Here is a 223,192-nt window from a genome sequence, read left to right as displayed (position 1 = left end):
TTTATTTTTAATGTTAAGCACCTCTCTAAATATTTGGTATTGTATGCCTGGCCTTTAAAGAGAACTTACATCATCTGCAGAAACAGAAGGCGTACAATACTCCTAGATGGTGCCTATGTTGATTTTATTTTTTTCCAGCAAAAACTTTCTGTTGCTAACAACAGTGCGGCAGAATATGAATTCTAGCACAGATAGGGCTCCTTTGGGGTTTGACGTGCAGTGCTATCTGGCCCCATTTGGGACAGACCTGACTTAGGCAATGGCACTGCCGCTTGCTCTGCGGTAGCACATCAGCTGCTCCCAGCAGCAGGGGAGCTGTGCCCGTGGGCATCCTCTTGCTGATGTCCTTACACAGAAGATGTGCTGAACTTGCACAGTAACAGCTCCATTTATCCCTCTTGCACTACTTTGCAACCGTATTGCCAAGCAATGGATGCACACTGCATTTTCTGCATTCTCAAAAGGAAAAACTTGGATTCGAAAGACAAGGCACACTCATTTGTTTTCAGGTCAGATCCGATCTTCAGAAGCCTTCTTGTTGCAGGCAGTTTTCCAAAGGGAATGAGGCTGCCGAGTGCCCAGCCTCAGGCATGCACTCATCCATCCTTCTCAGCCGCAGCTTCTGAGCCCAATGGATGGTTCCAGGCAGCCACATTTGCAATGCACGATTTTTTCAGAAAATAAGTGCCTGGGGTGTAGAAAAAGATAGTAGTGTCTTTACAAAAGGAAAGAATAAAGACCAGGCTGCACTCACCCATGTTGCATCGGTGGGAATCCACAGGGAACCCCAGCCTGGAGGCACCAGAGTATAGTAAAACATGTTTTCTGACTCCACTATTGCCAAAGTCCTGCTTTCACCAGGACTGAAAGCTCAGGATCCTCTTTTCATGCCTTATGTGCACAGCCCACTGCTCAGTGAAGACCCGTTCAAGGTCCCAATGCCCCACAACACAAATAAACATTAAACAGTAATTTTTTTTAGCTCTGTAAGACTTCTGAGATCACAGATGGGAGTAAAAATGGCTCCAAGAGAGGTTTTTTTTTTTTTTTTTCCTGGTAATCCTTTTGGATTATCCTCTAATTAGCAAGGCTGGTCAAAGAATGTCCCTCCACTTCTTACCGTGGAAATGAGCACTTTGGAACCCATACCAGTCATGTCTCACTTCCAAACTATGCCTGTCTTCTGCTGCTGATGGGCAGAAGGGTACAGGAAGGCCAGAAGAACGGGTCAGATTCACCAACAGTTAACTCTATGCCGTGCTTCTAAATAGCTGTAGTAATGGGACCATAAAAACTCCCATCAGGTCGAGGTTTCCAGCTTGGGAGCTTGCTCCCATCATACTACATATTTTAGAGCTTAATCATCAGCCCTTCTCCAAGCAAAACTCCTACCTGTTTCAGTTAATCTTTGTCAGAATCAATCCCGGTGCTGGATAACAGGCTGCATTTAAGGTAAAAAATAAATAAATAAAATAAAAAGAAGTTTCTAATCACGGAAATGAAGTGCTGAAATAGTCTTCCAGCGGTGATGGGGAGTGAAAACCAGTTTCAAAATGCAATAAAAAAATGCTATTGCAGCTTCATAGAATTATGTTCAATGAACCAGAGAATTCTCATCCGCTCCAATTTCCCAGCTACTAAAATGCAGTATCTGGCAGTCATCTGAAATCCGTGCGGGCACTGAGCTGCAACTGATTAAAATAATTGTCACTTATCTTTTGTGATAGTGAGACTATCGCCCTCAGGAAACCAGAAGATGTAAACTCCTGTTAAGAACAAGTTGCTTTTTTGTTTGTTTGTTTTCCTTCTTTATAACAAGCCACTTTTCAGCTTGCTTGTAAATATTTGATGCCTTACAGCATGGACACGCTTTGTTTTTAATTTAGAGAATTTCAGTTTAATTTTTAAGAGTATTTAAGAGTATTTTTCAGTTTTATTTTTAAGAGTAACACTTCTATACAGAAATGGATAGAAAATATTCATTTTCAGAAAACATACTGTGTTCTTTAAAAAGACACCAAAATATTTCATGTTGTATTTTAAGGAAATATGCTAATACATAAACTATTTGCATTATAATCATTCAGTACATCAATGACTAGTTTACAGAATTGGTAGCTTGGATTAGATAAGGTGGAGAATATGCTCCTAAGCAATAACTAGAAAGGGATTCATGTTTCTTTAGACTCTTCTATTTTTAGCTGCTAAAGAAATCACTTTCTTCTACCTACATAGCACTAACATGTGTGTAGCTGTTACAGCACTGTGCACACACTTTTGCTCCAGATAATGAAGCTCTAGTAAGGCAATGCATATGCTAAATTGCAGAAACACCTGCACATTCCCAAGGCAATAAATATTTATGCAGTAAAAGTGTTTTAAGTATGATTAGTGCTCTTAAGAAATCTTGGGTTAAAATCTGCATTTTTAAGCTTAAACTAGTTTTCATCCCTCAGCTTATACAAGAGGGAGGAAAAAAAATGTACAAAAAAAGGACACAGACATGTAAGTTAGGTTTTGGTTGTTATTTCTATTATAGATTTCCTAACCATTAAAAAACAAAGAAAGATCACAATGAAAGAAAAACAAACATGGAAAACAATTAGGACACAGTTTTACATTACTGACACTCATAAGGTACCTGCATATAAAGACCAAGGAGCATGGTGTGTTGCACAAGAGGAGGATAGAGGTGATTTTTGGTGTCTATGTCAAGATGAGATACCCCAAAGAACAGGTTTCCTTTCCGCTGCTCACCTATGATACTCATTAGCTCGATCTATCCAACTTTTAGCTTAGGAGTGTATAAGCCATTCATTTAGAGTCACGATCCTGTTTACCTAAACGTGCAGCCATTATTTCTCATGCCTGTGTCACAAGTGGAGGTTTGCAGCTTCCAATTGCAATAATGCATGGTCAAAAAATGAATAATGTCGACCGCGAGGCCGTGTAACCAGGCAGTATAGCTGCAGCCGCTTTCTGTTTCTTTTAGAGGTATGGTGACTCGTACAGGAAAATTATGTCTGTGCAGTCACTCTGAAGCAATGTGATGATGAAAAACCAGCATCCGGTATCATTTTAGAATGGAATCAAATGGAAATGTTGTAAAAGGGAGGGGAAAAATGTTGCAGTACAGTGTGTAATTTCGTGCTTAAATGAAAGGACGCGCTGTCACAGATGATGCAATAAAATAATAGCATACAACATTAAAACAATGCCCTGCAATAAGGGAGTTGGCTAGCAGATAGTACACCTATGCTTCTTGTAAGGTGTTTCCTATTGCAGTTGGTTCACCAAAATGAAGACCTCTTTCCTGGGTATCTTTGGACAAATGCTCTCTTTTATTTGCATTGCTTTGTAACAATTCCTGGACTGCTGGAAGCCACGTTGGAGCAGCCGGAGGGGCTCATCCTGCAGAAGCAGCAGGCATGGCCCCCCATCTGGCTGTGCAGCTCATCCCCAAACAGGGCCCTTGCTACCCATGTCTGCTGTACTGGTAGAGGTCTCTCACGGTGCTGTACCTGAGCCATGGTGGCCCCCCATGCCCTAAAGATGCCCCGCTGAGGAGCGTGTCAGCAACAGGCACTGAAAGCAGTGCAGTGTGTGTTTCAGTCACGTTGCACGGTGCAGGTTGCTCTGAAGCAACCACTGCTGATGCTGCCACCCCTGCAAAGTACACTTATGGGGGAGGAGGTGCTGCTGTTTTATTACTGAGAGAGGAAAGACAGAGAGGAAGAAGTGAGCACAAGGTTCCTGTCTGGAGTAATGCCTGAAACAGTGTTAATAAAGACATATTCTGAGCACTGTGATTTTAACATTTTTCTGTAGGAAGATGCTCGCCTGTGAAATACTTATTTCCTCCTATGGTAAGAAAAAATCCCCACACCTAACTCTGGAGACATCACGAGTGTCTTAATTAAAAGGCAAGCATGTAGGACAGCACAGAAACAGACTTGTAACAAACAAATCTTCATGTAGAAAAAGCCCTCCATAAATCAAAAAGCAGCACAACTACCTGGGCGAAGGATCAGTGCTTCCCATTAGTGCAGAGCAGGTCCATTGGCATATGGTAAGGAACCCCAGGCTGAAGGGATGCGCACCAAGAGCATGGAGTCACTGCCATTTGGCATGCATACGACACCAAGCAACCTGGAAACACAGAAACCCCCCGCCCCAGAAGCCCCCCACCCTGCCAGTAACAAAAGCTGGGAAAGAGATCAAATACATCAACTGAATTATTTCAAAATACAGAAAAGTTCCATTACATGAACATTTTTTCTCTTCCACGATATGATCAACAGTTCTGTCTTGTATTAGATGAAAGACTATTAGAATTCCTTTAGCTTCCAACATACTTAAAAACAAAAGAAGTTAAAACCTGCACTGATGTTTTATTTCCACCAGTGTATTGTCCCTTGGCAAAGTTCTACAATTCTTATATTTAAAATTATTAACAAGCAACTTTCCTTGTTCTTTATGCTTCTGTGTTTCCTTTTAAAAATGAAAATATATGCCTTTTAATTTTGCATTTTTTTTTCTTATTATTTATGGCTTATTAAAAGCATTTCTACTGAGAGCCAGCTCTTGGTCATCATTCACGCTACCTTGTTTCAGTTCTTTTTTTTTTTGAAAGTGCCTGACCGATGTGTCCTCACCTCTGCTAGATGACCTTCTCTTAAAAACCACAAAGAACTTCCAGGTAAACAATGTCATATTAGGCTTTATAAACAAGAGTAAAGACAGCAAGATGCAGAACGTAATCTTGCCCTGCTCAGCACTGGGCTTCACAGGTCAGGGTGGATTTAGATCAGTTTTATTGAAACCAGAGAAAAGCAACAAGGAAGGATTAGAAGTGAAAAAATTGCAACCTATGAGAAAAAGATTGAAAGAACTGGTACTCTTTGATCAAGAGAAGGAAAAACTGAAGACTGATAAACTAACAAACTTCAAATATGGGACAATTGCTTAAAACAAACAAACAAACAAACAAAACCACACCACCAACAAACACCTTCATTTGCTGTGAGGTTTGTGGTTAGACCTTAAGTGAAGCTTTCTAGCAGCGGGTGCAACAGAAGTACTGCAGTGCTGGGGAAGTTCACACAGGTCCACCTCTGGAGATGTATACAAACAGGTTAACACACAAATGTTGGGCAGGAATGCTGTAGGGTACAGTCAGTCTCAAAGGGAATGGATTACATTACTTCTTTAAGGCCCTCCCCAGGTCTATTTCTATTATACACTATTCTGTATATATATATATATATTTAGAGAGAGAGAAAGAGAGAGAGTTTGTTTTGTTTATATATAAACATGTGTTTATATAAAAACAATATCTATGTATATATGTATATATACATGTATATATATGAACATATGTTTATATATAAACAAAACAAACAACCACCACCACCAAAAAAATAAATAATGAAGATGCAACTATTTCTGCTAGCTTATCACAATATTTTACTGTTGTGATCAACTCCTTTATCAATCTAAACCACTACCATGTTAGATACATGCAAAAAAGTGTTGTTCAATGCAAACATAAAAAATATGTTTTTACAAATTCTTACTGTTCACAAAATACCTCTCTCCTTTACCTCTTCCCTCAGACTAGCAAGTGATGAAAGAACAAGTCACTTTATTCTTTAATATGACTTGAAATGATCATCTTATGCATTATCAGTAAGAAGTCTGGCCCTTAAGCATTCCAGCTCCTGTATTCCAAATTATATACAAAGGATTAGAAAGGATCTCCCGGGTCATCAAGTCCAGGTCCCTGCTATCAGAGTCAGCCCTGTAGTCTGTAATTTATCAAGATTGAATTTGTTTGCAGAGTTCTGTCTTGAAAGACTGCTTTCATTATGCTCACTGGATGGCTGTTCCAGACCACACTCCTCTGATGTTTCAAAACTTCTTAAGTTTTCAATGTAAGTTTAGTTAGGGCGGTTTATACTACTTTGCTCTTGTGCCAGCACTGATTTTTATCTTATATATCTCCTCTGTGACAGCAAAGTCCCTCTTGATTTGGGGGTTAAAATTTTTTGTTTCTTCTTTAGCTGGTCCCTTCACCACCTTCCATTTTCTCCTACTAATTTTCATCTTTGTGGCATTAACTCTTGTTTTCCCTGATGTGTTTCATTGACATCCAGATGGCTTGGATTTGCTGCTTTGCTCCTCAGCAAGATCAGCTGGTAAAGGCATATACCTTATTAGCATGGCATAATCTACTCTCGAAGTACATGTTATATTTTATCTTATTTTTAATTTTTCTCAATGTATGCAGTTATGTTTCCTTCAATAATTGAAAGCTTTACACAGGGATGAGATATGAGCAATGGATCCAGCTGCTCATGCTGTATCTCAATATCTTAATCATAGGCACAGTATTTGCTACTTATGCCCTTCCCTCACTATCTGACCTGGTGTCAGCTATTTATTCAAGTCTTCACTCTTGGATTCCATGTCAAGTGGTAGTTCTTTCAAAATGCTGCTTATTTTAATGTATATTTCCATCATCAGCCTTTCAGTCTCGGGTTGTTCTTCAAATGATTGTTGGTTCTTATTTAAGCCAGAGGACCTCAGTCAATAGTCTCACCAGCTACATTTGTGTGGTAGTCCTACAGCACCCTCCAGGAAGGAGGCAACTAGGACATGGATTCCCCCTCAGCCAGAGAGGGCCCAAGCCAAGTTACAGAGTCACAGAATCATCTAGGTTGGAAGAGACCTCCAAGATCACCTAGTCCAACCTCTGACCTAACACTAACAAGTCCTCCACTAAACCATATTACTAAGAAAGTAGAGAAGTTCTTCCTAGTATCCAACCTAAACCTCCTTTGGTGCAACTTAAGCCCATTCCCCCTCGTCCTGTCACCAGGCATATGGGAGAACAGACCAACCCCCACCTCGCTACAGCCTCCTTTAAGGTACCTGTAGAGAGCAATAAGGTCGCCCCTGAGCCTCCTTTTCTCCAGGCTGAACAAGCCCAGCTCCCTCAGCCTCTCCTCACAGGACTTGTTCTCCAGGCCCCTCACCAGCTTCGTTGCCCTTCTCTGGACTTGCTCGAGCACCTCGATGTCCTTCTTGTAGTGAGGAGCCCAAAACTGAGCACAGTACTCGAGGTGTGGCCTCACCAGAGCTGAGTATGATCCGCTCACCGACCCCCTACAGGCAATTCTCTTGCAGGACCTTCCTCATCCCATCTGTTAGGCTAAGTTATGGCATAGTTCAAACAAAAAACGTTGGGGGACCACGAGTGGGAGGAGGAAGACAGAGCTTGTGCCTCTAGCCTAGTGTTAGGGACTGGGTCATAGCCCTGAGGTGAGGTGCCCAGGCTGTGGATGCATTTCACTCAACGGTGGTTAGCGAAAAACTCAACATCACCTGTCCGTGTGCCAGGTACAGAGAGGCAGGAGATCCAAGATGGTATTCTCAACAAAGCAGCCTGAGTGGATGCGAAATGCTATATCTCACTCGCGTTTCAGTATGTACTGATGGTGTGGGAGAGAGAAACCTGCTGCTGTGGTGTGAACTGCCATGACTTGGGATGGGGAGGCAGGCAAGGAAGTAGGCTGGGTGTTTTGCCAGCTATAGTTAGGCGCCTAAATTCCACTCTAAACAAAATGTGAGTGTTTCAGTGCTTACAAAGTAACCTGTTGATCAACAGTCTGCTGACAAAACCTGAGTCCAACACCAGTTAAAGGAAAGCGTTATGGCTGTGGCTTCCCTGACTTTTCTGACCACTTCAAGCTTCCTAACCTCTGCAGCTTGCCCGTCTCTGGAGGAGCAGTAACACCCTAGCAGAGTTTATGTAACTGCTACTCAATATTGCTTTAAGCTTCCTCCATCTGACATGTAAAACTTCCACCTGCTCAGTCACCCAAGTCCTGACTTGAACTAATGACTCTTGATACTACAGTGCTATATTTGCTCCCAGCAGGCTGATAACATATATGGAGGAGCGCCTGATCCAGTTTATGCTATAGCCTGAGACAATAATTGCTTTGCACTGGTTGTTATCACCTAGCAGCGGGATCAGTTTAAGTTTGTTGCTCTCGAGAGAACAAGGAAACTGCAAATATGGTGAGAAATCCATGTGCCATTCTGCCTTAAAATGCCAGAGAGCCACTGCTATATCATTAACTATAATTTTAACCTTTGACAATGCTGTCGATGAGCCTTGGTATTTTGAGTGCTGTTGATTATGCTGTCGATGAGTTCTTGGTATTTTGTCATCGCTGTACTATTTGTAAAAAAATGCTTCTCTCCATTGGCTTCTTCTTTCATCTCCGCGGTTGGCAGCCTTGATATTTGTTTTTCTGTATAATGGAAATTCTAGAACTGCTGGTAGAAAATGAAGTGTTGCTATGAAAAACACATGATTTCTCCCCTCCCTTTAAATACTTCTTTCTTTCTCTCTGTTTAAAAAGGAATACTTTACAGTGTAAATGAATACTGTTTCCTCCCCCTCCCAATTTGTTCCGAAGGCAGCAGGAACTTTTTAAAAGCAGTTTCTCTCTAAACTTACCAGTGAGATAATTCTGAGTCACTGTGAAAAGTTTGTTTCTGTCCACCCCCTTCTCTTTTGCACAGAGGGATTTTCACAAATCTGTTATCAGACAGTGCTGAGAGCAGAGCAACTGTGGAGTCTCTAAAATGCCAGCAAAGATGATCAAGTTTCCAGTGATAAAATGCAGGAATAAACAAAGCATTGTAGCATGCCTTGCTCTTCATTCGAGCATTTCCTTTGCCTCATTGACACAAAGTAAATATAAAAAAGGCCAGCAAGTACAAAATAAGCCTCTGTTCTACACCAGAGCAGAATAAAGCAGCTCACAGGCTTTCTGTTTAAGCAGCTTTACAAAGTTCTGTTTATCAGTGAAGTTTCCTCACTTCTAAATCTGGCAATTTTTGTTACTCCCTTTATGCTCAGTGAGAGGTCTCCGCTCTCCAGTCCTCTGCCCCTTATCCCTGCCCTGCTTCTGCTGCTGTGTGCAGAATGAGCTTTCTGGATGCTCCTCCACAGAACACAGCAGAGCTCAAGTTCCATGCAATAGCTGCATCTTCTCCAAAACCATTTTTTTTTTTGGTCTAAATAAAGGCAAAGATAGAAAATCCATTCACCTTGCTGAGACACGGCCACTGGAAGCACTTGGTTCCTCTCCATAACACTCTGGGAAAATAATTTAATGAAATACCTGGGCATTCCCTGTCCCACATCTCCTTAGATAACATAGGCTTTATGGTCACCTTCTTTCCCTGGCTGTCTGGTCATATTAGGACAGGAGATGGGAGTCCAGAGGATTTACATGCAGTGTAGGCAGGGCAGAGGTGCATTAACATACAGGAGGGACGTTTTAAAGGCTCTTTTGTTGATGAAGAAAACTTCTCATGTTCCTTCATTCCTAGTGGAGGTCAGTTTTGGCACTGTACTAGACACTTTCCTGGCCATACACAAGAAGATTAATGAGAAATATTTACCATGGCACTGGTGTGCTGAATTCAGTGTATCCCTGTGGAAACAAGCCCCTCGGATGACCAGAGACACCTTGCTGGCGATTTTGCAGTGGGGTTGGGCAGAGATAGAGTTGGAGATGCCCAGTGGCATCAAGGTGCCACTGTCCTGAGCACGTGGCAGCAGAACTTCAGGGCTGTACGGAGAACTAGAAGTGCCTAGGGCTCTTAGGTGCTAGAAAGCAAGGTGTGTTTTGTGGACGGCTCATTACATTTCACTTTAGTAATGTTTTAGTTATTATTATTTTTTTTTTCTGTGTACATAATTCTGTATTTTTTTTTTTTCTTTTCTGTCTGATCCTGAGGAACGGTCATTTTCACAGCCTGGGAACTGCAGGGAAGAGGTGAGGTAGCACTACTCTGCCTTATCCTGCCTCATGGGTGGTTTGCTGCTGTGTGCTTAGTCACAGGTGGTGCCACAAGAGCAGCAGCCCGCTCCCTGGTGGATACCCTAAACTCAGCTCTTCCAGAGCACAACTTGATACTCCAGTTCTGACCCACAACCAAATTAATGCACAGAAATCATGCAGGTGGTTTTAAGCTCGTACTAGGGACTTTGGTGTAAACATTGCTATGGATGCACCAACTTGAGCAGAATACATCAAGATGCCTCAGGGAGGTCAGGAGACATCTCAGACACAGCGCCTCTGCTTCTCGCTGAGTCCTAATAAGCTTCTGGGTCTGATTAAACATGAGGGTTTAAAAATTTCTGTGAGGGCCCTGAAAGCAAATGCTGAGCCTTTTGATGTATCCCTTTCACCACCGGGCAGCCAAAAATCACCCACAGAAGAAGATAACTCTACCTCTTTCATGGTGGAGGCAATGAGGGATGCACATGCAAAGTGAGGTGTGAAAATGTTCAAGAAAATTCAGAAGTTCAGGAAAATTCAGGAGGCACCATGCAGAAAATGACACACATTTACATACCTGTGTGCTGGATTTCATCTCTATAAGCCCTGGACTGCTGGTATCTGAGGGAACCAGGCAATTTTCTGTTCCAAGAGTTCTTATGCCCCACTTCCTAGGAAGCAAACAAAGAACTGGTGGATAGGATTAAAACAAGTAATGTGATGAAATGCCACCTTACTCTTTTGATGCTCGCAAGGGCTACCTGAAGAACGGTTTTATCTTGTTAGATCAGTTTTGTGCCCAAGTTACTTCTAAACCCTGACATGTATCCTTTTCACAATTTGAGTGAGACCAAAGGCTGGAATTAGAATATTTATGAGAGAAAAAGATGCAGCAGTGTGTTAAAAGGGATTGAGGAATGAGTTTGTTTTCCAGTTCTAGAGGCACAATGAAACTAAGTGTTTTGCATGAACTATATCATCAATGGCTTAAAAAGATTAAGAGAGCATGTGTGCTTTGTGTGCATAACCTTTTCAGCTGCATGGCAAATAAAATAAATTAAGAGAATAGACCAGATCCAGCGGTGGGTTTACATTTAAATACAAAGTTTACATTTAAGTTTCTAGGAGAAGAGTTGGAACAATTTGGAGTAGGTTTGGATCTTCACATTCTCTTAATATCGAATTGCATAGTATTTTTAGATTTTAATACTGTACATGTTTTGACCCAAAATGCAGTTAAAAACTTCTTTTGTCTTGGGTCTATTGTGAAACATTAGCACTTGACATGCTATAAACTAGGGCTAGCATAGACTTTCATAGACATAACCCCCGAATCAGTGTTTTTTTTTTTTTTTTTTTTTTTTTCTTTCTTTCTTTCTTTCTTTCTTTCTTTCTTTCTTTCTTTCTTTCTAGTAAACACAGATTTACAATGTGCCAAAAACTATACAGTTCCCTTCAATCAGAAGTCAGGAGGGAGGCTTTCAAAACATTCTGTGCTTTTTTATTTGAGCCACCTCATGGCTTTTTTTTTTCAGGCATTCCTTCCCAGCAAATAGCACAAGAGCTAGCATGCTGAACAAATAAATATACAAAGGTTACTGAATGTATAACTCTTTCCCTCCAAGGAACCTCCTTTCACCTTGCATGCACACAGTGCAGGCTCAAGTTGAAAACATAATTTTTTTCCCTCTCTCAAGAGGAAAAAAAAAAAAACATAAAAAAAAACCTGTAAAGACTCAGAAGAAAGATTATTAAATCATGGTAATTTATTTTGTGTTTGAACTTTCCAAAGGTCAAAAACCTCCAAAAGTAATTTCTTTTTGTTGAAACATTTGTTTAGACCTCCTCTTAATGTTCACTGGGGGCTCCCACATTTTCCTATCCCTCCACAAAGCAAGACTTGAAGATTGTCAGTGAGACACACCAAGTTCATGTTGCTGTTGATCAAGTTTCTAATAATGAAATCTAGCCCTTATGGCATCTCATTTAGTGCTATGGCAAGGCACATAGGGTGAACACAATTCAGTATGGCAAACTGCCCTGTCCAGTAAGGTGAATTATTTTCTTAATCTCAATCTGTATATAGGGCAGATTTTTGTTCATTAAAAGTGAAATCTTACAGCTTTACAAAGCTGTGCCTCTCACAACCTCAAAACAAAAACAAAAACAAAACGGGCTGTTTCCTAACTAGCCAGCTCTGAAGCAGATAGAAATATCAAAGGAATTCATCTCACTGGCCAGTTACCTGAAGTGGGCTGTCCCACTCCATTCAAAAGGTGAAGTTTTGAGCAATAGGAATTATATACTCTTGGGCTTCCCTGGAACACAGACAAAAAAAAAAACAACAAACAAATGGGGACAGCAGGGTCTTGCACAGGAAGGAAGGCAAGCGGGTGAAGCTGCCCTCTCCACTGCTGCTCTTTGGGGCATATGGAGGCTGAACATCACAAGGTTTTATGTCAGATTTTGCCTTTTTTTTTTTTTTTTTTTTTTTAACAGTCACTTGGTCTAGGTCCTTTTGAAAGATCTTCACAAGCAGGATTGCATCTTTGGAAACACTGTTTTTTATAGGGTTTAAAACACACATGGTTAGAAGAACCTGACCCAGAATTTAATGTTTCTTGGGTAACTGATAAACACGGAGTCTTTCTGCCTTTTCTTCCTTCTATTAAAGTGTCATTAAGGAAGCATTAGATGTGAAGAACATTCACCAGCCCATTTTTGTCTAGGGAGGGCAGTACTCTTCCCTCCTTATATCCATGTGTTGGGATGCTGGACACCACTGGCAGGGCAGCATGACGAGCAGCAGAAATCCTGTTACAGCCGTCGAGCTGTGCTATAGCCACGACCTGCAATGTACCCAGTGGTTGCCTGTGGGGAGGATGGGTGTATCCGCAGGAAATCCTTCATGTTTAGGGTTTGTCATTGCATTTGGTTCCCATGAAACTGGAACTGAAAGAAGGGCACACTATCAGGAACCTTTTAAAGTTGACCTTATGATCTACTAACTCGGACTGTTTCCCTGGTTCTTGAAAAGCAGTAGTAATGCATCAGAAAATATGGGTGAATAAATCAAACCTACACTTGCACTTGTCTCTATATTCACCCTCACACCTCACAGTTTTCAGAGTGAAAACTGGCAGGTGCCTGCCATAACGCAGACACAGCCATTTAGAAAAAGGCAGTAGCATTGGTTAAGGGCCATAGGAATATAAAATATGAGCCACTTGTCACCTGTCAGTTAAAAGAAAACATTGCACGAGCATCTTGGGACATCTCCTTTGCTGTGTTTGTGTAATTTGGTAACTTTTCCAAGCACTTTCCTTACAGAAGCTTTCAATTAGTTTATTCTCTCACCATGCCCACTTCCCAAGATTTGTCCTTCATTTAACCAACGGAAGCACTCATTTTATTTTAATTTCCCCTTCCCTCCCCACTCGGGGGCTTTCCCCCCTCCACAGAGGGCGGCTGTGGCCTGTTGGGGCCCTCTCAGGCCCTGGGAGCACCCGAGGGCCCTGCTTGCTCTGGTGGCCTACAGGGGCCTGTGGGTGCCGTGGTGCTCAGGCATGGCCCTGCGCTTTGTAGCTGGGTGTAAATACAGCTCAGCTCGGGGCAGGGCCGAATCCGGCCCTCAGCCGGGCACAGGGCACGGTAGTGCCGCTAAGTATAGCAGCGGCTTCGCGTACAGTAGGGTGACCCAATAATTATGCAAGATAATACTGTATGCAGCTTGCTCGCCTCGCCATTCAGAGCACTTGCCAATAATACACATGCACACTTCGTTATCTCCTTTCCTAGCTGGTGGCTTTTATACGTGGTCTGTTTTCTCCCGAGATCACTGGAGCTATGGCACGGAGGGCTGTCTAGGTATATTTAACCCTGCGGGTCATTCCTACGTGCTGCTTTAAAAGAAGATCATATTGTTTTTCCTGCTTTCCATTTTTGAAAGGCTAGGCTTTGGCCAGAGGGCACTCTACATATCTGGCTGCAAATAGACTGCTCAGAGCCAAGCAATGCGGTGCCTTGACTAATTTCAGCATTCACTTAAGCTAAATTATTTATGATACTCTCCGCACAGGCCTTTCTCTGTTGTTGTTGTTTTAATGTTGTAATCTTCGCCAGAATAAAGGGATAATTTGCATGCATTTTCAGCTACTGCAGTAGCTAACACATGGCTCTGCAGATCGAGGCCAACTACAATATATTCAAAGTTTGAACTGAGTGGCCAGAAGAGGGAAATTTTGACGTGTCAGTAAATCACATCCCTAATGGTGAGAAAGCTTAGCATTTTTACATAAGCAGCTGAAACAACATCAGAAACATTTTCCAATGATATAGTTATTCACTTGTATCACAAGCTCATCGCCTTTGCTGCAGGAACGTAAATCAGGGAGATGTTAGGCTGAGAAGGGTCTATTTTCACCTCCAAGCTGGTATTATGAGTCCAAGTTCATTGTCAGTGGAGCGTGGCTCTGTCTTTATGAGAATATCAAACAGAGGGAAGAAATACAATAGCATTTTAAGGAGCCTTCTCGCTCCCAGCAGACACAAGGTACAAGAGATAAGAAACCAAATAAAAATTGGAAGGGAATGCAAAACCGAGAGGTACCCCCTGCTTCACCAGCTGCTGGCTTGCCAAAGAAAACAACAGAAATGGGGATTAGAGCTTGCAACGTGCACATTAGTGCAGGACTACCTATTCCCTGCCTTTTCTCCTCTGAAAAGCTGCCATGTGAGGAGAAACATTCCTTTTATTATTTATGGGGACAGCCACTCTTGTTTATTATGCTCATGTTACTATGCTCCATGCCAAGTACAAGCCCTCTTTTTTTACGGAGAGGTTTTTCTTTGTATGAAGGGGGGAAAAAAAAAAGAAAAAAAAAGAAAGAAAAAAACCAACTGTTTGCAGGATTTAATTTAGAAATTAAAGCCAGGGCAGAGAAAGGAGGTCTTTCTGCAGAGCTGGGAGCAGTAGGAGCAGTGTGCTGCAGCACCCAGCACCAGTGTGCTCGTGGTCAGCTTGCCCTGGCCTTCTCCAGGCACCCAAACACCTGAGCAGCACCAGGAGCCCCAAGTTCAGGGTGGAAAAAAGATGAAACAGCCAATAACGTGAACAGCAGTGGCTGGGCAGTTTGTGGGAGAGGGATATTTCCCTCCCCCCCACCCCATCTCCCTGGGTTTGGAACAACATTGACAGGATGGAAAGAAAAACAAGTTTATTCCCCCCTCCTCCTTTTTGTTGTTGTTGTGGCCAGGCAGCTGAAGAACAGCTGACCTGTTTTCTGAGTTCTGCAGCTCTGGAGGCTCCACAGCACCTGATGGCTTCTTTGTGCCTGTCCCTTGAAGCATGCTTAATGCTCAAAGGCCTTGCCCTGGTCAGGGACTGCAAAGAAGGAAACTCTGGACTGCTCTTGGATCACATCCTGAATGTGGGCAAGGGTTTGAAACACATAGCCAAATACAAAGAAAATCCAAAGGCGAATGGGAGGGAAACCAGGCAGCAGCTTTGTCTGTGGTGGATGGCAGTAGATTTACTGCCTGGTTCACAAACTGCCTACAGCTGGGGGAAATTGCTAGTTCAATTCTCCCATGTTTAATGTGATTACTGGTACTAGTTCACAGGCTTAATTTCATTCCCTTGAATTCCTCGCCACTAACAGAAAACAATCAAACAGAAAAAGGCACAATAAAAATCCCTTCCAAATGCACAGAATACAGAATGCATTTCTCAAAGCAGGAACTTTCACTCATTCTGTCTTCAGAAGAGACTTTTCTTTTCTTTTTAAGTAAATTTTACAGAGAAGAGGTTTATATTGGAAGATGGATATGCAATGTTGTATGGAAAGAAGAGAACTCTTTCTTCTTTCTCTCTGGGGTTTTTAAAAACCCTGACCAAAGACCCTTGAGAACATAATCTAGGAATTATATATTTGGATATGGGAGAAAGTAGAAAGACCAGAGATTTGCAGAGTCCACATCAAACACCTCACTGGATGGTGAGAAGGGGCAGCTCTCCCCTGCTGGGAGAGTGCATCAATCACAGAATCGTAAAAGTAGGAAAAGACCTCCAAGATCATCTGGTCCAACTGTTCCCCAACCACCAATATTACCCCATAAACCATGTCCACATCCAACCTTTCCTTAAACACCCTTGGGATGGGTCGTCAGCAGACCCAGTACACCTGTTCCAATGCATGACCACTCTGAGAAGAAATGTTTCCTCATTTCCAACCTGAACCTCCCTTGGTGCAGTGTGAGGCTATTCCCTCTAGTCCTGTCCTATTCCCTCTAGTCCTGTCACTGGTTATCTGCGAGACGAGGCCGACCCCCAGCTCCCCACAGCTTCCTTTCAGGTAGCTGCAGAGAGCAATGAGGTCTCCCCTGAGACTCCTCTTCCCCAGACCAAACACCCCCAGCTCCCTCAGCCACTCCTCACAGGACTTGTGCTCCAGGCCCTTCACCAGCTTCGTAGCTCTTCTCTGGACATGCTCCAGGGCCTTGATGTCCTCCTTGTACTGAGAGGCCCAAAGCTGAACGCAGTACTCAAGGTGCAGCCTCACTGGAGCCGAGTACAGGGGAACGATCACCTCCCTGCTCCTGCTGGCTGCACTATTCCTGATACCAGCCAGGATGCCGTTGGCCTTCTTGGCCACCTTGGCCATTGCTGGCTCACGTTCAGGCAAGCATCAACCAGCACCCCCAGATCCTTTTCCTCTGCACAGCTCTCCAGCCACTCTGCCCCAAGCCTGTAGCGCTGCATGGGGTCGTTGTGGCCAAAGTGCAGGACCCGGCACGTGGCCATGTTGAACCTCATCCCATTGGCCTCTGTCCATTGACCCATCCTGTCCAGGTGCCTCTGCAGGGCCTTCCTACCCTCTGGCAGATCAACACTGCCCCCCAGCTTGGTGTCACCCACAAATTTACTCCTATCCTATAAGGACTCCTATCCTATATGTCATTTTTCAGATTTTACCCTTAAAATACAGGCTACAGCAACTGAGTTCTGGTTCAGAAACCACTTATTGCTTCATGATGGCCTTACAACAAGATGTGGAGCAAATGTTTTCCTGTTTATCAGCAATACAAATACCATATGACAGCAATACTTCAGGCAGAATCTTTCTTTCTTTATTGGCATGATCTGAGTTACAGCACAATTCCCAATAATGAAACGGAGCATACCATAGCAAATTGTATTCCAACAAACTGTGTTTTTCTCTGTATGAGGTTGCTAATATGAATACTATAAGCAAATTATATGTTTAACATGCCATTTCACCCTTCTTTACTATAAATTGCTGAGCTTACCTGGATTTCATCCTCAACATAGCATTAGGGGTTGCTGCAGATACTGTATACACTACATTCCCAGGGCAGGTATCTCCAGGTTATTGCCTCAGAACGACTGATAACTTTCCATGCTCTTTCAGACTTGCCTGGGTAAATTCTGCAGGCATGGTTTCTCTAATGGTGTGCCTATGGATGTTTTATTTTACATTTTTCTCATAAAGAGGCAGAAATAATGGCCACCTTATAAACAGAACGCCTGATATAGTGCGCTGAAATACTACTCTCATTGTGCCTGTGCTATCCAGTGTACTGTGCACAGCACAATACATTTTTGTGTGCTGATTTTACTACCTGTTAAACATATCTTCTCTGTCAGTGAGACTGTCCATTTAATTTAATATACATCTGCTCTGCAACTGCTACATTATTTAAACATTTACAGTCTTGTTTGCCAGTGATTGTCTCAGCGTCTCTAACTTGTTAATTAATGTTTATTGCGTATCTGATTATATTTTACTCATTGTTCCCTTAATTTCCACTGAATAAGCCATAAACAGTTCTTATTAGTTATTATCAGTTTAGCTCGGCACAGGATTAACGTTATGCCATTGTTGACATAAAGCTGCAGTTAATAATTCACTTCCTTCCCTTCAGCCAAGGCAGGCAGGGAGTTATTTTCTGGCTGTTTGCATCCCCAGCCTCATGCCCCTGCCCGAGTTAGACACTGTCCAGTAGATGTAGGGATGAATTATGCTCCAGAGCTCTCTCTTGCATCACCATCATCATCTTTCATCCCCTCACTGTCCTCACCTCAGGAAAGTCAAACTGAGTCCAGTAGCCTCAAGGGAATTATTTTCATTTACAGTGCTGCCCTGCTGCTGCATCCTTATCTCACCCCAGTGCCTTACCAGCCTCATTTTCCTCAGCCCTTGATTTCCTCCTCTGAGAAAGGTGCTAAAAATTACCAACTTCCCCTTGGGGCTTGGTGGCACAGGTAACTCCCAAATTTTCCTGCCTGGGGTGAAGTCAGCACTTTGTAAGCACTGGTGTGCCCTCCCCTTTGTGGTTCCCCACCAAGACAAACATGCTCTTGCTGATTTACCCATCCTTGGGAGCTTTGCAGTCAGCAGCTCTTCCCAACAGTGCTCGGGGACTGGTCTCTGGCATTATACCCAACCAAGAGAAGTTGTGGATGCCTCAACCCAGGAGGTGTTCAAGGCCGGGCTGGATGGGGCTTTGGGCAACCTGATCTAGTGGGAGGTGTCCCTGCCCATGGCAGGGGGGTTGGAGCTGGATGGTCTTTAAGGTCCTTTCCAGCCCAACCACTCTGTGATCATATGCAGCATGGATATACCTGTATCTCTGGCAAGTAGATATGAATCTCCCAAACTATCTTTGGCTGCAGTTGTTCAGTCTTCTCTGGGGCATACTGCGATGCACGTCTTGCTCACAAGGCCCACCAAAGCTTGAATCTGTTTTTGTTGTATCGCTCTTCCTGGCTCCACGTGGGCTGGCTGTGTGCTGAGAGTGTCAGGTCTCTGTGGGAGAACCGCTGTCAGCTCATCTCTTTGTAAATCATGCTGCAAAGTGCAGGCAGGATGGTTGCGGGGGCTCTGGGCACCACTACAGTACTAATAAATGCTCAGTAATAATAAAAGTAAAGGAAAAAAAAATAAAAACAAATAGCAGCAGCAGGAGCTGGCAAGAACCAAGAAACCGGAATGTTTTCATTTCTTTGACCTTTTATTAAAGCTAGTCAAAAATGTGTATCTGAGAAGTCTTTTCCAGGAGAAAATCTCTCTTACTCTTTTCTCCAAAGTGAAAAGTTACCAACAGTTTTATTTTTTCACAGAAGCTTCTACAACATTATAGTCAGATTTACTGAAACTACCCACAGATGTGTCAATTTACTGAAACAAACCATCTTAGACAAATGCAAAACATTTGACAGGAGTTCAAAGAGGACTCTTTAAAAGCTGCTTAATAAAAATGCTAGAAAAGCTGAAGAATCACAGAAAGAGAATAATTTTGAATACTGTTACACAGTTCTAGTTACACAATTTCTGCTATAAAAAATTGGAACTGTTTGAATATATTGAATACATAATTGTGTGTGCATGTATCCTTATATATCTATGTAAGTATCATTTATATTTATTATTAATATTTATTATTTATTGATATATGTATGCTAGCACATACAAATACCTATATGTGCTTAACTGTTTCATGGCCTTAGAAACTATCCTGGCCCTCTCAGGTACCGACAGTCACTGCTATATAGGGGCTCTGGAACAAAGTCTGGAGAGACACCCACACTCTGTGGCTCTCAAGGGGGTTGCAGAACCCAAATAGGCCATTATTTATCAAAAGTTCATCTGTCTTGCAATGGAAATAGGAAGTGCTTAGATACATAGAGACAAAAGATTTTCACTCTGTTTCACAAGGTGCCTCAGTCTCTGTTGCTGAGGAGCTCTTCTTGCAGTACGGTGCTGTCAGGGCCACCTAACAGACAGTCTCCAGGGGGTGATTTTGTTCTTGAACTGTAAAGGGTCACTGGCTTTAAAAAGCTTCACATTCCCACTCTGAGTGGAGCAATAACTTTTCTATTTTATAAATAATGTCATTGTAATGTGCGTGTAAATTAAGGACCCTGCTGATTAGTTTCTAATATTTGTTCTGCACTCCCAAAGGAAAAAAAGAACCTGGCAAGGAAAACAGGTATCCAATGAATCACTCTTCTGTTGATTGAATGAGGTTACTATTATTTCTAGAGACTTGAAAAAACATGACCTGTGCTTCTGAATTTAATTTTATTGTTACTGACACTTCTGGTCAACTTAATGCAATGTTAAGGCCTGCTGGTTCTCCAGAAAACTTGGCTCTTATAAATAATGCTCACTGTCTGGTTGCATTGTGGAGTGTTGCCCAGATCACATCCCGGGTGCAGACCTGGACAGAATGAGCACCTGTACCAGTCAGTCTGACCCAGCATCCTACTTCTGACAGGGCAGCAGTACCGTGGATGAAGTGATGCCTTCTCTGGAACACCCTTCCAGCTTCCAGCCGTCAGCAGGTAGGGGATTTCAGGATCAGGAGATAGCATCTGGGCAATTGCATCAGTAGGTCTTGATTAAGCTATTCCCTGTAAATTGTTTAGTGTTTTCTTATGACTTAATTTACTTTTTTGGCTGCCACAGCATCCCGTGGGAATGAAATCTACAGCATAATTGTGCTCTGTGTGTATTGATTTAAACCTGAGGCCTGATCATTCTAGTTTTTCTGACACAATGAGTAAGTGCTTCCTATCCATCTTTCTCCCCTGTTGACTTGGTTTTATAGCTACCACATCTCCTCACAATTATCTCTTTTACAGGCTAAAAAATTGCAGCCTCTCTAGTTTCCCCCCACATTCCATACCTCTGAGCATCCTGCTGCTTTCCCCGACCTCTCTCACTCAACCAGCCCTGTCTGAGGTAGGGCAGCAGAACTGCCTGCAGTAACTGTAGTGTAGGTGGATGATAAATTTACCCAGTGAAACAATGACGTCTTCTGTTTCACTCTCTTTTTCTTTCTCGGAGGCTTTTCAACTTTCTCTGAGCCTTGTGCAACCATTTTTCTGTGTGTTAGCCACAGTGACTCAAAGGTCCTTTTCCCAAGCAGCAAGTGGGTTAGTTCCCAGCGTTCTGCACACGTAGGTCAGTTTCTCTCATTCCCCGTGCCCCTGGTTTGTGTTTCTCATCACTGAATTTCATTTGCCAACTTATCCATGTCTTTTAGGGCACTCCATACATGAAAGAGTTGATCCTGAATGCAAGGAATGGGAAAGATCAAATGTTACATTCATTTCTCATGCACACATGCATGAATCTAGACTTTTGATTATTTCTCTCTCTGTTTGAACAACATACTCTCCTCTTGCTAACAAAGCTATGCTGATCTGTCACTGACACCCCCCAGATCAGAAGCAATTGCTTTATTTTGTAGCAGCTTAGACTGCACAGCTCATTACAAGCTCTATTATGAACACCTTGTTTTTAATTCTCTCTTGAAAGTAAACTGTTTGAATATCTTTACTGATATTTTATTGGCAGGACAGAAAATGTCTAATACATTCTGATTAATATTGCTCAGTTAATTTTCAATAAATATTTTACATATAAAACAAATCAGACTTGGTCAAGTTATCATAGCCAAACAATGTACAATCTCATCACCACATTAGAGTTACAAAACCTGTATCATGATGATCTGCTTTTTATTCTGTGTTTTTAAAACTTTAATGCTGGATGCCTGTTCCACACTGTGTCACACAAGAATAGCAATTCTTTATTAGGAATTGGTCAATGGCACAAGTGGGCATGGGCTTCCCATGTTCAGTGTGAGTGCTTTCCCCACAGTCAATTGTTAGCACATAAATCTTAAAGCAGCCTTAGGTGAGTACTTCAGCTTGGCTCTCAGCCTTGTCTGGAAGTTCTTCTCAAAAAAAAAAAAAAAAAAAAAAAAAAAGAAAGACCACCCAACCAATTTTCTGTTGCCAGTTATGTATTGTTAGATATGCCATGTTTTCTGCCCCAAGGCACTCTTTCTAGTATTATTCTACCTTTGTCTTTCCTTCATGTGTCCTCCCCTTAACTCATTTTTATTCAGAATTCTGCATATCAGGAAAAAAAGTTACAAAATCAAAAGAGGAAACATTAGATTTGCAAGGCAGCAAAAACAGAAGTCCAGCCAAAGAAGAGTAAAATTTTAAGAGAAGAAAATAATAATTTGGTCAAATAAATTGCCTCCTACTTACTTTCCTTCTTTTATTACACCAGATTGTTCTTTTGGTGAATGTGTCAAGCTGATGAAGGTCTCTACCATGATTCCCAGCTGAGTTTCACCTCAGAGAAAACAGATCTTAAAGTCTGAAGGACCTTTGGAAATCCCCGAGACTGAAGGACTCTCCCGGCATAACCGTGTATGTCTGCATTAGGAGTGTTGTCTCCCCAGCTCCTTAACCACATACCCCTTTAGGGCTGTGCTGGAAGGGATGCTCACAGGTATGGCTCCTTCTGCTTCCTTAGTACCCATTCATAGATAGCACCTGACCATTTTCAGCACAGCTACAGTGAAATGACACATTTCCTACTGCAGTCATGCCTCCAGCCTCACATCTAGATTTTGGCCCTTGTACAGGATAAGGCCTCCATGAGGAAAGAAGTGGGATCTTGGCAGCCAGCACTGCACAATCTGGGGGACAAGAGAGCATGATGTGGAAAACTGATTACAAAAAACATCTCCCTCTTTGCTATACTTTATGAAAATACAAATGAAATACAAATATACATAAAAAAGAAAAAAACACGCACAAAAACAGAAACAAACAGCTCCCCTTCCCCAGAACTAGTGACTATGGATACCTTGCTAGCTGAGATGACTTTGGGTGGCCCCGGGAGCTGGAGGTGTATGCAAAGTGACAGTGTCTGATGTGTGGTATCCCCAGGTGCTGAGTTTTGGGAAAGTCCCTCCTGCAGACACAGAGTAACTCTTCCTTAGCAGTTAGCAAGCAGCAGAGGTGACTTTTGCTTAGGGAAACCAGATTGCCACATGTTCTAAACGTGTTTTAAAGGGGGCTTTTTTTTTTTTTTTTAATAGTTAATGCGTAAGACCAAAGAGTAGGTAACAAAAGAGTTACATGTGAAAGAAAAGCTAAGTTTCATAGCCATGATTATGGTACATGGGACCTAGAGGACACCCAGGCCAAAGGCACTACAAAGTGGATGTGGCCAGCCTGCTCCAGGGTAGACAAACCCTGAGCAATGTGAATTTGGGTTGGTCTTTATCACTAGGCTGTGGATTTACAACCTGGAGTTATGGTTTTTACACTATTTGTACATAACAAGAAAAAATGTTTTGCATCTTACGGCCTTTGAGGAAAGGCTCTCAAGGCGATTTATGAGCACTGAGTTTCCAAAGAGCCCAGTGAAATTCCTGTTAGGAATTGCTTAGTTGTGGAGATGAATGAAGCAATGTGCCGTAAGTTTAAAGCACTCATTCATCACCATACAAGCTGTTTAGCAGAAGAAGCCCAAACCCAGAAGCCTTTCTGATGCGTGGTGAGCCCTTCACATGTGTCATGCTATGACAAAGGGCTCCTGAGGTGGCGGCCTGCGGCTGATAAGGCAAGAGCTGCCTTCCTGCCCTGCATCTCATGCTTGCTCCAACCTGGTGGCTTGGCAGCATTCTTTCCAGTGAAAGGAATACCGTGGGAATCTTCTTCCCTTCCTCCTGCAGGCCAGGCTCTGTTTCTGGGCAGATCGCAAGGGTTTACCTTATCAGGAGAAATTCTTGTGCCATGCAGCCTGATGAACAGTTCAACTGTGTGCAACGTGCATCCCCATGCTGCAGCGAGAGGGAAGGCTGGTGGACTCCTGCGCACCATCCTGGTGACATATAATAGTGCAGTGACACCATAACCGAGTCTGAGTGGTCTGGAAGCTTTATTGGATTGTAAGGGAGCTCTGCCCTTCATGTGACATAGTGACAGAGCTTGCATGGTCTGCAGAGCTCGGAGCATCCCCCAGCACCTCAGCCTGTGCCAGACTAAAAGCACAAGCTCTAGTGAGAGGACAGGAAGCCTCCCACCAGCCCATGATGGTGGGACCTGCAGGCGGTGCTGCTTTACCCGCCTGCTGCCTCCTCACCTGGCGCAGTTTGGTTAGCAGCTGTGGCATTGGTGCTACAGGCAGCTGTCCAGGCCGTCTGGCATCCTGGCTGGCAATATCCTCGAGGGAATAAGGGAGCCTCAAGGCTCTGCTCGTCCTCTGCCATCAGAGGTGAAGCCCTGCAGGATCCAGGCATGTGCTGGCAAAGCAGCCTGGGGAAGCTTCTCTCACAGTGACACTTGCCACATATGCCCTGAGGATGCCCAAAGGGTTTCAGTCTCCCTCTGGCTCCTCGAATAAACATCACTTCCAATGCAAGCAATGTAAAACAAACAAAAAAAAAGTTTGGAGTACAGGCTCAGTTTACTGGGGAAGGACAGCAGGGTCAAACTGCAGGGGAGTCCTGGGCTGCACTCAGCATGCAGCGGATCCAGCTGGTTTGGTTCATCTTGCTCTAGCTGTAACAGATGAGAGAAGAAATGCTCCTGCCTGAAACTCTGTTTCAGTTCCTTTATGGGATTAGTGCTGGAAGGACCCCCGCCTGCATCACGCTGCATTGCAGAGTTGCCAACATCTCCCCATCCTGGATCCAAAGAAGTCCCTATGCCACCTGTTGTGTCCCAGTCAGAAAGGAAGGATGTGAGATGCATCTTTTTCTATTTTTTTTTTTCTTTCCAAGTTCACATCTGCAGGAAGGGACTAACTTTGTTGCCTGTACTTGAGACCATGTGAAGATGGGAGCTGCTTTCAGCAAGGGTCTTTGGATTCGAGTGACACTGGTAATACATGTAAATAGCTAGGCACGTTCAGTAAACAACAACAGCTTTTCTTTCAGTTGTAGAATGGTATCTGGCAGGCAGACAGCATCTTTTTTGAATATAAGGCACTTAGTCTACAGGTGGGACGCTCCGTCCAAACAGTGACAATTGTATATTCCTAATACCTTTTGCAAAAGTCTGCAGTATCATCTGTTAAAAAGTGTCTGGAAAATCCACCTTAAAAAAAACACACCAATGAAATGGCCTGCCAAGCTGCAGCTTCCTGATCCTTCCATTATAAAGAAATTTGCTTATGGTGCAATTTATGTAGGCTCCATATTCCAGCAAAAATACATCAAGTGGTATCAGGTTACCAGAATCAGTCCTAAAGCAACTGTTTCCTAGAGGGGGAGGTAAAAAAGCAGCAGCAGCTTGCTTCACGTTCAGTAAGTGGTTGTGACATAGGGAAGTAACAGGAACATGAGAAACAAGATTTTTTTTTTTTTTCCCCCTTTTTGAAAACCTAATATGGTAACTAAAAGGAGAGGAAGTGCCTATTTTTCAAACTGAACCTTAATCAATTTTCCAGCAAGGACAGTGTCTCCAGACAGCGGTCTATCTGCTGCAACAAAACAACGACCATAATGATACCCCTCCCTCTTCTTTGAGAAATTTCCTGGAAAAAATATCGCTATCATCTCTAAATCTTCAAACGTTGTAAAATATCCTGTGTGGGGTCAAAGAGGCTTCCTGAAAGAAGGTCTAACAACACAACCTCCCACTCGCTATAGATAAGCTTGTGTTCTATCTTCCAGCAGGAACTCGCGTTTCAAAGACATGATTTGAAATAAAAATAAAGAAAAGGGTTTTCATCTTTTGCTGAACTGCTTAGGTTTTTCTGTTAGGGAAGCAAATATTAGCAGAAGCCAGTGCAGCTGCTACAGAGCTTTTTTTTTTTTTTTTTTTTAAAAAAAGAAGCTACATAGATGCATGAAACAAAACTAAACCACATGTTCAATCGGTGGAAGTTAGAACAATTTCTCTAGAACCCACAGTCATATATTCATCAGCTGGAAACACCCATTTTTTAAAGAGCAGTTATTTCCTTACGTTTTTCCATTTATCTGGAGCAGAAGCAGCAAGCCCAGTAGCATGCTCGAGCCCAGACCATTCCCTATTACAGAAAACAACCTGAGTGCTAGAGAAGCAAGTTCACACGGAGTGGAAGTGACCTATTTCATGACCGTGACTCACTTTCCTCTCTCTTTAGGCTGGCAGTTAGCTGCTGTGCCTCTGCTCCCCTCACCCCACGTGGAAGGGATCTGGTTTTGCTGAGTGCATCTGTGTAACTTTAACTGTGAAGCACTGCAAAATAGGCTCTGGAGATGATGGTGAGCCTGAAGTACCTGCAAAACTTCAGCTTTACAGGAGTCTTATTTTGGCAAGCAGTAACCCTGCAGTTACATAGCTGGGTATTATATTGTCTTACAGGGTAAATCCAGGCAGGCACATGCTTGCTAAAACATTTCTAAAAATCAGATCTGCAGAAGATACTGGCTTGTCTACTTTCTCAGCTGATGTGATTACCTGCTCCCATTGCCGGACTTCCTGATCTATAAGAACAAGGTGATCTTGAAGAGGTGACACCCATACGAGGTATTTCATTTGCATACTAGCAGTGGCAACTGAACTTTTTGGAACTGATGTTGCATTTTGAGTTTGGGGACATGGGAGCAAGAGCTTGACACTGAGTACTTGATCTTCAAGGTATTTGATCTTCTTTATGGAAAATGTGAATAAGGCTGCACATTGCTTGTGCTATCCAAGCTTGCCTGCAGCTTTTATTCACATAGCCATGAGATCCTAAACATGCCATTTAGTTTCAGGGCACTTCATAGTAATCCTCTCATGAATAGTCACTATGTGTGCAGAGGAAGAGATTAAAACCTGAATGGTTAGCTCATGCCAATCCAAAGACTGGCACGCTGTGGGCTCATTAGGGAGCAGCTCTCAGAGCTTCCTACGCGCATAGCTGCGGTGTGACACTGACCTCTCTGGGGCTTCAACCTGCCACTGTGATGAACGGGCTGGGGACTCTCCCTTTGCACCCGGATCATCCCCTGCCATAAACTGCCAGCAGCCTACTGTTTCCACAGCATGACCAGGGCTCTGTTTCACCATCACAGCCCTGGTGGTGGGGCATCTACTCTGGCAGATGCACAGCCACAGATCTGCTACTGCTGAGGACTGTGGGTTGGGCTGGGGCTCTCCTTTGCATAGCTGCCTGAGGCTCAGGGTGCCTACAAAGTCAGCACCATTTTCTATGTGGACAGTCCTTTAAAAAGCAAAAGAAAGGCAAGTTATTAGTACAGTTTTATATCTCTGTCTGAAAGCAATACAATTTTTAAATTAGAATAATGTCAAACCTACGTGTAGATATGAAAAACACTGATTGCACATTCTGCAGTAGAAAGGAACATGTACAGCAAACAAATGAGACTTTAAATATAAGTGTTCAAAATAACATAACTCACCAGAGTGAGTCTGCATTTTATTAGCATCTTCACTGTCCCAACACCCCTTTCTGCAGGCTAAGGAAACACCGTGCAGGTTCTCCTACCCTGGTTTGTTACACTTGCTGAGGATGGACTGCAGGTCTGTACAGAAGCTACTTGATTTTGATGTTTCTTCAGCTACATCAAAATCAAGTAGATGTCATGAAAATATTTCTGCACACCTCTGGTTTATGTGCTACAGGGGAACTCTGCTGCAGTGGTTTTATTGTATTTAGTTTCTGAAAATTTTCCATTAAAAAAAATCTCATTGTTCTTAACCAGAGGGATAGGGCTGTAAAGTGGAGCCCCATATCAGACCCCAGTCAGGCAATTGCTCTATTCACTTAGTTTTCCATTAGAAATAGATGCAGTTACAAAATAACTTGATTTTGATCCTGTCTATCCTAGAAACCAACATTTGGGGTTGGTTAGAGCATGGGTAGAGACAGAACAAAAATGTACTGCATGTTCATTACTCCTGTCCCAAATCAGCAGGCTCTCCTCTTATCAAATACCCACTGCCTTTAGTGATCAGCTGAGGGGGATGCTTTTAGTGCACCTGTGTAGGCCTGTCAATTAACTGTCAATTAATTGCCAGCTTTTCAATTAAACATCTGGGGTAGAAGGTGCAGCTGGAGTAGGAAACTTGCCATAGGAAGACAGCAGTCTGCTGAAACAGTCTGGGAACCATAACTTTAACAGTTACTACTAGACTCTTTGATAGTCTGGTTTCACAACTCTAAACTAAGAGTAGGTAAAGCAAAAATTTTGTATCTGGGTGCTAGAACAGCCTTATGCCAAATAGTGGCATTAGACGATATAAAACTGAATGAACAAAGTCTTCCAACACCATCTGTATTTGATTTCTTCCATTAAAAAGTACCTGTGAGAAAAGTCACATTCTTATGTTAACGTGTACTTACCAGAAAATTTCTTTCCTACATGCAAATCATCTTTCTTGAAGAGTCAGTGTGCAATATAGATTGAAATTTCTTACCGTATTTTCAATGTTACTACAAAACAAACTTATCATTTAAGATCATCTCTCTTCATTCAAGTTTCTCTTTCTGACAATGCTTTTTGCTTCTGTACCTCTTGTAGCTTTTCTTAACTTGTGCCCTCTAGTCCCTTCTGAAGATCTTCATTATTTTGCCCTTTTCTGACAGCCATACTGATCTTCTCTGCCAGCCAGTTCTTCCAGTAATGCCAAATGCAATTTATATGGGATTAAGCACTAAAGCTAAAGGGAAAAAAAAAAAACAAAAAAAAAACAACAACAAAGAAACCAACCCCAAAGACTTGGCCAGAGACTTTTCTTCATGGTGTTCTTTCACCACATACATTCGGTGCCAAGCTCGTTTTAAAATGAACTTCCTCTGACAGTTTACATCTTTTAACACCTCCTCCCCTCACCCACCAGATATCTCTCCTCTTATCAGCCTCTGCCATTTCTCAGGTGAATTTTTTAGATACTCTATAAGAATCCAATTAAAGAGTAATCACATTAAAATAACGAATCACCAAGCAACATGTGGGAGAACTCACACTGAGAGAATGAGGAGAACTCAGCAGGCATAGAGCCTGCATCATAGGCAAAGGCTGGCAAACTGCTGAGAAAAGCAGACACACAGCCAGGCCTCAGTGATGGGGCAAAAGATATTTCCTAGAGTCTCAGAGATCTTCTCAGAGGAGTTTTTGTTGCAATACAGAAAGTTCCCGAGCTGCTGAACTGAGAGGAAGCCTGAAAAAAAGGACCTTTTCTGCCAGGACATAGTGGGCAAGAAGGAATTCGGTTTCTAAATGCTTTTTCTTCTGTTTTGTCTCACGCTAAGTTTTATCTGTTTAAAAAGCTACAGGATCTAGTTTCTGTTATAATAAAATGGGTTTGAGTTTAAAAGCTCTTTTGCAGTCTTGGGAGTGCCCAACTTAAGAAGAAAAAAATTGGCAGATCTACTGCAAAGCTTTAGTCAACTTGGAGTCCCATCACAGCCTTCAACAATCTGCACATTATGCTTAGTTGGGAAAGAGATGTTTGCTTCCTCCAGTGAAATAGATGACAGAATCTGTCTCAAAACCTTCAGAATTACCAAGAACAATAGTGTACATAGCACATATCAGCCTCTTTTCTTCATTTACTTGCATGACTCTTGCTGATCTTTGCTGCCATATGAGATTTGCCTTCCTTGCTTTCCCCGGGAGCATAGATTTTATGATTTCGTGCTCACAGTAGTGTTAAGCTTGATGAAAAGTCAGAATGATATTCTGACTGTTCAGCTAAACAGCAGAACAGTCAGAATATCAGCCTGCTTAATGATGAAATAATTTCAAGACTGTCCTTCATAACGAAAATACAAAGCTCAGGTAAAAATGTGACTATGGTATAAGGCCAAATGAGATAGCAGTGAGATGGCAGCGTATATCTACCTATTATTTGTCACTCTAGTTTTCTCTTGCAAGTTTTACCCAGCAATGAAATAGTTAACAACACTAAACTGTATTTTGCTGCATGGCTTTAGTAATAACATGCCATTAAGATGAATGGCAAAAGTTCAGATCTTTGAAGATCTTGCTCTGTCTGACTGTGGACTCAAGCAGACACCTTTGAATTGCTTATCTTTGGCTTACGTTTTCAAAACCATTGCTACAACCATCTGAGGGCCAGCAGGATGTTTGTAAAATACTAAAGCCATGGGATAGAGCACAAAGTGGCATCCACTACGAGACAGACTCATCCTATGCTGCCTGTGAGCCAGCTCAAACTGCCCACACACTATATGTCTTCATGATTTGCATGCCTCTCTTGGGCAATATGCTCCCTTGCACCTCACTTTGTCTTCAGCCTTACGAACCCTTTGTTCAGACCGAGCAGCAGAAAAGCAACACTTGGAACAGACAGGGAATTATCTCACTTGTAAAAATAAGCATGCACGTGTATGCATGTGCATGCATGTATGCTTGTATGTGTACACACACTAAAATTTAGTTTAATGATTCATGTTGTTTTTCTGCCTTTCCAGTCCTGCCCTGTTGATGTCCAGAAAGAAGTTGCCATTGACAATAGTTTTGAAACTAGTGGGCATGAATTTGTGAATAGAATTTCATTACTGTGCTATTTTGTCAGTCATTAGTACTTCATTTTACATGCCATCCATAACATCCCCAAACCAGAATCTGATTGACTGAATATGTTTTGGCTTTTGCTAATAATAACTCTTCTGTTTTAGGAGCATAAACCATTGCTGCTAAAGTGTGGTCCTAATGAGGAGTTTGTGTTAAAGGAAATCAAGGTCTTGATTTGACCCTGGTTGGGACTTACAGCCAAAACACTTTTAATCCTTCCTTCAGTCTGCCAAACAAGGTGTTGCTGTATTTAGGCAGCCAGGCAAAGGAACCTCTAGCATTTCAAGTTACTTCCAATGCATATACCACATGTAAAGCATAATTTCATATTATGATGTGGTAAATAAAAGCAGAAGAAATTCCCAAAAGCATGAGCATCCTGAAAAATACTGAGTTCAGCCTTTGAGGCTTCCTCTCAAAATGGATGAAAAGTGGTCTGTCAAGCAGCAGCTTAGTAGGCTGCCAGCTCCTTTTCTGTCTCTTCAGACTGTGGCTGAGATCTTCAAAGTTCTCCAGCTACTTCACTCTTTGTTGAATATCTTTTGGTGTCTTCTGTCAAAGTGATGCAGGTCTCTTTAGAATTCCGATTACCTGGGGCTCCCTTCATTTTTTCTTTCATTTGCTATATGTATCACAACAGCATCCAGGTTAGTCAGCACAGAGCACTCTGAATATGCAAATACAGACTCTCCTCCTTCCCTCATCCAGCCTATGATCAATGGTGTTGCTCCTGTGCCCTTTCTGAGTCCCACAGTAGTCATGGGTGGCTTGAAAGACCTGACTTCAATGAGGTGTCAGTTGCCCCACAACCCACCTCTGTCAATGCAATAATCAGGACCTGCTCTGCTCCTAGCAGCTCACAAAATACTTCATCTCTATCGCCGGCTCTCATCTGCAGCATTGCTTGGAGTATAAGCTTTCAAGTCTATTATTGTAATACAATCCTTTTAGCAATTGCTATTGCTTTTAAAACCAATTTGTTCCGCACTCACAGGCCTCTAAGCTCTCATAATATTAAGATCAGTGATTGGTGCCTGCACACTAGACTCTGCTTGCTAACAGAGGTCTCAGAAAACTCTCTGGTTACACAACAGGCTAGTGTGGAGACAGTGGAGAGAGAAAGGGAAAAAAGAGCACTTTAACTACACTTACTAGTCTCTCTTCCAGAATTGCAAAATTCCCTCTGTTGTAAATTACTGATGAACAGTTCCCCACATACCCGTGCAGTGCAATGGCTGTTTGGAAGCTCTTTGTTAGCATAACACAGTGTAAAATGCTGATCTTGTGCAGCAGGTCTGAGAACAGAAGGCAGTAGGGTATTTCAGGAAGATACTTTATCATTTTTGGCTTCACAACACACTGTTCTAAAACTGTTGCTTCAAAATATTTTAAAATACATTCATTATACTATTACAAGCATTGATGGATTCATTTGAACTAAACAATTAAAGAGGTATAATAACTCTACTCCCTGAGCACTTTAATTTCACTTAACAGTGCAAGAGCTCAGAGGAACAAGGGCTTACACAAAGCCCATCTGTTAGCCCGTTTCCCTGTTAGTTGGTTTCAACTATATTTGAGAGAGCACCAGCCTCTTAAAGATAATTTCACAAACTTGGCAGGAAGGGTAGGGGGTTGAGATGATGTGTGTGTGTGTCAAAGTGGTGGATATTTGAGTCTGCACAGCGGTTACAACAAGCCAGCGGACAATATCCCAGAAACAACAAAGCGTGCTTTATTCTGCTCTAGAGGCCAGGATAAGAACATGAATTGAGGATGGCTTGCTGCAAGGGTTGGAACTGCATTCTGTTGTTCACCCTATTGTTGTTGTTATGTATTTACCCTGTAAAAATATACCGGGAAGGACAGGACTAGCATCTTGATAGCCTTAAGACTTCCTCACCTGAATCTTAGTTAAGAAAAAAAAGTTATTTTCAAAGTTCAAATGTTCCAAGAATATTTCAAAATAAACATACACGATTATTTTTTATTGAACTTAGACCTGCAAAGATGTATCTTATGTTAGGCAAAGCAGACAAGTGTGTCTTCTTGGGATTGCTTTTCCACTGCAATTAATTCTGGCACCTACTGAAAGGATAAGAATTATATTAGTACTATTAGAGTGACTATGCCAGCCAGCTGATGATATGAAAGCAGCTAGGTTAAAGCATTTGCTAGGCCACTGAGCATTCCCAGCATGAGCTCAAGAAACATGAGCAAATTCAGGCTGAGCAAATTGCTGATTCAGTTACTAAAACTGCAGTGCCTCCTTGTCAGCCAAACTCAGTGCTGAGCAGAGTGTTCACCATCTGCCCCCTGTGCAATGCTCATAAATGTTGCAATCAATATACAATTTGGGATGTATGGGCAATGCTGGAAGGTAAAAATATATTTTCCTTGCCAGATATATGTTAATTGGTTGTTTCATTTTGCACATATGGGACAGTAAAATGTATTTGTTTTCTTGCCAATAAAGGAACATTTTCCTAACACTCCTTAGTCACATCATATCTACAAAAGGAGAAGGCTCTGATGTTTCCTGTTGGGTTTATGGTTTACATTACAATTCATACACAAATGTTTTTTGGCACTCTAAATCCTGAGCTAGAAGTATTTTTAAAATTATGTCCTGAAATAGGAACTTCAGAACACTGTGTCGGCATCTGGCAGATATCTCAAGAGTGTCATGAACTGTTACTACTTGAGGAACTTGGCAGGCACTGCATGGGCCTTGTGTACCTTACAAGTGTGTAGGAGTCCACTAACAGCTTAATTGTTGAGCATCTGTATTGCTGGGCTCTGCAATAGGCTGTCCACCCTCCAACCTCGGCAACACACGGTGATCCAGGAAGATTTCACGGGATGTGTCTGGGCTCCTGAGCAGTGACAGGCTGCTCAAACACAAGTGACAGCACCCCACCATTTCATGAAGCCCAGCATTTCCTCCTCAGGACAAACCTTTAACTGCTAATCAGTCTCACTGCTCGACGGGCTTGGCATGTGCGTTTCCATCCCCGTGTGTTTTACAAAGTGCTGATCTGCATGCTGAGGCCGAAGGCACTTTATAAAGTGTTTGGGTTCTCATGTACAATAGCGTTTCCTGGTAGGAGAGCAGAGGGACTGCTGCTGGGGCGCTGGGTGAGAGGCAGCGGTGAAGCCAGCAGGCCCCAGAGCATGAGCGCATGGCTGGCGACGACTACGGCTCTCCCATCCAGCAGACCTCTTGCTCCAGGACAGAAAACCCTTCCACTCGTGCTTAAAAGTGGTGCCACGTTGGGACTGAGGGCTTGCTGGGTCTTTTTGTGGGCCTTGGCCCCCAGCCTAATTGGCGTTGTAGCCACGCTTTGTGACTGCTCGGGAGCAGCCGCAGCTGTGCTTGTAGGCTGGAGTTTGCCTGGAAAACCAATTTCATGTCCATCTCTCTAGCTGGGCCTTTGCAGAGGCCTTTTGGTGGGAGCTGTATACGTGTTGTACTTCAGAACATCTGCAATCATGTGTGTTCAGGACAAACTCTTGCTCCTTTAAGAAGACACACATATGCCATACACTTCCATATGGTTAATGGCAAGGCAAAACTTTTGCCACTTTATAGGGTCTTCATGGAAAAAGTTACATAAATTTACATAAAAATGTTAGTATTTTTTTCATGGTTTACTCACGATTCTGGCACAGGAATCACATAACTCCAGCACAAAAAACAATGGTTTTGGCACTGTCTGAGCCATGGAACTAAGTGCTGGCAACCCAGGAGCCCTTCTGGGATGAGCAGCAATGCCAGGGACCTTGGAAAGGGAATGGAGGCAGATTACTGTTTTCAACCTAGGTATGTACGCTACAATGAAGTCTGAGGCAGCTTTTCCCAGATGTCTTGGTGACACTGAATTCCTTTGCCTCCCATTTTTTAGTAGAGCAGAGAAATCCCCCAAACTGGGAAGAGTAGAGAGAGAGATGCAAAGACCAAAGTGAAGAATATGCAGTAAGTCAGTCCCACGATCCACCTCCAGCAAGAAGCAGTAGGGAAATAAGAAAACAGGAGTGCCAGAAGAGCAGGCGCCTAGGTGAGAACAAGCGTTCCTCTGGGGCTTGTGTCATGTGTGCCTTTTTACGACACCAGCTTTCCTAGAGCTGAGTGCCTTCTAAACCCTGCTTTCTCCAACAGGAGCTGGGATCTGCCCTTGGGCTGTTAAATTTTTACAATAGTTGAAACAAACCAGAGTGCTCCTGCTGTCTATCTCTGGGCCTGAGCTACTGGGACCAGGCAGGAGGACTCGTCCCCTTAAGCCCTTGGCTCTAGTATTTATTGCTTCTTACCATCCAGTTTGGACAGTTGTAGAATGTGTCGCAAGACAGAACTTTTAACTTTGGCCTTTATTTAATTTGACACAGGGTGGGGCCTTTATTCTACATCTTTCTTTAGAGGATAGAAATGTGTTTGGTCTGTATTAATTTTCTGTTCTGTACCAATGGTTGGCATCGGTTGGTTTTGGGTTTTTCTTTTGCACTATAAATGTTAAAATAAACATACCAAGGTCCCAAGTGGTGGTCAGGGATTTTGCCAGACCATGGGAAGTAGTGGGCCCCAAGAGGCTCTGAAAACCACCCAGAGAAATAGAGTACAGAAGATCTGCACCAAGCAGGGATAATAATCCATTCCAGAAGCTAGAAAATATTTTCCAGGAGACTTGGCAATTGTGGCTGGAGATGGAGAGAGAAAGAGAGAAAGAGAGAAAAAGAGAGAGAAAGAGAGAGACAGGCAGTAAGAGAGAAACTGTCCTTTTTCCAGGAAAAATTGAAATGTCTGAGAAAAGAAACACCCCTGCTATTGCAGGGTACATAGCTACAAGGAGAGATTCACCCAGCAGAGGATTTGCAACTCCAGATATGCAGAAAAAGTTCTTCACCTACTGCAGAGTCCCAACAGGTGATAGCTGCAGGAAGTGGTTGATTATGAGAGAGATGACAAGGCTGGTAGATAAGAAAAAAATTAAACTAACCCATATGAGTCTCCTAGACCCACAGTATGAGGGTCAGAGAGACCAGCAACTCCTCTGGTCTGAGCCTCCTGAACCCAGTTTCAGCCCTTAGGATAGGCTATTAGGTTTTGGACAGTTATCCTCATAAGGAGACCAATGGCTTGTCTAACAGAAGCTTGTCATTTAGAAAGGCCTGGAGCTCTGATGTGATGATAGCTTGACATGCAGAACCCACCGCTTTCTTTGACAATTTGTTTTAATGCTTACTCTCACTGTTAAACATTTCTGATTATTTTCTTATTTGAATTTTTCAGGCTTCCGCTTTCAGCTGTTGGCTTTTGTTGCACATTTCTGCTAGATTAAGAGCTCTTTAGTTCATGATAATTTCCCTCAGGAGGGAGACATCCTCTGTAATCGAGTCACTACTCATTTTTTACAAGTCTTTATTACATTCAACCAACTGACTTCTCCAAGTCATGGCATTTTTCTCTAGACCTTGCATAATTTCTTGTGGCTGTTTTCTGCACCCACTCCGGTATTTCAACAACCTTCTAAAACTGTGGGCATTGAAACAAGCTCCCTAATACTGTACACAGGGATAAAAGCACATCCCTGCTCAAACTGGATTGGGGTAGTAAACTGTTTTTACAATCTTATTGTGATTTTTTTTTTTTTTTTAATTTCTGTCTCTGTCAGAAGCTGACCTGGTTTACAGTTGATAATGAGGTCCTACTCCCTACAGTGCTTTACTGGTGTCTCTTTCTCACACACTCAAAGTCACGCTGGTCATCTGTCTTGGCTACAAAATCATCAAGCACCTTTGTGAGGTTTTCACCTCTTTCTACAGCATAAATCAGTCACATATTTCTAACCTGAGCAGTTCCTTGCCAATGTGGCAAGATCACTGCTCCCTCTGTCTTACCTTTGACCCACATCTGATGATGGAGACACTGTGGTCCAACCACCAGTCTGGTCATACCTAAGCAACACTGAACAGCCTGCTGCATGTGGATGGCCATCTGAAGGGAACCCTCTAATGAACTCTTTGTTGTGGCTTCAAGCCCTGTGTTAATCCCTTTGGAAGGAACTACACAGACATTGTGTATCATTAGCCTTACAAGAATGCTATGTTGTAAAACAGTGTAGACTTCTAGTGACTGTGTTTCCATCTAATGTCATTAACAATTCCTTTTTTCTGCTTGTTATCCCATTTTTTGGCCTAGGATCCTTTGTCAGGCAAACTAAGCTGCAGTGCTGTCAAGTCTCCTTGTGACCCACTGGGACGTTGGCTGAACGCTGTGCATTGTTCTTGGGTCCTTCCAGTGTTTCAAGATTCACTGTAAATGAGTATTTCTAGGCCAGGATCTTCTCTACCATGTCTGTAGGTCTCTTGACTGCAAGTTATCTAGGCCTGCTGATTTTCAAAATACCCATTCCAAGTCAGAGTGGTCTAATATATTATTTTTGTTTGTTTGTTTGTTTTGTTGTGAGTGGAAAGAAGGCATATATGCACAGCAGCTTCTGCCTTCCAAATACAAGTAAAACCAGAGTAAGTCTATCTTTTTTTTATGTGACTATTGATCATCTTATCATCTTTGTCTGTCATGCATCTATTTCCTTTTCTAGTACTCCTTTAAGCATTGTGTCAAAGTAGTCATGTTATTGCTTATGGCATAAATCAAGCCTTCTTATCAAAATAAATCAAACATAAATCAAAATAAATCTTCTTATCAAAATAAACCAAACATAAATCAAACCTTCTTATCCATCTCCTGCTGCTTTTTACATAGGTTCCCTCTTATTAAAGCTCCATAATTTTTCTTTCTCTTATTGGTGCATAGCTAATTTCACTTGAATATTGCTTTTGATGACTGGAGGCAATATTCTGAGAGACACCAAAAACCATACAGTCTAATGTCTGGCATCTGAGTCATTCTGCAGAAGAATCCATCTCCTTCAGTAGGGAATTCAGGCTCTTTCGTGATGTGCTCTGAATTTCACCTAATACTGAAAACTTGAGTGAGGGTGACTGTTGCAACTTTGGGGTCACTTTAAATACATTTTTGGTCCTGGTTTACTTCTTTTTGATTCAAGTGCTCTTTCTCTCTTCAGTTGTACCAAATTAATAAATCAGTTTTATATAACTATCAAGTTAATTTGTTTCTAAATAAATTTCTAAGTTTCTAAGTAATAAGAATTATAATCTAAGTTAATAATCATACTTCTACCTGCTTTTTTTTTTTTCACCTTCTCTCAGTTCCACATTTTTTTTATTTTTATTTTTTTTTAATATGTTCAACTTGTCAGCAGTGTCTTCCATTTGCCCCTACTGAATGTCATGCTGCTACAGGCAGTCTACTATCAAGTTTCAGGCCAGTCACTAATTATCTTTATCTAGCATAAGGAAAACCAAAAGATTTACCTCTGTGGGTACAATACACTTTTGTTGAAAATTCTTTTCAGACAAGGATTATCTTGCAAAAGAATCATACCTCTCTAGATTTTTTTAAAAAATTAGCAATTTGTCATATCTGCCCCTCCCCAGCCTTCCCAAAGTCTCCATCTGGGGCTTTATGCTGGAAACAAAACAAAAATGGGAGGAGGGGTAGAGAGAAAGAGTAAGGCTGACTGTGAGGTAGATAAATCAGTGAACTTAACTTCACAGATACATTTCCAACTATTTCCCCATATATTTCCACTGTATTAAGCCGTATGTTCCATTTTGATCTCTGGAAAGCCTCCACCTATTTTCTGCTTAATAAAACATAATTAGCCAATATTTGTACTTACCGTAAGCCCTCTTAAATCAACACTCTATGTTAGCAAAACTCAAAGCAGTATTGCCTAGACCATTTTCAGTGTTGACACTATTTCTTCCAGTGTACAAACCTCTGATACTAGTGCTATTGGACACCATGTGGGAAGCAGTGCTCTGATTATACCCTCCCCCCCTTTATTTCAACATGTGTAGATTCTTTGGCATTTTTTTTAAATTTTTGGGGGGCTTGCAACAATATATTCTTATCAGAGGTACACAGGGAGAGCTTGCATGAAAGAAAGGTGCTGTATGCTTGTGTTTAAGTCCTCGTTCTGGAAAGCACAAGAACTGGGAAATGCTGCGTGGTGGCAAAAAAATGACAAATGTGGTTCTTCCAGTTTTGTGTGTGAACAGAGCAAGCTGTTTAGTGATGCCTCTGGCTGAATAGTTTTCTTAGTTTGTGTTGAAACCGAACATAAAACTGTCTCCTGTACCTCGTGTATCAATATTTTTTATACCATGGTGATGATAGTTAGGGAGTTGTTAAATTCAGAACAGGAACATAACTGCATAAATAAACCTAAGGGATCCCAGCCCATGGAGAATTGGTATCCAGGTATTCAGCCAACCAAAACCGAGCGTGTTTATGTAAGAAAAGGACTTGTATTTCCTGTTCTGTGCCAGGCTCCTTGGTAATTAACGTCCCGATACAAAACTGTGCATTCACTAACGCCATGCACATGTCGTGTGGAGCTCTTTCAAAGCTCCTGAGCAGTCCCAAACTCAGTAACAAGCACTACCGTGGGCCTCTCCAGGTTTACCTGGAGCCAGAAGCAGAAGTGGGTAGGTAGTAGAAAGGGGACAGCAGACAGCTCTGTTTGTACAATTTGGGTATGAGGTAGCTGAGAGCAAAAAGCCCATAGCCAAACCTAAGCAACAAATAACCTTAAATCCCAGTGCAGGTCATCTCCCAAGGAGTGGCTGCATCCCACACATTTGCTGATTAGTGGTTCACACTGAAATAACCAGGCAGGCCCACTCAGACAGCTGGCTGGCAGACAGGATTCCACAAAGGAGGAATCAAAGCCAGAAATCCCTCCTAAATGCCAGTTTCAGACATGCATCTTCATTCCTCCCCCAGCCTCCTTCCTAAACCCAGAAGACAGCAAGCAGGATGGACATTTGATGCCAGAAAGCACTGTCTGAGATGTTTATTTTATTGCTGAAAAATTGAACAGTATGTTGAAGTACAGATTTTGTTTTGGGCTAGCCAAGACTGAAGGCACAGAGGAGACCTGTCAGAGCCAAGGAAACTCTGTCACAATCCCTTACGCCAAGCATTTTGCACTTCCAAAGTAATCATGGAGCTATATCCGTAAACACATATGGAGTGTGTGCAGGACCTTGTACCAGGAATAAGGAAGGAAGGGAAAGTTACTAACTGTGTGACCAGCAGTGTGTACCGTCTGGCAGACATGGTCTAAAACAAGTCTGGAATTGAGAAATTTATCTATTGTGCCTTTTTTGTTGTTGTTTTAAGAAACTTTTGCCAGGGAAGATGCCACGTTACCAGGAAATGGCTTTTTGATGTGATACCGTATTTTCTGCTGAGTTGTTCTGGACCAGTGACTGGACTGAATGCCCAGCTCCAGGAAAACAATTGAGATCAGGCCTCCAGATACAAAGGAGCTGCTTTCCATCAGCGCAGGCTGCTTTTACAAAATATTTCTGAAGGTGCACAAGGTTAGATGTAGGGTGCCTGTGCAGGGAGGCCATGCGACCGCTCTCAGTGTCACTTGTTTGCTTCCACCGTGCGCAGGTAAGTTGGCCACCCCGGTGTGCTTGTAGGGACAGCGGCACACAGGGGACATGGATGGGGCCCAGACCGTGCTGAACTGACTGTGGTGAGAGGCTGCGCCGTGGGCACCACCTCAGCCTCCTGCTGCCTTCGCAGTGGCTGAATCCCAAAAGCACCTACTGATCCCCTGACTGGCGGGCCAGACCCAGCCACTCCTGTGAGAACACGGCCCACCTGCAAGCTGCCATCCGCAGGGAGGGAAAGACATTTGCCCTGTAAAAAACAGAGTGAAAAATATGTTTGTCTCCCCTTTAAAGATAAAGCAGTGACTCTTATTAGCAAAGAATATGTAAGTGGATTATGTATTTATGACCGCAGATTCACTGCTTCACAAAACGCGAACAGGGTTTTTCTTGGTAACAATTCTTATAGGATCCATTTGGGGTGCGTTTACCACATTTTCAATAAGTTAATAGAGATCCAGAGGCTGATTCTTGATTCTGACCTAGGGTGCTTCCCACAGCTCAGCCATCTTATGGACAAAACCCTAAAAGTCTCTGTTCAAGATCAGTGCAGTCATTACGTCTATCGGGGAGCTACGAGGGGAACGCTGTGAGGAGCTGGGAGGTTTAACTGACACGTACTGAGAGTAACACTGACCATGGCTGTGTCCTCTCTTTCCTATCTTGTTTGCAGTGAAAGAAGAGTTCTTCGAGTGCTTTCCTGTGTTTCGCCATAGCTTCATAGGTTTTGAAGTATAAAGAGATGGTTAGATTTGAGCTGCTTCGTCAAGAGTCAGCTATTTCTGGAAACTTTCTTTGGATAGCTTGCTCCAGTGGCTTATTTGGCTCACTACAATAAATGATCGTTTACACATAAACTTGGCAAATGTCAATTGCTCCCATTTCAGTTTGGGAGGCCTTACTGCACTCTCTTGAGAAGAGTGACAGTCACGTGAATGAGGACTTCTCAGCCCCACTGGCCGCTCAGAAGGGCTAAATTTGCCCTGTTACAAAAAGTGTCAAATTTCATGATTCTTAGAAGCAAATCTATTGCTCAATCTTGCAGGCATGTCCAAGAAGCCCTGCTGGGCTATTATTTACAGATTCTGAGATAATAGCTTTCAGGAGATTTTCTGGGAGGCACTGGATATTGAGCGAGAAAAGGGTGCGCTGTGCAGGGAGGGACTGACACCTCCCTCTGCTCAGTGGGGAGATCCTGTGAAGATGTCTATGGGCTGCTCTCAGTCTGCGTCCTCCAGGGTGCTAACTGGGTCAGACATGGTGCTGGAGGGCAGGTGGAGTCCCTGCAGCAATGGAAAGAAAAGCTTCTCCAGAAGTTAGAAGTAAATATCTAACCGTTGTGCACAGTGAGATTTTTTTCTGATACTAATTCAATAGCTCAGCAAACTGAGCAGGTGAGACATGCTGAATTTCCTAGACTGGTTAGAAATTAAACTCAAGTATGATGCCCGCAAGCTGCTTGCTTGATCAGCCCTGTCCTGTAGCAGCTGCTGCAATCAGTGTTTAGAGGGGACTCCAACCAAAACCCCGCTCTGCCACACCTGCACTGACTGCCATGTCCGAGATGTCGCAACTATTACAACAGTGAAGAGCTCACTGGCCAGATACCAGCCCCAGGACTGCTTCTAACTCCCTGCAATTCCTTGTTTTTGATGGAAGTCATGTGAATGGGAGCCAGAGCAGCAACACAAGACGCTGTGGCTCCGAGAATGAGAAACATGTTCACACAGCAATGGTAGAAAAATATTTTGGATTCCAACAACAACTATGAGAATTAATACGAGTTTTATAGGGACACACATTTGTTAGTCCTCTAGGCTAATTACAGCACCATAAAATACGGTGATAAAAAATTACTGATTGAATTGCTAGAGATGGAGCGTGGAGAAGGGGGAAGGCAGGAGAGGTATTGCTAATAAATCATTGTCCTGTCCAGCGGGTTTCCATTATTTGGAGAGAAGGGCAATTACCGAGGCACACTGCTGCCCTGCTTTCAAAGTTTAACATTCCTGTTTGATATCTGATCCAGCAAACAGTGTTAGGGGGTATCCAAGCAGCACGCACAGCACTTTAAACAGTTAAGAGAGCAGGGGTGCTTGAACAGGTTGGCCTTCTCGGCCATGGGGTAATTAAAGACACGCACACATAGGCATCTCCTTAGAGGCTTATAGGTACAGCCTAGATGTGGCTTTGATGAGAAGGGAGGACCATGTTCCAGGCTCAGCATCACCAGTGCATGGTCTGAGGCTCCTGTATTCATGAAAGAGGTTGGCTTATGCTGCCTGAGTCAGAACCTGCCTCAACTTTGCTTTCTAAAGCACAGGCTGTGCTCCAGCTGGACCCCAGCTCTTCGCTTCCAGAGAAAGGTCAAGGGAGAGCTGGCAAGATAGGGTGGGCAGCTCAGACACAGCCACCTTGATGCCACCCCAAATAACAGGCTGTTTGGCTTCACATACATGTGGATGTAGTGCTCAGTGACATGGTTTAATGGTGGACCTGGCAGTGCTGGGTTAAAGGTTGGACCAGATGGTCTTGGAGGTCTTTTCCAACCTAAACGATCCTAAATGACTCTAATTGCACAGGACAGATTCAAACATACAGATATTTTGTGCTCAATGCAGTACGGTGCCTAGCCTTGAAAACAAAATATGAAACCACAAATTTCTACAGCAGAAAGATGCAAACACTTCAGTTTCTGCATTTACATTTATCCCCTTCTGCTCCCAGTGATCGTTGGGGGGGTTCACCATGAATTAAGGACACAAAAGTCTTTCATTTTATTGTATGGTTGCTTGCCATAACTTTGCTGCCACCTTCCACGATGGTCCCAGTCATCTCTGCTAAACTGGAGAGTGCTGCACCATGGGCTGGGGCATTATTTTTTCCCAGGGGCCCTCTCACTGACCTGCTGCGTGAGCCTGGCCCCTACCTTCTCTCTGAAACCTGGGTGCAGAATAGGGTCAGTGAGACTGATCTGTCTCTCTCTCTGTGTGTCTGTGAACACGAGGCTACAGACTGTGCACGAGATGCTGTTAATACAGCAACAGTGGAGTTAACATCTAGTGTCGTACACTGGAAAATGAGAGATGAGTTAGATGGGCTAAACGAGGCAAATTTTTATTAATATCCTGCAGAGTCCAACAGAGCATACAGCCCAGTGTACAGCCCACTGGGTGTTGAAACATCAGTTTGGCTTGCCCGACCTTATCCTTGCATTATTTATGATTCGAACCACCCTCTCCTCCCCTGAGCACAGCCAGGTTTTAACCATTTGAAAGAAGTCAGCACTCGGAGTAGCTCTAGCAGTGACGGGGTAAGGATAAAAGCCAGGAAAGGATTGCAGGGAGAGGTACTTACTGTGCATATTTCCCTTTGCCTTTGAATCACATTTCAACTTTCTCTGCCACTTCTGTGTCTCTTATCAAGCCTCTTCTGGGTTCAAAACTAACTCCCAGCGCAGGGAGGGAGCTTACTGGAGCCAGCAGCTCTACACCGCAGGTCAAACTCCGTTGTTTTCACTCTGCTCAGCCAGCCAGAAACACGGCCCTCCCCTTGCCGATGTGCTGTGCCAGGAAAATTGGGAAGAAACTTGCGGATGGATAGGCAGGGTTTCAGCCTGCTAGCCCTCAACTAGTTAAAGCTGACGTACGCCTTTCATAGTACTTCACACCAGCTTGGGTTGTACTCATTTCACCCAGATACTAGGGCTTCTTGTGGCTGTTGGGGAGGACCCAAGGAAAAGCCTATTTCCTCTCGTAAGATCCACTGATGTACCCAACCTGTGTTGGTTCCCCTTAGCCTATCTGTTATGGCTCTCCTCTCCTCAACATCTCAGTCCAAGGAAGCATGGGGCTGGCTCTGCTCCTGCTGATACAGATGTTGGCAGCCTGTAACCCCAGGGTCTGCTGTGCCCGGGTGCAAATCAGTCTCCACCTTCCTTCGGCTGCCAGGCCAGAGGCTGCTTACTGAAAGTGATGGTCACACACAGGCAGGTGTCCTGGCACCGTTAGCTCCCTCGCCTGTGTCACATTTGCTCTGTAAGCCTCTAGGTGTTGATCCTCATCTCAGCTGTTATCATCTCACTGCTTGTAATGTTCTGGCATTCGGAGGAGCGATACTTTCATTTTCAGCAGCGAAAGAATACACTCTAGCATGGCTAACAACTCTTTATGGTGAAAAGAAAGTCTCAAGTCCTGTTTGTAACACTTTCACCTCCGAGCTACGTCAGCAGGCCTTCCAAATGTGATTCTTCACTCTCCCCATTTAAAAAAAAAAAATTATTATTATTTTTTTTAAGTTTTATTTTATTTTATTTTATTTTATTTTATTTTATTATTTTTATTTTTTAAAATGCCAGTCCAATTTGCTGGACTTGCCTGCACTCCCCAGGAGACCAGGGAGCATTCTGGACCAAGGGGAGAAATCTTATCCCCCCCAGCAAAATAGAAGGGGGAGATAGTGGCCCACAGGGAAGTACTAACATGCAGCACCTGGAGGTAAGGGATTCCTGTTCCTAGACACAAAGCCACGGGTGCAGTGTCTTATATCCAGATTGTTGTGCAGTCTAACCCAAAGTGGTATCAGTACCACTGTTGCTGCCGTGAGGTTTTCTCCAGTCAAAAAAATTGCTCTGCAAGCTAGCCTCTGTGTGCTTATGTTTTAACCGCTGCTGACTCCAAGCCCCAGAGTATTCCCTCAGTGGTTACCTGAAGTGCTTAAGTGAGCTGCACCTGGAAGGAATGCAGCTACAGGAACTTTTTTTCCGGGCTACAGAATATTAACTGGTGTTACCCAACTGACTGGCATTTCGGTTTACATCATTCAACATCTTTGCCTCAGAAGAACAAAAACACAAATTGAATTTTGGCAATGTGAGCAAGCTCCATTCCAGGAGCTGTTTATGAGCTGTCTTACCAGTCAGGGAGCAGAGAGGGAAGCGAGGCAAGCTCCTCAGAGAGGCTGCATCGTGTGCTCTTGAGCAACCCTAGAGCCATTATCTCAGTATCTCACATTTCAAATACTGTAAGAAATTGAAGCATTTATTAAGAAACTGGTACTCCATGGTCACCTTCTGATTTCTCTAATAGGATTTTTATAGTGGCCAAGCTTAGGGAGACCCAGATTTGGGTGGGGGAACATTTTCCCACATCTGTAATAGATCCATTGTGACAGTGAAGACGTGTCTGGACTGCCAGTATTTTCTTGGAAATATAAGCTGAATATTTTCCTTATGGAAGTGAAGAATTCTCTGTTGAAATTTATAGTCTTCCCTCTCTAATATCCTGGAGGTTGGACTCCCACAGTCCACCTTTACCATGGCTGGTACCTTACTTTCCCACAGACCTGTGGAGACCACCACCTGACCAGAGTTTACCACGCAGTCAGGCTAATTTGAGACCCTTCCTTCTTCTTCTCCCCGCTGTTTACAAGCTGTGCATGTACAAGACACCAGAGGAAGGAAATTGGTAAAGCCGGAGAGAGAAGAAAGGAAATTAAAATCTTCAGATCCCCCAGGCTAAATCCTTTCTTGCTGACAGAGGCTGGTCTGCTGCAGGACCTGGTGGGAGCCGCTCCCCCCCGTCTGCTGTAAGGTGGGATGATGTGAGACTGGGTTACCTCTGGTGGAGGAGCAAGGAAAAATGGCTCAGGAGCAGGGTCAGAGTGCACTTCTGGTGGATTACTCCAGAGAGACATGGGGAGGAGGGAGAGCCACAGCACTTCCCCAGCCTTTTACATGTAGATCTGATCTGCCACAGGCACTGAACAGCTCTGTTACGCCAAGGCTAGCCACTACCACCCCATCTGGGCACGTTCCAAATCGTTTTTGATGCAGAAATGTTTGTGTATAATCCTTCCTTGTTTCTCTCATCCAAGCCTGTGCCCACCCCATGTCTTTCCTCATCAGCTTTGGGAGAAAACATGCTCCTAAGGCAGGTAAGAAAGAGCAGTGGGAGCAGAAGTCCTGGCTCCTTGATTGCTGCTCTGCCACGGCTCCTTCGCCTGGGATAGCAGCAGGCTGAAGGCACAGAAGAAGGCAGAGGGAGCTGCCACCACGCCGCTTCGTTTTCAGCCGAGGAGCTCTCCTCCTTAGGGCTAGCACAGTGATCTCCTTGTTTCCAGAGTAGGTGCAGAAGCCATCCTATTTTCTTAGCACTGATTTTCATAAAGAAAGGACTTTATGGAAACCACATGTGATTGACTCGAAGACTGATGCTACCAACACCTGCCATTCCTATTTATGCCTATTTTTAGCATCTCTTCACACAGTGCTGATGCAGCACAATCTCTATTCTATAATATCCTTCCTAAAAGCTGAACTTTGCCAAGAAATTTCACACAACCATATGTAGAAATAGCCAGATAAATATCCAGCAGAAATGGATGAATCCTTCTGTGTATGTTTGTGTGTCTTGAAAGGTTCTCCCTGAATCCAGCTCCCAAGGGTATGCCAGGGTCTTATGAGAAGACAGAGAAAAATTGGAGCGTGTTGGCTGCCCAGACATCTGTTGATGTACAAAGTATTCCCAAGCTCCTGCACTGCAGCTCCTCATGATGAATGGCAGCTCTAACTGCATGGCACTGTGCTGAAATTCTCTGTACCTGTCAATTATTTTCCCCTTGCTGTGAATGATGGACGATTTTCCAGAAGGGGTTCAGACTACTACTTCCCAACCCAAACCCCAAATCTTGGACTCCTAGCAATCTACATTAGCGATCTTGACTCCTAGTAATCTACGTTACTCTACATTGCAGGACTCATAAGGATGTTACTTCTAAATTTTAAAAATTAAATATAAATAAAATGAGCTGTACATGAGTTACAGTGATAGTAGCAGCTTATTAATTATACATGAATTTGATCCACACAATCCATACAAGTGATCTGTCTCCATCTTCCTGAGAAAGCAGTCTTCATTAGTCTTGTTAGGAATTTGTTGAAGATGGGACTAAAAAACCCCTGAGCCATTTGGATCATCTGCCTCAGTACATCTCAGCTATGAGTCCCCTTTCCTGCTCCTGACAACAGAATCTCTTTTGCTCGTTACTCTCACTTTGTCGTCACAGATAACTCTACATAGCTTGTGGATATCAGCTATGGAAACCATGCCAGCTTCTCCAGAGTAGCTTTAGCTGGTAGCTTGTCACAATTCAGTGGTGACAGGAAACTGAATTTCATCCCTGGATTCTGGAGCAAGTTAAAACACCTTTTGATATTTAATGGGCCTTTGTTCTTTAACGTGTAGCTGTTTACCATCATATTTTGGCAGCTTCTTTGGAGATACCAGCCCAAGGAGGTTGTTTCAGTGGAAGTCCTGGGTCCCTGCTGCTTGTTTTTGCCATGCCGTGATGGAAGGTGCTGTTGGGCCTCGCCATGCCTTGGTGAATCCAACACTTGCTAGGAGCCCTTGCTTTCTAGCCAGGAACTGCTGCAAGCATCCATTCCTTTCTTCCCAGAGTACTTTCCATTCATTTTACCCCTTCTTCCCATATTCAGACTCCTTCATATATCACCTGCATCCAAGAACAGTTCTAAAGCAGCATCCAGGTGACCCAGACCACCAGCAGCCTGCAGAGACGCTGGTGTGACAGCCCTGTACCTCTTGTGTTACTTGCCTCTCTATCCCACCTTCAAAATCCAAGCAAACTGCTCACCTGCTTCGCTCTGGCTGCCACTTATCCCCACCTAAGATGCATGGTGCTGCTTTGACCCTGTTCCCTGGTTTGTGGCCTCTGAAAGGACCGTTAGGAGATGTGCTTTGCAGGATGGGAACCACAGCGAACCAGAGAGCTTATCCTTTCCACCACGTGGATCAGATAACAAAGGTGTGCAGGGCTTCTCTCTCAGACCTGCACCCTGAAGATGGAGCGCCTGCTTCCCAGGTCCTCTCTCCCATTGTTGCTGCAGGTATAGGGGCAGGCTGCCCCATGCTAAAGCTACAGCACAGTGGGAGATGTGCTAATGGAGAAGGAGGATTAAAACCCCCTTCACCTACCCAGGGAAATGGATTCTGTGCATCCCAGAGGCCATGAAACATTTGCCTTTCAAAGGCAAATGGTGCTAGTAAATTCATACCTACATTAGTCCTCATTATCATACACCAGATTTTACTGACCTTCATTATATTGCAGCAGGTTCTGCTTTAATAGGGCTCTCCGAAGGGCTCTCGGATGCTGGCAAGACTCTATTTAGTACTTCATGCCATTGGTACGTGGCATGGTGGGAGAGATGAGTGGCTGCTCTGCCCAGACCCCATCCCGTTCCCATTGCCGTGGCCACACCAAGAAAACTGCAAGCCAAACAAACCACCTTACAGCACCAATTCCTTAACAGGCAACGGCCGTCTTCCCATAAGGTCTGAGCAAGAGACGATCCCTGCCACAGACGCTTGGGTGTTGCCCATGGAATTTGGAAGGATGAAATCATCACACGTCCCCCCGCCCGCTCACGTTGAGGCATTTCTGACTGGTATCATATGATGCGGTCGCCTCCAATTAGAAAGGACTGGGATCAGTGATTCAGGAGGTCACTTCCAGGCCTGCGGCTGGAAAGAGTTAGTTTGAGGTCGCCAGAGGAAGGCAACGATAATTGTTAAAAGTGGCTTAGGGCCTGGTCGTGTGTGAGGAGGGCAGGAGAGGGGAGATTCAAAGCCCAGCTCCTTAACTCTGTTTGTACGTTTTGGCAAATCCTTAAGCATGCTGTCCTTTTTATTCCCAACGAGTTTCCCTTTTCTTCACAGCTTCTGCACGGCCCCGTGGGCTGTGTATGCCACGGACTCAGCCTGGCTGCTGGCACCCAGTCAGGCTCAGTACACGCTAGCAGCACGGTGAGTGACACAGTTATTCAGGGACCTTAGACATGGCTATTGATATAAACAGCTTTGTATCGTTTGCACCTGGATCAAGAAGGATGTACTTGTCATTGCCCCCCTGGCACATCTCCTGGTGGGATGCAGCAGGCACTGCTGCACCTCCTGCTCCAGCCCATTTCCAGATTCAGGAGCATGCATCTACACTGCAGCTAATCTGTTGGGAAGGCTGCTTTAAGAGCCTTTACGCCTCTAAAAAAGCAGAAGTTGAGCACTCTGACTGGCTGCCGCAAAATAAAGCCCTTCTCTTCTTTCCCACATGCATGCACAATATTAAATAACATCTTCGTGTCTGAACTGGGACAGATCCCTGCACACGCTGGGCACGCAGAGCCTCAAAAGAGCTTTCTTACACAGAGTCTATGGCCCAGAATATTTATGCACAACTATGTTTGTATGGATGTGTTTATATTCACAAGTAATTATGCAGCAGCTAGGCATTTTACAGGCTTGTCCTCTCTCTGTCTCCAACAAATAGTGTCTTTAATGTCCTAATGATGTACCAGTTCAATGTTTACATCCCTTTTTACTGTGAATGTGGTTGTTTGATGTTTGACAGCAATATTTCCTGTCTCTTACCAGCAGGACCAACAACTGATTTTCATTTCCTTAAAGAAGAAACCCACATTTGTACTCTCCGAAGGCAAAAAATGTATAAAACGTGTTTTCTGAGGAGTAATTTCTGGGCATGGTGTGATGCCAGTCTCAAGCCCTGATGCTGAAAATTGTTCTTCTGTAACTTATTAGTGTTAGTTCCTCCTTTGGCCTGCAGATGAGAGTGCATGTACTAATAACTCAGCAGAATAGTACATGTGGTAATATATTCAGTAATATTCAGCTTTACCCATGCATTCTTTCTCCTCTGTTTTTGTAAAGAGTTCCCCTTCTTTTTACAGTTAAGCCTGGACATATTTTTCTATTTTAAATTTTCCAATGATTTGTACAAGAGAGTATTAAATTGCTAAAGGGCATATTAAGTATTACAGCTCTGTTAAACTTGAATGAAGCAATGCAAGTCTGGAACACATTTAATAAATCTGCAGCTTGATAAGCAAACTTTCTTTGCCGAATGTGACATTCCAGTGCACTAATCAGCTGTGTGAAAGACCTGCCTCTAATTCTTTTATTCTTTTCACTTCCTCACCCAAGGACTCCAAGCAGCTGTGGGCCTCCCCTTCTCTTGGCACTTTTTAGTTTAAAACCATTTCTGTATCCTTCAGGGGAAGGTTTGCGGGAGCTGGGCATTGCAGACTTAAGGACTGTCTGCACAGCCTCACTGCATCTTACATTTTCCAGCCTTTTTTTTTTTTTTTTTTTTTTTTTTTTTAAGTTGGAGAATGAGAACCTAGTAGGTTCTGGTCTGAGGAGGGCTCACACTAAGTGTGTGGAAGTCATATCAAGAAAACACCTATGTCACTGACTGCAGGGGGAAGAGATCAAACTGGGCCACCCAGAATTGCCTGGGAAAGCTTAGAGATATGACAGGGTTTTTTTTTTTTTTTTTTTTTTTTCAGTCCTTTTATTTATTTATTTATTTGTCTGAGTGCTCTTTTATTTAAAAAGATCACAGGTCATCTCCAGGGTGATGCACCTCTTTAATTTCATCCACAGAGGCACTGGCAGTTGCATTGGGCTCCATCAGGAAAAGCTTGTGAAATGTGAGATCATTACAGTGGTGACGTATGGTGGCAAATCATCTTAGATGGATGGTAACTGTTCTAGAAGGCTTCCCCTTGTGCGTCGGGTTCTGCTGGTGGTGTGTCCCACCACTGTGCCTGTCCATCTTTATTGTAATCAGCACTTCTTGCCTGGAATAGCATCTTGCACAGCCCCAGACTTGGTCCTGGCCCTAAACTGAAAGGGGAGGCAGAGCACGTACAATGCTATGTTGCTGCAGTGCTCCTGGAGGGCTGCTGACACTCGTGTTGGTCAGAGCAGTGCCTGGGGCAGGTCAGTGAGCTGAGCAATTCCCAGGTTTATTAATTAAATTTAAATAATTAATAAATCATGTTTAATTAATTACTCCATTTAACATCCCCTTTTGCAGTGTCTCGAGGCAGCTTCATTGTAAGTGATGTGAAGAGTGACAAATAAAATGCGTGCACACAATTTTCACAGCTCTCCAGCCAGCAGTGCTCCAGAAAACAGAAGCACCTTTCCTCACAGATGCCCATCTGTTTGAAGATGCTCGAGGGCTGACATTGCAGAGTTGGAGAGCTCCAGAGGTGTTTCTTGAGTCTTTCCCAGCCACTAGGAGAGCAAACATGATGACCACTGGAAGAAGAGAGGAGAACAAATGGTCATGGAGACATGGAGAAGAACGGGGTGCGGGACTGATGGTTGAGTCCTGGAGCTCAGTGAGAGGAAACTGCGTGTCCTTCTCCTTTAACATCAGCGTACAGTAACTGGTCCCCATGCCCTGCGCCAGCCTGGCAGGACAGAAAAGGCAGGCTGGGCTGCGTGAAGAGGCCAAGCACCGCACTGACAGCGGGCGCACAAGGCTCCTCATGCTTTCCTGATGACACGCTTCAGCCCAGACGGGGCTCTTTAGGAGCGAGATGCCGCATGTGTCACAGCCCTCAGAGCCTTGGCCCCCGCGCCGAGGCTGCCACCGGGAATGCCAGCTATGGCGCTGGGGTTATTTTCACCAGGCTGAATGGGCTTCCCTGCCATTCCGCAGAGAGCACGAGACAGCTGGAAGGCAGCGGCAGCTCTTCCTCGCACAGGAGGCTTCAGCCACCTCATCCCTCCGTGCCCGACCAAAATAGCCAGCGGGGAGCCGCGGGCAGGCTCCTGGAGCTCGGGCACAGCCCGGCTCCCACCGCCCTGCTCCCGGGGCCGGCTGCCCGCCTTCCATGCCCCGGCCCCGGCCCCGGCCCCGGCCTCGCCCCGGCCCCATCGCCGCGCCTGCGGCTCCCCCTAGCGCCCGGCGGGGCTGCACCTGCCCGCGGCCGGGCCTTGCCCTTTTAGTCGCTATTTTTATTATCATTTTTATTATTATTATTATTTTTTCGAGGGAAAAGCGGTAGTCCGTCAGGGCTGCGGCTCGGGAGGAGGAGGGCACCGCTTTGTTTTGGAGAAGCAGAGGGCACGGGGTTGGGACTGGGGGGTGAGAGAAAGCCTTTAAACGAAGCTGATATTGGCCGGTTGCTAGAATAAAGCGTGAAACAATGCAATAGGCGGCCTTGCTTCCTTGTGTAAATGTGCGGTATCAGCTTGCACCAGCAGTGCTGAGGCGAACCGAAGGAAGAAATGCCCCTGTCTCTGCTCCACTTCCCTCAGGCTGGCTCCAGCACATGAAAGCCAGTGAGGTTTTTTAAGCAGCATCACCCGGACCCATCACTACTTCTGGACCGGGGGCTGAATCCTTTCCCTGCTGCTCTGTGCTCCTGACTTTTATCAGGCGAAGGCTTTTCATGAATTGTGCCTACAGCAGCAGGGAGAGTGCTGCCAGAGAGGCTGCGACTGCCTTTCCATGAGCTCTGGTATGGATGCCCAGCCCCCTAGCACCTGCCTGGGGCATGTCTTCCCCTGGTGCCCCTTGCACAGAGCCCTGCTCCTTCCACCTCACCCATGCTAACTGCCTCACTACGCAGGGACCTTGTAATCACTGCATGTGCCAGCCCTGTGGCACCACTATGCCAGCTCCACTGGCGCTGGTCAAACAGCAGTAACCATCACACAGTCTCCCAGCCTGAAGCAACAGCTAACGTAGTGCTTCCCCAGGGCAGAGGTAACCAGCCCCAGTTGCTTCCAGTGCAGTTTTGGGGGTTTGTTCAAGCCATTTATATTCTTAAATGCAAACAGGAATGATGAGTAAGTAATAGTTTTCAACTCACTGGGCTAAAGCAAAATGCTTTTGGAGGGACAGGCTAAAAAAATAATGGATACTTTGGTTTTGTTGGGCTTACTATTTTTTTTTTTATAAGAGACTGTTTCATCTAAACTGAAATGACTAGCAAGCACTGGAGGGGAGGGAAGAAGGAGAAGCTAGCAACACTCTGAGCATCAAGGCATACAACCTGGTCCTCCTCAGTAAGAGGCTCCCACAGCTTAACCTGCACTCGCCCTCCTCTTGCATAAGGATTCTTCTGCATAAAAAGGATTTTTTGGCTCATTACAGATGCTGGAAAAGGGGGGTGGAAGCCTTGGGCAAACCAGGTGGTTTGGAGCTCCTCAGGGCACTTGCTGCTGGAGCTGGTGGGAGCAGAGGGGCAAGCTTTCTGCTCTCTCTGAACGAGGCCCTGGCTTCAGCAGCTGCATGTAAATAAGGCAACCACTGCAAAGCATCCGAGCCTGCGAAGCCAGGCTCTACCACAGCCATTGTGATCCGCGTTATTCAGGAATTCTACAAAACGGCACCAATCCTCATAAAAGTTTTGCAGAGTAGATAAATACTACGCTCCAGCCCTCGCAGCGAGGGAGAGGGAAAGCTTTAAGCAATTAGGCTAGGCCACACAGCGATTCGGCAGCCGGCCGGGCCGCCAGCTGTGCGGGGCTCTCGAGGCAGCCGTGCCTCTGCGTGCTCCTCTGTGCCTGGGACAGCAGCGTGACCCACACCGTGACCCACACCGCGACCCACACTGCAGCCTGGGGAGGGGTACTGCAGGACCACATGCATTTTTTAGGGAAGAAAGGGTCTGACCTTGCTCACCTTAGTGAGGAGAAGCAGCTCACCTAAAAGATGCCGTCTGAGAGCAAAATGTGTTTTCTCTGTTTGCCCTCCCCCCTGGACTTTCTGGATTGCTCTGGTAAGGTTTCCTATCTATTTTGTGCTTTTCTATCTGTTTTGCAGGGAAGTTAGAAGCTCTTAGCTTTGGTCAGAGCTGGTCTTGGCCCAAGTTTTGCTGCTGCCTCTGCTGTCTTTCCTATGATGAGAACAGAGAAACTGGGCCGTTCTTGTCTTCCTCACAGGAGCTGGCTGCCACTGCACTCTACCTATGCTGTACAGAAACACTTTAGGCTCCTTCGGCGTGACTGGTACATGCACATGCGGGACTGGAGCAAGCTCCAGAAAAGCTTCCTTCCCCCAGGCAGAAAGAGGACATTTTCTTTCCTGTCAGAGAAGCAAAAGCTTTTCCTTTGTCTCAGAAGACATTGTTTTGGAAAATCAGAGCTGACTACATCATAATTCCATCCCCTTCTCCCAGTTTTTGAGTGATAAGACATGCACGATGCTGCTTGACACTGTGATATTTATAAGACAAAGTAGAGGTCAGATTTGCTGAATGGTTTCCAAATTCCAGTGAGGTTTATCACAAAGAGCCCCATGCACGGACCGAAGTGGCGTGACTGACAAGGCCAGGATTGTGGAGTCACTGAAAAGCCCAGCTTCCAGCCAGCACTGATGGGCCACATCACGTTCACTGGGGCACAACCTGCTGGAAAGCTTCAGCTATGTGGAGAATTTGGGGAGTTTTCACAGCGAAGTTTCTGGACAAGAAGCCCCATTGTGAGGAGCTCAGTTTCATGCTCCGAGGAGCAGTGCTGTCCTCCATCTGCATGCTCCTGCCTGGGCCTGGAGGGGAACAGCCCGGAGCTCAGCCCCCATGCAGCAGGCAGGCAGGGGGCTGCTGTCCTCGCTGGATGCCTCCAGTCTCCCTGGAAGAGAGGCACTGCCGGGCTCCACTTGCCAGCTTTCTGTCCCGAGAAGTGCGGGAAGAAAGGTTTTTCCCACAGCAAGTGCTGACAGGACTAGCATGGAGTTGTCCAAAGGAGATTTGGCAGAAATGCCCACCAGCTAGCTACAGTTAAGTAACTGGCTCCGTCTCCCTCTCTCCCCTCAGACACTGGCCTCCAGGGCTGCTGCTGACACCCAGAGCCTGTTCTTGTGTCTGAGGCCTGACGCTGCTGAGACTTCTTTGCACCCTGGTGCTCTCACCTGCCAGCGCATTTCAGCCTCCCGGCCCCAAGCCAGAGGGGACGGATTTGGCATTGCTAAGCCTCAGTTATTTCAACAGAGGCAGGCCATGACTAGCCCCAGTACTCAGAGCAGAAACGGGAGCAGGGGTGAAGCTGACACCTCCAGGGTGGGCTCAACCTCAACGTCTTTGCCCCAGTATCAAGGTTTAGACCAAGGCTCAGCAGCTCTCGCTCCTCCACAAAGCACTCAGAAAGAGGGGCTGGGGTGACATCCAGGCTCGTTCACTCTCCCTGAAGATGCTCCCAGAAGACACAGGCAAAGCTCCAACAACACGCACTGCCGAGGCACCATGGTAAGGCAGGGAGGAGTTGAGGGAAAGCACTGTGTCTGTCAGCTGAGAGGCACACGCCCTGCCTGGCAGCTGGAGAAGCTGTCTTGCCTGGGGGTACGTCACGCCAAACCAACTGCACAATGGGCAGAGTGGGAGCTGTCCTTTCGCTCTGTGCTGGTGTTGGTTGCTGAGCAGGAAGGCATCGCATCACGGTCTGGGCTTCTAGGCACTATTGGAAACAGAAGGAAAAATCAGTTTAGACTATGTATGCAAACAGATCTGATGACTTTTCAGGTAGGTATTCTTGCAAATGACTAAATCTGCAAGGTGTGACTTCATCTACCCATCTATCCTCATCTGTCCTCATCTAACCCATCTACTCATCTATCCTCAAGATCACCTTTGAAAAACACAAAGCTGATGTATAGCCTCTCCAGTTCTACGGGTGTCTGTTGTGTAACCAAGTAAGAATAGGAATTACCTGTTGTCCCCAAAGGACATAAAAGATCTGATGAATGGCTAAAAAGTCATTCCTATTTAGGCTGTTACCTGAAAAGTTGGGAAGTTTCAAGGAAAAGTTATGGGGAACAAAAAATTTTCACAGAACTTGTTTTGTCTTCTTATATCTAGGGCCAGTGTTAGAGCAGGAAAGAAGGGAAAAAGGGTTAAGACAATTGACTAAATTGTAATTGGTGTCTTCTTCACACCCCTCCTGTGCAATGTTGGGAATATCACTTACCCACTTGCAGTATCCGTTCCCAGTGTATGAAATGGGGATAACAGCACTTCTTTACCTCCACTGTGGATCAAAAGGATAAAGGTATTAATCATTTTCCAAGATGCTCAGACAATATTGTTAGTGCAGAAGTACCCTACGCAGACTGACTTTGGGAAATATAGCAAAGTCTGTGGTTTGTTCAAATGCAAAACAAATGGATAAGGTAAAAATAAGAAAGGCTTGCAGCTCTTCAGGGAGGCATGGGTGCCTCATTGTCACTTCTTCAGCAAATCTCTTCAGTGTGATCTTATGAATCTTGTCTTCTTTGGGGAATCAGGGAGGAGACCAGCAACTGTGTAGTTGGTCTCCCCTTCCTCCTTCCCTTCCTGAGTTTACTGCCACACAAGCTAGACTGCAGGTGCCCAAAGGAGAAATCCCCACGTGCCATGGGAAGCTGTGTTCTGGACTTTCCCTTGCATCTGGCACGGGCTGGAACAGCCTCTGTTTCTCTCCTGCACCTGATCTGGAGATGATCATGAGTTCAAAACTGGGAGATGCCATTGGCCTTTGCTATCTCCTGCACTGTCCTGGCATCTGAAAACTGCGGCAGCGGCTCCCTTTGTGGCACTGTACCTGAGTATTACGCAGCTTGCTAGCAGCAGTGCTGCACTGAGGAGCATTCAGTTCAGTCAGCTTATCCACAGCACTCAGCCTGGAGAAAAGTGTGCTGAAGGATCAAATCCTTGTCTCAGATCTGCTCCTGCACTTCAGAAACAGGTACAGGCTGCGTGCTCTGCCAAGTTTTTAGGTAGGGTAGCATGGGAAAAGCTGTGAGAGTGCTAATTAAATAGAAGCACGTATGAAGCAGCATTTTATTTTAAATCACGGTCTCAAGTTCTCCAGATGAGACAAAGACAAAACGAGAGTGAATTTGTGTAACACTTCAGCTGGATGCTCTGTGTAATCCTAGTGTTTAGACCACTGTACTTAACAGCGTTGCCTCCATGTACTCCTGCTTTTCACAGCCCTAATTCCCCCTTAATCTAGCAGATTTCTTTGCCGTTCTCCTTTCTGCCCATCTGATAGGAGGAAGGGAACTGAAGGATGGTGAAAGTCTGAATAAAACACACTCCTACCATGCCTCGCTGACACCAGTGTTATTACTTACCCTTACATGACAGCTAAATTCGTCCACAATCAGTTAAATGCAAAAACAGACTTGCATTCTTCCTTTATGTACTCAGAAAAGGAAATCCACATGTTTATATTCAAAATCCACATCCAAATATACCATTGGTGAGATCTTACCATTTTCCAGCATGTGAAAGGCCGAATACATGTTTGCAGAAAATCCTCCCCCCTTCCCACCCCACCGTTGCCCCCAGAGCAACCTTCCACCCTGCCTCCAGGCTCCCGAAATGTGGCAGCCCCACACACTCTGCCATGACACGACTGCTGTGGCATGCAGGGACAAACTGAAGAAAAGATACAAGCGTTTTTCAGTTGGAAGTGAGACATTAACAGCTGATTTATGCTGGCTGAGGAGCTGAGATGTAGCTTTCAACCTTCAGCACAAGATCCCTGCCATCTATGTCTAACCTTCTGCATTTTTTCCCCGGTGTCTGTCACCAAGTGGTCTTGTAGCACACTTCACCTCCGTGCACCTCAGCAGAGCCTAATTCTGCAAACACTCCCTTGGGACACTACACTGTAACAACAGAAGTGGTCCCAGCAGTGCCAACACCACTGGGTGTGCATTTTCAAGCATCTCACCAGATGCTCTTCATTTTTTCACATGGAGTCTGTTTATAGAGGTCTATACATAACAAGGCTCAGTTCTTTTTTCTCGTCTTGGCTCATGCAAGCAGATTGATCAACACTGCTTTATATATTTGCTCAAATCTTTGCAGTAAAGGCTGAAACCTTAAAAAATAAAAAGAATGGTGCAGTATTGTATTACAGTCTAGTTGCCCTCAGAAATGTTGCTGCTGTCGTTTTAGGCTATGGTCTGCTGTCACAGATGTTCCCTTTCTTAAAATGGAGGAAAAGTTCAGAGCACCATTACCCTTAACTGGGAATTACAGAGCTTTATTTTTTAATAAGATGGGGAGCTCTATTCTCTGGCAGACCACGCATCTTCATTTAATAAAGAGGGTCTAAGTTGGCATGCAGTGTCATCTCCTTTATTAGTCAAAAAATGTACCTTTATATTGAATATTTGTCTTTATTACATCAAATATTGAAAGCAGGACAAGTTCAATGGCTGACATCCACAGATGTGCTCTCTGGTGTTTTAAATTTGTAATTTTCTTTTGTGTCTTTATGACACTATGTACCAGTGGTAATCATTTACAAATTGAAATACGTCAAATATACCATTGATTTCACATACCTTGAGTTCTGCTGAGCTACTTCTCTATGTGTAAGTAGAGAACACTTTAGATACTCTGATTTAGCCACACACCATCAGAACAATTTATGTGGAAGAGAGGTAAATTAAACAGGAACAAAAAAATGCACCATTTGTCACCATCATTGAAACTTAAAACTAAGATTTATTTTTTTTTTTTTCCAGAATGCTGCATTTTAACAATGGTTGATTCTTTAGTGTGAAAGCACTGATGTTTTGCTTACATTAGAACATTGCTTTGGACTTATGGAGCTTTTCAGCCTGGCCATCAAATACCATGTCTAGCAAAATGCTGTGTATGGGAACCAAGCTGTTTTCTTTCTACACAAAACTTCTTTCTACTTGAGCAGCCATAAAGCAGACTACACAAGGTATTTCGGGGAACTTACTGCATGTATCTCAGGTGAGCAAGATAATTCTGCTTTCCATCTCATACCTCCAGGCGGTTCTGGACGCAGAAAATAACCCAGGAACAACCTGCCCCAACCTCTCTGCTGAAGTTTGACCTTTAGATAATAAACTGTGCCGTATAAAATCCTGTTCCGCCTGGTGCCATTCCAACATGTCCCCGTAGCCAGTACACCCAGGCAAGAAAACTAGTGTAAGCAATTAGATTATAGTGCTATGAAGAAAAGTACAAGTTTTCTTTTTAAACATTGCTGGGCTGAAAAATATTTGTATGGCTTGTTTATCTTTCAGGAGATGGTAGTGAATAAGTTAAAGAATATTTCATCCCAAAACATACGCTGCTTTCATTGATAGCTAAACTAATGTACACATATGTTTTCTTATTTTCATAAATGTCAAGCACCCGCCTTTTTCCCCCACAAAGATTTACAAGTACATGCATGGCACTTCCTACAAAGCTGTCGTGGGCTAAAGGCTTAAAAACAATGTTGTTTTTTTCCTTGAATAAGAAATATTCATCAGACCAAAATATAATCATTTAAATCAACTTCTTCCTGAGAAACTTAGAATTTGGAATGTGCTGAAAAGTTTCAATAAATAAGTCAAAGATTAACCAGCTTAAAACGTACCTTTTAACAATTACGTAAAATATATTTAATGACAGACAAAAAAGCCGTAGGACCAGGAATCTTAGATGCTATGTGCCAGATAAATTTATGAAGTACCATTCGAGGAGGAGAGGCCAGGTTGATTGTTAAGAAAAATACAACAACGTTAAAACCTAGCAAGTAAATTGTTTAACAGTTTTTGTATTTAGGTTACAAGTAGTGATGGCTGAAGATACCATTAAATAAACAGATAAAAATAGACTTTACAGTAAGCGGCAGTGAACTTGCAGGAAGGGTGAATGTGTTAAGTGACTGATTATTCTGTTACAATGTTGGCAAAAAGGATTCAAACAGAACTTCTGAAAGGTGAGAATATTAATTTTCTTTCCAAAATATAACAATTCCACAGTGTGTAAACTAATCATTACTCTTTCAACGTAATTTCATAGAAACCACTTAAAATATACAATGCAGCAGATTCATATTTTAGCTAACATGTTAGTTGTTATCTGTGCCATGTTCAGCTTTCTTTAACGCACTCCCTCATGGCAGCGCATTGCTACCACCAACCTGGGATGTTAATCATGAGAACAGAGTCTTCTAGGTAGCATTTTCTGTAAATAAATGTCTTGTCTTAACACGATTACACTTCTTTATTCTTGTTCTCTATGTGTAGGTACGGTAAAGACTGACTGCTGATGAAGACAGGCCATAATGGGTATTGGCTCTCAGCAGGCTCACGGCCGAGGAAACCCTTGAAAAGCACATTCGAGCTTAGCCTGAGTTCATGTGCCTCGTCCATCACAAAATAACTTTTGCTGTTAGTTCAAACCGAAGGATTACCGTGGAGACAGCAGGCGTGCTGCTGAGACAGCCGCAGGATAGGAAGCCAATAGTGCCTGGCAGATGTTTGAGAGGGCACGAGCTGGACACAGGTGCTTTACTCCAGAAGTCTTACTGGGTGGGACTCATGATGCAGTTCTTCAGCTGTGCTCTGGGACAGGAATTTATTGCTATTATCCTCTACTGGTTTAGCTTCCTCTGGGCCTAAGGGTGCACAAGAGGCCAAGGCCTCATTGAGACCCCCAGCCCCCCCTGTTCTGCTGTGGAGCAGGGTGGCTCTGCCCATTGCGGTGTGCAGGTCTGTTGGTTCTGCACCTGCAGCCCAGGCAGATCATCACTGGGAACCCCGGGGACACCTACCTTAAAGACAACAGCCTGTTGCATATGGGAGCCATCCCCATTTCTCCTCTCAGCCAACCCTATTCCACTTCCCAGTGTTTGCTGGTAATACTTGTAGTGATCAGCCAGGGCAGGCTTGCACAGTGCCTCTCTCAACAATGCATCATTGAATTGGCTTTGGTTTTACAGAGCATAGCTTTTTCTTTTCGTTTTATCATTCTGAAGTATTTCAGCTAGGGAAGTGGAGTGTCTCCATATTGTTAATTTTACTTCTAGCCACACTAGTAGCAGATGTTTGCACTGGTGTGGCAGCTGCGCTGTGCTTCAGACACGAACAATTAAATTCTGCGATCACAGAAGCATTGCTTATGTTGAATCAGAGCTCCATACCCTTTTTTTTATTTTATTTTATTTTTTTTTTTATTGAGCAACTTTTTCTGCATCTCTACAAATACTCTCCCTGAACAGAAAAAACACACTGCACCTTTTCCACCAGAGTCTAATAGAAACGTACTCAGCTGCAAGGAACAAAACTGCAGTTTACATAACCCTGCCCCACAGACTCTTCATTCTTGCCATTCACTGACCTGGTAGCTTTTTCCGCTCTATGAACTAGAAGGGCTTACCAGAAACATCTAGTTCCTGTAACTTGCCTTATGACCAGCCGCATTAATTTGCCAGAATAGTAGACTTGCTCCTCCCACACTGAGCAATTCAGAAGCCATTATCTAACCCACTCTTGAGCCTGTTATCCTTGGACGTGCACACACGGCAAAGGCTCTGACTGCATCACTGGAATACCAGTGCTCTCTGGGCAGAGAGAGGCACTCTTCCCAAATGGCTCACTGCCTCCTCATTTCCGTAGTTAATGCCGCAGTATTATGCAATGAAGACTTGTTTCTGGAGAAAGAGAGAGATGAGAGTCTGTAAAATTCACCTTGAAATAGTGCCTAATCTGTTCTTTTATGTTTTGCAGATGCCCAGGGGACTGTTGTGTACTCCAAAAGTTATTTTGTGATAGACAGTAGATACTTCTCTCTTGAAATATGCTATAGCAAGGAATCTATGGAGCCAGCACAGTACAGTAACATCAAACCCACAAAACCAGGCACCTCCCGATTGCCCCAACATGTGGGACTGCTCTGTTTCGTTCTGTTTTAAATGCTGCTGCGCATTAACTCAGTTCCTTAAAGAATTACTTTTAATAATAATTAAAAAATCTTAACAAAGCTGGAGGGGTAACCAGAAGAGAAAGGATAGCTCTTCCATCCATCACCTTTTATAGATATCCTCTAGCCACTTTTCATCATCTTCTTCCTCATCGTCTATGGGTTCCTCTGTTTCCAGGGGAGAAGGGATGAAGAACTCGGGTCTGGGACGTGGTTTCCTGATAAGAGACTTCAGTCCAAACTTGCGCTTTAGCAGGTGGAACTGTTCTTTGACATAGTAATAAAACTCATATTCATATCTCATGCGTTGGTAGAGGATCTGTATTGCTTCTGGAGAGGGGACGGTCTTTTTCACTGTCACAGTCAGATTGCCAAGTTTCCTATGTTCTGTAAAGAAAATAAGCCACATGGTGGGTACTGATTAATGAGACCACCTAAACCTTTTTTTTTCATTAACATTAAAACTTGACTGTACTGCATTACTGGCACAAATGACCTCAATCTGCCTCCTTAATAACGTAACTACTCTTAGTGATTTGAAGTTAGACTTGCATGTTTAAACATGGCTAGTTCGCGCACAGCATTTGGCATTGCAGATAGTCGCTGAGGATCTTAACAGGCAATGGTTATCTGCAAATACAAATCAGGTCACACCAATTATGAGCACAAACTACATTTAGGGAAACACACATAGTACCTAATTGTGCACTAATCTTGCCTAGCTTTGGAGATTTTTGCTGATGCATGTGAAATATATATCCAACACACAGCTGAGCTGAACTAATCATTTACTTCCTATGTGGCACAGTATGCCGTGCTGCAGTTGTGCTTTATGACTGTTCAGACCTAAGCGGATATGTATCCGTCTGAATCCATCTCAGGCTAGCACTGTTGCATCAACAGATGACACCCCAAGACTGAATGCGCCTGTTGACTTTGTCATCTTGATGCACATATTAATTACACTAGTACATCTTCCTATCATGTCCTGGGACTGGAAGATTTCAGTACGTTTCTCTTCACCTGATAACTTTTGCATTGGTCAACCGAAATAAAACACAATTATTGCTGATAAAGATTTAGCAAAAGCACTGTATTGCCTCTCTCTTTGCCTCCTCTCTCAATAGATTATTTTACCACTAGAGATTAATTTATTTGAATAAGGTGCAAAGTAAACCACTTCAAGCATCCATTTTGCTGTTTTCTACCAGATGGCAACAAACTGCTGGACTATCCCAAGTATATTCTTCTTCTCCAATACAGAAATGTAACTGAAGGTCAACCACGAAAAGAGCAGAACAATAACCTCTGGGAGTACTGACCCCCCTACTACAACTGTCTTAAGAAGAAGTGGAGATGAATGTTACAGTGATGAAGCAGTAGCCTCTGTCATTAATCAGTTTTTCTGAAAACACAGTGCTCCAATCCAGCAAAGTTCGTGTGTTACTTTTATATAAAGTGACACCCATGGAAATGATCCTAATAGCCTTAAAATACCCCTTGGTCCAGACTAGGCAAGATGAATGGGACTTGCCATGTAAGCAAAGAGTAAGACAGCAAGACTCAAGACAGCAAGTGCTGCTGGGCTGGAAATTCTCCTATTCATTTGGTTTTATTATGTGAACACATCTGGTGCAGAAGAAAAAAAATGTATCTGAAAGAGGTATTTTCCCTCTCATTTTTGCTTACCAATTATAGTACAGCAATTTGTAATGGATATCATACAAAAAGAGAACAGGTTGACTAGTCTACCAAACTTAATGTGGTTATAAATCACAAAAAAATGATTTAAACATTGATTTTATTTTGCATTTGTACTTTTAATTCCTTCTCTAAAGCAATAATGGTTTTCATTATTTAGTGACAATTAAAACATGCTGTTCTGTTACTAAATGGAGCTTTTACACCAAACTTCATAATTTTTGGCACTGAGATGTCTTTACTCATATATCTAAATAATTAAACAGCTTAGTGTACAGAGTTTTTGTTCTTTAATTACAACAGTACCGGTGACATGCTGTATACTTACTGACTGTTCACAGTTTGTCAATTTGTATAGTTTTAGTTAGGAGTAAAACTATTAAAATGCATAGAAGTTGACTTTAAAAACAATCAGAGGGGTGATCTTTAATATGCTGTCTAGATAAGAAAAAGCGTAAAGGAAGGCTCATGAAATATTTGCATTTAAAACTGGCATTAGCGTAAAAAGCTAATGAATGGGGTCAAGAACTTATTCTCTTCTACACTGCCTACATCCATAGACTGAAATAGACTAACAAAGGTCTCATGTTTTTAAATTTTTAATTATTCGTTCATGTTGTCATTGATGGGCATTAGACAAATGCGCTCAAGGAAGGACACTGTACTCAGCCTGTCCTTGGGTAAGAAAGAAAGCAAGAGCTGTCTTCTTATGATGATTTAGCACTTCAAAAAATTCCTCATTCTGGTGCTTAGTTGGTAGCTTCCATCAGCTTTGCAGTCTGGTTTTCTTTACAAACTCAGCAGCAAATATACACTACTAAATATTTCATTTATTAAGTTCAAGCCTTTATACTGCTTGCCAACTGCATTTTTATTTTACGTAGGTTATTTCTGTTACAGAAAACACCATTTACATCGCTGGAGAAAGCTCTTTATTTATACGGTCCCTCCAGGACTCTAACTGGGAAAAGCCACTTCTTAAGGCACCAGCTCCCTTTGGTGGCTGCTCCTTCCAGCAGAGAGAGGCACTTGTGTTCGGCCCAGGAGTGCTGCCAATGATGACAAGGTGAAAAGAGCTGGGCTGTTTTCTTGGGGGGGGAGCAGCACAGGGTGGGACCAGCCAAAGGGTGGCTTACTGGTGCTGTGCCAGGCCAGGAGCAGCCCGCCAGCACCAGCTCGGCCAAAGAGCCAGGTGCTGCATGCCACCCTCGCAGGCAGGCACCGCCGGGGGAGAGCCAGCCAGCAGCTAAATACACTCAAGCTGAATTTGCCCGAGCTTTGCAATTGCAGTAAGCATGACATAGAGTATCTGGATGCGTGCAATTATTCTGTGCTCTATGAACGTACCTATGTGCATATATTGATATATACAGACAGAAATGCACATGCTCTGAAAGGAGAAATGTATATTCTCTGTCTCCTTTCAGTTTGCCTCTCAGTGTAACTATCAGTAACTGCAGCGCTTAAGTAGCTGTGAGATGCTGCTTGTTAGATAGGACTAGTTGGGACTTCAGGCTTAGCATTTTGATAAAACAAGTTTACTTTTTTTTTTTTTACACTTGAATTTTATTTAGACTGGTTTGTAATCTTAAATACACTTGAAAGGCTCTTTAATACAAATATGAATGAAATCACAGAACTGCCCCTTGAAGTCACCTTAACCACTTCTCATCGTATAAGCAAGATGGAAAAATTATGTAGATTTGGCTTAAAGCCAAAATAACAATCTGCATATGCTACATAAACCCAGCTGTCCCACCAAAGGACCCCATTTTATGACCTTTGAGACAGCTAACCATATGGAGGGCAACAAACTACACCATTTACTTTTTAGGGTTATTTTTTTAAACTGTGTTTGCTTTGGCGTTCTTTTAAATTACTAAAAAGAATGTACTATACAGTAACCAAACCTCCCAGTACTGCCTGCTCACGCCTTGAATTAACGTGGTGAAGACTAAATTGATACACAGATATGGGTGAAGAAAATTAAATTCTTCTGGGTTACCAGGTGATTAATATTTACTGTTACTTTCCCCACTTTCACTTCTCCTTTCTTCTCTTTTTAATTAAGAACTCTGACATTACTCACTGCAGTAATGCAGTAATCCAAACCGTAGGGGAAGGAGTTTTTTTTTTTTTTTTTTTTTTTACATTTTGTGGCTTGAAAAACCTTGGATTGCCATATTTAGACAAAATGATCCTAAAGACTACCTCCAAAGAGAATTTATGAGTTGTGCTTTCTACCACGAGGTGCGCACTCCCAAGCTTTGCTCCCAGCTAAGCAGAGCTGCGGGGAGCTGAGCGGCCTCAGGGGCCAGGCCAGGCCATGCACACCAGGCCTGGGCCAGCTGTGGGTAAGCAGAAGGTGGAAAAACGCTGCCCTGAGCTCTGCTGCTCCAGGACTGAGTGAACACGATGGTTGTCAAAGATAGAGCAAACTCATTTCCTGCAGCCACGCAGGGAGGCCCCCGTCTCGGCTGCACACAGCTGAACTGCAGCACATACCTACTTCTCCATGGTTTTAAATGGAAAGAAACGAGTGTCGCTGTGGTTGGGCATGACGTACAAACCACCGAGGGCCTCTGCTTGGTGTGCCACTCAAACGAGTGAAAAAAACGAGCCACTAAAACAGGACTCTGGTGGCTGTGTGAAGGGCAATCTCCCCTCAGAGTATTTAGCTGCAGCTCAGCTGAACATTTTCAGGCACCACTTTTTCAGACTTTAAATTTTTGCTGAGCTCTCGAAGGGCATCAGGGAAATGATGTTTTTGCGAAAGCAGAGGAAATACCTCTGTTTGGTCTTTCCCTCGGGCAGGGCCTGTTCCTGGGCCAGGTGGAGGAGGCAGGCAGCGGCCCATGGCCACACCGAGCTGGGGTGGTGCAGACCTCTCCGAGTCACCAGCTGAGGTGATGGGTACTAAAACGGGAAGCTGATGAAAAAATAGGCAACAATTTGTCCCACAGCATCTACTAGCTCTGTCTGAAATACACCAAGTCCCTCTTATTAACCTCCTTATTGCTTGTATGCACCGGGGGTCATACCAGAAACAGAAGTTAGCTCTCTTCCTCTCAGTTAATCTCATTAACAAGATAAGGTGTAAAATTTAACAACATTTAGATAAAGATTAAACATTTGTGTGTGTACCGAAGACAGTTACACTAAGCTCACTAGCAATACTTGCTTTGTTTCAGTATTTTTATCTTAATTGCTGTGTTTCCTTCATGGCATGAGACAATTCCCAGCTCCAGAGGATTAGAAAGAAAACTCTACCACATTGGCACACAGTAATGGCCCATCTCTTAATTGTCAGATACGTATCTCTGTGAAAAGACAGCTATCTGGAGGTATGGAAACACCCCAAACTTCAGACATCTCTGGTCCTAGGCAAATCTGATGTCCTTATTATCAAGCAGGGATCATGGGAGCAAATACACCAGATTGTAATTAGTTCAGACACTGCAAATTGACTGTCTATGAGAGCGTCTGAACCAGGTGGGACATCACAGCAGTTCTGTTTCTACTTTGTTACCACTACAATGTATAAGGAAACCTCAGGGAAGAATAATATCACTGTTAACCTAACATAATTTCATAATTTTATTAACAGTAACATGGACAAACTGCAGGGAGCTCAGAGAATGATAACCTAGCAGAGAAAAATGGAGGAATGCCAAAAAAGAGATTAGCCAGGAACGGCTCACAGAGGCATTCTGAAAGACACATAATCAAACAATTACTAAAGCTGAAGGATATAAACACCAAGGAGGCAAGGGACAAAACCAGAACAAGGAGGAAAGAGGAAAGGGAAGGAGGAGGGAGAAAGGAAAATAAAAGGGAAAGGAAATATTAATCATAAATGTATGAAATACATCAGTAAGGCTCAAATCAACAAAAGAAATATCTTCCCGTTGTATGCATGTAACACATATTAGGAATATATTGCAGAGATAAACACTGCACTGGCCTGGCCATGGACTGGACAAAGTAACAGTGGTATGTATCCAACAGTGCTCTGTAATACCGCTTAAGCTATCAAAGGCATCATATCACTATTACAAAACACTTGCGTTACAGCACATTCAACAACACAAATATCTATCTTTCTCCATACTTTCTAAACAGACACCACTCTTTGAGGTCTCTTCTCCAGCTAGAAAGTATTTACATGTGTCATGAAGTCTCCAACTCTCCTCTTGGAAACTTTTCACAGTATTATGCTCATGTCTCTACCCGTTCAAAGCTGTGGATACAACAATGTGCATTTCCAGCTGACACCTCAGCTGACTCTCCTGTATGCTCTGCCTGTGGTGCCGCCCAAGCCTGGAAACGTGCTGTATCTCACACACAATCAGATAACAAATCTCAACAGGATCTTCTAAGAGACTCCTTTTCTTTGGTTCAATTTATGCATTGCATTCCCAGTTAAGATAAGTTATCACACACACCAAAAAAAAAAAAAAAAAGTTGAAAATTAACCCCCATTGGTAGAGCGAAGAGGCAAATTCTTATGAGAATGTGGTCAGGTACTTTTACTGCTGTTTAGCAACTTTTGAGCTGAAACTAGACAGGGTTGGAGGTGCCAAAACCAAAGTCATCTGCAGAGGAAATGCCAGGATTCTCTAGTTCAAGCTGCTGAGAGAATTGCTAGGTTTGCAGTTCATATGAAATTCTGAATATATCTTTTATAGCTGTATAAGTATTACTGAATGAATCCAGTCAACCTGACAATCTGACAAAACCACAATTTAAAAATAGTTTCTTACAGATGATCACTTGTGAACACTGTTACATAGTAGGTTAGGCAGATACTACCAATATTAACTTTTTTTTTTTTTTTCAGAGAGAAGAGAAAGTTGGAGTGATCGAGACAAATTTCAGCTGTGTTCATGAGCAGGAAAAGCTACACCACAGATATGTAACACAGAAAATCTGCAAACAGAAATACAGCCTGAGACTTGAGCAACTTGAACGGGCATCTCGCCTTTGTGCTTCAAGTCACAGTAGACCGATATGTGTGATTTGTGTCCACAAAAAGGAAGCCTTGGAAGAGGCATGAAGAGCAAGCTTACAGTGTCTAAGTGGGATGGAGTGAGGTGGAGGTGTCTTTATTTCCATATATAGTATTGATGAGTGCAACTGGCATATAGCATTCAGCTTTGTAACCACATCCTAAATCAGACAGGATACGAAAAGAGCCTCGGAATGAATACCGGGGTTGGAAGGAGGACTTTAGAGAAAGAAGATACATTTGCTCTGTTCAGCTGACCAAAAAAAGATAGAGAGGTGACTTGTTTACAGCATCCACGTACTTTCATGGTAAGAAAACTACAGATTCTTGGTTGGAAGTTGAAGCCAGAGAAATATGAACTGGAAATAAAGCACAGTTTTTCAAGTGGTGAAGGTGATTAATCACTAGAAAAAAAAATAAAATCAGTTGATTAGCCCTTGGTATTTTGGTGTTTTTACATCAGAACTGGATAACTTAACCAATTCCAGTTACTGATCTCTCTGTAGGAGAAATTGTGTGGCTGGTAGCACAGAAAAAGCCAAGCTAAATGCTCCAGTGGTCCGTGTAAGACTTTTATAGCTGCAGATTTCAAAAGTCTTGCATGTCTCAGCTTCCAAGCCTGCAGCACCACTTCTGAAAGCCTTTTCTGAGTGCTTTTGAGACACCTAAGTGAATGTCATTTTAAGAACATTTTGAACACCTAATTTGCTACCATTTTCAGTTCTTGGCTGTTCAAAGCCCAGGGGTCACCACCCTGCAATATCAGGCCCTGGGGGACTGTGAAATAACAAACACTAGGTTAAAATAAAAGTTTGAGTACATGATCTTAAAAATTATTAATTCTAAGTGTTGCACCTTTCTAGTGCATACATATGACTGCTTATTGCTTTATATGAGAATAACTACTGAAATGAGAAACTAGAGCAAAAATGCTAACTAGAGCTAAAGTAATTGCCAATAAAAAAAATGCATTGCCAAGGTAAAACCACGACTGATATGGTATAATGGGGCTGGAAGATACGCAATACTGTATGCAAGTGGCTATTAAAATGGAGAAAAAAAAGAAGGTGCCAGTTCTCTTCTCCCTTGTGAGAAGGCTGCTGGTTCTAAGAAGATTTTCTCCTAACTGTGTCTGCACACAAGCAACTCAGAGCCCTGAAATTGCTTTATTTCTTATTATTAAAAGTTAAAGAAGGTCAAGAGAAAATTCTCTCTTTTCCCCTTAGGTTCTTTTGTGTATAATGAGCAACTGAAGGCGGCCAGGGGCTGAGGCACTAGTGAAGAAGGAAGAATGCTACAAGAGCAGAAACAACACACTGTTCCTTTCAAGTTCACCCCCTCCTGGCCCACAGCCTGACTGCCTTGGCCAGCCGCCAGGGTATTGGGACAAAGGCTTCCTCCTCTGGCCAAAACCGAGGAAAAGGGCCCGTTGTTTAACACAGGCAGACTTGTTTCAGCAAGAGCAAAAACTAAAAATAAGGGGAATTATATTAACTGAAAGTCCTGAGAGAGAAGAGAAATCCTAGTGTGGCTAATGCAATTCTCGCTCCATGCCTTTCCCATAGAGGGAACGTCTTGACTGTCTACCTCTCAGGCTAGAAGGGAAAGTGAAATGTCTCAACAGGGTTAAAGCCATAAGGCTGCTGAAACAAGAATGCATCTTTCTTCTTTCCAGGAAGCCCCAGGTGTCCCACTACGCCCCTCTATGCCTGCCCTAGTACGCTTATGTGAAGGACAAGCGTCCTCACTCATAAAAAGATAGCAGAAATTTCCTTGCTCCTAGCAGACCTTAAAGATTCTCCCAGATAAGGAAGGCAGGCATTTAGCTATCTAGGGAATTCACAATGACTGAAGCTCCTACTGGATTTCACAAAGCTGTTAAAACATAGTGAAGGTGGATTCACACCTGGGCTTGTTGCCATCTCATGGTCTGTGATGGAGAACATGGGACACTCAGGGTTCCCCACAGGCTGAGAGGTCTCCCTCCTCCCCAAAACCCCTGAGGGAGATGCTGTTGCAGAGGTTACGCAGAGATGTGGTGGCTATCCATGCCACCCTCAGCACCTCCTCTTCCAGAGCCCAGTCGCAGCCAAGGGCAGAAGACTTGAAAAGGGCAGAAAAAGCTCTAGGTCTGAAGCAACCCACTTGACTTTGAGCACTGAAGTGCTTGAGTGATGTCAGCTACTTCAGAGGTTGTATTACAGGATGTAATGTCTCAGTGAGCTCTTGCAGGAGACTTCCCCCAGCAATTATTCATGTGTCTGAGAGCTTTCGGAAGCAGGCCCCAACTCAAGAAGTGATTTTCATCTGCCTGGGTTAAAATAAATTAATACAGGACACTTTTCAGTGCTTAGATGCTGTTTGAGGACCATCAGGATTTAAACACGAATGTACTTGCTCTGTATTACAGGCAATAGATTTTCCTCCTGAAGTGGAGAAATGGCATTTTTGACACATACTTACAAGACCAAGGTCTTTCCTGGAGAAGGCCTCCGTGTACATCTGCACCAGCCAGTAGCAGAGACAGGCTCCGCTGCAGCACTTCTCATCTATCTTCAGATTTGTGTGATCTGTTCCAGCACACCTTGACTGTTTTTGTGTGTCAGCATGAGAGCAACCCATTGAGGAAACAGAGTTTGCTCAATGATCCCTTTTAATTCAACTCGCATTTCGCATTACTGTGCTGACAGGGGAAGAGATACATGGTCACATCGTCCTGCCATCCATCACCTTGTTTACAGGAAGTATATTCTCAGTAGCCTCAACTCGATTGCAGGATAAAGGAATTAGCTGAGTATTATGAAAACATGAATCAGAATGGGAGATTTAGATGGTATGAAAAGCCACTACTTCTGTACTTGATCCTGCAAATTGCCTTGAGTCTGTAGTATTTCAATCAGTAGTTTCGTTCCAGCATAAGAGAGACTGGCTAGTATCAAAGTTTCCAGGATGACTGCACTTTTTTGATTTAATGACAATACTAGCCCTGACATAATGACTACCATGCTTTAAGGCTATACTGCACAAAACTTTCCTTTGTGCCTAAGAAAACAGGAGAAAAATGACCTACTGTCTTCTTCTATTTCTGTATTTTTCTATTTCTATATTCTGTATGCACATGTAAACATTAACACCTCCAAATGAGTACAAAATGGGAGAGAAAACAGGAAGGATGTGACAGCAATTAACGAGAACCCTTCAAGAAAAATCAGTTTTGAGAAGGAGCTAGGCTACTGAGAAGAACCCTAGAGCTGCATCAAACCAGGCTTTTGTTGAAGAAGATTGCCATTTTCTACATTGCAATTTTCAAGACCGGTGAAACACAGGTCCCCAACATTGCTCACGAGGTATGCAATGTTAAGAGTTGAATCAAGATAAAGAGAAAACCTCGTGGTGGGTTGACCCCAGCCAGCAGCCAAGCACCAAAAGCCACTTGCTATCTCCCCCCACCATGGCCCCCACCATGGGATGAGGGAGAGAACAGGAAGAAAAAAAGGCAGAAAACTCCTGGGTTGAGATAAAAACAGTTCAATGGATGGATTAAAAAATAAAAATAAAAAAGTGATACAAAGGAAATCACTCAGCACCTCCCACAGCTAGACTAGTAGCTCACCTAGTCCCTAAGCAATAGCCAAAACCTCTCTTCTTCCTCCTCTACTGTTGTTATTGCTGAGCATGAAATTGCATGGTATGGACAATCCCTTTGACCAGTCTGGGTCAGTGGTCCTGTCTGTGTCCCCTCCCAAGCTCTTGCTCACCCCCAGCCTAGTGGCTGAGAGGGCAGAGTCAGGAAAAGAGGAGGTCTTGACCCTTACTGAGCTCTGTTCCACAACCACAACACAACATCGGTGTGTTATCAATGCTTTTAGCCACAAATCCAAAACACAGCACTACACAGGCTGTTATGTAGAAAGTTAACTTGAACCCAGACTGCCCCAGCACACCCACTGACACAGGGACATCAGTTCTCCTCAGGGAGTCAGCATCATGGGCCATGTCCTGTCATGGACTCAAACATGCATAAAAAAATGTCGGATATAACATGCATGAGAAAGCAGGAAAATTGCATTATCATCTTCTTTAAAAAAAAAGACATAATGGTAGCACTGGGCTTGAGAAGGCAGGATGACACAGGGTGTATGAGAATTGTTCTGAGTCACAACAGCTCTCTAACAGCTTTGCAAGGCTTGGTAGACAGAGCCAGGAGAGGTTCATAGGCTGTGAGGCAGCTCTGCCACATGCAGGCAGGGTCCTGCAGGGAGCCAGCATAGTCTTGCATGGCTGTGTAAAGCCTTTCTGAGAACATAGATCTTTTTCCCAGTCCCTCAATTCCAGTCGTTCTTCTGCATGGTTCCAAGGCAGTAACTTCAGTTGGGGTTATCTCTGACTTCATATTAGCACTTTGGCACTCATGTCACCACTTGGATTTTTTGTGTTTGGCTGGTCACTCCAACACAAGTTGAAAGGTTCACTTCACCCTGCACGTTTGGCAGCGTAGATAGGGCCACTATTCTGTACTTTCTTTGGAGGTCAAATTTTCAAATTTTCAGCAACTTGGGGCCACCTGAGTACTGGTAGCCCTGTCATCTTTGATGTTTCAAAACAAAGACATCACAAATTTTCGTTCGAGAGCAAAGCCAGAATAGCAGAGCTCAGCTCCTACAGGCTCCACAGGCTCTAGCATGAAAACTGCCAGGAGAAGAGATTTTATTCCCAGTTATCACATTGATGAGGTAGTTTTGACAAGTCCCTCTATGCCAAACAAATCAGAAAGTATAAATTAGAATGTTTTAGGCAAGACATAGATAAGACGAGAGAATGTATATATATGTAGAGAAATGAAAAGTGGGCGTAGGTTTTATGCCAAGATGTTAGAAGAAACAAGAGAAGACGGGAACAAGAGTTAGTTTGATAAAGATGTCCATGTGAATGCTTATACCTTTGTGCTTAGCTGCCAACGTGCATCTGCCATTATCGTTTACCTGATATTTACGTTTCCAGAGTAAAAGCGGCTGCTGTCAGGTGTGGGCAAACCTGTCACACCTTTCTCTAGGAAACTTAAAATACACATATAACTCACACACGTAACAGGCACAGTGGATAAGATGAAGTATCTACTCAGTCACTCTGCTGAGTATTGGAATGGTGGCCTGCCATTTCTCTTCCTACCAAAGCCATGCCACATCTCTGACCATCTTGATTGCTCCTGCTGTGTACTTGCTCTAATTCTGCTAGACACATTTTGACAGAGTGCGATTAAAGCTACAAATAATTAATGAGGTCTCAAGGAAAACGCTGCGATTTGTGGTTAAAAGCACGTACAACATAAATAATTTCAACATTTTTCATACGTAAGAGGCAGAAGCAAAGACATAGATTTAACATAGATTTGAAATAGTGCTTGTCCCGAAGCACAGGCTGAGAATACTTCTTTTACTTTAAGAACAAAGGCAGTTCAGTGCAAGAGGTTTCTTCAACTTCATTGGCTAATCCTAAAACCACGAGCAGCACCTACAAGTGAATTTAATTTATCTGGTAAAGTAACATAGAAAATGTTATTAAATATGGGAGTTAATAATTCAGTGCCCACTTTCAACAGATAATCCTCAAAATATTAATATTCTTTTTTTCTTTCTTAAAAAATAAGAAAAATTCCCATCCCTAGTGGATTCTGAATCTATGAAATCCAAGTCCTATTTGTTAAGCTTATCAGAAGAATAAATGCTTGGATTTTAATGAAGTTCTGTGGAAAACATATCGGAGAGGATGACACATTCAGGGTTTCCACAGTAACAGAAACAATAAAAAAAATAAAAAAAATCAAGGGAGCCTTGTAATGGCCCATTCAAACCCAAAGAGATTGTCTCTGGGAGACTTGGAGTGAGTTTACATGGAAGGGACACCTACTGTGTTGGATGTGCACATGCCCTTACACATGCCAAGAGGGCCATAAGGCCCACACTTTGACTCAGGCTCAGTTCTCCCTTGGACACCAAGGCATGTATAATCAGGTTAAAATCAGATTTGTTCTTAGTGTTGAGTATATGGTCCCAGAACTCTTCAAAACTCTCAAGTTTAGTGTTTAAACAAAGGCCAAGTTCTCCTATAAGCATTGGGGTTATGAAATTGCGCTTCTGAGGTCTTTTAAAAATATATTCCTCGCTGGTGTGGCCAGTGGCTATGGTCATCATTTTCTGAACAAACATGGTACCCAGGCACATCATATTCAGCTGACATTTCATCCATCTGCTTGCCACAGTGGCTGAAAATATTTCTGGCATATGCCTAGAGCATTTAATTTTGTTAAGTACATTTACTGAAGAAACTAAAATCCCTAAACTGAGCAAATACAGAGTCCCCATAAACTACATTTTTTTTTTTTTTTCATTTGCTCAGAGTAATAGTGGGAAATGAAAAACCACGAGGCTGAAGGAAGTGAAAGGACTATTTACGTAGCATGGGAAAAATTAAACTGAGTTTCAATGCTTTAAAGTGTCCACCATCTGTTTATCAAAATATGTTTGTTGTGCTTCTTTTGTCTTCAATTATCCAGCCTGTCTGCTCTGATTTATGGACACTGCACTAGATTCTTCCTTTGATTTTAATGGCAATCTGTGTAAGTTCTGCCTCCACTTTGAAATCAAAATGTTGGGTTGGCACTGCCAATTGCCAAAAAAATATACCAATGTATCGTGTGCTGTTTCTTCACAAAATTGCTCACACATATGTATACAGTATAAAAAGATGCATGGGGCTTGGAGTTTTTCCTTTTCTGTGCATGAGATGTGAAATGTCTATGCTCTACATTTTTATTTATGTTAAAATAAAACCTGTTGAACAAGTGGGATGTACACCAAGATGTGGTCTGGAAGGGTAACAGAAACAGACTGTAAATTAAATAGCTGAATTAAACAAGAATTCAAACCATTGATTTCTACAAGCAGCTTGCAAAAACATGCACCAAGGAAAATAATTGTCAGCGATTCAAAGCAGAACCTTTGGCTAAATAGTGAGTCTGCACTTAAAATAGGCTATATAATGTATTCTGCAACTGCAGAAAGTACTGGAGCTAGCAGGGGACCACATGCTATATTCTACCAGCAGCAGAAGGCAGTGCCAAGTAAATACTGAAATTCAATACACAAAAAAATATGCTTTGCAACTTCACTGTTGTTCTGGTGTTAGAAGTTCTAGATGAACTGGGCTGACATTTTGGTAAGCTGTTTGCAAAAGTTTGACAGGTTTTCTGCTATCATCCAGCAGCAGTGGCATAGCTGCACCAAACAGGCAAAGCTGCAATTTGTACCTGTTATTTTCAGCTAATAAGTGACAGGAATGATTGACTATGAAAAGGGTTTGCAGTCCCATAGGAGCTATTCTTGGTATATCAGGATGAGTATACTTGTATATCTGGATGGTATTCAGGATAATGCCTTTCTGTCAAGCTCTTGGACACCAACAGCACTCATCTTACCCTTTTCACCATGCAGACTGAAAAGAATCATTTGCCATTGGCAAATAAAACAAAATAATCTGAACAAGAGAAATCTGTCCATAAAGAAAAGCAGCTGGTTTAGCATAGAGAATCATGGGCTAAACTGAGTACCCCAAAATAGGAAAGACCACGACCTCTTCAAAGCGCTCTTTGGCATTCAGGATTCCCAGCTTATACCCTATCTCTACTGGTATTTAACTGGCACCACAGGCACCCAGAACTTACCACTACATCTGACTGGGCTAAATTCAGAAGGGGAATGCTTAAGATAAGAATTTGGAGAGAAAAACAAACAAATGAACAAAAACAAACAAACAACACCTGAAGGATCCACAAATCTTGAAACAATAACCCTAACAAAGACATAGAAATCACTATTACCTGACACCTTTATGGTGAAACTGGACAAACAATAGTCACTATGAACTAGGATTCAGTGCAGAAAAAATGATCGAGGTCTTTTCAAGCAGTGAAACATGAGCTATGGACAGGGCAAGACCAGAGACACACCTCACACGTGGTTGCATACAAAAAAAGCCATGGAGAGAACATAGAGCAGGCAGCTGGCAAAATTACTCCACTGCCAAACATCCAAGCAAGTTTGTTTGATCATTGCTTTCTGCCCCAGCTGATCCTGCCACACTTTACCCTCTTCAAGATCTCTTCAGTTTTACTATACAAACTCCTTCCTCAGATTTCCTGCCTTCTGCAGTTCATTCTCTAAGCATTCTTCTAGCAGCTGCTTTTGTCTCCACATAGGGGTTCCCAAGATTTTACTGCAGTAGATCTTTCTTTTCATCAATCTCCTTTGCTCTTGGCAAAGAAGTCCTGATCTTCTACTGCATTTCTTTGCCATACAGGGAATCAGGCCATATACTTTGCTCCTGAAAACACCACAGCAAAAAATATTACAAAAGATGCTAAGAAAACCAACCCAACCCAACCAACCAACCAAAAAAAACCCAAACACCCAGACATTTCCCCCCACCTCCCCAAAACAGCTCAAATAGCAGTCACATGCACATATTCATCTATTGGATAGGCAAGGAGAACACTAGTAAGGCATAGCATAAACTCTGTTTTTATAAGCATACCTCTTCCTTGCCCCTACAAACAATACTAAATGCAGGCTCCTTGACAGCATCCATCTGCACCCAACTTTATACAAATGTACAGCACAAGAGAGAAATATTCCTGCTTTAGGACTTCTGGCAGCCACTGAGGATATCAAACAACCTCCTGAAGAGATAAGTAGCTGTTCGTTTCTGTTCACTGACCACGTAGACTTCAGTTTCTCTTCATAAAGTACCTCACGCTACATAAAGTCAATACGCAGTGAAGTGAACCAGGTTTGGTAAGGGTCTGAAGACCCTCCAAAGATCAGTCATGGCTACTGTGAAAGTGGCACAGCACGTACAGTGACAGTGGGGAGTGGAAGATAACTTGAAAAATAAAAATAAGAAAACAAAGCCCTTCAAATTTTTTTCATTTCATATTTTCACTGAAATAATATTTATTGGTATTAAGGTTAAAACAGTTTTTGGTGAACATTTTCATTCAACATTTTGCATTAATTTGTTTTGGCTATGTTCTCGCTATTGTCATGTCCAATTTCCACTAGCTTTTAGGAGATTTATACTACATAGCAGCCATACATTAATCCCCCACTCTCAATCCACATGGCAGAAAAAGTGCATGCTCCTGCCCAAGCAGTAAACCTTGACACTCCCTAATGCCCTGAAAGCAATGGGAGCACAGTCCTGCAAAGCACAAGGACTTGTGCGTGCCCACACAAATCCTACAACAGCTACCAATTTAGTAAGGCATCATGCCCTTTATTCAAGTGACAGCCGTAACCTTATTTCCAATATACCTCAAGAGTTTCTGACATCAGCTGAAACTACTATTATGTATTTATTTTTTTTTAATTAATCCAATTTCAGAGACATTTTCCTAATGTTGTACTTGTGTTCCCAATAACCTATAACTTCTTCCTGGCTAGAAACAAAGAAAAATCCTCCCTACCCTCCTTTTTCCTAGGTGCAACAGTGCTTGTTATCCCTCTCCTCTTCTCCCTTTATTTCCAAGAGAAGCAAGAAGTCAAATAATGTAGCTGACTGTAAGTGAAGCAAAACAGTCAAACAGCAGGAGCAAAGAGATTGGGACAAGCATACAGACTTTGCTCTAAGCCCTGAATTTTCATGCTCTGTAACACCAAAGGTGCAATACTTGTTATGATTTACAAGTAGGTACACACATACATGTACTTAGAGCATGATATATCACACAATCACACAACAGATTCATGTACCTTCCAAAACACAACTGGGAGAAAAACTATGGAAAGGAACAGACCACTACCATTACCTATTCAACATTTTCACTACACAAAAAGTATGGACTCATACCACAAAAGATGTGGGATCGGGATACATCATTTTTCCATTGACCTAGCATAGCACAGGAAATAAGGTTCCTTTTTATGTCCGATACAGAGAGCTGAGTAATCCAATAGTTACAGGGAAGCCAGAACAGAGGAATCACGGAAAGCCATGGGGAAAGTAAATTGATTGTGGAGAGAGAATATTTCAGGGCCTGAGAACAGAGTGGGAGCACTGTGTCACAGACAACGGATGCTGCTGCAGGCTTTCAACAAGCAGCAAAGCAGGGAGGGATGGATAAATGCTTGAGTTTACTTGTTCTAACTGAGCAACTGCAGGAAGATGCCTATTTAAGGCACTGCCCCCTGGATAGCTCTTCTATTTCTCCTGAGTCTCCAATTATTATTTTTTTTTCTCTTCAATACCCTCATTTCCCCTGAGTATGCACTCATCAGCAACTTGCATTCCTCAGAAATCCTCCCACTAGCTGTCTGGAAAGACATTCATGCTAGAGGGCATAACACTCTTCTGACACGAAGATGCCTTTAAAACCACAAGTCATCTTCAGAAACCGAACTGCATGGAGGTGCACGAAGAATTCCTCCGAGACCTACTTTGGAGGCAAGTGAATTCAGCCAACTCACAAACATCAGCAGTAATTTCATTCAAGTAAGCATGTTTGGTATTCTGAAAGCCTTCCCCCAAACCACACACCTCTTTGCACGTGCACTTCTTTTAAAAGTATTTTCTTCTTGGCCTGTTTTTATGCTTACTTTTTGCCCTCAGCTTGTATGATAAAAATGTTTTCTGGGTGAGCCCTGGAGAACCGAGCAGACCAAACACTAATGCTCATATGGAATTTATTTAGAGGGGGGAAAAATCCCTTAAGTTGAGTACTTATGTTATTTTGAACTGGTTTTATATTTTATATGTACATAGTGGAGCTGGAATTTCAGGGCTGGCTTTTGTTTGCATTCATCATGAAACATTTGTTATATGAGCTGCTGCTACTGCTACCAAAACAGCTGCTGCTCACTGCTAGAAAACCAGAGCCCATCTCAACAGTTTCTTTCTTTCACTGGTAAATCTAGCTGGCAAAAGAGGCCCAGTGTTCCTACAGAAAAACTGCCTTTGTTTGGCTTCACTGTCATCCTCACCATCTTCTGCCTACCCTGAACATGGACTTGAAAGAGAACAGATAAATCAGAGCAAGAGCAGGTATGTACTGATGCTCCTGACATATCTGCAATTAAAGGCAGATCAGGACTACAGCTGCATGAGCTCTCTGGTCTGCAGCTAGGACAGCACCTCAGATATGAATGCCTTCCCTTCAGCTGCTCCTAGGATTTAGCCAGGATTCAGCCTTTCTGTCCTATGTCATCATTTTCTGCTATCCAGAAAAACTGAGCCATGGCTTGATCTACCTTCCAATAAAAACTTCATTGCCATAGAAATGCTGCTGTCCAGTGACTCAGGCGATCTGTAGGAGACTGCTTCTCTATGCAGAAAAAAACAAAACCCCCACCTACCTGACAATCTGTACACTTTCCTAATGACTTGGCCACAAACCAGGACCCAGCAGATGAGTGGACTGTAGTCCTGAGTGCTGAGGACAGACCTCCTGAACTACACATAAGCTGAATTTTAGTATGTTGCTTTCTTTGTTACAAGCACCACAACACTTAAGTGTTGTTCTTGCTGCTTCCTGGTGATTTCAAGTTGGCAGTGAGCACTCTAACCCCATTCTCATCTTTTTAAGAGAAAATTTATCCCAGACTTAAGCACAGTCCCTGCAGGACTCCACTGCTTCTTTAAAGTAAGGGGAGACTACCAGATAATTAATGCCTACCACTTTAGCCAATTCTATCTTTCAGGAGAACATTTTTTTTTTTTTTTATTTTCTCATAACTGGGTAACTTACTTTCCTTAAGAGCTTTTGGACAGATCCTGATGAAAATCAAATGTGCGCCATCTTATATCCATGTGCTTGCTGACTCCTTCAAGGAACTAGCTGATTTTTGAGGCCCTACAAAAGCCACATTTAATTTTCTCAACTGTCTACTAATCCCATTCTTTCTTATAATTCCCAGACATACCTAAATGGGATTCTGTCATCTGCAGATGTCTAGATCACCATTTCAGCCCTTAAAAACTTGGAATCATGTTAACTACCTTCTGTTCTTCCAGTGTAGCTGTGGATTGATAGGACACACAGCAGAGCTGGCAATTAGTTTCAGAAACATCCTTTGTGAGTAGTGGCTATGACAGCAGCATCTTGACACTGCCAAGGAGGAAAGAAAACTGAGGAGAAAATTTGTTGCTCTAGCAACAAACCTGTTACCTGTATCATAGATGGCATGTGTGAATAACTGAAAAGTTATTCGGAGTTAGTCCAAAAAGATATGTACAACTCATAATACGGCATTTTTAAAGCGCAGTAACCATTGTGCAAATGTTACTTGGGGATAGAAAAAGCAGCCCAACTGGAAATAACACGCTAATTAAGGAATACAATAGGATTGCAATGAAGAAGAAAGGGTTGAGAGAGGGAAGATGAGCCAGAGAGAAGTGGAGGGGAACATGCTCGTTGCTACTACATTTGTAAACGTGTGATTCAACTCCAAGAACAACGTAAAAGAAGAAAAAAGGAATCTTCCTAGCCATATTTAGTAAAAACCTCTTCTCTTGCTACAGCTTCTGGGAAAGCAAGCTTTCAAGAGGGACAGGTCAAAAAGGCTGGAAAATTCCAACTGGGAAAGGAAGTGGGGAGCATAAACTCCAAGGAAGACTTGCTCTTGGAAGAGCAAGGGGTCAGCTCAGCAGCATTGCAACAGCCTCCTACCCCAGGGCAGGTAAAGGGGACCTTCAGCAGAAGGGCTCTGAAGAAGCAGCAGAGGAATGGTGTGAAGCTCTGCTCGAGTGAGCACATTATCCCCTCAGGAGTGATGGTGGCAGACATACCAAAAGGATTCCCCTGTAGCAGCTGAGAGCTACACTGCTAATACATTTCCTTGTTTTTAATTCTTTTAACTTTGTAACCAAGGGCCAACCCTTACACTTTGCTGAAATTTATTCACTAATTCTTACATTTTTTTTTTTCTTTTTTGGTAGGAGTAATCATAGTAATCTTAAAGTGACTTAGAGGTCTTTGGATGACCAGATGATTCCCACTCTGGGAGTAACTTACCTATTTACAGGTACACTCTTGGGATGCTTCAGTCTCAAGAGAAGAACCACTATCATCCAGGGACTCAGAGACCCCAGACTGTGTTTGGCATTTGTAAGTGAGGAAGGGGTAACAACTCACAGTTTGAGGATCACCTGGCACTTTCCCCTTAATATTACCGATTTTTAATAAAACCCCTTTCTACTGACCCTTCAGTCTCTGATACCTCCTCATACCCGTCATTACTAAGAATAGGTCCAACATGGAGCCTTCATGTTTTACCTGTAGGCAAGGTAAGTACAGTGACATTTTCTATGACGGCTTTCTTCTGCTTGAGAGTGCCTGCCTGCCTGCCACCTCTCCCAGCTACCCACCGTCTCCCTCCTTCCAGCTCTCTGGCAGACCAGTCAGTTGAGGTTGAAAATAACTTTTGGTATTAACTTTAATGCTTTTATCAAGCTGCATGCAAGAAAATGCCTTGCTATAATTTCATATTTAACTTGTTAGAATTTATGGTCTTTCATCTTTTCCTTATTTTTGTTACTACAACATTTTAATTGTTATAGCAACTAATTTTTATCACTGTAAAAAATTGATTTTCAATTGCTACAATTATGTGAAAACCCAAGTAATTCCTTAAGGATGGCTACTCATCTTGACTGTACAAAAATTACAGGTAAAATCTCTTTAATTATACTTCTTTTCTGTAGTTACCTTACCCTTAATATTTTTCAAAACATTTCAGAGCCATCAAAGATACTTTCTGATGGTACTCACATTGCTCTTGCAATGTGTCTCCAGGATAAGAATCATCAGTTGAACATGTAACCTATTCTGTTGCTGCTGTAATAGGCACAACTTATGATTAGTTTGAGGTTAAAATACAACCACTTCTTTGAACACGGAAAACATGATTATGTTCCTTAAAGCAAAGTGAATAGTCAGCTCCAATCTGCTCCATACTGTTGCTGTTATGTCAGATATGCTGTATCTTCAGTTAAAGACATTTCTACCCAAATGCTAACCCTGAAAATGTAATGTGGCACAGAGTCATGATCAAACCAAATGTTGAATTGTTATGGACCTATTAGTAACAGAAGTTCCTCATATTCCAGCCTCAGCCACTTTGTGCAATTCAGTTGTTTCCATGCAGGTGAAACGAAGACCTGTGTAAATGTACTGGAACTGTAGCTGAGACCAGAAGCATGCCTATTAATTGGAATTTAGCAGCCATCCACCTTGTCCACTATGCCTTACGCTGCCTAAAGAGAGGTCAAAGTTGCTGAAGAAGCAATTTGCATAGTGTTACTGCTATAATTTTTATTCAAATGCTGTTTTAAAAGCATACACAGTAACAGAGGTTTAGCTGGAACGTTAGTGATTAAAATAGCATTATGATTTTATTTGGTAAGTTATTCAAGGAGGAATGAACTGTCAATGCAAGCTTGAATTGTCTGCCATTAAAAAGATTGTGGCATCCTGTCATCAGTGACCCTGGATTATTTATGAGATATTAACGCTGTACCTGAATGCAGCTTTCCCTGTGTGCCAGAGCTTTAACAATGCTGCTTCCCCAAGTTGTTTTTTTTTTTTTTTTTTTTTTTTTTTATACTAGGAACAGGAAACATTGAAAAGATGCATCAGAGAAGCAACCTTGGATGAATAGCAGGAGCACTGTTACAAATCCATAACATCTTTAGTGACTGATACACTTATTAGATAAACATTATAGTTTCTTGAAAGATACCAGCATCAACGCTTCAAAATGATCTCCTGACACAAGAGAATACACATGAATTCTAGACATGTGGGATGCAAGGGTTTGGCTGACTCGCCCCTTGGGGTTTAGACCACAAATACATTTTGTTTTTACTCCAAGAAAGTATGAAATTACATCTGTGTGGGTTTAGTCCAAAACTGGACAGCCCATCAATAGATCTGATGAAAGGAAATTGAAAGAATGCATGCATCATGAAGATGGGGGATGAAATGCAGAATCTGAAGACTAAAGTCTTTTGGAATTGCACTAGAAGATGAAGATGAAGCTGCAGGTAGTCTCGGCCTTCATAAACCTACAGATACAAATGCACTACGCAGAAAGTTTAGAGAGGGAAAACTCTGTTCATGGTGGAGAGGTACAGACAAGAGCATGCAAAACAATAAAATGGCTTCAGGCAGACTTCGCCAACTGATGACCAGAAAAAGGTGGCAGAGAGGAATAAGAAAAAGGTAGGTGACTGCAGAGCACAGCCTGCAGTTCTGAAAACCAGCCAGAGATGTATGGGCTTGGTCTCTGCAAAGGTTCACAAAGAACCACCTATATAAGCAGGTGAAACCAGCACCCAACGAGAGCTGTGCATCAAGGGAACACCACGCCAACCAGAGAGAACAATTATGGCAAGCATGCCAAGAAACTGGATTCAGTCTCTAACAGAAATCCTTTTCCACGAGAACTGAGCTTAGTGCCCAAGCCAGCAATATTAATCCAGCTAGCATGTATTATACCACAGAGAAATGAAAGACTGAGTAATTCTATGTCATACTTAGCCTATCTCTGCAATACCTTGTAAATTGTCACAGCTAATGAGCTCACGTGTTTAGAAGCTTTAGTAGAAGAGGAACATTTGACCTAGGTTTTTTCAAAGGATGACCCAAGGAAACAGGGACTTCACCTTCCATTACATCTTCACTTCAGGGCAATACACAGGGCAAATTCAGAACCACAGCAATAATTTTGGCAGATGGACCCATAAATTGCTCTTTTCTACACCCTAAGCTCAAGGAGCAGATTTACCCTGGATGAGAGCCGTAACCATGTCAAGCTCTTAGCTATCTCACTTTTCAGCTCAAAAGGCACCATTCATTTTGGACCATTTATAAACAAATGTTCTGCTGCATAACCATGCACATATGGACTAACTCCAACCTAAAAAGCACATGTTAGCAGGGAACAGTAAGTACAGCAGGCTTGATCCTGGATGCATACAAGCTCCCTGTAGGCTTGGAAAGCCTTTCCAAACTCTCTTGCCACAACTTCAGTGTTGCTGGTATTTTAACAATGATATTTAAACTATCTTGGATAAATCTTTTGGTCACACAGTTATGTCTCCCATGTATCACACACATACTCTGGGCTGGCTTCACCTTCCAGAGCAGAATAAAAACCTGCAGCTGTTATGAGATGCCAATTGTTTCTGCAGAACGCGCCACAGAGAGTTTAGTTTCTGAGATGAATCTTCAAAAGATCTAGAGGCTCTCCTGAAAAATAGTCATGAGAAAGTCTAGAAGTACTCAAATGCTTCCAAGAGTTCCTATTCTTAAAACAGCTTGGTTTATTCACAGTGGGATTTGAATCCTCTGAAAGTCAGAAAACAACATATTTTCCTTTTATGGAATTGGAAAAAGGAAGAATATTTCCACTGATTGTGCTTATCACTGATTGGTGCATCCACTAAATTCAAGGCACCCCAGATCAGGCAGTCTGATTTTGTCCCTGCTCTCTAAACCTTATTTTCATGGCTAAAGAGCTAAATAATATATCTACAGCTTTTTACACTGTCCTCAGCTTTATAGAACAAACCAAAGAGCAGATTTTTTGTGTAAACTGTCCTAGATGCTATCGACAAAAAGGGGAACAAATATCCCCCTGGGACATGTGCTGTGGCTTCCCCTCCCCATCTTTCTTGCACACAAAGAACAGGGAATTTGTTTTACAATACAATAAACAACAACATAATTAAACACTTTTCCTAGAGCATAAACTGCCTGTTTTAGTGTACAGATTATTTTAAAGCATTCTTCTAGATAATTTTGAAAGTTCAGACATCAGAGGGAGAAGAAATGAATGCCTTGTCCACATTCCTGCTTCTATTTTCTTTTTCAGAACAGGATGTTGGGTGATAAAGAAGAAAACGCCACCCAGGCAGAATGTAACTTCGCATGTGCTGTTACCATTGGCACAGTGTTCAACTTCCCTGAAAGTCCGGAAAAAGCAGGGAGATTACACCACCTTCTGGACAAAACTTTTTAAGTCACACAGACAATCATTTTGCTCCACATAATGGATGGAAACATGCCATCAAAGCGTTATACAGCTAGCTACTTCCCATGTCCAACTTCATGTACTACCTCCATGCACAGCTTATGATTTTCCTTTTCTGTAGAAAATTTTCATATGTAGTGATTCCTTTTCAGAGTATTATTTAGGGAAAGCACAAAGCTGGTTTAGAGTGTGAGGCAAAAGAATATACAGCATATTTGGAGTCTCCAAAGTTTTTAAGTATTTGAATGTCTGCAAAGTTTTCCCATATTCTGTTTTAAGAAAGTAAGAGATGCAAAGAAGTGATGCAAAAAATCTGAGAATCTAGATTTAATCTCATCCAAGCTGGTTTTCTTCTCACATCAAGAGTAAAGATGCTTGTAGGAGAGAGAGAGATGTATTTGTGCACAAGAGATGGGCCAGTGTATCCTCTTTCCACCTATCAGTGCTAGCTCTGCCCTCTCCAGAAAGGATGGTTCTTGAGAAGTAGGTAGAATATTAGAAGGTACAGATCACCTGACCTTTTTTTTTCTTATTATTAATTTTCATTTTGTATTGAACAAAGGCAGAGCACAAGACAATCACTGTTTAACACTGCACAAAAATCACCACCTCCTTCCATCAAACTTCTTTCCACTTTTCTTATTCAGAATTTTTGCTCTTAGAGGTCACATCTGCAAAGGCTTTCCTCTCAGTTCTTGGATGGAAAACACAGTGGGATCCTTCCTGCCCTCCCTTTGATTTCTCCATATCACAGCAACTTTTCTAGCAATAACAATCAGTTCATTTGAACTGATTTTCTGAACATTTCCAAATGCAGAGCATCCATGTCCTGGGTGCTGGAGCACTCTAAGAACAGGATGCCAGAAAGGCTGCCTGGAGAACTTAGTACTAAAGGTATCAGAAATGTCTTTCTTTTCTGGGGGAGCACTACTAAAGAAGTGATGTCATGAACGGGGGATAAAGAAAGAAAAGCCTCTCTCAGCCTTCTTCACTTGCAAAGAGTTTTATTTCGACAGAGTGGAAAAAATGCTCTTTTCCACTTCTAGCACAAGAACCATCTGAAGGCACGTCACACCTTCAGTGAAGTTTATCTCATCTTTTTCCTAACTCTACCAAAGGGTTTATATCTGTGTTACAGGACCTCAGCCTTGCAATAACAACAAATGGCAGCAGTGCACTCCTTACTGAGTTTAAAAAGAATGAGAAGTTCATAAACAAAAACAAAACTCTATCATCAGCATTCATGAATACAAAACGATTTAAAAAATCAGCATTTTTATATTACCTAGGACAGTATTACTACGTTTAAAACCATTCTCTGCAAATGTAATTGTCTCTAAGAATTACATTTTCAAAAAAAATCATTTTACATTTTACCTGAACAATATATTTTGTTCCAGCTGACAGTATCAGTAATTTCATTACAGTCAATAAAAGTAACTGTCTGAAAAGTCTAAGTTGGTCTTTTTGCTTTCAAGTAAGATCTGTATGTCCTTCATAGCAAAGTGTAATGTTCAAGAAACAAAGTTATGGTACGGGGAAGAAGTGTTTTTATAGGGCTTCTAGTGCCAAAGAAAATTTCTGAAAGGTGAGAGAGTAAGGCTTATTTCTGAGGTGATTAAAAAAACCTTGTTATTGCCTATTCTTTTACATTAGATGCTGTTAACTTTTACCCCATGTCAGAGAAGTTGAAAAGGCCAAAAAAATGCTCTGCTGTGCTTTGTGTGCATTTTCTGCCCCTTTAAAACACCAAAGATACAAAACCCACCCGTGCCCATTTAAAAATAAACCGTGTAAGCATTCTCCACTTTCTGGCTACCAGCCAGACCATGGAAAAGAGCTATAACCAGCAAAAATGAACAGGACTGACCAATTATTTTTCCTTCAGTTGTGCTCCTGAGAGTGAGGAGAGATTTTGCATGTGAAGTTATTCTGTAACTATTTTGGGCCTTTCACATTGCAAAGGAATACTTTCAAATTCTGCAGTAAAACTTATCCAAGGCTCCGCAATTGGACCCTATCTGCTCCAATGATGGGGAAAAAATGAAGGAACGACAGAACAGCAAGCAGCTTCTACTGCTTAGCACAGAACAGAAATCCAGTAAAAAAAGTAATACTTTTTTTTTCTTTTTTTTTTTTTTTCTTTTTTAATTCTATCCATGTATATTTTGCACTATCCTCTCCCTACTTTTGATCTCTTGTCAAAAGCAGTTGTGGCCATCAAGGTGGGAAGTGTGCTCTGGTGATCCTGCTTGGCAGGGGCTTGGACTAGCTGACCTTCAGAGGGGCTCCTTCCAACCTTGGCCATTCTGTGATTCTGTTTCTTACTTTTGGACAAGACAGGCACTTAAAAAAGAGGAGTACCTTTGCAATGCTTGATTTGATACCGATATTAACACGATACTTAACTTCACGGAGAGAGTAGAAAAGGGAAAAAACAAAACAAAACAAATGAAACAGCTGCAAAGAATGCTACAGGATTAATAGTTCCAAAGAGCTGTCACATTTTGTTGCACATTGTTATAAAATACACAAGTCAAAATATTTAGCATATGGATTAGCTCAAGGAACCATTGTTATTAATGCAGTGAGGACAATTATTCTTCTAACATTCTCTGACATTGAAATTTCTTTAAAAGTTACCTTCCGTCAGTCTCCTCCTGTCAGCTTATATAAGACATGATGAAATAAATCTTGTGTCACCAACAAATGCCCTTAAGTCACATTACATTGCACAGTTATATCTGTCACTACATAGATAGACAGCCGCACTTCAGTTTATGTTCTCTCTGATGTAAATGTCCTACTATCTGATCAACAGAGCCACAATTTTATTGCTCTTCTGCTTCAGAGCAATAAGAGCAAAGTATTTTTTGATGGTAAAAAGGCTCCAGGCTTTGTTTTCTTGCTAGGAGAAGAACACTGAGCAAGAGTGTTTATTAAAAATTATTGACCTGCTGTCTCAGATGAGAAATTCTACTGCAGACAAAGAAAAGAAAAAAACACTTGAATAAGACTTGTGTAGTTAAAAAAGCAGAGATGAGGAAAAGAAAGTTTCCATATTTACTGATATGTGCTATTATCACCCTACCCTGAAGGTTCCTGATAATAACAAATTTGCTCAGATTAGAGCTGTAGAAAGCTGGTTTCCACCCAGAGCACCTGTAATGAGAAGGATGGCCCAAACTTTGAGAAGAAAGGGTTTAACCCAGAACTGCCACAGCTGTATCTTAGATGCTTTTCAAGATGCCCAAAGCAGCCTCCAGCAGATCAAGAAGTGCAGGTATGGGCATGTCCAAAGGTCACCTTGTGGAGCATGTGTTTTATGGACATGAATACAACCAGCAGTTTACTACCTACAGTGGGAGGCAGGTGCTCCTAATTTTGCTTAGTTTCCAATGTTGGTGGGAGACCAGCCACCAAGTTGTTACTTTACTTTCTAATCCATGTAATCCACTAAAGGATGGAGATTGCCTTCCTTCAACCAATTTCTGCTGCTAAGCAGCTCTATAAATTCAGTTTTTGAAATGTATCTAATCCAGAACTGCTTGTTGCAGTGAGCTCTGGTGCAGACTCGTTAGCCTGGGAATAAATCCCCCTCTTCCCCCCCCCCCCCCATACAGGTCCTTCCACTGTATTTTTCTCATCTGAATATGTTAAATTGATAAAAAGTAAGTTCTGGCAAAGCTTTACCTTTTTTATATGAAGAGAAGACAGACGGCCATTATAGTATCTCAGGTGGAACAGCAGGCTAGCACACAAAACTGTACATTTTATAGAATTATCTGCAAGCGTTAGTCACAACAAAAGGTTGTGTTTGGCTTGAGGCATTTGCTGCTCTGTGGGGTACCACACAGCTGGGCAGGAGAATAGCATCTCTTCCTCCCAGCACTTCATGATGCAACAGCAGAGGGTGTTGCAGATCAGGTCTAAGGTGCACTGAAAAGAATTACATAGGATTTCTTACAAAGCACTTGGATTTTTTTTTCTTTCTGACTGATTCTGTTAAGTCTTTTGTGACTTAAAAAAAAATAATAATCACACAATACACCCTTGCATGTATGAAAAGAGTAGAGAAGGGTTAACAAAGGGAAATGGTTTCCTTTCTATTACTCCTTGTTAATCAGTGAATGGAAAGAATAAAACAAACTTTAATCCACATAGGGAATATTGAAGCAAAGAAATGACAAGACAGGTCTTATCCACGAAATCCCAGAGAAGAGGAAATCACTACCCCGAAACGTGGGTCAAACCTCCCATATATAATGGGATATACACAAAGAAGAGATTATCCAGCACTTAAAGATTCTGGGAGATTATTTATTTCACTTCTGATGATTTCAAGGGCACTCTGATGAAAAATCAAGATCCTGTGTGCTGTTTATTAGCTTCCCATATTGGAAAAGAAGTGAAAATCTATGCTGCATAGAACAGCTGAGGAAACCCTACAGATTCCCACTGAAAAATCTGCTGATTACAGAGAGTGTCCTTCTAGTGATCCCCAATCTCCTTCCAGTCTAGCATTCCTATGGAAAAACCTTGGAGAAAGAACTGGGCAAACTTTAAGAAGACTTCCTCATGCTAAAAATGTCTTGTTATTTTATTTATTTATTTATTTAATTTACAAATAAAAGAGAACTTTCCCTGTAATATCTGTATCATGGCTTAATACAAAACTTCCAGACATCTGTCCTAGAAATAGGGACTGGTAGACAGTCACCCACTGAAACCCATAATTTTTTCAAGGTGACTGATTACTGTTACAGCTGCTCTCAATCAAAAGCCAGTGATAAGCTTAGTGCACTACAAACAAAATTCAACATTTGATTAATGTGTTTTTGATATATAAATCGGTACAAAACATACTTCTCAGTGGCTGTAGGCATTTCTAATTGACATGAATGCAACCGAGTCACCAGGAAAGAAGGGAAGTTTTACCCCTCCTTAGTTCATACCATGTTAATTACCCAGTCAAACGTAAGCAGATCAGTTCTGCAAAAACAGGAACATCTATTCCTTGATTTAAGCATAGGACACAAAACCATCTTCTAAAGAAGTTAACAGAAAATAAGCATTGGGAGGGATGGACTGAACACAATGAAAGAAACCTTTCAGGTTGATGCCACAGTGCAAATTAAGAGGTTCTCATTTATCTCTGTTCTCCTTTATCTGCTGAAGGCCACCTGAGTCTTTTTTTCTGACCATGCTTTCTATTCAGCGTGCTGTGAATTTGTACTTTTATTTGTACTCATTTAATCTCTGTTTAAGTGAACAGTTATTTCAACATAATTGATTAAAATCTTAGCAACTCTCACTCAAGATTAAGGGAAAACAAATAGCCTGGTAATTAAGAATCCTTGCGGTTCAGCTCCCCAACCAATTTCTTCCAGATTTCATTAGGTAGATATTGCTGACAGCATTCTGAGAATTGGCAACATTATGTGAGAGCTCACTATGCCAGAATGAAAAGAAGAAAAAGTCACTCTAGTGATAATTGGGAAGCTTTCCAGCATGTGGCAAGATTACTGGAGCACCAAGTGCTTGCCTGGGAATGAAAACCACACAAAGATATTAAGAATAAAAGCAGAATACATACCTTTCTCCATCAATCAAATTTGCTCCCTAAAAGGAAGATAAATCTCTTCATTGACTAACTAAGACATAAATAGTCTACCTTTCAGTCGTTATTTAAATTTTGCCAAAATTTCTGTGAAAATAGCTGTATAATGGAAAAAGTTACCTGGGTTTTTGTAGATGCTAAGCACATCCTTGAAATAATGAGGTAAGAATCTTTCTAATAAAAGCAGCACATCTTCCAACTCCTCCAGAATACCCACAAGCAGAAAATTTTCATTAACGTTCAGCTTTGCTCTTTCAAGGGCCCATTCACCAGGTTCCCTGTATGAAATTAACAGACGGAGAGGAATGGAATTAAAAAAAAAAAAAAAAAAAAAAAAAGGAATGACTGTTTAAATATGTATTTACTTCAGAAATTCAAGCCAAGAAGACAACTGCAGGGGGAAAAATATTCAGTGCTGAATGCTGTTCCTCCAACAGAAGATTAAAAAACAGAACAAGACAAAAAACTAGTGTGCCTTACTGAGATTTTCCACACGACATCTAGACTTGATTTAACATATCATGAAAAACATGATCACAATAAAATGAGGTTAAAAACTGTATGGAAGTACCCAGTTCCATAGATAACTTCCACAGAGATGTCTAAAAGCTCACACTTGTGAATTCACACATTTCTGCTCAGAAGCACAACCCATCTTGCTGGAGGAATTATTTTTCCAGGTGATGAATGGCTCTGAGGGGACAACTCTGGCAATAACTCTGAACAACACCAGGAGAACTGCTGCATGTAACCATTGCCTTTTGTTATCCAGTGAATGCCACAGAGGGGGCAACTGGCCTGTTTCCTGCCTTGTCCTTGGGTTAAGGACGAAGTCTGCCAAGGTCTCCAGGAGCTTCCCTTTCTCTGCCAGTACCCCATGACTGCCCTACAGATCTGATACAGGATTCACATTTGTTTTCGCTGACAGATATTGGCTTCAAAAATCATTTGGGGGTTATTCTATCTTTTCCCTCACTGACAGAAACTATCAGGAAACTATCGCATCTCCATCATACCAACAGGCTATGTCCTAAGACAAGGACATATCAGTTCCTGCAACAGAAAATGTGTATGTGGTGCTACATGTGGCTGGACATATATCCACCACATGACCAAAAGCAGTATGTGTTTTTCTCTTGTCATGGGTCTGAAGAGACAACCATCCTGTATTTCAGTTGTGTGACATCATGAAGACAGGTGGTCTGTCCTAGCCAATTCCCATCTGGATTTAGGATCTTTCTTAATATCATTTCCTGCTCTTCTGCTGGAGACAGCATGAAGCTTTCCCAGCGAGGCCATGACATCTTAGAGAAAGCAGGTCTTAGGACTCCTCACACTCAGCCGAAGAGGCTGTAATGCTGAACTTCATCTTGAAAACGAGTTTAAAGACATGATTCTTCTCAGACCTGTAGCCAGTGCATGATAGGAGACAGATCTAGAACAAGCTAAAAACCAGTATTTTAATGTTCAGGAACCTCATAGAGATATATTGTGAAAGTATTTATGTGTGCCACTCTCGTTAATGGGATTATTCATATATGCAAGTCAAATATGCGACCATAAGTATTTGCAAATGAAGCCAAAATATATAAAGAAAAAAATGTTTAATGAAGACATGAATCTGTTTTGTTTCTCAATACTATCTTCCTTTATGCCAAGAAATAAAGTAGAAATTTACAGCAAATAGAAACAGAGACAAAAAGACAAAAATATGAATGTATTTTTACTTGTTATTACAGCTACAAGAAAGTATGGCTTTTGTAAGAAATTTTTGAAAATATTCACAGCTATTCCATTATGGAAATGTGATAATAATAAATAAATATATAATACCTTGAAGTTGAACAAGCCTACTTAAGAATGTGTTGTGACCCAAAATATAAAAATATTTGAAAACAAGAAGGTATTTAAAATTATTCACACACTGCATGAAAGTTTATTATGCCTCATCAATAATACAGCAACATGAGAATGGCAAAAATAGACACATTAAAAATGAGCTAATTCAATTACAGTTGTAGAAGGCTCCACTTTACATAATTTTAAGCATGTTCACTATTTCTTATGTAGAAACAGAAACCTAGGGTTCCTAAGATACAGGCCTGGTATAAGCATCTGAGCAAAACTAAAATGTGTATTAAAAAATTACAGTATGGGTAAAATGGTTAACAAGCACATAAGGTCACTCTGCCAACTCAGAAAAAAAAAATTCCTACCCCTCTTATTCCAAAATATACACATGCAGTTGCCACATACAGAATTACACTGTACTTAACACTTTTCTCTTGTACTTGAAATAAATGTTATCTCAAATTACCAGTTTCTGACAAAATGCTGTCAATGGCTACTAGTGAACAAATTGAGATACCTTTTATATTTATTTACCTGCATCTTGGATGCTGTCCACAGAAATATGGTATGATATAAAATAACCTGGGATTGGAACATTCAGGGTAGTTTTCAAGGATACATACGTTAATGTCCTGTGGGTGAGAGAAAAGAAAATGAGGTTGATTACTGTGTTTTCCTTTCTTTATTAACAATTGTTTTATTTATCTCACACTTTACACAGACATCTCAGAATCAAAGAATTGTGCTGAGGCTATACCAAATACCTTAGAAGGAATTTACCAGTCATTTTAATACTTGCTATATTTTATTAGAAAGCTGCAGAAAAAAAAAAGTTATTTTGTTCTATAATGTTTTTCTGCAAAAACCACAATTTTTATTTTGAGATTAATGTATGATTCAAAGCGTGACATATGGATTGACTTTTACAATGAATTATATATTTAGTTAGGATATTATTTTCAGACTTAGGATATTGTTTTCAGACTTTTCTTTCTTCTGAATACACCCAAGGGGAAACAAGAAGGGGCCAGAATAAATCAAATTTAGACAATGATTATTTTATTTATTTATATTATTCTGCTTCATACAATGACTGGAATGAACTTGTAATTCACACAGCTTGCTCCTGATATAAAAACATACATCACCATTGATTACATTCCTGAGATGTTCAGAATTGAGCCTATTGTGTAAACCCTCACTGAGAGAAGAACTTATTAGAAAGTATTTATCATTTTCCTGATTCATCAGCCATCTAATTATGGACTATCTTTCATTTCTCAAAAGACTAGGCATAGCTACTGAACCCTGAGGAACTGCACCCCATTTCTAGTTTTACTCAGCTCACTAACACTCCTGTAAATCGGATTGAATTCCACCACCCTTATCTACTGCCTAGTAGACCCTTGTTCTGCAGGCAGACTCACTGATTCCAAAAGGACTTACTGGGGAAAGAAAGAGTAAGACAACATAAGCAAGATGAAAGAATCGTATCTTTGCAAAACTCTCCCATCGTTCTTCAACATGTGCTTTTATAATGCAATAGCCTTGGTACACATGGACAGGAAACCAGTGACTAACCATAGAATCATAGACTCATTCAGGTTGGCAAAGACCTCTAAGATCATGAAGTCCAACTGTTAATCTAGCACTGCCAAGTCTACCACTAAACCATGTCCCTAAGCACCACATCTACACGTCTTCTAAATACCTCCAGGGATGCTGACTCAATCACTTCCCTGGGCAGCCTGTTCCAATGCCTCACAACCACTACAGTGAAGAAATTTTTCCTAATACACAACCTGAACCTCCCCTGGCATGACTTGAAACCATTCCCTCTAGTCCTGTCACTGGTTATTTGAGAGAAGAGGCTGACCCCCAGTTCCCCACGCCTTCCCTTCAGGTAGCTGCAGAGAGCAATGAGGTCTCCCCCGAGCCTCCTCTTCCCCAGACCAAACACCCCCAGCTCCCTCAGCCGCTCCTCACAGGACTTGTGCTCCAGGCCCTGCACCAGCTTCATAGCCCTTCTCTGGGCAGGCTCCAGGGTCTCAATGGCCCCAAACTGAACATAGTACTCGAGGTGCAGCCTCACCAGAGCTGTGTACAGAGGGACAATCACTTCCCTAGTCCTGCTGGCCATGCTATTTCTGATACAAGCCAGGATGCTATTGGCTTTTTTGGCCACCTAAACACACTGCCGGCTCATATTCAGCCAGCTATCGACAAATAGTCACAGAGCCAGCTTTTTACCTAGCAAAGGGTATACCTGTCCAAGCCATAATCAGCCGGTTTCTCCAGAAGAATGCTGTGGGAAGCAGTGTCAAAAGCTTTATTAAAGTCTAGGTAAACACCATCCATACTTTATAAAGTAAATGAGATGGGACAGAGAACATTTCTGTGGGCACCACACCCTCTAAGAGCCAGAGTTGCTCAGCAGCATGGGAGCTGTGTAGAGCGTCCACTATACCAACAAGTGCCTTGGGCAATCCTAGGGCCGTGTGGGGTATAAGGCCCTGGCTGCAGCATCAGCATCTGCGAACTCAGTGCAGAAAAGCTCTTCACAGAACATAAGCCCTAACTAGTTTCACATTTGGGTCCAAAAGCCTGTTTAAAGTATTTTCCCCTTCCTCTCATCTTACGCTTCTGTAAATCAGGTTTTATTAGTGAGTCAGGAGATACTGGACTGCAAAGTAAATTACATGGTGAGGAACTATCAAGGAAAACAGCATAAAAATTGCAAACTGGCATACAACCAACCCATCTCCCCTGCTCCCCACAAGCATACTGAGAAGATATATACTGTAAGATTTATGTTCAAGACATAAATTTTGAAATTCAAGGCTCAGAGCTTAACCTAATAAACACCCTTTGCTCTCACTGCTATGAACATCACTGAGAAATCTACTGGTGGCACAGTAGGGTGGCACGGGTAATTTGCTAATTTGCTCTTCCTACGCTCCCAATTTTTTTTGTTTTTCTTCTCAAAGACCTTATTGCCACCTTTCAATATATAAAGGAGGCTTATAAGAAAGATGGAGAAAGACTTTTTACCACAGCCAGTAGCAGCAGGTCAAGTGGCAGTTTTTTTCCAGTTTTCAGCTGAAAAAAGGTGGATTTAGATTGGATATACAGAAGAAATTCTTCACTCTGAGGGTGAGGCACTGGCACAGGCTGCCCAGAGAAGCTGTGGATGTCCCATCCCTGAAGGTGTTCAAGGCCAGATTGGACAGGGCTTTGGGCAACCTACTTTGATCAGACCTCTCCACAATAAAGAGGGACACTTCTTTATTCCTCAGCTCTCAGATGTGATCTACACTGTTCATGTCCTGCTGGGCTTCTCTCTGCAGGGAGGCAGAGGGCTGCCTGGAACCAGCAATGGTCCCCTCCCCACAGCGGCCCTGGGGCTGTCAGTAACAACAAATGATTTCTTTTAAAAAGAGTTTTTCTATTATTGTTACAATTTTGGCTGGAATGGCATTTTGGTAACAGCAATGTCCATTTCCTTTGGTAAAACTGTCTTTCATATAAAAATAATGATGTGCCCTAATACACTAATCTGTGAACAAGTCAGACTACTGATCTATCAGAGGTGTATCAAAGACGTGCTATTAATTTTTTTAAGTTAATAATAGAACTGTTTTATTTGCTGTAGCATGTTCATATATGCTATAAGAGGAAGCCTGCATGTGCTAAAAAAAATTTATGGATACAAAATTTCTTCTGGAATTTTAGTGCTGTCATAAAAATACCAAACGTTAAAGCACTTCCTGTAAAACATAAAACAATTTACTTAAGTTAATGACTTTAATTCATTGCAGATATTATATCATATACCAAAAGACCCAGTCTTAGATTTGAGACTTTTTTTTTCCCCAGTGTAAAATCCTAACAGTACTGGTAGAAAAAAAAATCATTTCTTTGGCCAGAAGATGGAACACCAAAGTTAAAAGAAAACCTGAGCTTTAAAACATTCCATATTTGTTTCCTTTTCTCACAACCACGATGCAGAATAAGACAGTCTTTCCATGTCCTGCCCTGGTTGAATATTGTGGCTTCTGTGACAGAGCCAGGAGACCCTGCTTACAGCCGGGTCATGGTGCATGGTCCTTATTCATGTCCAAAGGCAGCAGATGTGAAGTGAAGCTGTGTCATGAGGACTACAGAGGAAGCAGGGAACTAAATAAATACCTTTCAAGGAGAAATATACCCATGAAAGGAAATGAAATAACCTGATGTGGAAAACCAGCGAGTAAGCCCAGTCAATGGTGACCTCTCCTGCTTACAAGGCTGCTCTTAATACTCCGTGGCAGTCAATGGCCCAGTCTAGTCCTCACCATGGGCGGCAAAGAAAAATTTTTCTTCTCTGCTGAGAGACCCCAAAATCCTCTCACGGCTTTTTGAAGGTTTTCTCACATACTTGCTCAGTGTTTGTAAGGAGGTCAAGCTGACCATTACATCCTTAGGACAGCGTTGCATCATACAAACTAAATACAACCACATGGAAATAAAAAATAAAATAATTTGCCTCTTCCTCTGACCCCTGGCTAGGGAGCTGTGGGTACCACAGAGCAACTGGGAAGAAAATGTAAACAACACAGTTCAGAAAATGCCTTGCAAATGTAAATATGAAAGGAAAGAAGGAAATGCATGGTTTTCTACTTTGTAAGGCTACAGAAAGACATACCTTGCTCCTAAGAAACTGAAAAATCAAGGTATAGTTGGAGTTAAGGTTTTCAAATACAAAGGTAACATCTTACTGAATGTTATTTAGCAACACAGGTTATGTATGTATTTTTACAGAAAATAAACTATGCCATAAATATTTTTAACCCTAGTTAAAAACATTTTTACATCATCAGTTGATATTTATGGGTTTTATTCAATTGCAATCAAATATTTGGATAATGAGAGCCACGCAGCAGCAAGGAGACCTGCTTTATTCAGACTCTGGAGGAGCTTGGTGGTGCATCAAGCCTAACAACTTTGGCAGAAGATGGCTGTGAGGTGTGCAGGCGCTGGGCATCGCTTCCCAGACCAGCACTGCCAGCACAGCTGAAGCCAAGTGCTTCCCAGCCAGTGCTGTCCTTGTATCGAGCCCCTCCAAGAACTGCTGCCAGGCAGGGGGGATTGAGCCAAACTGCACGGGAGATTTCCCAAGCAGATGATTGCCCTCTGGAGACTACAGCACGCTGGTCAATGCTATCTGAACACCAATGGCAGACTGCAGATCGAGCAGCGGGTACTTCAGGGAGAAGCTCCACGAGATGGCAGAGCTGATCTAGCTAACCAAAATGCAGGTCTTTGTCCCCAGCTGGCCCCTCTGCACCAGCTGTGATTGCCCCTTCACTCTTATGCGGGCTCCACCAGCCCAAAAAGGCAACAGAAACCCTTTTCTTTTCCTCCACTGCCTGGTGTCTCCATCTGAATATGAGGGGGCACTTCTTTACTGGGAGGGTGGCAGAGCACTTGGCACAGGTTGCATGGGGAGGCTGTGGAGTCTCCTCCTCTGGAGATATTCAAAACCTGCACCTGGATGCCACCCTGTGCAGCATGTGCTAGGTGACCTTGCTCGGCAGGGGGTTGGACCAGATGGTCCCATCCAACCTCATCCAACCTGTGATCCTGTCTTCTACCAGGGGTCTTCTACATCCCTCCCCAGGTGAAGCAGGCCACACCAAACGTCTTCAGCTACACTCTTCAATTTTTAGTTTTGCTAATGTGGTCATTGCAATGACTAGGAAACTGTCACCAGAGAGCGTGGTCATTTCTCCCTGACACCGGTTGCCTACTGTGCACAAATACTGCCCCAATGGAGATACCCATCCATGCTCACACATGCACCTAGCGGCTGCCAGGACCAGAGTCACTTTGAGCATTTTCTTCTGCGGCACTGTGAAACTCCTCACTCCCCAGGGACCTCTATCAGCTGGCACTGCCATGCCTTTTCTGCTTAAAGGCCAAGTGGCAATACCACTTTACCTCCAATCACCACTACGTTAAAAGCTGAGCTAAGGTTTAAGCTGGTTTTAGTCACCAAAAGTATTCCTTTCAACTCTTTCTCACTTCACATGTCTGTTTTTGAAGAGATACATTTCTGAAAGCTTTTGTACAGCTCTTAAAAGGCTGCACAGACACTTCACATTTCTGCAGGTTTTCAACTTCCCTTCTTCCACATATTTGTCAGCAGCTGAAATATGCTTTTTCTTAAAAACAAAACAAAACAAACAAACAAACAAACAAACAAAAAACCACAACACAAACAACACCTTGATCTAATAAATTCCCAGGAAAGCCTCATTATCATTTCTCCCCAAAATTCCTCTTCACCTTAAGCTAAATTGAATATTTGATAAAACGCAGCAGCAAAAGCTACTAGAGAATGACGAGAAGAAAAGAGAAAAATGGAAAAGTCAGTCCTCTCATCACCCACACTGCTGTCAGGCACAGTGCTCTGCTGGTGAAGGAGACAATACAACAGCCTACACAAGAGATCAAAGGAGTATCCTTCAGAAAGTTTCAGGGACTCTTAGCAACAGTGTCTTGGAACAGCAAAAGCACCCCGCAGAGCCAGCTCCTTTGATTCAAGCTGCTGTCCTCCAGCTATCTGATGTAAAGGTTAGTACAAAACAGAGATTACCCTGTAAAACAAAGTGATGTGCTCTTACAAATGGTTTACTGAATATATATATATATATATATATATATATATATATTATTTTTTTCTCCCAATGATTTTTCATTTCCTGGAAATAGAAAGTGAAAAATCCCTTCCCATCTCTTCCAATTCTTCAAATGCTTCCTACAACCCCACTTCTCCCCGCAAAGCATTAGTTAACCACTTGCTTTGATGGTGGGACTGCTTACCTACCCACCTCTCGCCTCTTGATGCCTTTTGCTCACAAGACCAGAAATGTGGAGAGCGAGAGGCAGTAGTGTAACACTGTCAGCATTCAGGGACCACCAACGCCAACCCTGCATCTTGCACAAGGTCCCCCGGGAGCCCATGGGAAACAATGAGGACAACTTGGAGGACTGGACCCTGCTATGTTTTTGGGAGTATTCACAGGGCTATTTTTGAGAGGAATCTTACGTAAAGTTGCCACGTACACAATTGTTCTGGGAAAACAACAGATCCCCACAAGCAGAGGCAATGCACAAATGCCTGCACATTAGCTCTTCTCCACATCTGCCTTTCTGCCTCGTCAGGCTGCCAAAAGGCTCCAGAGGCATCTTGTCCCCTCTAAGAGCAAGCTCCCTCCCTGGGAGTACTGAGCTGGGTAGCAAGTCACACTACTATATGGACACTTGAGGCAAGTCAACAACGTGTACCATAAATACATTTTGCAAAGATAAAGTGTGGAACATAAGGTAAAGTGGAGAATAGGAAGGTCTCTGTTCTGAAAAAACTTTCTTTAAAGAAAAATGCACTTGAGAAACTTGAAAAATGTTTTCCAACGTTTAATATGAATAAAATTGCTGTTTATTTTTTAGAATGGCTTTCGCTGCCACAAGCAGGACTGCACCACTTCCCCTTTCTGATCCTCCAGCTCAGAGACCTGATGTCAGGAGAAGACATGCCAGACAGCTCTCCTTCCCCCAGGCAGGGGCAAGGCCACCAGCCATTCTGAGAAAGGGTGGAGGGGCCTGGCTGCAAGTGCTCTGAGTTGACTTGAAAAAACAAACTTTAGAAGTACTTGTGGTACACGTGATAAAAATATTGGCAAGCCTGGGAATATTGTTTTCTCTTTCAGTTTCATCTCCAGGGAACGAGTTTTCACCAATTAGCAAGGTTAGACAAAACCGAGCTTACCTCTGTACCCAAACCAGCATCCAACTGCACACAATGTCTGCTGTAACCGATGGGCAGTGCTGCCACTTCCACAGACAGAAACAGATTTAGTCGAGGTGCCATGGATATCGGTGACTGTACAGCCACTCATCCCAGCAGCCTTTCACTCCTCAGCCCCGTGGCTGGCTAATACTGCTCGGCTCCTGGGGGTACGGTCACCTCCTCGTTTCCTTGGGGTGGGCAAAGCATACCACCACCCCACCCCACCAGTCCCATAACTCCCCACTGCCTTCTGCTAAGCCTCCTTTACCCATGGTTACCAGGGCAGACTTACTACTGAATATTTCTATCTCATGCTGCCCAGGGTAGCAGACTAATGCTGTATTTGAGAGAGGGGATGCGGAGCTCACAGAAACCTTGGCTACTGTGGATGACTAAATATCCGGACAGGTAGTGTAAGAAGGAATACATACAAAGTTTGAGATTTCTCACGAATAAAGGCATTGGTAGGCTAGATATTTCTAATCACAAGTTAATGAAACTTCACTTTGTTTCATAACATGAGATAATTTTTCTTTAATTAAAAAAGCCTGTATTATAAGAGTACAACTATTCAAGAGAAAATTCTATTATGAAAATCTGAAGAAAGAGACAAAAACAGTTTCAACTGTTACCATACAAAGACTGGTTCACTTAAGCCTTCTTTTAATTTTATTCAAATGAGAGAACTTGACTTTTCAAAGCTAGCCTAGGGTAGCCTATGGTTTGCTTAGATTCAAACCATGCTGTCTTTACATCGGCATAGATTTCCTTTTTTTTTTTTTTTTTTTTGGATAATTCTGCATTTTCTTTGAATTGACTTTCCACTTTTTTTTTTTCTGGCAAAATGTGTGTTTTTCATTTTTCCCCCAGACCACATAAGCAAATATGCCGCCAAGTTGAATTCCCACTTTTTTCTTACTGACGGACTTTTTTTGGCTCAGCTAGTTTGCCTGGCTTTTCTGCCAACAATGTATTCAGCTCTTCTTCCTGGCATCCCAACTAGTGAAGCAGCACCTAACAAAACAGTGTCTTCTGCTAACTGTCTACATGTTCGTTTAGCACAGGCATAAATTATTCATTCATGTACAAACTTTTGCTGGCATTAACGTAGCAGAGGCGAACACCTCTGCCCACAACTCCAACATGTATTTGGCAGACACCAAATGCATTTGCAGATCCCAATTTTCTATTTCATAACTCCTCTGTTACCAGAAATATAATTAATTTGTAGACAACCAGATTTGCTAATTAGAACCAAACCATTCCTTAGGGCTGTAGCACTGCTTCTATGAAGAAAGGCTGAGAGAGCTGGGGACGTTCAGCTTGAGAAGGCTCCAGACAGACCTCATTGCAGCCTAAAAAGCCTTAAATTAAAAGAGGAAAGATTTAGATTAGGTATTAAGAAGAAATTCTTCACTCAGAGGGTGGTGAGGCACTGGCACAGGTTGCACAGAGAGGCTGTGGATACCCCATCCTTGGAGGTGTTCAAGACCAGGCTGGATGGGGCTTTGGGCAACCTGCGCTGGAGGGAGGTGTCTCTGCCCACAGCGGGGGGTTGAAACTGGATGGCTTTTAGATTCCTGCCAACCCAAACCATTCTGTGATTCTGTAACAGTTGTAAGTAGGTACCTTCTGACATCTTCCTTTTTCATTGCTTTTGTATTTTTCACCTCAAACCATCTTGGCACAGGAAATATATTAAAAAAAATAGAAAGAAATTATGCCACAAAGAGTACCTGCCAGCTGGAAGAAGTGTATGATTTAAATAATCATCCTGTTGTGCAGGAGCATTATGCTGTGATAAAGAATGAATTGCAGTGGCAACTAGCAGCACCGAGACAGTCCATCTGTCACTTCTGCTTATCAACACCTCTTCATAAAAGAATCTGGAAAATTAGTTTGCTCAGATGATAACCCTTAATAAAGCCAATTAAGGATGGCACATATACAATCCTGCAAGCCCTGACCAGGAAATACTCTCTACCTCACTGATTTTTCATCCCTTCTGAATGCAGCGGCTGGATGCTGGCCAACAGATGCTCGTGAGAAAAGCAGCGAGTCAACAGACAAATGCAGCTCACAAAAGGTAATTGTGGAACACAGATAAAGTCAGTTAGCTACAAATGATGGACTCAGCCTGGACTGAGATGCTGGTCAGTGGGGTTGAAGCAGACGCAGATGGCAGGCGAGGCTCACCACGGCAAGGGTGGTGGCACAGGTAGGGACATGGTTTGTACCTGGACAGTGGGATGCAGCGCAGCTCTGGCTGCTGCCTCTGCTTGGGGGGAAGGCTGCTACAGACAACCCAGGGCTTCAAGAAGCTTTTTAGTCCATCCTTCGCTAAGGGAGAACTATGTTTTTCTAAAGTAGGGTTGTCATTTCTCCATAATGACTTATCGCTATGATGACATCTCTCTACATAAAAATGTCCATATCCTCTCTCTCTAATAGTCAAGAAATATTTACTAGTACCTGACATGAATACACCTTTATGTAATTTAAGGAAACTCCTTTTTGTCTTAAGTTGTGATGAACACATGGAATAACTGGAGGACAACTGCTATACAACACATTTTCACTCCTTTGCATTTCCCTGCAGTATTTCCTTTTTCAGAACGTCTTTTGGACTCCCTTCAATTTCTTAGAAGTCTGAAAACAGAGCACTTTTAACTTAGGCTTTTCCAGCTCCAAATAAAGCAGAAAATACCTCGCTGATGTCTTCTGTAAGTTCTCTTCTGAAGAAGAGAGTGCTATGGAGAGAATGAAGGAATCATTTCATATCTCTGGCTCCTGGAGCCCAGCATCTTCTGTTGTACTTGAAATGCTGGATCCCAGCTTTGTGCTACGCATTTGGAACAGGCTGCCCAGGGAAGTGGTGGAGTCACCATCCCTGGAAGTCTTCAAAAGACGCTTAGATGTAGAGCTTAGGGATATGGTTTAGTGGAGGGCTGTTAGCGTTAGGTTGGAGGTTGGACTCGATGACCTTGAGGTCTCTTCCAACCTAGAAATTCTGTGATTCTGTGATTCTGTGATTTTTTAAAAACCGAATTAGATAAGATACAGAAGAAATTATTGTAAAACACTGCAGATCATCACCTCTCTACTATACTACTCTATTTATGTTAAAAGACTCACTGACCAGTCAAGTACACTACAACACTAAGACTCAGCGTGTACTGAGTTGAGAGCAAGTCCTGCTCAGAACTGAGCAATATTATGCATTAAAGATTGTTTGGAATGAAAAATCATATCAGAAGAAAAATATCTCTTATCCCATAGGAGAGGTGGGATGCTTTCATACACAGGAAAGGGCCCTCTAGGGAGGGAATTAATCAGAAGAAAAGTTTCAAAATGAAGTGACAGCCAGTGATGTTTTAGGAAAAATGCATAAAATGAACAGAAGAAAAGATTGCCAGAACCAGCTAGTATTAGAGGACACTATAACAAAGAACACAACTAGCAAGAGGAAGAATCAACATATGTTAGCAGAGATAGCTGAGCCTCTCCAATTTCTGACAGTTCTGTGATTCAGTCCCTAAAGAAATGGCAAAGACAGCCTTATGTATCTAAATTCCCAAGGAAAAAAAAATAGAGGAGGGGCTGATAAAGGATAGGAAGCCAAGGGCAGGAAATAAAATGGCTAGTTTTCTTAGTGAAATGAGACACTGAGTAGGGTTGCACAGTATCTGAAACATCACTTGTGCATTACAGAGAAGGCTTAACAGTGAAATAATGCTTTTCAGGGGTTATTAGTGACAGTGGATGAGAAATCTGGCCTCAGAGAGTTATAGAAGAACCCTATAATGCTAAATGATTAGTTGATGAAATGCTGGAAGAAATTCAGGGCCGGTAAATGCATACTCTGGATGAAAAAAGTGTAATTGGGTTTTTAAATCCGAAAATAAGAGAGAGGAATGGAAGGATGGTCTATCGAGGGTTATTAAACACAGATATGAAAACAATGTCTGGCTGAGGAAATCTGCAAGCTGAAGAATATCAGGAGCTGAGAGGATGCTGGAGGGGAAGCAGCCCTTCAGCCCTTCCCCAGCCAGGCTGGATGGTGCTCCTGTCTCGCCCAGGACATCTCATCTCATCTTCATCTCCCAACGAGGACTTAAGGCAGGAAGTTCACACGTTTACTTACGACACTATGTTGTTTGCACAGATAACATGGGATTTAAAGTTTTCAAAATATTGCTCAGTTGCTATAATACAGGAAAGCCTATTTTAATAACATGACATTTCTGTAGTTTCACATTTTTCTCATGTCTTCTTTCCCAGGTCAATTCCTTTAAACTCTGACCTCATACTCAGAAATCATGCTTACTGGATTTTAGCAAAAACCTCAAAACACCTATACTAACAGAAACACATTTAAGTTCTATGAACTCCATAACATCTTGACAATAACATTACACTGTTTCAGTAAATCTCCACAAATAAACAATAATATTGTTTTAACAATACGAAAGTTTTTTTTTATTTATTTTCTTTTTTAAAGTCTGGTTAAAACAAGCATCAGAGTTCCTAACAGTAAATATGTAATCAGAGAGAAACGATCCATGAGACAAAGGGAAATTAATTTCATTGGCAACAGGCATTAAATATGAATGCTGCCTTACTCATTCTATCAAGACAGAGAGAGAACAAACAAGAGACGGTTCGATTTGCACATGCTGTAATGGAAGTTCATATGACAAAAATTAGGGAGAAAAGGGCTTACTTTATTCAATATAAATCTTCAAAGTAAGAGTATGTATATGAAGAAGGGAAAATACGCCACACACACACAAAAGCAAAACTGCTTTCCTGAAGCCTGTAGTATTTATTTATATTGCTAAGCTTTTCTCATCAGAAGATGCAGCAAAATTCTCAATGAAAGGAAACACCGAGTAGCTTAAAATTTTCATTTTAACATACAGCTCACCCATAGCTTAGTCTAGCTCTTTTGTGAATTCCAGCCATTCTCTTTCCAATTCTCTTTCAGTGATGATCAGGGAAAGGGACTGTAGCCAAGAGCCTATGCTGTGTACCTGAAATAATCGTCACTTAAAAAAGACACTTAAAAAGACTTTTTTGTTTCTTTAAAAAATAAATAAATAAATAAATAAAAATTAAAAAAAAAGCTCGCTGATGTCCTCTCATTAAAAATGAGAAAGGGTACGATCATCCTCATACAGTACAGGTTATATTTTCCTAGTATTTTTAAAGTTAGATGATAGTTTTTAAAAGCACAGTATTGACCTTTAGGAAAAATCAACAGACTTCCTTACAGCAACAAGGTCTAAATGTCTTCTATATCCTCTCAACCTACTTCAGTTGTGGTGGCACTTTACCACAAGCCTTTTGAATGGTGAGACAAGAGCTAGAAGTGTGACTTGTGCCCTGATTCTGTTTTCTTATCAGATTTCTGCTGTGTCTGCTGACCTTGAATCTCTTCCTTCGCCTCTCAGGGCTTAGATACAAAAAAGCAGAGAAGAAAAAAAAGCGCTTTTTCTGCACATGGCTTCCCTGCTGCTGCACCTGGGGATGGTGTCTACTCTGCTGACCCCATCTAATTTTCATATTTATAATCTTCCCCACGCTGAACAGCTATAATGCTTTTTTTTTTCTTCTTTTTTTTCCTTTTTTTTTTTTTCCTGGATGATTACTAGTACTTTGCATTATTTCTAGCAGTGCCATTCTGAATTGTAGAAACAAAATGGAACAAACATATTGATTTCATCTGTCAGTTTGACAAGACAATCACTGTATGGACAACTCCAAGTATTTTAAACTCCTAAAATAACAAGATATAGACACATAAAATGTTCGTATTTGCCTCTTTTTTATTTTTGAGCCTTGAGTCTGCTGAAATTCTTTTCTACAGTGTTGAAAAACAGAAAAATGCTTTCCTACCTACGTGCAAATCCAGAATCTATCATCTTATTCCAAATGCTACTTCAAAAGGTACAAGTAACAAGATCAATTATAAAATCATGTAAGTTAATAACTCTACTAGGAGGAACAGGGAAAAAAAGAATTTATTTATTTTTTTAATTTTAAAAATCAAAGACATCATCTCTTTGGATTACTTTCTGACGAAATTTTGATTTTTCTTTTCTTCTCCAACCATTGATGCATAGTTTTGTTTTATTTTTCTCCCCTTTTAAAGGGAACAGAAAATTAATTTCTAAAAAATCTCATTTAGCAACCCACATTCACCATGGAAAGTTTCCTATTTGCCACCAGTTAGTGGATTTTTCCCCAAGAAAAAGGAAATTACTCTTGACAAGCTTAGTTATGAATAGTAGGTGGCTTTGCTTGGACCAGAGCTCATAGGAAAAAGTTGAGTTCAAGGCAACCTGACTAGACTGTGTTTCAACAATTCACTGAGCAATAGGCAGCTTTGCTGAAACAATGGCAGCCCCTTTACCAGAGTCCCTAATAATCATCTAAACACTCTTCTGTTGTTCTTTTACTTTTCTTGTCTAGGTATAGTGCCTGTAGTTGCAAGGGATATAGGATCTTTGAAAATACTAGTCAACGAGAAACAAGAAGAGAACGCTTAGAATGAAAAAATCAGAAAAAACGTACACTGCTTTTGCTTGATAGGAAATTTTCCCTACCTTAAAACAGTTCATGGACAACATATTTCTTAACTGTTATGGATGGTTTACAGCTGCTTTTGAATGAAGGATTTACCTTTTCATTGCAGAGAGGCCCCCACTGCCTCCCGTGTTAGTTCATAACCATCAAACTGTAACCAGCATCATCAGCCAACAGGTCCGCGAGTGGCTGTGCTTTTTGAGTAAGGTTATTTAACGTTAGTCATCCTAAGAAAAAAATAAAGCATCTGAAACAGTTGACGTCTGTCTCATGTTTCCTCTCATTTCTTTCTTTAAAAAAGTGAGGAATTATAAAGAAAGACAAGAAAATGAGTTCCTGGCATCAATCCCTTTCCTTAGTTGACTGACTTTAAGGAAACAATGGCCAAGTGCCCCAAACCCCACTCAATGTCAACAAATACAGGTTTGCAGCTTGTCACAGTCTGTTCCCTCTAGTTTTCTTCTAGTTTTCTCCTGGCAACACCGCCTTGCCATGCTATTAAAAGTTGCTTTTTTTTTTTTTTTTTTTTTTTTTTTTAATTCAAGTAAAATCCATCACGAAAAGGCCGAAGGAAAGAGGGCATGCACAGTTTTCTGAAGTACCCCCAGTGACCACTCAGCTGCCTGGATTTATTTCCACTGGGCTTTCATTTCATTAAGATGCCAAGATACCTTAGAGCATGTGGTTTGAATCAGTCTTCATCTCAGGGCACAGAAACCATTATTCTTCCCAAAGCAACTGCACTGAACACTTGCCAAATGCTCTTTTGATTGCAATTGCTTATCGGGCTGGCAAAGAAGCCGATCTTCTGACTCATTGTCCCTGATCCTTTCATATCCCTCTGGGAAAATATGAGAAGGGAGGACACTAAATACCATCCCAGGGCCTCCATGTTAAAAAGTTCATTTAAGTTCATTTAACTGAAGCTATTAGCATGCTGATAACCTCATAATAAAACTTTGAGTCTTAACAAAAAAAAAAAAAAAGAAAAGAAAAGCACCCACTGTAATACCCTTTATGCCAAGATGGAAAATCTGAATATCTGGAATATCTGACACCTGAAGACACTCCTGTGAGAAGGCAAACCAGCCACTTGCCAGGTGGCACCAAGCACTGGAGAGAACATCCAAATGCAGTTGCCAACAAAAATCTGTGGTGTTTGGTATCTAGTTAGAAGTTGTTTTGTAGAAACACAAATGCATATTTCTACCTCTAAGGAGCTTATTGAAGCAAACAAAGCAAGACTAGACAGACAACATCTGTTTGTTGGGAAGACTACTCCCCAGTTCTGATCTGTTCATTCTGTGAGGAGACAAACAAAAACGAAATTTGCATTTTGTGCTTCATTCTCACTGTGTCATTCAGAGGGTTCTTTCCTGTATTTGTGTGTTTAGTCAGCCAATGATTACAGTCAATTTTATTTGTAAATAAGACACCCTATTCTCTTAGCATTGTGAGCACGCTGCTTTTGGCATTATAGAAAAGCCAAAAATCCATGGTCTAACATTGTCCAAATAGATGGCATTGCCATAGGAGTTGCCACAACAGAAGAGTTACTAGTCACAGGCACCGGTACTTTTATTTAGCCTGGGCAGGAAACAACATATTAGCTTTAGCATCTGAAGGAAACCTCTGGAATTGCCTCCTTCTGGCCCAGAGTGGTTGTGCACCTCAGCTGTGTCCCCAGTGACATTTGGCACCCTGTGTTTGTCCTGGCTCCAGCCATGTGAGCCTGCTGCTGACCAGTATAGGGCATGGTGCGCTCATGCAGGCACCTGGGTCCATGCTAGCTGCCACCAAGGGTAGGTACAAGACTTCAGAAGGGAAGAAATCTACAAGAAATAGGATAAGCTAAGTCTTGCGTATGCCTGGGCACTGAAGGTCCCTTTTTTTTTTTTTTTTCCTGCAACATGCTGCATCTCAGCTTGCACATGGTTTCCGCATAAACCACTTCAATCTTAGAAATACAGAATTTATCTAGTTATTCTGCATTCACTAGAAGAGTCCACACCACCACCAAAAAATACATGCCTGGAAAATGCTTTGCTGATGATACACAGTTTAAACTAACGATAAGAAGAGAAACAGATTAACTTAGAATACATTCAGGGCATCGGTCTAACTGTGCACACTAACTAACAGTTTAACACTGCACAATACCTTAAATATCTCAGCTGTGAATGTGCCAGGAATCTAGAGCACAGTATAGTCTTGAATACTTTTAGGAAACCACTGCTAGATTTTACCATGCTATCAGTGTGCCATAGGCAGGTTATTCTGCTGACCCCAGGACACTGAACTCACAGTGCGATTCCGCTTTCTGGAAGGCTTTAGCAAAGAAGTTTTAGAGATCAAGATTTCAGTTTATTTCACTTTACTGGCAGTGCTGACAGCCAGAAAACTTATGTATTAACCACAAAAAGGAAAGAGGAAGGAGAGTGACAGACAAGAAATAAAACAGGCTAATATATATATATTTTTTTTCTGTCAGGTTGTCAGTTCCTACATATTTTTTTTTGTAGCTACAGAATGAAGAGTATACCTGACTGCTTGAAATTACATTATCACACCATAAGCTGAACGTGTTCAATATATTGACTGTAAGAGGAGGGGTGCCTGCCTCTCAGCCATCTATAAAGAGGACTAAAAGGTCCTGCAGTTTCCCTCCCCACCACACTGTCAATAAAATATTTTTGATTTAATGTGGTTAGAGCATAAAACAACCAGGAAAAACAGATCTAGTAAGGAGCATAGTTAGGAGGGTATTTAGTACGCTTTTCTAGTGAAGGCCCCTATGTCTTCATTAGACAAGACTTCAAACCTTCTTTTTTAATTAATCATTAATACAATACCAAGCATTTAAAAAATCAGACTTCTATTGATGAATATATAAATATGATTATATGGTATTAAAAATATTATTTGTTGTTTAATGCAAAGTCTATGTTATTTAGCTCATGTATAATGTAACTTTAAAGACATTAATTTTAAAATTTATGCTAACAGAAGAGGAAGTTGGAGTTATTCTTTTCTTCTTGATAAAAAACCTGCTATTCTAAAAAAGTATCAAGCAATAATTGGTTTTACTTGATGACTGCTACAGCACAGAGCTCTTTAGCTTAACACAAAACGTTGGTGTGCATTTAACAGAACACGCACATCACACAACGAGGTTCTCTTAAGCTTTGTTTCCATTCAAATGCAATGGTTACTTACCAGCTAATTATTGTAAGTACCCATTTATTGGGAACCATTTAAATGTAGTCTCCTTAACTGTGTCCTCCTGTTCTCTTCACATTAACAGCAATCAAAAATACATGAAATACATGAGGAGAAACAAAAATGTGAACACTCAATCAGGAGTTACAGAAGTTATCAAAACACCTGAAGCTCATCCTTACTGAAAAAACTGTACATCAAAAACAATAGATTTCTACATTTTGGAAAGCATGTACTTAAAAAAAAAAAAAAACAGTTTAAAACCACCATATTAATTATTTTCACATTGTCTGTTTTGGCACCTTTACTAGTAACAGGGCACAATGCAAAGTTGTGAGTGCATTTCACACTTTAAATATATTTGTCTTATCTTTTTCAGATAAGTTTGAGAATAACCAATACAGTGTAACAATTAAGAGCTTCAGGCCTGTTTGGAAATTGTAAAAAATAATTCAATCGGAGCTCTAAGACAACAAAACTGTGGCATAAACCCAAAAACATGAAATTGGTTTAAAGTTAAGACACAACATGTTTAACTAGAAATGTCTGTAATGAAAACTAAGTGAAATCACCTAACAGTAGAACTCATCTGCAGGAATGTTTGATACAAAGTTTGATTTTGACTGACATGGATCAGTCACTGATTTTAGAAACTCTTTATAGGCTATGAGGAACATCTACTCATGTTCCTCTATGCACAAGAGGAAGTGAATTGCACACTCCCAGCACTTTTTCCTGGGTAGGGAATGAGAGCTTAAGGTTATTAGAAAGATAGGCTGACAAAATAATGCTTAATAAAGCTAAGAGTTAAGTCAACTCTTAGCTAACACATGAAATACATATATGCAACCAAATAATAATAAAATGCCACCTGTATACTTAATTCTACCTGCACCACTGCAGACACTTTGTTGGCCTTACACCAAGAGCTCCCCACCAATCTTCCCCTTCTCCCTGTCCCCAAACACGGTGCCTCCACTGCCTCCCAGGGTCCTCCCAGTGTCTTCCCATTACAAACCAGCTCCAGCATACAACGATGGCCATCCTGTTTCAGATCTGCAGACTGCTCCACTTGTGCCAGGACCCTGACCAGGGCCTCTCAGCACGCACCTTGCCAGGACTGGAAGAACAAGACCCTTCTTCTACACCCCAGGCTTGGGCTGTGTACCAATCAGAGATTTCCTGAAGAAGAGATCTTGCCCGGATATTCTTTCTTTGTGCAACTTTCCCATGCCTTCTGCAAATTAGTCTTGTTATATCCTCTCCCCTCTTTATTTCTTCCTCATTTGAAGCGTGCTAATCTACTTAGTCATTCCTTGCATGGAAATTATTCCATACTTTCATCGTTACTCCTACCCAGCTCTGGATATTTTCCAGTTCTTCCAAACCCATTTTGGAAATGGGAGGTCACAAATGTTCGAGGAGGTTAAATGCAGCCATGCTACAGATTTATACACAATGACGCTCTCTGTTTTGTTCCCTGTGGCTTTTGATTTGCCTTTTTTTTTTTTTTTTTTTTTTTTTTTTTTTCCAGAACTGAGCTGATGCTATTGCAGAGCCATCCACCCCACACCCCAGGCCCTACTGACTGGTAACTGTCCACTGAGTCCACGTCGTTTCCTCTGTGAAATGAGGCCTACACACCCCTCCAACTGCCCTCCCGCCTGTGCTGAAGGCGAGGCTTGACTTTTATCCCTGGGCTACCCAAGAATGTTCTTTTTTGTTCTTCTTTTAAATCTCCAAAACATTCTGAAAATATAACTTGGACATAACTTCTTCCCTTATCCAGTTATTTGGCCCAAAAAGGCCAGTATCAACATATTAGACACTCGGTTCGACATTTGTGATTTTCTACCCCACAAACACTAGCTTCCTACAGAGAAGTTGCAGAAAAATAGTTCCCCATGTTACCATAATGCATTTAAAACCAACCAACCCACCCACCCACCCAAAAAAGAGACCATCAAGTCCTATCTTGTATTCTTTACACTCATAAAAGTACTACTAACTAACTTGGCAAAATCAACATAAAAATGAAGATTCATGTTTCTCAGCTGGGATTAATACAGCTGGGTCCTTAAATATAAGAACATAAATTACTGTATATACTAATGCTTTAATACCATGTACAGTTTATTGCTGGTGCTAAGACTCTGTTATTTTAAGGCCTCAGATTTCTCGTGTAGTTTCTTAACATTTGCAACAGGCAGAATTTTTCAGTCTCATATAATTGACCAGTAGAACATTGCACAAAAAATACCTCATGTTTTTAAATTCTGAAACAAATATTGTGGTTATCCTGTATCCTGACTCCATGAAAAGGAATGCAATACAGAATGATATAATTAAAAGAGCAATATTAATAAAATCCATATCTTTGTGTATTTGCTATTAATATATCTATTATGAATTACATAAAAGATTTTAGTGCTGCAATGTTAAACCATGATATGTTGCTTATTTACCCTATGCAATTGACTCAGATCAGTAAATGAAAACAGATTAGTAAGACGCATTTTCTCACTCTCATGTAATTGCATAATGTTGCAACATTAGGAATGCAAATCCACAGGGGAACGTTAAAAAATATTGCTTTGTAAATTAAAGTCACTGAAAAGTAAATGTCAGCCATGAAAACATTTCCTTTAATGTTACTTTATAAGTTGTTTAATCAGTCTCTCCTCCAACTGAGTCTGAATTATCCTTAACTTCAAGGCCCAATATATTATTAATAAAAAATGGGGAAAATCTGAGGGCAGGATAGTTTGCTCGATGCTTTGGAATATAAACAGCAGGCGAAGAGTTACAAAAACACGAGAAAAAAATGCCGTGAAGAGTTAATACAGCAAAAGAGAACAGCTGGAGACTATTAAAAGCACTCATTAGAAGGAAGAAGCAGCAAACTGTTCTAATTGGCTCAGCTGACAGGTGGCTGCGCTTTGGCGGTGCCTTCCCGGCAGCCGCAGTGATTGATGCTACTGTGTGATCCTTTGGCCAGGGGTACAGCTGCAAGGCTGCCCTGCAGCTCAGGACACGCTGCAAGGCCTCGAATGATCACTTCATCTCAGCACCGATATATGGCACGGGGAGCAAAATGACTACTGTATGTTTGGGAAGGAAGGGAAAACAGAGGGTGTGTAAAATACTCAACTAAACATAAGTACCATTTTCAGTTACTGGCTTCATAAAAAAAAAAAAAAAAAGGAAGAACTCCCTAATATCTGGTATGCACTGCATGGACGTAAGCAAATCATTTTAACCTCTGCATGCCACAGTTTTTAAATCCAAATGATACTAAGTTCATCAGACCCTCCAAAAAGTCTGTGGTTCAGTCAACATCTAGGCATTTGTGAGATCCTCGGCAGAAAAATCCCATATAGAAATGTGCCCACCCCCAAGCTGCAGACAGGCAACTCTCCCATTCCTTTCTAAACAGAAACATGGAGGAGACTGGCAGCAGGGAGGGACAGCCACAGGCTTAGCACCATGACCTCTCCTACTGGCCATGTCTCTGGCAAACTGAAGGACTTCAAGAAACCTAGCTAAAGTTATAAAGGAGAAAATTTTTTAGAATTTTGTTTGTAAGTTATGAAATAACCAAAAAACCAACAGGCCACTTAAAAATTTTAGTAAGAAAAGCCAATCTTTGTCAGAGGAGATGTCTATGTTATCACAATAAATCTGACTTGAAAGTTTCCTAACATCCTTTGAATTTTAATTTGTTCCTTTGGAGTGATCCTAATGCACTTTTTACAAGTTTAACTTAGAAAACAAAAAGACAGATGTTCCTTTACAAAATTATCTTTAATGTAACCAAAGCTGAATATGATCAAATATTATTTTTTTAAATGAGAAATTCCTATTTATTTTCCTGAGATATTGAAATACTATGCTGAGCCTGGGAGAGAGATGCTGCAAACTTAACCACTAATTATAATGAAAATCTGAAACATCCTATATGTGGATGACAAGTTCTTAATTTATTAAGCGCTCTCTCTCTCTTTCTTAACACAAAATCTCTCCTGGCAAATTAACTGAAAGATATCTAGGTCTTGAGTTAGAAGCCATGCTACTAACAATCCCGGAATTAAAAGAGATCAGAAGCACACAGAGCCAATTTTCTGCAACTCAATCAACAGGGCACAGCTCACAATGCTTCACACCTTTATTCAGGCTTGGCAGTCCTACATCAAAGTTCTAGAATGCATTAAAGGAAGATGAAAAAGCCATGCATATCTTTTGCTTTCGATGTTTCACACTGCAGTTGTAGTAACTGCCAGATAATCATTAATAGGCCTTTTGGAAGGGACAATTTTAATACAAACCTTTCAAACATTTATGGTAGTCACACCATCAGGAGTGCTTCTTACCTTCTGCACTTTCAGGCCTAAGCTATATCAACTGGTGCGTAATCTTCTCTTGCTGGGTACAAGCAGTAATAATAGCTGTACTGACAAGGGATTACTTGCTTTATTAAAGTGTATTTATTCTAGTTCAATCTGAAACACATCCACTACAATGAATTTGAATTCATTATCATGAATTTATCCCATCTTACAGGAACATAGGGCAACTCTCCCATGAACATGCTTGAGAGTTTACCTGAGGTCCTTGCTACGATTTCAGACCAGCACCCTCTCCACGGTATTCCACACTAAAGCATTGTCACTGTTTATTTTGGTATAGCTTGGAAGTGATCTGTTTAGGTGACTGACAGTAACTCACTCCAGCTGAGAAAGTGCCAGGTCAGGGCAAGGAGCCGGCTAATCTGGATGGGAAGTCTCACATTGCAGCAGCTGCCTCCACCGTATCTGGCTTGTGAATAAAGGACTTGTTTTCTATCTTGGCTTTGAATTAAATTTTGGTAAACACAGACATTTGCAGAAACATTTAAAACAATTTATCTGACTCCTGAATGAATAGTTGTTTTCTCTGGAGTGGAGTCAAAGCCTGAAGCTCTATTCAGAGAAGATTTCAAATGATCAGCGAACAGTGGAAATTTCTGTCTTTTTTTTTTCCTCATCTTTGCAATGTCAGCAGTTAGGATTTTCACAGTTAAAAAAAGAGCACCCAAGGAACAAAAGGACTAAGTTTTTGGTTTTTTTTTTTTTTTTTTTTTTTTTTTTTTTTTTTTTTTCCAGCCCCCTCTCCCCCATTTCTTTTTTCTTTAAGGGTCAGATCTAAGGGGAGGGAATGCCTCCATTAAGGATATCACTACCTGTTGGCACAGCAGGAGTTCACTGGGTACAGAACTTTACAAAACCTGATTTTAAAATGTTTTCCTTCCCTTATTTACTTATTTAAAAGCCCACTTTTCCACTTTTTAGAGGTGCTGAGCTCCCACACTTTCACATTGAAGTTTCTGAGACAAAATGCATGCTCTTAGCTTCTCAAGAGAGAAGGGCAGTGTTCAGTCATTGACCAAAATGCCAGGGTGGCCAAAACATCTGCCAAGAGATGTGAAGCCAGGAACATCAGTGCTAGGAGAAAAATGCAATTAGCCATGAATATCCCAGTTTCAAAGGTTGAGCACCTTTCCTCATGTAAACCTGGCTCTGGTAAAACTCAGGAATTACTTGGCCTTAGACATTTACAGGTTCTCCAGTCCATTTTGTAACTAACTGCTGCCAGCACAAGGCTTTTCAGGATCTTCAGCAAAGAGCACAACCTTTTGTAACAATCAGCAGTTCTGTATTTTCCTAGCTTTTGATCTGAGGCACAACGAAAGAAGAAAAGTAAAAGCTTCTTGTGTCCACCCTGTGCTTTCCAGGCATCTGCTCACAGTCAGGCACATCTCATCCCAAATGATTTAGGTTTAATTTTGTGATCAATACAGAAAATATTTAATATGTTAGTGTTATCATTAAGAACTTGAAATTGGGATCTCTTAACTTCAAGTTTATCATTCATATAGTCCCTCACAGAAAAGCAACACTTTATGTCAAATTTTCAATAAAATAAAAAGGCAAACATTGGGGAAGAACTGTGAGAGGTATGAGGACAGCAATCAGGCCAGCCATCGCTTGTGTGCTGAAGTGCTGCACTGGCTCACACGCACAGAGGTAAAACCAACTGCTTAGTTCTTCACAGCTACATCAGGCAATTGATTTAGCAGGCTTCTGAAGCTACTATGCCACAAAATCCATTACCCTGAGTTTTAAAACACATGCCAGCAGATTCTTTTGCATCACCGAGGAAAAGATTAAAATGCAGTCACATAATACATTACTTGGTTGAATAGCAGAAGTCTTAAAAATGCTTAACATTCAGAATGAGTGGCTTTCATTAAAATTAATTTCACTGGCAGGTGGCCTATATGTTACTCTGACAGGAACAACCACCCTCTTTGAGTAGCATGACTGACAATCAAACTTTGCCAAGGAGAGGTGGAGGACAGATTCCAAAAAACATTTCCAGGCTTCTAACAATGAACTGGAGATCAAAGCAAAAAAAAAATATTTTTGATGAAGGTTATGAAGGTTATGATCAGAGTCTCAGAATGACAAACAGCCTTTTCAACAAAACGACTGATGTTCTCAACAGATGGCCACTTAATATTTCCTTCTGATTGTAGCTTTTTTAATGATTTGTGTACGTGTACGTGTGTACATGCATATAAATAATTAAATATAACTTCCGAAAGAATACGCCAACACAAATGAAAATAAGAGGTGATTTATTTTTTTTTTCCCCTCTTAGCTTTTAAACCCACACAAACACAGGAATTAGATCTGTATGTTTCAGTACATCTGGCTTGTAACATCTCATAGGATAACATCATGCTGTCCTGTCACAGTTGTGTCACTGAACCCTCTCTGCATGATCATGTGTGGCTGAAGGCTGAGTCCAACCAAACTGGATCTCCATTATAAAGAAGTTAATATTTAATTCCACCTTTTTACATTCTTCTGTAGGTGGTGATGAGCATGCAAAGAGATTGGTTACCAGGTATCAAACAAGTGAACCAGCACCCTTACTTCCATGTTCCTCCCTCAGCATTTGTACACCTCCTGACACGGGATCCTCATCTGTGACAAAGGTTTACGGGCATTATGATAGTTCAGCAGTTGTGCAAAATAAAAACTGTTGTTATGAACAGCAGCACATCAAGCATTATTACCACTTTCTTAATCAAAAAAGAATACAAAGCCAAACCTAGAATTGGTGTGAAGAAACATTGCACAACTCACCAGGAAAAGTATCAGAGACTTGGGCACACTGAATTTACAATTTTCCCAATTTTCCTCTAGTGAGGCTGAATATTTACTGCTGCAGCTTCAACCTAAAACTTTGTCTGAATATTCCTAATAACTATTGGCAGAATGATTACATCTTACTACTTAGTCCAGATCCAACTCACTGGGAGGACTGAAATTCAATGGCATTTGGGACTTGCTGCCAGCTTATACAAGATCAAACAGGACAACTGAACTCACCAGCAACAGCCTTCACATAAAGGTGGGCAAACTAAGGACCAAGAAAGATGAAGACAGTTGAAAACCACAACACTGAAGGTTCCTCGGTCTCCTGCTTTTCAAGCATCCAGTTTGAACATCAGCATTATGTATCTACACAGGGACATCAATAATTGGAGCTTTTGTTTAAACATACCAGATATCTTTCCTCCTGCCTCATACTGGGGGTACGGATCATGTGATTCTGTTCTCCTCTCCAGTCTCCAAAACGTCGAAAAAAATAATTGGATAAAAATCGATTGACAGGATCTCTAATAATATTGATGTACACTGGCTGGTCTCCTCCAAACCTGGTGGGAAGAAAAATGGGTGAATCTTACCAGAAGGTTTCAGATAGGCAAATGTATCTCTTTCCCCTGAATGTTTTCAAACTATTCTCTACAGAGTTCACAGCATTTACAAAGCTAGAAGTAAAGCTGAGATGCTTATGACTAGTTACAAAACTGTAAATGCATACGAGATTTATTTAGGTGTAATGGCAAATATCACATTAAGCTGTATGTGGACTACGAACATTTTAGTTTAAGACCATTTTTTTCCACTGTGTCAATGGTTATGCTTCTCAGCTTTCTCCTTATAATTTTCAGATGAAGAACCTTTTGCAGATGAATCCAAGGATGAACATTTCTTTTTTCTAAACACTTGCTTCCCGTCTCAAAAGTCATGTCAGAGCAGGCAGTGCCTGACACTAACTGCCATAGGGCAGCTTTGCATCACCTTCACCTGTACAAGAGTGGGAATGTGCTAAGGATTTTGCAACATTCAAGCATATTTCAAAAGGCTTCTTTTGGATGAACTGACAGATATGTATGGTATTTCCATCTATTTATTTGCTGTAACTTGTGCAGATATTCCTCCCCTCACCCCCAAACCTGCCCCATCTGCTGAATTTGAGGTTATTTAGTGGCTATCTAGCACCTTACACTCATACTGCATTTCACGGAAAAAAAAAAAAAAAGTCAATATGAAAAATCCTGCTTCAAAAAACAAATTAAGTATTAATTTCAAGTACACACAAGTCTGAGGAAAAAGAAGGTGTAAAACCATCTGTGACCAGGGTCTGTTAAAAAAGCAAAAGACAGCATAGGTACCTGCATCTTAGAGGACCTGTCTCCTCCTGATAGTTAAGACAAACATGTTCAGTTTCATATACGGAATACAAAAGGAGAAAGGGAGGAAAAGAGAGCTTGAGAAAATACGGCACGTGATTTTACTGTATTTTCAGAGTGTTATAATATTGACTGCTTATTTTACATCAACACATATCACTAGCAGGACAGGGAAAATTGCCAACCCAGTGGAAAGAGAGAGGAAAGCTGCTTACATTCTTCCTTGGTCAAAACAGAAGGATGAACATTTATGCCCTGGAACTGACTTACAGACTGCAAACGATGTGAGACAGAGCAAAGTAAAACTTATTTGGATGGTGCTGTTCCTAGGATAAATCCAACTTGAAATTTTCCTGATCTAAAAGCGTGCATTATGTTTCTCCACTCTGTTTCCCCACTTTAAGAGAACAATCTTTAGTTAAGCACTAGCTCATGTTTTATTTTTGGGAGCTGAAGGATATAGCCATATTTAAGTATTTAAATGCTGTTTATATGATTGTCTAAGCCACAGGTTGTATTTCTTTCTTATAAAATGTGAAATATTAGATTAGAAGACAGAAAACAGAAGACACCACTTAGATTAAAAAAAAACCACAACACAACTCTCAGGTTTTCTTCATTTTTGAGTCAGATAAATAATTGAAGGTATATAATAAAAGATCAGGGCTCCTCATAAATATTAAAGACACAGCAAAATGGTTTAAAAATATGACTTATAGTAAGAGACAAGAAAAATCCCATACTCTCAAATTTATTTTTATTCTCCATGATTCCCCAGACCCGTAAACACAGCCTGCAAAGGTTTGTGTATATTTATAACTTATTATTTATGCATATCTACCTATGTACACCAGTAATTAGATAATAATTTATTTATTTATGCATATCAGGAATCTGATTGACCTTAATGTTGCAGGATCACCCCCATAATTTGTAGATGCACAGACAGCAGAAAGCTTTGAAACAATCCAATTAAGAAGGCAGATGCTTCTTGCTTCCTGATTAGCACATAGCCCAGTTTGGACATATGTCTGTAATGGAAACATCCTGAATTCTTCTCTGAGATTGTTTTTGCTGCTGTCTTTGCCTTTATACAGAAATAAAGCTTACATAAAAACCAGACATTCCTGCAATTATCATAGAAAATTAAAGGCATAAACCTTTGACAATATCTTTAAAAAGAAAAAGGTTGGTGAATGCCATGGCTGGTAGCCACAAAAACTACTTGTTCAAGTGAAATTGCAGGCAAGATTAGGTTGCACCTAAATTACCAAACATATTATTTTCCTGCTCCTTGATGCAGATTAACAGTAATCTAAAGACAGTAAGAACAGATGAGAGCAACAGCAAGTTGTCTTAAGACATAGAGAAAGATTACAAGAGTCAGAGAAGCGAAAGAGCAGCGGTATCCAGCCTGGGGTTTGTAGAAGATGCTAAGCCTAAACTAAACGCTCCTCAGCAGAGGAAAACAAGCAAAACCAGACAGTTATTATTTGTCTAGATACAATATTCAACAAATAATCATTGTCTTTTCTGAAGTAAAAGGAGTGGTCGGATTGCATAACCAACCACCCAAAGCATTAAAGCCTCTTCTTTTTCTGGTAAAGTCGTGTCCCTGAACACGTGAACTGTAAACTCAGTACCAACAGCTCTGAGAGAAGAGGCTCATCTGTCCCTAAAGGACAGCTGGGATGGGAAGTCAGTCTCTCACAAGGTACTGCAGAGGAACTTCTCATTTTGGAAATGGAGACTGTGGCCTCCCAAAACACCGCACAGCTCAAATTTCTGACTTCCTGCACACTTTAACCGGCCTGGTATACACCCAGCTGCAGTTGCTCCATCAGGCAGCAAGCAGGGAATTTTTAGAAAACTTAAATCTGTTCTGGCACTTATTCAAATCTGCATTTTTTAAGCATGGTTTATAATACTCCAAATTCCAACCATTTGTTTTTACGGACTGTACTGGGACTCTGAGGGAAGCTAAGCAGCAGTTGCAGGGCACAAAAAAAAAAAAAATCCTGATGGTTAGAAATCAATAACCTTAGGCTATTTAGATAAAAAAAGGAAAATCAATGCTCCATTTGTTCATGTATATTCTGCCCATTTTTAGATATCTATTAGTCATCATATTAAATATTACTTAGCTCTCCCAAATCCAACTTTTCAAATTAATAACACCCACTTGAAAATGCTCCTGCAAACAGTAATAACATATAGTGCTCTCATTATACATGTACATCATATTATCTTATGTATTCCCAAATATCTGTTGTGAAGGATTCAGAAAAAAAAAATAATTTTGTTCTTCTAGGCCTGAGCAGAAGGCTTATCTTCTATAAGAGGAATCACATTTGGATCCTGCCTGGTAAATATATTGGATCCTTCTCACGCCCCGCAGCTCATCGCCATAATTGGGTTGAGTGGGACAGGACACAGCCTCTCCAACGGAGAACTGAAAATGTACACACTGATCCTCTGCAATGCTCCTTCTGCACTTAGCTTCCGATTTATTTAGCATATACAATTACATCGCATTAATTTTAATTACTCTGTTGTGACAGATGTATTTTCAGATTCCTCATCAAAATAACTAGCATATTTGCAGGCTTCAATCAATGATACTTAGATTCATTTGTAGCATTTCCCCATCCCTCTTTTTTTTAAAGAAAAGAAAAGGAAAAAAAAAGGCTGAGAAATAAGCCAGATGTTGCAACTCTGTCATAGAAAAATGTCTCTGACGAATTCTGATTTTATTATTTACATGAGTAAAAACCTTTGCCCAAAACAGTTAGCAAACCCCATTTGAGTCAGGAAGAAAAAAGCAGTAAAAGATTTCAAAAAATTCCATCAAACAATTTGTTTTGCTGTAAAATGGAGTGTATTTCAGCTCCTGTCATTCTTCATTTAAGCTCTTTTTTAAGGAAGGTTAAATATGAATGCAGTCCTGTCACTTCACTTCAGGAGGCTGCTGCAGGTCTGCTCAGCACAAAACTCTTTGCACAAGCAGGCTTCTTCATCCCTATAGGCAGAGCACATTCCTAGAGGAAATCAAGATTCCCAACCTTTTCTCTACAAGAACATCAGCTGCCTGTTACTCTTTTAATGTGAAGAATGTCTTCTTAAACAAATGAGTTGGTTGCTGTAAGTTAAATACATGTATAATGGAAACAAACAAGAACTGACAGTCAGATTAACATGGATAGGTATATTGTGTCCTTCTCAGAAAGCCCAATTTCCTTCTGCAGCTTCATACAAACATGCTGAGAGCACAATTGCCCAGGAAGCTTTACAGATTAACTGTGTTACAGCTCCAGTACCTGGTCTGCAGCACAGATTCAAGGAAAGATCAGGTAAAAACCCCAATGTACAACTTTCAGCTTTTCAGGACTTAAACAGATCAAGTCATATCAAATCCTGTCTTCCAGAAAAGGTATCTTACTTGCAGAATTAGAAATGAAAAGTCACTGTAATCTCTCTTATTAACAAACACTTCTGGTGAAGCAAACCCATTCTGTACAGGAGGCATCAGGCAACTCTGGGTTACTCCACCGACCCTCCTCAAGGATGAGCTGCCACCTTTTTTTGCAACAAATCCCAGAGGAGTGGGCTGAGGTATTGTCTGCTTGGTGCTGCATTGTACTGCCAGACTCCCAACTCAAGGAGTTTATCTTCTTGCTTTTGTGCCTTTACCCTGTGCTGTGGCCATGCTTTCAAGCTTTTCTTTGGAATTAGGAGGAAAAAAAGAAGTGTGCAGAGATAATTCTTTTAATTTCAAGACTGCATTCTTGGCTGGGCTGGCCTTGAATGGGAGGTGTGATCCAAAGTGCTCAGTGGTTCAAAGTTAACAGTAAAATGGTGCAAGCTGGCAACACTGCTCTCATAAACTACCCCTTCCGAAGCTGTGACATCAACAGCAGAAATTTCAGCTTCCGAGTGACATGTCTGGGTAATGTCATCATAAAAAAAAAAAACAAACAAAACAAAACACAAAGAAATTGCTTAGTAAACTGCCTCAGACCAGTGAACAACTGGCAGATTACACTGTGAGGCTTTCTATTTCACTATGCTGTAGATCTCCCAAAATATTTTATGCTGTATTTCTGCCAGCCTTTTACGTTCATGCATGGCAAACATACTGAAAATTATCCGTATCTATGCCTTTCCGTACACTAAGGATATCAAAGTAGTTTGAAATATAAATTGATAATGAACAGCACCAACACTGACACAACTCCTGCCTGTGTCTATGTAGCATCCCCAGCTCAAGTAAAGGGAATACTTGACAAGGAAATACTATTTGTGGTTTTATTAATGAACAGCTGGAAGCAAGAGTGAAAACACTAATTATCCACACAACACTAATAGCAGTTAAAGTCAAACTCTGCATGATTTAAAACCACTTAATTCCAGATACTTTGCTTTCAAGGCTTTCAAAAGGTCAGGCTCAGGAACTCTCTAGACCTCTAATTAACATTTTGCTACAATTTGGAGATGTTCCATCAAAAGCAAATGTTGCACATTATGTAGAGGAATGGAAAAAAAATTACAAATTATTATGAAAAAAAAAAACAAACATTTATAGTAGAACAGCTAACACAACACTTTCAGAAGTATTAAATCAACCAATATGGTATGCAGGAAAGACGCATCTTCAAAACTGAGAGCACAGATTTGGCTGAGATGGTTATTCACATAAATCTTGTGACCTGACTTCTTAGGAAGGCTATCATGCAGAGGATGTAGACAAGGGTCAGAAGTTACAACGCACTCGGTATTGCATATGCAGCTTCCCGTCTTCATGCTTTTATCGGGGTTGTTAATGGGGACTCCAGCTGTTTTGTGGAAATGGCTGTCACAGAGCAACTGAAGACAATGCTACGAGCACCATATGGAAATTCAAATACAGTAAACTGGGTGTAATGAAAAGTCACCTCTCATCACAACCCGTAACTTGGTAGTACATGTTGCGTGACAATGCACAGAATATAAAAATCAATGTAACATGACTGGAAACAACAACTGAAAACATGGCTGCCACATCCCAAAAGTGAAATTCTAAGCAATCAGCATTGAATAGAAGGATCTGTGGATATTATTACGTTTCAGTATTTGAACCTATACTGTCTAATATCACCATCTGTGGTTCAGAAGAAAAGCAGAAAACCACTGGTCACAGTTTCAGATAATAAAGTAGCAAGAGGTGAGAACAATAAACAGAGCGGTTTCATGGTACAGAGACACTTGAACAAGCCACAAGGTAAGCAAACACACATTGTTGGACAGAAAAAAAAAAAACAACCACAAACACCACCACCACAAAACGAAACAAACAAAAAAAATCACAAAACAAAACCAAAGTACCTAGAACCAAGAGCAGAGGACACTCACAGGAAAGGAACCATTTTTATAAGGACCAGCATGCCTGCACTCAGCAGTGTGAGATTTTCTAGGCCAAAATGATCCTAGTTTCCCTTCTTCTATGATGCACGAGTGGAGAAGAGCAAAGACCTGCCACAGCACCAACACAAGCACTAACTGAGCTCTGAGTCCTTTTCAAACAAAGCACGCAGAATGTTCAGAGCAGAGTCACAATGATGAAAAAATGCCTTGCAATGAAAAAAATGTCAAGAAGGGCAGAGCCTTCACCTTGAAAACAGAACAAAAAGGAAAATAAAAACACCTGAGAAGCCTGGAAGGTGACTTTACCACAGCATAAGAACCTACACATGAAAGATAACATAGGAGAAAAATCAGATAAAAGGAGCCTTCAAGTAGTAGGGCAAATGGATTCTGAGATCCAATAAAAAGGAGTCAATTGGCTTTCTCAGAAAAAAATTATGAGGAAAAACAACTCAAAATTTAGAGTCAGAGGACAATTCAATATCAGAAGAATTTACCAAGGATAGCAGATTCTCCATTATCAGTAATTTTGAATCAAGGTTTAAACAGTCTGTATAAGGTGTTGTGCAAGGGTGAGGAGGACTACAGAAATGACTTGATTGCCGCAATCCAACTTTTGCCCCAAGGCAGAATCAGCTATGCAGTTATCACTACCAACTCCAGCATCCATGAGTATACTGCATTTTGTTGCTTTGCTGTCGTCTTTGTTCACACATTTTCTCAGATGCCCAATCTAGAACTCTGCTGATGCAATTTAAGACCACCACTTCTGATATCATTACTTTCAAAGAACAGTGTATTTCCTTTACCTTATCACAGTCCCCTCTTTCCCAGTCTTCTCTCTTGTTTCTTTCTCTGCCCTTTCAGTCTTTTGTCACAGGTCACTTTTTTCTCTCTGATCTTTTCCTTTACTTGTTTTTGGACTCTTACTGATTAATGAACATCTTTCTCAAGTTAATGTACTCCAAGAATAGTAATATAATCTACAGTGCAAATATGAGCACAGAAACCAAAACAACAGTAAAAAATGATAATTTAAGCATTTTGACTAATCCCACTGGCCTTCAAGTCCAGGGTAACTAAATTTCAAGTAATGATTTCTATTCAGTGAATATTGTATTACCTGCTAAATGAAAGCTGTAAAGTCTACTATGTGAAGAACATGGGAAATCTATGGAAATAAATTTTAAAGCAGATAATCTAAAAAACTGTGAAAAAAATCACTACAGGGCAATGTTTTCAAACAACAACAAAAAAACAACCACAAAACCCCCAAACTCTTAGATCATACAAAGGTCAAACTCCACATTAGATTTGTGCTTAGCCTTCCATCAAGTCACAGTTAAAAACATCATTACACTGTCACATCATTAAAAAAAATTAGTATAAAAAAAGAAAAAAATTTAGTAGGAGGGATTACAGCACCATGTGGCCATTCATGAAATGTGTACTTTACAAGGCGGACCTCACATGATGGTAGAAAGTGTTTCATGATGTGTTAGCAAAAAATATAGATTATAATGAACACACATAAAGACACAGTGTTAAAGCCGGGCACATAGGTTTAGCTGACATTTCCCTACTTTTAAGGGCTTAACCAAAGGTTAATTTTTTTTTTCTTAGCATATTTTTATTGACATTCTCTTTTTTTAAAGGAGAGAAAATCCACAACATGAAACTACTTTAGTAGGTAAACTTAGGCTGCAATCATTGTTTCAAGATGTCATTTCAAGGAGGTATTTCAAAAGCCTGATCCCTCCTACCAGTGAACTGCACAAAATGGGTGCAAGCTGACTGATTTACTGCATGAGTACTCATGCAGTATACTCATGCAGAGTATACTATAGTTTGTATTTGAAGGGGCGTGGACATTCAGCATCTTCAGATTTGCCCTGAACATTTTTCTCGAAAGCTAGTTGAGTACAGTTAAAACACATAATAGGCATGTTCTGCAAAACATCTGCGTTCTGTGTGGTATTACTTGCTCTGGAGAATTTGGAGAAACAAGAATTCTCAAGTTGTTAATAAATGGGAGGGTTATGACAAATATTCCATGGCTCTGTTTTAAGTCAAAGAAAGCAGCATCACAGAGTCACCGCTGTTTTACAGACGTCTTAGCAGTCTATAAAACATTTAAATTATATTTCCAAATTGACAGGTCAAAGACACATGTGCAGGTTAAGCCATGGCAAAGCAAGATGACCTGCTTTTTAAAAATGGGAATAATTTTTAAATCGTATCATTTTATCATACAACCCTTATGAACAATCAAAATCTGACATGCAAGGCTTTCAAAAGCCAAGCTTCCAAGCAGAGTGCCCCGCTTTCAAACATGCAGCTGATTTGCATGACGTATAGGCAAGTTACTTTTCCAAGAGTTACCTCCTTTTTGTTTTTTTGGCCATGGACACATTTTTACAGAGCCCAAGAACAAGAATGCTGTAATGTAAAAGTGCTGTGCTGAACTGTTATTTTCTGCATCAGAAGAAACACGACTGCCAAAGAACAACAACAACTGAACAATATTCAGAAATCAAGCACAGTTTTGCACTTATCCATACTGAATCTCTCTCTGTCCATATCTACTTCAAACAGCACGTGATGTACTGGTACCCATAATTCAGAACTTGGGTATGAGTTGAAACAAAGGTTGTAAACTCATCAGCACTACTGCATGTGACTGTGTCAGTCCCTACAACAGACTGATTTTTATTAGTTAGTGTTGGCCTCTGTGTCTGTTTAAAAAAGTAATACAAAAATCAGTAATGCTGATACAGACTGTTTACCAAAAAAAATAATATATTTTTTTCAAGAAAAACAAGGGCTTTGCACATTAACTTTACTAATGAATAACAGAAAACCAGAAATATTTCTTATGTTGATGCCAGAGACTCAAGGCAAGTACCCTCAGGAGCAGAAGACCTAACAGATTTTTCTTTCCTCCTCCAAACCTGTCCCCCTCGTGCACCGAGCAGGAAAGACACAGCAGAGCTGGGGCTGGCATTCAAGCAGGGCAGAGGGTGGTGGCCGCTGGCTGTGGCCCAGCAGAAGCCTGGCAGCTCCGTCTTGCTTGGCTTTCTTTTCGGCGGAGGCACCTGCAGCAACGTGGTTGTTTCTGGGTTTTCTACTGGCCTTACAAATTGTATTTGAAACTGTCCAACGGGTTCAGAAGTTATTTAGGAATGAGGTGTGGGGGGAAAATGGAAAGAGAGGCGGAACAGCTGGAACAGCTGCATGAGCCTTACTTTAGAATTTAGTAAGTTGTGCTAAAAGGAACGCATTGTCCTCTCCTGTCAAGCACAGGCACACAGACACCAAATGCAGACGCACTGCAGGTATTAAACTGCAACTGAAGAGAAGAACGGGGCAGCAGCCCAATGGTGCAGAAAGGCCGATTCCTCCCATCTGCTGCTGGCCGTTAATTCATTCCGGCTTCTCAGACAAATAAGATATACTGAAATTTAAGGGCTAATTAAAACGTGAGATTAAATTGAGTTCACACTTCATCTCTTTGCATCTATTTACCACATCATAAGACATTTTAAAGGAGATTACTCCAGTGGCTTATGACTCCTCCTACAGTAAGTAAAGAATTCATTGCTTTGGTGAAACCTGAAAAAGCCTGTTTCTCTCTCTGGGTGGTCTTTTTAATGCTTCTCCCACCTATGACTTTACCCTGACCTAGCCAGCCAGCCTTTATGCAAGCAAAAATCACTTACCAGTCACTGACAGAGGCACGCCTTTAGACTTTAACACATTCCTGTGTAATGTTCATTTACCCTGAGACAGGAGGGAGCAGGCAGGCTTCCAGCTCTGCTTGAACAGGGGACTGTAAGTGCATGTTCCGAAGATATAAAAACACCTACTGTGATTAGGTGTTGGAGGGAAGAAATCTGCCTTACCACATCCAGACTGGGAGTTGTGCAACTCTCCCGATCCCTGACTCATCCTGAACCAAAGCCTTGGCCTCGCTGCCCCTATATGCATTCCTGCAAATGTTCTTCTGCTTCTCTGAAATCTGTGACACTTGGAGCACACTCCAATGATCTTGAATGGTTGCCAAAAGACTGTTATAGTTACTTAATTCATCAGAAGAGTTCAAGCGGGGCTTTTCCACAAACTTGAAGCTTCTTCCCACTTAATTTTTCACAGGCTAAATAAATAGATGACAAGGGGTGTCTATGATAAAACACAGTGAACTTGAAATATGAAATAGCTTTTTATGTTTCTGCAAGTTATTCCAGTTTTTCAAAGCTTCTACAGCCTAACACCATGCTACTTGCATCTACTAATAACACCTGCCATCTCAGCAAATGTAGCAGCGGCATATAAATCTGTACCTACCTTGAGCATATACATTCTTATGTATTTGTTTCTGATTAACATGTCAGAAGCTTTTCACAGCAATATTAATGTAGAAAATTAAATTCAGAAAGAGACATGTAAGAGACCTTACGAAAGATGCCACAAAACCCATAGTACTTTTAATAATGGAATTGTTCCCACAGTTCTTTTTAAATAGATGCAGTATTGATACTGAAAAGGAATTGGCATATGACAAAGCTAAATGGCAGCTGTCATCCTGATCCTGCCACGTGTCCTTTTCAGGCAGACATCCATGCACAGATACAAACCTTTGGAATTCTTGAGATCCTTGTAAGTGGCGATGGGTGCTTCTGCCTTGTGCATTGTGGGCTTTAGCACAGGTTATTACGGACAACTTCTACCTTCCTTGGGTACATAAGATTTTTTTTTTCCTTTTTGTTCTTAACGTTTTTCTTTTTAAACAGCAACAGCCAGTATAAAACCAAAAAGCATCCAAACATTTACCTCTGCAGATAACAACATTTCAAAGTAGGGTTATCAGAAGAAAGCCAGACATGTAGAAGCCAGTCCAGCATTTAAAATTACCTGAGCAAGACAATGATCATTAATGAAAAGCCTCATCCAAGAATCACAAGCAAAGGAGGATTCAATAAACAGCACCATTTCCCCCAAAATAAATAGTCCCGAAATGGACTGGATGGAGCAGCCACCCATCTGAGGCACGGGGATGTCTCCTAAAGCTGGACAGACACAAGGCAGACTGGAAACACAAGCTGGGAAACTCTGTGAATAAAGTTTTTCCTTAACTGGTCTGTGACATGTGCGACACATAAATTCCCTCACATTAGAAAACAGCAAGAAATCTAGTTTTTTGTCTTCTGTTTGAAGCTGCAATTAATTAGATTTCTGTCAGTAAAAGTTCACATGAAGATTTGCTTTAACGTGTTCTGTTAAGATTTAACTTTTTGTCTGCCTCTTTGCACTCTTTGGGATTGAGAAAAGATAGTACTAAACTAAAGAAAGACAAGAATGTAGGAAAGTAAATGAAGATTCATGACTGCAGCTGAACCAGCAGACACTCTTAAATTGTTCAAAAAGAGAGGAAAATGTCCCTGGCAAGCGTTCAGGTTCAGATGGGATTTTCAAATTTTCAGAACTTTATTCAGCAGAACTAACAGTGCCTCTGAAACATGCATGTGCTCAAATTCACCGGTGACCTAAGCCTTAGCTCACTTCCACAGGAGTTTTTTTCTGGAAAGAAGATGTAAGTGATATAGGCCTTTTTTTTTTTTTCCCCCCTTTCCAGTTGGAAACAAACTAAACAGCATAAGTAAATGCCACAATGCTTTTCTGAATATTCAGAGAGCTTTAAGTGCTGACAGGTTTATAAGCAGGTGCAGGATGCGAAGGAGGAAAATCCAAACGGTCTGTCATTGCTGTTATTCACATCAGGGACATTAAACAAAAAGCAAGTTTATTTTTCCTACTACTGTTTGGGAAGCTGCGAGGCACCAATAACTGGAGGCGAAGCAGACTCCCTTTTTGCAGGCCTCTGCTCTGTTTTATCTGCTTCTCTAGTAGCCAATGCTAGGCTTTGAACTGCTTACAGCAATCCCTTCAGATCCTGAAAGCACTCAAACAAAAATGTGTGGTGACCTTGAAGCTTACTGAAAGAGAGATGAAGATAACATGCCTTTACCTCCCACCTGTCTGCTCGATAAACACAGGTGGAAGGAGAATAAAGCATTCTCTATCCCTTCCTACAAACAAAAGGCTAGGTTCAAAGGTATAAAACACCAAAGGTGAAGTGACTTTGTTCACTGGACTAATATCCAGGATGGCTGCCTGGGAAAAACTTTGTGATGTCCAGTAAAGGTTCTGCTACAATACCTTGAAGAAAGCCTCATCCCTTTCCTTGTGAAGGAGCAATGATTTTCACCAAAGTGGGCTTCTTTTATGTTCAAGCTAAGTTGTCTCCTACCTTCAGCCCCACTCCCCGCTGTGCTGCCTTCCCACCAAGAGGTGCTGTGTAAAGTCTTGAGCTGTCAGTCAAGAAACACCACACTGATACTTTGACACTGTTGTGTTTTTGTTTTTTTTTTTTAGTTTCTGGGGTATTGCATGGCTTTTATGTTGAGCTGGTAGAAGGGCTAGGTCAAACAGGAAGAAGCATATCCCATAGGCAATTTCAGTTCAGCTATCCACTATGGATGGGCCATAAAGGAATAGTTCTAAAAAAAAACCATCCCTCAATCAATCAGAAAGGAAAAAGAATGCACAGGCAAAACTGGAACACCTTCACAATACCATACTATTTATAATGCCTATTTAAATCACATTCTTGAAACTTCTGCAAAATCGGTACTTGACACTCTGCTCCCTAATGAAATACAGTCTAAAAATAACATTATAGAATTAAAGAACAAAGTAAAATATCCAACATCCTGCTTCACCATTAGATGGAACACCACCAATATATTTTGAAACTAAAACTCTTACAGATGTTTAATTTATCAGAAAACACTAGGAAATCCTAAACCAGAAGTAAACAATATTGATGCACCTCAGTGGTACCCTATTTAAAAGACTAATCACAGCCTCTTCACTACTAGACAGCTATCAGTTAAACCAAGTTTTCTCTCAATAAAAGGAAAAATACATTTTCCTGATTTGCAAGTAACAGCCAAAAAGGAAGCTGAAAATATTTTAATATATTTTACACCGTTCTATGTATTTTCACAAATTTGTACTTAAGAAAAGTGTAGATGGATTTAATCTTATGGAAAGACTACAGAAGATACATGTTACCCGTGCGACAAGGAGGTACCATATTTATAGGAAATGGAATCATAGGAAGAGTAAGAGGTAACTGTGTTCATGTTTTTCTCATGTATCTAATGCTGTGTACCGCCTCTGAAAAAATCAGCTTAATCAAGAACTTCCCTTTGACCCTCAGGCAGGCTACTTGTTTGATCCTGTATTTTGGCTGGGAGAAAAGATCATTTACCAAAGATGTGAAGTTCTATTCTAATGAGTTTTATAATTTAAAAATAATGTATTAGTGATGGAACTGTCATAGAATCAGAACAGAGAACATGGAAGACTAAAATTCTGTTTAACTCTTCAGGTTTTCATGCAGTGAAAACATGCCTATAACCAGTTACAGGCAAGTGAACTTTCAATTGCTCGGAATAATGTATTTTCTAAAAAAACAAAACCACCAACCCCTCCCAAAATTTAGCATTTCTTACTGCATTCTCTAGCCATGCCTGAAGCCATACATTCAAAGCACATCCACTAATATTATGGCATAAACAAAACACTGGGAAGCTAGGCAAGCTCTTGCAAAGCTGTAGAAAATTCACACTTCTACAGAAATTCTTTCATCTAAATACCAGGAATCCAACTTAGTAGCACAGATGGCACACATCCTGATTATAATTTTTAAATGAAATTTAAAGCCCGGGCAATAACCATCTGCAGTTAGCTTTAACCTCTGTATCCTGGCTAAATGCTAACTGGCATAACTCATTCACACCGTTCCAAAAGTTCCTCAGAAGTTTCATCCAAATTCAATTTTCTTCACATTCTATGCTATAAATTTCTCTAGAGTCTTACTGTGTAATTTAAAGAGCTGCTACTTTTTATGCCAGAAGGGATTGCACTCCCATGATATGGAGTGTAATTCATTTGCATGGTTTCTAAATACTTCTGTATCCTGTGGAACTGGGACTATTTTATCAGTACAAAATTAAATTGGTTAAATAAAAATCATTCCAGGTACAAAATTAATGAGCTTAGCAGAGCTTTCATTCTTAGATTAGCATCTAATTACACAGAGATGCCACACAACTGTGGCACAACAGGCTGCTGCTAATCTCAAAGACCCAAGTTACCACCTCTAGTGTGTTGACTGGAAATGTTAGAAACCAAGGTAATCTTGGCAAAAGCATACAATAGTTTTCTGGCTTTTCAAAAACATACTGTATGTAACTATTTGGTAGGAAAGAGACAATAGAGAAAAAAACTCTGAAATGTGACTTCCAACGTCAGAAAAGAATAAAAGTCCATTTTTATATTTGAAAAAGAAAGACAAATATTGTGTGTATTACAACTAATAGAAATCAGCAAAAAATACTGTGAAAATATGTCTTACCTTGAGAAGTTGAGGAAATGAACATGTCTAGTGAATAAATAGGGCTGCTCAGCAGTGCTTATGTTTTTAATCAATTCCATCTGAAAAGAATTAACAAATCAAATTTTCCATGTTATGTCAAGGCACATTATGGAGACAAATATAACTTAAACAACATATAGTAACATAATTTTCAAGTCAGCATTACTCAGGAACTCCTTTCCCACCATCCCTCCCAAACATCCTTACCAAGATAGCACTATCACTATTGCATGCCTAAACAAGGAAGGTTAAAGATGCAGACACCATCATGCTATCATGGAGCTTATGTACTTCCAAAAGTGGATATTGGTTTAGAGGAAGGCTTAAACTAAGGGAAAAAATGAAATCCTGCCTAAATCTGCACCAGAAGGTTGCAACCGGCAGCTGCCTTCTGAAGACACCAGATCCATTAGCTAGAATGCCAAAATGTAAAATAACTGAAAATGTAACAGAAAACAGGACCTGAGCCAATGTCTATTAGAGCCTGGCAGAAAATCATATCCAGACTACAAAAATATTAAACTGCCTCCAAGGGAGATCAATCATTAATTATTTCTGTATTTCTTAGTTTTGATATTTGGACTTTTTGCCATGTTTTTTACATTGCATATCACATTTTGTTGCTTCTCATCCATTTTTCATTCTCCTTCTTTTTTTCCATAGGACACACAACCTGCCTTTGTCTTTCAGACAAGACTAGGTGTAGCCATATAATTCTTAGGACCAAATGAAAAGTGCACACACAATTATGTTCTTCCCTACTTTCCTCTGCCTTCAACATTTGTATACGCATACAACAAGCACTGAAGCAAACTGTTCATCCATCAGGCAGGAAGGGAAGAGGCCACTTAGCTTTAGTTGGTCATCTTTAGACTATGGATCCAAGTACAAACATACCTTCACACAGCTCCTCCAGCACAATAAAACTGCTATCAGCAAGAAATTCAGAAACCTAAAGAGCAGAACTTGCCCAGCCCAAAATTAGAAAGCCCAGGACACTTCATAATAACCCAAATAGCTGACACCCAGTTAGGACTTGTAACTCTCTGTGCCAAAAAGTTATATTCATCCACCTTGTTTCCAGAAAGAAACAGAGGAGAGACTCTAGGGGCTGGATATCAGAGGTCTCACTTTGTTTCTTTTTTTGTGTGTCTGTTTTATCCAGCCAAGTTACAGGAGAATTGGAGTTCTCAAAACTGTATGAAGCTTTCTGCTGTATTGGTATTTTACCTGTATTACTCTATCTGCACAAATGAGTGTCAGAAGGAAAATACTCATATGGTACAAAAACTCTGTTCATGTCACTACAGTCATCACTGTAATTCATTCTTGGAATAAATGAGGTACCATCATTATAGCATAAATACGGAGATGTAAAGCTGTTATAAACATACAATTAATTATGTTGTGTATTACTTTAAAGCTGCCTGTGTTTTTAATGACAGATAAATGCGTGCAATGGGGTACATGTGAGCATTACTAAGTACCTCTCCAGCCTCCCTTGTCCATCACCTCACCCTGTGGCAGGTGCCAACTGGCTATAGCACCTCATTGAGTCACAGTGCAGTACCACAGCACTTCCCATTTCTCTTCATCTGATGTATTGGGCTTGTGTCAGCCTGCTGCTGGACCAGCAGAGGCACTTCGGCATCACGAGCACAGGCAGTCTGCAAAGATACATGCAGATGGCTGCAGAGCATCTGGCTGCCTGGCTTTTTTTTTTTTTTAAGTTCTTGCTACCAAACTCAATCTCTTGTGCTATGATAACTTACTCTAAGGCAGACACAGAATTTTGTTTTGACTTAAAGTACCTTCATACTTAGACACTTAATGTTCAGCTGGGCTTGTAAGCAGATGTGGATAAAGCTACAACGTGCATATGAACAAACAAGCAAAAAACATTCTTTAAAAAACCCTGCCAAAAGGGTAAGTAAGGCTCAACAGAAACAACACACAGATGTCAGTAGGGAAAAATAAATAACTGTAATGGCTCACAGCCACATGCAAATTGTGTCCATATTTCCCATGGGCCTCTCTCTCTCTGATCCCACTGTGTTGAACTGATTTCAGCTTAACAAGCCAAATGTACTGCTCAGGAATACCAAGCAATCAGCTCTCCTTTTAAGATGATGCAAAAACAAATAAAAAATCTTCCAATGTCTCCCAGAAGAGTAGGGTCTCTAGGATTTCTTTTCTACAAGAAAACTGGTATAGAGGAAGAATGAGGAGTGGACGATAGCTCAGGAATGTGAGCACCTTTGGGTGCCTTTGAATGGGCCATGCAGGAAGGAGATAGACACAAGTATAGATCATCTAAACCACCCTAAAATTGAAAAGAGATGAAGACATACAAGCACCAGCAGATACTCCTTGGTATAGTAGCAGATACCACAATTGTGCTAGCAAACACAGTCAGGGGGTGAGAGGAACCAGAACACATCCATGTTTGGGGAAGGAAGCTGCAAAAATATCTGGGGGAAGCCTGAAAGGCACACATGCCTGCTAGGACATGGGACTGTAAGAGCCGTCCACCTTTCTCACTGTCACCCTGAGCTCCCCTGCAAGAGTTAATTTCTAGCTTTTTCAGTGAAACAGTGCTTACAAAGATATCAAATGCATTGGAAATGAACTAAATTGCACCAGGAAGTTGATGCTGCTGAATGAGGATCTAGGGAGAGGGAAATGGCAGGACATGAAGAGTGTGTGGACATACTGAGGCAGTGGGACCCTATGCCCACATGCTCACATCTGCCAGCAGAGCCCATGGTGCTGCCTGAGCACTTCAGCTCCGTCGCTGGGCAAAAGTGAGCCCAAATCACTGCCTGCACTGTGCTGCCAAGGACAGCGAGACTGCATGCCCCACAGCAGGCATTTGGGAGATACTAAACCAAAGCAAGCAACTGCAAGGAGCACTGTGACATGATCAACTGTGCTGAGACATTTGCTGTCATTGACAGAAATATTTGAAATTTAAAGATAAATTACATGAGCAGAAGAAGAACACAATCCCCCTCAGCAGCAATTCATTGCAAGGACTAGTCTTTCTGACTCCTGTGACTCCTTGCTTAAGCTTTCATTCTATTTTTTCTCCAAAATCAATTTTCTGTCTTTTAAACAGGATCTTCAAACAAGACCAGATCTGCAATTAGAGGCAGCTCCATAAATCACAAGCTATTTTTGAATCCTAAAGCCCACCTGAGCAAGAAAACCAAGAGGCAATACTCCAAGGGAAAAAAGTTTCCCTCAGACTACTGTCCTACACTATCGTAGCATCTCAGCTGGCCATGCTGAAAGAATCAAGTCACCATGGCTCGGCATCAGCAGTGTATTTTTCAGTCGCTGCTGCATTGTAAATAACAATCCAGCAGATGGCACAGTGAAATGACTTGGAGAGAGACGGCTTGGGGCCCTCCCTGAAAGGAAAGAAACGTGGACCATGGCTTGGCTCCAGCCACAGCATTGTTTCTGCATCAAAACTCAGCTCAGCCTTGTGAGATAGGACACCTTCTTTCCCCCTTCCATAAACATCTATCTCTACACGCTGGCCTGCTGAGAGCAGTCCCATTGCGTTTGAGATTTGTAATGGTTAATTGCACTGGGAACAGGAAGAAATAATCAGATAATAATCTTATCTAGAGAACAGCCAACGTGTTCCTACTTTTTGGAGCTGATTCATTTCACTGGGAGAGAATCTGAGGTCAAAATATATAAAAACAGTGAGGTGACTGATTTTCCAAGTGGATGACACTATGGTTTCCACTAACACTGATGCAAATAGGACAAAAAATTCTCATTATTTGTCTCTCTTTTGAGTTGTTTGCCTTCTTTTATACTGGTTACGGTCTCTAAAGAAGGCGTGTAGGGTCCAGGAGGCACAAGTATCTACAGGCATTTGGCGTATCACTTTCATCTCAGTATTACTTCATTTCCATAAACAATTCACAGCTCACAGGAATGAGACCAGATCTTCATTTTCAACTCTCAGAGATTTGGAATTGTTTCAAAAATTTCTTAAATTCCCTGAGCTGCTACGATCAATTTTCTGCTTTCAAAAGAATTTAAGAAAAATTAGCAATGGATGTTTAGTGTGTATAACTTGAATTATATATAAAGCCAGCTGTCCGTCCAAAAGGATGGGGGGTAGAGTGAAATGATGTGAGGTCAAACTATCAGGTACTCCTATATATGGTCAGTATTTGCATATCTATAGACAAACTCATTCTTACTTCTGAGTGCAAAAAAAGAAGTTGAAATCTGCAATTACATTGACTTTGTATACATAAATACTACTCATAAGTTCTGTAGTTGGAAGCTCCTAATTATGAATTGAAAATATAGTAAATGGCAATGACCTAATTAACTCATCTGCTTCCAGAAGCCACTCCTTTATGCCCGTGGAGGTTCAATGGCTACACTTCTAATTGCTGGCAGGCAGACATAATTTGGGAAAATTTCTTCGTAGGATGAAGACTGGAAGAGGCAATGAGCATACAGATTCCAGTTAAATGCAATCTCCATAGTCATTAAAAACACCTACATGCTTAACTTTATTTAACAATTGCAGACTGTGCAAGCTAAATATTTACAGAAAAGTCTTGGCTGGATCAGAGCTTTAACCAAACATGGGACAGACAAATGACAGAAGGGTGAGAGCAATAACATCTCGAGCGAGTTTCTTATGCGGGGAGCCTACAGCCCAGCCCAGACCTCTTTTCTCTCATTCCAATGCCTGAAGCCTCAGACAATTCATTCTCTTAATTTCCTCTTGTGTGTACGACATTTAAGGTGGGAGAAATAATTCATTTTTCATATTTTACTCATAAAAAATGGGAAGACAACTGAAAATACCCTAAACTACAGAACAGTTAGTGTCTCCAGGCATGCAACCTGGCGATCAAGTGTGCTTTTCAGCAAAAGTATTCATTAAATTATGAACCTATTGTAACTACGTAAATAAGCCATAAATTAAAATAGAAAGACTCACGTTATAGCAGGCCATGCTAGAGAGTAAATCATCAGCTCTGTAACAGTATGTCTACCACTGTTTGCGTTCCTGCACATTCACTGTACAGTAACCCAAAGCTTCTGGAGTGAAAAAAATAATGCACCTATTTATCCTCTGTCAGTGTATTGCTTGCATCACAAATCAGTCTGGGCTTTTTTGGAATCTTGACATGTTGGACCAAAGCACAGAAGACTGTTTACATGGGATCTGTTATCATGTTTAACATGTTCTGTGCCTACCAGAGAAATGCAGCAGATTATGAGGATGAAGGATTGTGGCTGTTAATACTTCTGAGGTTTTTAGATTTTATCTCCCAATTAGCAATGAAACACAATGAAGGACATAATCAAAACAAAACCCAAACAACCCCGAACACAAAAGCAATCGTACCAATAGAAATCCCCTACTGCATAACCAACAATTAAGCAGAAAAAGTAAGAAGCAGAAAAAATAACACAAGAAAGCTTGCCCCTGACCCGGCCATTCTGCAAACTCCCCAGGCTCGGTTTTGCTGTGCACAGAAGGATGCTGCGGCAGCTACAGCCCTGGGCTCTGCCCGTCCCTTGGTCACCCAGTGAGGCTGAGTAGGGGCAGCAGAGGGGGCACTGGCCTCTTCCACAGCCTTTTGGCTGGTGGGCAGCCCCTTATAGCCAGTTCCTGTCTCTGGCCACAAACAAATGCCCTAGAGGGTTAGGTGAATTGCTGTCTGTGGGACCCGAACGGCTACACTGCAAGGAAGGAACACGGGAACTGCAGTAGTTTGGGAATCCGCTAAGTTTGGGAACTTTCATCTGGAATGAACTGCTATATCTAAAATAACAAACATTGAAACTTATGCTCATAAACAGGCTACAGATAAATAACCCCTAACCCCAGGCTGATGCCACTGGTAGGCCCATCCCTCTGTTTTGATCACTGCCCACATCCTTTTGTGGTTTGTAGATTGCTCATCTCAGGAGTGATGCAGGCAGCTACAGCAGCACTTACCTGAATCAGCAGATCAAAAGAACAGCTGTGGGCAACGTGTGAAACAGCTGTGTGTAAGGCATCTGAACTAATCAGCACACTTTGGAGACTGAGTTTTTTTGTGTTACTTGCATCAATACCTATGGATGACATTGGTAGTTCTGGTGGGCACACAGTTACGCTAGATACAGGTGAATTTAAATAACTAGATCTCTTGTGGAATGAAAATAATGCCCTCTACAGCTTTAATGAAGAGGGTTGTCTGGGTAAAGAGGTTTCACTTGGCATTGATTTAGGGAGGGTAGTTTTACAATGTGAAAAAGGTAGACAAGTGAGAGGCTGAGATAGGTTCAGGGATGTGTCAGACTACAGCAACATGACTTAGCATGGCCTGGGGAAAAAAATTAAATTGATGCAAGTCATTACTAAAAGTGAATGGGAAAAGCCAGCAGAGAAATTGGCTATTATTTATTCATACTCTGCTTAAAGAGACCCAAGCTAGGTCTGAATAAGCCAGCATGCCTACGTGACAAACGGCTGTGCCCTGCAGATACCTTAACACAGGTCCCAGAAGCTGTTAGCACCTAACTTCACTTGTAGTAACTCTTCTTGCATCTCTGCTGGATTAACTGCTATGTCGAGTACATTCAAGAGCTGTCTCACTGGAAGCTTTTTTTTAACATAACCCTCCACATCATGTTGCTCTTGGCTCTACCATCCATTTCTCCTGTTAACTAAAGCTACTTAGAAGATGATGAATACTGGCAGATTACTCAGGTAATACATCTTTTCAATATGATTTGTGATAGTTCCCTTTGTTTCTCAGCTTCACAAACACAGTAACAGAACAGGATCTAAGTTGAGCAGGAGTAACTTACCTGTTCATTTTTGGTCAGTCTTGTTTTGTTATGAATGTCAGACGTTACCAGGTTGAATCCATGTTTCTCTGATAAAATTCTTAAAAGCAAAACCACAGTTCGACTTCCACACTTTCCAACTCTGTTGTAGACAACCTGGCTGGGGAAAGGAAGTACCTAAATAAAGGTTGAAAAAAAAATGAGTCAGTATATTGCTATTTTTGGCTTTGTATCCCAGTCACAGAATATTTTGCCCGTCAGCCAACAGGTATGTAGAAGACAATTTCTAGGACCCTGCCCAGGTCAGAAACATTCATTTCCACCAGCAAGCCATAAGCTCTTTATAATAAAAACACGTCACTCAGGAGATGGCAAACATAGACTTCCCCCTCATGACCTACTTTAAAGTAACAGCACAGATCAGTAGCTACACAAGGAACACTAAGCCATGGCTGATGACTTCCAGTGAAGATGACGATGGACTTGTTGACTTGATGGGCTTGTTGACTGCCTCCATACAAAGAATGAAGAGCAGTGAACTTGTGCTACAGTTTGGCAGCTCAAAGTGAAGTTGATCTAATGAAAGAGGAATGCTCAAGTTGCAAAACTTCAGCTTTAAAGAAGCAACAACCAGTTGGAGAGAGCTAAAATTAATCAACCGTTTCAATGTAAAATATAAACATGAATCTTCTAAAGTCTTAGAGAAGGAATTGTGCCACTGGCGAGGTACGTACTTGTGCAATAAACCAAGCCAGAAGACACTGCCGGGCCTGGAGGACAAATGGCACAGTCTGGTCACAGCCACACAGGTGACATTCACTAAGCATCAAACCAGACCAGCCACATCCCACCCACCTACCGGCAATGATCTCCAGCTCAAGTTTCTTGCACCACACTCCTGTCCCCACTCGGGAGACTGATAGTTGGCTTGGGCTAAAACTATGCCAAGTACTATTCAGATAATTTAACAGCATGGGCAGCTGTGACCCCAGACTTGGCACTCTTCATGCAACTGCTGCAGGCATCAGTGCTCTTCACTGAATACCATCTCTCTGAAGCTGAAGGTAAGCTTCTTTTTGGTTCCAAGAACAGCAAACAGAAGGTCGAAAAGTTTGAAATTTCTTCTTTCAGTTATTTCTCAGAAATTCCTATTACAGTTTGACAACATTTATTATTATAATTATTACTGTTTTTGAGGCAAAGAAGGAGGGACCAGGGGTGCAGGTGGGGTACCTGTGTGGTTCTAACAGTATTTTTCCAAGGCACAACCAAAAGAGCAGCTCACAATAGTTAACTAAATGCTTTTAGACAGCTCAGGTATTCTAGAAGAGAAGTGCTTCACAAATAAGCAAAGCAACACGTCATTGATGGTGCTTCGTATGCTAGACTAACGTGAGCAAATATAGCATGTTAATTAAGAAGTTTTATTACTAGACATATTGAAACCCAGCTTAGAGCAATCGCAGGAATAATAAGGCCAGTAATACAGGAAGTGGTTTGGCTCAAACCCCAGATCACCTGGGGAAAGGTAACAGATCTACAGTCAAAACTTTCAAGGATGAAAGAATAGGACAACTGAGAGGTGAATATGATATCATGATTTGTGGGCATAAAAACCAACAGAATATGAAAACCACAAAGGCTGTCATTACAGTAAGTCCAGTGAGGAATTATGGCCACAAGTCTGCAACTAACATAAAATGATACCAAAGTCCAGAACCACCAAGTGTCTTCTACAACTATCTACAGGCTTGCCAAGTTGAGACCTGCCATGGATGGTTGAGCACCCACCTCTGCTCCATGCAGTGAAGCCTTATTTTGGCTATTTCCATTCAGACTGCTGACAAGGAAAAGGCTTTTGATTATTTCTCCAAATGAATATTTAGAAATAGCTTTCATTAACTGCCAGCTTACAAACTGAACTTCATTAAGCCTGCTTTCATACATTTGCACCAGCTGTTTTCCACTTCTGGAAAATGTCTGTCTTGCCTTTGAGGCAAGACAACCAATGTCAGGAGTGATGGACTCTTCTTTTAAATACAGTATGTCCTATCACACTTCAGACATTTTTCATGCAGAAGCTTTCATTTTTTGCTACTTAATGAATTGTTTGGATTCAGTCATGGCAGACATGGTGCCCCAAGCCTCTTCTGTACTGTCCTTGCTGTGCTCTTTCCACGTCCGCTACAGATCTCCCTCACTAATGTAGGCACAGCACAACTTCTACAAGAGACAAACAAGGCTTCCTCTGCAGGAGTCAGTGGGCACAACTAGCTTTCTGATCATTCAGCAGTTTGGATTTCTTCAGTGACATTGAGATAAGGTCACTGTTTCTTATCCATTATGGATTGCATGCTAATTTTAGCTATTGCCTTAAAAAAACCCTTCTGGCTCCTAAATTTCAGCTGCTCCTTACTGGTAGTGAAGAGAAGATCAATGAAGCACTGATCTTGCCAATACTAGTCTACTGCTGCTCCTGGGGATGCCAGTCTCTTAGCTCCATGTCACCCATGCTGCATCTCTTGGAATTCAGATCCTCAAAACACACTATAAAGCATTTCATTGTACTGTTTACTGACCAAATGCTACTGCTGTCTGATAGTCCACAATTTCCTTGACTTAGACTAGATACCAAAGCAAAATGATGAGAAATTGCATGATGTTGTAGGAATCCATTATGCATAGCCATTCCTGCAGGATATACAAAAGACTCTCCTGTCTATTTTGTAAGATGAATAAAACTGATGTTTGTTATTTATCTTCTAAGAGCAGAAGTATTTTGTCATTCTGGTATATATTTCTAATATGTCAGAAGTCAGAGTGTGATTGTTATATGCACTACATTTTTTTTTTTTTTTAAAGAAAAAGAAGTAAAAAGCAGTCTATTAAAGTACATAAAACAAGCACATTGAGCTATTCTACTGATTAGGGTCACTACTGATCAGAGATGTTAGGAACAAATAAAACTGGAGTGAAAAGGAAGGAGACATCAGATTTGAGATCTGCAGACTGCTTTAGAAGCTTAAATCATAAAACTGGGAAACCAAAAAATGCAACTAGCAATTCAGTGTTCTAAAGAAAGCTGGATGCAGCCTTGTTTTGTTCCTGGATGATTTCCAAGGGCTATTCTATCAGTAAAAGGCACTCTGAAGTCACATTATCACATTAGACAAACAGTTGGTATAGCAAATAGCAGCAGCATCTAATGCTATAGACCAAGAATCATCTGTTTTCAAGACCTTTAAATTGGCCAACATTGTCAGGACCTCACGGTTTCACCTACAGCAGCACACGTATGGCACTTAAGGAAAGCTTGTTTTTATATTAAGACAACTGCACAAAATGTTTCCTGACACAAGGCCTGCAACGTGGTTCTAGGCAAGACATTTTCAGCACAAGGAACAGGTCATGTGCCAAAGCAATGGTGTGTCTCAACCTACAGTTACTTTTGCTGGTGGTGCAATCATGTTTTCTAGCAGTAGGATTTCTAACATAACAGCAGTCAGAAAAGGCATAGAAAAGGCTTCTGGCACTTCTCATGATATTGGAACAGCTAGCAGATCTTCATCAGAGAAGGAAAATGCTTCCTCAGGAAACCCTTCAGATTACATTCATAGAAGACTGCTAACTAGAAAAAAAATAAAAGGAGAAATCTAGATACCCTTATATATAATGGGAACATCATATATAATGTTGAACATAACATAAAGTGTTGGTCATTCATGGCACTTTGCTATCATCATTACACTTCAAGACCAAAAGAATATTACTATTGCTTCTAGTAGCAATGTTTAGGATATCCTTCACTGCAACGTAACTATAAAGGCTGTGACTCCCCAAACTAGCTGTGGAAGGGGTAGGTATTTGGTGATCACTGTCTTGTTTGAGCTTTCTCCAGTACATCTCATCTGCTGATTCAGCAAGTGAACATGGGCCCCATAAAACACACATAACACACGACGTCTTCACTATTTTGCCACGCTTATGTAAAGGTTTTCTATGAGAAAACCAGCCCCCTTATTCTTTAATCAATCTTTCCTGCAGAAGCTTTACTTCCCATGAAATGCAAAATCCCATCCTCAGTGGTTACAGAACTCCAAAGGTGATGAACTGGATGGTGCACCAGTACCTAACCTTTGATACTGGTAAAAGTATGTAGTGGAGAGTTTGGAAATGTTAAACAATGCTTCATAATTATTAACTGCTTTGATTTTCATTTCAGAGTTGCACTTTGCAAGACAGTGAGCAAAAATTTTTCTACATTGATACTTAATTCATTTCAAGTGAATTTTGCTGCACTCAGATTAAATTCAATTTTTAAAGAAATCCCTGATTTTATTACACAATAACTTTTGGATGAAACTTATTAATACAATTCTTTTTTTTTTTTAAAGAAAAGAATGAAAGCAAATAAAAGTAGGCCTTTGTAAAGTTTCTGTTCTAAGCGCAAATAATTTTGCCAGCTAACATCTACTAATCAATTTTGGCCAGTTTTCACCTTTGTTTCTGAAACTCACCTTCTTATGTAATGCAGTTCTGCTCTGCATGCAGACAATAACCATGGCAACGCAAAAAAAAGAAACCAAAAGCAAATGCTCACTACAGATAGAGAAAGCTGAAATAAAGGGCTATTATTTCCAGAGAACTGTTTAGTTTAAAGGAGGCCAATATATCAATGCCTTGATTGAGTAAACATGTGAATGCGCTTGGGTAAAATCGGACAAGATTCAAGATAAACACTACAGCTCTAAGATTGCTTTAGAAGAACACAATAATTAGCTGATCAGAACTTCACTTGTAGCACTGCTGAATGTGGCTAGCTTTAAGGATTCATTGCTGATGCTTTGCTAACATTTTATCTATTAACGTCACCACTCCACTTACACACCTAAATGCAACAGAGAGCATGCCCAATACACAAAGCCATGCAGCACAGAGGCTTTTGGTACTTAAACAAACTTTTGTTTAATGTGACCAGTTCCCTTAGGACACTGCAAATCTGCTTTCTGCATTTTAGGAAGAGATTAAGTAATTTCTTGGAAGAAGAAGTACTTCTTCTAGAAACCTGAGTTTGTATCAGGCAGATCTAGACATGCAAGACAGAGAAAACGAGGAACTTAAAAGGAACTTTAAAAGAGGAACTCCTTTGTTTTCCCACTCACAATACCCACAACAGCAACAGTCAGACAATATAAGAGATCATGGCAGAAGAGACACTTGAAAAGAGTGCTTCTATAATATTAGCAGAAGCAAGATGGAAAACAGAGGTTTGGGATTTACAAACTGCTAATTGGGTTACATTTCATTTTGCAATGGGAGTTGCACCATATAGGCTAATTGACTGAGGTGATGCTCGGCAACATAATATTCATGTAACAATGCATAACTTCAAAACAATTAGAGTGACTTTATTGAGCATGGCATCAAAGCCCAGAGGTAATAAAAACAATTCAAACATATAATTAATTTTGGAGTTATACAAATTGGTACTTACAGTTATAGAAAAGTAAAACCCACAGTATAATTGCAACAGCTCTTTTCAAGGAATTGAAAAGTTATACAACGATGTACTTGTCAATTCAAACTGTTTTTTTTTTTCCTTTTGTTCCACAGTAAAAGAAGTTGACAAGAACCATTCTGAATGAAACCCAGTGGAAGAAAAATCATGTTTATCCCAAAATGAATTTGCATTAAGGGTGACAACTGTCAAAGAGCTCTCTCTTTAGGCCAGTAAGAATTTCCCCAGATAAGTAACTCATGTCAGAGATGCACATATCCAAAAGCAGTCCATTATCTCCACAAATTTTGCAGGTAAGTGAATCACTCCAGTGACCACTGTCCTTATGCATAAGAGAGGCCTGAAGCTGATGCCCTAACTGGCTTCTCCTTTCTCAGCAGACACTAACTTGTGGTCAGAAGATGCTCCACCTTAGCCGTGTGAATGAGGCCAACCAACACACACACAAGTGATATGATTGCGAAAACAAACGCTTGCTAATGTCACGCATCTCTGTGTAATACCAAATCTTCCCTCTGCAACCCCTCCATTTTCTTCCTGCACAGCTGAGAGACAATCATAAAGCTTCAAAAATGGCTTACTGTGTCAAAGGAATGGTCTGTTTGGCTCATGAGTGGTGGAAGATGCTCATTATGGAGAGCAAGCAACACCCAACACTGTCTGCAGACCATTTCTCTCTGACATTTCTCCTCCTTTTCCAGCACACCCAAAAGAAACTCCAGAATTTTGTTAACCACCATGCATTTCATTTTTACCTTATCTTCTACTGTTCCCAGTGAACACCCACCCTCATATTGCGGGTTTCAAGAAGACAGATTAGATAATTCAATTACTAGCTTTGAGATCTTAGATCCATCTGATGCCTCTTTTTCTGTGAGGTTTGTAAAAAGCCTGTCACAGGCTACTTAAAGACAATCATCGAGGCCAGTTAGAGATAGCATATTGCAAAGATAACTTCAGAAATTCCCCCCCCCCCCCCCCAAAAAAAAAAAATCCCTTTCCAAACAAAAATTACCTTATTCTCACTTAAAAGTGCCTAGAACAAAGAATTACTAACACAAAGATTTACCAGTAGAAAGCGTGGTTGAAAGGTGAAAAAGTTACCCTCCCTCTCTCCTAGCTAAATATCATAGACACAATTCTGTCAAGCACCATCATGCTTCTCTGGGCAACCTGTGCCAGTATCTCACCACCCTCCGAGTAAAGAATTTCTTCCTTATATCTAATCTTAATCTACCCTCTTTTGCATACAGGTTTTAGAAGCTGTGGATGCCCCGTCCTTGAAGTGCTCAAGGCCAGGCTGGATGGGGCTTTGAGCAACCTGATTCAGTGGGAGGTGGCCCTGCCCATGGCAGGGGTGTGGAACTGGGTGGTCTTTAAGGTTCCTTCCAACCCAAACCATTTTGTGATTCTCTGGGCAGCCTGTTCCAGTGCCCTACCAACATTAAAGATTTTTTTTTTCCTCATATCTAATCTTAACCTATCCTTTTTTAGTTTAAAACTGTTACCCCTTGTCATGTTACTACACTCCCTGATAAAGAGTCTCTCCTCATCTTTCTTTTAGCCCCCCTTTAAATATTGGAAGGCTGCTATGAGGTTTCACCAGAGCCTTCTCCTCTCTAGGCTAAATAACCCCAGCTTTCCAGTTCAATCATCCAGCCAATTGCGTATCCACCAAGTGGTCCATTCATCAAATTCACGTCTCTCCAATTTGGAAACAAGGGTGTCATGCAGGACAGCGTCAAATGCTTTGCAAATTCCAGATACTCAGCAGTACCTGTCTGTCTATCTGTAGAATGTAGTGGCAGTAGGGAAAGACAAGCTTTTGGAAGTAACCAACACTAAAGCAGACTAGACAGCATCATCCCCTTTACGGTTCACTGAAAATACACTTAAAACCACAAGAAAGATAAGGGTGAAGTTTGTTTGCAAAATCTGAAGTCCATACAGCTGCAGTGGAGCACTGAAAATAGGCAGAAGAATAAACAGAAGATTCTTCTGTTGCATCTTCATTAAGCAACTAATTCAATTGAAAAAGCATGACTTTTAAAAACAGAGCATTTCATCTTTTTGGCAGCTAACATATTTGGAAGAATAAGTTAAAACGTGTTCCCTAATGATTCAACAACCCTAAGTACCAAAATAATTGAAAACATAAGCATGGAGCACAAGCAACAAAAGGAGATTGGATGTAGACACAGTCCTCCCACTTACTAAGACAGAAGAAAACCTACTATAAAGTGTCTTCCAATGTTAGTGATTCCCAATTTGTCCCACAGAACATATCTATATAGCCAATACCAAACCCTCCTATACACATATATATTTTTTTTCCTTTTTTTTTTTTTTTTTTTTTTCTGGGAAGTACTGAACCCCTATAATTCTGAAAAGAGCTAAGACCAAAGCATAAAGATGTCTGCCTGTTAAATCTTGGATCAGATCCTATTACAAGATACCAGGTCCTATTACAAGATACCACATCTGTACATACAGCAAATTGATACTTTGATAATATCAGTAACAACCTGTGAAAAGAAAATTGCAAAGAGCAAGCTTTCAAAGTTAAGGCTGAACCTTGTCAACACATTTGGCTTTGCTCATTTTATCCCTCATGTCTGATTTATTTTCCTACAACAGCAGCTTGCAGGTGAGTAAAACCTCTACTGCTGCCATCTGCTGCTCAAGATTTCCCAGAAAAGAGAACAGAGACCAAGTTTATTTCAGGTATGTGAAATGACCACAATTTTTATATTCAGCACAAGCATACAAAGAGCGAAACAGACTGGTAAAGAGCAGATGTTCATTCAGATCACTTGGCAGTTTCAGGTGGTCATCGATATTAGACAGCACCTTGAAGTGCGAGCAGACTCCTGGATCTAATCCCTCAGACCTGAATGGAAGTGGTGGCAGCTCCAGCTCCTCTTGGGGATGAAGCAGGCGAGAGGGAATCACCCTACCAAGCAGGTAATGACTGGGGCTACAGCTGAACATCTGCTAGATTAACCACATCTTTTCCTTTCACCCTTTCTTAGCACAGCATGCTTTTCAGCCTCCTCTTCATTCTTCTTGCTTTCCTCTGCAGTTGGCAACTTGTTCACCTCTTCTGAGACCAAAATTAGACACAAATCTGTACCTTTTCACCCTAGCACCAAAGAGAACTGAACAACTATGCTTCATATCTTGCAGATGTCCCTTTTTAATACACCTGAGAATGACATTTAAAACAATCGATGACTGTTTCTCGTATACAGAGAGGTGCAGAACAGAAAGACCTTACTCTTTTCCTGTGGTTTGACCTCTCTCAACCTTACATGGGTGTATGCAGATCACAACAGAAAATAAAGTATGGTAAGGCTGTCATTAGTTCTCTTCTAAAAACCAGCATTTTAATCTCTTAGTTACAAAGCTCCTCACATTGTGTAATTCCTCTTGCTGGCACGTGCCTATCTCATAACAAGATAAAGGAGATCAGTGATCCAAATTGTTCACTGATGCTGGCAATTGAGAGAATGAGCATGAATTCAGGTAGGTTAAAATTTTTTCATGTCACTTCAATCAACCCAGCTTTCCACTGAGAGTTTTCCACGTACTATTGAAAAACCCTTAAGCTGCAGATTTTTTGCAAGCCAGATTCCAACTCCAGGGTACCTTCACATTTGTGTATATATATATATATATCCATGAAAATAAAAATATTGGAACTGTAAAGTTTAAAACCAATTGGTTTTCCTCCTGAGCCCAGGGTTTTGTACACTGTGATGTGCTCAGAACACACTGGCACAGTTATTCTGTCTAAGTAGTAAATCCTATCACATCCAACCCACATATTTATATTGGATACTTACAAAATAAGAGATATTAAGTAGCTAAGCCTGGTTTTAAAACTTTTTATAACACATTGTGGCATTGGAGTTCCCTTAAGTAACCTAACTACCTTGTAGCAGTTTCTGTGCTTCCAATGCAGTATTCATGAATTCACCCAGGGAGCCAATAATATTGGATTTGACTGTGGTGAGTGGTAGAATAAATAATTTATTCTTCTATATGCATTTGTCTTGCTTCACATTAAGGTTTAACTCTTTTGTATCTCTATTGTGGTTGACTATCAGTCAGGCTGTAGCTAGTGTAACACATCATGGTTTCACCACTACCAAGGACCTGTCACACTATGTCTCAGTTTGCCCTCCTATCCTTTACTTTAGCCCCTCTTCAGTACTTTCACATTTTATTTTAATGTTTCCAGCATGGTCTTAATCATGTCCGTATTTTCCATTGCACTCTGTGCAGGCACTTTACAAGTCAATTGCAGCATGAAATATATGTTGTTTATAGCCAAAACTGAATTTTAATTTGTAAAACAGGCCAGTTGTGCTGACACTGTCAGGCTGGCTCTAGGGTGCTCCTGCTCCACATGCTCAGAGGAACTCAAAGGATCTGGATTTCCTTCAGAGCTTCTGAAGGTAACAGATTCAAATCTGGTTCATCACAGTATGTCACCACCTGGAAGGAGCAACAAGAAGCACCCACATGAAGGATGATGTACTGCCGGGTGACTCTTCCAGGGCCATTATTACTCACAGGGCCAGAATAACTTTCCAACTGACCAGAATTCACATCTGAGCCACAAATGTATCCCATGACTTTGGAGATGCCACATGCTGTAAGCCCAGTATCAAGTGCTCCCATTTTACCTTCCTGCAGTCTGACATGATGAATCTGGCTTGCTCAGGGAAACCAAACTTCATTCCTGCTGCCCAGAGGAGGACTCCTTTCCATTACAACGGGAGGAACTTCTCCCTGCACCTACTCAAAAATCCCAAATAGTTCCAGCAGCGAAGGGCTCCATGCTCCCCCAGGATGCCAGGGCATTATTGGTAACATCCTGAGAATTACCTGTTCACATCCCCACTGCCCCTGGCTTATATTACTCACCCAAACTCCTCCTCCACCTGAATTACCATGATACCATCACTCTTGCACTGTCCCACTCAAGACAAACTGTCCTCTTTGCTCAGTTATGAGTCTATGGTTGACCACACATAGTTGAGCTCCCAATCTCCTTTTTGATTAAAGCTCATGGTTGTTGTTGAAGTACTTGATCACTATTTACTGTTCCCTCAGCTATACTTTATAGTTAGAAAACTATACAGTAGAAAAGTGCCAGGAGCTACAGTCTTGCTTTTTAAATCACTAGGCTTTCAAATTAACATTAGAATTCCTATTTGTTTTTCAGTTTTGCAAGCTTTTTTAACATCTGGGTTTTCATGTTTTTTTCTTCAAACAGAGTGGCTGGAAAAGGAATATTTTTTTCAAGTCAACAGAGATTCTTTCAGAATTGTTTTATGTTAATAGATTGGGTTTTAAGAACATCATCAAGGAAGATGAAGCTTGTGGTAAAATCATGAATGTTACTCAACTGAGTCACAAGGCTTAGAAACTTCCACCAAATCAGTTTGTCACTTTTACAAGATATCCTGTTGTGCTACTCTAATCCAGAATGGCAGATTTTTATTTTCTCCACTGGAGGTTTAGGTCATCCAGACCTAGCTGTAAATTGGACCTCAGTATTATGAACCAGCATTTCCTACACAACATATAATCAAGGCGGACGTGATTTATTATATTTCTTATTTACCTGGCATTCTGTGGAGCCATGTATTTCTGCTAGGTTTCCTTACGTAGTGTAACATATATCCATTGGAATGTATTCGATACAACAGTATTCTTATTTGAGTGGATATGACTAAGTGACTATAATGTCCTTCTGTGCTATGTTAGTTTATGAATACATGCCTGTCACGAAGGGGAAGAACAGGGAGAATGAACTGGGCAGCTGGAAATTTGAAACTGCAATCTGTAAAAGATCTTCATATGCTGTGAAATAATCTGCAAGGATGCTTAGCAGGTGAACAAAAATCAACTCGGTAGAAATCATGTACTAAATTTCAATGAAAATACAGAGCTCTATTAGCTTCAGAAGTGGGGACACTAATGCCTTGGACAGTTTATTAGTTATTGTACATGGTATAAAACAAAACCTACAGGTCAAAAAGTTGGTGATACCAGAATTTTTCTGTTTTGTGTAATACTGGAGTGACTGCTGTGTTAATGCCATAAGCAAGAAAAATCCACCTTTAACTACGCATGCAGCTTGACAATTAGAATACAAATCAAATACAAGACACTTTCGAAGCATCTTTGAAATAAGTTAGACGAAAACTACAGACTGCTATCATTCACAAAATCTGCACCCCTGTTGTTGCTCAGTCTTTTGAAATTGAGAGGCTGAAAATGTAAGGCTTAGTAAAAAGAAAATTCTCTATTGTTGGAACTTTTTCAGGATATCAGCATGCATAGTATCCCTCATGGATTTATCTTCTTGTGACAGGCAGTCTGGCTTTAATTTCCCAAGTCTCTTTGTACTGTCCATTTACTATCAATCAATCTTCCTATATGAACATGTTTCTGATATACTATGAACTGAAGAAGAAAAAAATAATTAATGATCTTCTCTATTTTGGGGAAAACCAGTGGAAAACTATTTATTTTCCTGAAGATTCTATATCAGTAAATGAATATGAACAAAACAAACAAATTAGTGCTCTAGAACTATTCAAATATTTTTACAACACAATTCAGACTTAATAGTGTAGATTCTATTGTAGCTTTTGGCAATGTCTCTCTAATACTAGAGGGCTACATCATTTACCAGCTATAGCTTTAGGAGGATTTCAACTGATTATAAATAATATACAATGGTGTAATATTCTGGAAAATCAGATTTTTATTCTCTCGAGATACTGTGATTTATAAGCAAGAACACCATTTCAGAAGAACATAAAATAATGATTGCCAATATTTCAACTACTCTTTTACAACCCTTTAATAAAATTAAGGAAATTGACAAGTATTTTATATGTATTTTTTAAATCTAAGTATTTATCAATTGTACTAGGCTCAGAAGCCCAGTTATACAGTAAAACAGTACTTCAAACTGTGAAGGGTGGTCCTTGTTGTTAAGACACAGAATTCTGTTTTAATATTTTGATTTTATCATCCATGTAATAAGTCTTGCAACTGCAGTAAGTTACTTACTGTATTTTAGCATTTCTGAATTCTGACAATTTTGGCTAGATGAAAACTTTCACACTGCACAATCATGTCATAAACAGCTCTTCTCTCTATAAGCAGGACAGGCTATTTTTAAATCACTGAAATTTCTGCCTTCCTCCCTCCACCCTCATCCAGATTGACTGTTTCTCAGTGTTTAACCTAGACTGCAGTAAACTATAGGATGGCTTGCTTCAAAGATTATCTGCTATTTGTTTTAGAACAGAGAATTAAAATACTATCAAAACCACAGACACTTCTGATTCATGCTTTTTAAAATTCCTAATAAGCATGTATCTGAAAGAAACCAGTCTTTTTTTGTGTATTTTTTTAAGTCAAGTAATTCATCCCTAACAAATTGATCACTTAATAGCGCATAGCACTACAGGAGTAGAAACCCATGCTCTCAAAAAGATTGCTAGCAATAAAGCAAAAGTTCAAGTGAAACAGGAAGTATCCACTCAAAAAATATCTTAACAAAGGAAAATACAGCTCTTGGCTGTTATCCTTGTAGTGCTACCAAATAATTGGAAAAAAAAAATGAAGTTGGCAAACCTGATGGATATGAAAACTCAAAGTAATAGAGGCAATGCTGACATCAAGACAAAATAAAATAATTAAAAGAAAGTATGTATTTGATAGCTGTGTGTGGCAATGAATGGGCACAGTGCATATCAAAGGCTGCTCAAGATTTCTGCTATATTTTCTGTAGTCTTGATCCATATGGAAAACATGAACAATTAGTGCAAGACTAGTAGGTAATAACTAAAATAATGGTGTAGAAGGAATTTGTCCACTTTGCAGCTTCAAACAACAAAATCAATTTAAATTTTATTTTGTGCATGAGTTTTTGTTGTTGTTGTTGTTTTGACCTCATACTGACCCACATCCATTTTTGTGTTCACTTAAAGCTTTGAAGTACCGTCGCACAAGTGCTAAGGACAGGAATTTACTGGCACCTAAACAGCTGCCAAAAGGCATCAGAGCCATGACAGGCATCCCATGGGAAAGCCATCAAGAAAAAGAGAAGGGACCACTTGAAAGTCATTTGTCATCTGTGTGCACAGCTCCTTTACACATATATATCAGCTGCACCAAAAGAGGGATGTATCCTGATGCTCTTAGCAAGTTCTCAGGGGAGAAGCTCTCATCAGTAAAAACAGTAGGTTTGACGAAGATCACATCATTAGCCCTCAAAGGTCAGGTTCACCCTCATGGATGGAGAAAAAACATCTTATTCACTAAGGAAATAGCTAGAACAAATATTAGAACAGAGTACACCATTTGTATGCACTGAAATGCTCACACAAGAAAAAAATCAACTGAACATCATCTGCCACTAATTAACGTCAATTTCACAAGTGTTTTTTACAATAGGCTAGAATCATTGATAGGCATTACTTATATTCCAATCTACATGGAATGGATAAACAAACGATCACCTTGAAAAAAAGCTTAAAATTAACCTTTTCAGATGTTTATAAGGAAACAAACAAACAAAACAAAAACCAAGAGAATGAGATAGACACTCAAACTAGGAAATCCAATGCTTTAACTTCAAGAGTTATTTTTTACTGATAGAATAGGAGGTTATGTTTGGCTCAACTGTATTCCCTTTTTATCTGCCACATGCTAATAATACCAGCAAGATCAGGCTATGCTAGTGTTACTGGGAGTTGTTTCTACTCGCAGAAAAGCACAGACAGATCTATTTTGGGACTAGAGAAAGTCTAAGATTAGTAAATCACTGGTTAAGTCTTCAGTTCCTAAGGACCAAAGAAGAGTGGCCTATGCTAGGTGTGTTACCTTCATACCACTGGCACATTCCCCTTATCAATGAAGGAAGCCTCAGCTGGGGGAAGATTGGAAAAGCTGGCTGAATGAGATGTAAAGGGAGAACCACAGCCACCTCGGTGACATTGATCTGTGGCACTGAACAAAACCTTCCTTGTCTACCTGCACTGGGAAAACTGCTGATGATACCTTTATTTGAAAGAGCAACCATGAACCTTGACCTCCTGACACGTAAGCATGCTATTCCTTGTTCAGAGAAAAGTTGCTACTTTCAGTTCTTCCACTGGGGGAAAAAAAAAAAAAAGGTACTTAAAACAAAATTAAGAAAAAAGGCACCTAGCCATGATGAAAAGCCAAAACTAATATGATTTACAGTAAAATATTAGAATAAATTCTGCAAAACAGCTACTATTCAGTGATTATCAGCTGTTGGTGGCTTTCTTCTACAACTACATATCATTGATGCTAGCTATCATTCATTTCAACCCTGGACAATTAATTGTTGTTCATTAACTGCATTCCTATTTTAAAGTAGACACACAAAATTAGAAACCCTTTGATTCTAAAATATACCTCATAAACCTACCAAATACCCCCCTCATGTTTTCATTTCCTTCATGGCATGTTGTAATTCCCTCTGATTAATGCAGCTGGCATTAGGAAAACACTGAAGACTTTCACATAACAGTGCCAAGTAGGACTGACCCCAGTTGAATGAAGCAAGACAAGGATACACTTCCCAGGATAAGTGACTGCCAGGATTGCAAAAAACAAATCAAGGGCTTTTTTGTCTATTCATTATGCATACTAATAAAGAAAGCTGTATTGTGTATAGAAGCCATGCATAGCTTCTATAGGTACATGAGGTAAGTCAGTGATAAAAGGAAGACTAGGGAAATTGTGGGCCTTCTCTAGAAGGAAATGGGAGACCTGTCTACCTGAGATATGGAGAAGACTGAGGTATTCAATGACTTCTTTGCCTCAGTCTTCACTGTCAAGAGCTCTATCCACACAGCCCAAGCCCCAGAAGGCAAAGACAGGGACTGGGAGAATGGTGAACCATCTACTGTAGTGAAAGATCAGGTCTGAGACCAGCTTAGGATCCTAATGGTGCACAAGTGGTGGCTTTCTTCAATGGGGTTACAGCATTGGTGGATAGGGGAGGAGCAACTGACATCCATCTATATAGACTTGTGCAAAACATTTGGCACTATCCTGCACAATACCCTTGTCTCCAAATTGGAGAGACATGGATTTGATGGATGCTCGGTAAAGAAGTTGTCTGGATGGTCGCACTCAAAGAGTTACAGTCAATGGCTCAATCTCCGGGTGGAGATCAGTGACGAGTGGTGTTCCTCAGGGGTCAGTACTGGGACCAGCATTGTTTAACATCTTTGTCTGTGACATGGACAGTGAAATTGAGTGCACCCTCAGCAAGTTTCCCAATAACAACAAGCTGTAGGTGCGGCTGACACACTGGAGAGAAGGGATGCCATCCACAGGGACCTGGACAGGCTTGAGAGGTGGGCCTGTGCAAACCTCATGAAGTTCAACAAGACCAAGCACAAGGTCCTGCATCTGGAACAGGGCAATCCTAAACACAGATACAGGCTGGGCAGAGAATGGATTGAGAGCAGCTCTGAAGAAAAGGACCTGGAAATGTTGGTTGTTGAGAAGCTTAACATAAGTGTGCACTTGCAGCCCAGAAAGCCAACCATATCCTGGGCTGCACCAAAAGAAGTGTGGCCAGCAGGGTGCGGGGAGGGAGCCCATGGGGGACCCATGTTGGAGCAGTTTGCTCCTGGGGGATGGACCCTGTGGGACGGAGACATGTGGGAGCAGTTCTTGAAGAGCTGCTGCCTGTGTGCAGCCCCCGCAGGCTCAGCTGGGGAAGGACGGCATCCCCTGGGAGTGACCCCATGGGGAGCAGGGGCAGGGAGTGACCGTGAGGGAGTGGCAGAGACGAAGCCTCTGGGACTGACCGCAGCTCCTGTTTCCCTGTGCTGTGCCGGGGGGAGGAGGTAGAAGAGGGTGCATGGGGGGGAGGTGAAGGTGTTTTTAATTTGCTTTTAGTTTCTCACTGCTCTAGTCAGCTAGTGATAGGCACTACATTATATTAATCTCCCTATGCTGAGTCTGTTTTGCCTCTGATGATAATTGTTGAGTGATCTCCCTGTCCTTATCTTAAGCCTTGAGCCTCTTCCATGACATTTTCTCCCTCTTTCCTCTGAGGAAGGGGAGTGAGAAAGTGGTTGTGGTGGAGCTCAGCTGTGTAGGAGGGTAAAACCACATCATCTGTTATCAGTGTATCTAAACACCGGCAAATACTTCAAAAAGCAAATTACCTGTGACTAATACAAGGCTATATCCTGCTATTCCACTGAGCTATCCATCAAGCTTTCAGGAGTGAGGATGATTACATAAAAAGCCCTAAAAACTTTACTGACCACGTAGGCAGCTAATCACAGATTACCTACACAATCAATCACCTACGTACCTAATCAACTGGCCTTTCTAGAGACAGCTGAGTTCGAGCTGGATGAGGCTGTGTTCACACAGCTTCAAACTATGTGTTTAGAAAGGCAAGGAAATTTTCCCAATGTAAACAGGAAAGTGTCTGGGTTGGATAAATCTGGCCAACGGCTACTATCCATTGGGGTATAGTTGCTATCCACAGTACTTTTCATCAGCAAAACAAAATTCCTGAAGTAAAAGTTACCAAAATGTTAAATCTGAATCAAATTTTCAAAATTCAGAACTCTTATTTAGATTAGTGCTTTTTCCCTACTGGTACAGCTAAGCATATTTGAATGCAAATGCAAGCATGACAAATACAGGTCTGGAATAAGCATTGCTTTATTCTTTGGAGCTGAGGGTTCACTGTGGAGACCAGGCAAACACAATCATGGAGGCTGATGTACTTCTGGGAAACAGAAGCTGACTACCCAAATAATTAGGAAAAATTTTAAAGAGGGTACAAGAGGGTACTAAATGAATTTTAAGTATGGAACATTTGTTTAGCTTTAGACTTCCCCTCTACTTCCCTCTCACCCCAATCTCAGTTAATAATGATTAAGATAACAGGTGATTAAATCACTTCTGTATACAGCCATTTGTATTTGCACATGCAGAAAACATGAATAACTTCTGTTCTTTGAGGGGACAAAAATCAGAAGTCCACCATCCCTCTTTAATTGGACTTTGTGAACCTGAGTGTAACAAATTTCCATGGACTTGCTGAAAGTTACAGATCTCACGCACACACTGAATTTTCAGGGAAAAAAAATAAAGTGAAGAATCCCAGTAGCTTGCTTTCACTGAGAACTGAGCTAAATCAAATTTGTTTCCACATTACCCTACTTCCTCTGACCAAACGCCAACCGTTTCACCACACTATCTTACACATGTGGTTGAGCATTTAAAGTGAAGGCTCAGGATGTGATTTCATGGTCACTTTAAACAGACATGAGTGGGAAATGCCATCAGAATGAGTGGCTCTTCACTTCCACCCCATCTCTAACTCCTTGTACCTGCTGCACTGGCATTCACAGTGGGCCACATCAGTGAAGCAATCTGTCTGAAAACTAAACTAGAAGAAATATGCATTTTCAAGTAACTGCTCCAGCTCTCCCACACGAACAGCTGTATCAGCCCAGTGGAAATCCTGCACCACTGTGAAAAATGACCCCTCCATCAGCACACTCCACTTTTTTAGCTCGAAGTGATCATACAATCTCACCTTTTGACAAGGAGTTCTTAAAGTAGGTAAAATTTCTACTGAAAGGCCAAGAGAGCTCAGAAAAGCATTCAAGCATCTAAGTCCCACTAAAACAACATTACTTCAAGTATGCCCCCTTCCGCTTTGGTGTTTTACAAGTAACAGTGCAAATTCAGCATAATTTGGAAAGGAAACTTTCATAAAAAACGCACCCTGAAGTTTTACAGTTGCACAGCATAAAGACTACAAAACCACAGTTCTGCCCAAATACCTCAGTAAGATAACACACTGTACCAGCAGAAATAAAGTCAGTCTGGAGAAATTAAAAACAGCAGGAGAAATCTCTCTCTCTCTCTTTTTTTTTTTTTTTTTTTTTTTGAAAATGCTACTATACAGAAGGAGTTATTAGAGCCTTGCTGTCTGGAAAGACAGATACAAGATTGTATCAAATCAGGTTTTAGAAAATAAACCAGCAAAACAAAACAAGAGACCCTAAATTTCTGCTTCCACTTCCACTTCTTCCTCTTGAAGAACCATCACAATGTTGGCTCTCAGCTGTAATGTCATGAGATGCCATGACTACAGTAAGGGTATAGACAGCACCACACAGACATACTTGATAGAAAAAGTATATTCTACCCCCATAAAATGGCTCATTATGTACATTTATTAAATATATCCTTCCACTCTGCTTGAAAGGATTGCTCCTGCAGCAGAGCCCATGCTTCAGGAACTGCTACCAGCAAAAAGGCCATCTTCACTTCCCTTATTAGCTCTCACAGTGGTGTCAAGCCTCCTGCTGCATACTTGCAATGCTATAACCATACAAATATTCATACAAAATGAAAACAGTTATAGATCGGATATTCTAGCATGAATACAGTTTGTCCTCCAGTGAAAGTAGTTCACCAGGAGTTGACCATTTGCAAGCAAATACTTTGCAAGAAAAACAACATTGCGACAACTGGTATGATTTCCAAAACAATTAAGGGATGCCTGTCCAAGAGAGACAAATCTTGTCTTTGCATGACTTTGCTGACAGAAAAAATTCATCACTAGAATCCTATCTCCCCTTGACTCAATGACAAAAATCCCATTAGTTTAATCACCCAGACATTTAACCCAAGTTACTTACAAATGCCTGAGAACACTGGGAAAAAAAGTCAGAAAGGCCAAGTGCTGTTGATGTAAACTCAGCAGGGCTGTTTTGCACATATTCCAGAACAAGTAAACATACTAAACGTTAAAAAATAAAATGAAAGAAAGCAAAAGCAAGAAGAAAGCAAATGCAAAATAAAAGCAGCTCACCTTTTGAGGGGGTGGTCCGTGGTCATCCAAGTAAGTGGAATTTCCTACAAAAAGAAGGTTGAAAATAAATAAAACTCATCCAATGCAACTTCAAAACTTGTCAATGCATGGGAACAGTTACCTTTATCGCATCTGTTCTGTGGTGTCAAATAATTCAAGGAAAATAAATACCCTCTGCTTTAATTTCTGCTTCAAATGAGAAAAACAGTAGTAATTTGATTTGGCTAAATTTATGATAAAAGGTTAGATGCACTTTTTATTTTTTTTTTAAGCATAAAATTAAATGGGCCAAGGCAGCATTAATTAAACAGTCATGGCATTCAATTATTTGCATGACAAAAGTTGTCAGCTGCACCCTGGTACACTTCAAGCAAATGAATACAGTTAACCTCAAAAAGATTCTTAAATAGTAAAGTATCAAAGGCCTTCAACAGATTTTTCTCTGATGTAGTTCACAAGCATTCACTATCTTCCTTCTAACAAGGGTTTTTCCCAACCTCCAAGCTGCACCTTTGTTCCTAAGCAGTACAGATGGAATAGGATCTGTATTCTGATGTGATTATACATGTATGTGCCTTTCCAAGATGCTCTTTTAATTCAGAAGAAAATTTTCAGAAAAAAAAAAAAAAAAAAAAAGCTTCTGAAATTCTAAATTGCTCTCTTTTTAGGTAGTTACAATAGAAAAGGCAGCATTTTCAGACTTTATACCTATTACTTGCACACACACACACTGATAAATAAAATAATCCCTCCCACACTCATCCACATGATGTCTCCTCTCCAGCTATCCTTCCTGAACCCTTCTGCCGAAGGATTAACTATGAGCTTTCCCAACATGTCCCAGCAGAGGATAAAACCTTGGCGCAGGCCGAGAAGTTCTCCTCAAGCCATGCATACATATCCTCCAAGTCATCCTCATATCAAAGACAGCAAAGATACCTCTGTACTAATCTTACATCCATATGGACTATGAGAATAACTTTTAACAAGTGTCTACTAAATACTCAAACATGACGTTGGTGAGGTCTCTAAAAAGCATGGTCCCTTAGTGAGCATCTCTACTCTTGGGGCGTTGAAGGAGCAGCAGATGATGCCTCTGGGGGAACATGAGATAGGTGGGGGGAAAACAACTTGCTACCAAAGAGCTCCTCTCTTGTCAATCTGGCCAAAATGATGGTGTGTCACATGATTTTTGAGAGTGCCACAAACAAACAAACAAACAAACACAAAGAACTGGGTCTAGGAGGCCAACTTTTCTGCAGCCAACAGCCACCTTCTATATGATTTAACTGTTCAAGTGCTTTCCATGACTCTGATGCAGAAAAACTCAACTTTCTACATATTTGACACAAATATCCATCCTCTGAATGACACAACTGATTATTTTAATGCCATGGATAATTTCAATCAACCCCTATATCCATGGATGAAAAATTTATGTTATCCTTTCCTCTGATATGGTTCTAACTGCCAGGATAGTCTTCCCGTGCACAGACTGCTAACAGAGTCTCCTGTACGACCTTCTGGTAAAAGAGCCACCTGTACACACAGAGATGGTCTTGAAAATAAGCTTTTCAGAAAAATGTGGAGTTATACATTGGAGTGGTGCAAAGAAAGCCCTGTTAGTGCTTCCCCTCCTGCACTTATTCAGAAGTTAATTTTCCTGTAGGATCAGGCTTCATAGCAACTTTCACCTCTTTGTCATTAATCAAGCTGAAATACTGCCACTTCGTCTTTAGCAAACACTCATCATAGCTCATTTTGCTGAGGAGAAGGATTTGAAATTATTGAGAAACAGATAATTACAGCCATTGTTTATATGATATCTTAGACTGCAGTGTCAAGAGAATCTGAAATATATTACAAGAAACATTGTTGAGATATCCTTTAAAATTAAGGAGCCAATAACTTAAGCAATTTCACTTTCCTGTATCACTAACCTATGTTCTTGGTATGCATACTGCATTTTCCTTCCTGTGTCAATTTTTAGTTATTACAATTAAATCCAAATCTTCCTGGCATCGAACATGTATCCTGCAGACTTGATTCCTGTTCTTATTTATTTATTTTATTATTTATTTATTTATTTTAAGCACAGTCTAGTTACTGCTGTATCCACTTTTCCATTTTAAGACAATAGTAAGTTTTGGTCCATTTTATAAAGCTCTTTTTCATGGCAATTTCTTACTCAAATCCAGAAGTAACAACTGGCTATATAAAATAATCACAAGACTGACACAAGTGGTCAAGCAAATTCAGAGTACTGATTTGAAATCCAGTCAGAATACCTTACAAATCAAGAGACGAGGATGGAAAGCTACAGAAATTCACCACTCCCTTACACTGCCCCAAATGCCATGTGCTGAATTAGTTTCCTTCTCCTGCCAGTTCTTCTGCTTGGGCTCCTCAGGCATATAAAATGGAGCTGATTTCAGCATCCACAGTGTGCCAGACCAATTCCATAGTCTGAATTCTTTTAGGTTCATGTTTAAAATGAGTATTTGTTTTCAGTAATAAAAGTGAAACCTTTTGCTGTATGATTCATACCATACCCTTAGTAAAAACACTAAAATAATTCAACAAACCCAGCTGTGATGGTGTGGACCAAGCAGGCTCTGTGGTCTGTCTGCCAGCTCCTTAACCTTGTGAAGCCCTTCATGTGCTCTCATTGAGCATCTTATCATCGAAGATATCCTTCCCTTTGGCCAGCAAAAGTAGGGCAACACTACTTGAGCCTTAACATGTGCAGAAATATCCTGAAAAATACACACCAAGCTCAGAATATTTTTGCAGAATACCTGCAGAAAATAGTAATTTCTAATACAAGAAGAGGCAATGCATGTTACACATGGCTCCTAAGTTAGGTACTTACAAATTGTATGAACTTTTAGTGCCACTTCTCAGAAAATACATATCAGACTATGTTAATTAAAAATACAAAAAAAAAAAAAAAAAAAAAAAAAAAAGGAAAGAAAGAAAAATCAACATGATAGGTATTGCAACAGTGAAGAAACATCAAGGTAAAGCCAATCTATGAACTATTTTCTACTAAGAGATGACACAGAAGTACAAAAAATGGAAGTTGCACAGTAAAAATCAGGAACTTAGGAATGACTACCATAAACACTGAAACCACTGTTCATCAGGCTGAAGTGTTTATTGTAACTACATCAACACAACCAGCTAATCTCAGATGGAGAATATGATTATGCAGCTTTTATATGCTCTGGCAGACAACAACTAGAACATTATACAAATATGCTTTTGACATTACTAAGTGTCACAAGAAGAGAAAATATTTTCTGTGGTGCCGCTTTCTGTGTGAAGTGATAGAAGTCAACAGTTTTTCATTAAGAATCTACTCCGTTCTCCTGAAACAACATATTTCATTAAATTATTAATAGGATTTTTCTGAAACCCTTTAATAAACCTTTAGTAAAGCTTTTGTTCTTGTCTGTCATCCAACGAGACTTTTAAAGATTATTTTTTTTCTGGAACAGAGTATTTATTCTTTAAAAAAATTAAATAAAAAATCTGCCTTATAACTTTTTCTGCCTTCCTTTAATAGCACAATAGTCAATCATTAGAAACAACAAAGGAGACAGAATAATCAATGGTCAAAACAGTGGTATGCATTCCACAAACATGCTCAGCAGCACACTTGCACTGACTGAACACAGTCTTTTCCAGTGTCTCAGGAAAAAAAAAAAAAAGAGTCCAGCTTTATTACAGAACATGGTGAATATACGAAAGCAGTCCAGTTTTCTCCATAATTTATTATCTTTGAGGTTAAGTGAATCAGATGTATGCAAAATCTTTGGGGAAACCTTGTGGTTATGTTCCTTTTTTCTTGGAATCACTGAAGTGTGGGGGTTTTTGCTTGAAGCAAGCCAAGTTTAAACAGAAAAAGATGGTCAGTCTCCAGGATTAAGGACAAACATGACTGTGTGCAGTTCATAACCACAGAAGGCAAGATTAATTGCAATCCTGGAAAAACATCTTAAAAAAAAAAAAAAAAGAAAAAAGACTGGAGAGTACGGGAAGAGGTGGTAAATGGGCTTATGTATGAAGATCCTTTGATAGTAACTGAACCACAATCACTGCATTTGAACAATTTAGATATCATATGGAAAGAAATGGTCAGAGATGAAGGGAGAAAGCCAACATGGAAAATATGGCATTTTTACTATTTTCCTGGAGCAGGTTTTTCCCTTGGTGGGGATCACAAGAAGTGGTCTAAGGGAACTGGGATGCAGTTACTGCCAAATTTATCATGTCTTCTGAAAATACCACTTTGTTCTCTTTACTTGGTCACTGTCTCAAATTTCTACTAGCCAATGTAATCTTTCTTGGCATACCGTCTACAAAATAAATGAAAGTGCCAATGACTACTCAGAAGAGGATTAGTTCTGCTCTGCTTTCAGTCAAAAGTTATTTAAACAAGAATCTGAAAAGCCACTCACAATCAAGATCAGTTCATGGCTCCCCAGTGCCAATCGTCAGTTTGTACTACACATTTGGTTGGACTCGATGACCTTGAGGTCTCTTCCAACCTAGGAAATTCTGTGATTCTGTGATTTTCCTCACTTTCTCTTTTCTTTCCACCATGAAAAATTTCCCAGGACAGGAAAGACTGCAGAGGCTCCACCAGTAGGAGCGTTAATTTGAACAGGATGCCTGTGGCCGGCAGCAGGTACCAAGACCAGCCAGGACTGCCAGAAACAACAGACTGAAGGTGCTGGGGTTGTTCTCAGCCTTCTGTGTTTTATAAGTCTTTTTTTTTTTTTTTCCCAAGGTAGCAGTGGACATCCTCAGAAATGTTGTGGATTTTTACACATCTGAAATAATACCATGTCCTTAGTCATCATTTCCTGGAGCCCTTTATGGATCAAAGGCAGGAAGGGGAATATGGACTACAACTTGAAAATCAGCAGCTTAGCAGTCTGATGTTGCCCAGCTCAAATCTAATATAGAAGGGAAACCCTCTGATTGCTGAGGTCAGCAGAGCTGTACCAGCCTCAACAGAGGGATTTTTTTCACAGGTGTACAGAAAAGATTAACATAGTAAAACCCTAGTGTCCAGTCTGCACTGCAACACACAGTGATTCACTACAATTTCTTCCATTAAATATAAAAGGTCCTGTACCTACAAGCGGTTTCCTCAGCTTAAGACTAACACCTGTCAAAATTTTCATTTTGAAGATGGAAAAATGTAGAGCACTATTTTTAAAAACATTCTGAAATGGATTTTTCTGCTTCCTTTTTTGCCTTTCAAAACATCTTAGTTATTTCTCATTTTTTAAGTCATAAATACCCCCAAAATAACCCCAAAGCTATGTATTAATTCCATGTCACTGCACGCAATGAACCTGGAAGATGACTAAAATGCCTGTTTAGCTTTACTTTCCAGTCACTGAACCCTGGAAACTTCATTAAGATATAATTCAGATTTGTTTACCTGCAAGTTTGCTCTAATACAAAGAGGAGAGAAACTGGCACACTCAAATACGGTTTTTGAAAACTTACTTGTAATTCAACATATGTAATATATTTAAAAATACTACTATTATAAAGACATGGAGGGTTTAAATAACTGCAGGTTCTAAAGTAATGCAGAACATATATCAAAGAAAGACACTAAAGGAAGAAAAAAGCCTTTATACATATATATATAAAGATACGTTATATATATTTTATACACACGTATAAATACTGTCTTTCTTTATACTCACAAGTTTGTCCAAATCTATTACTGCTTATACATTTCCCTTTTAATGTAATCAGGCTAGGGAGTTAAATTGTTCCATAGGTCAATTGCTTCGGAAAAACGTCCATACTGATTGTATTTGTTCCATTCAAACATACTGAATGTATAATTACAATAAATAAAAGAAGAAAATCAAAACTTTCAGTGTTTTCATTCAAAAAACAAACCAAATTTCTAATATGGCCAAATTTATCCAAATTGTGTGAACTACAGCAAACACTATGATGGAAATAGGGCAATCCCGGACATGAGTACAGCCCTGGAGAAGAACTCATTGAGAGCAGCCCCACAGAGAATGACTTGGGGGTTCTGGTGGATGAAAAGCTCGACATGAGCCAGCAGTGTGTGCTTGCAGCCCAGAAGGCCAACTGAACCCTGGGCTGCATCCACAGATGGGTGGCCAGCAGGTGGAGGGAAGAGATTGTCCCCCTCTGCTCTGCCCTTGTGAGGTCCCACCTGGAGTGCTGTGTCCAGGTCTGGGGTCCCCAACACAAGAAGGATGTTGATGTGTTAGAATAGGTCCAGAGGAGGACCACAAGGAAGATCAAGGGGCTGGAGCACCTCTCCTATGAAGAAAGGCTGAGAGAGCTGGGAATGTTCAGCCTGCAAAAGAGAAGGCTCTGGGGGGACCTCATTGCGGCTTTTCAGTACATACAGGTAATTTATAAAAAAGATGGAGAGTGACTCTGCACAATCAGACAACAACAGGACAAGGGGGAATGGTTGTAAACTAAAAGAGGGAAGATTTAGATTAGAGATTAGGAAGAAATTCTTCACTCAAAGGGTGATGAGGCACTGGCACAGATTGCCCAGAGAGGCTGTGGATGCCCCATCTGTGGAGGTGTTCAAGGCCAGGTTAGATGAGGCCCCAGGTGACCTGATCTAGTGGGTAGTGTCCCTGCCTACAACAGGGGGATTGGAACTAGGTGATCTATGAGGTCCCTTCCAACCTGAACCATTCTATGATATGATTCTATGAAATATCACGGGCATTGGTTTATTTGTGATATTCCTAATGTTTTACTTTATTTTATTTTTAAATTTTCTTCTATATGCTAATGAGACAAACATCCAGTCTATACTTCTACAAGAAGAAAGACACAGTTTAATGAACAATTAGAAATGCTGTCCAGATGAAACGTAATCTGAATATTTAATAATGACAACTCTTGGCTATAACTGGTCTCAAAGAAGGGGAAAAACCCTTCCATCTTACAAACTAACAAAGACAGAACCAGGCAGTCTGAAAAGAAAGTACAAAATTGTCCTATTACCAGCCACAACATCATGTATTCTTCTCGTATACAGACCATGTACAGAATATTTTGCTCTGAGACACTTTCTGGGAGACTTTTCCTAACCTGCACATGCAGCAGAGGTGCAGGCAGGGCAGGGGAAAGTGCACACTACACACAGCCCTCCTCCTGCAAAGAGAGGAGACTCCAGAAGGCAAAACAACTCGAATTGTGTAGTTAAGCTTTGTTTCAACATGCCTGCTACAGAAAGGCAACAAACCTTTCCACTGCAAAAGTACAGGCACGCGTTTCATTTTCGTATTTATTTTGTCAATACACTACTTTACTACCACTGGAGGCAGAAAGAAGAAAACAATAAAATAAAATCAACTAAGAAAAACAGATATTTTCCTGTACTCTAGGCAGTTTGGAGAATAAACTAACATCCCAAAAAAGGAGGTGCCATTAAGCAAAACTATTTCAATGTTACTTGAATGTGTTTCTCTATGAGAACAAAGACTACTGTCTATCCCCACTGCCAGGTAGCTCTTTGCAAACTGCACTTCAAAGCTGCATTAATCTGTTCTTCGTCTTCACTCTGTTTTTCAGCTGGTTCTCAAATTCTGCTTTCTGGTATCACACAGCAAGTGAACACTGATTAAATAAGAGGTTTTTCTTTTCAGAGAGGATTTTTACCCTGCCTTCTGTCACAATGTGTGCCAGGTATTTTGCAATGACTTGTGTTTACTTCTTAATTTCCTCAGCAAAGATTCACCACCACAAAAAGGCAGAGTAAATTCTCTATATAAATACAGTACTATATTCCCCTGTGCCCTTCAGGGAGTCCTTCTGAAAAAGTTGTCATCGCTAGGCAACTGCAAACAAAGCTGGTCAAAATTTGAGGGGCAAGCTGAGACTGACAGCTGAAGTGCCACCCATTCAAATCACACAGACAGAAAGACTGGCCCCCGACTTTATTTCCTAACTGGCTAACATGAGAATAACAGTGGAAGCTGTGTCAAATTATTACGGCTGAATACAAAAATGATTTGCGTAGCATAGAAACTGTCAAGTTTCTCTGCAAGAGAGTAGTTAGAAACATGACATTCTGAAATGAGCTAGACTTAAAGAAATTCATGTTGCATGCTTGGGAAACTGCCAGTAGTCTGCACTAACCACTATCTTTGAGAATTCACAGAAAAGGAATGAGTGAAAGACAATCCTCTGAAAACAGATATCAAAACTCTTAAACTGAAAGGATTAAGCACAGAAAGATGTTGCAGTAAATTATGAGGATTGGCCATCCCCAGGGATGTTTAGGAGCAGATCAAGCAGGCACTGCCAGGAATGACACAGGCGTCACCATGCTGCTTAGATCAAACATAATAATTTAGATCCCATTCCAGCCTTACTTCTTAATTTTTATTTTTATTTTAATCAAACAAAAATTCCCTGGGTGTTGTACTGTGTCCTATCATTCAATATTTTCATTCATTTATTGAAAAATGCAGTACACAGCACTGGTAATAAATTTGGTAACCATGCCAAGTGAAGGGATTTGACAATGGAGAAACTCTGGGACATTGTATTAAGTTTATGTGGAAGTCTGGGAAGCAGGGGTCTATTGGACTGGCATCTACAAGAAGAGCCCAGCAGCTGCCCCACCTTAGATCAGAGCCAGCTCCAAAATGGGACCCACTGCTAGCCACAGCTGAACCCATCAGGGATGCTGGTTGGGCCTCTGGGACAGGCAGATTTAAGAAAGAGGGAAAAAAAAACAACAACAGTTCCCCTGCAGCCTGTGGAGAGGCCCCCGGTGGAGCAGGCTGTCGCCCTGCAGCCCATGGGCCCCACATGGAGCAGATCTCCATGCTGCAGCCCGTGGAGGAGCCCCCGGTGGAGCAGGTGGATGTGGCCTGGAGGAGGCTGCGGCCCATGGAGAGGAGCCCACGCAGGAGCAGGGGTCTGGGGGAAGCTGCCGCCCAGCCGTGGGGGACCTGTGCTGGAGCAGTTTGCTCCTGGGGGATGGACCCTGTGGTACAGAGCCGTGTGGGAGCAGTGCTTGGAGAGTTGCTGCCTGTGGGCAGCCCCCGCAGGCTCAGTTGGGGAAGGACGGCATCCCGTGGGAGGGACCCCATGGGGAGCAGGGGCAGAGTGACCAAGAAGGAGCAGCAGAGACAAAGTGTTAGGGACTGACCACAGCCCCTGTTCTCTGTTTCCCTGCACTGCTTGGGGGAGAGGGGGGGAGGACGTAGAAGAGGGCGTATGGGGCAGCCAAGGTGTTTTTAGTTCACTTTTAGTTTCTCACTGTTCTAGTCTGCTAGGGATAGGCACTACATTATATTAATTTCCCTATGCTGAGTCAATTTTGCCCATGACAATAATTGTTGAGTGATCTCCCCATACTTATCTCAACCCTTGAACCATTTCCATCATATTTTCTCCCCCTTTCCCTTTTAGGAGGGGAAGTGAGAGAGTGGTTGTAGTGGAGCTCAGCTGCCCAGCTGGCTAAAACCACCACAGACAAACAGAGTCAAAAAGATGTTGATCATTCAATGAAATGGCCTGAAAATACTAGATGCAACTCAGTAACAACAAGTATAAAAATTTCAACTCAGGTAAGATCAACATCTTCAAAAAAGAAGAATGGGAAACAATGGGGAAACTGCAGAAAAGAGCACAGGGAGAGATGATGGGAAATGAATACCAATTTGCTTCCTTTGGATTTCTTTGAGTATTCTGTGAAAACTTTTCAGAAAGATCCCTCCATTCATCCTTCCATTCCAGCTGAATGTCTGGTGATACTTTCACTAGCTTGGCAAAAACTCCATTTTAACTAATCTTCTTAGGATTAAGCCTTAAAAGCCTGTTTCCCTCCTCCAAAGTGAGAGATTCATATGAGGATATTTTAAGACCATTTGCCTTCATCAGAGAAATTTATTTATTTATTTTTGCTGTTACCTGCAGAACGCATGACACAGAGGAAGAAACTTTGTTGGACAAAAGATGCTGACAGAGTCAGGACACATCCCCTCTTAATGCTCACACTCTCTCCTGCACCAGGGAAGAGCATGTCAGATTCAGGGAATTTCCAAATGCACATCTGAAGTTTGGGACTGCAATTCCACAGATCAGCTTTCTCTTTACAAGACTCTCCTTGCCAAAGTGACGACAATTTAAAGATGGGCCTGATGGCTGGAGAACAGACATAATGATGAAGCTTCAATGAAAACCCTGTCAAGTGCAACGCCTCTTATTCTCGCTTCACTCTGCCATTCAGACTGCGAACTCCAGGGAATCTGTATCGACCAGACACCTTCTCAGATGATACAATTCTCAAGAGTTTCCTATTACATCAGTACCAGACATCAGCTCTGGTCTTTTGCATGATGTTTTTCCAGAGACAAGGATTTTATTTGCTTAGTTAAACCTACGCCAACTTGCAAGTTTTATTCCTGTTCATTGCATTTATGTAGATATTTTCAGATTTTTTTTTTCTTTTTCTCTCTGTTCCTCCTGCACAGGCAATCTTGGAAACCAGCAAGTCAATGAATTTTGGAAAACACCCAGCTGGCAAGTCACCATTTATTCAAGGAAGATTTTTATTACTGTTATTATTATTAAGCACTATGCAGCAAATGCTGTCCAGAATGGGTTGTTTGTTGGGTGTTTGGTTTAAAGTTCCTATCCCAGGAGGCACATTTCCAAGAAACTGCTCAGGGCTGCGGTCTGACCCCAGCGGTATCTTCCTAGCGGAGAAGAAATGAACGTGCTTCACAGATAATTGATTGCATAAAGCTTTAAAGAATTATTCATATTTTTATCATACTAAAAGCAGATGAGTTTTTGTGCATATGCTTTTCACAACATCCCTCAGGTCATGTGGTTGCTATGACTTTGTCACACATCATTACAGACGCAGCTGCATTTAGGATAATGGACCCCCCATCTGAGGGAGGTGTGCGGGATCAAGGTATGTCTCTACAGTCTTCTGCTTTCTCCACAGTCAGGTTCCCTTTCTATCTGATCTTAAAAAGTACTACTGAAAACAGAAAAATATACTTCTGCGTTTTTTGTTTTTGTTTTTTTTTTTTTTTCAAGTCTGTCTCCTTTTATTCTCTCTCTCTTTTTTTTTTTTTTTTTTTTTTGTGCCATTAGGAAATCACTGTAAAACTCTTCCCTACACTTGTATACCTTTCAGAAAGCAAAAGCACTCCACATAACTGCCTTTGTGTTGCTTTCCTCTGTGAAGGAAACATGAAAAAAAAAAAAAAACACAAGTTGTTTAACTATGATTAGTTTCCCTTCCTCAAAAGGTTTAACAAGCATAAAACATTGAAGTAGCATTTCTTGCCAAAGTCTATTAGAAGCCTACAACCACAAAACAGTATATATAAGTAGGCCAGATAAGGAACATACCGTACTTAAATGAACTATTTCTTCTGTATGACACATTAGCATAAAGTTTTATTAATCTCTATTACAAAAAATACTTAAATGTCAGATGGTTTTCTAGACTTCAATATGATTTAATGTAAATATTTTCCATTACTATAAATGCTTTGGCCAAACTACTCAATTTTCACACTATCCGGCTACTGGCTTCAGTTCATGAAGACATTTTAACTCCTTTCTACCTGACTCAGATGCACTTTAATGACAGAAAGACTTCTGTAAGTGTTCTGTGTTTTAGGGACTTCTGTGTACAAATTGCATCTTTAAAAATAACAGGCAAGATTTAGCAATCATAGAGCATTGGACTTTGCTTAAACCTGCCTTTCCATTTGAGCACCCCTTCACCTACAAATGCAAAAGGACAGGATCGACCCCATTCCTGCCATTCCAACCCCTTGCAATACATTTCCCTCAAATTCAGTTTTCAGCCTTTACTGGAAAAAAAGTCATTTTAGCACATGGAACAAGCAACATAAAACTCAATGTTTCTGAAATTATTCTCTTCTACATCTGTCTATTCCTTCGATCACTGTATGCGTTCAGTATAAATGTCATGATTTAAAAAGATGAGTTTTCCTGCCTTCAGCCTCACTTCTCATGATCTCAAGCAAGATATACTCATTTTTGTACCAGTGCTTGATTTGCTAGATTGACTTGTTAGCGTTCTGTAAGGTGCCCTAATAATTCAGTGAATTGCCATAAAACATTTTTGCTCTTCAAAATCTAATGCTGCCTTTATTACTAAGTCTAAGATCCACATGGCATACACAAGACTCACCTGTATGAAAGGACAGTGTAACTCTCGTGACTCTCATGAACTCATAAATGCATACAGCAAAAAAATATAAATATGTACTGATGGCTTTTCCCAGATTGTGAACAAAATGATCTGGCCCTCAATTTTTAAGCATTTAGTACACTCTTGACTTTAAGATGTTTAGGTAAAAACATGGGAAAGACAGTGTTCAGATGAACAGTGTTCAGATGTGTTACTTAATTTCAGCTGCCTTAAGCTCTCTTATGACTAAAATAGTCTTTCAAAAGTGTCAGCAATGCCAGGTTCTACATTAACATTGTTATGTTAAAAAAGAACCATACAGTCTCATAACAATGCAGTGTCATACAACCATACAAATAGTCCAAGTTTCATCGACCTCAGCAGAATTTTTCAAAATAGCATTATTCCCTTCATGCTCTCTACCTGTCCCAGAAACATTTCTCTTTTATATGCTACCAAACACTTGCTCCTACCGGTGAGGAATTTAGCTCGGTGAAGACGCTAAGAAGATCTCAAATGCATTTTGACTCACTTGGATAACTGTTTGTTTATTTAGGACTGCTCTTGGTTGCTTTGACCGCACTTATGAACTCCGAGATGCAAACATTCACTCCTGGTAACAATTACCTAGGCGTGCTCTTTCTTTTTATATCGTTTTCCTGTGTTTTATTTAGCTTTGAGAACCACATCAGGATGTCACAACTAAGACATGGTAGTTTAATAGATCTCTAACTGCCACTCACCAGCCCTCCTACAGACCATGATTCTTATAAGAGACATCTCAAAATACACAACAAACATCTGTGCTATGTAGGCTATCACCATATATCAGCCATTACCTAAATTTGGCTTCTTAGTGTACATATGGATTAAGAGAAGCTTTTTACTATATTTACATATAACTATATAAATATATATCAGAAACAAACTCTAGTTTGCACAAATGGTTGGGAGACTTCTAACCAACAATGAAATTAGTTGTTTAAAAAAAAAAAAAAACACAAAAACAAAAGGTATCACTTCATTTTGTCACTTACTACTCGACAAAACAGCATAGACGTATTATTGCATTATGTTACTAGAAGGTGTATTATCACTAAGACATGCCTTAGCCTATTTTGGAAAGGTAATAGTGCTTTAATGCCAAAGCATTCATTTTCGCAAAGCTTTTCAACTTTTGCTGAAAGGTGAGAAGAGGCTTATCATTCTAATCATATAGGCACAATGGCATAATTCTGCAACATTTCACGAGGTCATTTCAGTGACAGTATTTAATTTCTAGAAATTTGCTTGGCTGAGATACAGAATAAAGAAATTGTAGCACACTGAAATTAACATCCAGATACCTCAAAAAATGCAACTCTTCACCTTTCTACAATTCTACATAATTTTTATTGTTTTCCAAAGAAAGAAGCTTGAAGAATGTCTAAAGTGAGGCCATGCTGCTGCTTAATATTATCTGCCAACTGCAGCACTTGCTAATATGAATGTACAAAATTCATGATTAACTCCAAAGGGACTTTTTTTTTCCTACAGCTGAGAAAACAAGAATGCAAAAAAATTACTTATGCTAATTTAATACATAAAAAGCATCTTCTCCCCTATTACAAAGTCTATAGAGTTATGGCTTTTTTGTGTATTAGAAGTTTAAATACCAACATATAACTACAGCTTAGTTTCCTCCTATGTGCTGTTTCCTTAAGTGAAAATATTCCTAAAGCAAGCTCATCCCAATCTCATCTATTAATTTTCTTACAGCTTTTTCTTTCTTCATGTGGGATTTCTCTCCCTTTACAGCCGAGGTTCTGTAAGTACACTAATTCTGAAGTTAAATTACTGCATTGTTCCACCAGCAGCAAATTGCAAAAAGTGAGTCCTATTTAGCATGACTGGAGGTCCTTACCCTGGAGATGTATAGCAGAACTGTTTTCACATAGATACCATAGAAACTAAATCAAATCTCATCCCATTTATTGATGTGCTCTTTCCTCAAAGATTTTGCCTTTTTAATGCCCAAGTTTTAAAGCTAACAGACCAATACCTTACAGCTCGAAAGAGACCATTTTCAGAGGGTAGATGCTCAGAATTTTCCAAAGCCAGGTACACATGCTGGCAAATTACATACAAGGTAAAGAAGCTAGCACCTCCAGACAGAAAAAAATGGTCTGCAGTGTAAAGGGGATGAGAATAAACAGACAAGTACATGGATGGTACCTGCAGTACTGATATTAGTCACTCATGGACAGCTTAATGCTTCTATGGATTGTTCTGACCTCTGATCCAAAGACAGAGGATACTTTCTGAAGAATATTGAACTCTGATTTAGAAGAACTCCTGTGGGAAATGAATTCTATTTCTGGTAACATCTAAAAATTGGTAAAAGGCCAACACCAAATTTGTTTTGATTTGAATGCAGCCTTAAGTGAGTGCATTAAATTGCACTGCCCTGCCACAGCAGCAGGCACACTCAGTCTGCAGCCTTGCTATGAAGGTAAATAACTTTCACCAATGGCTGCAGCAGATTACTTAATATTCCACTGTCTTATGCCTGACAAAGCCCTAGGCACTGGGACATATGTCGGGGCTTTTTGTTATTATTTTCCTCTCTGGTGTTCAAGAATTTGTCCCAGACTTCCTACCAGAAGTCATCATATTCCAGGTCTTGATGTCCTTATGGATCCACTATCAGCAGCTTTCATGCTATGGTCAGCCAGAGTGTCAGCTCCTCGGCTCCCCTGCCTCCAAACAAAATACAGCTGTGAAAATACATCCTCTCAGTGGCTGTTGCAATTTCATGCAAGCCGTTTTAAAGGTCTCCACTGTTTTCTTCTTGTTTCCCACAGCAGTTTCCACTGTATTACATTATTTAACAACGAAGAGCTTTCCAGAACTTATTTTTGTCAAACAGTAAGAAAGAATGTAATTCCCCTAGCTGCCTCCTCAAAAATAGTACATTACTTTTTTTTACTCAAATTAAACTAAGGATTAAGAAAAAAAAAATCATCCTGAGACAGAATCTTGGCACTGTAAATAAAACAATCTGTTGAAAATTAGGAGTTGAAAATGGGACTTTAAGGAGGTAAAAGAAGGGGGTAGAAACTTTGACAAAATGCTGTGGTACTGGGATTACTAATATTCGTATTTCAGAATACAACGGTGTATTTACTCAGCTCAGGCTGTAACGTGTGTTCACAGCCAAGGCATAAGCAGTAAAGTGTTTCGGATGACTCAGCTGGGCCCAGAGCTCCTGCTCTGATGCCAGGCAGTTTCCCTCCCTTTGCAATTCTTCCTTAGAGCGGGACAAAACTGTGTTTCCTCCAACAACTCTAACAAGAATTGCTTTTCTTCAGAGCCATCTGAAAATCCAGATCATTGCGTGAGATATTTTGTAAGAGCCCTTACAGAAGGGAATCGATCTAAAAGCCCTGTGAAGGGTTACTTTACTCTGACATGTTCATACAGTACCCAACACTCACTAACTTCATAATTAAAGCACATCAAGCTTCCAGCACCACTAAGAGATTTGCATTCATCTGTTTAATTCCAGGACTTTCTATATACTTGTGTACTTTTCCCTGTTTCTTTGGGATGTAAACAAGCATTGTATCCAGCTCTGGAGAATCCCTGCAATATGCTGCCATTTTAGTTCACGGAAAACTAAAGGAAAAGGCATAAATATGGTGCTGTCAGTTGGAAAACGTGGTGAGTAAACACAAATAAGATTTCGCACAGGCAGCTGACTATACAAGACTCCTATAAAACTATAGCATTTTACTACAGGCTTACAAGACTTAGACTCCCACACACCACCATGGATGGAAAGTGGGGAAGCTGGGCTTCTTTTGTTTGCTTTCTGAAACAAACGGTCTGGCAAATGAGTCACAGCGGGAAACTAGGGTGCGCACACACCATAAAAAAAATTAAAAAATCTGCACCACACACAAAGCATTCTGCCTAGAGCTTCACAGAACTGGGAAGGCCAGCTTTGCCCTTAAAAAATCCTTTTTGACGTTGTTGCTTCTCTCCTTCCCCCTCATCCACTCATTTAGAAGGCTGCCTTTATCATAATGAAATCACAGATTATCCTACATATAATTTCCAGGGGTAGAAAAGTAACTTCGCACTTGATTTATCATGTTGTATTAAGCTATTACATTTCTGCTGGGGCTGGGAAGGATGCCAGCAGGCTCAGCATACCCTCTTCCGCCACCTCCAGTCGAGTAAAAGATTTCAAGACCTTCTGCTTGTTTCCAGCACTAACTGTAGTTTTTTATAGTATTCTCCAGTATAGTATTTTGATAGTATTCTCCATTACATAGAACTGTTAACTAACAAGATACATTTTTACCATGTATTCTCATGGCACTCGCTGAATGTTTAGTCACACTTTAAGTACCACGACTGAAAGCTATTAACAAACAGAAGTCATCCCTTATGAATTCCCTGGGAGAAGAAAAAACAAACAAACAGAAACAAGGATATCACACCTCGTCAGTGACATTGCAAAATCTTAGCCCTACACTGCAACCTCCTGGGTTGCTTGGGCAGCTTAGCCAAACCCTGGCAATGCCCAGAGTCCATGCAAAATGCCAGCCTTACTTCAAGGGATCGGGTCAGGTCTTTGACCACCTTCAGCATCACCGCTGAACCTGGAACTGTTACCAGCAAACAGCTGGACCACTTATTTTAAGTTAAATGTCCACAGTGCCTGAGAGACAGTTTTCACAACTGCCAACATTCACAGCTCCTGGGAATTGTGAGTCTTGGTTTATACTGTAAAAACATTCAGTTATTGCAAGAACTAGCAAGGAGAAAGGACTACCGATGAGCCCCAGGAAATCTGAAGCAAAGCGTTAAGCATCAGGTGAGACAGGTCCCTCTCCTCTTTATCAAAAATGGATTGGCAAACAAATATTAGTAAGCCAAAGAGTTGTTAAGGAGTTTAGGGACTTTGCTGTTTCCTCAGCTTGGAGGTTCAACAGACTCAAGCTAAGACATTGACTGACATCGGTATCATTGCTAGGACTACGTGCTGGGACTATGGCAGACCAAGCAGAAGAAGTGAATAGGTTGTATCATCACATTGGACTATGGTGTTCTAGCCACAAACCACATACAAAGAAAAAAAAAAAAAAAAAAGAACAAAAGACAAAACCATCACTACTGTCATTTACCTAGGGATTCCCTACACCCATTTTAGAGGACAGATACTCAAGTAGGTCATTAAAACCCAAACAAACTTTTAAAACAATTTTTGCTAGAAGCCACCTCTTGGCTACACAAAATTGTTTCTCTGCTTAAAGAAAGAGTGATTTCCTGCATGAACCTGAGTTGTTATAAGATGCACATCTATGATACTTCACGTTCCGCATCATATTCCAAAAACGTTAATACAAAAACACCAGACAGACAAGGCACCCTTCCCAAAGCATGCGTGCATCCACAAGGGCACAAGCAGTTTCCAAATACATACAAAAAAAGCAACTTTGAAACTTCAAGAACTTCAAGTACTCTATGTGACATTTTTAGATCCAGCAATGGCTTTGCACAGCTAGAACAGGACAGCAATATCAGAAGTAATTAGAGCAGGCTGGGAAATGTGATTTCATAGTATAGCTAAGATCTAGGAATAATTTACTCATTCAAAGATCACAAAGGGGAAAGTAGTTTTACTCCTCCCAGCCACTCACCAATATCCTGGAGGAGCTAAGGTTTCTGTTAAAACGATCACAGAGGAACAGGCATTTTACAGTTTCAGAAATTGTTTTCAATACAGAAATAAATGAAGGCAGTTCACACTTTTCACGAAACTCATAAAGGCAGCACAGAAATGTCAGAAGCCCAGTTCGGATGTCTTCAGTGATTAGAAATTTCTGCCATTGCAAATGGAAGAATACCATCACCTCTATCATAACACTGTTTTCACACAGCTGAAATTACAGTCTTTTTTACTTTGCAATCTGGCATACAACCTGTTTTTGACTTGACTTCTGTTTTTAGCATGCTAGTTAGTACTTAGAACATTATGCAGTTTTGGTGTTTTGGACTATATTTCTGCAAAAATGCCAGCTCCACGTTTTTTCCAAAACTGACCTGGTATTTACTGCCAATCTGATTTTTCTAGATTGTTCTGACACACATCTGTGCCCTTTCCAGCTCTTACAATATCTTTACTTCAGATTCATCTGCAAATATAATCAAAATGTTAACTCTGCACTTCTTGAGCATTAATGCAGATGTTAAATGAAACCAGAATACTGATCCTTAATAGATACCTTCTTCAACACATACATATGCTGTTAGAGCTTAACACTGTGCTACGTAAGTATTATAATCATTGCTGTTAATCTCATCAATTAAGAATATATACACTAATGGAGAACGCAGGTTAGATGAAGGAAAGAGACTTAGCTTCTGTACATCATCATCGTTTTTTTGTTTATACTTGTAGTGTTGCACTCTAGCACAGCTTACATGATACAAAACTGCATCCAGCCACCAGCAGCATCCTCAGCACCACAAGAGGCTCTCACAACCAGCATGTGGTTCTGCTCTGCCTTCTGTAAGCCTGCCCCAAGGTGTGCCTGGACGCAAGTTCCTGGTACAGCTCCTGCTCATGCAGCTGCAGCTTTGGGGTTTCAGGCACAGTTCTGCCACCTCCACTGCTCAGCATGAAACCAGGCTGCATATGGAACCAGCTCAGGTTGCCTTACTGTCCTCCCTACCCCCCTACCACATTACTGAACGTCACCACAGTAAGCACAAGGTTCCCCTTCTGAACTCTCCAGATTTGATGGGAAGTTAATAAAACCGACTGAGACTTACTAGAAACGTGACAACCATGCCCAGGACGCTGCTGGGAATTTATTCATTATCATCTTAGAGAAAAATAACTTCCTACAAGAAGCATGAGGCTTTTGACTACAACCTCTGAGCAAAGAGCCACTTGAGCAAGGCACTGTCACGAGCACACAGCAGCCACACACCGCTTCCTCTGGGCACCGTGCAAAGCACTCAAACATTAATGGTTCTGATAAGAAAAATTTCAGGGCTGCCAGCACTACACACCATGACATCTTTAAACTTGAATTACTTTATGATTGAATCATCAACTACTGCTTCAAATGTTCCAGAACTACAATGTGGCACGTATGAAGTTATTCGCTGGGACACAATTCTTTACTGTGTTCTAGTTTCTAGCAGCCCTGAATTGAAATCACGCAGTTTGAAAGCAGGACCCATGACAAGCTGGTTGCTTTTGAGACTTCTGGCTAAGTGTCAAAACTAGAAAGGTGAAACGGGAATTAAAGCTGTTTTGAGACAACATTTTTTCTCCCTTTGCTTCTATAGAAACCAAACCCTATCTGCTTTCTCTTGCTACTGCTGTTTTGAGAAAAAATCAAGTACATTAACACTTTCATTTAACCACTTGCTTTTACTTTAGCAGAAATTCCAGTTCTGCATAATAAGTTAAAAATAATGATAATAATACTTCTGGTGTGCCAAGAGCATCCCTTACTGAACAGCGGTAGAGCTGTGCTACTGCTGATTCGGCTGCTTCTGAACCCCGTCCTGATTCTGTGATTCACCTGATTGGCAACAATGGAAAAAAAGCATGGAGAGTGCAAACATTCAAAGTAACAGCTGAATAACCCACTACTCATCAGTGATTTTTTTTTCTTAAATTAAAACAGATTAACACCACTAGGCAAGCCTAGCTCTTCCACTACACTCCATCATATGTTTATGTTTCCTGTACACACTTTAACTATGACAGTTCTGCATTTCCTTCAGCTGTTAGTAATGTAGTTTTAATGTAATAATAATGAAGAAAAACCCCAAACCACAACCTGAAACATGCAGTAAATAGGAATGACAGCTTCCCTCAAGTGCTACAGATACATTTCACTTGCGATACAAACCAAACTAAGCTTTCTGAGAGTCTCTTGCTGAAATCCATGGCATACATACAGCGTGAGTCAGGTGGGAACTGATGAGCCTTACAGTCTCACAGTTTTTGAATCTCCATCTCCCTCGGTGCAAGAATCCAAGTGGAGCTGAGTGACCGTGCTCTCGTTGCAGGGCCCGTTGCTGCTGCCATCACCACCAGCAGCTCCTGTGTGAGCTGAGCCAGGCCCTGGCCAACACCCCCATGGGAGCATTCTGCAAGCGTGGCCACAAGGGAACCTAGCGCAAGGCCACCATGGAAGAACTCATGTTCCCCATATCCACAGGCATCCAGCAGGAATTTCAGCCTCCCACAGAGGCCCTGCAGTCCTACACCAACCCTCAGACCTGTGGCCAGGGTAAATTTGACATGGCCACACAGGCAGCCACAGTGATGTTTAATCTGAAAAAGGCTCTCCAGAGGAACAAGGCTACTTGCTGGTTGAACACGAGCCAGCAGTGTGCTCAGGTGGCCAAGAATGCCAATGGCATCCTGGCTTGTATCAGAAATAGCATGGCCAGCAGGACTAGGGAAGTGATCATCCCCCTGTACTCAACTCTGGTAAGGCTGCACCTCGAGTACTGTATTCAGCTTTGGGCCCCTCACTACAAGAAGGAACCCAAGTTGGTGGAATGTGTTCAGAGAAGAGCAGTGTAGCTGGTGAAAGCGACTGGAAAACAAGACATATGAGGAGCAGCTGAGGGAGCTGGGGCTGTGTAGTGTGGAGAAGGCTGAGGGCAGACCTCATCACTCTCTGCAATTACCTGTAAGGAGGTTGGAGTAAGGTGGGTGCTGGACTCTTTTCTCAAGTGAGAAGTAATAGGATGTGAGGAAACAGTCTCAAGTTGTGTCAAGGTGGGTTTAGATTAGATGTCAGGAAGAATTTCTTCACAGAGAGGTGTGGTTAGGGATTGGGAAGTGCCCAGGGAAGTGGCGGAGTCGCCTTCCCTGGAGGTATTTAATAGATGTGTGTATGTGGCTTCACGGTGGAAAGGGTAGTGTTAGGTCATGGTTGGACTTGATGATTTGACAGGTCTTTTCCAACCTAAATGACTAGATGTTACTCTCTGCTGGGACAGGCTAAGGTACACATGTAATTGGATATTATCAGCAAGCACATGATCCATGGACACAGAAGCAGCTGGAGTCACAGAGCAGTCAAGAAAACCACGGGTAAATTCACTTCCTTGGTAGATTTAAGCAGGAGGTAAAATATCTGCTGTCCATAGTAGAAGGGGGTGAACACCACTTTGGTCAAATTTTCCCCCAGGTACCACATGGCAGTATTACAACTTAATGCACTCACTTTTGCTCATCTCCTTCACTCCTGCAAAGACATTATTTTCACAGTGTGGCATCATTTCTGGCATCAAGCTATGTTATGAAGAAAGTTTAAGTGATAATTTTTACAAATGACATTTCTATAATCTGAAGACTTCAGAATGTGTGAACAACTTTCAGCATTTCCCTTCTAAAATGTTATGATCTACAGAGAGTTGTAAAAACAGTGAATGTTTATTCTGAAACAGATTCTCAAGCTAGACATGAAAATTGCAGCTGGAAATGCAACTTTTTTTTTTTTTTTTTTTTTACTGAGCAGAAAAATAGGAAAGCACGACAACACATGCAGGCAAAAGCATGATATTGTGCTATCCAGAGGGTTTTCAGTACATGTAAAAAACATAATTATACCATAAGAAACAAAGAAATTAAAATTAAAAAACCCTTTTTGTTGAACCAAATAGTATCCTATTTTTGTGTTTAATTGAATGTTCTCCAAGCAAGACATCTGAATTCGATTAACAGAAGTTTTGTTTGGGGGTTTGCATTTTTGTTTTGTTTTTTAAAATACTAAAAAATTAACTATGTGATCTCATTTTTGTTGAATGACAGGATCATGAGACAGAAAAAGCACAGTCCAAGTTTTTAAAAAAAAAATTGTGTGCAAGAAACATGGAATGTGATCACACTGCAGTAGTGCAGGGATATGTGCCATAGTCGTGCTGTTATACTAATACATACGTTCTGAATTTCAGAAGTTGTTGTTTTTCCTCAAAGTCTTGAGCATATAGATGATGTGCTAATTTGTTCCCAGGTGCCTCTAAGTAATGACTTTTCTTCAGAAAAGGATAGATTACAGTTCATTTTGTTCCTGGTAAAATAAAGGCCACTCAGATAAATCAGGAAACTTGAAAAACGCATATAATTAAGAGTTACGTTTTGGCTAGTATTTTCAAATATCATTTCACAGTTGATACGCAGAGATCGATACACAGAAAATTCTGATACAACAACACAGTAGTAGTCACTAGCTTCTTTCTGCTATCATTTGTGACTATTTGGGTTTCTCTAGAAGCACAGCACTGGCGTCAACTGTTCAATTTTAACTTGGAGAGTGTCTCATATGCAACCTACAGGCTGGAACTGACCTGCAGGAATGAAGGTGTGAATGACCATCCAGACTTCCCCTTCAAAACCTGCCATGAGCACAGAGCATTACTGCTCACCCAGGAAGCCTGGGACAGAGTACTGCTGTTACAAGACATCGAGGAGCAGAGTTGTCCACCAGGGCTGCGAGAACATGCACTGGAAGGTGAAAAATCCTGAATATTCACAAAAACCCACAGCAGTATTGCACACAGCACACGGGAGGAAGATGGAACTCTTGCTAAAATACATTAAAATGGAGACATGCTGCTATTGCCAGTGAGTGACAGCAGTAGCTTGCGGGGGGATTCTAGATGCTGATCCAGTCAAGCCAGTGAATACAGATAAAATACCTATTTAAGGTATTTTCAGACACTGATTAGTTCATTAACAGATCACAATGGACTCTTCCCCAGGTCTCTTTGTGGGGGGCTACTCTGGCTGATAGGTGTTAGCACACTGCATCCTCTTCCACATATACAGGTGTCTCAGTCCGTTTTGCATTTCACGGGAGTCATGACTATTCTTTTCTTATAAAAGCCACCTGATTCTCCTTTCTAATGTCTAACCAAAATTATTGAAATATTTGTTTGTATCTGATCCATCTTTCTTTCCAGTAATATTTGTTCAAAAACAAGAGACAAGACAGAAGTTCAGAATTCAGCAAGCACCCAGGGTAAGAGCAACAAGCCTTGCAGCACTGTCCACGTGAATACTTTCCTTTGTACAGCTTGAACCCATTAGCTTCTTTTGCTGTCTCTACACCATCCAATAAAAGTAACTGAATCCAGCCCCATTTGTAACATCCCATTATTTAAATGTAAGCATTTATGCCTCTCTTTCCTCCAGATTTATAGAGAGAACTGTCTGTAGATTAATAAAGCTGGAGATCTAATAGGCTGACCAGCATATGGGAATAAGAGGCTGTGTTATTAAAGGGGTGGGGATGTGCATCTTGTGACCTATGAATCCTCTATGAAATTGTAAATACAGCAGCAAGTCCACAATGAAGTACTCGAACCACACAACAATATAACAGTGCCTATCAGCCACTGTAATTTTAAGGTATGTCATTTTTCTCCAAAATTGCAAATGTTGGTTTCAGAATAAACACATTTAAAACTTGAGAAACTACTGCATGCTTTCTGTAAGCTCAGCACGCACACTCCCATCAGAGTGTCAAGCCCTGTTCTACAGAACATAAATAACTTCCATGTAAAATAGGGAAGAGACATGACAGCATTTGTTTTGAGGTGCCTCTGCAAGAGGCAACTGACATCTCAAAGTTTATAAAATTGTTTCCATGCCTCAGGTCACACAGTTTCAAATGACAAAAATACTTCTTTCCAAATTGTTACCTACCACATCTGACTAAACAGCATGCATACAAGGATGAGTATGTTTGTTTTTCTAAAACCATTCTATATATAAAATTAGCTTGCTTAGTGACAAGCTGATGGTAAACCCAAGCAAAAAGCACTTTTCTGGTTTATCTTGGAACAGATTACCAGCTTGCAGCTCACACAGGTAATGCTGTGCATGTTACTCCTAATGTGTGAAAGCCTAGGACCAACTGTAACACAGGAAGAGCAGCTGGGATTATTCTCCCCTATTACAGAGGGCTAATCTCCTACTTTTCCTGCAATTTTACACCAAGGAAAGAAAAAACATTAATCATGTACAGTCCTGTTGTTCAAAACATTAAGAAGAGTAGTACAAAAGTCTCAGCTATCTTTAGGAGAGAAGACTGACTGCCATCCATGTGAATGGAGCCCAAGCATTGCAAGACCAATAGAGAAACATGGTACTAATATTGATGTTGATATTTGGTACTCGTTTAGAATCGTTTGGAAAGTTTAAGCATTTCAGGGAAGTATATGATATTAGCTGGACATCTGCTCTTAAGCTACAGGAATTCATACACTTTGCTTCCAACTTCACCTTCCCAGGAGGTCAAACTCCAAATTCAATCCAACGCTGAACCTCTCGCTGTGTTCTACGAAAAGCCCAACACAGAGCTCCAAGAAAAGCACGAGCATCAAAGCCTTCCCCTGGCACATCTGAAGATTTCCCAGGAGCAGCTATGATTGTTTAACTGGTCCTTGGCTCCGCTTCTCGGATGGGCCTGCTGCACTCCTGCTGTCAGCCATAAGACCTAGCTCACTGGTGGAGCCCGAAGGCAGCCCTCGCCTGCTGGCTGCGCTCTGCAGCGCCTCTGCCAGCCTCCCTGGCTCTCACTGCCTCCTCTCCAGCCTGCTTCCTCTCTCTGCTGATATCTGCAAAATGCAACTGGCTCTACCAGACACTGTCTCCACCAGACACTGTCTCTGTGCAGCATCTTCTTTGCCCGTGCCCAGGCACCCTTCCGAATCATATTGTCTGCAAACTTTCTTCCTCCCTTGCTGTCTAAAGGGAGGATGATCTTAGGGGGGAACGTGTGGGGGAAAAAACAACACAGATGGGAAACCATTCTTGTTGCATAAATTTACTTAGTGAAATGAAAACTCACACGTCGTGTTTGGACAGTTCATGGGGAATTCATTTTCAGCAAAACTTTGTAGGTCTGCTGGCGACTGAAAGTTTGCTAGAGCCCAGGAGTGCTCCTCTCTCCTTGGCTTGCACACAAGCTACTTGTTCTAGGCTGTGTCATGAGTAGGCTATTATCCACAGTTGTTTAGTAATACCAAGCCTCACAGCTCCTGTATTTTGTAAAGGGACAAATATCCAGCTCAAGCAGAAACTGTTTAACCCTTGGGCAAAGTATGTAAAATGAGCACACAGCAGAAAATGCCGCATAAAGTTCAGATTCCTTCCTGAAAGCAAAAAGAATTTCCCTTGGCTCCCCTTCCAGATGCCAGAAGAAATTATTCTCATATCATCATCCTGTACAACAGGTTAGAGAAGTTTACCCCTCAATTACTGCCCAGCTCTCCCTTGCAGTGGAGTATTTACGGAGTATTTACTTGCCCACCAGTTGGCACTTTTGAAGGCAGAACCAAAGAATTTGATACTGCTCAAAACAGCTCAAGTCCATTTTGACAAAGACTGTTGCAGCCAGTTTTATTTCAGAACTAAAGTGCCGTGATTATTTTTTATTATTATTATTTTTATTAAAAAAAGACTTGTTTTTGAAGTGTTGAGTACTTCAATTCTGGCATTCACCAAAGAAATCAGCAAAAAATGTTTCCACTTTTTTTCCAGAAAAGACATATCTGAGCCTTTGCCACAAGAAATGTTTTTGTCCTACATTTTTGATAACTTCCCAGAACATTTTCTCCTCCCTTCATTATATTTTTTGTTTTTTGTTTTTTTTTTTTTTCTCCGTTTTTCTCCATGACTTCTACACAAACAGCACAAGAAAGCCAGAATGTTTCTCAAATGTAATTTTCAAAAAACTTGCTACTGATACTGACTTTATTGCAGCCAGATGCTCTGTGACAGGTTTTTCTCTGTACATCTCTTAGGGCTGACCCCAGATTTCTCCACATAATGAGATTATCATTGCTACCTTCAATACAAATTTATCTGATTTCAGCTTCCAACTATTGCTTTCTGTTATAAGTTTCTCATGTACTGTAATTTTCTTAGTATTTTTGGCCAGCAAAGGTACTTGACCGCTGTAATCAAGTTATATCCCAGTCTTCTTTATGCTAAACCAATATTTACTGAGTTCTAAGCTTCATTTTGCAACATTTTTTTTCCATCCCTCAAATCAATTTAGCAGCTTTTTTTTTTTTTTCTCTCTCCTGGTACTCTCTCCAATATATTTTTCCTTTTAAAAAATGTGGCTGTTAAAAACTACACTATGTACAGAGATAAATGTCTTCTAATTGTTTTTGTTTACTTGCATTAGAGCAAATTATTCCTCCTTACCACGGCACCAGCCTGAAGTGCATGCCAATATATTGGCAGAAAGGACATTATATTGTATAGTATAGTGGTGTAGTATAGTATATTGTATAGTATAGTGGTGAGCATAGCTGCCTTCCAAGCAGTTGACCCGCGTCTTCATCGATGATCTGGATGAGGGCATTGAGTGCACCCTCAGTAAGTTCGCAGATGACACCAAGCTATGCACGTGTGTCGATCTGCTCGAGGGTAGGAAGGCTCTGCAGGAGGATCTGGATAGGCTGCACCGATGGGCTGAGGTCAACTGCATGAAGTTCAACAAGGCCAAGTGCCGGGTCCTGCACCTGGGGCGCAATAACCCCAAGCAGAGCTACAGGCTGGGAGAGGAATGGTTGGAAAGCTGCCAGGCGGAGAAGGACCTGGGAGTGATGGTGGATAGTCGGCTGAATATGAGCCAGCAGTGTGCTCAGGTGGCCAAGAAGGCCAACGGCATCCTGGCTTGTATCAAACAGTGTGACCAGCAGGGCTAGGGAGGTGATCGTCCCCCTGTACTCGGCTCTGGTGAGGCCACACCTCGAGTACTGTGTTCAGTTTTGGGCCCCTCGCTACAAGAATGACATGGAGGTACTTGAGTGGGTCCAGAGAAGGGCGACAAAGCTGGTGAGGGGCCTGGAGAACAAGTCCTATGAGGAGCGGCTGAGGGAGCTGGGCTTGTTCAGCCTGGAGAAAAGGAGGCTCAGGGGTGACCTTATTGCTCTCTACAGATACCTTAAAGGAGGCTGTAGTGAGGTGGGGGTTGGTCTGTTCTCCCACGTGCCTGGTGACAGGACGAGGAGGAATGGGCTTAAGTTGTACCAGGGGAGTTTTAGGTTAGATGTTAGGAAGAACTTCTTCACTGAAAGGGTTGTGAGGCACTGGAACAGGCTGCCCAGGGAAGTGGTGGAGTCACCATCCCTGGAAGTCTTTAAAAGACGTTTAGATGTAGAGCTTAGGGATATGGTTTAGTGGGGACTGTTAGCGTTAGGTCAGAGGTTGGACTTGATGATCTTGAGGTCTCTTCCAACCTAGAAATTCTGTGATTCTGTGATTATATGTGAAGCAAGCTTAACCTTGAATACTGACCTACACAATTGAGCAATTTTATGTATATAAATATTTGCAAGGATTCTAAATCTAGATAGCAAACCTTATACTACCTATTACTGCTTAGGCTAAAATTAAAAATATATAAATATATAAAAATATCTGTGTTTCTTTGCAAGACTTAAAGGATTTTTCAGATTTTAACAAACCAAAGCAAGTTTTACTCCTTCAGTTCCTACACTTGATACCAGCAATGCTAATGGATAAGAAAAAACAAGCTGGACAATGCCGCACACTAAACAGAGTTTACAAGTGTTACTCGTCCAGCTCATTTTCAGAAGTAGTCTTTAAAAAATTTGTCTTTAACCTATGAATTAGGACTGATTTCTGGTTGGTCATAGACACAATATTTAGCATCAAATATTTTAGTGAAAAGTACAGCAGGTACCAACTGATTCTAAATAGGCCCCAGCATTGTATCTCTGGCAAATTAGTAAATGATAATTTAAAGCTGCTATTTCGTCAATTGCCATTGAACTAGACCTTAAGTTAGTCACTGTTATTCAATATTTCTTAAGTGAAACAGCATGTCTACGTTTAAAAAAAAAAAAAAAAAAGTCTATAGCAACAGAAGTCAAAGCGTAACTGCCATTAAAATCTGTTATAATTTTTGGTCATCATACAGACATCATGTTTTGTAGGAAAATACCACTGGCATTCCTGTTGTAGATAGACTGGAAATGTCTTTTTCCTCCATATAAAAGAAATATTTTCCTGCAGAATTTCAAGGTCTTTGAAAAATCTTCAATTCTTAGATTTCCAGAGGAAATGTTTCCCTGGACACAGTCAAAAAGGCTACAATGTTTTAAACCCGAAATATCTTTGTTATATTTAGTGGTTTTTTTTGTTTGTTTGTTTGTTTTTGAGTATCCTGTGGATTTTTTTTCTCCTGTTTTCCCATAAGTAGAAGCAGTTTAAGCTGTTATGACAGACAGATGTACACAGACGTGCATCAGCACTTCCTTGCCTTCATCTTGGCTTAGGTGTTAAAATAAGGCAAAAACTACACTCAGCATCTGCCCTTTCAACACAAACAACAAAGACAATGCCCAGAGAATTTTAAGGAGATTCTTAGCTCTTTCCGTTCCCCCTTTGTATTTTGATTATCACAGATTTTATACTTTGGATTATTCTTAAATACAAATCAAGCAAACCTGAACTAACAATTTAAAATCTAGATCTCTCCAAATGTTAACATACACCTCTGCAAGCACCAATTCCTTTCTCACTGATCTGCTGGCACAGCTTTAAATCATGACATTCTGCTAGTACCAGAAATAAGAAAAACACTTTTTTTTTCCAAAGGTCTCCAGTAGTTCTTTTTCACATTCCAATTCTATTAGAAGTCCTTTCTTCAAAATAGCATTTCTTTGCTGCATCTGTTGAATCACACTCATGTTGACAAGTTCCTCTCATAATAAATGATGAACATCGTTAGAGCTGGCCATAAAGCTGGTGGAAAGCAAGAAAACACTTAAATGCATTCACTTCTGGATTTCACCAAAATATGCACTGATGACAACACGAAAGCATGCAACAGTGGACACCTCTGTTCCGCACAGAAGGTGGTGTATGACAGCAGAGCCACACCTGGAAACAAGTTGTGTAGCACACCAATGGTGGGCTGGCATGTGGACTACAACGCTATCCAGAGCCACAGCGCACCATGGAGGGCTGTGGCACCCATGCCACCACGCTCAGGGACACGTGTGTGTCCCATACCGGGAGAATATCTGCCCTCACCAGCATGCTTCTCACTGGCGTAGGCATCTCCGGGCTCTTTGTGGTGTCACAGCACTGCAAATGAGGCCTTGTGTATGAACAGAGTGGCACGGGCCTGGACAGAAGGAAACAGGAGGTGGACACGAGGCCTCGCAGCAAGGGCAGCTGTGGGCATGCTGCTCACTCTGTCCATTGCCCAGGTTAGCATTCACCTCCTGTTGCAAGGTCTTATTTACAGCTGCTTAGAAACTAAAAGGGCTTTGGCCATTTTATCCCGTATTTACCAGATGAAACATGTCTTATGCTGTAGGTGTTCTGGAAGTAACATCTGACATACGCAAAATGGAAGTCTTCTCTTATCAAATACACAAGCAAGAGCGACTAAAGACTATCTGAGAGAGAAAGTGCTTATTTACCACTGGCAATTTTTCAAGGTGAGGTAGACCAGCATAAATCTTACTGAGACATGCACATCCTTCATAAGAACAAGCCATGAAATACTGTTTGGTGTGGTACCCTACTGACTACATAAATAATACTAAATAGGGGGGTTACCTACAAGCTGAAGAGCAATTAAAACAGGATCTTTGTGACATCAGAGAAGATGAATATTGAGCACATCTTCAGAGCTAATAAGAAAGTGCTGTCACAAACTTGTCACCTCAGCTAGCAATTTTTATTTTCCCCAACATTTTTTTCTAGTCGAAACTTATCTAATAGAAAAATAAACATTAGCTCTCTTTCCACAAGTCAGGTTCATTAGTCGTTTGGTAGAAATGCCACATCTTTTCATCTCTTCAAGCCAGAGCAAGATGGGATGTACTAATCTGGGACAACTGTGAAGGCTTCCTTTTCTTCTCTGTCCCTCATATTATGTACCATATCCTTTCCTATCCCTCTAGACAGAAAGTCTGTTTCATAGCTATTCCCGATCATTTCCAATTGCTAAAAACACTCACACACTTCCCAAGTGCCTGTACTTCTGGAGGAGCTGTGGCTATAATATACCCAAAGCCACAGACCTCAAAGTAATCCTGTCACTGTGAGCACAGTTACTTGTGTAAGCAGAGAGCATAGGCAGGAGAGGAAGGGTGGCAGAAGGAAACGCTTCTCTCTGACATGCTGATGACCCAAGTCACCTACAGTAGACCCAGAGTCCACCTCTGGAACTGGCTGGGACTGTATAACAAGCTATATATATGAAATGTATTCTTGCCTCCTGAGGGAACCTGCTGTTGCCACCAGAACTATGTTCTCCATTGCTTGACCTCCTGGCACCTCTTCTGCCCTGGTGTGAGCTCTCTTACAGCAGCCAATTCAGCCACCCTTCGCCCATTCTCTGAATAGAAATGCTGGACTGCACTGTTACTAAAATAGGTATTCCCTAAATAAAGGATTCGAATGCTTCCTCCTGGGAAACATATAACTGAAGTAATATCTTTCATTATTGTACAATCCCTATGTTTTAGGCAAATTACTTTAATCCACAACAAGGGCTTCAATCACATGCATGAAATCCCTCAGCCTGCAGATTCTCGCATGTGGCACAGTTTGTTTCATTTCTGTTGCTATTGTAACACTATTACTTAATCGCCTAACTATGTAAAACCCAACATATGCCTCTCATCTTTTTGTATATCTTCAAACCCCTTTGACCTACTTCACAAACAACACTAAACAGCACAGTAATCACACACACACAAAAAAAGCTTTCTGCTGGCTTAATGCAGTACAATGAGCAGTGATCTCTTCTAGAGAAAAAGCAATGAAGGTAACGAACCACACTCAAAGCAACCTTCCACCCTCATTCTCTGCACTAAACACATCACTCAAAACAAACAAAGCCGATTACGAAGAAATAACAGCCTTCAAAAAGAGAAGAAATTCTGTTTCAGAAGAGGAAGCCTTCACCTGTTCGGCACAAGCATCACTTCAGATACAGACTCACTGCTGTGTAAAGCCTCATCCTGGCACATGCAGAGGCCGGAATGAAGAAACAGAAGTTGAAGATGCTCAAACACTTTAAAGGTTGTTACACTGAGGACCATATGTCTTCACTGTGCTCTCATTACCTTCCAGAGTATCATTTTCTGCAAATATGAGCAACTCCGCATATAGTAATTTTAAGTTTTAATTTGTCTGTATCATGAATTTAGAAACGGAAATCTTTCAGGTGTTTTGGATGAAGAGTGCTATCTGATGTGAGGGAGAACTATTTGATGTGAGGAAAAAGGATTTCTCTGGGACCAGAGGCTCTTTCCAAGGACAAGGAGTTGATAAGTACCAGAACTGAACCACTTTCCATCATTCCCTTTAACTGATTAAGTTATACATTTAGACCATAAGAGCCACTTGTGAAGTCTGGAATTGCAGATATGGCCATGATAAAGATATTCTTTATTCCAGTAAAATAAACATACAACCATGGAAAGGCAGCCTGTATCTAGAACAAACTAAATCCAGTACTGGGGCAGGGGGGTCTCTTCATTGTTTTTACCAACTTAGCTGAGGGAAAAGCTGGAAGAGCAACTGTTACCAGGTACCACTTTTGATCTTAATCCTTAAGCCAGTTCATAGGGTATGAAGAAGATGTAAGATGAGTTCTTCACCTGTGCTGTACTGAGCTGCGAGACTGTCAGCCTGTTTTGTGGGCAAGGAACTGTAATGTTTTTACTCTGCTTTTCCCTGAGCTTTGAGAAGCATCCTGGAAGTTACTGGAATTCTTCTTCAATACAATTTAGAGTAAAATACTTTAAAGATGATACAGTACCATTTTTCATGGTTTGCTTAGTCCTTTCAAGTTTCAGGCTATAATAAAATCAGGAATTTCAGATGCAAAGTGGCTGGCCACTCCTGCATTGCTTAGCAGGCAACTGTGTATGAAACCATTTCAGATGGAAATAAATTTACTCAAAACTGTCAGCAAAACCCAAAAACATTAAGGAAGATGACTGTAGAGTAGGGTCCCTCCTCCTATTTCACCTTGAGCCACCCATTCTATTCAAGGCAGATCCTCAAGGGCCATCAATACGCAGCAACAGTTGGGAAGAAGAACCAAGAGGATAAAAGACTCTGATACAAATACATGCTAGCCTCTCTCTATTTTGGGGAGTTCTGTACACCCGTCAGACTCTTGTAGTGTGTGCTGGACATAGGGCTCTACTTCACTGCAGAAGAACAGAGACACCAACAGTAAAAAATGCAGAGCATCAGTCTATAAATAAACCTGAATCCCCTCCAGTTGGAATCAGTGAGTGGGAGCAGAAGAGAAATGAAGTAGGAATTTATTCACTCTTGGTAAACAAGCACTAGGTTTCCAGAGGTTAAACAAAGCATCATCCATCACACTGATATATGCACAGGTCCCACTGCAGTCAGATTCTGAATAACTAAGAAGTTGTTTCCTGAATCCCATATTTTCCACAAAATGTTTGCCTGACATTCACTTTCCTACATATCCATTGTTATGTTAGGGACAGTGATTGCTCGTGTAAGCTACCATTCCTTTCAGAATGGCTCAAGCTAAGTTCCTAATGAAATTCACTGCACCAGGTAGGGTACCGTAAGATGGTCTAACCACCCATTTAGGGCTGGAGAGGGAGCACTTGACCAGACAGACCTGCAACTCAGTTTTGGCAATACTGAGCAGATCTCGTGAATACTTCAAACCACTTAGAGCACTTGTCAGCATCTGGACAAACTTTTTGTTGTTTAACAGATATAAACAAATGTAGTAAGAAAGCAGAAACAGTGTACTTAAGGCATTTTAGAAGGTTTTCAAACAGCAGATGTTACTTTTCAAACATCCTATCTGCCATGTTACCAATTGCCTAATTCAGCAGAAAGAACAAGAGATGATGTAGCCACTCCTGGGCTACACATCCCGATTAGGGCAATTAGGCCAATCTTCAACAAATCTTGTTTGCAAGTCTCTTTAGCAGGGTTTTCTTGCCCAACATGAAGGTCAAACTAGTTCTCCCTCTGTTCCAAACATGGGGCCAAACGCTGCCTACGTCCAGCACAAGAAAACATCAGAAAGCTTTTCTTTGCGATAACACATTCATTTGCCAGCCTTCAAAAACTCGAAGAGTGAAAACAGACCACCCATGCATTTAAAGCTCTACACAAAGTTTCTCTTGCAGATGTGTAGTCCTCCTTTTGCCTAATTGATCATCTCTTACAGGTTTTACAAGGCAGAAACATCTCTCCTCATCATGACAGTTCATTTGCTTTACTGGACAGACAAAAAAAATTAGAGACAGCAGAGGTCAACAATTAAAAGTATATCCCATTTTTAAATGACAGAAAGATATTTTAGTATCTCACATAAATGACTCCATATGTTTTTCTGAAAAGAAAGTCCTCCGAAGACAGCCAATAATATCCAGAGTCAGCTGTACTGCATCTGACACATATGGAAAGGGAAAGGTATGCAGCTTACACCTAACACAGTAAGATTTCACTTGTGATATTTATTCATAAAATAAATTAATAAATTCACAGACCTTATAACAACTGCTGAAATGACTCCATATAACCAAGATGACTTTTCAGCATAACGTGTCACAGAACTTTTCAACCCTATCTCTAAACCCAGATCACTGGGTTTAGCAATCTTCCTGTAAGATGGTGGAGTACAAAACTAAGCTTCCTTCAAGAGAGATTTGTTAAAACCCATCTCTACTATTTTTTCTTAACTGGTTTAAAAAAAATATAAAAAAACCTACAGTTCAGTAAGTTATTAGATCTTCCCATTTCAAAAATAACTATATTGTGAGTTTCCAAATACTCAGTGTTACTATTCAACGCACAAGTAACTAGTGACAAGACTTTTAGGATCCAGTCGGAGAAAGCATCCATGCATGAATCTCCCCACCTTCTCGTATCTTGACTTTGGTTTCCATGCAAGCTCCACTAGGGCTGTGGAAGGAACACATGACACCAGCTGCCATGGAGCATCTTCAGGTACAGTGCAGAAGAATAGAGGCAAAAAGCCATAGTAACAGTAATACAGTTCTGATTAGTAACCAGAGTGTTCCCTGGTACCATCCATCTCAGCACTTACACTATTCTTAAATGTATGTTTATTTTTTACAAATCTATCTGAAGTTATAAGGAACTGAAACAGCAAATTGAAAGTGAAAGGCTTCTTATACCACAATTAATCTTAAATCTGATACAAGAAGGAATGCAGAACTGTTACAGTTTCATACAACAACTGTAGATCAACACCAAAACAAAATACAACTTAAGCATTTGGCCCTCTGCTTTCAACCTAATCGTTTGTCTGAGGCAGACAGAAAGGAAGTTTGTAACTGTATAATATGAACCAGAAGTTGCACAAACCTTACTTTGGACATGTTGTAGTCTATAATCAGAAGGCATAATTTTGGTAATTACTTTGGAAAAAGGTTAGGACTGCTACAATGAAGTTTCCTGGTGACACAAAGCTGAAATGAACTGTCAACAGCGAAGGATTACGATCTGGTGTATGAAGAACCATAGTGATGCTGAGGGTTAGAATAAAGAAAAAGGGTTGAAACTAGGTAGTACAAAACCACACGCTGAGAGATCTTCCCTAATGAGGCTGGAGCCTTTCAGATGGAAACTCTGTGTATTGATTAATGTGTCCAGATCTATAAAAAGATAACAGTGAATGCCAAGAAAGGCAAACGACAGCATAGCATGCATCAGGAAAGTCCTGTCCATGAGAGAAAAAGGATGTAGTAATTATTACCTCTGAACAAAGTACTGAAAGAGACTGCTTATAAAACACTGTGAACCATTCTTGTCAATTTTGTTCTAGAAAGGGTAATTCACTCTGTAACAGGTGCATGACACGTTACTATCCCCATCAGAGGTACGGAGGGCATCAGCAGAACCTACCAAAAAAAAAAAAAAAGTGGCACAAGATCAAAGATACACAAAGATGTCATGGAGAAAAGTTTCAGCTGGAAGAATTCTGAGGAATTCTCTGAACATCTGAGAATTGTTGTTCAGTACCGAACTTTCAGTAAGAATACAAAAGTAATCAAATGTAACTAGCTTTAAGGTTAAATCTGAACAGTTAATAAAAGGGATTACAGTAGGTAGTCGCATACAATAGTACCGGACTGGATTTGGGGTCCCTCCCTTCTGTATTGGTAGCTTTGATTACATAGCTCAAAACTCTCTAGTTCTGCTCAGAAGAAAGAAAAGAACAAAAGAGATTTCTTCAGGTAGGGTTCTGCAATTTTCTCCTTCCAGTCTGGCAGACAACCAAGCTGATACTGTAGTTTGTTTTATCCCAGTATACCCGGCATCCATAAAATCCTCCTCTAATACAGCATGTACAAACAGACCTGTAATCTTCTTTTGTCAACAGTTTTATGCATATTCTTAGAAGAACACACACAGGCAGGGATTTCAGCTCCTGGGCAATGCACACACCCCTCCACCCCCATAATCTCATGTCGTTGCCAGAGTAAGAAAGTTGGGATCAGGCAAATTCCAAAAGGAGGTTAAGTTTTCAAAGTCATCCTACAGGCAGAAGAAAGGATGCTGAAGTGGAATGCACAAGAACAATCACCAGCCCTTACAGTTGGGTGCCCCAATACCTTAACAACACTCTGCTACAGTTTCCAACCTACTGGCAAGCTCAGTCATTTAAAAAAATTACTATGATGTAAAATTAGAAAAAATAATTTGCTAAGAAGGAGGTGAAAAATCTAACCTCAGCTAACTACTAGGGTTGAAAGATCTGAAACCAGAAGTTCCAACACCATCACTGTTGCCACTTTGTCCACAGTTTACTGCTCTGGTGATATGTCTAGACAGACAGATCAGGGATTTAACACAAGATCATCCTCCCTGCAAAAGTTCAGTCCTTCAACTTACAGTTCAATCAACATACAGAGGCACCGGCAGGTAAGAAATGCACAGTGGAGTCACAACTACCTAGGAGGTAGAGGCTAAACTTAATTTCAACAAAGCCTGCTTGAGATAATTCCACAACAGTTAACACCAATTCTTCCCTCTTTGCACTTCTTTCTTGTTTTCAGCCTGTAGTAAATGATGTATGCTGAGCTGCCTTACAAAAAATGTAGCCTGTAACCAGAAAATGTTACAAGCTAGACCATTTCTAATAATAGGGCTTAATCCACAAATACTCAACAGAGAAACTAAATCTCTTTGTCGTGGACTTCTGGTAACTGCCACTTCTGCATTCTGTTTCTGATGGCCAGTGTCCTCACAAAATGCATGGAAAGCCTCCTCAAACACAGCAAATACAGCACCACACTTGTGCCGCTGAACATACAAATCAAATCTGGAAGTGGGTCAGTGACGGATTTTTTTTGGCTTATTTGCCAATATTCACTTCTGACAACACAACAAAAGCTAAAAAAAAAAAAAAAAAAAAAAGTTTTCAGCAAATGATGCCACATCGTAAAGTTTCAGCTAAATTTTAGAATTCAAGTGTCGATAATAAAGTCAACACCTTTTAAACAAACAGCTTTGTTGATATGTGCTATTAAAAGCTGTTTATTTTGGTCCAACTCGGACAACGCCAAAAGAGCAGGTTTGATTACGTTCAGAGTCTTTCCAGTAATTACACATCCAGAACCACTGCAGTGTGGTTTGCTATTTAAAAACAAACGGCTTAGCCCATATGCTTATCGAAAGGCCAAAAAAAGGTAAGCTATATTAAACATACCCAACGTAACCAGCAGGAAGAAGCACACAAAACATGGGTTGTCTCCCCATCCCAAGCCTCCAATCCACGATTTCTTCCACTGAATTGTTGTTACAAAAATTCCTAAAACGTCAACAGCGCTTAACATACAGGAAAAAAAAAAAAAAAAAAAAGAAGCAAAACATCTTAACCACAGTATTCCAAAGATTCTCGGCATCTGAGGAGACACAGCCCAACAGCGTTTTCACTTCTTTATGCTCTAAATACTTCCATAAAGCCATAGCTAAACGCATGTATTTTCAGCACTTCCATACAGCACTCTAAAGAAGTGTTAGACATCCAAACAGCTCAAAAAATGGAGACAGCGCTCCTTGTGAACTTGGCAGTGCCCAAATCAAAAACTTTGCAGCCATCAGTTTTCAACCGCACTAAAAAGAAAAAAAGAAAAACAAAAAATCCTGCAAAACCTAATCCAATGCATTATCTCCAGCTTTGTCAAATGTCACACTCTCAGATCTGCAGAAAGGGCAGATTTCTCAAATCTCATATTGCCAGTTTTAGTATCACACAAAACAAATGAGCAAACAACTACTTTCAAGTGTTAACATGCTTTCCAGTAAGATGATTGAACATTAAACAGATATCAACAGACAGGACAGATGTAATCAAGTATCATAACCAAGGCCAGAGAGTCCCTGCTTGATGAAGAACATCAGAAAATATCATCATGCATCAGCCAATTTGTGCTCAGAACAACACCCAGCGATGAGGACCATTGCTCTGACCACAGCGTGCCCCACACGGCCAGGTGAGGTGATGGACCTCAGGGCAGCAAGGTGGGGACAATTGGAAATGTTCCCTGAATTGGAAGACTTTGCAGGAGCAAGGCATCAAGGAAGGAGCAAAGACAGATCCTGGCTGTACCTTAGTCCCTGACAAAAAAAAAAACAAAAAACAATGAAAACCATTACTTTCTATGTTTGGCTACAGTAGCACCCAAGTTTCTAAAAACAGCAAATAAGTTGCAATTCTCAGGCCTTTGAAAATAAGTAGGTTTTATGCAGAAAACAGAACACCATATGCTCCTAAGAGAAGCAAACCCTACCCAGGCAGTAATCCAGTTCTCTGTAACATGAATCCAGAATCATGTTACCTCTGCAGAAATTAAGACAAGCTACATACAAATGTTTTCCTGCACAACAAATTATATTTGTACTATTGAGAAAATTCTAGTGTTCCACCTTTTCTAAAGTACCATGCATTGTCTAAAACACAACAAGTGGCGCATAACACTTCATTTGCTGCAAGCCAAAAGAGCATTAGCTTATTTTTGTGGAGTTCAGAAATAAGTTATTGTATCCTGTGCCATCTGGAACAGCACACACAATAGCAACACAGACGGAGCTGTGTCAGTTCTCAGGAATAACCAATGGACATCGTACTACATAAAAACCTCAAGTCACTTAGAACAGTCAGATTTTATGGCAGTATTAAATTTATATTCACTAGAAAATGGTTAGTCAAGAGTTTCTAGCTTGTAAGAGAGGAAAGAAAACTATGGAAAGAAAAGTTTAATATCTCAATGAGATATAAAGTGATATTTTGCACACCATGCTACACACAAACAGCTGCATGAATGCACAACATATTTATCACTCTTTATACTTACTACTTCCATTTTTTCTTATAGTGTCGCTTATTGCCTTATACTGTAGTCACAACTTATTCTTTTAACTCTGCCAGTATGCAGATTCAGTTGCAGCTTTTACTGAAACGCAACACCCACTATTTGCTCCTCAATACTCACATCCTGCAACACGGAAGACCACCAAGTAAAAATGCTCTATTAGGCCACCGCCACCTTTCTTGATGATATTCCTGTTCACGTGAGTGAATTTGTTTGACCAATGCATGATCATATAGCTTCAAGGATGCCAACTGTCCTCATTTGACAGCCTCTGACTGAGTATCACAGAAACATGGAGAAGCACAAAGGTAAGGAAAAACGGATGCAGTAACTCTTAAAGCCAACACATTGCTATACTTTTTTTGAGTAAAAAAACTTTAATCCTAAATATCACTTAGAAAAACTTATTTACATATGCAAAACGACCCCCAAAATAGATAACAGTCTGAAACAGAAACAGACAAAAAACCCCACCACAGTGAGCGAGGCCAGCACTGCTGCCTTTGAGCTATGCTATTTTTCAGAGCGCAGCTGTTCCCTCTCTCAGCTCTGTTTGTACACTAGCTGGCAGCTACAACCGACTGCATTTTTCTGAGAGAGAGAGAAAATGATTTTGATGCAAGTCCAACAGTAAAGCAGTGGTTATTTGTTCTTGTTAAATCAGGCTTTTTTTCTTAACTATTAGTACGAAGTGTCAGCTATGTGATGACAATCGCATTACTTTAAAAATTTACAGAAGATACTGATATTCACTTTCAGAAAGCCAGATTCAGATTCACTTCCCAGGTGTCTCTCTAAAAGACTAGCAAAAGTAATATTCAGAAGTTCCTGCACTTTCAAACGTTCCTTGTAGAAGATTAAAACACTGCTAACTTTCTGAAATCCCTGCTGATTTCCTCATTGTTTCTAGATACTTGTTCATGCAGTGCACAGAATGGCACACTGACAGAAACAAGTCCAAAATTCAAGTAATTTTCTTATTTTGCCCTATAGCTACAGAAGGTTCCCTCTTTGTCAATTCTTATCTACCTAGATCAAAGTTCATATGTCTTGACGTTCACTTTATGTTTCTAATAATAATGAACACCACCTCCTAGACCATTTCCTCTTTTTGATCTCAAGTGTTCTTTTTAAGATATTTGTTTTGTTTTTAGTTTTGGTTTCTGATAGGCATTGTTTCTACAACCTTGCTCTGATAACCTGGATTTGTAACTTCAAAACTTTTCAGTTTGCAAGAAAATTACTGCTCAAAAAAAAGTTGAATCTGCTGCTTGTAAGCACCAGAAATCGCATAATCACTTTCACAAACAATAAAATTAAGCCACAGTGTAAAGTAATGGGTGTGTAATAAGGAGATAAGTTTTCATTTCCCATGCCACTTCAATGGAAATTCTTATCATATTAACAAGAATCATGTAATCATTAAAATGGTTATCATTCAGCTGTCATTCAGCTCCATTTACATGTGAGAATAGACAAAGCATAATGCAGTGCATTATTACGACTGGAATATAAAAAACCACCAGAACTGTAACTCTTCTAATATTTCCATAAGTGCCCTGTCTTGTTTAAAGTCCTTTTTCCAGATTAAAGTATCACAGATTTCCTTTCCAAAAAAGCAAACAGAAAAACACAGCAAACCATGAACTATAGAAATGTTCAGAAGAACTTTCATTAAAAGGGAACAAAACAGCAATAGTTATGAAACACTTTTTCAACTTTGATTGATAGTTCTATTCATACAGAACAACAACAACAAAGTCCAGAAAGGAAGTGAAAATATGCTTGATATCGATTATTAAAAGTAAAAACAAACAAACAAAGAAAAAACCATGAACATACTCCCTCTGAAACTCTTACCTCATTATTGGGCATGGCCCTACTGCAGGCCATGTCACCAGTATGACTATTTCAGAAGCAAAATCAAGTAACAGCTCATGGGTTTCTTATGACTTGAAGATGGAAATGACAGAATGACAGAAACATCTCTTGTGGGAACCCATCAGCTGAAACAAAACCCACCTACTCTGAAAACCTTACAAATAATATATATATATATACACACACAAATATATATAGTGAAGACATTATGAGTTTAAACCTAGCTAAACCACTAATCAAAAAAAGTTTCTGAATCTCTGGAAAAGTTTCTAGATACCATATACAAGAGTTTTTCCTCACAGTGGCTCCCTGTATATTTTTATAACAAAAAATATTTTTTATCAAGTAAGCAATATTCACAATTATCTGCAAGTGAGAGAAATGGGACACACGACAATACACTCTAAAATGAGACTTCTCTCATAGTAGCATGAGGCTTCAAGGTCCTTCCATGAAGAAATCAGCTGCACTTTTGTGATCTTGCTAAAAGAGTTGTTCACATTTGAGTACTAAGCATAATTAGTAATGGAAGCTGATTATTATTTTTTTAAACTAAATTACTTCAGCCAGTGTGTTGATAGAAAGTAAATCAGATAACTCGAGCTTGGAACTGTGCATATGAGAACTGTTTATGACTGGTTCAATGAAAGACAAGCAACACAAGCATTTCTTAGCTAAGTCTACATTATTCTAACTTAACCTATAACAATGTTCATGTTTTTGGTCAAAGCACTGTTTTTTCCCCCCTATAAAAGTTCCATTTCTTCTCCTTCATCTCCAAATATATGTTCCTTGTATCATGTACTTATACTATCATATTATTCTAGCTATTATATCATATATTATTATTATACATACACACTTATGTTACAGACCATTATCTTTTCTTTTTGTTTTGCTACTGCTTACGCCCTGCCTTTCCAAGATGAGGTAGACCGGAGAAGCAAACATGGTGGATGAGGAAATGAATGCTCACTGCCAGCATATCACTAAATTGCCGTCTCACAAAGGGCTGAGAAATGGCTCTAATCTTATTTCCTATTCCTTGCAGCAGCACATACAGTTCCATACAGCAACAAAGCACAGCATTGTGAAAACGGCGTACAAGTCTACCATGATAAAGAAGGATTAAATATTCACTCTGTAGTATCCATGCTTATCTGTATTTCCACTTTCTATTCCCACTGTTTGTGTTCTCTCAGAACCAAGACTCTCTAGCTCTAAATGACCACTGGTGTGTGGTGCAATCCTGTACTGATCCAAGGATTGGATCCTCTTCCCTCTAAAGGACACTCTCACCCACCTCTTACTTGCAGTCTCGATTCTAGTGTCCATCAACAACTTCACTGAGTTCAGTTTACGTCAAAGAATCAGGTCAATAAAACAGCAGAAATGCTTTTAATTTACTTCTTAGGCAAGCCAACCCATGAAACTAACAGAAACCAGAAAGATCTTTTGCATGGCCCACAACTCCCAGGGCAAATCACCACTCTCAGAGCAACAAAGCATTTGACAATTTTATGTGAAAACTACACATCCCTATTACCTGAGAATTGCTGCCCAGTGGGCAATCAATCCAGTGCAGAGAGCAACAAAGAATCAAGAGAAAAAGCCTTCCAGAAGAGAAAAGTACTTGGTACCTCTTTAAATGGAGAACTTCACAAGAAAGACTTCTGTGATTTATTAAAACATTTGATGAAAAGGAAGTGGAGGAAAAAAAACATTGATGATATGGAATGATGTCCCAATCCTATAATTTGAATTATTCAAATGAATTGTTTTCCAGTGTGCAGTATCACTGTGGGCATTAAACCTCTGCAAAGACATCAGAACCTGCCTTGACAAAACAGCTCTGCTTCTTTCTATCTTGAAGCTTAAAGGTTTCCTTTTAAACTTTAAAGGTTTCCTTTAAAACTTACTCCAAGTCTCCCAACAATTTAACTAGATCCAACTAACACATGCAATTACAGTAGGAAAAAGGATGCAAAAGTACTCAAGCTGATCTTCCTTAACTCCAGGAAACAGAGAAAGTACTGGAGAAAAAGAGGAAAAAAAAAAAAAAAAAAAAAAAACAGGCAAAATTCCTTCAGATAGGAATGCTTGCCAGTGCCAAATATGAATGTCTTGTGTGTGCTAAAGGAAATCTCAGAATATTACTGCTAATCTCAGAAAATAAATTAACACAATAGCAATTCCTCTCTCAATCCACAAGTAATTTTAAGCTAAGCTTGCTATAATTTCTTTAAAATTAAACTATAATTGAAATTTTTTATTTTGTTTTTTTTGGGGCTCCTCAAACTTCAAGTCTCCCATCCTTGGAACACCAATCTGAATTAGATCCAACCTGCCAGAGGTATCAGTTTCACTGAAACAAATCTGCTTCAATATTTTTCACTTGCAAAGGCACTGTCCAATTTATTTCAAGACAGAATCACACTGGAGTCAGAGTAACAAAAACAAGCAGGCTTGATTTTATCTAACTTTGGCGAAGAGACGGAAGCATCACATCGTTTGAAGTTAATACATCCTAGAGGCACAATGGATTTACTGTTCTACTTCTTTGTTCTAAGAAATCGCTCTCCTACTGACCTAAGAGGAAAAAACACACAGAATGAGATGAAAATGAGAAAAAAGGATTGTGCTGAAAAGGGTAAAACGGTAGCTGGAATCACTCAGGAGCAATCCCTTCCCACCATAATCATGTTTACATCCTCTCTTGAACTTCCCATCCATTCTCTCTCCCTCAGACATATATGTTCTCTAGGATTTTGTTGTTGTTTTGGGAGAGCTTAACTTTGCAGAATACATGCAGAAGCTAATCAAACTGTACTTCTAAAATGTTTTCTGCTACAATAAATTGTAGGTCTAAATAATTTTATTTTGACTCCTAGGCTCAAGTCCAACTGGATATTTAACTGCGTAAAACTTAAGAGCAAGTTCATTACTAAAGTTCAGACTCCAGAAGAAATATTCAAGCTATAGAAGTGATTTGTGAATGTGACGTGCAATTTTGACATATCCATCTCCTTTAGGCTGCAACTGAAGCCTGGACGTAGGCCCTACTCCTAAATCTGCACCCAATCAGCAACACATCTGTCACATCGATCACCCTCAATGCATGTGCACTCTAGACTCAAAACAGCTCCACATCAAGTACAGCACAACAAACAGTGAAAAACTGGCTTCTGGGTTCTGTTCTCACAGCATTCAAAGGCTTTATTTTATGAGATCTCATCTACAGTTGGAAATACAAAGTAGTATGATGACTGCTTTTTCTATGTCCTTTCATTTCCTAGCGCAAGAGAAGAAACATTTCCTTCACACTTCACGCTAGAGCTGACTTTTCCCTCCTACTCTTAACCAAATTTCTGGTAGGACAGAACGTGCAGTCAGCTTTGCACAGCATAGCAGAGGTGGAAAGGCACCTCGGGAGGTCATCTACTCCAGCCCACCTGTTCAGGGCAGGGTCAGCTGGAGCAGGGAGCTCAGGGACTGCTTTGGAATATCTCGAGGCAACCTATGCCAGTGCTTGACCATCCAGACGTAAAAAATGTTCTGTTATGTTTAAGTGGAATGTCCTTTGTCACCAGGGCCCCACCTTATTCAGGAGCAGAACCTCAGTTTCCCATCTGTATCTCAAGAGTAAAGGAGATCCAATGGTAGATGTTTTAATTCCTTACAGCCATTCCTAATTCAATTGTAAATTAGAGGGAGGACACACATACTGACCTCTGCGTAGCAAGGCAAAGAAGTAATGCACTGTTTAGTATGTGCTTTAACTCTGCATCTTTTTCATATTGATTAAACTGTGTGTAACAAAGGATATAATTTCTCTTTTTATACACACACACACACAATTGATGCTGTTTTTTCCATAATCACATTACATTTTCTTTCTATTAAGGTAAGTCCTGTAACCCAGCGCCTAAACTCTGCACTATCTCTGTACTCAAAAACATGCAGGAAAAAAAAAACTACCACTGAAGAAAAATCTAGCAGATCCTCCTCCTAAAAAATGAACATGTGACACTACAGACTGAACTCCAAATAAAACAAACTGAAGATAAAGTTACATAAATACAATAATATTAAATAATGAAATGTAAATTCTAAGAAATTTCAATATACGCCAGTACGATAAACCCAGTTTGGTCACACACTTTATGTTATTTCTAGTTAAAGAAAATAAACATCAGGCCCTACTGAACTGTAGTTCTCAGCAGTAACTTAGCATTTGTGTCTCAGACGCACTGAAATTGGTATAATTCACATAAGGACTATTAATGCAAGCTCTGGCTTTTTAGTTGCTTAACATACACTTTCCCATTCTAAACTCCTTTACTTTACAGGACTTTTAAGCTGGTGAAGCAAAATTTTTTTTTGGTCAAAGAAATTGCGATGCATTCAAAAGCACACAAAAGAGCATTTCGCAAATTTGTACTTTATATAAACTGTTCTTTGTGGTTAACAAAGAATTACAGCTGCGGGAGGCAGAACGCATTTAGCCATACATTAGTACTAACATCATTTTGTTATAAGTGCCCAAAAACATGGCAAAGGAAGGAATGAGGAAAAATGCTTACACTTTTCCTCCTCCTTGTTCTTCCATCCAACTTTCTTTCCAAGTTGAACAGGAACATTTTCTAGACAATACATGTGACCTGCACAGCATTGTAAGCCTCTGTGAGATATGACCAAACGCATACAGGTATGCACTAATAAATCTATCCAGTCACATGGATTCCAAATCCTTGGGTCTGCAATCCAGCAAGCATTCACTGCCCTAGCATGCTACCAAAACAAATAAAAGAGATTAGTAATGCTTGGTCAGTAGGCAGGACCCTGTGCAGTCAAGGATCAGGAGTGCAAACAGCCTACAAACATCCATGCTTCTTTTTTCTTGGAGAAAGAAAAGAGTGTAAACCTTACTTATGATGTTATTTATAGAGTAGGAGTAAGGAAATCCTTTGAACCAGAGCCATACTACAACTGAACAGCTAAACCTGCCACTTCTAACTCAAACTTAACTACATATCGAAGCACTGTGGGTCTCTTATTTTCCTTGATGTTGAACATATACACATAAAAAATAGCTCACAATCACCACATTTATTTGTTACAGGAATGAAATTTCAAGTTTGAATTAGGATTCAGAGTACTATGCATGAAAATGGAGAACGTTCATACTTTGTTAGCCAAAATGTAATCACATAAAAGCAAAAAACTACCACATAAACCACTCAATTCTTCTGCCTTATTTTTTTTTTTAATATTGCTGTTTTGTTTTGTTTGTTACATGGTAACGATTCTGATAGAATGAGAACATAAATTCCCTGGTCTCTTTTCCTCATACCATGCAGTAATTACCTGTGAATTAAGGCAATTTGTGAATGTAAAATTTTAACCAATTGTAGCCACAGGGCCTAAACAGATGAAGCTTGCATGAAACTCATCGACTCCCTCACATTATGAGATCCTTTGTAGTAAAAACATTTCTGTTTTCAGCACAGATAAGGAAGTGTTTCTAAAGCTGAATATACAGCTTTTAAACTCTGCTGGCTACAAAAGCAGCTGTTTTAACATCTACCCATTCCACAAATACAATTTTTCCCATGACAGTAGGGGCTTTGGTGAACAAATTACACAGAGGTGATGAAGACAGCTGCAGAAGGCAACAAGAAATAGGCCAATTACCTTTTCAGTGGGAAGAGGCTCCATAACACGCCGTTTATTGCTTATCTGCTCCCCCACTGCTGTTCCTGTCTCCTGCTCACTCATTTTAAGAAGAACACAGTAAGAGGTGCTCTGTTCTAGCTTAAATCAGGAAAGATTCACCCAGCAACCTGTCCTTCTCTCACCCCACTTTTCCCCCTCCCAGTTATCACTTCTTCCCACATACTTTGCTTTTCTTTTGAGAGACTCAAGTCTTACGTATGGCTCTGCAGAAGCAGGCTTCTCCTGTTGATGGGAACAGGTTGAGTGAAGACTAAAAAGTGGCTGCTTGCAGAAAGGAAAATACAAGTTACTATATGTACATAGGGCAGTGGCTCTGTAAAAGCTACTCCACAGTCTGTCAGACTTCACAGGATCAGAACAGCTTGGGTGGGAAGGGACCGTATCCAGTTCCAAGCCCTCTGCCATGGGCAGGGGTGCCACCCACTAGATCAGGTTGCCCAGGGCCTCATCCAACCTGGTCAGACTTGGTTTCACTCTCTTCTGAACCTTAAAAAGCCCCACCAAAGAAAACCAAAACAAACAAACAAAAACGAGTAACTCCATTGCCTTTCAGGAGCATTGTGCAGATATGCTCCCCACAGGCTGCATAAACTTAAATCACCCCAACCAGGCGAGCCAGATAAGTGCTGTGAAAAAGGCAAGCAGAAGGGCTGCTGTTTTGTTAAGCATCAGTGTTTCATTAGACATGCTGTATGCATTTCCAGGCAAATCCCTGTCCTTCTGAGTCCAGGAAATTGTGGATCTATTTCTGATACTTCTATTCACCAAGCAAACAACACCAAGCAAGTTACAAAGCCCCTCTGTGTGCCTTAAATAAAAGGTGTTAATATTTACTTTCCTCTTTGAAGTGTTGGATGGAAACTGTCATATGAAGATAAAAAACAGAAAGATGTACCCTCTGGTCTGTAATCAGAGATAGAAGGGGAAGAGAGGAAGACAGTCAGCAGCTCCCTTGCAAAAGCTGAATGACTTCTTGGTCTATGACACCAAGCAGGAAATTCCAAGATTTTTTCATTTTTAAGAAATAAGTTTATCACTGATGCAATAGCTCCAGACAAACATCTCTCCCTACAGATCAGGGGTAGTACAAACAAATCCACTAAACAGGGGCAGCTCTTATCTCGGGGCCAGTTGGGGTTCAACAGCCCCTCCAAGCTTTATAACCCTCAGTAACATCTCACTGAATCTTACTTCCCTCATGCCCAAAGCACGGGCAGTGTGTGCGCCCTCACCAAGCCCAGCACCACAGCACACTGGAACAGGCAGCCCACTGGGATCCCTGCCAGGTAAAAACCATCGGACCCTCCACTGCTGCTGCCTGCTCACACTCCAGCCTGACATGCCTTATTCTAGAGCTAGAGGAGTGAAAAGGAGAGTGGCAATGCCAGCAACGGTATCACAGCTTACACAGTGAACTTACTGCATGCGAGTCACTGAACACCTCACCCCAGTAATGAGATCCAGCTACTGCCAGCCTCAGCTCTGCTGGAGCTGGGGTCAGAAGGTGAAAGACTGCACGCAACTTTAGAATCTTTCAGCTTCCAACATTCATAACCAAAACATTCCAGGGAAAAAAAATGAAGCCGTCAGCTGTTTCCATGTAGCACAGCGCAGAAAGTAGGTGACTGCTGAGCTATAAAGAATCCCAGAGCTTTCCCAAAGTTTGCCTCATTGATTAGATAAGATTCAAAACTAGAGGGGGGATGCAACAAGATTAATAGAACAAGGCTGTTTATCAGTTCAAAAGTGATTTAAGAAATAAATCAGCACCAAAAAGGCAATATGCAAGCACCTTGGATTCCTTACTTGGATTCCTTTCTCCCTCATATATGTGCTGAAAAAGACTTCCAAGGAAGCCTGTATTTTGCAAAGGACTTCCCTCTCTCATTCCCATATCACCTTCCCTTGTCCAGAAGGTGAGGCTACACCTTGATTTTCATAAAACAGACTTGTCTTTCTTCCCAAGTTACCTCTGGTTTCAATGTTTCCTCAGCCAGTAAGGGGCAACACATCCTCAGGTTGCAGCTAACTCTCAGTCTCACCTACCTCTGTGCCCCTTGGTAATGGTAGCCAATACATTAGCTTATCTATTATTCATTATTATATGTACTGCTGCGCCTCTATCAGCCTGTTGCATGGATGCAGTGATGACCAAAATGACACAAGTGGAAAAAAAAAAAAAAGACAAAAAAAATCACAAAGAACCACAAGTGCTAAAGTTTAGGCACTGCTATTTTGCTGTTCTAAATAATTTACTCATTGTGTTATCTCCCAGTGGGCAACACAAAAGAAATCAATACATTTGTATGGGAAGTTCTGGTAGGAAAGAACAATCAGCTGCAGATAAGAAAGGAACTAAGACGTCAGCAATTTCACAGCCTTTGCCTTACAATATCTGCTACAATGTTTTAGATTATATCACAACCCTTGTCACACACCCCTCTCACGGAACTGTGAGACTTTGGGAGAAATACGCATACCGTATTATCAAATCCACCCATCAAGCGGTGACGAATATCCCCTGTGGTGTTATTTTTCCAGTGTTTTATGCAGTCTATTTCTAGGCATCCTAAGCACTGAGGTTTCCATGACCCACTGACATGAACTGCTCTCTCAACCTAAAAATCTTGCTAGTGGGGCTTCCAGTCTCCTCTCCCTCCCCCTCATCTCCAGTAGTCATCAACCCATGGTTTTAAGAATAAATGCCACAACGACCCAGATTCTTGCCATCAAACTTCAGAAGTCAAGGACTTGGCTGTCATGAAGACACAGGCAGCCCTACTGCTCTTGGGAGTGACCTCTGCCGCTCCCCGATGGCTTCAGAGGAAACCTTTGAAAGGAGAAGTCAGGGCCTTAAGGACAAGCCACACTCGGTCTAAACCTCATGCAACTTTTTCTGATCATCAAAGACACCTTTCCGTCCCCTCTTCCCCCAAGCAGTTCTCTTCCACTTAACCTCTTCTTGGAACACTACTGTCCAAAATGCCATTTCCATCTGTAGTCTCATCAAACTTCAGAAGAGGCCTACAAATATCTCAGCTCTACAACCTTTCTGTGTATTTTGAAAAATCTTGTTTGCATTTTTCTTTGCTTTTTAAGAACGCAAAGGTACGGGATACTTGTGGGACACTTCTCCCAAGATCCTTACTTCTGATTTTCAACATAGATTCAGATCTCTTTGCTAGATGTAGGACACACAAGAGAGGGAAGAAAGCCACCAAGGGAAGAGAAGCCACTCTGGAAGCCACCAGCTGCTAAATACGGTCTGGTGTTGTACAGGAAATGATTAACCAGGGGACTGGGCCACTACCCGTAAATACAACAGAAGCAGAGGGAAACAGAGATGGCCACATCTTACAAGGCAATGAAAAAATGAGGAAATGAGACCAGAAAAAAAAAAAAAAAAGACCAATACTATATTTATCTCCTTTCTGATAAAAATAAGTGGGAAAAATTGGCCATACTAAAGCTTTATTTGCTGTGAGATGAAGCGATAATAATACTAATCAATTAGTGTAAGCATTCATTTCACAAAATTATCGTGTCATTTGAAATTGAAGCTGGAACTGGTATACTGGGAGACAAGATCTCAAACACCTTCTGAAACGGTATCATCAGACTTGCTTTCTTTTCAGATCTCCTCAGCCGTCCCAGTCCCTGCAGGTCTCATGTTGTTTTCAACACAAATTGAGAATGGAAATTGAAGTTGAAAAATGAAATTGCCATGGAGCAAAGCTGTACAATTTCATATTCTGAATAGGTAATTACTAGTCTATCTGGAAAAACAACAGACTTTCCAAATAGGGGAAAAAAATTGAAATGATGAGTCAAACCCCTTGATTAGCAGCTTTTGATCTGGCCACTGGCTGCTCATCTCAAAGATCCGTAATATGCTAGCAGTTTGGTGACCTCCTATGAATACTATGTTATGTATTCACAACGCATCTGGGGCTGACACATTAAAAACCTCTACTGGCCAAGTGGATGGTTGGTTCTCCTTCAAGTCAACATGCTCAGGAGTGGGAGCACTAAAACCTACCTCTGAGTACCCAAATTGTCAAGGGCTCCATGATCTCCATGCCAGTTTCATGACAAACTTCCACTCTGAATCATTAAGCGTGACAGAAAGGAAGCTTTGGCAAGCATCCAAACATCCGTTTCTGAAGCACTAGTACTCATAAACCCTAATACAGACCTAATAATCGTGCTTCCACACTTAAAGCCAAACATCTATTTTCCACACAACAAGATCTGCTTCCCTCATTCCAGCTCTGAAGAGCAAGAGAGTAAAATAAATTTCAGACAAATTATTGCTCTCCACTTCCTATCCACCCTCCATTCTCCAAACATCCCCTAACACAGATCCTAAAACAAAGAAAAACAAATGCCTTGATATATAAACATAAGCTATGTTTGAAAATCTACTTGCCTGCTCACCAATAAAGATGGGGAAACTTTTGGTGAAAAGTCATGTGTCATCATTTTCCATGGCTTTCACTCAAAAGTTAAAAAACAAAACAAAAATAAAACAAACAAACCAGCCAACAACCAAGCTTTTAGCTTACGCTTTTGAGCCACTGCTGCATTGGTCAGATGAGGTGTTGGAGACAAGAAACTCCACTGCCCAGGGAAAGGCAGCAGTGGCTGAGACAGCAGCGGGGTACTCGAGCCTGGTGCTCCCTTTCACCTTAATGGCAACATGCTATGACTGACCTGTCTGAAAATAACCGATCCTACTTGTATTACACATCTATCACAAGCTGTAATGATCTGGAAGCAGCTCTTGCCCCTTAACGATTAGAGAGGAGATAACTAGCTGAGGGTAGATACCTAACTCAGGAGATAAAGTCTGGCGCATGAGTCCTAAAGCAAGACACAAACAGGCACACAATTCTCATGCATTTCAAAATGAGTCTCATCCCTTTCATGCCCCCATGGTTCAAATGATCAGGTTCTGGACCCTTGTAAGCCCTGGATCCTGATCCCACTACTCCAGAAGTAAAACAACGCAGAGCAGTGAGCATGGGGACCTCCCCCAAGCACCCAATCCTTCATGAAAGACAAACAAATTTGAAATGGCTGCAAACATGTCCTTAAAAATTATCTGTCCTGAGTAACAACGTGGTAGTTTATTTTCTTGAGTGTGTTCACCAAAGTCAGATGAACAGAGAAAGCAGCTATTCGCTCCGCTGGCTGTGCTTCATAACACCATTAAAACACAGGGCTTCCTTTCACAGCGCTGCAATTTGGAACAGCACTTGCAGGGGGTCAGCAGCAGGTGCACAGTCACAACTTCCAAAAAAAGGATAAACAGACTTTTTTTTTTTAAATCTTGGATTGGAAGAAAAAAAAAAAAGTGAATTCTTACATCTCATCTACAAACCTTGTCTTTGCTTACAGAAACAGCTACAAAACCAAAATAGCTACTGGAAACTCTTCTTGAATGAGTTACTGAAGTCAGAAGTTAACATGTAAGTACTTCCCCTCAAAGCTAAGATAACCCAGGAAGAAGGGCTCTGTTCCTCTTAGGTGCCCCAAATTTATGTCTGAAAAAAAAAAAAAAAAAAAAAAAAAAAAAAAAAAAAGGCTAATATTATAAAAATACCACTCAAGCAGTTCCAGTAATTTCAGTTTCTTGCTACCCACAGAAGAGATTAGAAACTCTCTTTTGTGACTAATATATATATTAAATGACACAATCATAAGAAGAGGTAGGAGAAAGATTCAATTACTAGCTGGAAACAAGGGATAGAACAGCATACCATAAAAAAAGAGAGAGAAAGGAAAAAAAAAAAAAAAAAAAAGTGATGTTCTTTTTCTTTTTACTCCTTCAGGCTTTTGTGCCAGAACTGTCCTAGGACCAAAGCTGACCTGTTCAACTATTTTACAGAGCGTTCCCACCAAAAATCAAAGCTCTACATTGTACTTCTATCCTATGTTCCAGAAATTTTGACAAGCTAGACCTGCACTTAAGTAACAAATGAAAAAACTCCACTTACTGTCACTGATGATTCTGACATGTGCTACTGACTTCAGAATAGTTTTATCAGGAATCAGTGTGGTAGAGCTAGCATAGATGTTAATCTCAAACCATTTAACTTTTTTTTTTTTTTTTTTTTTTAGTTTTTAAATAGCCTTTATCCTTCCCACAATGCACTATGTGTTGAAGCTTTTGTACGAGTTACTGTTGTTAGAGTCTGCTTTCCAACATCCTTTAATGCTTATCATTTTTTGCCAAGCCCTAAGCAAAAGCAATTTTCTTCCTCCTTAATTTCAAATGAAAATAGAAGAACTACTCCATCAATCACCTTTTTTTCTTCCTGTGACAGCCACCATTCTTTTGGCTGAGCATTCCCTGACAGAGCACAAAATGCTTGCCATTCACTGGAAGTGAATGATGCTTCACGAAAATGTGGTTTTACTTTTGTTTTTGCAAATGAAGTCTATGCAGCACAAACGGAAACAAGAAGTACGCGATCTGACTGCATTCCCTTGGGCATGAAGTCTTTGCTATGAAGACGTACGCGCAGAACTGTTAGAAACTGATGCCCTTTGATGAGACCATGGCTATCAATTATAACAATAACTCCTAAAGTAAAACTGCACAGAGACTGTGTTAATGAACAGTAGCAATACCCTTAATAGGAATAAAGTAGCTGGACTGCTGACTGCCTCAGCCTACATGGGATCTCCCTTCCAACACTCTGCCTGCCTTAACACTTTCATAAATGGCCAAAATCACAAGTATCTTTCTTCTTTAAGTATTTCTATGCCTACCATCACTGTACGGAGAATATAATATTCTATTACATGTTTATCTTCTTTATGTCCTTTGGGCAAAAGGGATTAAAATAAGATGGAATTAATGTACAACTTGTTCAAAGTCATATGAACTCTGTCACAGACAAGAACTGAAGCCTTCCCCACTCCCCCAAGTCAAACTCTAGCATCCCATTTACCCAGTGGACTCATCTTCTCACAGGTGTATATACCTAGGTCTGTATCATATAATCTCAAGTTAGAAATATATGTGTATATATATAAATTTTGAAAAAAGTTGTAATAATATTCCCTCTCATCAGGAACTGAATTAATCTTTTCAAGGTCACAGGCAAAGCTGCCAAGATGAAGCAGAAAAATGTACACAGCTGCACACACACAATACCTGATTGCCATGCTGACTTTTGACTTGGTAAAACAGAAAATGTACCTCTGAATGAATATCATCCAATTTTCCAAATATATTTAGAATATCAGCATCACACTTTCAGGCAAGTTTAAACACTTTTGCTATATGAAGTGTTTCATGGCCAAGCAGGATAATGTTCTGTGATTCTGTGGTAACATAGTGCAGTGACCACTTCATCTTTCTGAAAGGAAAAGGCTTGAGTCAGTCATAAAAAAAAGGGACATTCTGTATCTGCTTAGAGTATTCCTTGACAGCATCATGTGTTAGCTAGAGCTCTGTTGATCTTACAACTGGACAAGTGGTGAATGATGAGCAAGTCTTGCAGCCTTTTAACAAAAGTTTATTGGAGATGAGGCACATCTTTTATATTCCAAAATAGCTTGCTTATAGCATGAGGATTTAGCAACATATATTGAAGTCCAAACACCTCAAAAGAAAATATGTACCACATTCTCCATAGCAAAATTAGGAAGTCCAAAGAGAACAGAAAAGTCAGTGAGGAAAGATACAGCTACAGACTTGTCATTTTGGTTCAGAATCTTTCTTTTCAAGGCTTTAAGAAGCAACTTCGAAGCTGACATTTCAGTTCCTTGTAATGTTAATGAATTTTAACATGTAATAAATTTCAAGTGTAATGTATTCTTAAACAGTCCACTGAAAAGCCAGACAAAAATCAAAATGCTTAAAAGTACAGAAGAGCTCTTTTGAGAACACCACATGTTCTTGAAATGATGAGGGGAAAAAAAATGTCAATAAGAACATAACCAGGGCCTTGTTAAAAGCATATTCATTTAAGAAGCAGATACTGTGTATCACCATATTGACTTCATCCATAGTGGAGGCTATCTTTCCTTGAATGTATTTTTCCTACTCACACATCTGACAGGTCTTCAAAACCAGCAAGTTTGTGGAAAACAATATTGATGATCCAAGTGCAAAACAAAACTGGATGAGCCAACTTTTTGGCCATTAAGAAACAAACAAACAAACAAACAAAAAAAACCACAAAAAAAAAACACACACAAAAAAAACAAACAAACAAACAAACAAACAAAAAAAAACAAAACAACAAAAAAAAACACAACACCCAACGATAAAATAACATGCTGTCTACCTAAAACGGAGCATGCTAGGTGCTTTCACTCTTAGGAAAGCTTGCCCTGAAAAACACCAGAAAAAAATACAAAAGAAAAAATCAACAGCCACACTGTACTGAAATAAAACCAATTCATACTACCTCAATGAAAATTCTTCGCTTTGCATTTAGTTTAAAATAGTTTGAAGATTTCTGCTACAGCTTCCCCTGAAAGATTTCTTTCTGCTGCCTTCACCTGACAGAATTATGGCTGGATTCTCCCGTGCGTCCAAAATAAACAGTCACCCTTGTTGTGACAACTTTAAGCCTACGGAGCACATCTCCTGGCCAAAACACTTGAGAGCTTCCAGCGGAATGAAGAGTGAGAGTGGGGAGCAATTTAGAGCCTGTTTCAGCACAACTGGCCACTTTAGTCTTTTGTCTTGCATAGGAAGCACAGCGCAGGCAATTTCCACATGCAATCAAACCCCTGACATCAAGCAGTGCACTTGTTGGCAGTCTCCCGGGGAGTTCAACAGGGGAAATGATTTAATTGACACGAACAACAACAACAACTTCACACTGCAAATACTGAAGATCAAAAGATTTATTTTTTTTTATTGGCCATTAGAGGGTTGCTAGCAGCCCTTGGAAATACCCGTTTCTGTGTTTTGAAGCACGTCTTTATCACAAGCCAAAGCAGGAAAGACTACAGCAACGTAAAGCCACTGCTGTTCCAAGGGAAAGGGGTCCCCAGTGCCTTCCCCAGATGCCACGGGTCTGCCCAAGATTTATGAGCTCTGTCCTACACATCTTGCAGAAGATCCTCCTCACTTCCTCCAAGTGCTGGAACTGTGTTTTGGTTAGCGAGCCAGGGTTACCTTGGCAGAAGCAACAAGCAAGATCTCATAGATGTTGTGTAAATCCCAATACTCCAGTGCATTACTGAAAAGCCTGGCAGCTTTTAAGCTTTCTTATTTTTTGAAGCTCATAGATGGTCCAGGACTGATATGTGCCCCCACACAGCAAATTTAAGCCCACTGGCAACAGGCATGCTTTTATGAAGTATCTTCCACAGATTCTTTAGAAATAGCTGACTAATACCCGCGCCCCCACAGAGTACATGCTGCAAACCAGTGCTCTACATCTATCCTGATGGCCTGACTACAGCGTGAAACTTGAGCCCTGTTCTTGTGAACCACAGCCAGAACGGACAGCGGAAACCAACAGCATTCCACAGACCTTTATTCCTATTAGATCTATTATGAGCTTGAATTCGGAACAGGATTAAAAAAAAAAAAAAAAAAAAAAAAAAAGCATAGCCTCATATCTACAGATCTCCTCCCATTTTCCCCATATGACCCTTCCAGAGCTCTGCAAAAGAGAAGAGATGGCAACGCAAAGTGGAAATACTGAATAGAGCTACTTTCTCCCCCCTACAAGACACCACAACATTTTTCCAACTGATTCTCCCCGATTAGTAGAGCAAGCAAACAAAATAGGAGACAAATACGGACAAAACACCAGAGAATCTGGTCCAGGAGGAAAAATAGTTACTAGTAGTCTGAATATTCTAAAAATACAGTCATCTGCCCCCCCAAACCTGTCCCCTGCCTCACCAAAGGAAAGTTGAGAGAATTAGCAAATCTTCACACTTGACTCCTTTGAAAACAAACTTATTCCTCCTCCACAGAGTATGCTGCAGGCCTAAGAACTAAATGAAAGCTGTTCAGCCTCGCAGTTCTCTCACCACCTAGATTTCCTTTAAAGCACACACCTGCCCAACACAGGTGTGATTTCCATCCTGATTGCCATTGAAGTCTTGTGCTGTTACTTGTGAACTTTCTTTCAAGTTCTGAAGTAAAAAAAAAAACATCCAAGCATTCCTTCCAGAGTATCATAACTAACCAGGAACAACACACTGAAACCTGAAATGCAAATAAAAAAGCAAAGCCGGACAAGACGGCCCCCCTCACGCTATGGAGGCCGCAGAGTAATTAAACTGAGAAATAAGTTTTCCCTTTGGTCTAGTGCCTCTTGGTTCTTGTAGCTATAAATGCAATAAGGGCGGCTGCAAAATTCACACACTGGAAACATGGTTTGCAAACTAGCTGTCTGTTTGATTGGGGATTTAAATTTTCACACCATAAACTGTGGCTTGGAAGGACTGGAAGGAAAGAGTTGCTTGTTCACTGGATCTGTGGCTTCAGGGGAAAGAAAAAGTTTGATTTTCTTTAACGTCATGAGACTTGACTAGTCAAGCTGTTTTACAAAGCACCATGCACATATGTAGGGCTTTGGTCATTAGCACAGCCAGGTGTCCACTGCCTATTACTCCAAACACTTGTCAGTCCCCTGGAAGGCAACAAGACTACCTGGTTACAAAAAAGCGTTCACAATTTGCAAACCTTACCAGTTGGACAAATCAAGGAGTATGCCACTGTTCTTGGAAAATGTACACTAGATATATAAAAACTCTTTAACAATGTCATCCATAGGGTGACAGCCCAAATGGCACTGTACACCAGCAAGGGTAAAATACCTGTAGAAAATACCATTCAAACAAGCACATTTACGTTGAGGCAGAACACGCTCCATTCACCAGCAGTGGTGCAGTTTGCTTGTTGGGTACCGGGGCTCAGTCCACAAGGACCCTGCTTCAGACCCAGGCACCAGCCTGCTGCAGGGCGTGAGGCAAGTCCTCATCCTCAATGTCCCGGCTGACCTGTGCACAAGGAGGAAACTCCTAGGCTAACAAGTGCAGAAGTTTGCTAATGGTGAGATATGAATAGATCTGTCCACTTTCCTCCTGAGGGAAGCCAACATTAAAAATAAAAAAAAAAAAAAAAAGTGACCACACAACAAAAACAACCACCCCCGTTTTCAAAGAACACCGCACTCCTTCCCCAGGAGCTCATCACGTTTAGGCGCGTACAACAAAGGCTCCTTGGCACCTGCTGAGCACCTCACAAAAACGATCACCACCCATTCACCCAGATCCAGCGTCTTCCAAGCTTTTAATCTCCAGGCCTCAGAAGACTTTCCAGCAGAGACAGCTACCGGCTATGGTGGTTCAAGCATCCGAACCCAGTTTTATTTCCTGGATCCCTCAAGAGCAGTCAAAAGGCCATAAAATGAGATACTGTCTAACCCCGTGTACCTCTATCTATTCCCTATTCTCTATTCACACCAGCCAAGCAAGACTCATCCTTAGTGAAGATTAAAATTAAAAAATTGGCATGAACTTTGCTTTGAAACAGAGATATCTGTACTTGATCCAATTAAGAAGTCAATCAGTTGTAAGCAAAACCTGCTTCCGCCTTGGTGGAAAACTCGTCCTTCAGTGGAGGAATATCTTAATAACTAACATTACATGAAGAAAAAGAGTCAGTAAAATCCAATTGGCAATACTTTGGCAAAGGCAATATGCTGGTGCATTTGTGAAGTAACGTTCAAAGAGTTTCTTCTTCTGTTCTCACTTGAATTTTCATTGACCTTTTTCTCCAGCTACAGTAGACTCAGACTATGAACCGGACAGGATTTCTGTCCACCTGGTCCTCCCCCCCACCCCACAAAACAGGGACAACTCGAAGTGGGCTGCTCGGAACCTTGTCCAGCTGAGCTCTGAGTGCCTGCAAGGATGGCCGGACCTCCCTGGGTAGCCTGTTCTGACATCTGACCACCCTCGTGTTGAAATTTCTTTCCCTAACATCTCATTGGCACTTCCCTTGCTGCAACTTTGTCTGTTGCCTCTTGTCCCACTGCTGCGTGCCTTCCAGAAGAGCCCGGCTTTGTCCTCTTATCTTTTAACTGAGGATACGGGATAGCTTTCCTTTAAAGAAAAGTAACACACGTACACGCACTGAGATGTGCTCCTAGGATGTTCACAAAACACATACGCACGCATACAGCTTTCAGCTTGTTTTTCTGAGCCACAAGTACTGCGCTCTACTTTGCAACCTAGTGCTGCTGTCTCTGAGGGGTTGCCCTTTTGCAGTGCTTAATGCTGACAGCTTGCCTTCGCAGCCACGAGGAGCTAAGGTGGTAAAAGCCGGTACCGAAACGGCTCCGCACCAACCTCCCCGTGAGGCGAAGCCCTCCGTTCCCCTTCCCCGTGCGGTTCAGCCCCGCCGCGGCGCGGCACTTGCACAACGCACTCCCCCCAGCTCCTCCGCGGGGCAGGGAAGCAGCCTCCAGCGGGGCAGACACGGAGGGCACCGCAACCCAAATCGCTGCGGGGCTGCGGCTCTGCCCCTGGGGGCGAAGCGACGCGGGGCGCCCCATCCCATCCCATCCCACCCCATCCCCGAGGCGCAACAAGTCCCCGGCGCGCCCGGCCGCGCTTACCCAGATAGTGCCGCAGGTCCAGCAGAAAGTGCGGGGGCCCCCCGTTGAGCTGGTAGAAGAGGGAGCCCAGGCAGAAGAGCAGCAGGGCGGCCATGCAGAAGCCGTAGTCGCGCAGCGAGAGGAAGGGCAGCAGCGACAGCGGCCGCCGCCGCCTCCAGCCCCCGCCCGGGCCCGGGCCCCCTCCGGCCGCCGCCGCCGCCGCGGGGGGCCGGGTGTCCGGGCAGCCCCCGGCGCCGCCGTGCTGCTGCTGCTGCTGCTGCTTCTTCTTCATCCTCCTCCCCTCGGCCGCCGCCGGCTCACGCAGCCCGCCGGGGAAGGCGCATCCTCCATCCGCCTGCTCGGCTCCGACTGCCCGCGGCGGGGAAAGTTGCCGGCGGCTCAGGGCGCCCGTCCCGTGCCCATCGCCCGCCGCCCCCGGCAGAACCCGGCGCGGCGGCTAAGGGGAGGGGAAGGAGGTGGCCACCATCCCGCTCCCGGGGCTCCTCTCCTCCTCCTCCTCCTGCTCCTGCTGCTGCTGCTGCCGCCGCCGAAGCTCCGCTCGGCCTCTCGCCCCGGTGTCGAGTTACAGCCGCCGCTCCGCCGCCGAGCCCTGCGCGCCGCCCGGCCCCCGCCCCGGCCCCGCCGCCCCCGCCCCGGCCCCCGCCGCCCGCCCACCCCTGCCCGGCCCGGCCCGGCCCCGGTCCCCGCCGTTGCCTCCCCGCGAGCGACCCCTGCGGGCGCCGTCGGGCGCCGCCTCCACGGGCCCGGCACATCCCGAGGCACCTGACCCGGGCGCTCCTGGCTCGGGCGGGGGTCGTGGGGCTGCCCCCTCGCCCCCACGGCCGAGCTGAGGCGAGGGGAGCGCCCCTCTCGCCGCCTTGCGACGGGCCCCGGGGATCACGAAAGCCCAGCGTGACTCCCGACCGCACGTGGCTCGCAGTGTGATCCCTCACGACTTGTGGTCGTGCCCGCAAAGCTGCTTCACACAACAAGGGTGAAGGGTTCTCGCTTCGTGCTGGGCTGTTTAATGCCATCGCCCTCTTCATACATCTCCTTTGAGACTGTTCGTGTCCCCAGGCACCGTCTGCAGCTGCAATGCATTTCGGTGCATCCCGTGGCCACACTGCCACCACTACAATGGAGGGAGGAGGCCTGGTACGGCGTTGCCAGTCCACAGTCTCATTTTATAGACCTGGCTAGAAGGGGAGGGCTTCCAGCCCTTCACGCGATCCCCCGAGAGCCTTCTTTTGTTTTTAGCCAACAGCAAGTTCTGTCCTCTGTGGTTTGGGAGAAAAGTAGGAAATCATGACCCAAGTGCAACTCGCCAGGTCAGAAACCAAAATGCAATCACCCTTTTCCTTTTTAGGCTTAAAAAAATGCATCCTGATTGAGGGGGGCTGACTCATAATCCTTTAGCACTCGCAGCTGCAAATTCTGCTCAGTAGGCTGGATTCAGGCGTTTTTGCCACTGACACTGAAAGGCACGTGTAAATGCCTGAATCCCACCTACCTTACTGGCTTAGATTTGTTGCTGGTTTCCAGCAGTAAAGGGCATCTGCTGAAACAGGGAAATGAACCTTAGTGGTGTGGACAGGACCATAGAGCCAGAACCTGAAAATAAACAACTAGTGAGCAATCCCCTTGGATTCATTGATAAACAATATCCCCATAGTGGCTGAAAGATCAGACCTTAGAGGATTTGGAGAGGAAACTATTTGGTTTAGTTACAGTCTATGGCATCACTGCACAGATCTTTCAAAATCCACACAAAACCCAAACAAAAACAAAGTTAGGAACAATGATACCTCACTTCTGAGAAGGAGAAAACAAAAAAGATAAAATATAAAACAGTTCCACTTCAGGCTAGTGCTCAAGCATCAAAATTGACATAAAAGGTCAGTCTTTAGGACTGTAGGTTGCTTTAAACAGAAATCCCCAGTAATATTCAGCAGATACAGTCCTAAGTGTATTTGCATGGTTAGACTACCACTTAGTGATTCTCATGAATGTCAGTTTGAAACAAAGTGTGAGGGGCTTACTTAACCTGCTCTGCTGCCTTGGATGTCTTGCATTATTTTATATTGCTTTGAACACTTAAATTGTCTACCAGACAGTTTGCAACAACCACACTGCAGATTCATTTTGCAGTGCTAGCTACTGTTGCAAATGAGAAACCGGTAAGCATTTACATTGAACGTTTGAGAAAAATGGATGCTTTGACAAGAAGACAGACAACATCTGTAAGGTGAATCAATACATCTCTATTTTTCTAGTTGCAAAGAATGTCTTTGATCTCTAGGAAGAGATTGTGGAAAAAAAAAATAAAAATGGAAAGCAAATCTATCATTGGGAAGAGAGCGCTTTATTAAGATCACTCTTTCCATCGACAGGTAAAAAAATTCTCTTAAGAGGAAGAAGAGAAATCATTATTCCTTTCATATGTATGAACTATCACACCTCTGTTATTCTATCAATTAAAATGCCTAAAATTAAAGTAGGACAACAAGTAGGAAAAATAAATATTGTTTACTTTGTTATAGCTTGATGTAGTGTAACTGTCTCCCTATTTTTAATTCCCCTGTTACTTATCGACTTTAACAAAAATGTATGATTATGCATGCACAGCGTAAAGCAATTAAAACATATATATATATCCTTAGCAGGATTTTTGCATTCAAACACACACACGCAGAAGAATGAAAACCCACATTAAAGGAAAGATACGGTTGAAAAGCCAAGTGTCAACATTAAGAAAATCCAAAGGTAAAATTTTTCAGACAAACTTGTTTTAACTTGTAGAGGATTTGAGTTGCAATTCAGCCTTTAATTGTGTGATTATATTGTTTGCTCCCAGGACTGCTGCCTTGTATGGTGTCTGCGACAGTCACTGATCATTGAACACGCAGATTTTTGGTTTATTTTTAATCTCTTTGTTCAACATATGTCCTCAGGCTTTGTTTAAAGCTATCTAAATCCTGCCTGTAATATGGAATTATTAATGTCGTAATAGGCTTTTCCACAGTGTTCATTGTTACAGTACCTTGAGCATACCAGGAATGTTTCTGAATTACTTTCATGCAATGCAGCTAATATCACCATTTCACTAATTGTACAAATGGGACACAGAGATTAATGTTAAACATGTCTATTAATTTTGGTTGCCAGGCTTGAGATGACAGGGTTTGCCTTAGCGAAATACTTAGTGTTATGAAGCATTTTGTACGTTGACAGCATAGCTCCCATGGACTTTAGGCACAGCTATGAATGATAACGACTTCTACAAATCAGAGCCCAGGCTCTCAGACTGAACACTAGGCATAAAACGACCACTCAGTGGCCACGCAGTTCAAGCAATCTGCTCAATGCCATATAGGAGTGCTGTGGTGCTAGCAGGCACACCACCGATAACTTTCAGAGCAGTATTTCAGATAACTTTCAGACTGCAGCAGTCTTCATGCTCCTTGCCTGTCTTGACCTTGTCCTGCTCCTTTTTTTCCTCCTCTCCTAGACCCAGTCTCAGCTCCAGGATCTTTGTCCAAGTGTGTTTCCTTCCATGACCTCAGCCAGAGTAGGTCCAGCTTTTTGCTCAGCTTTGCTCCAGCTGAATCCCTCTCCTGGCTGTGATGGTTCCAGCAAGAAGGATACTGTGAGCTCAGGGGTGGCTCCCTGGGGCTGGAGGAGGATGCTCAGAACAATCAAAGGAGCAGAGAATACCGCTGCCAACAATTCCCAGTTGGGTCTACCTCAGTGCTACACTAGAGACTGCTGAGCAAACTCATAACCCCCACTGAGAAATTAGCTCAGTGAGCGAGATGAGCACAAGGAGGTCGTATGTCAGCAGGACACACGTCTGCACTTGGCAAAGGTCCTGGTTTAGGTGCCAGTAGCCCAGTGGCCTCATCTGTCCAGTTTGTCAGGTCAGCTGCTTGCCAGCCCAGGGATGACAACGCACCCACAGAGCTGCTTGCTCATGGCTCCAAGCCCAGCACACTGCTCAGTTGCTTGGGAATGGCTGCGCCAGGCTGCTGGGGGCTATAGCTCCGCTCTGCTGAGCGCACACAGCCCGAGGTCACGTTGAGATCTGTAGCCTTCCATTGGAAGAGCAGAAACCATACGTCTAAAAGTAAACACTGATGTTCCAAGGAGTGGAGGCATTGTAGTTTCTCATTTTTGCAGCAGTAGGATTTTGATTCTAACATAAGCAAAACATCCTTCACTTATTCTGACATCTGAATATTTTTTGTTGTTGTTGAAATTTTCTAGATAAATTCTGCAAATTCCCCAGCTGGGGTATGCCATAATAGGCAGCTTGCAAAGGTGTAAGCAACTCGAAAGGGATAAGGTAGAACCCAGGCCCTGTTTTTTTGTAAGAGAGCAAAGACAGGAATTTTAGATGCAAGGCTACACTGAGTAAAGGCTCACTGGTTTATGGGAATAACCTAATGTAATATCATCTGAGAAGCACCCATGAAAGATTGCAGCTTGAGATTCCTCCAGCACTTTCTGTCTGATTTGGAAAGGGTTGAAAGCATTACAGGGTAATTGATGACAGCCGTGCAGGCTTTATTTTACTTTATTCAGCAACAGCCGATAATTTGATGGAGATGAAATAAGGGTTCACCGTGGCTTTTAATTTCATGCACACAAAATGCTTGCAAATTTCATCTTCCTTGACTGAACTAGGATTGTAGGTCTGTGCTGGCTAGTTGTATTAATTCTGTCCTTTGTGGAAGGTTCAGAAATACATTTCTGGGAAAAATATGATAGTAACTGTCTGAAGGTAGGTACATGAGCCACATCCTATAGCTCATACATCAAACAGGTACAACCTAGTGACACTCTGACAATGCAGGGTCATTCCAGAAAAGGTATTTAGAATTTTTAATTAAAATGCCATTTGAAAGTATATGAACATGGTCTATCAACATCACTTGGAGAGTAATAGAACTTATCAAAATGAATTCATATTAATCCCTTGACATTGCTGGCTCTCCCCAGCAAAGTGCTACTCACAGGGTTGTCCTTACTCCTGATTACAATGGTGTTGTTTGTTTAATTTTATCTGAAATCAAAATGGCTAACAGGAGTTAAACCAAGACCCTTTCTTTTTTTTCAGCAGTATGCATATTATTGAAAAGCAGCAATGAAAGCAGAAGGTACAAGACAGTGTTTTATAATGTATAGTCTTAAAGATCAATTTTTCCCCCATCATAAATGCCCACTCATAACAGCCCAACTGAATTCACTTTGACTTTGTGTCCTCTTTGTATTGATTTCCCAATAGTAATCT

The 223,192-nt window shown here is 41.2% G+C and overlaps 1 protein-coding gene across 4 annotated transcripts; it reads right to left on the bottom strand.

The window, feature by feature from the left end:
- Positions 1-53,752: 53,752 nt before the first annotated feature.
- On the bottom strand, positions 53,753-218,467 carry UST (uronyl 2-sulfotransferase; the record flags this gene model as incomplete). 4 transcript variants are annotated; one of them, XM_082757635.1, is made up of 10 exons in its annotated part: positions 217,924-218,428; positions 159,013-159,056; positions 139,586-139,741; positions 132,716-132,795; positions 117,861-118,014; positions 93,146-93,243; positions 90,881-91,038; positions 61,455-61,734; positions 55,592-55,651; positions 53,753-55,081 (listed from the first exon to the last, which is right to left on the bottom strand). In XM_082757635.1, exons 1-10 carry the CDS (start codon positions 218,192-218,194, stop codon positions 55,075-55,077), a joined length of 1,308 nt encoding a protein of 435 aa, XP_082613761.1. In that variant the 5' UTR covers positions 218,195-218,428. The 4 variants fall into 4 exon arrangements, with proteins under 4 accessions (XP_082613761.1, XP_082613762.1, XP_082613764.1 ...); XM_082757636.1 differs by lacking the exon at positions 53,753-55,081 and having other exon boundaries at positions 55,588-55,651; XM_082757637.1 differs by lacking the exons at positions 53,753-55,081; positions 55,592-55,651 and adding an exon at positions 57,712-61,078.
- Positions 218,468-223,192: the final 4,725 nt, after the last annotated feature.

The sequence above is a fragment of the Aythya marila genome, assembly GCF_965140915.1.
Source record: "Aythya marila genome assembly, chromosome: 3".
In the NCBI taxonomy this organism is placed as follows: domain Eukaryota; kingdom Metazoa; phylum Chordata; class Aves; order Anseriformes; family Anatidae; genus Aythya; species Aythya marila.
The sequence above is the reverse complement of the archived record's forward strand: the minus strand, read 5'-3'. Positions and strand labels throughout refer to the sequence as shown.